Source organism: Staurois parvus, unplaced genomic scaffold (assembly GCF_062004578.1).
Source record: "Staurois parvus isolate SC_StPar_1 unplaced genomic scaffold, SC_StPar_1.0 ptg000670l, whole genome shotgun sequence".
In the NCBI taxonomy this organism is placed as follows: domain Eukaryota; kingdom Metazoa; phylum Chordata; class Amphibia; order Anura; family Ranidae; genus Staurois; species Staurois parvus.
Genome location: NW_028318466.1, coordinates 1529120 through 1770757, shown reverse-complemented (window position 1 = coordinate 1770757; position 241638 = coordinate 1529120). Strand labels below are relative to the sequence as shown.

The 241638-nt window shown below is 42.3% G+C and overlaps 1 protein-coding gene and 1 pseudogene across 1 annotated transcript; one reads left to right on the top strand and one right to left on the bottom strand.

Annotated features, from left to right (window-relative positions):
• The first annotated feature begins 77893 nt into the window (after positions 1–77893).
• ATP2C1 (ATPase secretory pathway Ca2+ transporting 1) lies at positions 77894–240909 on the top strand. The gene is made up of 27 exons (XM_089652058.1): positions 77894–78258; positions 126994–127104; positions 131163–131279; positions 134171–134260; positions 135575–135610; positions 141356–141417; positions 142106–142214; positions 164574–164729; positions 170876–170944; positions 178044–178119; positions 178501–178567; positions 180995–181119; positions 191203–191300; positions 201184–201279; positions 204347–204436; positions 213018–213119; positions 214566–214722; positions 216896–217066; positions 221036–221133; positions 221884–221934; positions 222348–222514; positions 224222–224290; positions 227124–227240; positions 230325–230472; positions 231226–231321; positions 235016–235157; positions 237019–240909. The coding sequence occupies exons 1-27, from the start codon at positions 78124–78126 to the stop codon at positions 237147–237149; spliced, it is 2886 nt and encodes a 961-aa protein (XP_089508184.1). The 5' UTR covers positions 77894–78123; the 3' UTR covers positions 237150–240909.
• Positions 174835–177985, bottom strand: LOC149447774 (large ribosomal subunit protein uL23 pseudogene; annotated as a pseudogene).
• Positions 240910–241638: the final 729 nt, after the last annotated feature.

Below are 241638 nucleotides of genomic sequence, written 5' to 3'. Positions count from 1 at the left end.
TGTAAGTAATATGTGTTACTAAGCCCACAACAGTAAAATCAGTCTGTATATGCAGTAAAGCATGCTTGTTATACTCACTGTAGAAACTAAGAGGTTAATCCTCGGCATTGTGTAAAAAGGCTGTTTCATCCTGACTTCTCTGCCCCTCTTCTTGTTTAAATGTCCACCTGATAAGACAGACTGAACCCATAGCCACATACACATGCTCAGTTTAGTGTGTATTGCTAGACAGGTTTTTTTTTTTTCCTGGGAGAGTGCATATGATCAGGGCCAATCAGCACTGTCCAGACAGAGGTCAGGGATTTTGCATCCTCCTGGAGAAAAATTAAAGCTCCTACATGCTTTAACCAGTGCACGGCTGAATACTGATAGAAGTCACAAGACTGTTCTAACTGCTGATGAGAAAAGGTATTTAGCAGTTTATATTTACTAAAATAATTGCACTTCCATGTTTGTGTACTGTGGGAGACCAGATATAGTGAATGCAGAGTCCTGGGTTTAGTAACACTTTAACCACTTGCCGACTACAGATAGCCGAATGACAGCTTCACTGTGGCCGGCCAGTTCTGGGAGAATGTCATATGACCTCATCCTAGAATGCACTCTCCTGAGCGCCTCCGGGGCACGCACCCGGCAATCTCCATGATCGCTGTGTCCTACGGACACAGCTGATCACATGATATGATAAAAGGCCAATCACAGCGACCTTTTACCACGTGATCAGCCTTGTCCAATGACACACTGATCACCAGGAAATGCAATTGCTGGTTATCAGCTGCACTTTCCTCACGGAAAGTACTGCCGAGAACCGGCAGTTGTCAGAGGAGGGATCGGCACCGATCATCAGGGCACTGATGATCAGTGCCCTGATGATCAGTGCCCAGCAGTGCCACCCACCAGTGCTGCCCACCAGTGCACAGCAGTGCCACCCACCTGTGCCCAGCAGTGCCTCCCACTTGTGCCCAGCAGTGCCACCCACCAGTGCCCATCAGTGCAGCCCAGCAGTGCCGCCCAACAGTGCCACCCATCAGTGCAAAGCAGTGCCTCCAGTCAGTGCCCAGCAGTGCCGCCAGTTAGTGCCGCCTATCAGTGCCCATCATCAGTGCTGCCTATCAGTGCTGCCTATCAGTGCCCATCAGTGCAGCCTATCAGTGCTGCCTATCAGTGCCCATCAGTGCCGCCTATCCGTGCCACCTCATCAGTGCTGCCTATCAGTGCCCATCAGTGCTGCCTATCAGTGCAGCCTCCTCAATGTACATCAGTGAAGGAGAAAAATTACCTGTTTGCAAAATTTTATAATAGAAACAAAGAAAAGCACTGCCAAACGTGACCCATTCCAGTATATGGGACCGCGCTGCAAACACACGTGATGTGCGTAGTTGCAGCGTGGTGGTCTTTCATTGCTTAAACCAAGCATTCAGGAAGCGATATATCACTAGGGCTGCCACCTCATCTCTTTAAACCCGAACACATTAATTACACAGGTTCTGTGGCTGATTAAGTTGGTAATTAAACTTACTTAGTGCCTTATCTGCATTAAATGAACCTCATAACCTGTGTAATTAATATGTGTTCAGGTTTAAAGGGATGAGGTGGCAACCCTAGCTATCACCCCTGAGCCACATGTCCACAGCCTCTGAAGGCCTCATGCATATAGGGCGTCTGTTTAGTCTAGGGTTGCCAACTCATTCCTTTAAACCTGAACACATTAATTACACAGGTTCTGAGGATAATTTAATGCAGATAAGGCACTAAGTACAGGGCATACAGGGCGTCTGTTTAGCCTTGGGTTTGCCACCTCATCCCTTTAAAACCAGACACATTAATTACACAGGTTTTGTGGCTGATTACGGTGGTAATTAAACCCACGTAGTGCCTTATCTGAATTAATTTAGCCTCAGAATCCTTGTATTTAACCTTCCTAGTGGTACTACTTAAAATCACCAACGACCTGCTAACCGCCAAAGCTAATGGCCATTACTCTGTTCTCCTGCTCCTTGACCTCTCCGGGGCCTTCGACACAATCGACCACCCTCTCCTCCTTATTAAACTGCACTCCCTTGACATCAGGGGCGCTGCTCTTTCCTGGTTCTCCTCCTACCTATCCCAACGCTCCTTCAGCGTCACCTATAGCACTGCCACCTCCCCCTCTCTCCCCCTCTCTGTTGGAATCCCTCAAGGCTCTGTCCTCGGACCCTCCTCTTCTCCATCTACACCTCCTCCCTTGCAAACTAATACACTCCCACGGCTTCAATTACCACCTCTATGCCGACGACACACAAATTTACCTCTCCACCCCCAACCTCACCCCCTCACTCTCCGCCTGCATCGCCCACCTCCTGAACGACATATCAGACTGGATGTCGCTCCATTTTCTCAAATTAAACCTGTCCAAAACCGAGCTCCTGGTCTTCCCCCCAGCCCGCGCCCCCCCCCCCATCCTCTCCATCACTACTAACAACTCCACCATCAATCCCACCCCACACGCCAAAGTCCTGGGTGTCACCCTGGACTCAAACCTTTCCTTCCAACCTCACGTCCAACTACTATCAAGGTCATGCAGGTTCCACCTCCGCAACATCTCCAAGATACGTACATTCCTCACCCCAGACACTACTAAACAACTCGTACACTCCACTCCCTCATTATCTCACGCCTGGACTACTGCAACTCCCTTCTCACTGGCCTACCCAAACAAACGCTATCCCCACTCCAGTCTATCCTGAACTCAGCGGCGAGACTCATCCACCTCACCAACCGCTCCACATCCGCCACTCCCCTCTACCAATCCCTTCAATGGCTCCCGATTGCCCAGCGCATCAAATTCAAACTGCTAACTCTGACCTACAAAGCCATTCACAACGCCGCCCCAAACTACCTAACCGACCTGATACTCAAATACCACCCTACCCGTGCCCTTCGCTCCTCACAGGACCTCCTACTCTCTAGCTCCCTGGTCTCCTCCTCCCACGCCTGATTACAGGACTTCTCTAAGACTTCCCCCATCCTCTGGAACTCTCTACCCCAATCCATCAGACTGTCACCTACCCTCCTCACCTCCAGGCGCACCCTGAAACCCCACCTCTTCAGGGAAGCCTACCCTCCCTCACCTAACAACTGACCTCCTCCACTCCTCCCACCACTCCATCCCCCACAGCCATTTCCTCCTGTACCACTTTCCCCTCCCTCCTAGATTGTAAGCTCGAAAGAGCAGGGCCCTCAAACCCCTCGTGTATTGTATTGTACTGTCTTGTCTCATGCTCTGTCCCCCTTGCTATTGTACAGCGCTGAGCAAACCCTTTTGCGCTATATAAATACTGTATAGTAATAATAATAATCCCGAATGTGGCCCGGGGTTCATTTTCATTACCAAAAGCGGTAACCCCGAGCCACATTCGGGATTACACTTTAGTGTAATTTGTCCTGCAATCCCCCGATGTCCTCCCGCTGTGTCCTCCGACCGTGTGCTCCGGCCGATGCCGGCATCCGTCTTCCGGGTTCCCTTCCTTGCGAGCATCGCGATGCAGGGGGGCAGAACCGGCGGGAGATTCAAAAAAGTAAAAACATGACATACACACAATACATTGTAATCTGTTAGGAATACATTACTGTATCAAACCATTTCACATACATTTTGTCCCGAGGGCTTTGTCCAGTGCCCTGCCTGCACTTTTACCGTTCTTTCTGCCTGGAAACTTGAGAACATCCAAAAAGCGTCAAAAGCGGTTTTAGACCAGCTAGAGAACAGCGATAGTAAATTAGAATCACTTGCAGAATTAAGCGATAATGATTCGTGGGGAAATTCGTCATCAGACACTGAAAGTGACGACAGCAACGATTCTGCGACTGAACTTAGTGATGTGCAAACTTGGTGCTCTATTTCAAATTTCAGTGTTTTTGGTTTGATAACATTATTGAATTTAATTTATTATTGTTATATTATTATTTTTTTAAATTATTTATAATTATTTATTATATTCTAATTTATGATTTCGTGTTTCAAACTTTATCATACCAGGGATGTTTACTAGACTCTTGTTTGGACAGATTTAAGTGAGTTATTCCTAAGAACTACAGGCCTACAAAATAAAACAACACATTTTCATACAAAACAATGTACCGCTTTGACATTCAAAAATATTGACATAATTAGACCAACAGGGAGGTTACTATGTTTTCAGTTTTAAAGGGATGAGGTGGCAACCCTAGACATCACCACTGAGCCACATGTCCACAGCCTCTGAAGGCCTCATGCATATAGGGTGTCTGTTTAGTCTAGGGTTGCCAACTCATCCCTTTAAACCTGAACACATTAATTACACAGGTTCTGAGGATAATTTAATGCAGATAAGGCACTAAGTGAGTTTAATTACCACCTTAATCACCCACAGAACCTGTGTAATTAATATGTGTTCGGTTTTAAAGGGATGAGGGACAAGTTTCGCCCCTCTGAACGCCAGAGCCCCTGGCAGGGGAAAAGCTGGTTAAAAATCTCACCTAAAGCCATGTATTACAACGTGTCTAGACTAGGGTTGCCACCTCATCCCTTTAGCCACTTTCACCCTCTTCCTGCCCAGGCCAATTTTTAGCTTTCAGCACTGTCACACTTTGAATGACAATTGTGCGGTCATGCAACACTATACCCAAATTAAATTTTTAGAATTTTTTTTATACAGATAGAGCTTTAATTAGGTGGTATTTAATCACCACTGGGATTTTTATTTTTTGCGAAACAAATACAATGAAACAAGACATATATTCAGAGAGGTCATTTTAATACAAGTCACCTGATACCTTACACCCCTAGATTACGTCTACCCGAGAGCAGAAAGCGATATCTTCTTAAACATCACAGCTAGATATGTCATATGTAATGTCTGGACGTTCAGAATATCATTCCGCATATTATCCTGCCAGTGGATAGGATACTACATGTACCTAGGGAAGGTTATTGACCATGATATAAACTGGGAGGGATTTGGTTATAGCCTGAGTTCCCCGGCTAAACACCCCTCCCCAAATATGACGATTGGTTCTCTGCTGTAAGGAGACACCCTGCTGGGTTCCTAAAAAATAGGCTGTCAGGCCTGAGAGAGATAAGTTGAAGAGATCTCCCTTTTAACAACAGGAACCAACTTTGGGAGAAAAGGCACCCTTTTGTTCAGGACCCTTGAACGCTGCTTAAACCAGGACTTCTGCAAGTATTCCACCTTCTTAAACTTCTTTCTTTTGTCTCTCTGTGGTGTTATTGCTCTCTCTGTATTTTTATATATATATATATATATATATATATATATATATATATATATATATATTGGCTACATCTTTTTCTGCAAATATTTTTTATTGCACTATTTTGCCCTTTTTAGTAATAAATCCTATTTTCTGAAAAGTGTTGAACTGTTTCTAAAGCTCTTTAATGCAAACTAAGAATCCCTGTCTCTGAAGAGCTCTACTGTGTGTTTTTAAACTTCTGCATAGATCTGCCTGCGGTGACAGTGTGTATACAGACGCTCATTCAAACATCATAGTGTTACTGCTAAAATTGGCGAGTTTCCTCCTTCTCTGTACAAAAAGGCGGTGGTGGCAGTGTGAAGGGTTAATTGCGTAATTAACCTGACCCAGTAACAATCGCTCTCAGGCTGCGGCACATAGATTGTGGTCCAGTGAGCTGGAAAATCTTTGTGCAGGGTGCAGCTGAGCGTGGCATTGTTACGCACGTGACAGCGCGGTTTTAGATTAGCTAGTCCTTCGATCACAAGTTGGTGAGAAGGGCTGGAGGTCTGATACTGCCACAGGTATCATTGATGGGCACTGAAAGGTGGCACTGATGGGGCTACACTGATAATCAAGGCACTGATTATCAGTGTAGATGTCCCCTCTTTTTTTTACCGCTTACCGACTCTCTTCTCCTCACACGCTGTCAGCGTGAAGAGAGGCCTGCCGATAACCAGCATTTCCTATGTATGCTGTGGTCAGCTGAGATTGGACACAGCTGATAACATGGTAAAGGGCCGCTCTGATTGGCCGTTTACCGCGATATGTGATCAGCTGTGTTCAAAGGACACAGCAATCACAGATCGTACCTGATGCATGCCCCAGGGGGCATGCAGGAGCGTGGTTTTGGGAGGACATCCATGAACGCCCTCCCAGAATTAGCCGACCACACTGTAGCCGTCTTCTGCCTATAGCGCAGTCGTCAAGTCATTGAAACCAAACACATATTAATTACCGTATTTTCCGGCGTATAAGACGACTTTTTACCCCTTGAAAATCTTCCCAAAAGTCGGGGGTCGTCTTATATGCCGGTAACGGCATGCTGACACTCCCAACAGAAGGGAAACTAAGTACAGGGGTGGGCAGGGGCTGCTGTCTCTTACCTGGCTCCGGTCCCACGACGATCCGGTTCAGGAAGCACGGCTGCTCCTTCCTTCGGTTCGTCCACTGGATGTTCGCGCGGCTGCGCGGCTCCGCCTCCTCACCGGTGATTGGCCGCCAGAACTGTAGCTCAGGAAAGGCACACAGGCGGCCAATCACCGGCGAGGAGGCGGAGCTGAGCGGCCCCGCGAAAATCGAGTGGAGATGCAGGTAAGTGTGCCGTGCTTAGGTGCTGCTGCAACCACATATGCTGGCTGCAGCAGCACCGTACTGGAACAGGGGTCAGCAAGTGTCAGTGTGAGGAATAGTGCCCCATCGTTGGTGTCACTGATACCAATGATGGGGCATTATTCCTCCCACCGACACCAACGATGGGGCACTTTGCCCCCCCCCACTGACACCAACGATGGGGCACTATTCCTCCCCCCCCCACTGACACCAACGATTGGGCACTATTCCTCCCCCCCCCACTGACACCAATGATGGGGCACTATTCCACCCCACACTGACACCAATGATGGGGCACTATTCCACCTCCCACTGACACAATGATGGGACACTATTCCTCCCCCCCACTGACACCAACGATGGGGCACTATTCCTCCCCCCCCACTGACACCAATGATGGGATACTATTCCTCCCACAGACACCAAAGATGGGGCACTATTCCACTGACACCAAAGATGGGGTGCTATTCCCCCCAATGATACTAATGATGGGGCACTATTCCTCCCACTGATACCAATGATGGGGCACTATTCCTCCCACTGATACCAATGATGGGGCACTATTCCTGCCACTGATACCAATGATGGGGCACTATTCCTCCCACTGACACCAATGATGGGACACTATTCCTCCCACTGATACCAATGATGAGGCACTATTCCTCCCACTGACACCAATGATGGGACACTATTCCTTCCACTGACACCAATGATGGGGCACTATTCCTGCCACTGATACTAATGATGGGGTGCTATTCCTCCCACTGACACCAATGATGGGGCACTATTCCTGCCACTGATACTAATGATGGGGCACTATTCCTGCCATTGATACCAATGATGGGGCACTATTCCTCCCACTGACACCAATGATGGGGCACTATTCCTCCCACTGATACCAATGATGGGGCACTATTCCTCCCACTAATACCAATGATGGGGCACTATTCCTCCCACTGACACCAATGATGGGGCACGATTCTTCCCACTGGTGTGCACTGGAAGAGGGGTAGTCTTATACGGCGAGTATAGCCCAAACACTACATTTTAAACAGGAAAAGTAGGGGGTCGTCTTATACGCCCAGTCGTCTTATACGCCGGAAAATACGGTACACAGGTTCTAAGGCTAATTTAATGTAGAAGAGGCACTAAGTGAATTTAATTACCACCTTAATCAGCCACAGAACCTGTGCAATTAATGTGTCCGGTTTTAAAGGGATGAGGTGGCAACCCTAGCCTAGACACATTTAAGATCATAAAGCATATGAGCTTGAATGGATTCCATTTTCCAGAATATTCATTTATTCTGGCCATTGGAATCCATTCATGCTCAAATGCACCCAAACACTGTGTTGAGCGTTTAGGCGTGTTCGGCATTTTCTTCTGCTCTTCAACTCCTCTCCTGAACTTACCTTTGGTAAACACTCCCCTTCTAATATGCTTGTAATTGCCTATGGGTGCATGGACACACAGGCTTACATAGAGGTGCTTTTACAGACTGAAAGAAGAATGCCAAATGTCTGTAAAAGCAGCGTTTTTTTGAGCCCAGTGTCCATGAGGCCAAAGAGTGATCCACCACAGCGGATAAATTTTACTGAAAATGTAAACAAAGCCTCAGGCCTCATTTACACATGTGCTGAGGCCTGTACGCCATGAATGGGCTGGTTTTTTTTTGCAGCTTGAGCTGCCAGGTCTTGCGTGCAGGCAGCCTATGTAAGTCTCTGGGGGTGCAACAGCTACTCATTCTAATTTGACAGGTTAGGGGTGAGCGCTCCAAAACACAGACAGTGTGCATTCGAGGCTGCTGCCTCCTACACCCGGCAAGTGGGGGGTGGGTCATCAGAGTCCATGAGTTCCTTCACCTATTCTCTAAAAAACAACCATGCCAGTAAGTGGTAAAAATTGTTCAATTTGTATTTGTAAAATATATAGACACAGCGCCAATAAATTATATATAAAGCTGCAAACCTAACCAAAGAAAAGGTAAGTGACAAAAAATATATAAAGGAATGCGCTAAATACCAAATCACATGAAAATGCAGATAAATACATAAATAAAATAAAAATATATTTATAAATGTCCATAATTCATATATAAGTCTAAACACCAATATAAGTGATTACAAAATCTCTTAAACAAGAAGAAACACCATGTAGCAAAATCCACCACCGAATGAAATGGGAGATGATCTGTTGGAGTATCCAGGAGCAATAGACTGCAATCAGCCAAATCAGCACACATGGAACAGCCTTAACTGCAAGTGATCATCATGCCTTCATAACTTTGGAAATGCTCGGGGAATCAAAGAAGAGTATCATGGTGCAGTATGTTAATACCAAGATAATTTTTATTGTAGCCTTAAATATGACTCACAAGAAAGGTGTCCAACCGATACTAGCAATATCAGTCTCAAAAAGCTCGCTCACCGCCATCACAGCCGACAGTCTCGAGGAGCGTCCTGATGTCCCATCCACTAAGCCCCGCCCTGCGCGTTTTGTCTTCTGACATCTTCAAGGGGCGGCATGATGCCACAAAAAGGTGAGGCGGTCCAAACAACGGTGGGATGAAGATAATATAGCACTATTTAAAAAAATACATAAAGAAAAGGATGTTCTAGGGTGTATCTATGTACATATGAAAAGCCAACTGCACACACATTCAGTATAAAAAATAGCAGCACTTTTATTGCACATAAATTAAAAACACGTGTCCACAGCTCATCAATACAAAGAATAAACTGTTTATAATATAGAGTTACACTTGTAGTTTGTTTTTGTTGACACATTTCGCGGTTAGTACCGCTTCTTCAAACCATTAAACTCAAGTATGACAGATATCCATTACATTTCTGGAGTTAGAGAACATACATATGAAACATATATATACATGCACTGGTAAATCATTACAAAATAAATCAACCAATATATTTAATGGCCCAAATAGAGGGGTGATGAAAGATAAATCAACACTGAAGGAAAGAAAAAGAGAGAGAAAGAGAAAAACACAACCCATATATCCAAACCAAAAATGAAAACACTTACAAAACAATATAGATTGTGCCAAGGTGCAATCATATCCATCCAGGCTGTGGAGAGGCAAAAGAAAGGGACCATTGATGAAAAGGTGATAGGCCAAAGCGGTGGTGGGAGTGGTTGATTTTGGTTCTGATAAGATGACTAATCACCGCCACCTTTTTTCCCTATGGAGGAGGTAAATCGACGATATACTGATATTATAGATGGGACTTATTGGTGGAATTTGTTAGCTGTTTGAACAATAATGAGCGGAATCTTTAATTCACTCTTAACTTTCATTACACATCTCTATCTTTTCTTGATTTGAAAAGGAGGACATGGAGCAGCATGGCTATGGGTAAGGAAAGGATAACGAATCCTCCTTCAATTCAGGTTACTCAAGACTTTGGGAAAAGTGCCTCTCTTATGCAGCAATATTACATCCGAATCCGCTTGTCTCGGATGTTAAAAATGTCCTAGGCTTTCTTCAACAATGCTTGAATATGAACTTGGGGTTTTTATACTAAAAGCTCATATTTCAGCTTGGTCAACATTGTTGGCTACTCGCTGGGCACCGCATCCAAAAGTGATATGATTTATAAAAGTTTGAACAAAAATCAGATCCTCAAGAAAAAACAATTGCAACAGCTTGGGATCTAAATATTGTTCTTTATGCTCTGTACTCCTCTACATTTCATCCAGTAGAAGATACTAATACGTGGAACTTAAAGTGTTTGCTAAACCCACAACAGTAACATCAGTCTATAAATGCAGTAAAGCATGCATGTTATACTCACTGTAGAACTGAAGGGGTTAATCCTCTGCATTGAGTAAAAACTGTTTAATCCTGTCTTCTCTGATCCTGCTCTTCTTTTACTGTCCCCAATCCATCTGCCATTGTACAGAGAAGCAGTGGCAAGTCTACACATGCTCTGTTTGGTGTGTCTTGCTTTGTTTTTTTTGGGGGGGGAGGGTGCATGTGATCGGCACAGTGCCAATCAGCGCTGTCTAGACAGAGGGTCAGGGGTCATGCAGCCTGATAGGACAGTCGGAGGAGAATGAAAACTCCTCCTACAAGATTAACCAGTGCTCAGCCAGACACTGATAGAAGTCACAAGATTGTTATATACTGCTGATGAGAAAAGGTATTTAGCAGGTTATATTTTCTAAAATAATTGCATTATGTTATTAGTGGGTTATTAACACTTTAGACCTCAAGTTGGTTTTTCTTAATCTTATCTCCTTCAGTCATGGGCTGATGGAGGTAATGGGCTTGTATCGGTTTGGGCTACTGTCGGACTGATTACTGTAAGGTCTGTAATGGGTATGTGGAAGCAGAGCTGGAGAATACAGATCAGGTCAGGTCTGACTGGGTGTTTCTAAAGATGTAAGCTTATGCTAAGGAGTAAACCAAAGCATAGACCACAGTCCCTAGGTACCCAGAGCATCCCAGGCCAAAAGTATCTCAAGGTGCTTAGGAAAACCACTCCTTGTCCAGGCATAAATAGGTTAGAAGTACATCTGGTGTCCAGCACATGGCACCCCACCTTTACACAACAACCTTCTTAGTGCGTTACAGGGTTGATCCTGTTGCCCTTAACTCAGTGAGCTTTTGTAGATCTATCGTATGGGAGCCTCTAAGATTCTTTGACTTCCATAGAAGGTTTCTTCAGAGCCTTCTCCCAGGACATTGTAATTCAGTCTTTTAGCTGCTTTTTATCTGCCTTCATTCTCTAAACACCTCCTAAGGAGAAACACTCTCTGCTTCTTCTATGAAATCATCCTCTCCTGGGTTGATTGATGGTTCAGCAGCCTCTTCGATTGTAGATCCTGTTTGAAAATCCATCGGGGAATCAATTGCAGATTCAGGAAGGAGGAAGTCCTATATGTTAAAGCCTGGTGAAGGAGTAGGCTCAGCAAATCCCGCAGAAATTGTTTCAGGCTGAAAACTTGTAGAAGGGGCATCTAAACTTGAGGGAGGGGTAGATGTCAAGAGACTGTTTTTTAAAGTCGTTAGGAGTGGACGCTAATCTATTCCTGTATCTACTCCCTCTTCCTCTTCATTCCCCTCCTCTTCTGGGTAAGGGACAAGTTGAGGAGGGGATGCGGGAGATCTACAAATTCGAATCCCGGCAATGGGTGGTTCATCTACCTGGATTGGGACCGCACAACATCAGATAAGGGTAGGAGATGGTTATGGTGCCATTATTTGACCTGGCCTCTCATCCCCTCTGGGCAGATCTGATAAACAGGTAGATCAGGTAACTTCTGACAGACAGTGAAGGGTTGAGATTTCCAGCGAGCTGCAATTTTGTGTTTTCCTGGATCCCAAGATTCCTTAATAGCACTCAATCTCCTGGTTGCTTGAGGTGATTGTAGCCATATTAGTGCATTTGCGGCAGAAACAATTGAGTACTGTCCGTGATACTTTTTTTTATTTGCACTAACAAACAATTTTGAGGACAAGCTTTCGGGGAGTGTCCCCTTCTTCAGGTCCAAGCAGTACTGATCACAAAGGTATAGCAGAATGTTAGAAGAGATGTAGGGGATAGAAAAAGAAAAAAAAAAAGGGAACAGAGATAAGACACAACAAAAGAAAAGTCTGGGGGGGGAAGACAACACTCACAGATGCAGTCATGCTTGAGGTGATAAAACTGTTGGATAATGATCCAATATACAGTATACAATATAACAGTATACAATATACAGGAAACCCACTGACAGATGCAACTACCTCCACAGTTCTAGCTTCCACCCAAAACGTTCCATCATACACAGTCAGGCCATTAGATACCACCGAATATGTTCTGACCCAAGAGACAGAGATAGACATCTCGGGACACTAGCAGGCTCCTTCCATAAGAAAGGTTACAAGGACAATACTATCAACAACAGCATAAACACAGCCTTGAGAACCCGACGGGAAAATCTACTTCAGTACAAAGAGAAAAAAACAAACAACCATGTACCTCTAGTAACCACATACAACCCAGCACTAGAAGGAATAAGAAAAATAATCAAAGATTTACAACCCATCATAACAGGATGGAACTCTGAAAGAAATATTCCAGCAACCACCAATACTGACCTTCAGACAACCGCCCAACCTCAGAAATAAACTAATCAGTAGGAAACTTCCTTCTGATTATGATGTGACAAATAATGGAAGCAAACCCTGCAATAAAAAACGCTGCAAACTGTGCAACCAAATCAATCCATCAAAAAGTGTCAGACACTCAAAAGGGATCTTTAATATCTCCGGTTCATACAGCTGCACCTCCAATAATGTTGTGTACCTTATACAGTGCCGAAAATGTAACAAAGGATCTTATGTTGGCGAAACAGGACAGAAGTTGCAAACAAGGATGAATTTGCACAGACATACCATCAAGGAACATAAAGAAGATGACTTTTGCACACCTGTCGGACACCATTTCGCACAACCAGACCAAACTTTGGGAGACCTCAATAATTTAGTTCTTAAAGGTAATTTCAAATCCATTCTGGAAAGAAAAACTTTTGAACTAATGAAAATTCTATTTTACACAAGAGATAACGGCCTGAATTTGGACATGGGATTCCTCAATCATTATCCAACAGTTTTATCACCTCAAGCACGACTGCATCTGTGAGTGTTGTCTCCCCCCAGACTTTGCTTTTGCTGTGTCTTATCTCTGTTCTCTTCTTTTTTTTTTCCATCCCCTACATTTCTTCTAACATTCTGCTTTATCTTTGTGATCAGTACTGCTTGGACCTGAAGAAGGGGACACTCCCTGAAAGCTTGTCCTCAAAATTGTTAGTGCAAATAAAAAAAGTATCACGGACAGTACTCAATTCTTAATCTCCTGGTTGCAAATCCTGTAGTTTCACCTTGGTGTCATAACATTGTTTATTAGAAATTCTGAAGGACCCTCTGCACACTGGTATATACCCTTTCAAGCAGACTATGCAATAAATAGAGATATTTAGTTCACACATATTGCAATACATGCTTAAGCTGGCCAACTGCGTCAAAGTAATCCCTCTATGGCCAGTCCTACTCTGCTCTGCCTACGCAAATGCTACTGTGGACACAATGCTGGCATAGGGGAAAAGACACAATGGGGAGAACTACAAGGTTCAGGTCTGGCTACTGACCCAACAATACAACAAACAAGAGATACCTGTGCTCAAATCCCAACAGCTAGTGCATGCATTTATCCATCAGGTGCTTAAAGGGGTGTAACCACATATTAACACTAGAAATTCTGAAGGACCCTCTGCACACTGGTGTATACCCTTTCAAGCAGACTATGCAATAAATAGGGATATTTAGTTCACACATGTTGCAATACAAGCATAGTATGCTTGAAAGGGTATGTACGAGTGTGCAGAGGGTCCTTCAGAATTTCTAGTGTTAATATGTGGTTACACCTGAACCTTGTAGCTCTCCCCATTGTGTCTTTTCCCCTATGCTAGCATTGTGTCCACAGTAGCATTTGCGTAGGCACAGCAGAGTAGGACTGGCCATAGAGGGATTACTTTGACGCAGTTGGCCAGCTTAAGCATGTATTGCAATATGTGTGAACTAAATATCCCTATTTATTGCATAGTCTGCTTGAAAGGGTATATACCAGTGTGCAGAGGGTCCTTCAGAATTTCTAGTGTTAATATGTGGTTACACCCCTTTAGCACCTGATGGATAAATGCATGCACTAGCTGTTGGGATTTGAGCACAGGTATCTCTTGTTTGTTATAACATTGTTTATTTCTCTGCTGTGCTAAGTGAGAGGCTGACATAGCTTCATCATAAGCAGACTCCAACCGATATTTCAATCTCTCAACATACCCTTGATGTGATGCCAAAGGTCAAGTCCAAGGGCTACTTAGCCTCCCGCCCAAACATTAGATAATAGGGAGAAAATCCAGTACTGTTATAGGCGTGCACTACTGCGGCAATGTGTTGACTCCATTATTGCTTCTTCTCCAATGGCAGAGTGCCCAGCATTTTCAGAAGAGTTCTGTTGAAACACTCTGGCTGAGGGGCACCTTGAGGATGATATGGGGTAGTTCTGAACTTTTTGATGCCTAACAAGGTCAATAACTCCTTAATCAGTTTGCTTTCAAAGTCTGTACCCTGATCTGAGTAGATTCTCTGTGGAAGCCCATAGTGCACAAAGAACTGTTCTTTCACCACAGTGGATGATTGCTGGTTCTTTTAGAGAACACCTGAGTGTATTTAGTGAAGTGATCTGTCACTGCCAGGACATTCCCCCTTCCATTAAGGTTCCAAACACAAGAAATCAAGACATGTAATTGAATTTTGTGGGTAAAAAGAGCTGCCATAGATCTTCACTTCGGCCCAAGGGCCCTTCGGTAGACCACTCTGTCCCACTCTCAATGGACAATCTTAGCATCATACCCACAATAGATCAGGTTGCTTCTTCACAAGAGCTCTTCTTATGAGCTGACAGAGGGGGCCTTGATCCTGAGCCTCTTGCATATCTTTGTTGGTAAGCTGTGGTAGCTCTTTGCCTATCAACTGAAATACATTGTAATAATCAGATGGGATGCAAGCACTCTGGGCTCCCACTATTTTAGCATATGCTATCCCTTTGGTTATGTACTTGTGAGGGACCGCCGAGCGGCACCACTAGCACTCCACTGGTCAGGCGTGCCCAGAGCGCGGAGTCTAAGCCCCAGGGTACTTGTTCACCAGGGCCCCTGATGGTGGGGATGGACTTGTAGTACCCCGAGACCAGGTCGCCTCTACTGAGCACACCTGTCAGTGGTAGGGGTGTTCGCCAGGGGCTCCAACCAGGGAGAGCCAGATGTGAGGAGGTCAGGTGACCCCGATGGGATGGATGGATGGATGGCTGAGCAAGTGCGTAGTCAGACAGGCCGAGTCGGTAACGTAGAGGACGGTAGGGTACAAGGGAGCAGGCAGAGAATCTTCGGGTCACACGCCAAGTCAGCAACAGGAGGTCAGATCTAATGAGGGGCATCCAGGGAGAGAGGTCAGGCAAGCAAGGGTCTGGGCAGGAGAAATCAGCAGGTCAAGAAACAATCCGGGTCAATAAACTTACTAGGCACAGGTACAGAATCACAGGAAGCAGGTAAGACCAGAAGGCAACGAAATGACAGCTCAGGGACCTTTAAATATCCCGCCCTGCACTGCCATTGGTGCCCAGCGGGCGGCCGCGGCTTCTACTGCGCATGCGCGAACTCGAACGCCGCGGCCGGCCCGGACCTAGTGCCCGTGTACAGGGTGGAGCAGTGCGCCTGCGCCGGGACCATCGCGGCAGGGATTGAGGAGATCCCTGACATTGCCCCCCCCCTACGGGCAACCTCCGGATGCCCACCCGATCTCTCCACCACGGGTGATCACAAAGAAACCTCCGGACAAGTCTAGGTGCATGGACATTATGGGCTGGTTCCCACGAATTGTCCTCAGGGCCGTAGCCCTTCCACTTGATGAGAAATTGGGTCTGGCCCCCCCTTCGTCGGCACTTCAGGATTGCCTCCACCTCGAATTCTTCTTCCTCTTCAACCGTTACGGCCTCCGGAGGCCTGGATTCCCATTCCGGGAAGGCATCAGGGACTACTGGTATCAACAGGGACACGTGGAAGACAGGGTGGATCTTGAGTGTCTCAGGGAGAACAAGTTCATAGGCCACTTCATTGACCATCCGTTTGATGCAAAAAGGGCCTATAAATTTAGGTCCCAACTTCTTTGACGGGCAGAGCATCTTCAAGTTTGATGTAGCCAGCCAAACCTTCTCTCCGGGCTGCAACACCAGGTCCCCTCTTCGTTTCCTATTAAAAGCCCTCTTGTAGTCTTCTTGGGCTTGACGAATGGCTTCCTGTAGTTTTTTATTGTTGGAAGTGAAGAAGGTCAGTGCATCCTGTGTCGCTGGAATCGGGCATTCCGGGACTAAGTCCGGGAGGAAGACAGGATGAAACCCATAGTTGGAGAAGAACGGGGACTGCCCAGTTGCTGAATGGCAAGCGTTGTTGTACGCGAATTCCGCCAAAGGGAGAAGTGGCACCCAGTCGTCCTGAGAGAATGATGTGTAGCATCGCAGGTATTGCTCCAGGGTCTGATTGGTCCTTTCGGTCTGACCATTGGTCTGAGGGTGAAATGCCGAGGAAAGGGACAGCTTGATATCCAGGGCTTTGCACAACGCCCTCCAAAACCGCGAGGTAAACTGCACCCCTCGGTCCGAGACGATGTCTTCGGGAACCCCATGCAGTCTAACGATCTCTCGAATAAAGACTTGCGCCGTCTCGGCTGCTGATGGAGTCTTCCGTAAAGGAATGAAATGGGCCATCTTGGATAAGCGGTCCACGACCACGAGAATTGCTGTGTGGTCCAGTGAAGGTGGAAGCTCGACTATGAAGTCCATAGAGATTTTCTGCCAGGGCCGTTCAGGGATGGGTAATGGACGTAGCAGGCCCCACGCCTTATTTCTTGAAGGCTTGTTCCGCTGGCAGATGGCACAGGAGCCCACGTAATTCTTACAATCCTTGGCCATGTCCGGCCACCAGAAGGAACGTCGGAGAAGTTCCAGGGTCTTGACCAGCCCAAAATGTCCTGCCATTGGGTGGTCATGGCAATGTCCCAAGACTAAGGTTCGGGCATCCTCCGGCACCACAATCCGGTCCTCCCTCCATAGGAGTCCCTCCTTGTTCTGGAGGGGCGCCCCATCGGAGGTAGACATCGCTGTGGACGCTCTCAGGATCTCGGAGCGAAGGTTCGTCTGGAGGGCCAAGAAATTTCCTGCAGGAAGAATAGTGTCGGGTACTGGGGTCTCCTTGGTGTCCTCGTACATGCGTGACAACGCGTCAGGCTTCGTGTTTTTCGAGCCGGGCCTGTATGTGATGTGGAACTGGAACCTCGAGAAAAACAATGCCCATCTTGCTTGTCGTGGGCGCAGACGTTTGGCCGTCCTCAGATATTCCAGGTTCTTGTGGTCCGTGAATATCAGGATGGGATGGGAGGCACCTTCCAGCAGGTACCTCCATTCTTCTAATGCGGTTTTGATAGCCAGTAGTTCGCGATCCCCAATGTCGTAGTTCCTCTCCGCAGGGATAAGTTTCCGTGAAAAGAATGCTACTGGGTGAAGTAATTCCTTGGCGCCCTTCCGCTGGGAAAGGATGGAGCCAACCGCGTTTTCTGACACATCTACTTCTAAGATGTAGGGCAGGGAGGCGTCGGGATGACCCAGAATGGGTGCCGAGGTAAATAACTTCTTTAGTGCTTCAAAAGCTTCCTGTGCCTCTGGCGTCCATCTGAATCGCGTCCCGAGCTTGGTTAACTGAGTGATGGGGGAGACCAGACCCGAGAAGTTCTTGATGAACTTCCGGTAGAAGTTTGCGAACCCAATGAAACGTTGGACACTTTTCCTGTCCGTGGGTTCAGGCCAATCTAGGATCGCAGAGACCTTCTGAGGGTCCATTGCGACCCCCGTGGTGGAGATAATCAGACCCAGAAATGTAACGCTAGCCTGTTCAAAGCAGCATTTCTCTGCTTTAGCGTACAACCCGTGCTGCCGCAACCGCCCCAACACCTTTGTTACATGTACCCTGTGCTCCCCCAGGGAGGATGAGAAAATCAAAATGTCGTCTAAGTAGACGATGACAAAGATGTCCAGGAAGTCCCTAAAGATGTCGTTTACAAAGTGCTGGAAGGTGGCTGGCGCATTGCACAACCCGAAAGGCATGACCAGGTATTCTAAATGGCCGAAACGGGTGCGGAAGGCCGTCTTCCACTCATCCCCCTCCCTTATGCGAACCAAATTGTAGGCTCCCCTTAAGTCCAGTTTGGTAAATACTACTGCAGCTTTTAAGCTCTGGAATAATTCAGGTACCAGTGGTAATGGGTAACGATTTTTAATTGTGACCCTATTCAGCTCCCGATAGTCAATACATGGCCTCAAAGTCTTGTCCTTCTTTTCTACAAAGAAGATCCCTGCACCTGCTGGGGAAGTGGAGGGACGGATGAATCGCTTTCGGAGGCTGTCCTCAATATAGTCCTTCAGGGCCCCTAATTCTAGCTCAGAAAGGGGAAAAATTCGCCCGAACGGAATTTCAGAATCGGGTAACAGATCAATAGGACAGTCATATGGGCGGTGGGGGGGTAGAGCATCTGCTCCCCGTTCACTGAACACATCAAGAAACTTATGATAGGCTGCAGGAATCACTTGTTTTAGACTGTCATCCCCTTCAGAGCACAGGAGGACCTGGGGGACCTCCGGGCCCGAAGTTCGACACAGTTCCCGACAGTATGGGGAAGGGAACGAGACAACCCAAGTTTCCCAGTCAGTTTGGGGGTTATGGGCCCGCAACCAAGGGAGCCCCAGAATGACTGGGAAAAGGGGTGATGCAATAGCATCCAGGCGGAGGAGTTCCCGGTGCTGACCGGCAATGGAAGTCACAATGGAAGGGGTCTCCTGGTTAACTATCCCTGACTTTATCCGGGAACCATCAGCCAAAAAGATGTGAAACCCCTTCTCCTTTGGGCGGAGGGGGATACCCTGCTGGTGAGCAAAATTGATATCCAAAAAACAGCTGCATGCCCCCGAATCAACTATGGCCGTCACCTCCACGGTCCTTTCTGAAAGCTGAAAGGAGAGGGGAACAACTAAGTACTGGGACGGATTCATATTGCCAACAGATAAAGAAGATGAGGTGAACTTACTCAGTTTCTGCGGGCAGGAACGCACCATGTGACCAGCTTCGCCGCAGTACAGACACAGATTCTGGGAGCGTCTGCGCTGGCGTTCCTCAGGCGATAGTTTAGGCCGTGCCAGGCCTAGCTGCATGGGTTCGGGAGCATCTTCAGACGGCAGGTTCTGGATGTTTGGCCTAGTATGTTGACCGGATCCTTGGAATGACCCGCAGGTATTTCCGCGACCCTGACCAGACCTCTCCAATCTGCGCTCCCGTAGCCTACGGTCAATTTTAATGGTGAGTGCAATCAAGTCCTCTAATGTCTCGGGCACCTCCACCCGGGCGAGCTCGTCTTTCAGAGCCTCAGAAAGGCCCATACGGAACTGGTGCAAAAGTGCGAACTCGTTCCAACGAGTGTCACCCATCCAGCGCCTAAAGTCAGAGGCGTATTCCTCAGCCGCCCGCCGACCTTGTCGGAGTGCGTATAATGTGGCCTCGGCCGAGGCCGCTCGTTGTGGGTCATCGTATAAGATGGCCATAGCGTTAAAGAAGCTATCGACCGTAACCAGGTGAGGATCATTGTTTCCCCTTAGTCGGTGGGCCCAGTCTTGGGGTTCAACCTGCAACAGGGAGACAACAAACCCCACTTTCACCGATTCTGTCAAAAAGGTCCGTGGCTGCAGTTCAAAATAGAGCAGACAGGAGTCACGGAATGACCGAAAGCGCGTGCGATCCCCGTGGAAGCGCTTGGGTAAGGGTACTCGGGGTTCCGCCATAGGGAGTGATGTGGAAGGCACAGGAGCCGGCTCGTGGGCTGCTGCGACCGGCGGTGCAGGAGCCGGGGCCTGTGAAACAGGAACAGATATGGTGCAGGCCTGAAACCGATTCTCGATCTGCAGACATCTGTCCTGTAATGTGTTTACTGCTTGCGTCAGGGTAGCCAGGTGCCTGCAAACCTCGTCCAACGGGGAGAGCCCTCCTCGAGGCTCAGTCATGGCCTTCTGGTACTGTGAGGGACCGCCGAGCGGCACCACTAGCACTCCACTGGTCAGGCGTGCCCAGAGCGCGGAGTCTAAGCCCCAGGGTACTTGTTCACCAGGGCCCCTGATGGTGGGGATGGACTTGTAGTACCCCGATACCAGGTCGCCTCTACTGAGCACACCTTTTACTGCGCATGCGCGAACTCGAACGCCGCGGCCGGCCCGGACCTAGTGCCCGTGTACAGGGCGGAGCAGTGCGCCTGCGTCGGGACCATCGCGGCAGGGATCGAGGAGATCCCTGACAGTACTCAGATCCCTGACTCATGGCCTGTACTTCCTCTGGGGATAGCTGCAGCCAGTTTATTCCAGAGTTTTGGCACCCATGGGGTCTCCTGCTTAGAGCATCTTCATCCTTATTTCCTGCTTCAGGCCTGTACTGCAGGCTTAAACGGAAATGCAGCCAGCCATCGGTGTCCAGTAGCATCTAGTTTAACCACAGTGAGCACATAGGTGAGAGGGTTGTTATCCATTTGCACAAGGAATTCAGCCCCAAATAAATAGTCATTTAACTTGTTTACCATGGCCCACTTCAGGGTGCGAAACTCCAACTTGTGTGTAACACTTTTAACCAGGGGAGAGTCTTCAACTGCGAAAGCCACAGGCCAAAGTAATTCAGCATGCTCTTGATAGAGAACTGCCCCTAGTCCCTCTCAGCTAGCACCTACCTGGAGTTCATGTGGCTTGGAAGAATTGGCATAGGCCAACACAGGGTCCCATGTCAAACATTGCTTGAGCTTTATGAAAGCTTGCTCACACTGCTGAGTCCACTGACGGCTGATGGGCTCTCGAGGTCTCTGTGGCCCTTTTCTAGGAGGGTTTTTTCTTGGCTCATTGGTTTTGCCTTCCATATTCTTTAGAAGGTCAGTGAGGGGTGCGCTGTCTTTGCGAATCCCTACACAAACCGATGATAGTACGAGCAGAATCCAAGGAAGGACCTCAATTCGGTGATGTTGTTGGGTCGGGGACAGGTAGTCACAGCTTCAATCTTGCTTGTGTCTCTAGTCCCTCCCTCTGCAGAAACCACATGCTCCAAATAGGTGACAGAATTCCTGTAGAACTGGCATTTTTCCAGGGACAGTTTCAAACCTACATTATGTAGTCTCCAGAAGACCTTCTCTAGACGCTCTTCATGCTCCTCGAAGGTTCACACTATTATGTCGTCTAGGTAGACTAGGACCTCGATTAAATTCATGTCCCCCACCATACATTCCATCAACCTCTGGAACATGGCCAGCGCTCTGGATAGGCCTTGAGACATGCCATCAAATTCAAAGAACCCCAGTGGGCTGATGAAAGCAGTTTTTTTCTCTATCTTCAGGATGCATAGGTATTTGGTAGTATCCACTCTTCAAGTCCAGGACACTAAACAATTTGGCTCCTGATAGACACTGCAAAGCATCTTTGATTCGGGGGCTGGTATATCTGTGTGTTCAGAGTCCTATAGTCGATACACATCCATTAGGTACCATTCTTCTTGTGGACCACTACATTGGGAGAGGCATAGGGATTCCTAAATCTCGGCTTTCTTCAGCTCAGCTAGTAGTTCTCTTAAATCTAAGTCCCCCAGAAGGACTCGTTGGGCCTGTTTTCAGAATGGCTTGTCCTCCTTGAGTCTAATCCGATGTTGAGTACTTTTGGTGCACAAAATAACATAATCATTCTGGGAGAACACTCTTTCCCAGCTCGTCAATCTATCTCTGGCCCTCTTCCTCCACTCCTTAGATAGAAGGAAATCTTGTAAGCTGAACTCCTTCTTACCCAGGTCATCTGAGTTGTTGGGTGTACTGACTGGGGTAATCACATGTACTTGCCCCAATACAGCCCAAGCCTTCAAAGTTATGGGATCTGCTGAGTTGTTGCAAACTTGGACCAAGACATTTCCTCTATTGTGTTGCAGGGCCTTTGTTGTAATCACTTCTGGAATAATCTCCACCCCAGCTATTCAGTCTTCACTCTTCATTTTCAGTACTACAAAGGGGCCTGGCTGTCCCAGCTCAGCTTGACTCTGGCACTCAGACAGGTGCCCGCCCCTGGTTGGAGCAGTCCTCTTCAGGGCCATTCTTCCAAACTTTCCCCACTTCCTCTTCTGGAGACCTCAATTCTCTGACAACTCTTTGATACACTTGTTGGAGTTGTGCGTGGATGCATTCGATAGGTACCATGTTCTGCTCGGCTAGTGGAGTAAGAAGTCTGCGCACTAAGTTGGTGTTGGTTCCAATTAGTAGTGAACACTGCTTTATACTCCGCGGGTCTAGGGCAAACGATTGCCATGGTATCAAAAGTCTCTACTTTCCCATCAAGGTTGGCCCAATATCAGACGGATAGGTATGTAAGCATTCTAGGGCCCCTCATGGGTCTCTATTCCCCAGGTCTCCAGTTCCTCTAACTATCAGATCGGGACATGGTTCAGGTGTATACTCCCTCCACTTGCATGGAGACCACTGGAGATGGGCCTATTGGTTCATCTGGAAGTCTCTTAGGTTGAGGCTTAGCACTTCTGATGCGGGCTCTCCCAGGTTTACTTGCTCACTTTTGGAGGGTTGGCTTTTCCAGCTTCTTGGAGTGGTGTGTAATAATTTCTCGTGTTAGAGTCTCAGTCAGAAGAGTTGGAGGCTGAATAGACTCTAAGGGACAACTAAGAGCTTAGGTGGTTCAGATCTCTTAAGAGTAGGAGTTCGGAAAGTTCTTCGGCCCTCAGTTGGCTCCTTCACTGAGGTCCCCTGAAGTTTTCTGCCATCTTTGGAAAAAATTGTTTCTTTAAGGCCTGTATCAGTTTAGCTGTCAGGTCGGCCGCAGATTCAGTCTGCCAGTATTGGGCCCAAAAGTGTCCTAATTTTCCACATTGGAAACCACATCTGGGGTACCCTGAACTGGTATTTCCTCTCCTAACTGACATGGGCGACACCGACTGTCCCATCTCCAACATGATTTTCTGCATGGCAATGTGGGCCTCCATGACCTGACTCACAGTCTTTTGGACTTCACAGAAAAACTGTTAAATCATTGCTTGAGCCTGAGCCAATTGGGTCAGGGTCTGTACTATGCCATCCATGGTGGCCATAACCTGTGCCTCTGGCACTCCCTCTGGGTTTGCCATAGCTTGGGTAACACAAGAGGAAGCCCTGGGCCTTATTCCATCTTGGACTTAAACCTTCCTGGTCTTGGCCATCATCAGAGACTCCTCCTCTCTTATGGTCTTTAGCAGCTTTGAGTAGATTACAGCGCCATAGGGGTAGCTGACCCTAAGTTTCTGTACAAATGGATCCATAGGTTGAGCTCCCTTCTATACTTGAGTCCATAAGGCCTTTCTGGCACATTCTGCCTTTACCCCTCCTTGGACAGCAACCTGGTGCACAATCTTGGTGCAGTCATGAGCAGTACAGTCTGGCTTGTCCCGTTTTAAGTTATGTACAATGTCTGAGGTGGGAGCTTGAGGAGGGAGGCTTTCCACCACCCCGTCTCTTTACAGTGTTGGCTACTTCCTATTCTTCTATACCTGGAGGGCTTGGTCAACCTATGTGTCGAACGCACCTTCCCCTAAGGGCGCAGGAGTCTTCCCAGAGAAGAATCTTAGTCTCCAACAGTTGTGAATAGTAATAGAGGCAGAGTTTTTCAGTAAAGTCTCTATGAACTTCCCTAGTTCAGCCAGTGAAGCAGCAGAAATACTTCCTCCAGCATCAGTGGAAGTGGACGGCTCTGGCTCAGGGGTATCTTCCCGTGAACTCTCTGCACATGCTTTAGTGACACCAGATCTGAACGCCTGTGCCGTTATTGTGTCAGTCATGTGGATCCCTCTTGCCCACTCAGTCAACACTAACACATTGGATGCGTCTGGATTGCTTCTGATATTGATGAGGCTTTCTTTCTGGCTGGGTATGCGAGCTACCAGCATCTGCTCAACCTGTTCTTCCTGCCTCCAGGAAGGCTCAGCACCACACACCAATCTGGGTTCCCATTCTCCTCCTGGTACCAGGCAATGATGTTAGATGGTTCCATGCATTCTTTCTGGGGTTAACAGATTCTCTGAACAGAGATATCCTAGATGAGCTTAACCGATAAGTGTAATGCAGATATGTTCCAAATATGGCATTGGTATAAGTAGGCCACAAACTGGGTATGTGATATTCACAACTATGTGCAAGCAGATAACTGAGGCCAAGAGCTATCAATGTTCACTTTGTTAGTGCATGCATGGGTCTCTGTCACCCGATCAATGTGGTTCAACAGATGGCCACGATCCGTCTTTCACAATGGATAGGGACAGTCCATGGGCCCTTTGGTTCAGACTTGGCATTCCGCTCTGTCTCCTGCTATCAGAGTGACCTGCTTGGCAATATTCATGCAAGTGCTGCTATGTGTTCACTCCGTGCAAATCCTTAGTGGCCGAAGTGCCCCCTCACCTCTTTAAGTCGACCCTACAGGGTCAGCTCGCTCTGAGAATTAAAACCACTCTGAATGGCAACAGGATCCTGTTCAAATCCACTCCCAAGTCCTCCGATCCTTTTATGCACCGCTCTGTCAGCAGAATCCCCTCTGGATCATATACAAACAAAGAATCTCCATAGTGTAAAACCGCATTTTATTTGGATGTACCAAAGAAGGTATTTCCGGGTGCACGGTGACGTCACTTCCAGCGTGGGGGCCATATTTGAAATCCCTGTATCAATACCCGTGCAATACATCTATAGCATGAGGTAAAAGAGCTGTGTTAAAGGAGAAGGAGCATGTGAGTGGGCAATTTTCTTTACTGTTTACATCCAAATAAAATGCGGTTTTACACTATGGAGGTTCTTTGTATGTATATGATTCGGAGGGGATTCTGCTGACAGAGCGGTGCATAAAAGAATCGGAGGACTTGGGAGTGGATTTGAACAGGATCCTGTTGCCATTCAGAGTGGTTTTAATTCTCAGAGCGAGCTGACCCTGTAGGGTCGATTTAAAGAGGTGAGGGGGCACTTCGGCCCCTAAGGATATGCACGGAGTGAACACATAGCAGCACTTGCATGAATATTGTGTTCTGAGCACTTTCATGGACATTTTATTTGCTGTATATATTATTGTGCAATTTCTGTCTGTATCACGGCAGAGTGTTATTTGGGGTATTTTTTAGAGTGTTGGTCAGGACAATGGTCACTTTTACACATTTATTATTCCCGTTGGGAATTCACGTGTTGCACTGTATAATAGTGTAACCGCTTTGTGCACTGGGGTTTTTTTGCATTATTTATTTACGTTTATTGACAAGATGTCTGAATAGCCTCCCAGAGCTGCTGTTTGGATGTAAACTGCCTCCCACCCTCATAGATCTTTTGCTTGAGGATGCTCCAAAGGTTCTCAATAGGATTGAGGTCAGGGGAGGATGGAGGCACATCATGACTTTCTCTCCTTTTATCCCCATAGCAGCCATTGATGCAGAGGTATTCTTTGCAGCATGAGATGGTGCATTGTCATGCATGAAGATGATTTTATTACGGAAAGCATAGTTCTTCCTTCTGTACCAGGGAAGAAAGTAGTCAGTCATAAACTCCACATACTTTGCAGAGGTCATCTTTACACCTTCGGGGACCCTAAAGGGGTCGACCAGCTCTGTTCCCATGATTCCGGCCCAAAACATGACTCCAACACCGCCTTGCTGACGTCGCAGCCTTTTTGGAATAGGGTAGCTATCCACCAACCATCCACTACTCTATCCATCTGGACCATCCAGGGTTGCACGGCACTCATCAGTGAACAGGACTGTTTGAAAATTAGTCTTCATGTATTTTTCTGCCCAATGCAGCCGTTTCTGCTTGTGAGCATTGGTTAGTGGTGGCCGAATAGAAGGTTTATGCACAGTTGCAAGACTCTGGAGGACTCTACACCTTCATGTCCGTGGGACTCCAGAGGCACCAGCAGCTTCAAATATCTGTTTGTGGCTATGTAATGGTATTTTAGCAGCTGCTCTCTTGATCCGATGCATGGATCTGGCAGAAATCTTCCTCCATGTGCCTTTATCTGCACGAACCCGTCTGTGCTCTGAATCAGCCACAAATCTCTTAATAGTGCGATGATCACGCTTAAGTTTTCGTGAAATATCTAATGTTTTCATACCTCGTCCAAGGCATTGAACTATTTCACTCTTTTTGGCAGCAGAGAGATCCTTTTTGCTTGAAAATGGTGCTCTGCTTAATAATGTGGAACACCCTCCTTTAGTAGTTTTCCTTAAATTGGGCTCACCTGCCAAATCTAATTATCACAGGTGTCCGAGATTGTTTTCAGTGATCAAAAGAGCCCTGACACACAATGCCATCCATGAGTTAAACTGAAAAACAAAATATGTAATCTTTGTGACACTTAAATAGAATTTGCATAATAATTTGGTACAGGGTGTATGTTAGTTGATTTTTGTACCCGTAGTACAGCCCAGAAACAATAGTGTTTTTTTATCCTGCCACTAACTGATACTAATTTACAAAAAAAAAAATACTGACACTTGACCCTGACCTTGACCCAAACACTAACCCTGGCATTGACCTAGATCAAACCTTGATCTAGGTATTTTTATTTACAAACACTTTTTTTCTCTTTGAAAGGACAGAGAGAGATACAATGTATCTCTCTCCTCCATTCAGAGAAAGAAAACAAGGGAGGTGGGCTTCACAGTGACTGATCACTGCGATATTCAATCAGAGGCTTTTACAGTGATCATATGAGTTCCAGGTCCCAATTGTTAGAACGGGACCCGAGGCTGTCACTGACACCCTGGTCTTTGTGCTGGGAGAGCGCCATTCGGTGTGCTCCCAGCACAAAGATAGCTACGCAAATTAGCAGCCCTATGGAAAAAAGCCAAGTTCAGTGGGGCCGCTAATTTTACCCTCGCTGCCAAGGGGTTCAAATAGAAATGAAAGGTAAATCATTTGTGTATAGATATAAAAAGCATTATAAATACCTTTTTTCCCCTTTTTATTAGGCTACTTTCACACTGACTCGTTTTTTATCCGTTTTTGTGTTAAAAAAATAAAAATACAAATGTGTGACCATGTATTCCTATGGAACTTTTCACACATCAGTTAGGGGTTCGGTGCGTTTTTCAAAGTCCTGCTTGCTGCATTGTTGGTGCAAGTTTGGTGCAGGTATAAAGCACACCTAAAATGCACCTCTCCATTGAAATCAATGGAAAATGCGGCAAAAACGCATTTTTGGTGGGGTTTTTGAGTCACATGTCCTTTAAGAAAACACACTGTGGCCTGACTCATTGCCATATCTAGGTATCCAGCTCTCTCCTACTTACGAAGACCTCTATCAGGCTAATTTCCCTCTAAAGTGTTGTCAAATTTGTTGGTACCTAAGCTATTATACTTTTTCAGAGTTCTAACGTCCCGATACCCCCCATATACTCTGAATCCAGCAACGGACTGTTCTTTGCTTTATCTAGGGTTCCTTCCAATCCCACCTTAACAAACGTTTAATGTTCACCCGTAAGGCATGTTGCCCTGGGATTTTTTCCCAATTTTCTTAGGCTGTTCCTGCTTTCTATGTTTACATTTCAAATATGTGTCAGTGAACTGTTTCTGCGCTCTGTTTCAGCCTTTTGCAACCGTAATATGTATATTGCCCTTTCTAATATTTTGCCACGATTGAATGCTGTACTTTGTATTACGCTGTACATACTTTTCTGATGTTTTTGATATTTGGCTCTGTATTTTTGTATGCCATTTGTCAATAAAACCCTTTGTAAAGAAAACACACTGCAAATATGGTAAAAAAATGCATCTGTGTTTTTGCTGTGGATCAGTGTGAAAGTAGCCTAAGTGATCACATACCCTCTGTTCTCAGCTGCATAAGAGCTGTGGGAGGAGAAACAACATTATGCTGAACTTCCCAGTGAAGGACTGTGGGGGGCGGGGGTGTCAGGACAAGATTGATCATTGGAGGAGAGCACACTGAGTTCCTAGCATAGCTAGAGAACTGACCATGGTGTGTTCTCCTGCTTAGCCTGGTCAGTTTTTATTAGGAAAACAGAGAGAGTGGCTAGAGCACCAGGGACAGGGGCGGACTGACCATTTGGAAACTCGGGAACTGCCCGAGGGCCCGGGGTCAGTAGGGGGGCCCATGAGATGCCCCTGGTACCTTTTTCATAGGCTTTTTTGAGTTTGGGCAAGGACACAGGGGCCCCATGATCCCCTATTGCCCGGGGGCCGCATGAGTTGTCAGTCCGCCTCTGACCAGGGATTTCACACAAAGGAAGCAATGCAAAGAGAACAGGATACTTTTTTTTATACAAGTACATGGTATAGCAGACACATATCAGGAATATGAACTGTTGGGTTTACATATTCTTTAGGCTTCAGGCTTCATGCACACTGGGTGTTTTAATAATGCTGGTAACATTATCTGTGTAAAGTCAAGTTGAAAACGTGAGTTTTTCAGCATTCTTGTATTAGCGTTAAGCAGTGTTTTGCCGTGTTTTTTCAAGTTTGCATCTAAAAAAGGCCAAAAATGCTGGTTTGCCGCGATTTACTGTGGTTTGCTGCGTTTTTCAGCATTAGAGAGTGTTTACAGCTAAATAACTCCTCTAGAAACCCACTAGTTCTGGGTTTTGTTTCCAGCCAAAAAAGTCCCAGCCAAAAAACATTGATTACAATCTATGTGTACATGGACACATAGGATAACATGCTGGGGGGTTTACTAGCTGTAGAAAAAAACATCAAAAGCCAAAAAGAGCAGCTGTAAAAACGTCCAGTGTGCATCAGGGCTTATTTTTGCTGCCTAGGGGGAGGTATGTCTCAGTTATTCATTAGTACACCTGAGACATTGCTAATGTAGTAGGGCTTTTAGAACCAGTTTACATAAGGACCTTCCCCCAAACTATTGTTGCTCTCTCTATCCATTGTATTCTTTTTATACTGTATCTGGTTATGTTTGTTTCTGTTCTGGATATACAGACAGGGCACCCTCTGCTCTTCATTTTCTTTTGTTCTTTTTTGTGTGATGTCTGCAAAAGTCTGTGGAAAGTTAATCATTTTGGGCACTTTTTATCTTTAGTAAAGCTGACAAAGAGTTACATCCCAGTTTTAGTAGTCTCAGTAGCATTGTCTACTACACCTGCTTTGTAAAATAATCCAATTATACCAGCATTAACTTTAAACTCAGTAGGCGTGACGAAGGCTTCGCTGTGAAATACTAACCTGATTGTCTGGTTTTAAACTTACATTAAAAACTAGCCAGGCACAGAGACTCTTTAGCATGTGGTCGAGCAGCACAGTATTAAATGAGCTGGCAAAACTGGATTAATATATATAGGTCACGACTGGGAATTTGCTTGATCTTATTACTTAACCAGAGGCTGCAATTACCGGTCCCAGCATCAGGAATTCAGCGATGCCAGCTTTTACCTACCTTATACAGTACCCTTTCCGATGGCGCAAGCATTCATCATTCAGAGAAGAAGCTTCAGAAGAGCAGGTAAGCTCTTGAATACATTGGATTTTTTATTTATATCGTGTAAAATTCTATAATGGAAGCATTTGTCTAAGAATCAGCCAGGGCTTTCTTTTATCTGACTCTCTGGTAATCACACATGGGTACATCAATTTAGGAGTTTTGTATAGTTGCGGATATGTGAGCTCTATTATTATTTGTATTATCATTATAATTTTTATTAATATACAGCATTTATATAGCGCCAACAGTTTGCAACATGAGGGCAGACAGTACAGTTATAATACAATTCAATACAGGGGGGGATCAGAGGGCCCTTCTTCTTAGAGCTAACAATCTAAATTGTTGTTAGATGACTTTCAAATGTTTTAAAATAGTCATAGACACATCTATACTGTATGTTAGTACATTTCTTAGTTTTGTCTTAAAAACAAATATTATTATATACTATTAAATATTATATATAATATTATATATATTATTAAATATGTTATATATTATTAAATATAATTATTATATATTAAATTTTATTATAGATAATATCATTTTCTTTACGATGATTACATTCACATGTACAGTATATACAAAAAAACATTAGGCTTCATGTACACAAACAGCTCCTAAACTCAAGTTTAGGAGCTTTTGGCATTTTTTTGCCAAAGCTCCTAAACTCAGCTCCATAAAAGCCTATGTGTCCATGTACACATAGGCTTTTAGCAGAGTTTAGGAGCGTCCATGTTTAGGTGAGGTTAACCCTCCCTCTCCTGAATGCGGAAGAATCGTGCTTAGGATAGGAACTGTTTGACTGCCGACTGCGGGAGAACGCAAACCACGGCAAAACCGTGGCAACCGTGGTACCGCAATTTTACCACTATACCACGGCCGGCGGCCAGGGTAAGCTCATGTACATGAAGCCTTAGTCCTCATGTACACTGCTGCTCCAAAAACGTGAGTTTAGGAGCTTTTGGCATTTTTTTGCCAAAGTCTCTGAACTCAACTCAGTAAAAACCTATGTACACATACGTTTTTACCAGTGTTTAAGAGCAGCAGCGTTTAGGGGCAGTTAAATGTTCCTCTTATGAACGCAGAATAATCGTGTTCAGGAGATGAATGTTTTGGTCAAAAAAAGTGGCACAAACACGTGTAAACGCAGCTAAACGCTAGCCACGTTTAGCGCTGGGTATTCATCCATGTCAATGGAAAATACTCTGGTCAATCAAATGAATAAACGTCCAAGTGCTAAGTGCGGGTAAACGTGGCTAAACAGGTTTTTTTCTGCTGCCAGGAGAATTTAACGACTAGATGAGTTTATGTGTATGAATTAATAATGTATGAAAATACAGGCGTTACATGTATGAATGTGAGTTGGGGACCCTAGATTGTAAGCTCCTTGAGGGCAGGGATATATATGTAAAGCGCTACATAAATTGATGGTGCAATATAAGTACCTGTAATAAATAAATACAGTTAGGCTTCATGTTCAGGAGATTACCCTGACCGCCTTCTGCGGGAAACCGCAAATTGCGGCAAAAATGCAGTACCACGGTTGCCCTTTCTTTGCCGTATTTTGCATTTTCCTGTGGTCAGCAGTCAAAACGTTCCTATCCTGAACACAATTCTTCCATGTTCAGGAGAGAGAGGTTTAACCTCACTAAAACGTGGAAGCTCCTAAACTCTGCTAAAAACCTATGTGTACATGGACACAGGCTTTTATGGTGTTGAGTTTAGGAGCTTTGTCGAAAAAACAGGGGCGGACTGACCATTTGGAAACTCGGGCAGTGCCCGAGGTCAGTAGGGGGCCCCATGAGATGCCCCTGGTACCTTTTTCGTAGGCTTTTTTGAGTTTGGGCAAGGACACAGGGGTCCCATGATCCCCTATTGCCCGTTGGCCCCATGAGTTGTCAGTCCGCCCCTGTAAAAAAGTGCCAAAAGCTCCTAAACTCGAGTTTTGGAGCTGCTCATGTACTTGAAGTTATGTAGACTCTTTACTGGGGCAGGAAGAAATATTCCAACTAGGAGGCTGGATAATAAATACCTTCTATTGCAAGAGTGTCAAACTGGTGGCCCTCCAGCTGTTGGGAAACTACAAATCCCATCATGCCTCTACCTTTGGGAGTCATGCTTGTAACTGTCAATCTTGCAATGGCTTGGGGGACTTATGATATGGCAATAGCTGGAGGGCTGCCAGTTTGACACCTGTGTTCTGTTGCATCCCCCAAATCTACAAATGCCTTTTTTTGTTGCTGTGATTTTATTTTCTGTTAGAGGGTGGTTATATTTGCTCTCCGTGGTCCCACTGTATGTAGGAACATAGCCATCCTCTCTTGCTCATTCCCAAGATGGACTGTACACTATGGGATTTGCAGTGTGCATAGAGCAGTGCACATGGCCACAACTAGTGCACACGGCTTGTTCCAAACAGAAGTGAACAGGAAAAGGTGAGGTTTTGGCGCTCACAGGGGATGTTACAAGTAGGCAGAAAAACGCAGTAGGAAACGATTTTAAGAAGAATAGATTGCGGGGCTATTACACAGTGGGCGTATATGGATTCTTTTTGGAGAATAAGGATATTTTTAGTGTCACTTTCAGTTATCCAGTCATGATTGAGTATTCAAAGTGAACAAAAATTTGCTTTTCACATGACTGTATAATTGAATTGTTTATGTACACAAGGCCTCATGCACTCTTGAGCCAAAAACACCTGTTTTATAGGCGTTTATAGGCGTTTGACTTTTTGTAGCCTATGACTTTTTTTAGCCTATGTTAGCCTATGAGTTTATGCATCCTATTGGTGTTTACAGGAGTTTAGAGGGAGGAGCATATAGAGGCAGAAAAAAAAATCTATCACTTGTGCATTCAATAAGGATCATTGTGACTGAAAAAAACATTAAAATGCCCTAGGCACAATTATCTCCTGAGCTTTTTTTCATATCAATGGCCAGAATAAATCAAGGGCTTGACCTGCCTACATGCATGTGCAAAAAACGTGGCTTAGGCTAGGTTCACACCTACGCAGGTTGCGTTTGTGCATTTCCGCATTGCATTTTGCGTTTTTGCACCTGGATTTGGATGCGTTTTTTAAAAAAAAATTCTTGTTGCTAGGCAGATTTAAAATGCAAAATGCATCAAAAACACAGCAAAAACGCAATACGTGCTTTTCTGCAGCGTTTCCATTGAAGTCCATAGAACCAAAAATGCAACTTTTTGCGTTCAAAAAAGTTTCTGACCCTTTCCAAAAAACGGACCGGGTGAAAACGTGCAGATGTGAATATGTCCCATAGGAAATCATGATAAATGGACTGTACTGAGTTTCTGAAAAATGCAAAACGCTGCAGAAAATGCTTAGGTGTGAACCTATGGTAAAGTGCATTTTTGAAGCTGCTTTTCTCTTGCCAAGAGAAAAGCATTTAGAAGCGCCCAATGTGCATGGGGCCTTATTGTGTCAAGGTTCTCAACTTCTTTAGTTGGCCCTTAATGACCAAATGGCAGCACATTTTAAAATTATAATACAATTCTTTTTTTCACATGTAACGCTAAAACGTGGTGTTATTCAACATTGTGAAGCCATACTAAAGTTGCTTTAACTTTTAGGGCTAATGTGCAAAAACACAAATATAGACATTTGGCTATCCAGCATATAGATATACCTGTATTTGAAGGGCCCAGGAGCCCCAGCTATGGTGTATTTCTGCCAATATTACTGCATAACAAAATACAGCTTTTGCAATTATAGGATCCCATTCACATTGTTCAGCATGTTTGTTAATCTGCATGGGGTTAAGGCAGCTCATTCATTTTGAAGTGTATGTGAAGCATATTTTAAAATAAATCTTTCTGCATTACTACAACATAGTAATCTGAATGGACCCTTTCACCTGGCCATACAGGTATCACTTTTTTATTTTTTGAATCAGCCAACAAGCTGATCGAAAAAATACCGAATGGATTCACCCATCCACACTATTGAGGTGGATGGGGGGAATTCTCCCCGATGTGTCATTGCATTCTGACAGAGGGGACTCCCCCACTGTCAGAATACACTGATTAGCGATGGAGTCGATCGGCTGCAACACTGATCAAGGCTTAATTTTCCAACAAGCCTGTTCAAGAAAAGTCGATCCTTATACTGACTGCTCTTAAAGTGTTAATAAACCCAGGACCCTAAATTCACTATACCTGGTCTCCCATAGTACACAAAACATGGAAGTGCAATTATTTTAGTAAATATAAACTGCTAAATACCTTTTCTCATCAGCAGTTAGAGCAGTCTTGTGATTTCTATCAGTGTCCAGCACAGCACTAGCTAAAGTTTGTAGGAGTTTTATTTCTGCTCTAGGAGGATGCAAAACCCCTGACCCTGTGCCTGGACAGTGCTGATTGGCCCTGTTCTGATCACATATACTCTCCCAAGAAAGAAAAACCTCTCTGGAAATACACACCAAACTGAGCATGTGCAAATGCCTACGGTTCAGTCTGTCTTATCAGGAGATAAGAGGTGGTCGCTTGAAAAAGGGGAGGAACAGAGTAGAAAAGATCAAACAGCCTGAGTATAAGAAGCATGCTTTACTGCATATACAGACTGATTTTACTGTTGTGGGTTTAGTAATACTTTAAACAGGAATGTCCATGGATGGATAGAAATTCAGTTGGTCCCCATCAGATCGACTGAATTGTGATCCTTCTATGACCAGCTTAAGTTAAACATAGAACAAGGTCATGCAATGCACAACGTGACCCGGCAGCTGCATTACATACATCTACTGGAGCTGCATAGTACATTTAGTGCTCCTACCTGCTGCCCCATCTGTAGCAGAAACGTTTATTAGAAATTCTCTTTGCACAATGCAGTGCTTGTGGCCTAAGTGACCTTGCCGGTCCTGAGTACAGTCACATGGGGGCATAGTGTGTGTGTTTGAGGGCCTTCATAGCATACCAGCTCTCAAAACAGTTGCTACTTTGTCTCACCCAATAAAGATGCACCTTCACTAAGGCATTTTCCACAGCGCCTATTTTTTTCCAATTCTCTTCATCATGCAAATGATTAACAAGGTAGCAGTGGTGAGCTCATGATTAACTGTTCACATGTTTCCACCTGGAGTGGCCTCTCTGCGCTCATTTGTATGAGTTTCTCAAAACAGTTGGCATGTGCATAGCAGCAATGGAGGCTGTAGAGGTAGCTGAGATGGCAGGCAGGAGTACTATAGATACTGTGTAATACTATGTGGCATTAATAGGTGACAGTTGGAATGTGCTTTGTGTTACCTTGGAATAGGTTAACTTTAAAGTACAGTATATATATATTTTTAACCATTAGCCGCCCGGCCAATGGCCGTTTGGAGGCTTCAAAAGTGCTTCGGCATTCCGGGTGCACGCCATTTGACGTGCTCCTGCACATGCGCAGTTTCCGCTAATGCAGAGCCACACAGCGGCGCGATCTGTCACCGGCCATGTACCTCGGACATGGCCGATGACAGATCTGAGTACCGGCCCCCGTTGCTGGTACCATGTGACCTGCTTTGACCAATCACAGCAAGTCACATGACAGTTGTATACAATGGATGGCTTCATTCATGCCATCCATTGTATACTAGTGCCTAGCTGTGAATGGTCACAGCTAATCACATGCACATGTCATGTGATTAGCTGTGACCAAATCACAGCTAAGCACAAAAAAAAACAAACCTGAATGAATTGATTTCATTCAGGTAAATGCTTGCTTATAGCAAAGTAATTCTTTGCTATAAGCAAATTGTGTAAAAAAAAAATAAAAAATACTGATCAGTTCCACAAAGTAGTACAATGTTACTATGGTAACATTGTACTACTTTGGTCATAGTAAAATATGAAAAAAAAATCTTAAAAAAAATGTAATAAAAAATTAAAAATAATAAAAAAATAAAAAAAATATATATATTTTTTTTTTTTCATACTGTCACCAGTCAGTGTCCCTGTTCACCGCCATGCCAGTTATATGATGATGCTGTACTGCACTGGTGACAGTATGTAAAAAAATAAAATAAAATGAAATGAAAATAATTTTTTTCATTTTTTCATTTTCCGAAAAATTATGAAAAAAAAATACAACTTCAAAAAACTCGCCATGCCTCTTATGAAGTACGTCGGACTGTCTACTCTGCAAAAAGGGGTCATTTGGGGGATATCTGTACTGTTCTGACATTCTTGGACCTCAAGAATTTAAATTGGCTGTCAGTACTTCAGGATTGATCAATTTTCAGATCTATACCATAGTTTGTGAACTCTATAACTTTCCTACAAACTAAAAAATACATCCTAATTTGGGCTATTTTCACCAAAGACATGTAGCAGAATACATCTCGGCCTAAATTTATGAAGAACAATTATTTATTTGTAAATTTTTTATAACAGAAACAAAGAAAAACGTGTTTTTTTTTCAAAATTTTTGGTCTTTTTTTGTTAATTTAGCAAAAAATAAAAACCCTAGCAGTGATTAAATACCACCAAAAGAAAGCTCTAGTTGTGTGAAGAAAATGATAAAATTTTAGTTTGGGTACAATGTTGTATGACCGCGCAATTGTCATTCAAAGTGTGAGAGCGCTGAAATGTGAAAAATGGCCTGGGCAGGAAGGTGTAAAATTGCACAGTATTGAAATGGTTAATTTTGAATTTTTTTGCCATCCGTATCCCATTGGGGAGATGTATCTTTACTCCCTGGCCTGTGGACGCAATCTGAGGTGAAAGCAAATCTTTGGGGGGAGGGAAATCACCTCTTAATCCACGTCATAAGAACACGTGTCCCCATTGGAATATTCTCCCTTCTTTCCTATTGGTGACAACTCAAAGATTTGGATTTTGCTTTTCATTCAACAAATACAATTGTGGAGCAAACAAATGCTAATACACAATCCACATTTATTTTATTTCAGGTACTTATATAGCGCCATCAATTTACGCAGCGCTTTACATATATATTGTACAGTCACATCATTCACATAAGTAAGCCTCTATCCCCCCCTAGGTAAATATGAAGATACACTTGTATAGCATAGCTAGTTCATGAAATGTTCATGAGGAGTTCATAAAAAATACCTTAGGAAGGGTGTTGCACTTTAGTAGGCAGGTCCATCTGAGACAGGAATAAATCTCTGAAATTACAAACAGGAAAACAAGGGGGCGCCAGCTAAGTGCAGCATCAAGGGGTTTATTACAATTAAAAAGCAAAATTCAAACTCACAGGAATATAAAATCAAAGACCTTATCTAAAGCCATATCACATTGGATGGAAGCTGTCCACAGGAAGAGCAGTTTGTGACAGCAAACATCATGTTGTCAGTGAGGAAACCAAGTCCCACCCCAGGAGTGACATCACATCCTGCCCTGCAATCCACAGTGGCTTTCCTCACTGCCTTGAACATTGGACTTGGTTTCCTCACTGAAAACAAGCTGCTGTCACAAGCGGCTCTTCCTGTGGATGGCTTCAATGTGGCAAGGCTGCAGCTAAGGTCTTTGATTTTATATTCCTGTGAGTTTACATTTGGCTTTTGGATCGTAATAAACACCTTGGTGCTGCACTTAGCTGGCGCCCCCTTGAGTTTCTTTTTGTAATTTCAGTGATTTTGGTCCCCATGACAGTGCTCACCAACACAAAGAAAGGACGCAAAGTTCCCTAATGAAGACACAGAACGCAATAAAAACATGTCCAGGAATTTATTCCCTTAGCACTCTACCCAAAACTAAAGACAAAAAGGCTTTATATACTATTGATGGCTAGGAATACCTTCTGCATAAAAGTGACTATGCAGACAAGGGGCCCCCAGTAGGTTAAAAAAAAATCAAATAGCTTTGAAAAATATTGCATGAGTGTGTTATACCATTGCACCCTTAAGCCATCCCATTGTTATCGTTCCACCATACTGCCTTGTTGCTCAGTCGAGCTATACATTGGATGCTTGCTGCTAGCATTACAGGAGCAAGCACTCACCCTGGTTCAAAAACTGTGCATGCGCAGTACATTCTCTCTCCACCTGTCACAGCTTTTGAATCAGAGAGAGCCCTGTGATGCTGATAGTGAGCCTTCTATGTATACAGGATCCTAGCAACAAGGCAGGACAGAGGAATGATAACTATGTGAGATTTTTTCAGCAAGGCTTAGGGAGTGCTGCGAATGACCTACAGGTATGGCACCAAGTTTGCTATTTAAAGCTGCTTAAAGCAGAACTGAGTCTTTTATTGCAGAAGAGACATGCATCATCTCCTTTGCAATAAAGAAAAAAAGTCCCTGCCTGCCTGCTTGCTTGCTGTCTTCTTCGGCGCTGTAAACTAAGCTGTACAGGTCTCTGAGTGCCGGGATGACGGCCTCTTGCGCTGGCCCAGGAGTGACACCATCCCCTGCCAGCCAATGAATAGACTGGCACTTGTTTTAAGCCTTTAATTCCACTTTATTTTTTTTTAACCCACTGGGGCTCTTTGTCTGTATAATCAATTGTATGCAAAAAGTGAATTTAGACTTTAAGTAAACTGAAATCTGCATAGAATCAAGAGCTCTGTCACACTATTTTATATTGTATTTGAACAATGGAGATAATTATTTCAGGCACTTATATAGCGCTGTCAATTTACACAGTGCTTTACATATATATTGTACATTGACATGAGTCCCTAACCTTCAAGGAGCATACAATCTAAGGTCCCTTATTCACATTCATACATACACATACTAGGGCTGATTTACTTACCAGCATATCTTTGGAGTGTGGGAGGAAACCCACGCAGGCACAGGAAGAACATGCAAACTCCAGGCAGAAGAGGCAGTGATTGGGAATCAAACCAACAACCTCAGTGCTGCTAGGCAGAAGTGCTAACCATTTAGTCACTGTGCTGCTTCTAAACTCCCAGTGAAAGTGTTACTAAACCCAGGACCCTTCATTAATAATATCCGGTCTTCAACAGTACACAGAACATGGAAATGCAATTATTTTAGTAAATATAAACTGCTAAATACCTTTTCTCATCTGCAATAAGCAAATCCCAATGTCTTGGGATTTCTATTAGAGTCCAGCCAAGCACTGGTTAATCTTGTAGGAGGAGTTTTCATTCTCCTCTGGCTGTCCTATGAGACTGCATGACCTCTGACCCTCTGTCTGGACAGCGCTGATTGGCCCTGTGCCAATCACATGCACCTCCCCCCCTCAGAAAAAAAAGGCTCTAGCAATATTCACCAAACAGAGCATGTGCAGATTTGCCACTGCTGCTCTGTACCATGGCAGATGGACTGGGGACAGTAAAGGAAGGGGAGGATCAGAGAAGACAGGATAACAGCTGTTTTACGTAACCCCTTAGGTTCCACAATGAGTATACCAAGCATGCTTTACTGCATATACAGACTGATTTTACTGTTGTGGGTTTAGTAACACTTTTAAGCAATTGTACTGTAAAGGTAATTTTTTTTTTTTCAAATAACAAAAATGTCTATACTTACCTGCTCTGTGCAATGGATTTTCACATAGCAGCCATGAATTTGCTCTTCTCCGGCTCTCCTGGCCCCTCCTGTCTGTCCATTGCCCCATGGGGGCACTCATATGTGCTCGCTCCCAAGCCCCGCTGCTGCATCCATTGACACAGACAGTGGGACTTGGCCCCACCCACCGCTCCCTCATCATTGGCTTTGATTGACAGCGCTTAGAGCTAATGGCTCACGGTGCCCCAGCAAAGCCAGTGAGATCCGGAAGTGAGGGGAGAGAAGAGCGGCAGATGTGCACGGCACTGGATTGAATGAGGGTTCAGGTAAGTAAAAGGGGGGGGGGGTGAGGGGTGATGCTGATGCCTAAACATTTTTTACCTTAATGCAGGGAATGGTAAAAAATGTTTAGGTTTTAGAACCACTTTAAGTAGAATATTATAATATGAACAGTGACTGTCATATTATAAAAAAAAGTTATAATCTTACTGCAAAGCGCCTGTCAAAGTTTTTTCTTTTTTTTTGTAGGGGAGGGGGTTAAATTAGGGGAAATTGAGTCATATCACAGCCACAACATAATTACAGGCAGAACTCATTAACAGTAGTCATTTGTGATTCTAAAGGCAGATATGGAAAATATGCAAAAAATGCCTTGTGATAAGTTGACCTTGCTCCTGGCCACTGACAAAAGAATCACATCTAGTGTTTCTGTTTATACTGTGTTTAGATGTTGCTACTTCACAAAGGTCTTTACAAAGGGAATGAAATTCCTTCACAAAAGAGCAGTTGGATTTGTTGTAACTTCAAAGGGGTAGTTCATTAATTACAAGCTTTCATTGTACAGTATATAGAGCCAACAATTTACACAAGGTTTTATTTACTATACATTTACATCCCTAACAATAAGCAGATTACAATCTAAGGTCCCCTGCAAACATACATACACATACCAGGGCCAATTCAGGCAATTAACCAACCACCATGTCTTTGGAGTGTGGGAACAAACTCCATGTAGATAGTGTCCTAGCTTGGATTCAAACCGAAGACCCCAGTGCTAACTACTAAGCCACTGTTCTGTGTTATAAAAAGTATTTTATACTATTTGGAACTTTTTTTATGTTAGCCATACACACAGATTTTTGTTGGACATTCCATCTAAAAAATAAGGCCATAAAAGAATATGTAAACCCAGCATTTCATATTTCTGATATGTGCCTCCTGTACCATGTACTTGTATGAAAAAAGTACCCTGTTCTCTTTGTATTGCTTCCTTTGTGTGAAATCCTTGGTGTTCCCACCAATCCCTCCGCTTTCCTATTAAAAACTGACCACACTAAGCAGGAGAGCAAAGCGTGGTCAGTTTTCTAGCTGTGCTGAGAATGGAACCTGCTCTCCTCCAATGATCAGACCTGTACTGACACCCCTCCCCCCTTCCCCTTGCTGCACAGCCATGTACTGGGAAGACCAGTGTACTGCTGTTTCTCCTGTCCCAGCTGTTAAGCAGCTGAGAACAGAGGGTATGTGATCACTCATTAAAAAGGGGAGAAAATATATTTATAATGTTTTTTATATGTATACACAAATGTTTTGCCTTTCATGTATATTTTAAACTGAATGGGTTGCTGTACAGGGTGAGGGTTTACATATACTTTAACCCCTTCCTGCCACCACCTCCTGGCTATTTAAGAAGTTCTAAATGCCGGGAGGTGGAAGTGGGAATTCCAATCATGTGACCGCTGTGATTGGCAGTCACAGTGGTCACATGATCGGGAAGCTCCCAGTTGTAAGTATGCATCAGGAGCTTTCCGGTACCTGCCAGTAACTGTGTTGGGAGCAGGGGCGGACTGACAACTCATGGGGCCCCCGGGCAATAGGGGATCATGGGGCCCCTGTGTCCTTGCCCAAACTCAAAAAAGCCTATGAAAAAGGTACCAGGGGCATCTCATGGGGCCCCCTACTGACCCCGGGTCCTTGGGCAGTGCCCGAATTTCCAAATGATCAGTCCGCCCCTGGCTGGGAGTACGCAGGACGGGCGCTCTCAGCACAGAAAGATGTTTACATAGGGCCATATATATTCAGCCTCCCTGTGTTAAAGCTCACCCGCCAAAAAGCCTCATATATACATATGTCCAGGAAGAGGTTAATTTGGAGTTGGCTTTCCCCTCACAGCTATAGAAGCCTTCACTCTTGTTGGAAGGCTTTCCACAAGATTATGGAGTTTGTCTATGGAAATGTCTGTCCATTCAGCCATTTGTGAGCTCAGGTACTGATTTTGGGAGTGGAAAGATCAAGCACTCAATCGGCAGTCCAATTAATTCTAAAGGTGTTCAAGGCTCTATGGAGTTCCTCCAAACTAAGGCTCCTTTAACACTAGCAGTGTTTACTAACTGCTGAAAAGTGATCTCCAGTGGATGGCTTTTCAGAGAACGGTGAAAGGAGATTAACAGGAATTCAGCAGTTTTTTTTCTACTGCTGAATGGAAATTTTGTAAGCGTTTGGCTTGCAGTTTCTGTGTGCTCCCTTTCACTTACATAAGAATGTTTGACTAGGTCAATGGTTCTCAACCTTCCTAATGCCGCGACCCTTTAACACAGTTCTGTATGTTGTGGTGACCCCCAACCATAAAATTATTTACCCAGTAATTATAATTCATGAAGTGTCGTTTTTATCTCCAATACTGCTTCTTTCAACATTGTAGCTGCTTTTAACAGAGTAGCTGCTTTCAACGCAGCAGCTGCTTTCTACACAGTAGCTGCTCTTTACACATCGGAAATATGTGTTTTCCGATGGTCTTAGGAGACCCCTGTGAAAAGGTCATTCGACCCCCCGACCCACAGGTTGAGAACCACTGGACTAGGTGGTGCCATCTTTCAAACTTGCTATGTCTTGATAAAATTTCAGCAATGCAGAGCATCGTGGCTACAGCAATGTGTAATCTATCGAACGGCACCATGTCTGCATGTAGGTGGGTGGTTGGAGGACAGTAAAACACAGATAAACCACTTGTTTTTATTGCCCATGTGGAAGGAGCCCAAACTATGTAAACTTGGGGAGTAGAGTCATGCTGGGAAAGAATAGGGCCTTCCTGCAAACTGATGCCAGAAGGTTGAAAGCACACAAAATGCATTTGTATATTATTACATAGCTAAACTTGTGCATTTTGGTTACCAGATTTTAGATGGGTACTAATTCTGATTAAATTAATGATTTTATAGCAAGATCCTCAAGAGTAATGAATAACTGGCAGGTAGCCTACCAGACTCCACATTATTGAAATATTGCTTTTGAATACAATGACCCTTTACAAAAAGTATGCACATTTTTCTGCAGTCTTTAGCATTCCAAAACCTCAAGCCGTAAGTTACCTGTGTAGACACATTATATTGTTTTCTGCTACTTCATACTACTTCATACTAGAAATTGCTTTAAAGTTTTGTGTAATTTGGGAGCCTGCCAGGCCTGCAAATAAAAGCTGTGGCATTGCATTGAGATTATCTAGACCTCCAGTAGAGTAACTGAGGATAATTATGTACACTGCATCCCTGCTATGGATCTCAGCTCAAAACTTACATGGCTACATCTGATTTATAGAGAGCTAAAAATGTATTATTATTATTATTGTTATACAGGATTTATATAGTGCTAACAGTTTATGCAACGCTTTACAACATGAGAGCAGACATTACAATTACACTACAGTTTAATACAGTAGGAGTCAGAGAGCCCTGCTCGTTACAGCTTCCCATCTAAGATCTGTGAATGTTCCCATGGTGCAAACCAACCCACAATAACTGCTCATTGCAGTCCTGCTATTGATATCTTCTAAGCAAATTCAGTATTGTCACATAAACCTTTGCTTTTGTACTTAATGCATATTATATTGCAGTATTACATATAAAATAGGTAGTGAGCGCTCTAATAGATGTCAGCAGCTAGAACACAATAGGCAACCACAATGCCTTAAATATAAACAGTCAAACTAAAATAATGAAGTGCAGCGCTAAGAAGAAAAAAGTCAATAGAGTGATAATCTGGTATCACAATGGTGTACTGTAGAGGTACGGAATCCCACGGCTTCCACTTTATCAGAATGACAGAAATGCGCACTCACCGGAAACGCATGGGTTATGCGCATGTGTGATTATGCATCACGGGCAATGGGAACATCAGAATCCAGGCAGCCAGGCGTCTCCCTCACGGTGGGTCATCACAGACTCCTGTAACAGGTCCGGGGGATCCCCTTAAGGTAAGCCAGTTGTTCCCTTCTCCAGGAAAAAACCTCCTCTCAGGATGGCAAAAGTGCTTTCTCTATGGGAGTGAAAGCTCCAGATAGGAGCCCCAGAAAACAAATGCCCAGAATAGTGTAGTATGTTCAAAATCTCAGGTTTAATCATCAAAATAGCAGCAGGGCAGTAAGCATATGGTACATCATGATATGTGAAGTACATAAAGTAAACAAATGCAGTACTGACCCCCAGTGGTGTAAAACGCCGGGCCTCCTCGTGGCTCCGGCGGGTATAAGACGTCACGCTCTGTGCAGTTCCTCCTTAGGCCTTTCGTGCTAGAGGCACATCATCAGAGGGCAGTCTCCCCTCTGATGATGTGCCTCTAGCACGAAAGGCCTAAGGAGGAACTGCACAGAGCGTGACGTCTTATACCCGCCGGAGCCACGAGGAGGCCCGGCGTTTTACACCACTGGGGGTCAGTACTGCATTTGTTTACTTTATGTACTTCACATATCATGATGTACCATATGCTTACTGCCCTGCTGCTATTTTGATGATTAAACCTGAGATTTTGAACATACTACACTATTCTGGGCATTTGTTTTCTGGGGCTCCTATCTGGAGCTTTCACTCCCATAGAGAAAGCACTTTTGCCATCCTGAGAGGAGGTTTTTTCCTGGAGAAGGGAACAACTGGCTTACCTTAAGGGGATCCCCCGGACCTGTTACAGGAGTCTGTGATGACCCACCGTGAGGGAGACGCCTGGCTGCCTGGATTCTGATGTTCCCATTGCCCGTGATGCATAATCACACATGCGCATAACCCATGCGTTTCCGGTGAGTGCGCATTTCTGTCATTCTGATAAAGTGGAAGCCGTGGGATTCCGTACCTCTACAGTACACCATTGTGATACCAGATTATCACTCTATTGACTTTTTTCTTCTTAGCGCTGCACTTCATTATTTTAGTTTGACTATATTGCAGTATTGTAAGTACAAGGAGATTTACCTGTTCTGTTTTGTCCATTGTTCCGGAACACAAAGCAATCTGGGTAGACCTGTCCTGAAAATATTGTTTACATTGAAGCAGCAATTTTCATTAATAATACAGGAAAATTATAGTCACTCATTTTTACAATTTAACTTTAGCTATACATGGATTGTAATTCGGCTGGTTCAGCAGGGACAGGACAAAATTTGATCCATATATGGGCAGAGAGGTTGTATGGAAGTTGAATGATATCTAATAAAAAATGTAATTTCTTCATTTACCCCTCTAGCAGTAATCCCGAGTGTGGCTCGGGGTTAATTTTCAGCACCGAGCCACACTTGGGATTACACTGTAGTGTAATTTCCCTTGTCCTGTGATCCCCCGATGTCCTTCCGCTGTGTTCTCCGGCCGATGCCGATATCTGTCTTCTGGGTTTCCGTCCCTGCGAGTATCGCGGAACCGGCGGGAGGTTCAAAAAAGTAAAAACATGACATACACACAATACATTGTAATCTGCTAGGATTACATTACTGTATCAAACCATTTCATCTCAGTTTTGTCCCTAGTGCTTTGTCCTGTGGCCTGCCTGTACTTTTACCGTTCTTTCTGCCTGGAAACTTGAGAATGTCCATGGCATCCAAAAAGCATCCCTGTAGGTCAAAAGCAGTTTTAAACCAGCTAGAAAACAGCAATAGTGAATTAGAATCACTTGCAGAATTGAGCGATAGCAATTCATGGGGAAATTCGTCATCAGACACTGAAAGTGATGACAGCGACGATTCTGAGACTGAGCTCAGTAGTGTGAACTTGGTTCTCTATTTCAAATTTCAGTGGTTTTGGTGTGATTACATTTTTTTATTAAATTTATTATTATTATTATTATTATTAAATTATTATTTTTTATAATTATTTATTATATTATAATTTATGATTTCGTGTTTCAAACTTTATCATACCCGGGATGTTTACTAGACTCTTGTTTGGACAGATTTCAGTGAGTTATTCCTAAGAATTACAGGCCTACAATATAAAACAACAAATTTCCATGCAAAACAATGTACCGCTTTGACAACCAAAAATATTGACATAATCAGACCGCCTGGGAGGTTAATTTAAGCCAAAGTGTATTCTGCTACATATGCTAAAAAAAAATCCCAATAAGTGTATATTAATTGGTTTACGTGAAGTTATAGCATCTACAAATTGAAGTATATATACTGGAATTTTTTTTTTTTTTTTTATACTAGTTATAACGGCGATCAGCAACTTATAGCAGGACTGTGGGACTGAGGTGGGCATTCTGATACTGGGTGGGAACTGACTAACTATCACTGACATCTCCAGTAAAACTAATACAGTGATCAGTGCTATAAAAAAAGCACTGACACTGTACTAATGACACTGGGCAGGAAGGGGTTAACATCTGGGGCAATCAAAGGGTTAACTGTGTGTTAGGGAGTGATTAGACTGTGCACTGTGTGCTGTTTTACTAAAAAGACCTGCTGCTTTCTATCTCTCTGCTGTGCAGCATGTCTGTTTACACTCAGATTTCTCCCCTCTCAGCTTCACCGATGATCACCAAGTCCCGGCCAGGAATTGCCAGCTGGGACCCAGTGATTGAAATCCTCAGGAGCCAATAGTGCGGGTAGAATTCTACCTACCCAGAAATGCAAAATCATGTATACTTACGTGATTTTGCACAGCGCAGCCGCCCTGTAGCAGTACATCTGCTATGGGGTGATGGGCAAGTGGTTAACTTAACTGTGAATGTTTACATGTTATGTGCAATTAAACCATGGCAACATCTAATGTTTGTGTAGTATTATGTTCAGCAGATTGTGTTCTTCTATTGTTGTGACTTAGATGACGTTCAGAGCACATTTTATGCCCAATTCATGCAAAACTCCACGTAATCCCAAGGGGTTCAAATACTTTTTCTTGCAACTGTATTCTTAAACTCCTATTCTTAAGCACTTATTATATACACTATCTGGATATTATACATTATCTTTAATATAGGTCATAGAAATCAAATGATCTTGAGGAGCGGTGTTTACAATATATGCCATACTGATTTGGTCACTTATTACGCCGCCCCACAGTCACTGACGTTCTGTATAATCCTTCTCTGGTGACAGAAGCAGTGTTTACATTTCCCGATAACAGGGAATCACATATCTAGTTTCATCCACGGCAAAATGGCGCCTGCGGAGTCGCGCATGCGCACTCTGCGGACCTCAACAAAATGGTGGTGCCGATATGCACACGTGCGATCGCCGCACCAGCCTATATATTCCATGGAGGACTGTAATGCTACTGTTGGCCTCCCCTCTGATGATGTGCTCTGCACGAAAGGCCTAAGGAGGAGCCAACAGAGAGTGACGTCACAGCCGCCTGGAGCCACGAGGAGGCCCGGCGGCCATCTTATCTAAGGGGTCAGTACTACTCTTTACCACCACTGTGTTTTCTGAGTGTTATACTACCCTGTTTTAATTCACTTGTACTCTGAATAAAATCTTCAAATTACTACACTATGGGCACCTGTTTTTTGGCTCCCATTGGAGCTAATTAAATTCCAGGATACCCTATTGCGATCCACTACCACCAGAGGGAGGGAGCCCTGTACCCAGGCTGTGCACCCGTCCAACCTTAAGGGGACCTCTGGACCTAGCAGTTTAACCATACACTATCAAGACAAGATTATCTACCCTTAGATGGAAGCTCACCTACTCTGCCTATATAAGTGACCCTGGTGGATATTGATTACATGCGCATTATCTGTGCGTGTCCGGTGAGTGCGCACTTTTATCATTTGTTCCTGCCACAAATCTGTCTTGGTATCCTGCTATAATAAGTGGATCATCCATAATTTAAATTTTATGAACTGTTTATTTATGCTTCTATTTTTTGAGGACATTTTATCATTCATTTATGCTTTAATTATTCATCGTTATTATCTAGCGCTGCACTTTAAGTTTTCACATATACTTTAATGTGTTCTTGATTTTTTTTATCAGCTTTGACATGCTGAGGATGAGGAGATGCTACCCACAGGAAAAAATTCACATCCCTCAACATGGGTCCAGAACAGTATAAGGGCTTGTTTACACAAGCTTTGCTCTCTGAAAAATGACCCACTTTTCAGAGGGTGTTTGATGTTTTGTCGCCTCCATACAGCCTGTTTTAACCCCTGTGGGACAGCCCCATTCAATGGGGGGATCATTTTTGCAAAGCATGATGGCAGCAGCAGCCCTTCCTGCTTAAGAAGGGGTGGTTGGGGGGGGAATAAAAACGCAGTTCAATTGCCTTTCCACTCCACCAACCACACTGGAATGGTAGTTATTTATTAAATATGTTTCCGTCTTCCATCTTCATTATTGATATTCCTATTTATTTTCCTTTTTATACAACATACTGGGTGCCATTCATGAAGCGGTATTAACCACTTTCAGAAATGCGGTTAAATATTGCTCAGCGTTTTTCAAAAATTAAAAAAGAAGCTACTAAAATACCGCATGTGGTATTTTTCTGAAATATGCGGTATTTATCTCATGTGATATCCATTTGGATGGATACAGTGGAGAAGGATTAGAACCTTAAATTTTACTGCTAATAAAGAGGTCAAATAGATTAAACTGTAGAAATATGCCAACTCACTAAATCAGCGCAGTCCCTGCAACAGATGTATTAATACAAAAGAAAAAAGGTGTCTGGAATACCGGTCAAAGGGAAGCTGCTTTCACAGGACACACGTTTTATCAAAAACAACTATGTTAAATTAAGTAAATACAAAATATCTTTCTAAATGTCAAATCTTGAATATAAATATGATAAAAAATTACACACATACAGTATATAAATACCCTTCTTCCACCAATAAAAAAATACAATGTTGTCTGTTGTTATCGGTGGAAGAAGGGTATTTATATGTGTATTATTTTTTTTTACGCTGTTTTCAGTCAACATTTGACATTTAGAAATATATTTATTTGCTCAAAGTATAACTAAAGGATTTTTTTTTATCAGATAGTATTAGAGGTACTAGGACACCTGTCAAGTTTCTATTGCTGTCTGTGCACCCATTAGGGAGATTCACCCTATTTGTCCTGTTTACCATTATCATTGAAAGTGAAATGGGGTTGTTCCCAGAAAAGTAATAGAGAGGAAATCTTCCAATGGGGACAAAAAAATTAAAAAGAAACTGACAGGAGTTATAACCCTTCATTACTCTATCCAAAATAAAAAAAAATTGTTACACTTTAGTAACACATTCAAATAGCCTTTCTCTTTATTTTTTCAACAAAGCAGAACCTTTGAAATAACTTTCCAGTTTCAGGAAACCCCTGCTAAAAATTGCAAAACCTACAACTCATGATACATTAGTGTGATGGTCATTGGGAAGATTTGTAGATAGGTAAAAAGATCAATGATCACTGGTAGCTTTGGGCCTGGGCGAGAAAATGCTGAACTTTATTATGACCCTATACTCGGGCCCTACAGCTCAAGTTCGGGTTAATGGACACTTATCAAACCCTTTCCGCCTTGGAAATGGCACTCGTCAGGGTTGCTCCCTATCCCCGCTTCTGTTCGTCATTTCCCTTGAACCTCTTTTGAGACAACTTCTCGCTAATCCAGATATTAAGGGGATCAGGATAGCAGACAAAGAATACAAACTTGCTGCTTATGCGGATGATATCCTTCTTTTTTTGGCTGACCCTCGCACCACTCTACCGAGTTTGCTGAAAGACTTTGCTTTTTTCCGCTTTTTGTCGAACCTGAAAATTAATTTTTCAAAGTCATTCGCCCTCAACATAACCCTTCCCACTGATCTTGTCTCCTTCTGTGAGTCTCATTTTCCATTTCAGTGGGTGAGGGATGCCCTTCCATATCTTGGTATACATCTAACCCGTAATCTGGACGACCTTTATGCCAAAAATTTCTTACCGGTTTTCAAAGTCATACAGGAAGACCTAAACGAGTGGCATCGCCCCTGCTTCTCTTGGTTTGGTAGGGCTGCAATTATTAAAATGAATATACTTCCGCGTCTCCTTTATCTCTTCCAAACTTTGCAAATTCAACTTCCAATGACATTCTTTGCTTCTTGTAAGAAACTATGCTCATTCTTTTTATGGAATCACAAGCGTCCGCGCAGGACTTGCACTTCTTTCTCCTCTTGCCGTGCGTGGAACAGAGACCTAAAGACGGATTTATCGGAGTCGGATTGGGACCGCATATTTATGTACTTCCACTCCTGCTCGAGTAATGTTTCGACGCAGGAAAATGGCTACAAATTAGCCACTAGATGGTATCGTACTCCCTCCAGACTTCATCGGTTTAACTCATCTGTCCCTGACGTGTGCTGGAGATGTGGGACACCTGATGGCTCTTTCTTACATATTTGGTGGTCCTGTCCACTTATTCAACCATTCTGGCAGGAGGTCCACCGGTTGGTGACTTCAGTGACCACTCTGCCCATAGTTTTCTCTCCTGCTCAGCTATTGCTTCATCATACCCCCATTCCTAGGAGTCAATATTTCAAGTCCCTAGCGATGCATATGATCAACGCAGCCAGACTCTGTCTTCCTGTGCTATGGGGCTCCACTCACCCCCCAACTATACGCGATTGGCTCAATCGAGTAGGCAAAGTGGCGGAAATGGAGGAACTGATTGCGACTGCACTTGATATGCCAACTAAATACTCACATGTTTGGGCCTGCTGGACCCACTTTGTAACTACCCCTGAATTCGGATCTCTCATGGGTCGGGATACCTGATTGAGCTCAGCCCTACCTCTGGTTATGCCCTTAGTTCTTTTATAATCTGCGTGGTTATGACCTCCTTTCCGGTAATTTATATTTGCCTGCTTAGCTTTGGTGAGTGTTTAAATTCTTGACACTCTCATTTATGATTTCCAATAACAATGTTGACACAAACTTCGCAGCCCGGACCTTTCGCTTCCCTTGCTTCCCTTTTTTTGCCTCTTATCCCCCCTTCTCCCTCTCCCCCTACTCTCCCCCCCCTCTTTTTTTTTTTCCCTCTTTCTCTCCTCTCTCTCTACTATGACTCCCATTCTTTTCCTTTTCTTGTCCTTTTCTTTCTTTCTATTCCTTTTTTTTTCTTTCTCGACAACCTCTTAGTCTTCGATCAGGCTTAGTCTTCCTTTCATTCAGGATTACTTGGTATATGGTTAGCTTATCTCCTCTAGGATAGTCAATGGTACTCACGACATCTTCTCTTATACTGCGATGCTCACTTAGCCTCATGATAGCGTACTGCTTTTGGTTTAGGCTCTGAAGGTTCATTTCCTCCATGCATAGGCCAGTACGCCAATAATCAATTGGTGGAAGTAAGCTGTTATTACCTTCTATATTGTACATTTTTGAAACTTGAGTACTACAGGCCTATCTCTGCCGTAACTTGACATGCTTATGTTATCCACAGTGTCGCACTCTACCATGTTGTTTCTTCCTGTATTTTGGTTTAAGCTGTGTCTATGACTTGATTGATGCTGTGTGTGCATTTCTTTATATTTTCCTGTAACATGTTGTCACTTCTAAATAAACTTTTATGGAATAAAAAAAAAAAGATCAATGACGTCAGTGGGAACTTGTCAGTGGGAAGACATCTCTAAAAATAATTGTGAAAAAGTAAAGTATCCCCACTACATATGACATATGTGTTCTAACAAGGGATTAGACCACTGTGATATGCATGTACATTATATTACATTTGGAGTGATTGGGAGGTTTTTTGCAGCAAATAATGTATATGCTTGTATATTCACAAAAAAAAGTCTCTAACAATCTGTTGAAATGACAGGAGAAAATAGATATATTTTACTACATGGAATGGGGTGGGTTTACTAAAGGCACATAGACTGAGCACTTTGCAAGTGAAGTTGCTCCAGAGCTTAGTAAATGAGTGGGGGCGGCTTTTTTCTTGCATGTGATTGGGTGTTCTTTGTAAAGTAATGCAGGCCATAGATGGGGAGAAAAAACGGCAGATTTGGCGAAAATTCGGTCGTTCAAGCGGCCGACGTTACCATCAATGGTAAAAAAAATCGGCCGATTTTCATCCCTTCTACAGCTGGCAAAAAGTGTCCCTGCAGAGAGCTCCGCTATTTCTGACAGTTCTCTGACAGTTCCTTCACATTTACAGCGGTTGAAACATTGTATCTATTTGTTTCCATTTAGGATACAGATGTTTTTATTCGGAAACAAATAGATACAATGTTTCAACCGCTGTAAATGTCAAAGAACTGTCAGAGAACTGTCAGAAATAGCGGAGCTCTCTGCAGAGATACTTTTTGCTGGACTGGAATTCTTCTTATTTTCATCCTATTTCTTCTTCTTCTTCTTCATCCTCATCCTCATCCTCTTCTTCTTCATCATCCTTATCCTCTTCTTCATCCTCATCCTCTTCTTCTTCTTCTTCTTCTTCTTCTTCATCCTCTTCTTCTTCATCCTCATCCTCTTCTTCTTCATCTTCATCCTCTTCTTCTTCTTCTTCTTCTTCATCTTCTTCTTCTTCATCCTCATCCTCTTCTTCTTCATCTTCTTCTTCATCTTCTTCTTCATCCTCATCCTCTTCTTCTTCTTCTTCTTCCTCACCCTCTTCTTCTTCCTCATCCTCTTCTTCATCCTCATCTTCTTCTTCTTCCTCATCCTCTTCTTCTTCTTCTTCATCCTCTTCTTCTTCATCATCATCCTCATCCTCTTCTTCTTCATCATCCTCATCCTCTTCTTCTTCATCCTCATCCTCTTCTTCTTCTTCATCTTCTTCTTCTTCATCCTCATCCTCTTCTTCTTCATCTTCTTCTTCATCTTCATCTTCTTCTTCTTCCTCATCCTCTTCTTCTTCCTCATCCTCATCTTCTTCTTCTTCCTCATCCTCTTCTTCTTCTTCATCCTCATCCTCTTCTTCTTCCTCATCCTCATCCTCTTCTTCTTCTTCATCCTCATCCTCTTCTTTCTCTTCTTCTTCATCCTCATCTTCTTCATCCTCATCCTCTTCTTCTTCTTCCTCATCCTCTTCTTCATCCTCATCTTCTTCTTCCTCTTCTTCATCCTCTTTTTCATCCTCTTCTTCACCCTCTTCCTCTTCTTCTTTTTCTTCTTTTTGTCTTCCTCTTGCAGGTCACTGCTCATGTGCAGATTTTTTATCGGTAAAAAATCGGCCGATTGGCCCATTAATGCCGCGAAAATCGGCCGATCGGCCGATTTTTTTCCAACTTTACCAAAAAAAAAAACCGGCCAAAATCCCGAAAAACGGCCGACCAAATCGCCCACTAACGATCCGAAAATCGGCCGATTTTATTTTCGGCCGACAAATCGGACGATTTTCGACCCATCTATGGCCTGCATAAAGCTTTATTTCATGTACTAAGATCTGGAGCAACTTGCAAACTACACAGTCTATTTGCCTTAAAGTAGAACTATAGGCAACACTTTTTTTCATTTTGGATAGAGTATAGGAGGGTTATTTTTTTTTATATTTTTTGCCATCTTTGTTACCATTGGAAGATATCCCCTCTATTACTTGGAATTATTATTGGAATTTTCTTTTCGTTTCACTCAATGATAATGGTAAACAGGACAAATAGAGAGGATGAATCTGAGGCTCCATGTACACTGCAGCTGATAAACTCATGTTTAGGAGCTTTTCTGCATTTTTTTTAGTAGCCCCTGAACTCTCCCTAATGTGTTCCTATGTGTTCATGTACACTATGTCGTTTACAGGCAGTTGAGTTTGCAGTTGTTTTTTTTAACGCACCAAACTTGCGTTCAGGAGATTTCATCAGCGTTTCAAATGCCAAATGCTTGTAAATGCGTGTAAACGCAGCTAACCGGGTTTATAAGCGTTTGCATTTGGAATTTTTTTTTTAACTCTTCCATTTCCAGATGCTGTCCAGGGCCTTTTTTCATCATGAAAAATGCATGCATAGTGTTTTACCGGTACTCAAATGGACCTGGTACACCATACTTTGAGGTTTTGCATGAAAGAAAATATGTTAGACACTGCTGCAATAATTTCTGCACAGAAATGTGCTGGAACACCACAAAAATGAGCCAAACACCACAAAAAAAAAAAAAGACAGCTAATCTCAACAAATGCTCTCTCTGCTTCTGCTCTAGTCTAGTTCTAGTTATCTCAAAATGTCTGAAATAGTTACTTTTTTACTATTTTTTAGTGCATTCTGGACATTTTGGAAGGTCTCCTGAGGTTATCTTTAAAAAATGCTTCTAAACGCAAACGCTCATAAACGAGCATAAACGTGGTATGCAAATGCAGCAAAACAGGTGTTATTAACCTACGTTTTCCAGCAGTCAGTTTCCATCATTCAGAAGTGTCCCATGTACATGGAGCCTAATGGTGGCACAGACAACAATAAAAACCTGATAGTTGTTCTAATCCATCTACACTCTATCCAAAACTTAAAAAAAGTTTTTCCTAAGTAAACCAACACTAGAGATTTCCATATTTAGGTTTCTATTACTGTTGAGAGAACCAATCACAAAAGGCAGAAACTATTTACAATTTATAATATTTTTACATTTCTTAAATACCTCATGCCTGGACCACTACTTAATTGCCATGTGCATTTAATTATTTATTTCCTTCTGTGAATTGAGTTAAATGCTTTTTCATGCTATATTTACTGAGCATGTTATGCTAAATACCGAAAACAGTATAGTGAATTGACAATTTCATGATCGCATGCAATATTTAGGCAAAATGTGTCCAGACACCTAAATACTCCAAGCGATCTGCTTCTGTGAATGGAGCCACTGTTCCTAAGGACTCTTTCACACGGTACAAACCCATTTAGCGGATCTGCTTGCTCAGCAAGGGATCTCTCCGCTGATCCCTGCTGAACAAGCGGACGACAGCTCTGTGTCCCCTCCACTGCTGCAGAGCAGACATAGAGCTGCTTGCTCTCCTCAGTGGTCGGACAGGTGAAAATGGACTGCCTGTCCATTTTCATCTGATCCGATCCGAAGGACAGAAGGAGAATTGGATCTCCATCTGTCCCTTTTTGGCGGAATGGATGATGGTGGGTGTAAACGGACACGTCTATTTACACCCACAGCTCCATAGAGGAGAATGGAGGTTCCAATCGGGTCCACCTGAAAAATGGGCAAGGGGACCTGGTCGGAACATTCGTGTGAAAGAACCCTAAATGTTCTCTTGCTATCAACCATGCAAGTGCTTCAATAGAGAGTGTTAGGATCCTTTCACATGGACATTCTGTTTTTTTCATCAGTTCAGTCATGTTTTTTCAAAGGAAAAAACAGATCAGTTTACATCTATTTTTCATCAGTTTACATCAGTTTTTTCATCAGTTTACATCCGTTTTTCATCAGCTTACATCTGTTTTTTCATCTGTTTACATCCTTTTACACCAGCTTTTACACAGTTTACATCTGTTTTTCATCCACTTACATCTGTTTTTCATCCGTTTTCATCCGTTTCTGTCAGTTTTAATCCATGTACATCCATTTTTCATCCAATTACATCCATTTAATTATGTTTACATCCATTTTTCATCTGTTGACATCAGTTTTTCATCCGCTCCGGGTTTTTTTACTGAAGAAAAATAGGGTTTTCTTCCATTAAAAAAAAACTGATGTAAACCAATACAGACATTAACAGATAATCATCTGTTTACATCCGCTGGTCCATAAAAATACATGGGTGTCCGTTTTTCATTCGTAACTGGACAGATGAAAAACAGACATATGGAACGCATGTGTGAAAGAGGCCTAAGTCAGCAATTACAAACCATATTCCCTTTGTTTATCATATGCCATCCTAATACATGAGTCAGCTGATTTTCAAATGATTTGTAAATCTATTTTTTAAGTTACACATGGCTATAAAGTAGTGTCCAAGCTGAAAAAGCAATCTTATTAAATAGAATCAGGCTCACATCCTAGTTTCAAGAACAAACAAGTCCATGCAATAATTGATCCCAGTAGTTGGTCGTACTTCTAAAAACTTACTGCAGGTTGCCATGGTGAAAATAAATCCCAGTAAGTAAACCGACAGCGGAACACAAGTTAGCTAAATAATCAGCTTCAGGACTGACCTTTTACTTTTTTTATGGGAAAATTATTTGTTTTATATGTCCTGGTGCTTGAGGTCTATTTGTTTTAATTAATTTTCAGCCAATTGATTGTGTTTTTTTGAATTCACAGTAAAGAAAGGCTCTGGAAATCAGTTCCTTTGTACTTGGGGAGGATTATGTGTGCGTTTAAAAAGGGAAATGTATTTGTGTTCTGGCCCATGGTCTCAGCTTTTTTTTTTTGCAAAGACAGATCTCTTGAGATTAGCAGAGTTTAATTTGAAGCAGAACCCCAACTGGCACCCTTTGGATAATTTTCAATGCAGTAGAAAAGATTCTCTCAGGATTTTTGTGTCCTTATTGGAGAGTTTTTTTTCATCCGTTTGTGTGGTCAGTGAAACAGAAAGTGGATGGCAATCTGGCCAGAGAGGATTATTATTATAGGTACTTATATAGTGCCGTCAGTTTATTCAGCAATTTACATATACATCAGTCCCTGCCCCAAGAAGCTTACAATCTATGGTCCAGAACTCACATTCACACATACTGGGGCCAATTTAGGCTGCATTCACACTTCAGCATTTTGTAGCTTGAAGCTCAAAGCTCCAAAAAAAGCTCAAACTTAAAAAAATCAATTGTTCTCTATGGTGCCTGTTCACACCTGATCACGCAAACAGGCACAATAGAGAACAATTGATTTTTTAAGTCTGAGCATTTTTGGAGCTTCGAGCTATAAAATACTCAAGTGTGAATGCAGTCTAAGACAGCATCCAATGAACCTACCAGCATGTCTTTGGAGTGTGGGAGGAAACCCATGCAGGCACAGGGAGAACAGGCAAACTCCAGGCAGCTAGTGCCATGGTTGGGATTCGAATCAACAACACTAGTGCTGCTAGGGGGAAGTGCTAACCAATTAGCCACTGTGCTGCCCATAAGCGGATACACAAGGCCCCTTTTTTAGATGAGCAGGGTTGATTAGAGGGGTTAGAACTAGGGTTGCACTGATGCTGATGCCGGTATTGGTGCCGATACTAAGCATTTGCACGAGCATAAGTACTCATGCAAATGCTCCAATACCTTAAATGATACTTTGAGGCTCAGAGGGATTCCCCCGCTGACAGCTGTAATGTAAACAAAAAAAAGCTGGAGTGGGGTTGCCACATCCTTAACAACCGATCACTCATTCTGCTGTCAGCGGAGTTCCCCTGCTGACAGCTGAAGTGTAAACAAAACAGTTGCTGGCAAGTATCGGTAACTGGTATTGGCGAGTAAAAATTAAAACGTTTTGGCACTTGTACTCGCTGTAATAAAATGGGGTACTTGTCTGTTAATTCACCGGATTTATATATATATATATATATATATATTTTTTTTTTTTATATGTTTTATGTAAATATATAAAAAATATATATATATATATTTATTTATATATATATATACATAAATAAATCCGGTGAATTAACAGACAAGTACCTAAAATGGGATCGGTGCATCCCTAGTTACAACCTCTGCCAGTTAGGCTGCCCATACATTATACAATTTTCTTGAGAATTTTGCTTTAGATTTACCGAAAACCATATAATATGAGGTCAAACCTAAACAACACTTTTACTTGTATCCAATTAGGCAGGCCCTTTTACTACATAGTTGAAGGTAAATCTAAAGAAAATTGGGCAGAAATTGGACAGAAAATTGTATAGTGTATGGCCAGCCTTAGGCACCACCACTACAGTGATCTCAGATAGCTTTGGGGTTCTATTCCAGGTGCCATCCTGGGAACACTTCGGGGAGGATTAACTAAAACTGGAGAGTGCAAAATCTGGTGCAGCTGTGCATGGTAGCCAATCAGCTTCTAACTTCAGCTTGCTCAATTAAGCTTTGACAAAAAAACCTGAAAGCTGATTGGTTTCTATGCACATCTGTACCAGATTTTGCACTCTCCAGTTTTAGTAAATTAACCCTTTGTATTTTTTCAGTGAATGCAAAGCATTCTCTGATTGGATGAGGTGGAAAGGCAAAAGAGGTGATGTCACAATTTCCACCTCGCCCAATCAGAGAATGCTTTGCATTCACCACTTGCCCTCCAGAGGATTTACCCCCCTTCCTGACCAGGCCATTTTTTTTGGGATACAGTGCTGCGTTACTTTAACTGACAATTGCGCAGTCATGCAACGCTGTACATAAATGAAATTTATGTTCTTTTTTTCCGCCACAAATAGAGCTTTCTTTCAGTGGTATTTGATCACCTCTGCATTTTTAATTTTTTGTGCTAAACAAAAAAAGACTGACAATGTTGAAAAAAAACCCAACATTATTTTAACTTTTTGCTATAAAACATATACAGTAAAAAAATGTAAAATATCAAATGTCTTCATAAATTTAAGCCAAAATGTATTCTGCTACATGTCTTTGCTAAAAAAAAATCCCAATACATGTAAATTAATTAGTTTACATGAAAGTTATTGCGTCTACAAATGGCAGTATATATACTGGAATTTTGTTCTTTTTTTCATACTAGTAGCGATCAGACTGCGGTGTGCATTCTGACACTGTGTGGGAACTGAGTAACTGTTACTGACATCCCCAGTGACATTAATACAATGATCAGTGCTAATAAAAAATACTGACACTGTACTAATGGCACTGGGCAGGAAGGACTGTGTTTTACATTATGTGCTGTGTGTATTTTACTAGGGAGACATGCTACTTTGTATCTCTCTTCTGTGCAAAGAAATACAAAGCTGCATGTCCTTGCTGGCAGGAGAGAGACCTGTGTTGTTTACACACAGATCTCTCCTCTGTCAGCTTTCTCCAACGATTGCCGGCTGCTAGCGGGGAATCTCCGGCCAGGACCCGATGATTGACATCCCTAGCCACCAATGGCAGCGCGGGTAGGGAGAAGTGTGCGTGTGCCAGGCACCCTAAACGGAAATGTAAATCACATATATATAAGTGATTTTGTGCAGCCCTGCCACCCTGTAGCAGTAGTTATACTATAGGGCCCCGGGAAAGCGGTTAAAAAAATGCAAAGTGTTCTTTGACTAGTAACTGTGCCAAGTGAGGGACCCCTTGTGTTCACTAGGCAGCTGGACAGTCATGGAACCTGGAAGCTAGTGTAAAACATTGTAAAAGCAGTGCCTACTACAAAGATTTTCCACTTCCAGAGAGATCAGCCAGGTATGGATCATGCATATTTACAAAAATATCCATACCTGGAATTCAGCTTTATTGTAAACATGTATCTATGGATGGATCTGTCAGTTTGGTATTGTGTAAATATCAAACATATTATTCTGATCTAGCTAGTGTGATATGAAGTCTAGCTATGGACAGAAATGTAATTTTGTCACTGCACTGCATGAATATATACATGGCAAGCTCCACCAAAAACGTTATGCTTAATGCAGTTAGTCCTGCAGCTAGCTTTAAAATTAGATGAAGGACGGGGGGACGGGGGGCAGAAAAATAGCTGTCTGCAGGTATGAATCTGGCCATGATCACCGTACTATCCTGGACATGTTTTGTAATTGTTCCTTAACCATATGGAAGAAATGTGGAAGTCTTAAAGACCAGATGAACACATGTGCATGCTAAACTTAGATTCACCAATAGATGGTTGTAGGGGTCCATATTCACATCTAAATCTGTATTTTTCATATGCAACACTGTTTATAGATGCACACAGTTGGGTATTAGCTTTGCTGAATTGTATCCACATGCTTCGTAAACCATAAACCACAATAATACCGTATATGAAAGGCTCTAGAGTCTGAGCTCTACTTCCTAGAACATTTTGACTTGTGACTTAAATTTAGACACCAGCCCCCTTGCACACTTCCCAAACAGAAAAAGAAAGAAAAAAACAGGTTTGAATAGATTGCAGAATAATTAAAAATTCTGTCAGCTTTTATTTTGGTTTGTGGTTTCCCTCACTTCATATGATACCTGTACAATTTATATAATATATATTTGTTAGCAACTATTTTCAAGGATGAAGCACGCGAAGTGCAAAATTAGAACCAGAATATCTGATGAGGACCTTGAGAATTAATTGAGAATTGCTACTACATCCATTATACCAGATATTGATGGGTTCTTTTTTCAAAAACAGTGTCAAATATTGCACTAGTTTTATGTTGCCCTCTTTTATTTTTATATTAACAAATATTACAAAAAAATGAAGTTTTAATACTCAGATAAGTACATTATCAGTGATAGTTAACTTTTGATCTGCCCGACTTTTTCTGCTCATCAGCAGTCCTTATAGTTAGTGTATTTTACCTATGGCCCAAGACACTTCTGGGGTTATTTACGAAAATTGGAGAGTGCAAAATCTGGCGCATCTCTGCATAGAAACCAATCAGCTTCCAGGTTTTATTGTCAAAGTTTAATTGAACAAGCTGAAGTTAGAAGCTGATTGGATACCATGCTCAGCTGCACCAGATTCTGAGTGCTCCAGTTTTATTAAAGCGGAGTTCCAGTTGAATAAAAAAAAATAAAAGTCAGCAACTACAAAAACTGTAGCTGCTGACTTTTAAAATACAGACATTCACCTGTCCCTCGGTCCAGCGCTGTCGTCACCATGGCCGGTTTCACCGGCTGTCTTCTCTTCTCGACGCTGGCATCATTAGTTTGGGCACCTTCACAGCCGAGTGCACAGTGTGCGCGCGCGAGTAGCGCTGCACTTTGTGAAATGTCCCATAGTCTTCTGGGACCTGTCACGTGTCCCAGAAGACTACAGGGAGGGAGGGGGGAGGACAACTTCCGTTTCCAATCGCCTTAGGTTATCGCACCAGAAGTGCTCCCCAAAGGTGCCAATCCTTAATGGGGAGCGGAGGACAAAGCATTAATTTGGAAATTCCCCTTTTGGGTTAAGCTACGTTTTAAATCAACTCCTTCCTTTTCTTCCAATGTGAATGTTTTTTTTCCTGCAAACTCTCCCCTGTAAAAACAAAATATTTATTTAAAAGAAAAAGGAATACATCAGCACCACTCACTTGTGTCCCTGTTCCAATTAGGGAAGGTTGCACCAATGTTAACTCATTTTCAGTTACTGAAAAGTAAAATTAAACAAATCTTGTCATTCATATACTAATGTATCAGACTTTAGGCTCCATGGGAATAACTGATTGGGGACAACAAATAATATCAATCAGTGTTGATGGGCTGTGTATCCAAGTTGCCCATCATTATGCAAATTTGGTTGTGCATCCTCTACTAGCGTACAATGCTTGATATAGTGTCAGGTACTGTTTAACCGCCTCCCGCCCTCCATATAGTACAATGACGGTTGCAAGGAGGTTTTCTCGTTCTGGGAGGACGTCATATGACGTCCTCCCATTCTAATCGCGCATGCGCGGCTTCGGGAGCGCGCAGTGCGGCAATCGGCGGTTTGCTGTGTCCCTCGGACACAGCGGATCACCGATCAACAGAAAGAGCCGAAGATGTCGGCTCGGTCATGTGATCAGCTGTGTTCAATCACAGCTGATCTCATGTAAATAGGGAAATGCTAGTTATCGGCATTTCTCTGCTCACGAGCTGTCACGCTGACAGCTCGAGAGGAGAGCAGAGCTGGTAATCGGCATCCCTCAGAGGGGACATGTGCACTGATCATCAGGGCACTGATTATCAGTGTGCCCTGATGATCTGTGTAGCCCCAGCAGTGCCACCTGTCAGTGTCCATTAGTGCCAGCTATCAGTGCTCATCAATGCCACCTGCCAGTGCCCATCAGTGCCACATCAATGCCGCATTTCAGTGCCTACCAGTGCACATCAATGCCACATATCAGTGCCCATCTGAGCTGCCTTTCAGTGTCACCCATCAGTGCCAGTCAGTGCCACCTATCAATGCCAGTCAGTGCCACCTATCAATGCTGCCAATCAGTGCCATCTATCAGTGCCGCCTATCAGTTCCAGTCAGTGGCGCCTATCAGTGTGCATCAGTGCCGCCTATCAGTGCCCGTCAGTGTTGTGTATCAGTGCCACTTAACAGTGCCACCTATCAGTGCCAGTCAGTGCTGCCTATCAGTGCCACCTATCAGTGCTGCCTATCAGTGCCATATATGAATGCTTCCTTTCAGTGCCCATCAGTGACGCCTGTCAATGCCCATCAGTGCCACCTACTAGTGCCTCCTCATCAGTGCCCATCAGTGCCACCTATCAGTGTCCATCAGTGCAGCCTATAAATTCCCATCACTGCAGCCTCATTAGCGCACATCTGGTAAAGACCCCCACAAGAAGTAGAGAGTAGAGATAGGAAACCAACACTCAGCCAACCCATATCATCTGGTATTTAGAGCCAACCAGTCGGCAGAGAGTGTTCCTTAGTAGATAGAAACGTTGTCTCCAAGATGTTATATTGTCAGAAATGTAGGCCAAAACAGGGGTTCCCCACAGACAGATAAGGGATAGCAGCTGAGGCTGGTCTGATATAATGTCAAGAAGAGTGCTGCTTTTCAGGGGACTGAGGTGGGCAGTGTTGGCAGTGGGGTAGGAGATGGTGGAAAAGGTGGCTACATTCAGCTCTTACCCCGCTGTCAACACTGGTCAGATTGGTCCCATGGAAACCAGTGCTCTTCTAAACTAGTGCTCTTCTTGGCATTGTGTCAGATTAACCTTTGTTGCCAGCCCTTAACTACCTGTGAGTAACCCCTGTTTTGACCTACATTTCAGACAGCATAACATCTTGGAGGCACTGCTTGTATCTACCAAGAGACACTCCCTGCGGTATAGTTGTCCCTATATAACAGGTGATGTGGGTTGGCCGAGTACTGGTTTCCTGTCTGTGCTGTCTTTCTCTTGTGGAAATCCTTAATGGCTGAGTGGGACAGTTTAGAACTGAAGTGTATATTTGCCAATCTGTATTTCTGTATAATAAATATACAGAACAATTGATCCAATACATGCATGATATCAACAACCCAGAACTGTTAAGTACCGCAAAATGCATCGGTTATGGTATTCAAATGGACATTAATCTGAACTTTGATCTGTACACATGGTGTTTGATATCATTGGCTTTATTTTATTTTGCAGTAAATAAAAATTACTTTCTGAAGATCTTATATACACATGTTGTTTTGGACTAATATATTTCTTCCTCACTGGTTTATGTAATATTGGTTAGTGGGAGCTTGCTTTTCCACCAGTCTCAGCAGACATGGCTTTGGGGAAGTTACCATTGCTATATTTGCTATCTCAGCAATGGTCCTTGTTCTCATGTTGAAATTCTGTAAATCTGAGACATGCCCAGGGTAAATGAAAGAAATTTCCCATTTACTGCTCCCATATCTCCCACATGATAGGGATAAGATAGCATTTAGCTTTTGGAGCCCATATGTTGTATAGTCAGCTCTGTATAGTAAGGTTCCAGGAATTGGGAGTTAGAGAACGGATATGGAACGGATATGGAAAGGGACACGAGATATCACTGAAATACGATATGAAGAAACAGTCATACAAATTTTTGCAGATGAGGCGCCAGAGACATTAGCGAGAAGGAGAGCCTTGAAGCCATTGGTCTATATGAGAGAGAAAAAAGTCAGATGTAATTGGGGGTTCCCAGCTTCATTGATCGGATGGAAAGATGGAAGATCGGCAAGGCTGAGATATCCAGAAGATTATAATGACTTTTGTGATAAATTAGATTTGCAGTGAGTATTTGTTCTGGGGTGGTCTGTAGGAGCAAGGGAAAAAGAAGTACATGGTTCAGGAGGGTGGCGACAGGCTCCAGGGAGGAAGAGTTAGGAGGTTGAGATATAGATGGGGGGGAGGCGGATCGGGGGGACGCGGAGGAGGGAGTTGAGTCCCGGGGGGTTCTCTCTCTCTCCCGCCTTGTCTCTCTCTCTTTTGCTTTTGCCCCGCTCCGCCTTCCCTCCCGATAGGTTAAAGTTAGATTGGGTTGGAATTATTATACCCCCCAATGGTTTGTACCCCTACTGAGATAGCAGAGTGTGAGAGGGGGGATTTAGGCTGACAGGGCAGGCTGGTGTCAAGGGGGAACATGGTACACAACTATCCTTTAATACCAGGAATGTCATCTGTCCAGGTAAATGGGGGGTGGTCATGTGCTGAGCTTCACCCTAAAGTAGGAATTGCTAGAAAGGATCTTTTTAGACAGTTTCCAAGGCTTAATGTAGGCCAGGGGGGTGAAGGGGAGGAGGGAGGAGGACAAGGGTGGGATGGAAGAAGAGGGGGATGGAAAAGAAGTGGATTGGTAAAAACTATCTGTATCCAATTAGATATGAAATTAAGGTATTAGGTCAAAACAAGAAAGGAGGATATGAATGAGATTAAGTTTATGACCTATAAGGTGAAAGGGTTAAACTCACCAAAAAAAAGACATAAAATACTTAGGGAAGTCCAGCAATACTGTATAGACATAGTATTTCTCCAAGAAACTCATCTAACCAGAAATACAAATGTGAAACTATACTCGAAGCAACAACAAACTTGGTTTTATGCTGATTCATCTGTAAAGGGAGCAAAAGGGGTATCAATTGGGATTTCAACAAAAGTTAATTTTCACCTGGAGGACAGAATGGAAGACCCAGAAGGTCGGTACCTGTTCATCAGGGGAAGGTTACAGGGAAGGGAATATACACTGGCCAATATATATTGTCCTAATAGCAAGATTCCTAGAGGGGATAATAAGGAAACTGGTGGATTTTAGGGGAACCTGGTCGTGGCAGGGGATTATAATCTATGTTGGGACTCTAGATGGGATGTGTCACCTGGAGCGAGGAGAGAAGAAGATAGGAGTCTTAAATTATTGAAGATGTTACTGTATAGACATCAGTTAGTTGCTGTGTGGAGGATAAATCATCCTAGGAAAAGAGACTATACCTTCTTCTCCCATGCTCACGGTTCATACTCAAGATTGGATTATATAATGATTGAGCACAGACAGTTGGAGAACCTGAAAGGATCAAGCGTAGAAGTTATGTCAATATCGGATCATGCCCCTGTCACGATGTGGTTACAAATAGGGAAATGTGAAGATAAAATACTTTCCTGGAAATTGAATGAAATGCTTTTACAGGATCCTGAAGTTGAGAAGAGGCTAAAAAAGGAAATTGAACAATTTTTTGAGATAAACGAGACCGAGGGAATATCCGAGGCAACAGTTTGGGAGTCACATAAAGCTTATATCAGAGGAATATTGATCTCAATAGGCAAAGAAAAGAAGAAGGAAAGAGGGAAAAAAATTAAACAGGTCATTGAAGAACTACAAAAATTGGAACAAATACATAAAATAAGAAATGGGATAGATAGATAGATAGATAGATAGATAGATAGATAGATAGATAGATAGATCGATCAGAGGATAGTACTAAAAAGAGATGAGTTGAAAGAACTGATGGAACAGGAGGATACCAATGGGGGAATAGACCAGTAAAACATCTAATGAGAAGACTCAGGAATAAGAGAGCCAGGAATTTCATAGAAAAAATAGAGATGGGAAGGGAGAGAATATGTATAAAACATCAGATATTGCCAGGAGGTTTTATAATTATTATAGTGAACTGTATAATGTAAGAAGGGGAAAGTACAGGGGAAGTGAGGAGGAGGAGATAAAAAGAAGACAGAACTATCTACGTGAGGTAGAGTGAGGTAGAGTTACCAAGAATAGCACAGGAAAAATTGGAAAATCTTGAAAGCCCTATCACCCCAAAGGAAATTAACTTAGCCTTAAAAAACACGACAGTAGGTAAAAGTCCTGGACCAGATGGGTATACAGTAAGGTACTTGAAAAAGTTTAGAGAGCTTCTTGTCCCTAAGATATGTAAATATATGATTGCGATAGGAGAGGGATCAGAAATGAGGGACGAATCCCTTTAAGTTTACATCACGCTCATTTTGAAGGAAGGGAAGGATTGCTCTCAATGTGCGAGTTATAGGCCGATTTCATTGTTAAATGTAGATACCAAACTGTATGCAAAGGTACTGGCAACAAGGCTGAAGGACCTAATGCCTGAATGGGTACATATGGACCAGGTAGGCTTTGTACCAGGGAGAGAGAAGAGGGACAGTGGTTTGAGATCCTTGATTGTCAGGCTCCGCCCAACGGGATCTCTAGTGGTCCACAGCACGGGGTTTCCCACGACGCGGAGTCTAAGTCCCAGTCTGCCTTTTCACCAGGGCCCCTGATGATGGGGATGGACTTGGTGCAAGACTGAAACCAGGTCGCGCCCCTGGGCACCCCCGGCGGTGGCAGAGGGGTCCCGCTGAGGGTGTGTGCCCGGGATGAGCCTGCTGTGAAGGGGAAGACAGGTCCGATCCGAGCGGGACGGATGGGATGACAGATCCCGATCTGAGCGGGATGGATGGGATGACAGATCCCGATCCGAGCGGGATGGATGGGTGACTGCTAGGAGCGAGGTCAGACTAGCCGGGTTGGTATCGTGCGGGCAACGTGGTACAGGGGGAGCAAGCGGAGAATGGTCGGGGTCACAAGCCAGGTTCAGCAGGTAGCGGGCAGCGTGGTACAGGGGATCAGGCAGAAGGATGGTCAAGAACGAGCCGGGGTCAGAGCAGGAGAGGGTCAGCAAATATCGGAACAGGCAGAGTTTGGCAACAAGGAAACGTACTTACAGGAACAGGAACAAGACCTTGCGGCAAATTGGAGATGCACAGGGCAGTTTTAAATAGAGCGCCCTGTTCTCCCATTGGTGCGGCCGTGATCGCTAGTGCGCATGCGCGGCCGCGATCGCCGAGGACTCTGTGCTCGCCGGCTGGGACGGATCGGCCATCTGCGCATGCGCGCACCGCCGAGGACCCGGGATCCCTGACATTGCCCCCCCCTACGGGCAACCTCCGGATGCCCAACCGACCCCTTCTTAACGGCTAGTTCCGAAAAATTCCTGCACAAGTCTTGGGGCATGCACATTTTGGGCCGGCTCCCATGAATTTTCCTCCGCCCCATATCCCTTCCATTTAACCAGAAACTGAGTTTGGCCTCCCCTTTTCCTACAATCTAAGATAGCTTCAACTTCAAATTCCTCCTCCCCATCCACGTTTACTGCCTCCGGTGGTTTAGACCTTCGATCCGGGAAGGGGTCTGGAGTTGCTGGCTTCAACAGGGACACGTGGAAGACCGGATGGACCTTCATAGACTCGGGCAGTGCAAGCTCGTATGCTACCTCGTTGATCTTACGTTTGGCCCCAAGAATTTGGGAGCCAATTTCTTCGAAGGGCAGGACATTTTTAAATGTGCGGTGGACAACCAAACCTGGTCTTCTGGCTGCAAACTTAATTCCCCTCTTCTTTTCCTATCAAATGCCCTCTTATTGTCACCCTGGGCCTTTGCCATTGCTTCCTGCAATACCTTGTTATTGGTTGACAAAAAGTTCAACATATCCTGCGTGGCCGGGACTGCGACCTCCGGGATCAGATCGGGCAGGAATACAGGGTGGAACCCATAATTTGCGAAAAACGGGGACTGTCTAGTAGCAGAGTGACTCGCATTATTATATGCGAATTCCGCAAGTGGCAGGAGGGTAAACCAGTCATTTTGGAGGAAGGTGGTATAGCACCTGAGGTACTGCTCTAGGGTCTGGTTTGTACGCTCCGTCTGGCCATTGGTCTGTGGGTGGTAAGCTGAGGAGAATGATAGCTTAATTCCCAGGGTTTCACATAGGGCTTTCCAGAACCTAGATGTAAACTGAACCCCTCTGTCAGATACAATATCCCTGGGAATTCCGTGGAGTATTACCACTTCCCTAATAAAAACACGTGCTGTCTCAAGGGCCGTAGGTGTGTCCTTTAGAGGTACAAAATGGGCCATCTTGGACGGGAGGTCTACAATCACGAAGATTGCTGTGTGGTCCTGAGAGGGTGGGAGTTCCACAATAAAGTCAATGGAAATCATTGTCCATGGTCTGTCAGGTTTTGGTAATGGACGCAAAAGACCCCAAGCTTTATTCCTAGTGGGTTTGTTTCTCTGACAAACGGGACAGGTCTTTACGTAAGTTTCGCACTCTCTGGCCATATTAGGCCACCAGAAAGTGCGCTGCAGCAGCTCCAAGGTCTTAGGTACCCCAAAGTGCCCGGCCAGCGGGTGATCGTGGCAGTATCCTAATACCAGCGTACGGGCTTCCTCAGGGTCCACAATCTGATTCTCCTTCCAGAGAAGTCCCTCCCTATTTAGTAAGGGGACACCGGGTAGATATTGCAAAAATAGAACAGAAAAAAGCCACCTGTAATGGCACAAGTAATTTGTGTCATAATACTATCTCCGACTCACTTATCATAGAAGTGTGGATTCATAAACCGAGAAATGCATAGTAGACAATATGGTAGTGTGACAAGAGCAACACCACCCAAAGAAAAGAGGTTACTTAAAGATCCACGCGGAGTAATATAGATTCAATAGTTACAGAGAATACTTTATTTGATCACATAGATCATGGGGAGGTTAAGCATAAGCACGGTGAACATATCAAACAAGTAAAATCATTTAAAAGCACTAGGCGTCCTCATATCTGGGTGATTTTGGCACATAGGGAACCATATAAGGCAATGGGATATTATTTAGCTATATGATCCTAGGTTTCCATATAATTCAAACTTGTATTTAGATTCGCCATGTATTCTTCAGATGTATTCTTGGTATAAGCCAGGATATGTAGAATAGCTTCCTGGTAAGTGGAAACTGGAACATAAAAAATATATGGTGATAAAAAAGTTTAAATAGCACATAGATCACACCATAGCTGCCCCATGCAGAGATAGATTAGTACTTATCTTTACCTTCTCAGTAACTTGGCTGTCATACCAGCATGATGAATGTAGAGACTTCCTGGGTAACCACCCCAAGTGAAAGTCCACAGTAACAGGTGATTCTAAAGATATATATAAAATTATATAGATCATAAGCATCAAGCAGAATCCCTGAATAGTAAGAAAACGACAAAATAAAGGTATATATTACCATCAGTGAAGATCAAGAGGACTCACGTCGACTTGAAATAAGATCAGGTCCTTAATGCTTGTTCTGTAGTGCATATATAGGTGGGAAGCCAGGTAGTCTCAATACATAAATTTCAAAAAGAGTATTATATATGTATTAGGCACTGTATACCTGAATCTATATACCCAGTAAAGGGTAGACACCGGGTAGACCTTGCATTCCTACGGACGCGGTCTGCAATTTAGAATGGAGCTCCGATTGGAGGACTAGGAAATTCCCTGGGGACAGGATAGTGTCTGGCTTGGGACTCTCTTCGGGATCCCCAAACATGCGGGAGAGCGCGTCTGGTTTCGTGTTCTTAGACCCTGGCCTATAGGTGATGTGAAAAAAGAACCGTGAAAAGAACAGTGCCCACCTGGCTTGACGTGGCCTCAGACGTTTAGCTGTTCTCAAATATTCTAGGTTCTTGTGGTCCGTGAAAATCAATATTGGGTGTACCGCCCCCCCTAACAAGTATCGCCATTCCTCTAGTGCCACCTTGATCGCCAAGAGTTCCCGATCCCCGAAATCATAATTCCTTTCAGCAGCAGTTAGTTTCCTGGAGAAGAAGGCCACCGGGTGCATAAGCTCCTTGATGCCCTTTCTCTGGGACAGCATCGCCCCGACCGCATTCTCGGATGCGTCTACCTCCAAGATATATGGTAAGGACGAATCAGGATGACTCAAAATAGGAGCTGCCGTAAACAATTCCTTTAAGGCTTCGAATGCCCTCTGTGCCTCAGGTGTCCACTGGAAGCGAACCCCCTGCCTAGTCAGCTGGGTGATAGGGGACACTAGGCCCGAAAAGTTCTTAATGAACTTTCTATAAAAGTTCACGAAGCCGATAAAGCGTTGGACCGCTTTCTTATCGGTGGGTGCTGGCCAATCTAAGATGGCCAAAACCTTTTGGGGATCCATGGCTATTCCCGTGGGAGAGATGGTTAGACCCAGAAACGAAATACTACTCTGTTCAAAACAGCACTTGTCTGCCTTGGCATATAAGCCGTTCCAACACGCGCCTCACGTGACCTCTATGGTCCTCCAAGGTTGGGGAAAAGATAAGGATATCGTCAAGGTACACAATGACAAAGATATCTAGGTAGTCCCTGAACACATCGTTTATGAAATGCTGGAAGGTGGCTGGAGCGTTGCATAGGCCGAAGGGCATAACCAAATATTCAAAGTGTCCGAATCTGGTACGGAATGCTGTTTTCCACTCGTCCCCCTCTCTGATACGGACTAAATTATAGGCACCTCTCAAGTCTAGTTTAGTGAAGACAGATGCTGACTTCAGCCTCTGAAAAAGTTCGGGGACTAGTGGTAGCGGGTAACGGTTCTTTACCGTGACTTTATTCAAGTCCCGGTAATCTACGCAGGGCCGGAGGGACTTGTCCTTTTTTTCCACAAAGAAAATGCCCGCCCCAGCTGGTGACGTGGAGGGTCTGGGAGGAGATCAATTGGGCAGTCATAACCTCGGTGCGGGGGAAGAGTGTCCGCCCCCCGCTTGCTAAACACATCCAAAAAACTATGGTAGGCTGAAGGAATGACTTGCGCCAGCTCCGCATCTGTCTCTAGACACAACAAAGCCTCCGGAATCGGGGGGGTCTTAGGGAGGCAATGCTGCTGGCAGTATGTGCAGAGGAACTGGATAGAACCCGTCTTCCAGTCCACCTGGGGATTATGGGCTCGTAACCACGGGAGCCCCAAAATAATTGGAAATAATGGGGATGCTATGGCGTCTAACCGAAGGAGTTCTTCATGATGGGTCGATACGGTAGTACGGATAGGTGGGGTCTCGTGGTCCACCACCCCTGACTTAATACGGGATCCATCTGCTAGAAAAATATTCAATCCCACCTCCTTTGTTTGTAGGGGGATTTGTTGCTGAACTGCAAAGTCCAAATCTATGAAGCAACTACACGCCCCAGAATCCACAATTGCTGTGGTCACCACCGTTCTCCCCGGCAGCTGAAGTGACACAGGTACCGCTAGATAACTAGTGTTGCCCATACTGTTAGAAGTGACCGTAGAGAAAACAGCGGAACACTTACCCCTCTTGGCTGGACAGGTACGTACCACATGGCCTGCTCCCCCACAGTAGAGGCAGAGATGGTTGGCCAGACGCCTCTGGCATTCCTCAGGTGTAAGTGTCGGCCGTATCCTTCCCGATGGCCCGGACTTGGGTGTATCCATAGCATCCTGATTCTGGCTTGCCGCCTGCGACTGGGTTGAAGCCTGAGGGGGTGTTCCAGTTGGTCCTTGTCCTTGGTTGCACCTTTCCTGCCTGCGCTCCCGCAACCGGCGGTCAATTCGAATAATCAAATCTATTAAGGCCTCCAAAGTACTAGGTATGTCTATTCGGGCCAATTCGTCCTTCAGTGATTCAGCTAACCCTATGCGGAACTGGTGGTGCAGGGCCACCTCGTTCCATTGGTTGTCACTACGCCAACGCCTGAATTCGGCGGCACAGTCCTCTACTGTCCGGTGACCCTGCCTAAATGTATATAGGGCCCTCTCGGCCGTTGCTGTGCGCAGCGGGTCGTCATACAAGAGGGCCATAGCCTCAAAAAAAACTGTCACTGACCTCAACAGTGGGTCTCGATTCTCTAGGAGCCGGTGGGAACAGTCTTGGGGTCCACCCTGTAGTAGGGAAATGATGAACCCTACCATCACCGATTTGGAGAAAAAGGTCCGAGGCTGGAGGTTAAAGTATAGCTGACAGGAGCTACGAAAGGCCCTGAATCTACTTCGGTCTCCAGAAAAACGTTCTGGTGTGGGGACACGGGGTTCTGGTACGGGTAACAACCCCGGTGTCTCCCTAGTGGGTTCCCCAGACCCCCTGGTAGATGTAGCTAAAGTCTGCATGCGACTGTCCAATTCTGTATAACCCTCCTGTAGGCCACTAATTCCTAGTGTAAGGGTCTCCATTTGTTGGCAGATGTCATCCAGAGGGGAAATTCCCCTTCCAGGCTCAGTCATGGCCACAAGGTACTGTCAGGCTCCGCCCAACGGGATCTCTAGTGGTCCACAGCAAGGGGTTTCCCAGGATGCGGAGTCTTAAGTCCCAGTCTGCCTTTTCACCAGGGCCCCTGATGGTGGGGATGGACTTGGTGCAAGACTGGAACCAGGTCGCGCCCCTGGGCACCCCCGGCGGTGGCAGAGGGGTCCCGCTGAGGGTGTGTGCCCGGGATGAGCCTGCTGTGAAGGGGAAGACAGGTCCGATCCGAGAGGGACGGATGGGATGACAGATCCCGATCCGAGCGGGATGGATGGGATGACAGGTCCCGATCCGAGCGGGATGGATGGGTGACTGCTAGGAGCGAGGTCAGACTAGCCGGGTTGGTATCGTGCGGGCAGCGTGGTACAGGGGGAGCAAGCGGAGAATGGTCGGGGTCACAAGCCAGGTTCAGCAGGTAGCGGGCAGCGTGGTACAGGGGATCAGGTAGGAGGATGGTCAAGAACGAGCCGGGGTCAGAGCAGGAGAGGGTCAGCATAAATCGGAACAGGCAGAGTTTGGCAACAAGGAAACGTACTTACAGGAACAGGAACAAGACCTTGCGGCAACTTGGAGATGCACAGGGCAGTTTTAAATAGAGCGCCCTGTTCTCCCATTGGTGCGGCCGCGATCGCTAGTGCGCATGCGTGGCCGCCGCCGCGATCGCCGAGGACTCTGTGCTCGCCGGCTGGGACGGATCGGCCATCTGCGCATGCGCGCACCGCCGAGGACCCGGGTTCCCTGACATTGATACTGGTACAAAAAGCTAAAAAAAAAAAAAACACTGGTAATATTATTGTCGATTGACGTGGAAAAGGCATTTGAGGGGGTCAACTGGGGATGTAGAAAAGTTAGAAAAGTTGGGGATGGGACCTAAAATGCTGAATTGGATAAAAGCATTATATAGGAACCCATCAGCGGTGGTAAAGGTAAATGGAACCTTCTCTCAATTTTTTTAAATGTATAATGGTACCAGGCAGGGATACCCTCTCTCCCCCTTGTTGTTCGTGTTGTCATTAGAACTATTTTTGGAGAGGGTTAGGAAAAGTAGGGATATAAGGGGGATAAGAGTAGGAGACATGGAGCATAAAGTCGCTGCTTATGCAGATGATATGTTGTTCTATGTTGCTAATCCTAGAATAACACTACCCAACTTAATGAAAGAATTAAAACATTATGGGGCAGTATCAAATTTGAAGATAAATCCTGTAAAATCGGAAATTCTAAATATTAATCTCTCAGTTATAGAAAAGAAACAGTTACAAAAAGTATTCCCTTTTTCCTGGAGGAAAAATTAAATAGGATATCTCGGAATAAAATTAACAACATCGGTAAAAAGTTTATATAAAAAAAATTACATCCCTCTGATAATTGAAATAAAGGATGAGTTGAAAAGATTAGTAAAAGGGGGGGCCTCTTGGATTGGAAGAATTAACTTAGTTAAGATGGTGATACTTCCAAAAATATTGTATAAATTCCAGATGCTCCTGATTGCTCTACCGGGAGCCTTCTTTGCAATAACCAGAAAGATGATTATCAAATTTATATGGGCAAATAAGAGACCAAGGATAAGTTATGAGGTGTTATGTAGAGCAAAAGGAAATGGAGGACTGGGATTACCAAATATGAAGAATTACTACACAGCTGTAATTTTGTCACGGGTAGTAGATTGGTCATTTAATTCACAAGGGAAAAGTTGGGTAAAAATGGAAGGGGAATTAAGTAAATCATAATTAGAGAAAATTATTTGGATACCTTATGGGTCCCGCACATTAGATGTAGAAACAAGTGAACTGACTAGGATAGTACTGGAAATATGGGATAGAATACACAATAAGGAAAAATGGAAATTTAATTCACTGTTGATTCCACTAGAGGGAACAGATTTTTTTGCACCTGGAAATGTCAAAATTTGTGGGAGATGGATAAAAGATAACAATGCACGTTTTAAAGATATTATTATACAGGATTTATATAGCGCCAACGGTTTTCTTAGCGCTTTACGATATAACGAGAGACAATACAGTAACAATACAGTTCAATACAAGAGGGATTTGAGGGCCCTGCTCCTTGGAGCTTACAATCTAGGAGATCATGAAAGGGGGGAGAATATGCACGTTTAAAAAGTTAAAAAAGAATAAGGATCTGTTTGTTAGGTTTGATGAATGGAGGTATAACCAGTTATATCATGTTGTTGTGAATTTACCACAACCGTTGAGGGAAATAGAGGAAATTAATCCATTTGAAAAATTAATGAATGTTGATGTAAGCCCAAAACATATCACTTCAAGGATATATAAGATCCTTATGGATCTAGATGTTGTAGAGCCCCCTGGTTATGTAGGAAAATGGGAGAAGGAATTAGGAATATAAATGAATCCACAGCAAAGGAAAATCAAGGTAACAAATATGTGCACAGTAGAAATTAACTATAAATGCTTAGCGAGATGGTATATAACACCTAGTGTTGTCCATAAGCAGCAAAGGGATAGCCCCATGGTGTTGGAGAGGTTGTGGAGAAAAGGGCAATATGGAGCACATTTGGTGGAGCTGCCCGAATATACAGAATTATTTGAGGGAAATAGCTCAACATATACAGGAAATATGTGAGGTAAATATTCAGGGAGATCCATGGAAATGTTTATTTTATTATTTTGAGCCCACTTTGGAAGTATATAAAAATAAAGTATTGTATCATTTAATTAGTGTGGCAAAGGGTTTGATCCCAAAATTTTGGCTAGTGGCTGATGTTCCAAGGATGGTAGACTGGATAGATAAGAGTGGAAAATATTGTTAGAATGGAGGAATTGAGATGTATAGAACAGGATAAAGTTGGAAAGTTTAAGAGAATATGGAGTTGCTGGATGAAATGTAAAACTTCGGAAACTTACATAGATTTAATTAGAGTAAAAGAGGTAGTTTAGAAGCTATGGTGAAGTTATGTGGATTAATAAGATAAGGAGAATTGGATACAGATAGAGAAAAGATTACGAGGTTGTAGGAAGGGTGGGAGGGAAAGGGTAGGGGGAGGGAGGTAGTGGGTAATAGACTGTAATTTAAAAAAAGGTATATCATGGAAGATGTAATGTGTTTTAATACTGTTTGTATAATAACCAAATAAATATTTAAATAAAAAAAAAACAAAAAACAAAAACCCAGCCTATCTGACTAACATAAAAGGCATTACATGAGATTTGACGGATGTACAGTAGGTAAAAAATAAATGCATTTATATCAGTTTATGTACAATCAAAGATTCCGATATAGGTTACTTAAAATTTTTTCAATATTTGTTTGAAGTTCTTCTATTGTCTAATACAGTACAGTAATTATTCCCACTAACAGGAGAATACACACGCCTTCCAGATTTTGTCACCGGGCAGCTAGCTCTGAAAACTATAATGAAGCTGTATGTAGGCACGGGCAGCATTAGTCACAATACCGGGCACAGTTGCTATAGCAATGAAAAGCATGGCATGTTGATGACAGTCTACATTTGTATAGGAAAAATTCTTAGCATGCGATTAGAGTCAATCGGAAAAAATAAAGAGGATTATGTATAAAAATTTCTTGTTGCCCATTGCAACAAATCAGATTTCCTGTATAAAGGGGAGCTCTGTGAAGAAGGACAGAGGGAAGTAAGTGTAGTTTGATAATCATACTCACCTCTGTGCTGTCCTTTCTGAGATCCAGCTCTCCTAGAACTGTGCCTGGAGAACATTGGTACCCTAAAGTGGAACTTTACCCATAACTTAACCCATAGAAAATAATGTTCTTTAGCAAGAAACATACATTCCACGTTGATAATTTTTGTACCAAAATTAGTGTGTGCTGTAAATTGTTGTCAGCATTGTTCCAGTTTCTTCTTGCTGGAGGCTGCCATTTTGCTGAAGCCCAGAGCCCCTGAACAGTAGTAAATCTTTAGGCTGTCAGCAGATTGGCTTCTACATTTTCGGCAGTGCCAAAAATAGAGAGCAACTGTGCATGTGCAGAGTAGGGAGAGACAGTGTAGTACTGGATTTTGAACAATATAGGCACTTATTTTTAAAGTGGTTCTAAAGGCTCAAGGTTTTTTACCTTCGTGCATTCTATGCATAAAGGTAATAAACCTTCTGTGTGTAGCGCTCCAACCCCCCCCCCCCACCGCAATCCTTACTTGAGCCCACTCTGATCCAATAATGTTCTTGACAGCCTCTGCTGTCTGGGGACTCTTCCTCCTCATTGGCTCCCACTGCTGTCATTCACAGCCAGTAAGCCAAGGAGGAGAGAGAGGGGCAGGGCGGGGCTGAGCCTAGCATCTGTCTGTCTTATGGATGCATAGAGCAGCAGCTTGGGGACGAGCATGCAGAGGTGCCCCGGGGGCGAGCAGCTTTCCCTGGGGACACTGCTCCAGGAGGAGGAGTGCCAGTGAGGACCCAAAAAGAAGAGGATTGGGGCTGCTCTGTGCAAAATCACTGCATGGAGAAGGTAAGTATAGACATGTTTGTTATTTTAGAAAAAAAACCAAAGCTTTAGTGTCACTTTGTGTTCTACTTTAGGCTCAATGTTTCCAGCCTGTGCAATTTTAACTGTGGGGGTTTATGGAAGGGTGTGGGGGGGGGGGTCTGTGGCTTTTTTGGGGGGGGCTTATAGAAACAGGAGGGGGTCTGCTGCATTGTAGGGGGTTATGAAAGAGTGGGGTGTCTGTGCTACTTAGGGGTTTATGGAATAGTATGGGTGAGATCATAGTGATTTATTAATGAAAGTGTGGGGGGGGTAGTAGTGGCAGGGCTTTGTGTTAGGGTTTATGGAATGGGGAGGGGTATGTGGCACAGTGGTATGTTTATGAAAGGATGAGGGCTATAAAACAGTGTGTGTATGTGTGTGGAGGGTGGGTTCTGTGGCACTGTGGGTGTTATGGAAGGGTGTGGGGGGTCTGTGGCACTATAGGGGGTTCATGGATCGGTGTGGGGGGGGGGTCTGTGGCACTGTGAGGGTTTATGGAAGGGTGTGGGGGGTCTGTGGCACTATGGAGGGTTTATGTAAGGGTGTGGGGGGGGATCTGTGGCACTATTGGGGGGTTAAAGGAAGGGTGTGGAGGGGGGTCTGTGGCACTATAGGGGGGGGTTAAAGGAATGGTGTGTGGTAGGGGTCTGTGGCACTATAGGGGGTTTATGAATGGGTGTGGGTGGGGGTCTGTGGCGCTGTTGGGGGGTTACGGAATGGTGTGGGGGGTCTGTGGCACTATGGGGAGGCTTATGGAAGGGTGTGGGGGGTCTATGGAACTATGGGGGGTTTATAAAAGGGCGTGGGGGGTCTGTGGCACAATGGGGGGTTATGCAATGCTGTGGGGGGGCTGTTGCACTATGGGGGGTTTATGGAAGGGTGTGGGGGGATCTGTGGCATTATGGGGGGTTTAAGGAAGGGTGTGGTGGGTCTGTGGCATTATAGGGGTTTTATAAATGGGTGTGGGGGGTCTGTGGCACTGTGGGGGTTTATGGAAGGTTGTGGGGTCTGTGGCACTATGGGGGTGTTTATGGAAGGGTATGGGGGGTCTGTGGCACTATGGGGAGGGTTTATGGAAGGGTATGGGGGGTCTGTGGCACTATGGGGAGGGTTTATGGAAGGGTGGGGGTCTGTGGCACTATGGGGGGGGGTTATGGAAGGGTGTGGGGGTCTGTGGCACTATGGGGAGGGTTTATGGAAGTGTGGGGGGTCTGTGGCACTATGGGGGGGGGGCTTATGGAAGGGTGTGGGGGTCTGTGGCACTATGGAGGGGTCTGGCAATGTGGTGGGTTTGCAGTAGGAGAGTAGTTTAGGGAAGGGGGGTATCTGTGGCACTATGGGTGGTTTGTGGTAGGTAAGGGGGTTTATATAAGGGGGGGCAATGTCTGTGGCACTATAGGGATTTGTGGTAGGTGAGGGGTTTAGGTAAGGGGGCACCATGTTGGGGGGGTGTCTGTAGTACTGTGGGGGGTTTGTGATAGGCGAGGGGGTTTAGGGAAGGGGCGTCTGTGGCAGGTGAGGGGGTGTCTATGGCACTATGGGGGGTTTGTGGTAGGTGAGGGGGTGTCTATGGCACTATGGGGGGTTTGTGGTAGGTGAGGGGGTGTTGTGTGACACTACAAGTTATGATTCACACTCCATACACCTCTCACTTCAAAGCGTCTCTCGTACTTGGACATGTTAGTAAGAGACGTGTTCTATACACTGGAGCAGGGCTCTGGTTATAGTGAACACAGAGCTCCTCTCTGGGAATGCTCTGATAATACGAGTTCCTATACTCCTCATTATGAAGAGAAGTCACACAGCACACCACACTCGCTCCATTGCCTTCTATTCTTCCACCTTCCAGAAGAGAACAACCTGAACAGCTTTGTACTGATCCACCAATTACAGGCGCTTTCTACTGATCCACCAATCACATCCCGCCTATCATCTCGGAGAGGAAGTCTGTGGAGAATGCTCCTCCTAACTTCATCATACACAGCACTTACTGGCTGATAGCGGAGTGGTGGGCGGGGTTATTCTCAGCTAGGGAAGTGTATTGCAGTGTATTGCTTAGAGCTTCCGGTATAGATTGTGGTCTCCCGGTACCGGAGAGGGGGAGGAGTGGCGGTAGCTCAGCACGGTTTGTCCCTGTGTCCGGGTGACCTGTGCCTCTGTGGACTCTTCACAGCAACAAGTCCCTGGATGCGGTGCGGGGCTCAGAGCTGGGGCCCCCCCCTGATCACAGCCAGCTGAAGGGGCTATGACGTCTGTGGCGGAGGCTGGAGCGGCAGTAGTGGCGGACGGGTCAGTGACATCGGTGTGGAAAGCGAGAGGTGACGGCACTGCGCTCCGTGGAGGTGGAACAACGCCGGCGGACGGCGGCTCTCTGGGCACGGTGAGGGAGCTATGTGTGAGCGGATCCGGGGTTGGCTCTGTGTGTACCGGACTCCATCCACTGGAGGTGTGTGTTCCGTGCTCCGATCACCCACCCCATCTCCTCACCAGAGTGGACGCTGTGATCGGGGCTGTCATCACCAGTCCTCCCTCCACTCAGCGATCGACAGGCGTGCTTCCTGTGTGTGGGAGGATTAGTGCCCCATGGCTGGTGTCAGTGGCAGGAATAGTGCCCCATGGCTGGTGTCAGTGGCAGGAATAGTGCCCCATGGCTGGTGTCAGTGGCAGGAATAGTGCCCCATGGCTGGTGTCAGTGGCAGGTCGTTGGTGTCAGTGGCAGGAATAGTGCCCCATGGCTGGTGTCAGTGGCAGGAATAGTGCCCCATGGCTGGTGTCAGTGGCAGGAATAGTGCCCCATGGCTGGTGTCAGTGGCAGGAATAGTGCCCCATGGCTGGTGTCAGTGGCAGGAATAGTGCCCCATGGCTGGTGTCAGTGGCAGGAATAGTGCCCCATGGCTGGTGTCAGTGGCAGGTCGTTGGTGTCAGTGGCAGGAATAGTGCCCCATGGCTGGTGTCAGTGGCAGGAATAGTGCCCCATCGTTGGTGTCAGTGGGGGGAATAGTACCCCATGGCTGGTGTCAGTGGCAGGAATAGTGCCCCATGGCTGGTGTCAGTGGCAGGAATAGTGCCCCGACGTTGGTGTCAGTGGCAGGAATAGTGCCCCGACGTTGGTGTGAGTGGGAGGATTAGTGCCCCGTCGCTGGTGTGAGTGGGAGGATTAGTGCCCCGTCGCTGGTGTGAGTGGGAGGATTAGTGCCCCGTCGCTGGTGTGAGTGGGAGGATTAGTGCCCCGTCGCTGGTGTGAGTGGGAGGATTAGTGCCCCGTCGCTGGTGTGAGTGGGAGGATTAGTGCCCCGTCGCTGGTGTGACTGGGAGGATTAGTGCCCTGTCGCTGGTGTGAGGATTAGTGCCCCGTCGCTGGCGGGAAAGGTGCCCCACGGTTGGTGTCTGTGGTGGGAATGTGGCAGGAATAGGGTCCCATTGTTGGCGTCAGTGGCAGGAATAGCACCCCCTCGTTGGCGTCAGTGGCAGGAATAGCGCCCCCTCGTTGGCGTCAGTGTCAGGATTAGCGCCCCCTCGTTGGCGTCAGTGTCAGGAATAGCGCCCCCTCGTTGGCGTCAGTAGCAGGAATAGCGCCCCCTCGTTGGCGTCAGTGTCAGGAATAGCGCCCCCTCATTGGCGTCAGGGGCAGGAATAGCGCCCCCTCATTGGCGTCAGGGGCAGGAATAGCGCCCCTCGTTGGCGTCAGGGGCAGGAATAGCGCCCCCTCGTTGGCGTCAGGGGCAGGAATAGCGCCCCCTCGTTGGCGTCAGGGGCAGGAATCATGCCCCATTGTTGGGTGTCAGTGAGAGGTTAGGTGTCACATTGTTGGTGTTAGTCAGCGGAGTAGTGCCCCATTGGTAGGGGGAATAGTGCCCCAATTTTGTTGTCAGTGGAAAGACTAAGACCCCTTTGTTGGTGTCATTGAATGCAATAGTGCCCCATTGTGTCAGTGGGAGGAATCTTTGATGTTGGTCGTGTCCCAAAGGGCCACCTAAAAGCAGGAAAAGGCCAGGGACCACTGTTCTACCGTCCGCTCACCTGATATGCCCATGCTTGTTGCAGGGTCATGACTCCCCCCAGGCACTAAGGAAAGATGAGGATGGCATCCCTTCAGCTCCTATATTACAAGTCTGCACTATGAAATATCTGATCCAAGTTTGGCTCCCCATTGGTGTTGCTTATTTTTTCTGATTTTATATTGGAGTGTTAATGTCAGTCTGGGACAAGTACGGGTGAGTGTAGGGTTAATGACCCCCCCATCTGCAGCCTAGAACTCTACAGGAAGAATAGCTCCTGGACTGGTAGCCTGACAGCTGTTCCTGTGTTGCGTGTCGGAGCAGTGCATGTGTGTGGGAGCTGAGGGCTGCTTTGTTTGTTCTGTGTCTGTGTACACCTCGGCTGGCAGGAGGATGAGTGTTTACACTGAATTCTGTTTACTGGCGTCCTGTATCCTCTAATCCCCTTCCACACTCCTCTCCCACATACTTCCTAAAGGTGTATGAGACATGCTGCTGATGTCCTGCTGTGTGAGAAGGTGTGTTTGGGGTTGTCATCCTAGATTCTTCCTCCAGTCACTTGTCTGAAACAATCATGAGTGTCCTAATATGGTATGATTCCACCAAGAAAAGATCAGGAGAGCATCTTTGCAGCGTGTGCGTTCAAGAAACTCTTGACTATGGCAGCCCTGTTCATGTGTATGGAAATGTTAGGGAGGACCTTCTTTGATTTGCCTTCTTTGCTACCTCTTGGTGTGCTTGATATACCCTTGGAAGCATTTTGTTATGTTGGCTTGATGAGTACAAAAAAAAAAAAATCTGTTGTCTTTGTGAAATTCAGAGCTGCCCTGTGTCCTCTCCACGCTTTCGGTGTATTATCTCCAAGAACCTTCTTAGTTCAGAACGATTAGCATTTATGTTGTAGAGATCTGAGAGTAGGAGTGGTAAAGTGCTTTAGGACACGGGGAGGGCTGACTACACTGTACAAAAATGTTGTGTTGTCAGTCTACAACAGGGCTTAAGGAAGAACTCTGGGCAAAATTTGTATTTTCCCATGTAGTGGGGCTGTGCCTGCACCACATGGGTTAACTGCTTGTTTGTCTTCTCTAGGGGATTGCAGAGCGGAGACATGCTTACTTAATATGCCAGTCCTATAAGTACAAGACTGGTCTCCACCGCTCCTGCTTGCCCGCACGCTAGCTGTCTTGTGAATAGACTGTCCCTGACATCATTACCCCCATAGACCATCTCTGGATGTGAGGAGTGTAGGAACAGTCCACCGCTGGTTGTGGGGGAGCATCGGTTTTCCAGGGGATCAGATAAGTATAACCTTTCAGTGCACCCCTAGACAAAACAAGCAGTTAACCCATCTAGTGGGGGTGTGCCCCTCCCGTGGTTCCTGGGATCTTCCACCCCTACCGGAGCCCAGGAACGCAAGCGCCGACTAGGGGAGGGAGAGCGCTGTGTGACTGAAATGTGTTAAGGAGAATGTCACCAGCACACCAAGGATCACCAATATGGGTCCAGAAGTTTTAATGAACGATCACATAGTTACAGCAAAGCAATGTTTCGGAGTCTCGCAGGACCCCTTCATCAGGAATGTGGTGCTGTCACTTCTGGTTTCAGAGGCACCATTTCCTGCCTCTGAAAGCTAGGGGGGACACATCTAACCAAGCTGATCTGTGCTTGGTTAGATGGTGTGAAAGGCAGGGGAGACATTGGTTTCCATAAAGAGTACCTACCACCTGTCATCACATGGGATTTATTAACCCCTTGTAATGGCAATCAATTAAAAAAAAAAAAGTTTAAAAAAAGAAAATGCTATGATAAATTGCCGTAACTCCCGTTGCCCCGCACACCTGTGCAAATGCAAGTCCGGGGTGTGCACGCATATGTCGTATCACACGTGTAACATATCGCTGCGAATGTCAGAGTGCGCTCTGACGCTAAGTTTATAGAAAAAAAATTTCCCTGGATTTCTGCTTTAAACTGAAGCCTAAACTTTTTTTTTTTCCCTCCATTTTGAATGGAGTGGAGAGGGATTACAACAGTCAGAATTTTGCTTCTGTCTGTTTCCGGCAGAGCCCCATTGCACGGGTTAAATGCTCTTTTTGTTCTAGGGGGAGAGTACACTGACAATATACTCACTTGACCCGCTGATTGTCCCCGCACAACACCAGTCCTTTCTGGTCCTGTTCCCCCCTGTGGTCCAGCAGTCTTGTAAATGGACTGTTCCTAATGTCAGAACACTCAATGCGTTCTGTTCAGGCAGGTACAGTCCACCACTGGATCTTTGGGGAATGCGGTTTTCCGGAGGATCAGCGGGGCAGGTGAGTTTGAGCTTAGTCCTCACCTCCAGAAAAAAACGAGCAGCACAGCCCCACTGCATGGTGAAAAAAAATATCTAAAGTTCTGCTTTAAAGCTGATCTCCAGGTTTCATTGAACGTTTAGTCGTTTGTTTAGACCAGTATTTCTCAACCTTTTTTCAGTCAAGGCACCCTCTAAAATTACACTGTTGAACAGGTAAAAAGTTTTGGGCATAAAATTAGCTAATCTTACATAATTTTGGGGTGCTGAAAACAAAAATGACCCTAAAAAATGTTGATTGGCTCTAGTTTCCATGATATATTCACCCATCTAATGACATAAGCCATTCAAAATTATGATGCAACTTCAGCTGCATATTGCGCAATTGATACTGGTGACCAATAGAAAATTGCATGTATACTGAGATGATGCAATATTAGCCTTTAATTGCATCACTTCACTGCATAAAAGCTGCAGTATCTGCAGTATCTGTAGCTGATTGTAGTTTGACAGCGTCTTTACATTTCGTTTTATGCTTATATAGGCTACTCAGTAATGCCTCGAACTTGTGTGAATAAAGCAGATAATTTCTGCTATATCTGCGGTGAAATAACTTTTATCTCACAAAAAAGGAGGATAACAGGAATGATTAAGAAAGCCTACAACTTGTATTTTGGCTGCAAGATAGGAGACCAGGACAAGAGCTGGGCACCACATATATGCTGCAATTCTTGTGGGACGGCACTGGAGCAATGGTTGAATGGAAAAAAGGCATCTATGCCTTTCGCTGTGCCAATGATTTGGAGAGAGCCAACAGATCATGGTAGTAATTGTTACTTTTGTATGGTGCCTCCAATTGTAAAAGGGCTAAATAAGAAGAAAAAGTTATCTGTGCACTATCCAAATATTCCATCGGCAATACGTCCAGTTCCTCATGGAGAGGGGCTACCAATTCCTAAAGCACCAGAATCCTTCGTGGTTGAGTCAAGTGAGGAAGAACCTGAAGCGTGTAGTCACGTGCAGTTGTAAGAGATAGCCCTTTCCTCGAATACAAGAGAAAAGCCAAGAGAAGCAAAACCGACACAAACTGAAGACAAAACTAGTGAGAATCCTAAGTATTAAAATGATTCAACTTAGCTTATGGCTATAATTTTTCTTGGTAATCCTATGCAATATATTATGCCATTTAGGCTTTGTTATGTAGTCAATATCACTTGCTTTATATTTGTGGAAAGACATCTATCTATATAATTATTGTGCATTATGTAGTCATTACACCTATAGTAGAAAACTTTCCGTTTACAGAAAAACTAGAGCCAATTGACAAATTTCATTGTTATATTTGAACTCAGAATGTGAAATTCATTAAGAAATGGATCCTTTTGTTTCCAAAACTGGCAAAAAATAAAAATTTGTTGAACAGTGTTATAGACAGTTCTGAGGCACCCTCTAAAATTATGGAATGGACAGGCCTGAGGCCCCCCATTCTGAAATGTAGTAATAGTTTTATATAACACAGCAACATCCACATGTAGGACACCAAGTGATAGAGGTTATTTATTCTTCCAAAGCAAATACACTATTGCACACTGGTACTGACTAGTATTCCAATGTTTCTCTTCTCCCTCAGTTTTTCTCCAGCACTGAGCTAAAGTAACCACAGCACTGATGGGAATGGGCAAGGGAGGGTCAAACTAGGATGCTGTGCAGGCAAACCAGCATCCTCCTTATGAACTGATGATGGCATTGGTTGTGAGGAAACCGGCGACTAGAAGGTTGTAATGGTGCACAATGAAAACATGTGGCTTTGTGTAACTAAAAGGAAGGGTTGTTCCACGTGTTGGCTGGTATGCAAGTTTTGTGCAATTTTTAGACCTTTTGCCAAGGCACCCCTGAAGACACCTCAAGGCTCCCCAGCAAGCCTGGGCACCCTGGTTGAAAAAGATTGGTTTAGACCAAGCTGGTCCAAATGAACTATTTCCTTCGTTAACAGATGCAGCGACTGTGAGCATTGTATAAACTGTATGTAGCCTCAACTCTGTGTTCTGGCAGCAGGACATGAACTTCCTGTCCCGGATCACAATTGAGTCGGGCTGCGCACTGCTGCATTTCAGAGGGAGCTTTGTATTCTATGAAAGAACAATATATTTTACATTAGAGGTATGACGTGCATGATCCTATGCATGCCAGCCCCCCCTAGAGTTACATGAAGTTTATTCCTTTTATGTTTATCTTTTGTTTCCTTCAAAGTGTGGGGATTTATACACCCAACGATTGTATTGTATGCTTTATTTGCACAACCTTCTTTATATGCATACAATATGTTTTTCACTCTTTTGGAAGATAGTTTGGAGACCATCTCTGTTCCCAGAATAAAGGGTTATTATTACAATTATTTACAGTTGTGCTCAAAAGTTTGCATACCCTGGGAGAAGTTGTGAAATTTTGGCATTGATATTGAAAATATGACTGATCATGCCAAAAAATGCTCTTTTATTGAAGGATGATGATCATATGAAGCCATTTTTTATCAAATAGTTGTTTTGGCTCCTTTTTAAATCCTAATGATAACAGAAATCACCCAAATGGCCCTGATCAAAAGTTTGCATACCCTGGAATGTCTGGCCTAGCCTAGTCAGTGCTTCCATGTAAGAGCTAACAAACTCATTGACTATTTATACACTGACACTAATTACAATTTAAAAAGCCACAGATGTGGGACATTAACCTCTAATTGGTATTTTAACCTGTGTGTGTCACCTTGTGTGTCTGTACCAAGGCCAAACATTCCAGGGGATGGAAACTTTTGATCATGACCATTTGGGTGATTTCTGTTATGATTTAAAAAGGAGCCAAAGAACTATTTGATAATAAATGGCTTCATATGATCATCATCCTGCAATAAAAGAGCATTTTGTTTTTTGCCATGATCAGTCATATTTTCAATATCAATGCCAAAATTTCACAATTTCTGCCAGGGTATGCAAACTTTTGAGCACAACTGTATGAAGTAGATGCAAGCTATAGTCTGTTAAATGTACTTCATAATTCCTGTACATGTCTACAGAGCCTCCTCCTTCAGTACAGCTAGATAGCCCTCTTAGTGAGTACACCATCATCTCACTGGCAGACCACTGCGAGTAAAAATTATATCACTCAATCTCCAAAACTCTCTCCCAAGCAAAAGGGCACACAGCCCAAAAAAATCAAACATACTCCAACATGTTTCACCACATTTAAATGGCTTCGTCAGGTTATATGGTCAAATAAAAAACTTGCCCCCCTCCACAATACTTCAAAATAAATCCAAATAAAAATAGCCCCCCACACATGTTATGCTGAGATCTTAAGCACCCCCCCCGCCCCCCCAACACCTATAATGACTAACCTGTGTAAGAAGTAAGATGTATATACTTACTGATTTTTAGCCTGCTCTGGTCACATGATACAGCTTCCCTGTGCCAGGCAATGGTGGCTGCAGGGGAGAAGAGGTAGTACCGACCACAGCTGGGACTTGGGAGTCTATGGTTGACATCACCACTCCAGAGTTCTCCCTCCGCAGCTGCTGTTGGCTGTCACAGGGAGATCACAGGGCTGAAAATAGGTAATTACAGTATATACAACTTTTTTTTTTTCTGTATATCAGCATTCTTGTTAGGAGTGGAGAGGGGACAGTTTTAAGGCTAGTTAGGTTTAGGGTGGAATTGTACTTTAACTATTAGGGCCCTTTCACACTGATCCGTTTTTGATTATTTTTTTTTTTTAATATTTTTAAAAAATTGGAAGAATACATCCCTTCTAAATCCTATAGAACTTTTCACCCTGGTCAGTGTGTTTCTATAAGTCCTGCTTGGTGCATGTTTAAAACTGCACCCTTCCATTAAGATGCATCAAAAAGGTACCAGCGGTTGCATTTTTGGTGCGTTTTTTGAGTCACATGTCCATGTTTCATGGTTGCATGCAAATATCAGGCAACCAGAAAATACACCAAAAACGCATATGTGTTTTTGCATCAAAGCAATGTGAAAGCAGTCTTGATGTAAGTTCTCTTTGAAGGTTGCTGCCATTAGTTAACATTGTCAGTGGTGCTGTCCTGTGTCTTTTGTTTTGTCTGACTTGCAGCATCTTTACATCAAAGCAATACATAAAGATTAGTTGGCTGACATCACAGCAGCTGATCATTATCTACCACCACAATGTGAACAGTGTCCTTTTTTTCTTATTTTTAGATGCACAGATGATGCAATGAAAAGAAAAATAATATATCTGTGCAAAAAGAAAAAGGTCAGAGTTGGAGATGGGAAGTCATAGGTTGAAGCTGAACAATGTGCTTCTCTGTAGATGTATTTTTCTTGCATATGAAATCTATTTTATAAAACTGTCTAACTTGTATTCATGAAATGTGAACTTTCCTGTATTTCATGAACATTCCTGACATGTTTCTGGTTGATAATCTGATTAGTTCAGCTAACAAAGCTTTCAGAAGGTTAAGCGGTGTTGACTAGGTAATATTTTTTTCTTTTTGCAGTGCTAATGCTGGTAAGCCCTGTTGTAAGTTGTAAATGTGCCAATAAAAGCAGTTTAATGGTAGACTACAGCACAAATAAGAATCTATTGTACAGTTTTAGATTCATATAATTAATTGTGTTTCCTTCGACACATTTGTTTTCATGCCCTTTTGAGACGTAAGGTGTCACCTATCAAACTCTGCACTTATCAATATAATTACCGCGAGGGGTAAAAAACATATGGCACGTGGACCACATCTTCTGGCTTTATTTTGGACCTTGGTGTCTCATTTGCCTGTGTTTACCGTCCACGTAAAAGGGGCCTAAGTTTTCTACAGAGTTAAACTGAATGAGGACTGCGGCTGACTGTTGCAGTGATCATTATAGCAGATATACTGACCAGCTCCTGTTCAGACTGGGACTTGAGTGGTCAAGTTGACTTTGCACCTCCAGTAACACCTGAGTGTTTGTTTTGTGATTCCCAAAGCATGACAACGGTCAGGATAAACAACAGTCCCATCATTTTCAGTGAGCTCACTTTTATGAGTGGGGTGACGATCCGGGACAAAGATAATTTTTTTGTGTGTGGTGGTCGTGGGGGTTTGGTTGGCCTTGGGGACCAGGAAAAACAAGGTGGCACGTGCAGTGTGCCATGAATTGTACATATGACAAAACTGTTGTAATGGTGGGAGGAGCTTAAAACTTTCTTGCATAATGTGCAGCGGTGTAATGCAGAGATCAGTAGACCACTGATCAGTAGACACAATGCAAAAAATTTGCCTCCTTCCCCAAGCTAAAATACTATATATATATTATAGTATTTTAGCTTAGGGAAGGAAGCAAATTATCAAAACAGAAGACCTGAATCCCAGACCTTCCCCCCCCTGAATGCACAGTACCCCAAACATTAGTACCACTCGGTACAGTATTTAGACACACACACACACACACACACACACACACACACACACACACACACACACACACACACACACACACACACACACACACACACACACACACACACACACACACACACACACACACACACACACACACACACACACACACAATTTCCACGGCTGGCAGTCTATAGGAGTTTGCATATGGATGGGGCTAAATGCTGTACTGAGTGGTACTAATGCTTGGGGTACTGTGCATTCAGGGGGGAGGGTCCGGGATTCAGGTCTTCTGCTTTTATAAATTACCAATGCCTGGGCTATCCAGCAGACATGGGGAAAGAAGTGGTCTGTTATACAAATTTGTGTGTCTGGATAATCGGCACGAACCCCCCTTAATAAGGTGCCTCACCTTGCATCATGGTTAGACTGTGTTCAAAGAGGTCATTTAGTCTGAGATGGGTCATAGGCTTTTACATGCCATCACATACTGATTATACCCTATGGGACTTTATCTCCAGCATACCTTCCCATTGATTAAATGAATTGCTGCAGGTTTAGGATCGTGTAATCATAACAGACTTTGCAGCCATGAATAGAAATAGACCATCTGTACTCCTGAACAGTTTAATTTGGGAGTGACAGATGATGGCTGACAAGTGTTTGTGGCAGGTTCAGAATGCCTGGAGCAGTTTTCTGCAGAATTATTGCATTTCTAGATAGGATTTAAGTGTGTGTATGTGTGTGTGTGTGTGTGTGTGTGTATATCAGACTTGTTTCTTACACACATTTTAAAACAATGAATAAAAAACATAAAGCAAACTTTTTTTTTTTTAAATATACATTTCATGTCAACCTCTGCTTTTTAATATGGCAATATTGGGCAAATGAAGGAATTCAACAATTCTAAGCTTTTACTTTCTCCTGCTGCCTCCTGAGAGTTGTATTTGACTGCTCAGCAGTTTGCCAGTTCAGATAGCCGGCCCACGGAAGAGCTTAAGGAAGATGATGGAGACTGACTGTATATACAGTGTGTATATGTGTATATATATATATATATATATATATACACTGATATATATTAATTTATCATAAATATAATCTTTTCTATAGCGTGATTAGAAGTCCCTTTTTTTTCCTAGGTTTTTTTTTTCTCTTTGGATTAAACATAAAATATTTGGGTATCTTGAATTATCAGTTTTGAAAGCCATGGGCTGGGGCAGATCTCTGACGCTTAGGACTGTCCCTGGAAATCGGCTATAATCTTAGGGAATAGGAGACAGTGTCTGTGGCTATTGTTAATATAACAGTAAATATGGTAGTCATCTTTCTTTATCCACCAATAAGGCTAACAAAAAGTGCACCTATAGCATCTGGGGCTATTCAGATCCCTTATGGAAGATGTCAGGATGGAGAGCAGCAGGAGGTTGGTAGACATCCATTTACTTATCCCTGTGAAGAATGAACCCAGAAGCACTCAACTTTGAGCACTTCTGTGTTCAGAGCTGTCAAATCCCAGCCTCTCTGGCCAGGGGTGGGCTGAATTAAGTAACCTTAAACAAAACAGTGCACTGGCCTAGTTCATTATTTGTAAAACATTTTTTTATTATTAACTGCTTTTCCGCTGCCCTATAGCAGATATACTGTTACAAAGCGGCAGGGGTGCGCAAAATCACTTATATATAGGTGGTTTTGCATTTCCAGGTAGGGGGCGCGCTCCCTACCTGTGCCGCTATTCGTGGCCTTGGCTGTCAATCACTGGGTCCCGCCGGATGATTACTCGCCGGCACACAGTGATCGGGGAGCATTACCGATGGAGGGAGAGAACTGTATGTAACAATACAGTTCTCTCCCCTGTCAGCTCCTGCACACTGCTATGCATGGCTTTGCATAGCATTGCCATGCATAGCAGTGTGCTTACAGTGAAGCACACACACAGCAGTTAGTAAAACAGCACACAGTTAACCCTTTGATCACCCCAGATGTTAACCCCTTTCTGCCCAGTACATTAGTACAGTGTCAGTGATTTTTTTATTAGCACTGATCACTGTATTGGTGTCACTGGGGATGTCATTGACACCAAGTCAGTTCCCCCTAGTGTCAGAATGCCTGCTGCGGTCCTGCTATAAGTCGCTGATCCCTGCCATTACTAGTATATAAAAAAAAAAAATCCCAGTATCTATACCGCCATTTGTAAAAGCTATAACTTTAATGTAAACCAATTAATTTACATCTATTGGAATTTTTTGGCCTAAATTTATGACGAAATTTGATATTTTTTAAAAACATTTTTTACTGGACATGTTTAATAGTAAAACAATCAATGTTTTTTTTCAAAATAGTCTTTATTTTATTTTTTTGCGCAAAAAATAAAAAGCACACAGGCGATCAAATACCACCAAAAGAAAGCTCAATTCGTGCGGAAAAGAGGACGTAGATTTAATTTGGGTGTAGTGTTACATGACCGTGCAATTGTCAGTTAAAGTAACGCAGCGCCGTAATGAACAAAATGGCCTGGTCAGGAAGGGGGGTAAATCCTGTGGAGGGCAAGTGGTTAACTACATGCCAACCGCAGATAGCCAAATGACGGCTACACTGCAGCCGGCCAGTTCTGGGAGGGCATCATATGACGTCCTCCCAGAACGCACTCTCCTGCGCGCCCCCGGCGATTTCCATGATCGCTGTGGCCTACGGACACAACTGATCACGTGATGTGGTAAAAGGCCAATCACAGCTGCCTTTTACCACGTGATCAGCAGTGTCCATTGACATGCTGATCACCGGGAAATACAATACCGGTTTTCGACTGCACTTTCCTCATACTGTCAGAGTGCGAGGAAAGTACTGCCGAGAACCAGCAGTTGTCAGAGCAGGGATCGGCACCGATCATCAGGGCACTGATGATCAGTGCCCTGATGATCGGTGCCCAGCAGTACCACCCACCAGTTCCCCCCAGCAGTGCCACCCACCAGTGCCCATCAATGCAGTGCTGCAAGTCAGTGCCCAGCGGTTGCGCCAGTCAGTGCCTAGCAGTGCCACCCATCAGTGCTGTCTATCCGTACCCATCATCAGTGCCACCTATCAGTGCCCATCAGTGCTGCCTCATCAACGCACATCAGTGAAGGAGAAAAATTACCTGTTTGAAAAATGTTATAATAGAAACAAAGAAACATTTTTTTTTTTCAAATTTTTTTGTTTATAGCGCAAAAAGTAAAGTGCACAGCGGCGATTAAATACCACCAAAAGAAAGCTCTATTTGTGAGAAAAAAATGATAAAAATTTCCTATGGGTACAATCTTGCATGACCGCGCAATTATCAAAGTGTGACAGCGCTGAAAGCTGAAAATTGGCCTGGTAAAGAAGGGGGTATAAGTGCCTGGTAGGCAAGTGGTTAAAAATTAATAAGTATTGTACTTGCAAAACCGCAAATATCACAAGCTCTTTATACAGAAAGCGCACAGTCCAATCCACTGTTCCTTTTTTCACATGACAGGGCAATAGGACCTCCAACAGACTAACTCGTTTCGAGGACTAGCCTCTTTCCCAGAGGCTCTGGTTCTGAGGAAGAGGCTAGTCCTTGAAACGCGTTAGCCTGTTGGAGGTCCTATTGCCCTGTTACGGGACATGACAAATTGTGGATTGGACTGTGCGGTTTCTGTATGATGAGCTTGTGATATTTGGTGGTTTTATGAGAACAATACTTACCACTTTTTAATAATAAAAATGTATTTTAAGGATAATGTACTAGGCCGGTGCGCTCTCTGTTTTGTTTTATGGTCGCGGTGTACCCAGACTTCCCCTGTTTTATGAGGGCTAGTCCAAGACAGCCAAGATGTGTAACATCAGCCTACATTCAATTATAAAAATAGAAATAGAACAAGTGAAGACATAGAATCGTAGACTCGTCCTACATATAGGTTCAATGTTCAATAAAATGTCCAAAAACATGTGATAGAGTGCAATGTGCCAATTCTGCCAGGTCCCCTTATCAAGGTGAATGATCCAAAAGTGAGCAGGAAATAAGTGACGTGCGCACTCACCAGAAGTGCGTTTAAAAAACGCATGAAAGAAGTATCCTCTCTCCTGGTGCATCTGGGTTCTCCCCACTCAGATAAAGCTGCGCTCACTAGTTCCCACCGATCATCAATCCTGGTTAGGTTCAATGGTACATCCGACACTCATACACCTCTGGAGTCCCTCCTTAAGACTTGGTGCTGTGAAAGGGTGGTGCTCATGGAGAGCCCAATAAGGGACATTACATAGCGTGATACTGCATAAACTCTTTATTGAAAAGTAGCATTAGATGAGGATGAAATACTGACCGCAATCATGAGGTGGATGTCCTGGTGCTGTAGGCTCTGACGCGTTTCGTGCTAAGCACCTTCTCAAAGGGTGCAGGGCTTACGAGCTTTGTTTATATATTATCGTGGAAGGTTATGTTGGTTACCTTTTTGGTGTTCAAGCGGCTCTTTTTCATATCCTTATTACAGTAAGCGCTCGCTGCACAACTTGTTTTAGCCAAGATGTGTGTTGTGTGTCTATTTGGTGGGTTGAAAGATGCTGGCTGTCAGGACTAAGGACATCTAGTGGCAGAAGTAGTACTGCAAGGGAAGTCTCTGGACTGGTGGTGCATATTGCAACAAACCTTTTAATGGGCAATTTGTTTTTTATGTTTGGCTGTAGATCTGCTTTAATACTTTGTTCAGTCTTATGCTTCTTTGTTTAGGAAAAACACTTCTTTCCCTTCTCATGTTTGCATTGGCTGCTAAAATGAGAAACAAAGCCAGAGCATAGGTGATTAACTATATTAGTCAAGGGTGGGTGCAGAAGGTGTTAGTAGAAGTTCAGCCACAGGTCGGCATCTGCCAGGAGACAGGGTTGAGACTCTGATGTGTAGAGCAAGAAAGAAGACTTTAAAGTCTTCATTTTGTTTGAGTGCAGGACTGACAGCACAGAGAAAGGAAAGATCTTACATGTAGCCAGTGGCTTTTTATAAAGGTTGCAGTCCAAGTAGAATATTGTATTCTAGTTTGTACTTTGACGCTGTTTCCTTACAAAATATAACTTATTGGTATTGGAGACCACTAACATACAAATGCCAAAAATGCAGAATAATTGTTTGAGTCCAACTCCATGTATAGTCAAAGCATCGGCACTGTAAGGCGGGAAACACATGAACAGGGATCTTTATGGCAGGATTGCTGGGTATTTTAATGAAACCTGCAGATTAAAAATATTGAAAATTACTTTAGAAATTTACAATTTTCCTTGAGTGTTGTAGTAGATATTTGGATTTAGGCTGATACCATTTATTGTCTAACTATTTTATATTAGGATTTAGTGATTTGGTCTATATATACTGTACCTTAAAGTGGAAGAAAACCCTATTACTATTCATAAAAATGTTCTTCCTCTCTCCTGCTACCTAGCCCACCTAACCTGTATTTTTAAATATGTTTGTTTATCTATTTTCAATCCGCTCTGGTCCAGTTGTGTAATCCTGCAGCTCTGTGTAAGGGAGCACTCAACATTGGCTTTGAATTCCCAGAGCCATGAGGGCTCCCATTGCCCTATTGTTGGTACTCCCTCCCTCTCCCCTGCAGCAGCCTCTCACTGACACAGGGGAGCCAGAGCTGCAGAATCGCATGACTGGAGCGGAATAAATATAGGTAAGTACCAGGGTGGATTTGATTTAAATCAAACTGATTTAAATCACGATTTAAATCACTAGTCAGTAAGGCTTGATTTAAATCATAGTTTTCTACATAAAGACTAATTCTTGCCGGTATAACTTTAATATGCAAGTAGATGAAGATTTTTAGAATAACTTTTCATATTAGTTTTTTTTATCCCCAGTTTAATAGGTTAATCATTCATATTTGGACAACTTTTCTGTTGTACTTAGGAAGGAGAAAAATAATCATTACCTTAATAATAACAATTTAAATAGATTTATTCAACTGAAACAATAACATTACAGCATATGTTATTTGCTTAACCACTTGAGCTCCTGAGGATTTACCCCCCTTAATGACCAGACCTCTTTTTGCTACTCGGCGCTGCACTAATTCAACTGATAATTGCGCGGTCATGCAATGCTGCACCCAAACAAAATTTACGTCCTTTATTTCACACAAATAGAGATTTCTTTTGGTGTAATTTGATCACCTGTGCGCTTTTTATTTTTCACGCTATAAACAAAAAAAGGCCAAAAATTTTGAATAAAAACAATATTTTTTACTTTCAGCTATAAAAAATATATAGTAAACTCAAAGTTGGTTATAAATTTAGGCCAAAATGTATTTTGCTACATGTTTTTGGTAAAAAAATCCCAATAAGTGTATATTGATTGCTTTGTGTGGAAGTTATAGCATCTACAATCTATGGTATAAATACTGCAATTTACGCCATTTTTCTGCTATACAGCGCTGCGCTAGTTTAACGGACAATTGCACGGTCATGCAATACGGTACATAAATGAAATTTACATCCTTTTTTTCCCCACAATTGAGCTTTCTTTCGGTGGTATTTGATCGCCTGTGCGGTTTTTATTTTTTGTGCTATAAAAAAAAAGGCTGACAATTTTGAGGAAAAAAAAAACAATATTTTGGACTTTTTCCTATAAAACATGTCCAGTAAAAAAAAATGCAAAAATCAAATTTAGTCATAAATTTCTGCCAAAATGCATTCTGCATCATGTCTTTGCTACAAAAAATCCCAATACGTGTAAATTAATTGGTTTACGTGAAAGTTATAGCGTTTACAAATGGCGGGAAAGATACTGGAATTTTTTATTTTTATTTATACTAATAATGGCGCCGATCAGCGACTTTTGGCGGCAAACAGCGACATATGGCGGTGACCAGCGACTTATGGCGGGACTGCGGCGGACATTTTGACACTAGGGGGGGGAACTGACTTGGGGTCACTGACATCCCCAGTGACACCAATACAGTGATCAGTGAAAAAAAACCACTGAAACTGTACTAATGTCACTGGGGAGGAAGGGGTTAACATTTTTCGAATTTGCTGTGTAAGGGGAGTGTTTTACTAGGGGGCGGGGGTGTGTACTGGACGGGGGAGGGAGGGGGGAGCTGATCGAGGGAGAGAAACTCTGCAGCTTCTCACAAGCTGTCAGAGAACTGACACAGAACAGGGCTGTGTGTAAACAATGTAAACAATGCAGCCCTGCTCTGTGTCAGCGATCACCGTCAATCGCGGGAAAACGGCCGGTAAAAACCATCCGTGACCCGTCGGCTGACACCCGCGGGACAGGTAGGGCGGGCGCGCGCCTCTCGCGCGTCCCCTACCTGTTTTGAAGGCAGCCGTTTTAAAACGTGCTTTTGCCTATGAGTGCCGCCCTGCCACCGTTTATATGCGGTGGCTGGGCGGCAAGTGGTTAAACAAACATCCATGTTTAACTAATTCGGCTAAACAAAATATATATATTTTAAGAAACTTAGACTGTCAGCCCCTTCCTCCTCACACTTAGTTTCACTTTCTTCTTGTGCAGATCTATTCCACTCCAAACAATCAGAAAAATATTGTTTCTATTCTATTCACTGAACTTCTTGAAACTTAGCACTGAAGGGGTTGATTCTGTATTCATAGGTTTGTAGAAGTTAGGATTAAGGTCTTTTTCTTAACTCTGTTCATGTTAAAACATTTTTGCTGTGAAGAAGAGGCATGTGATCTCCGCTGAGTCAAATTCAGTTTTGAGAACTGCAAAAGTAAACCGAGCATCTGTGATAATATCTTGTAGGCAGAGAAACTGCCCAATAATCTTACAAAAACCTCTGGAAGAGCATGACATTGTGAATGGATTAATGGAATTTATTTACCAAAAAAAATGAAACATTTATTCTACATAATTAAAAAAAACTAATCTTTATTTCATGATGGAATAACCTTTGGATGGTAATATATTTTCCTCAAAAAGCATTTTATTTAAAAAAAATCCGATTTAAATAAAAAAAATGATTTTTTTTTTTTTTTTAATCATTGATTTTTATCCACCCTGGTAAGTACATAGATCTTTTATATACAGTATTCGAAGGAGGAGAGGGGAGGGAACATTAGAACTAGTTAGGCTTTTCTTCCACTTTAAGATCTTGGGAATCATTGGGAAAAGTGTTATGCATATGTCCTCCTCCACCTTTAGAAAATCAATGCATGAAGCACAGCAGAGAAAGCGTTCTTGGTAGCACATTTTGTTTTCCTTGTCGGTTCAGATCTGTGGCCCTCTCCTTGAGGTATTTCCTCCTTCCTTCCAGTTGCAGTCATCATTATCACCAGTGGCACTATAAAAAACCTGACAGAGGTTCTCACACTTCATTCTGTATAAAATAACTGACTGGAGTTCCATTTTAACAGTTTGTTACTATGATCACCTTGTAGCTTATTGTATTTATGGCCCAGATACCTCGTGTTTACAGGAGCAAACGTTTTTCTGCAAATATGTTCCAGATTACGGAAGGAGGAGTACTTTGTGTTAGCTGCAGATGGCTTCTTATCAATGGTGTTGAATAAACATTCCTGGGTATCAACATAAACCTATTAACATTCTTTAAATACTAGACCTGCTTTTCTTAACACCCCCAATAGATCAAAGTCACAGGTGCAGAGCTGCACAGGCCCCATTTTAATGTAATGGGCTACTTTAAAGTAGACCTTGACCCAAAATAAACATTTTCCTCTGTTTTTTCCTTCCTCCTTCTCAAGGTTTACATATTTTTATTTATTTTACTCTAACAGAACCTTAGGTGAGAATGATGTCCCAACCCACCCCCTCCACAACAGTCTGCAACACGCACACACACACACCGGCCCGTCACATGTGTGAAGATGGGCTGGAATGCAAGTGCCAAAGTCCCGCATGACTGCACATATGTGGAAAATTCCCCCTGCATTCGCCCAGATGTGCCATTGGGCCCCGCAGGGACTGAAGCATGGGCAAAGCCCTTTGGCACACGTGCAGAATAACATACAACTAGTGGTGCACCGAAATGAAAATTCTGGTACCGAAATGCCAAGTTTTTAAAAATTAATATATATATTTTTTGAAAAAAATACACTTTGATTTAAAAACAATATTTTTGTAAAATATGAAAGGATGTTACGGCAAGTAAATAGATATCCAACATATCATGCTTTTAAAATTGTGCATACTGCGTGAAACTGCAGTACGTAAAAAAATCTCCATGATGCTACAGGTTAGCAGTGTAAAGTTACAGAGGAGGTCTAGTGTGAGAATTATTGCTCTTGCTCCGACGTTCGTGTCGATACCTCAGGTGTGTGATTTGAACACCATTTACATATGTGGGCATGGCCTATGCATGCGTTCACCACTATGTGCGAGCACTGGGGGATGGGGGCACTTTTTTTTAAAAGTGTATTTAATGTTTTTTTGTTTTGCACTGTTCCTTTATAAAAAAAATAATTGTAATCACTTTTATTCTTATCACAAGAAATGCATTCATCCCTTGTGATAGAAATAATTAGTGACAGGTCCTCTTTTTGGACCCCACATCTCTTCTCTGCAATGTAAAGCATTGGATCAAAAAAAGCATTGATCTAGTGCTGTAAAAAAAAAAAAAAAAGACCCAAACCAGAAGTGATATCGTTCCGGTCCTCCAAGGGCATAGAGATGTGTGGTGGCCATCTTTCCTTCACTCATCTCTATGCCCAGTGCTGGGATCAATGATTTCTCAGGTAAGGCTGAACTACCGAGCAGCGGGGGTTTTCCGGCTCCTTATCGATTCTCTTTTTCATTTCGGCCGAAAGGGGTGTTTCTGACCTTTTCGGTGTAACCCTACATACAACAATGATGGAGGGGAACAGAGCCAGAATGGAAGTTATTCTTTAAAGTAGAACTATGGTCTCCCATTAAAAAATATGTTCCACAGCGCTTATTTATAAAATGTATCTGCACTTACTGTTTTTACTTAGTCCCTCTTCAAAAATCCCTGTTGATCCTGCCAATAAATGCGTAGTACACCTAATGCAGCTTCCTGTGATAGTGTGGCAACAATGCTGCACTGCTCCTGAATTCAGAGCAGTATTGTCCTCCCTCAAGTGGTCTATGCCAGCTTGCACTACAGTGGGATAAGATGTTGCAGTGGGCGTGGCTATTGCATTGTCACTGCTGATTTAGAAGCCTATAGCCTATCTGTTATCACCTGCCCACACTTAGTCCTTCCCACTGCTTTCTCAGTTGACAGCACTGCATCTGCTGCCAAAACATTCCCACTGTGAGCTGCAGTGTCTGGGAGGGGGCAGCGTGTCAGACTCAAAGGAAGGTGGATTTGGCTCATGGGAAGGTAAAGGAAGTTTTTTTTTTTTGTTTGTATAAGGCTTTTGTATCCAGTAGTAACAAAATGTGGCACTTTTATACGGGGGTCTATAGGAGTATACGAAGGAAGCTACACAAGCACTAGGAAAAGCTGCAAACTCCATGCACACATAGACCTGATATTCTCTTGTAAACAGTATAACACAGAATTGGTTTCCCTTGCATTGTAAATGAAACTCTCAGTGTGAACTGCGTTCTATTTAGAGAAAATCGTTCTCGCCAGAACGGAGAGATCTATTGATCTGTATACTTTACTCTCCTTTCCTAATGTTCAGGAATGATCTCCACAACCTCCTAAGAGGAAGCAAGAACACAGGATTTCTGTCAATGTCTTGTGGTCTGCAAGCTATGGGTAGAATTGATCTCAATGTGGGCTGCAGAAGCAGCAGAAAATAAATAAATGAGGATTCCGTGATATTTGCTCTGCAGTGTTCTTCAACTCTTTCCCATTTCAGCACAACTTTAAGACTTGCTTGTTTTTGTCATTCTGTAAACAAACAAAAACAAACAGGTCTGGAGTGTGCTTAGTACACATTTTGAGTACACCAGTGAGACGCGTGATTTACACTTGGCTAAGCATGTACAATTTGACACACTCAATAAAGGTTTAGGCTGGGTTCACACATGCGGTGTGGCATATTGCATGTAATTCGCACAGAAACTGCACCGCATTCCTGTGCAAATCACATGCAAATTCTGTGCGGTGCGATTTGAGCCGTACATTCTCATCGCACCGCATCTGCGCCAAAAAGGTGCAGGACCCTTTTTTTTTTGGTCCACACTGGAATCGAATCACATGGGTATTCACGCCCATGCGATCCGATTCTGCACATTGTACCGCATTTTGCAAACCGTTTTTGGGGTGTTAACATACACACGCTCCAGCAGTTCGCACAAACGGGGTGCAATTGTGACGCGGTGCAGAATTCGCACAGAAACCGGTGCAAATTCTGCACCGCATCAGTGTGAACCCAGGCTGAAAGTAAATCTGTACCTGTCACCGGTTTACTAAATGATCTGTCAAGCTGTGTTGCAAACACACTTAAAGCCGCATGCACAGAGGGCATTTGACCATCTCTACGCAATACCTCCTGGCAGCAGACAGATAAACTGTTTGACGCTCATGAACTCGTTAAGACGCGTGATTGAAACTTGCAGACATGTCAGAGCAGTCTGGGCAGCTAAAAGGGCTGACAAAGTAAACGTAGGCACCTGTTTATACCTTCTATGCAGCCTGGAAAGAAACTGAGCTTCAGGAGATAAAAATGCATTGTGCTTTCCTTTTAGGGCTCACTCACACAAGATGCGTTGAGCTGTGTTGATCCAGTAGATCAGCGCAGGCTTAACACAAGGACACCGAGTAAGTGTTCTGTGTTCCCTGATCACACCATACAAGTGTGTTGGTATGCATTGCATAAGAATGTGTTGACATCCAGTCTTCTCTGCCTGGCCGCACCTGTGCAGTAGAGCCCCATAGATTACATAGGCAGAGAGAAGACTCGCGGTGCTGGATATCAACAAAGAAGGCTGTGGGTGTTGGTTTTTGGTAAGCATATATCTGCAGAGGGTGAGGTTGAGATTTTATAGATAGACTCCAGCCAAAACTTTTTTTTTTTTTCCCCGGTAATCTAAAGTCTCACCTGTCGGACAAATGATCTCGCCCCCTTTTTTTGCATGCTAGTCTCCATACCTGAAACAAACAAAAATTCTTGTATGTCAGAATAGAATTTTGGAAGTAATGCCATGTATTGCAAAATCTTGGATGAGAACCTTCTTCCCATGACGATGACCCAAAACATACCACCAAGTCAACAAAGGAGTGGCTCAAGAAGCAGATTACGGTCATGGAGTGGCCTAGCCAGTCTCCAGACCTTAATCCTATAGAAATTTTATGGAGGGAGCTGAAACTTTACATTACCAAGCGACAGCCAAGAAACCTTAAGGATTTAGAGAAGATCTGTAAAGAAGAAAAGAATGAACCAAACTCCCTTCTGAGATGTGTGCAAACCTGGTAACCAACTACGAGAAACATCTTACCTCTGTGCTTGCCAAGGGTTTCGCCACCAAGTACTACATCATGTTTTTCTTGGGGATCAAATACTTATTTTACTCACTGAACTGCAACTCAATTTATAACATTTGTATCATATGGTTTTCTGGATTTTTGATTGATATACTTTCTCGGTCATTTTAAATACACCTATGATAAAAATGATAGAAGCTTAATTGCTTTGCAAGTGGGCAAACTTACAAAATATGCAGGGGATCAAATAATTGTTTTCTCCACTGTATTAGGAGGAATTTTTCCTCACTTCTGTTGAGGACATCGCCCAATGAGGACACAGTCAGTAGTAAAAGATTATAGAGGCTAGAACTGTTACAAGCTCAATTCAACATTATAAAAAGGCACTTTGGTTATTAGGCTTCAGCTGGCACCTTTACAAAAAAATACCAATGCGGTTGTAGAGAATGAGGAAGTCACCAATTTACAGAAAATGATCAAATCCAGGATTGCCTAATGGTTTCACTTCCTGTTCTGTGTGACATTGCTGATAGTTCTGAATTATACAAAGCTATTTTAAAACCATGTATCCCTTGCATCCATTCTATCATCAGTGGGTCTCTAATTTGTATCAGGATTCATAGTAACCAAATTGGCATCCTCTTCTACCCAGCTATATATGTCACCCAATTAAAGTTGATTTGTAACTTGATTCTTTCCTCCTTCGTTTGCTTTTCTTTTTTCCTATATTTGGCATATGGCTAGGAAAAGTTTAAATCACCTATTTTCATGTGCAGATTGTAATTCTTACTCGGAGTGGGCTGAAAACATGCAAGAAGAAGTTGAATAAGTACTAAGCGGTCTGATATGAGAAGATCAATGATGTGATTAGAAAATTTTAAAGCAGAACTCCAGGCAAATTTTATTTTCACCATGCAGTGAGGCTGTGCCTCCACTGCATGGGTCAACTGTTTGTTTTTTCTAGGGGTGAGCACAAAGCTCATACTCACCTGACCCGCCGAACTTCCAGAAAACTGCGCTCCCCAGCGGTCCAGGGATGTACTGTTCCTCTATATGGAGAATGCTCAATGAAAGAACTTTTCTGAATGTGCGTGACAGAGAGTGGCCATATACCCATCAGACCACTTGTAGTGCTGCTCTGCATAAAGGCCCCAAGCTGTTAACCATTGCAGCAAAGGGAAATCAGAGACAGGAAGAGGACAGGCATGCATGCACAAAAGATATCTCCGGGATCCAGCTGCCTCCCAACATAAGACAACATTCATTATAGGCTATAACTAAAGCTGTTTTTGCATTTTTATTATTTTATTTATTTTAGCAAAACTTCAGCTTTAAGCAGGGATAGCTCTTCCCATTTTAATATGTTACTATGCAATGTGATTTTTTTTTTTTTTTTTTTTTATGTTTCTAAAGAAATTTTATTGACAAGCCAAAGATTCAAATTCATCTGTTACAATTCTTTCATGTCTGGTCATTGTAGAACAACATTCTGGTGCAAAGATTATGAGCTTGGTTTAAAATTTTTTGTCGAATGAATTAGCACTTTGTCCTTCATTATACAAATTAAGTCAGTTCAACACACATGGCTGATTTATAAAAGCAAGCTAGAATAAAAATATAGCTTTGCCATTGGACAAAGTCTAATGGTAGTAAGTGAAGTTTACTACGAATATTGTACTAAGTGTAGTTCTAGGTTCTTGGGGTTTTCAATCATTTCTCTTTAATCGGCATTTGCAGTCCCTCTGTAGCTGAGGCAGCAAGATGTTGCTTCCATTGCCAGTTATTGATATTCAAAGGGAGCAACTTAACTGGCAAGTAGACGTACCATTGTGGAGAGACAGCCAACCTGTTAGCAATTCCAGCACTGTTGATTTTTTTTTTTTTTTTTTTTGGTGGCCGACTTACCTGTCGCTCATCCTAGTGGCTGTTCTCACCTGTAGTGTAAGGGGAAATATAAAGTTTGAGCTGTCACCAGAGCACAGAGTGGAAAATCTCACAATGGGGGACACTTGTTCCAAAAACACCTATATAAAAGGGGTAAATCATTAAAAGTCACATATTAGTATAAAGGTCCCATGTTAAATACCACTTGTTTATCACTTGATGTATTCTCCTCCCACAGTTCTCTTATTGGGCATAACTGTCAGATGTAGAGAAAGGAGTTATGGGAGTGGGGACTAAATACCACCTAAGTGGCCATTTGTAATTCATTTTCATCAGCCAGTACATTTTGGAAGTGTGTTTTTTGCTGTGTCTCTGATGTCTGCTTGTATTCTTTATGGGTTGTTTGACTACTTTTTGCTAAAATAGATTTTAATGTATGGACCTCTACTAGTATGATAGAGAATAATTGATACATATGCGGTTTTTGAAATTGTGCTTGATAGCAGCTTAGAACAGTGTTGTGTGTGTTTTTTTTTTTTTTTTTTTTTTAATTAAGCAATGACCTATGCCTGCCTATGAAATCTTTTTCCTTTTTTTTTTTTTTCTTTTAATATCCCAAAGAAAGTGACCCCATTTTCTGAGCCGTCAATGTCTCTGTGGAATTGATTCACCACTGTCTGCTGCTGTATGCAAAAAAAAAAAAAAAAATCGGAAATTAACAATTATGAGGCCAAGAAACTTTTTTAGTCTCTAATGGAAGAGTATTACATTTAACCTTTTAACAAATTTTGTCTCAGTTTCTAAAAGCTGGAAGAGCTACTAATATAGGCTTATCTTCCCAACCAGATAGCTGGAATAGTATGTTGTATCTGCATGCCCTGCTTTGATATCATTGGGTGTCCATGTGAGTGACACTCTGTTTTGTCCCCTTACACCGCTGACACTTAATACATGCTGAGCGCTCACAGTTTGTATTTAATTGTACTCAAGTCTTAGGTTTTAGTTGCACTAGTTACTATTCACATCCAGAGTTTATTCCAATGGTCCCATAGTGCTCTAGATACAACATATGCGCCACGACCTTGCAGCTTTCTCCAGGCTAGGCAATCTTTATGCAACACTATAAAATAGGACGAACCAGGCTTTGTGTTATAACTTTGATTAAAACTTTATTAAAATGTAACTGTAATACTAATGCTGCTAAAGGTGCTTTGGGAAGTAAAAAAAAAAAAAAAATGTAATTGTAAAATCTATCCAAATAGAGGCTCCCTCAATGCTCTGGATACAGATAATCAAGTACCTGTTTAGCAATCACTAGTTGCTGCTACAGTTGCACACAATGCTGTTGACCAGGCTCTGAGGAAGAGGGTTTGTCCACAAAATGTGTCAGCATTATGCACAACTGAGGCAGCTACTAGGGCTTGCTAAATGGGTCCTTAACTTGGTTATCTGTATCCTGACTATCTTAATAAAAGTTTTTTTTAAATTGAAGCTATTGCACATGGCCAGTGTGCTTTCTTTTATACTAGGCCATGCTGAGGACTGGTTATAGATGGCTTCTGATATTTTTTAACTCTTCTACATTTGGAAAAAACTAAAGGAGAAGAAAAAAGGCTGCACACCTAAAAGGCTAACCTCAAAAGAAACATGCACCATAAACAGTAATAGGCCATCGGAGACCTGATAATCCTGCATGACAGAGGACTCTACCCCCTGATATATCAAGAGGGAACCCTCAGGGATGGACCAAGGATGGAGTCGGTCCACTGCGACTAACCTGACCCAACCCTCCCAACACCCAACATCTGACCCAAACCACCCCACCAACCCCTCATTACCCCCACAAGGAACCCCTGCCCTAGATGGAGGACCCTCACGTCCCGCCACCCCCTTACAAAGGAGAGAGAGGAGCTGAGGGAGATAATACCAGCCCGCTGACACCCCCAACACCCACTAGATAGAGAGCCTACTGCACACACCGGGGGCTCCTGGAAGTGCCAACCATACAGATATATTACACAGCTAAACAAATATCAATGCATAAATATATAGCATTAGTATATATAGCAATACACAAAGGCCAATATGGCCGCTGGCCAGAGGATCACAAGGTGTAAAGTCACTGTACAGGGCAAAAGCCTCAAAGTCCATGCAATACGTGGTATAAATATCCTCTTTTGTGACCAGAGCCAGATGGATGGAGGCACTAATGAAGGTAAGGCAATGGAAGGTATTGCATGAAAAGGCTGTGAGAAAATGGATGACACTGGTGCAGCCTGCTGAAATCAATCAGCTAATAGCCAGAGAAGGTAAGACAGCCATGGAGTGAGGATGGTCAGTTGGTAACTGGGAGTTCAGTACTATAGTACACAGTAGCCAGCCTATGTGATAGAGGATATTGTAGAAGTAAATCAGCGACATGCATGTGTATGTCCAGTCCAGCCTGTGATCTGCACAGCTGATATGACTAAGGTACCATCACAAATCGCTAGTACTCAGTCCAATGGAACCTCTGGGTCCTGTGATGATAAAGACTGAAATAACAGTGGAACCTCCAAGTCCAGCAAAAAATCTGCCTTCACTCCCATGGATGGGTGCCAGCCTAGCAAACAGCTCAAGGATGAATGTATGGCTGTGAAAGGTCCAGGTATGCAACACAGCATGTAGAGATGACATGTGGATGCCAGAGGGAGGGCACTTGTTAGCTATCTACATGTGGGCATGTATGTCTGGACGCATAAGAACCCCATAAATAGGGTGTTTGCTCAAGAAAAAAGGGTTTTATAAAAATATATTGGGTTATGTTACTAGTGAGCAAGTAAATGAGTAGTAAAGTTCTTCTTCAAAGTATACGCAAACCCGATCCCTACAATCCTATATATCAAATATTTCACATGGCGCTGCAAGCAAGATCAGGCTGCACACTCCACAATCGCGTCGCAGGTGCTGGCTCGGCTCCTCTTCACTGAAACAATCAATTGTACCAGCGACAGGAATATTGAACACCGAGATGCAAAAGAGTATCCTTCCTTTATTAAAAGAGCCAGCAGAAACATGTTCTATTTTGCATTTTTGGTATGCACAGCACTTCTGAAAGAAACATGGCGTGAAACATGTCAGAATAGAGCTTGTTCTTGCTGGCTTTTAAAGTTTAACTAAAGACCAAACTTTTTTTTTTTTTTTTTTTTAAGTTTTGGATAGGGTTGTCCACAGTAAAGTATTAGAGGGGAAATATTCCAATGGGGACACTAGTTCCAGTGACCTGGGGGTCCCTAATGAATTCCCTTAATTTGCAGGGACTGCCTCTCACTTCCTGTTTGGCTTTGGGACAGGAAGTAAAGGGAAATCGCCGCAATGGGACACATGTTGAAAAAAGATATGATGGGTTATAACCCTGCCTTGCTCCATCCAAAATGGGGAAAAAAAGTTTTGCCTATGGTTCTACTTTAATAAAGGAAGAATATTATTTTGCATATCAGTGTACAGCATTCTTGTTGCTGGAACAGGTGATTGCAGTCCTATATACAGGATGCTTTAACTTAAAAAGTAATTTCATTTTTTAATTCTCCAGTATTCATTGAAATAATACCTTGTTCAGTATGTATGTAAAATTATCTTGTCCTTATTTATGCCCTTCCTGTTTATAAGGTGCCAGGTCCACCTTAAACAGCAAGGCCCTGCTCAAGCCAGAACGCATTGTGGGAAACCCGCCATCGGTATGGGTTTCCCACACCGCGTTTAAAATGCACTGCAGTTGCAATCTACAGCGGGTGTCCCCAGTTAAAACACCACAGAAGCAAGTCGCAAATGCCCCGTGTTTGCCCAAACCGGATTGCATGGTACAGAAGTAACATGCTATTTGGTTATGGTGAGTTTAAAAAATTAGCGCATGCACTACTTTTTGGTGCTGTGCGATTTCGGCACTTTCAAAATGAATAAGCTGAAATCGCACATTGCAGAGCTGCATGTGAATTGCACAGAACGCATAGCGCATTCCTGTGCGATTCTTGGTGTGAACCGGCCCTGAGCCTGGTCTGTTTTTTTTTATTTTTTTTTATAAGGCATTACAAAACGAAGCCTTCTGGGAATATAACAGCTCACCGAGTACAATGCGTTATGGTTTGTGCTTTTTTTTTTTTCTCACTCTTTATCACATATCAGTACTGCTTATATCCTGCAGCCTCATTGTAACCACTTCCTGAATACATACAAGCATTACAGTGATGCCTGCATTACATTTCTAAGGGTAGAATTCCTAACAGTAAAGACAGTGAACCATTTCTGCAGAATGTGTGTTATGAATTTTTTTTTGATATTACCATTTTAAAGCGCTAATAAAATATTAGAAGTTTACATTTTAAAGGGTTAAGCCTTGTACACACGATCAGAAAATCATACAAAACATACCACTTTTGACGTGATCGTACAATATTTTCTGATCGTTTGTACACGGCTTTCATCTGAACTTATTTGAAGGGAAAAGCACAACATTTTTTTTTTTCGGATGATACCCAATCCTACGTTTCTTGTTTTAATTAGTATAATTTTTTTTCTGAAGATACAATATGTTATATACAATACATACATTATTTCAAGTACTTGTATACGCAGCTCTTCACATATATATTGTACATTCACATCAGTCCCTAACCCTCAGGGTGTGTGGAATCTAAGGTCCCTGACTCACATTCACACATACTAGGGTCAATTTAGACAGGTGCCAATTAAACTACATACGTACATCACTTCCGAATTTTTATTCTGTCGTGTTTTCGGAACTTAAGTAACAGCTTCATTTTCAATATGAGGCTAGCATGGAAAAAAAAAACAAAAAAACAGGTGATCATTCACCTGATATTCTCATAGTTTGAACGGGGCCTTACTTCACCTTTGCTAAAAAAAAAACTTCCATGTATTGACATGGGTAGGCTCATTGGGAATGGGTCCCCTTCTGTTCTCCCTGCTTTTCTTTCCTCCTACTATTTCCCCTCTCCTTCCCTCTTCTTTTTTTTTTTTTCTTCCCTTTTATGGTCTTATTGTGGTGTTTGGTTTAGGGGTATGATGTACGGGAAACCGGCACGGAATGCAATTGTGAATGAGCCCTAAAGGCTAACTTCTTCTTTTAGACCATGTTACATATTTGGCTCCATTCACATGGGCTCAGCTCCACCGGATAGTTTTTCAGGTACCATGCAATCCTGAATGGCCAATCAGTGAATACATGAATAGTAGTAAGCAAGATGTCACTTCTGACATCATTGCTTACTACGAGTGAAATCTGTGAATGATCACAGAGGTCACATGGTACAAGGCTATTCACAACAGCCTTGTACCATGTGACAAGCTGTGATCAATCACAGCTCTCACAGTATTTCTCAATGGCTGCAAGAATCCAGCCAGAGAGAAGGAGAAATTTATTTTATTTTTTTACTTATATAGCGCTGTCAATTTACGCAGCACTTTACACATATATGTTGAACATTTACATCAGTCCCTAACCCTCAAGGGGCGTACAATCTAAGGTCCCTAACTTACATTCATACATACACATATTAGGGCCAATTTAGACAGGATCCACACAAGCACAGGAAGAACATGCAAACTCCATGCAGGAGGTGCCATGGTCGGAAATCGAACCCATGACCCATTTACTGCAAGGCAGATGTGCTAACCACTAAGCCATTGTTCCGTCCATGATTGCTTTTACAGCCTTTATGGGTGTAAAAGCAATCTGTGTAAAAAAAAAAAAAAAAAAAAAATCTTCATCACCCCCCACAAGTAGTACAGTGTCACTATGGTGACACTGTACTGCTAGGGTGACAGTATGTTTAAAAAAAAAAACCCATAAATAATCTTAAAAAAAAAGGTTTTTGAAAAAGTATAATTTGTAGTTATAAACTAATTTTGGAGTTTTTTTTTTTTCCAACTATAAAGATAACTGAATACATTTTGGCCAAGATTTATGAAGAAAGATTATTTGCAAAATTTTATAAGAAAAATTCTTTTTTTTTTTTTTTAATTTTTGGACATTTTCATTTATATAGCAAAAAAATAAAAATCCCAGTGGTGAATAAATACCACCAAAATAAAGTTTTATCTGTCTCAAAAAAATGCTAAAAAATTCACATGGGTACAGTGTTGCATGACCACGCAATTATCATTCAAATTGTGATCATGCTGAAAATTGGCCTGGACAGAAAGGAGGTGAAGGTGTCCGGATTTGAAGTGGTTAAATTGAATAGGCTGTAATTGCAATGCACAGAACTGCATGTGCATCGTACAGTGAGCAGTTCCTGTGCGATTCACATGCAGCTCCTTGTGTGAATGGGCCCTTTTTTTTTTTTAAAGCTGAACTCCAGTCAGTCATAGAAGTAAATTTGTGGCTTCCCTGAGTCAGAAGAATAACAAGCATTAAAAGTATAAGTAACCACAAACTAACCTATACTACATATATTTTTTGGATTGAACTCACATTCTCTTATTATTATTATTATTATAATACAGGATTTATATAGCGCCAACAGTTTGCTCAGCGCTTTACAATAGAACGGGAGACAATACAGCAACAATACAGTTCAATACAATACACTGTCACTGCCTTTCTAAATATTTTAGGAATATAAGATCAGTGACTGGTTTAGAATGTCAGACTGTACTGAATTTTCACACCATATGTCAGGGGAACCCTCGAGTTGTTAAAGATCAATTGTATGAAATAATGCTGGTATACTAGTACACTCATCCAGCATCCTTAATATACATTCTCAGTTTGTGTGTAGTTTGTCTGCAAATAGCTGTCTAGTAATAGTAATTAATAGAAGCAGCTACAATCCCCAGTGTTAAAGGATTCTGTTATCGCACTGCTTGGTCTCTGCTTTGAAGTTATTATTCCATTATACCTACTGTTTAACATTCAAGTGCAGTAGCCATCCTTTTTTCTCCTGCTCCCTCACCAACTTCTCTGCAGTTATTAACCTTTAGATTTCCAAACTAAAATAGGATTTCAATTAGGAGGATATTAAAACCAGAAAAATTTAAATGGCATATCTAGTCCTTCTCCAGTTACTGCACCCCATTGTGCAGGGCTGTTAGAAATCATGGGGCCTTTTACAGCCTACCTGACAGCCCCACCCTCCTCCCAAAACATCAAAACTATGTTGGTGGTTGTGGGGGTGGGGGGTGGTTTTGGTGAAATATTAGAGAAAGGGACTGAGGCTCCCCTCAGAATGGGGTGGGGGTCTTCACCAATCACTCTGCCTGCCAACATCCAATTCCTGCTGGCCCCCATGCAGGAGGACCAATGGTACCCACTATCCGTAGTCCTGCCTTTCTGAAGATACATGGTAGTGTTGGCATCTCCCACGGGCCATTGTAAACTGCATTGGTGTTCCTCTTATGGTAGACAATACATTACACGATCATTGAAAATGAAGATAAAACGATCTTGTTCCTTTTTTTTTTTCCATTGAACTACTGATTTTTGATCTGGCCTGATAATGTGCAATTATCTTTGTCTGAGCTCAGGCAACTAGCCAAATGCAAGGGCTCGGTCACATTATGTGTGGAGACCTGTGTGTGTGGTTTTTTTGTTTGTTTTTGCAACTGACCCAATGCAGATTTCCAAATCCACACCACAGTGGAATGGAGAAGTGTGGAAAATGTGGCAGGTTTGCATTTTTCATGCAATGGACATCACCTAAAATCTCCATTGCTTGCTGCAGCTTAGCTTGCCTTGAATAGAAATAAATTAAATGTTGCTTTGTGGCATTTGAATAAAGTTTTTTTAAAAAAGTTAAATGTTGCATTGTAAAAACACAAGGCTCCGTAGAGCCCAGTGATTTGACATCCACTGACCACACTTATGGTTTACATATGGTTTAATTAGCCAAGTTGGAAAATATATGCAGAACTGGACTCTGATAGCTCCCTTTTCTACATAAAATTGATATTTTTTTTTTTTTAAAGCGTTTTTAAAAAAAAAATGTTTTAGCAGTTATAAAAGATGGGAAACATTGTGATCAAGGAGGTACAAAACAGCGAGTATAATCATACATATACAGTAACCCAAGAGCAGTAGAGTCTTGGATTGTACAGCTGATGCATGCAACCCCCTAACTGCTACATCTGCAATACAGATTGTTCTGTTGAAAAGCAGCAAACTTTCTGGCTGAATCACCAGGTGAAAATAAAAGCGAGAAAACCAAAACAAATACAGCCATCATATCTAACAATTTGCAAACTGCAAACAAATAAATATTTTCTTTTGGGTTTAATACTATTTTAATCTCCGCTTTTTCACACTCCTTTCAAATCCGGCATTTCAAAGAGAACAATGGAAAAATGTTGTGAGGGAGGTGTGAGTGGAACAGAACACATGCGGAGAGCAGTGAGACACACAAGGCTTTTATTGAGTGATTTGGAGGGCACAGGATGAGTATAGCAAGCTTCTGGCAAAACAAAAGTTAAGTTCATACCACAGGGTGGGACAGATGACATGGATCAATATGTTCTGGTAGGCAACACGGGGGGATAGTTTGTAGCACCATCTGGGCTCACAACAGGAAGGCAGACTGGCAGGCAATGGGTTAAGTCCGAGTGGCACACAACGGAGCAGTTTCTGGCAGACAATGGGTTAAGTCCGAATGGCACACAACAGGGAGCAGAACTCGGGCGGGCAAGGATTAAGTCCAGGTAGGATCCTCGGCACGGGGTGGAACACAACAGGGCGGCAGATGTTGGGCGGGCAAGGATGAAGTCCAGGTTGTATCCTTAGCACAGGGGCTGGCACACAACAGACAGGCAGAACTCTGGTGGGAAAGGATTAAGTCTAAGTTGGATCCTCAACATAGGAGGTGGCACCCAGCAGGCAGAGCAGAGAAGGTTAAGTCCTTGGCACAGGGTAGCAATTCAGGGACTCGCTTGCCAGCAGTGGCCCCAGCAGAGGAAGTCTAGCCAACTCCTCACGGGTCGTCAGAGGGCTGTGTGTCTTGGCTGCAGCATCAAAACTACACGGGCAATGTAGAACCACAAGTCCCAGCAGTGCGCAAAGCACATTTCAATGCATCTCCTATTGAGGCCTGCAGCCATGAGCTGCTTTGTCCATCCTGACAAGCTCTGCCCATTCTCACCCCATAGGGACAATACAGGCATACCTCGGTTTACGAATTGAATGCGTTCTCCACGTTTTCCCATAGGAATGCTTTGAAAAAAAATGAATCCGTTCCGGAGGTCAGAAAACAGTAAAAAAAAAAAGTCTTTTATCTACTCAAAACTTCTTATGAAGTGCACTTTAAAGGCACAAATACTGTACAGGGACATGATTAAAAATTTCCAGAATGGCTCCAAAACTCGTTGCAAGAACTGCTCCAACACCTCCACACTCTACGCCACATGCTACCCACAGACTCCAGCATGCACGGGGCCGGCGCTATAAACCTCCCAGGTGCAATGCATCCCAGGGAAACTTCGTATTGCGAAAAAAATTCATAAACCGAGGCACTATTTTCAATGGATTTTCATTGGTAAACCGAAAATTACATTAACCGAGGCGTTTGTAAACCGAGGTACACCTGTACATGGTCTTTTCAATTTGACCAAGCCCCCCAGTGCCGACACGTCTGACTTTTCACAGCCACACGACTCCATGCTGTCTGCACTCCCTGCGGTGATCAATCTCATCTCCCACCCCCTGCGGGCCACAGGAACTTCAAATTTTAACTGAGCAGACAAGCTGACTATTTCAACAAACAACACCAAAATAAAATATTATTTCTGATCTCTCACAGTTGTAAAAAAAAAAAAAAAAGTGGCACCAATACTGTTGCCTTTGTTTTTATAGAGCAGTGTTGGTCAACTGGGAAATTTATAGAAGGTCTCTTGCGGCCCCCAACATCTCCAGAGGGCCGCGTAGTAGCAGTATATATTGAGAGAAAAAAAGTTTTTTGTTTTGGTGTTTTTTTTTTTTGGTTTTGTTTTTTTTAAAGGCTAACGCAGCCACCACACCTGATTGGTAATCTGCAATATATTAGAGCAGTCTTTACACACCCAAACCCCCCCCTGAAGTCTGTCTATCCAATATCTGCATTCAGCAGATGTTTAGTTGAAGCACTAAAAGCCAGTCTGTGGGGGGTTGTGACAGGCACATCATTAATGTTGATGTTTAGTAAAATGTAAATGTAAATTCATGATCTGACAGCAGTCTGTCACTCTGCCGAATAAATTCTACCCGTCAACCATATAATTTTTCTTTAGCATGTACAACCACGTGGAAGGCAGAAGAAAAAAATATATATTTATAATAATTTTATTTATTTTTTTCCTTGAGAGAAACCTGAAAACTGTCAGGCTGTATTTTATTTATTTATTTAGGTGAACAAGCTCTCCTGCAGTTAAAGGCTTGAGACAAACCATTTACCACTGACAGGAATGTTTACAATGGCCCACATTTATTTATTTGAGTAAAACCTTTATCCAAAAAGAAAATAAAGTTTGCTGTATCTGCAGTGAGAGCTGAAGTTTTAAATTCTTAGTGTATCTAAATCTGCTAGTACATCTAACGCTCCCCTCCCCCCCAGACTGACAATACTGCTATCCAAAGTTGCCCCTGTAATCCTTCATCCAGAGTGAGGGCACTCTAATACACGAGGTATGTTACTGGCAACATCACCAGGTGAAAACAGAGGGAGAAAGCCAAAGAAAACCAATGCAGCCACCACAACTAATGATCTAAAGCTGCAATATATTGCATTTCTGGTTTTGGGTTTGATATCACTTTAACCTCAGTTGTTTCATATTGACATGCCTTTTACATGCATATACATTGATATGCAGTTAGGTCCATATATATTTGGACACAGGCACAATTTTCATATTTTTCAGGTATTTACCAAAATATATTCAAGCTATAGTTATATAATGGATATGAGCTGAAAGTGCACACTCTCAGGTTTATTTTGAGGGTATGTACATCCAAATTGGAGGGAGGGTTTAGGAATTACAGCTCTTAAGAGTAGCCATCCCCCTTTTTCAAGGGACCAAAAGTAATTGGACAATTGAATTTAAAGCTGTTTCATGGCCAGATATGGGCTACTCCATTATTTCTTCATCAATTAAGCAAGTAAACGGTCTGGAGTTGAATATAAATGTGGTATTTGCATTTGGAATCTATTGCTGTGAACCTACATTATGCGTTCAAAGGAGCTGTCCATTAGGAGTGGCCAAATCAACAGTTTGGTACTTTCTAAGGAAAGAAGAACGCACTGGTGAGCTCAGCAACATAAAAAGGCATGGACATCCACGGAAGACAACAGTGGTGGATGAGCGCAGGATCCTCTCTATGGTAAAGAAAAACCCATTCACAACATCCAGACAAGTGAAGGACACTCTCTAGGAGGTGGGCGTATCATTGGCAAAGTATACAATCAAGAGAAGACTTCACAAGAGAAAATACAGAGGGTTCACCACAAGGTGCAAACATTCATAAACCTGAAGAATAGAAAAGCCAGATTAGACTTTTTGCCAAATAACATCTAAAAAAGCCAGACCAGTTCTGGAAAAGCATTCTTTGGACGGATGAGATTAACCTGTACCAGAATGACGGGAAGCACAAAGTGTGGCGAAGGCTTGGAACAGCTCATGATCCAAAGCGCACAATGTCACCTTGTAAAACCTGGTGGAGGCCGTGTGATGGCATGGGCATGCATGGCTTCCAGTGGCGCTGGGTCATTGGTGTTTATTGATGATGTGACAGAAGCACTTGGATGAATTCTGCAGTGTTTAGAGATACTGTCAGCCCAGATTCAGCCAAATGAAGCAAAGTTGATTGGACGGAGCTTCACAGTACAGATGGACAATGATCCAAAACACACTGCAAAAGCAACCCAGGAGCTTTTGAAGGAAAAGACGTGGAATATTCTGCAATGGCCGAGTCAATCACCTGATCTCAACCCGATTTGAACATGCATTTCACTTGCTGAAGGCTTAAGGTGATTGTAGCCGTATTAGTGCATTTGTGACAGGAACAATTAAGTACTGACTGACCTGAAGAAGGGAACATTCCCCGAAAGCTTGTCCTCAAAATTGTATGTTAGTGCAAATAAAAAAAAGTATGACGTCCGTACTCAATTGTTCCTACTTGCTGAAGGCAAAACTAAAGGCAGAAAGACCCAAAAACAAAGAACAACTGAAGACAACTGCAGTTAAAGCCTGGCAAAGCATCAGAAAGGAGGAAACCCAGTCTTTTTGGTAATTTCCATGGGTTCCAGACTTCAGGCAGTCATTGCCAGTAAGGGATTCTCAACAAAATATTAAATATAAACATTTTATTTATGATTCTGTTAATTTGTCCAGTTACATATGAGCCCCTGAAAATATAGGGACTGTGTATAAAATTAGTTGCAGTTCCTAAAATTTGTACTTGATATTTATGTTCAACCCATGGAATTAAAGCTGAAAGTCTGTACTTCAGATTCATTTGGATTGTTTCATTTTTTTAAATTTATTCTGGTGGCATACAGAGCCAAAAGTATTTAAAATTGTGCCTGTGTCCAAATATATATAACTGAAAGTCACTTTTATACCTTTTTAATGTTTTCTGCAAAAGAACCTGAAGACAAATTCATGTACTTGCTAGCCAAAAGGAATGCCCTTAGAAGCATGAAGCCATTAACCGTTGGAACCACTCCATCTATTAACATGAAATAAACATATTTTTGCACATTTCTGAGTTCGTGCTGCATGTGTCGGCCATCTTTTACACTTCATTACCGATTGTCATCTGCTCAGAAATGCCGTGACTTTGGGGTGTTAATGGAACACGAGTGATCGAAGCAGCTCAATTTTGCTCGTTTGTTTCCTAAGCAACCCTGTGTGGGGTGATGTTGACATAGAGCACTGAGCTAAGGGCAACTGTAGGAGGATTGTAATGTTCACATTCATTTTCTTTATGGTCAGTTAACGTTGTAGGTACGTGTTTGTTGTGTAAACAGTTACTGTGTTGATCAGGGATGGCATCTGTTCTATGTAACCCTCAAAAGCATGGTGGTGATTATTTCAGCGTAATTGCCTGTTTTAAAGTGGTGCTAATGTTAGGGCACAGCAGTAATATCACATGGGTGGGCAGCTGTACCTGTGGGGAAAGCAGGAAAAAAGGTCCCGGAACCTTTCTAAAACTGCAGCTGCAGGAGAATTGCATGGCGCTTTTGCACCATGCGATTTCCTAAACCCGCAAACACACTGCAAGTTTAGTTGTGTGGGGGTGTCTATAAGCTTAGGTTCACATCTGAGCGGCTTTGCAGCCCATGTTTGAGTTGAAGGGGCTGCTGTGCCTGTGGTTTCACTTAAAAAAGTGCACCTTTTTCAAAACACAGCCACAGGGAAATTGCTTGGTGCTTTTGCATGTAATTTCCCTATGGTTCCTAAACCCGCTGCGGGTTGAGATGCGGGAGGGTGCCATTAAGAATGAATGGCAGCCCCGTGCGTCGCTACAGAGCAGCGTGATTTGGCTGCAGGTGGGGGAACAGCTGTGATTTTCGCACCCGCAGTCAACTGCACAATTAGCCTGAAGAAGCAGCACATTTTGGCTGCGGGTGGTGGCGGAATAGGTGTAGAAGAGGATGAAAGAGAGCGCAAACCTTGCGCATTACCTCAAATAGTGACTAATTTTATTTAATTTAGGAAATATACTCACAAAGGTGACGGTAAAACAGGCATAAGTAAACTATATCCACACAGGGTTACAGGTAAATCCAAAGGGGGGATAAAAACTAACGCATTTCGAAGGGTGCTCCCTTCTTCATCAGAGCTGATGAAAAAAACAGCTGGCGGAATAGGTGTGATTGAGTTTGAACCTAGCCTGACTGTTATTTATTAATTTTTGTTTTCTTCTACCTTACCATCTCTTCTGGAAATCCCCTCCTTGTGCTGTCTGCTACAGGTGCTCCATTGCAAGCCGGATACTATAGGGGGACACCTGTGCACTAGTTCCCGAGCTGGGCTGTGTAGGTTCATAGACACACACAGTGTCGGTAAGCCATGCCCTGCTCCCTCCTCACAGGAGGTTGACTGACTACAGCAGCAGCCTATGGCCCCTTCAGCTGTCCATGTCTCCTGCGGGATCCGGAAGAGAGGAGAGCTGTGCTGCAGCCATGGGGGGACAGCGCTAGAGCAGTGAGAGGAGTCAGGTAGATGTTTAGGGATGGAGGTGGGTAGAACAGTTAGTGCGACATTTAAAAAAAAAACAAAAAAAAAACATTTTGACTTTAGAACCACTTTAAGGCTCCAGTAGACATAAGAATATTACCTGAGACCTGCTATTAGTGAACTCTCCTTGGCGATTACTATCTGGTCAGAAATGATTTGATATCCGATTACATTGATGGTAGATAGATGGACTTTAATTTATTCTTTACTTTTGGGGAAGTACAGTATTTTTTTAAATAAACGAGTATAAATGGCAGGTTTCTAGATATGTTGTGTATTAATTCTAATACTTCTTTCCTCTGTATTTTTAAGTTAAATATCAACTTTTTTTCTATGTGATTGCTTGTAAAAGTTATTTTAGATAAGAAAGTTCTGCTGTTCCTAGCATGATTACATGAAATTTTACCATTCGTTTTTGATGGATTTGATTAGCATTTTTAATCACTTGCCTACCGGGCTCTTATACCCTCTTCCTGACCAGGCCAATTTTCGGCTTTCAGCGCTGTCGCACTTTTGAATGACAATTGCGCAGTCATGCAACATTGTACCCATATGAAATTTGTATTTTTTTCACACAAATAGAGCTTTCTTTTGATGGTATTTACTCGCCACTGGGTGTTTTATTTTTTGCACTATAAACAAAAAGGGCAACAAGTTTGAAAAAAAAAAAATTTTTCTTTTTTAATATTTTGCAAACAGGTAATTTTTCTCCTACACTGATGTGCGTTGATGAGGCTGCACTGATAGGCAGCACTGATGGACAGTACTGCTGGGCACTTGTGGGTGGCACTGCTGGGCACTGATCATCAGTGCCAATCCCTCCTCTGACAACTACCGGTTCTCGGCAGTACTTTCCTCATGCTTTGACAGCGTGAGGAAAGTGCAGCCGATAACTGGCAATTGCATTTCCCGGTGATCAGTGTGTCCTTGGAAACAGCGATCACGGTGATCGCCCGGGTGCGCGCCCCCAAGGGCACGCAGGAGTGCGCGTTCTGGGAGGACATCATATGACTCCCTCCCAGAACTGGCCGGCCGCAGTGAAGCCGTCATTGGCTATCTGCAGTCGGCAAGTGGTTAAAGCAGGTTTCTTCCCAATAGGAACTGCCCAGACCCAATCAACGGGTAATTATACACTCAATTGTTACACTTTTGTTGCCACGGGAGTTTCCAAGGTAACATAGATTTAGTGCCCGTTCACATATATGCGGATTGGATGCGGTTTTGTCCGCGTCCTATCCGCATGACATAATAAAAGAAAAAAAAAAATATCTCTTCCTATGGTGTCTGTTCACATGTCCTGGCGGTGCGGATTCAGTACAGTTTTTTAGAGTCATATATGATTTCTGAGCAGTGCGGTGCGGTTCAGGTGCAGATTGCAGGCTATTGACTTCTATGGGAACCGTTTCTAAACCACATATGTGGACAGGATAAAATCCTGAGCTAATCCTGTCCTGAACCTGACATGAACCTGTGTTCAACTATTTGATCAAATAGCTGTGAAACCTGAGCTTCAATCCACACCACATGTGTGAATCCTCTCTTAATTGTTACGGTATGTTATGTGTGTGTGTGTGTGTACTTATTAGCTTTGTAATAAAGAAACACATATATTTTTGTTTTGTAATCCTTAATGCCCCTTTCATGTGATGGGTCCGATCAGGTCCATATGTCAGTTTTTCAGGCGGACCTGATAAGAACCCTCTATGCACCTATATGGATCAGCTGGTGTAAACACATTGTGTTCCTTTACACCTGTCTATCTCCAATCCAGTCCGCTAAAAAAAAAAAAAAAATGGAAGGAGATCTGATCTCCTTAATCTAGGCAGATCACAGTCAGGTGTAAACAGACAGCGGAGTCCGTTTTCACCCGCTCATCTATAGAGCAGAGCGGGCTTTGTCTGTGTCCACGTCCCCACTGGATAAACGGATCATCCGCCCACTATGCTCTGATTAGCAGGGGATCAGTGGACAGATCCCTTTTCTGATCTAATTGAAGTCCTCCCCATGTGAAAGGGGCCTTAAGAGGAGTCACACTCAACCTAACCTCCCCCCAAAATTGTTTACTGAGTTATCCACAAAAACATACTCATGCCCCTTCAAACCCGCAGTATTCTGTAGGGATCCGCGACTCTGTTGCTGTTCACTCAGTCTTCCTCACCATCTTTTCTCAGTCATTGGGATGCGACTGTCTTTTTTCCAAGTTTTTGCAGCTAGCCCCCTGATTCTGCAATGCTTGCATTTTGACGCACTCCTCAGCCTCCTGGGATGCGTGAAGTAAGTATCCCAGGAGGCTACAGGCAGCTGATACATCATTCTTGCTTAGATCAAAATCCAGAAAGTGCAGGTACGTGTTTCTCAAAGTAATTAAAAAAAAAAATCCAGTTGTGAGTAGAGGGGGATAGGAGCAGAATGACAGTAATAAGGGGGGGGGGGAAGGTCTGCTTTAAGGGATTGCACCCCTTTTTGCATTGAGATCTGGGTCAGCACCCTGAGTAGTTCATGGTAGGTTTGTCAAATTCTTTGCTCTAGCATGTTCGAAAAAATCAATACAGGACACACTGGAGCACTCATCACTCTGATCACTCCCGCACAGCACAGTTGCCACAAACTAATCCGTGGATGGTCTGTTTTAGAGGAATGTGAAAGGCAATGTGCATATTTGGTTTCCTTCCTTAAATAGTTAATGAGCATTAAAGTTTTGCAGGGATTTAGGAATATATCAAGTCAGGTTTGAAAACTCATCACCATAAGAAGATGTATGGTGCCAGATGCTGGAACAGGTAGAACTAATGCAGAAAGCATTCCATGTGCTGGCTCAGCAGAATGGCTGGAGGCAGTAAGTGAATTATGCAGCCTTTGTCACTTGGGTAGACAGGTTATGGGATTTGATAATTCAGTACCAGCAGTAGTCATGTAATCAGCTGTCGGGTCTGTGGATTTCTAGTATAGTATAGGCACATTAATGCCAGGAATGATGCACTTGCAAGACTACTGATGGCAGATTATGTGAACACTACTTATTTCCCCAGTGTGTACAAAACATCACATTTTCAGATGAGCAGCATGAAATGTTTGCTGATTGAGATTAGATTCCTCTTATGTTATCCAAATCTACGACTAATAAACAAAGCTTTCCATGCATGTTTAATCATCTCCGCAATCTTATGGCTGTTTAGTGTGCTTTCCTGTTTAAGCCAATCAAATAATTCAAAAGTAAGTGCTCAGACAGAAGAGGGCATGTAATGTTTCTGCTTGAACGGTCTCATTAAAGCTGTATCCAGGCAGATAATCATTTGATATGTGTATATTTATTAATAAATAATTATTTGTACATACAGTTAGTACAAGTTCCTGGTTCTCGCTTGATAGCCCCTAATCACCACTCAGAGTAGCACTGCTGGAAGTGTGAACGAGAGATAGCAGCCAGTCAAGACTCCATAGCTCTGCATAGTGCCCTGTCTACACTGAGCATGCCTACTGTAGGGTAGAGCAGAAGGACTACTTCAACAGCATGCTGCTGCTCTTTTATTGGTCAGTCACAGGTTGGTTTGGGTCCTAGACCAGGCTGCATTGCCTGATTTCTTTGTAGTCTGCAGAGAGGTCCAAGACCTTGCTTGGCTGTTGGTGGTTATCTTTGTATGAGAGTGGTAACAGTATTATAAGTCCTTTTGGAAAGTAAAACTGATACTATATACATGTTTCAACTGTGTGTCTGGCTGTATGCCTAGAGTTCAGCTTTCAAGCTTATACTATCTACCTTCTTAGGCCTATCTAGGCACATGGGCATATGAACCCATAAATTCTGGCGTATTTCTATTGCCTGGAAAGCTGAGCTGCTGCCTACAGTTGCCCATAGACATTACTGGCTGTGCTTGTGTTAATGTGAATTTTGCGTACAGGCATATGCAAAGAATAGAGATTTTCTGTTTTTTGATCATGATACCAAACCCTAGTCTGTAGCTTTTCTCCAACCCTCTACATGCCATATGTTGGCACTAGTCAGATAAAGTATGCTTTTGAGCAAAAAAGTATTTGGTATTTTGCAAAGTAGAGTAGGGACTAGCCAGAGAGGAATCTCTATTGGGACTAGCCAGCGAGGAATCTCTATTGGGACTAGCCAGAGAGGAATCCCTATTGGGACTAGCCAGAGAGGAATCCCTATTGGGACTAGCCAGAGAGGAATCCCTATTGGGACTAGCCAGAGAGGAATCCCTATTGGGACTAGCCAGAGAGGAATCCCTATTGGGACTAGCCAGAGAGGAATCCCTATTGGGACTAGCCAGAGTGGAATCCCTATTGGGACTAGCCAGAGTGGAATCACTATTGGGACTAGCCAGAGTGGAATCACTATTGGGACTAGCCAGAGTGGAATCACTATTGGGACTAGCCAGAGTGGAATCACTATTGGGACTAGCCAGAGTGGAATCACTATTGGGACTAGCCAGAGTGGAATCACTATTGGGACTAGCCAGAGTGGAATCACTATTGGGACTAGCCAGAGTGGAATCACTATTGGGACTAGCCAGAGTGGAATCACTATTGGGACTAGCCAGAGTGGAATCACTATTGGGACTAGCCAGAGTGGAATCACTATTGGGACTAGCCAGAGTGGAATCACTATTGGGACTAGCCAGAGTGGAATCACTATTGGGACTAGCCAGAGTGGAATCACTATTGGGACTAGCCAGAGTGGAATCACTATTGGGACTAGCCAGAGTGGAATCACTATTGGGACTAGCCAGAGTGGAATCACTATTGGGACTAGCCAGAGTGGAATCACTATTGGGACTAGCCAGAGTGGAATCACTATTGGGACTAGCCAGAGTGGAATCACTATTGGGACTAGCCAGAGTGGAATCACTATTGGGACTAGCCAGAGTGGAATCACTATTGGGACTAGCCAGAGTGGAATCACTATTGGGACTAGCCAGAGTGGAATCACTATTGGGACTAGCCAGAGTGGAATCACTATTGGGACTAGCCAGAGTGGAATCACTATTGGGACTAGCCAGAGTGGAATCACTATTGGGACTAGCCAGAGTGGAATCACTATTGGGACTAGCCAGAGTGGAATCACTATTGGGACTAGCCAGAGTGGAATCACTATTGGGACTAGCCAGAGTGGAATCACTATTGGGACTAGCCAGAGTGGAATCACTATTGGGACTAGCCAGAGTGGAATCACTATTGGGACTAGCCAGAGTGGAATCACTATTGGGACTAGCCAGAGTGGAATCACTATTGGGACTAGCCAGAGTGGAATCACTATTGGGACTAGCCAGAGTGGAATCACTATTGGGACTAGCCAGAGTGGAATCACTATTGGGACTAGCCAGAGTGGAATCACTATTGGGACTAGCCAGAGTGGAATCACTATTGGGACTAGCCAGAGTGGAATCACTATTGGGACTAGCCAGAGTGGAATCACTATTGGGACTAGCCAGAGAGGAATCACTATTGGGACTAGCCAGAGTGGAATCACTATTGGGACTAGCCAGAGAGGAATCACTATTGGGACTAGCCAGAGTGGAATCACTAATTTCTATTGTAGTTTGTAAGCTGGACGTGTATTCTAATATATGTGAGCCAAGAATTCATGTTTTATGCAGACTTTTGCCAGAAGTGTATAGCAACATGCAGAAGGTAATTAAGAATTGTGTGTGCAAGCTCTATGTTGATGAGAGACCCTCAAAAAAATTGTTAGGATTTTAGGACCAAACGAAAATAAAGCAAAGACTTTTAATTTGTTAGGTTAAGCCACATCCAGCAGCTCAGACAGTGTCAATTGCAGGTTTTACCTAAGCTCAGGCAGGATCAATATCCTCCTTAGGGCAATAGATTGGGCTCACATTTCTGGTGGGAAGAGAACACAAGCAAGTAAAGGGACACATACCTGCCCCAGGCAGGTAAGGCTGCACTCTTATTACTATGAAATGGAGATGAATATTTTTATAAATACCAATTTATGACCGGTTTGCAGGAAACTCTGTATTGTGTATGGAATCTTTGTTCACAGAACAGATTAACCACTTGCCTACTGGGCACTTATACCCCCTTCCTGCCCAGTCCAATTTTCAGCTTTCAGAACTGTCTCACTTTGAATGACAATTGCAGGGTCATGAAACACTGTACCCATATTAACTTTTTAGAATTTTTCCCACACAAATAGAGCTTTCTTTTGGTGATATTTAATCACCACTGGTTTTTTATATGTTTTGCACTATAAACAAAATTTTGAAAAGTTTTTGTTTCGATCATAAAATTTTGCAAACAGGTAATTTTTCTCCTTCACTGATGTGCATTGATGAGGCTGCACTGATAAGCAGCACTGATAGGCACTGATGAGGCAGCACTGGTGGACATTGATGAGGAGGTACTGATGAGGCTGCATTTATATGCAGCACTGTTGGGCACTTTTGGGGCTGCACTGATCATCACGGCCCTGATTATCAGTGTAGATCAGGGGTCCTCAAACTTTTTAAACAGGGGGCCAGTTCACTGTCCCTCAGACCGTTGGAGTGCCGGACTATAGTTTTTTAAAAAAAAAAAAACTATGGTCATCTCCTGTACTGTGTCCGCATTTGTTCAGAGACTGCGGACATACAATGGCGGTGGGAATACTGGGCCGGCCGCTCTATAAGACGCACAGACATTTCCCCCCAAGTGTGTCTTATGGAGTGAAATAGTGTCCCATCATTGGTGTCAGTGGGAGGAATCGTGTCTCATCATTGGTGTCAGTGGGAGGAATAGTGTCCCATCATTGGTGTCAGTGGGAGGAATAGTGTCCCATCATTGGTGTCAGTGGGAGGAATCGTGTCTCATCATTGGTGTCAGTGGGAGGAATAGTGTCCCATCATTGGTGTCAGTGGGAGGAATAGTGTCCCATCATTGGTGTCAGTGGGAGGAATAGTGTCCCATCATTGGTGTCAGTGGGAGGAATAGTGTCCCATCATTGGTGTCAGTGGGAGGAATAGTGTCCCATCATTGGTGTCAGTGGGAGGAATAGTGCCACTATCATTGGTGTCAGTGGGAGGAATAGTGCCACTATCATTGGTGTCACTGGGAGGAATAGTGCCCCATCATTGGTGTCAGTGGGAAGAATAGTGCCACTATCATTGGTGTCAGTGGGAGGAATAGTGCCCCATCATTGGTATTAGTGGGAGAAATAGTGCCCCATCATTGGTGTCAGTGGGAGGAATAGTGCCACTATCATTGGTGTCAGTGGGAGGAATAGTGCCACTATCATTGGTATCAGTGGGAGAAATAGTGCCCCATCATTGGTGACAGTGGGAAGAATAGTGTCACTATCATTGGTGTCAGTGGGAGGAATAGTGCCCCATCATTGGTATTAGTGGGAGAAATAGTGCCCCATCATTGGTGTCAGTGGGAGGAATAGTGCCTCATCATTGGTATCAGTGGGAGGAATCGTGCCTCATCATTGGTGTCATTGGGAGGAATAGTGCCCCATCATTGGTGTCAGTGGGAGGAATAGTGTCCCATCATTGGTGTCAGTGGGAGGAATAGTGTCCCATCATTGGTGTCAGTGGGAAGAATAGTACGTCATTGGTGCCGGGGGGGTGGAATAGTGCCCCATCGTTGGTGTCAGTAGGGGGAGGAATAGTGCCCCATCGTTGGTGTCAGTGGGGGGAGGAATAGTGCCTCATCGTTGGTGTCAGTGGGAGGAATAATGCCCCATCATTATTATCAGTGACACCAATGATGGGGCACTATTCCTCCCACTGACAGCAATGACACTTAACTAGCCGACCCCTGTTCCAGCATGGTGCTGCTGCAGCCAACATACCTGATTGCAGCAGTACCATCTGCACGGCACAGTTACCGGGCGGTCAACTGTCCTCCTTCCTTCACTCCGGCCTCTCCCTCCCTTGATTTTCGCGAGGCTCCGCCTCCTCGCCGGTGATTGGCCGCCTGTGTGCCTTTCCTGAGCTACAGTACTGGCGCCCAATCATCGGTGAGGAGGCAGAGCCGAGCGGCAGCGCAGACATCGAGTGAGGGAGCGGCCGGAGTGAAGGAGCAGCTCATCCTGGTCTGGATCGTCGTGGGACTGGAGCCAGGTAAGAGACAGCAGCCTCCTGCCCGCCCCTGTACTTAGTGTCCCTTGCTGGCGGGCTGGATGAATGTGCTCGGCGGGCCGCATGTGGCCCACGGGCCGTAGTTTGAGGACCCCTGGTGTAGATTAATCCTTTCACAGTTGTCAGTTATCGGCATGCTGTGACAGCGGGAGGAAAGTACTGCCAATATCTGGCAAGTTTAATTACATGGTGATCAGCTGTGATTGGACACAGCTGATCACGTGGTAAAAGGCCGCTGTGATTGGCCCTTTACTGTGTCATGTGATCAGCTGTAGCGATCAGAGAGCGCAGTGTGCACGCCGCTCCCATATGACGCCCTCCCAGAACTGAACGACCATGCTGTAGCTGTCATTTAGTTATAGCATGGTCAAGAAGTGGTTAAAGTGGTTGTAAAGATTTAGACATTCTCTGCATTAAGGTAAAAAAGACCTTCTGTTGTCACTCCCTTCCAAATGCTTATCAGAGCCCTATCTCAATATCCAGCACTGTCTGAGAGCAGAGGCACTGCTCTCTCCCTTCGCCCCTGCTGCTGTCAATCAAATCCAGTTGGGGGGGGTGTACTGTGTGTGTCAGTAGACACACAGAACGTGGCTCATGATGAAGCTTGCATCTCTGCCACCATAGGAAGTGGCTTACTATGGTGGCAAACAGAGTAGAGGAGGAGCCGGGAGCACCAAGGGGACCCCAAAACAGGAAGATCCAGGCTGCTCTCTGCAAAACCATTGTACAGAACAGGTATGTATTACATGTTTGTTATTTAAAAAAAAAACAAAAAATTTTTACAATCGCTGTAATGTTTTCTAGAGACACTGAAACAGCCTCAGTCACCAGAGAGTGCACGTATTTGAAACCCATTGAATTGTGTTTGTTTTATAGAGGGCTTTTATGATGGATTTCTGAAGCCATTTTGTGATTATTTGATTTGTAATTCACTATATTGGTGTGCAGTCCAGAGAAACATTTGTTGCTTCATGTGTGGTTTATTATTTTCTGAGTTCAAAGTGCTTTTCTGAAAAGCAGACGTGTACACGCAGCCCTTAATATTTAGATCTGCCTAGATAAGAATAATAGAAAATTTGTTGGCATTGTACTTTGTGAATGATCTGTAAATGCCTTTTATAGCCACTTCTCTTTTTTTTTTTTTAATTTTGAAGCGTCACTTGTTTTTTAATGTAATCATTCTTGTGATAGTATTTACTACACAGTAGTGAGAGGATTTTTACTATTAAGTATTTTAAGGTTTTAGGCTTCATTCACACAGCATTTATGCAGCACAAATTCAGCATTTGCAGCACAAATCCAGAATATTCTGGTAAATTCACAAATGGAGACAGATAGTTGCGATAGCTCAGCCTGGAATACTCAAGCACGTAAATGCTATGTAAATGAGGCCTTAAACAGCCCATAGATTATGCAATTTTTTTCCTTCCATCATAGGTGGAAAGAGAGAATCTTGCTCAATTTCCTGTCAGTGTTGATGTTCCTCCCGCGACGCTCTTGTGTTCTGCCAGCTGGGATCTTGGTGGGAGCCTATCCTGCCAGCATAACACAACGATCACTGCTGGGGGGCAATAGCTGCCAGCAGCGATCTCATGAAACAAATATGACAGGCTGCTTGTACTGAAGTAAATTGATAAATCGACTTCAGTACAACCAGCCTGTCCATAGATGGATTGAATCTCGTCTGGTCCTGGCTGATATTTGATCCATCTATGGCTGGCTTTATTCTAGCCAATAATGTTATGGCTTGAAGGGAGTGAATGTAACATGATGTTAAAATGTTAGGTTGCCCAGTGTAAGCTATATTGCTTAACACTATCCTTTATTATATTGATTGAGGTTTTATCTACCAATTTTATTTATTTTTTCCTTTTTGCTTGTTTTAGTTGGTCTTCCCCCCCAGCCCGCACACCACCCCCCATTGGCTTCTCCATCACGTCCAACAATGCTACTATCAGGCCTGCCCCGCAAGCCAGAGTACTTGATGTCATTCTGGACTCCAACCTATCCTTCCAGTCACTACCAATCACTACCTAACTCATGCAGACTCCACCTCCGCAACATCGCCAAAATCCGCACGTTCCTAACCCCAGAAACCACTAAACAGCTCATCCACTCCCTCATCATATCACGACTCGACTACTGCAACTCCCTCCTCACTGGCCTGCCTCGCCACAGGCTATCCCCGCTTCAGTCGATCCTGAATACAGCAACCAGACTCATTCACCTTACCAACCACTCCGTCTCCGCCACCCCCCTCTGCCAATCCCTCCACTGGCTTCCGACGGATCACATTCAAAATCCTAACACTGACGTACAAAGCTGTCCACCATACTGCACCAAATTACATCACCGACCTAATATCCAAGTACCACCCAACACGCACACTCCGCTCCTCACAAGACCTTCTTCTCTCTAGTTCCCTGGTCTCTTCCTCCCATGCCCGCCCCCAGGATTTCTCCAGGGTGTCACCCATCCTCTGGAACTCCCTACCCCAACCCATCAGACTATCACCTACTCTCTTCTCCTTTAGGAAACCCACCTCTTCAGGGAAGCCTACCCCACCCCCTGCTAATTGCCGAGCTCCTGCACTCTTCCTACCACTCCATCCCCCACAGCTATCTCCTCCTGTACCACTATCCCCTCCCTCCTAGATTGTAAGCTCGAAAGAGCAGGGCCCTCGAACCCCTCGTGTATTATTGTATTGTTATTGTTCTGTCGCATGTTCTGCCCCCCTTTGTAATGTACAGCGCTGAGCGAACTGTTGGGGCTTTATAAAAATACTGTATAATAATAATTTGTTATTTTGAAGTTCGCTTAAAATTTTATTTACCGATATGCTGACAACTACTACAATATTTATTTTCTTGCAGGCTTCAAAATTTCATGAATCCTCGAACCCTGAAAATGATACAATGATTCCTGTATTGTCTTCGAAAAAAGCGAGTGAACTACCAGTCAGTGAAGTCGCTTGGAAACTAAAGGTGGGATTTTGTTTTAGGATAGTTTCCAGATTTTTTGCTTCTTTAGAAAATCAATGTGGCTCTGTCACGGAGTTACAAATGTATTAAAAAAATAATTACCCTGCAAAAGAGGTGACTTTATACTTCTGTTTCTAAAACCTTCTTCCAAAAAAGTTGCTTTAATATGTTAAGAATCATGCAGAAACTGTATGACATGATATACTGTGTTTAGTTTGGCATTTGTCCAACTATTCTTCTCTGTTTGCCATCTTTATTGAAGTTATCTGTATGATGTAGACTACCTGGAATATTAATAGGTCACATAAATAGACTCAATGCGACCTTAAAGTCTGATGAAAAATAACTAAAATTCCATTCAAGTATGTAGTTTACATTTTTTTTGCTGTCATCCAGTTTCCTCTTAGAGGAAGGCTATTTTCATTCTCTTTGGTCCCACTGAATGTAGGAACATAGACACCCTCTCTTGTTGCTCACCCTTGGGATGGACCGGGGACTTTGAGATTAGTAGTGTTTATAGTGCACCACAACTACTGTGCACTACCCATTCCAAACACACTGAAGTGAGAGGGGGAAAGGCAGAGATTCCGGAGCTTACAGAGGATGTTACAAGGAGGCAGACAAACACAGAAAAATGATTTAATGAAAAATAGTTACAGGGCAATTAAGGTGGAATTACACTGTATCTGAGCACCACAAACCAAAAGCACTACTTAATTCATTTTTAATATTCAAAGCAAACTCACCCATCCATCCATGTCTGTATGCTTTATGTTGCTTAAAAATCACTTAGAAAAACACCCCCTAGCATTTCTGGTTGTGGCTATCTTCAGTAAGGGCAGATCATTAATGTAGCAATTACTTCCTGGAATTGTATTGCAGTTTATCAATTTTTAGATGTGATGGCTGCATTAGTTTTCTGTTTTTAGGCTTCCTTTCTTTTTTTTCATCTGTTGACCCTGCCACTAAGTCTGTCTTCTTTCAAAAGAACAAGCTCTCTTGCAGATGTAGCGGTTACAGGGATGAGACAAATCATTCAACAATGACAGATGTGCTTACGATGATCATCTGTTATTTACTTATGTAAAACCCGTTTGTCCCAAAAGGAACATAAAACGTTGCTGGAGTTTGGCTTCAATTTGTTATTGTGTTTAAATCTTCTAGCACATCTAATACTCCCCTCTGCCCAGATTAACAATGCTGCTGCTGTCCTTCATTCAGAGTGGCCTCCAGGGGCGGACTGACAACTCATGGGGCCCCCGGGCAGTAGAGGATCATGGGGCCCCTGTGTCCTTGCCCACACTCAAAAAAGTCTATAAAAAAGGTACCAGGGACATTTCTTGGGGCCCCCTACTGACCCCAGGCCCTCGGGCACTGCCAGAGCGCTCGAATGGTCAGTCCGCCCCTGGTGGCGTCTCACTAATATAGGTGTGTTAATGGCAAGATCACTAGGTAAAAATAGAGGGGGAAAAAAAGCCTTTAAAAAACACCCAAAAAACAATGCAGACATCATATCTAATAATTAATAAGCTGCAATATATTACATTTTTAGTTTCGGGGTTTAATACCGCTATAAGGGGACAATCAAAGTGTGGCTACAGCAGTATTTGTATTTTTGTAATACAAATACTGCATAGATATATTTATTTGGTGGAAAGAACTCTTTAAGTTAATGAATCATATATTTAGAATTCAACTGCAATTATCATACCTGTTTTGTTTCCTAAGATAATTTTAAAGGCTTAAAGGGAAGCTTATCTGGCCAGAAAGTTCAGGTAACAAGAGTACAAAACTGGGGGTCTTGTCCTGCCCACTAGTACTTGTGTTGATCCTTTAAAATAATTAATGTTGAGAGCTTGAATTTTTGGCCTTGGCTGATCACAGGGGCTCAAATTCTCTCTAAGCTATGATTACGGCAGAACTTAACTGTATCTGAGCACCACAAACCGGAAACATCATTTAATTCATTTTTAATATTAAAAGAAATCACATTGAAAAACAACCCTGTAGCATTTCTATCTTGAGTAAGGGCAAATGATTTGTGTCTCATTTACTTCCTGGAATCCATCTGCCCTTAGACGGGAAGGTGTGCTAAGCTTAGAAAATGCCTCCTCCCCTCCTCCCAGATGAAAGGAGAAAGAATGACTCCTTGAATATATAGCATAATTTTGGCCTAGTCCAGGAACCAGGAAGTAACTGAAAATAAAAGTTTAAATATATAACCTCTTGAATATAAAACACCTTTCTATCTATTTAGTAGGGCTAGCAGCATAAGGATTAAAAATAGCTAATGTTGATTGAGAGAGTAAAGTTCTACTTTAAGCCCCTCGTGGGCTAAGCCTTGTCATCTGTTATTTGTCAAATGCCAAAGCCTCAGTTGGCAAGGACATAGGTCAGGGCTTGGTACCAGGAGAGGTGGGGGCTTAAAGTGACACTAAATGATACCCTCATTCTCTGAAAATAGTCAATTTACACTCACCAGCCACTTTATTAGGTACACCTTGCTTGTACTGGGTTGTACCCCCTTTTGCCTTCAAACCTGCCTTAATTCTTTGTAGCATAGATTCACAATGTGTTTGAAACATTCCTCAGATTTTGGTCCATATTGACCTGATAGCATTACGCAGTTGCTGCTGCTCCTTCTTCCTCTGGGTGCTCCCTTAGCAAGCCGTGTGCTATGGGGGTGCCGTGCGTGTGAGCTGCCAGGCTGTCTACGTCCATAGACACACACTGCCCCCTCCTCACAGGCCTTTGACAGTAGGAGCCTATGGCTCCCGTTGCCCTCAGTGTCTCCTTTGAGACAAGGAAAACGGAAGAGCAGGGATTGTTGGATCTGTGTTAGGGATGGGAGGTGGGGTAACAATTTTGTGGGACATTTTAGACTTTAGAACCACTTTAAAAATACATACTGGAATAGACTTCAACCAAAGTTTAGTGTCACCTTTAACCTGAGCTTGGGTAGCACCTAATGTCTGCTGTATAGCCTCCTGGGCCTAAATTTTAAGAGGCTTCACTTGGAAATAGGAATGGGTCTGAACACCAACACAGCTATTTGTAGGAACTACAGAGTGTGTTACCTTTTAGGCACCTTCACTTAAAACACTTTCTGAAGCCAATAATGCATTGCAATATTGAGAAAGGGAGGTGGATACACAGGGAGGATTTTTCCTTTTAGATTAGATTTTAATGTTTTTGGGATGGAAAATGAAGCCGTTCTTTTAATGTATGTTTCTGTGGTAATTTGTGGTAGCTAGGGCTTCCTTATCCTGATAGTCTGTGATAGTAAAGGAAAATACTTCAGGAAGGCTATAGTACTGTAGTTCCATCATTGGTTTCTTATCGCACATTTCTCTTTGCGGGATTATCTCTGGGAACCGGTGAAATCAGTGTGGCTCCCACTTTGCGGTGCGGCGCCGATTTTAAAAAAAATTCCTGCACTGCTTTTGGCAATTTCATGTGCAACTTGCATAGACATCTGTGCATGAAGCCGCACAGATGTCATGCAAGCCACACATGAAATCGCAGTAACCAGCGGCTTTGAAATTGTGCTACTTCAGTTGAAGTAGTGTGATTTTAAAGTCACATTCAGTTTGAACCAGGGCTTACTGTCATTTCATGTTCAAATGACAAGACCGGAACTGAGAAAATCTGCAACAGGGACACAAAATAGGAAAAAAATATCTGTCATGAGTTCTGGTCTCCTTCCTACTCCACTGAATAAAATCTGTTTTATTTCTGTCTGTGTTGCTGTTGGAGGAGTAATTCCACTTGCCGTCTAGTAATACATTGTCAGCAGGACAGGAAGTGAAGGGAAATCTCACTTCCTGCCCTGCAATGAAGTAACAACCTGACAGGGGTTCTAAGCCTTCCTTACTCTTTTAAACTCTAAAAGTTCTGGCTTGACATACATTTTGAATAAATTCTGGATTTGAGAGAATTTGAATTTCGACAACCTTAACAGGCTTGCATAATTTTCTTCTTTGATGTTACCTTTTTTAAATTAGAATTACACACTAGGTAATTTAAAAGATTCAGGTTTTATATAAGGTTTTACTTTGCAGGCTGATCTTCAGAATGGTTTAAACAATGCTGAAGTGTGTCACAGGCGAGCCTCCCATGGATGGAATGAATTTGATATCGGTGAAGATGAACCTTTGTGGAAGAAATACATTGCACAGGTATTCAGAGTGTAATATGAAACATCACTTACCTGAACTGCAGGGTGCTTCTCCTGCTGCTATACCTCACATTTGTAGTGCTAACATAGTTTTCATACGCTTGTGCAACTTGGGTATTCCATTTCTGCGTGCTAGCAAGGAGGGATGGGGGCACTTTCATTTTTTTATTTTATTTTTATTTTTACACTGTCCCTTTTTTTAATTTTGTTTTTTTTTAATTTTTGTAAATGTAAACATCCTATGTAATAGAAATAATGGATGAAAGGAACGCTATATGGAGAGATCTGGGGTCTATACTACCCCAGATCACTCCTCTACTTTAAAAAGCAAAAGATAAAAAAAAACCCCTACTGATCTCATGCTTTAAAAAAAAAAAAAAAAAAAAAGTTTACTTCCGCCCTAGACCGGAAGTGACGTCATGATGTTGCTCTGGTCCTCCTATATCATAGAAGTGATCAGAGACTATCTGGTCTCTCCTCACCTCTATGGCCAGCATCTCAAACCGCCAGATCGTTTCCCAGGCTCACCGGTAAGAGTGGTAAGCCAGAGAAACACTGGCAAGCAACTGTGGACCCCTCCTGTGCCTTCTTAAAGTGGTCCAGCAGCTTATCAACCGCTCGGATCATTTTTTTTTTTTTTATAAGAAAGAGACTCGCTGGCTGAAAAACAAAATACCAGGGTTATGGCTGATACCTTCATCTGTAACCCTGGTAAACCACTTCGAAGCTGCAATGTTCTTCAAAGCTAACTTGTTTCTCCAAAAATAAGACCTACCTTGAAAATAAGACCTAGTACTATTTTTGGGAATTGCTTAAGTATAAGACCTACCCTGAAAATAAGACCTAGTTGTGATCAGAGCATTTTTTCAGCCAGAATGTGGCAGAACGCGGTTCTTCCACCAACGGCACTGGCCCTGTGCACACCAATTTCTACTGTCTCTTATAAACACAGAAGAGCGGGTTTTGTGTTTGCAAATGACAGTCCCTCTTGTAAGTGACAGCACCAGCCGCTCCCACAGAACCTCCCTACCTCTGTACTCACTGTGGGACAGGGAAGGAACATATATCAGCGGACGCAGTGTGTTTAGGGGCGGGGCATCTCATCCTGTAGACTAATGCATGGAAGCCAATGCCCCAGGGGTGATCGCCGGCCAGTGCGGAAGAGGCAGACCGGTGAGTGAGTGCGCTTGGTGCATTGTGTGGGAAGATAGGACCCGAAATGAGAGTTACTATAGAGAAGGTCCATCTGCTGGCAGCTGTGTTTTGCAAAGCTAGCTAACCATATGAAGGTGGTGAAGAGGGAGGGGTGGATGTGCAAACGTGAGTTGCAGTCAGGTGTTGCAGAGGTGAATTGACAGGTGAATTGCAGACAGGGTGCATAGGTGGAGGGATGCGGAGGGGAAGTGAGTTGCAACCCACCTCTACACCCCGCGGCCACAGCTTGCCTTTGCATCCCCTGTTTGCAACTCACCCCTGCACCCTTTCTGTGGCTCATCTCTGCACCGTCTGAAACCTACCTGTCAGTTCACCTCTGCAACACCTGACTGCAGCTCACAGCTGTCATCAGCCGGTCCTCTCTATAGTAACCCTCATCCACAACTGCCTGCAGCTCACCTCTGCACCCCCCATCCACACCTGTACATAAAAAAAAAAAACACACTACGTCTTATTTTTGGGGTAGGTCTTCTTTCTTTAGAGTCAAAAAAAATTTAAGACCGTGTCTTATTTTTGGAGGAAACACGGTACATATTGCGCTTTTGAAGTGATTTTTAAAGAAATACATCCAGCCTTTGAATGAATACTCTGGATATTTAATCTTAAAACAATGTCAGCCATATGTGTGATTGTTTGTGGAGCCATGTTTTTCCTACCAATCATATATATTGTGAAGTGCATGTGATTAAGGCTGGTGTTAGAATTTGTCTTATTAGCAGCCCTCCCAGTTTCAGAAACTCAAACAGCAATAATAGATTTTAAGGGACTCCCAGGTACCTACTTTCTGTAATGCTGTAAGTAACAACCACCACTTTTTGGCTGTGTTTGTGGCCTTCCTCTTCCTCTACACCTTCTGCTTGGTCACAAACTACAAAAAAAAAAAAAAAAAAAAGAACACCTCATAGGCATTTGGAGGCACACAGGCTGGGAGGATGTGGACAAAAATTTAGACCAATAAGCTGGGGATCCCTGTTTGTTCCACAGGGTTTGGTTTATTAGAACAGCCTTTCTCAACTAGAGTGCCCAGGTGATGGAGAAAAACTGAGGGAGAAGAGAAATGCTGGAATACTACTCAGTACCAGTGTGCAAAAGTGTATTTGCTTTGGAAGAATAAATCACCTCTAAGGCTGAGTGTCCTACATGTGTGGATGTTGCTATAAAACTGTTAGAATAGTTTTTCACATTTTAGAATGGGGTGCCTCGGGACTGTCCATAATTTTACAGGGTGCCTCGGGACTGTCCATAATTTTACAGGGTGCCTCGGGACTGTCCATAATTTTACAGGGTGCCTCGGGACTGTCCATAATTTTACAGGGTGCCTCGGGACTGTCCATAATTTTAAAGGGTGCCTCGGGACTGTCCATAATTTTAAAGGGTGCCTCGGGACTGTCCATAATTTTACAGGGTGCCTCGGGACTGTCCATAATTTTACAGGGTGCCTCGGGACTGTCCATAATTTTACAGGGTGCCTCGGGACTGTCCATAATTTTAAAGGGTGCCTTGGGACTGTCCATAATTTTACAGGGTGCCTTGACTGAAAAAGGTTGAGAAACACTGGATTAGAACATCCAGAGGTTTCCTTAAACATCCCTGCCAATAGACGCTATTAAAAATATTTTCAGTTGACCTATATTTTACACCGCTGATTTATCTGTTTTTTTTTTTTTTTTATTCCAGTTTAAAAATCCACTTCTTATGCTCCTGCTGGCCTCTGCTGTCATCAGCATTTTAATGCATCAGTTTGATGATGCCGTCAGTATCACCGTGGTAAGTGATCCCTTGAATCCTCTGAATACTGTTTTATTGGCATTGGTAATTTAGCAGTTTGTTGGTTTTTATAGAAAAAGAAGTGCATGATTAACTACATCTACTCAGACATGATGTATGAATTGTAGGAAATCGGTACTGAGAGATGGGGCTGTCATTTGGTTACCTTTCCTTCTGAAAATGCTAGTTTTCTGGTTCTCATGCTCTTTGACTTCAGTCTTTTCTGAGTCCCTGACCAGGAATCCAGGAAAATCCACTCCTAATTTTGCACTGTTGATTTAAGTCAGTGGCGCTGAACATGTTTGTACCATCGAAGGAGCTTGACAGCCAAACATCCCTCATTTTCAGTAGGTGAGAGTAACAGCGATAGCACACATACTTCTCTCGGCTAATCATAGATAAGTGTTTTTTGTTGTCTGATTTTAAAAAAGATTGGACCCTTGCCTTTTCTCTAAATAATTGCAGATCTTTTATAAGCCTTCAGCAATCTTTTTTTTTTGAGAACATGGCCAATTTGTTGTGAAAACTTGCAGAAAACATTTTGTCCCTGAAGTGTTTTGTGTCTCCCTGAGCACGCTGTAATGACTGCTGTGGTTTTCTGGCCTTGGCTTATTTATTAGCTATTCAGCTAAGCAAGGAATCATACTTCTGTGCAGTTTTGTCAAAGCACTTCACAATTGTTCAGCTGTTATTTCTGGACAGGCTAATGAATATTCAGGAATCAACATTTTCTTACACTTTGTTCTCTTACATTCAAATAGTTTCATTGTGTGATTTATTGCAACGTTAGCGGGCATGAAAGTGACAAACAAAATGTTAGAAATTTTTGTGTTTTTTGTGATGAAGTAATGGCATATTTTTGATTACATTTGCATTATTTCGTGGTGCTCTTTGTGCAGGTTTACATTCTAGCTTGCTAAAAGTGCCTGGAGTAGAACCTGGTGGTACTGATGTCTGATAAAGAACTCTTATCGGCAGAGAAGGCTCATACTACTAGGATTCGAAGAACATGCACCATTTTATTGGCTTAATTAAGGCAAATTAGTAAGCTGCCTGTGTAACTGTAATAGAGTTTTGGGCAAACGACTAGTAGTTGAATAGACATATTTGATGAATAATCGTATACATTTATATGTTGAATAGAGTTTTTGCTTCTTTTCTGGTTTTAAAGTGGTAATCTGCTAACACTAGAGAAGTGGAACTCATTCATTTCCAGCATGTTACAGGAATTTCAAGTGAAGGTAGTTAATCCTGCCACTGGCACAGATAATCATAAAGGTTTATATAGCTTAACCTTGTTTTGTATTTTGGCAGGCAATACTCATTGTCGTCACAGTTGCCTTTGTTCAGGTAAGGTTTTTTTTTTTTCCCCTATGTATTTATGCTATGAAATATTTGCTTAGTGCCTGCAATATGACGGTTTTATCATAATTACTTCTGCTGTAAGTGGAAACTTAAAGAGGAAGCTTGCTTTCCCTTTGTATCTGCGTAGTTTGTGTTTGGGTTTATTCTTATATTTTATCCCCAATTCACATATTCGCCCACCCAGCAAATCCTGTTATGATCTACCACTTGGCTTTCACTCGCCAGGTCCCCAGGGCCATCTTTTTTTTCTTTTAATTTTTCTGCCTTCATCGGAAGCTGGCTGTCTTTCGTGTTCAGGTAGCCGGAAGCCAGAACCTCCTGGGATATGTGATGTGCATATCCCAGAAGAAGTCAGGCGTGAGGGGGTAAGCTGGATCCAAAAAAATAAATAACCTATCCTTCCAGGGTAAAAAAGCCAAGTCAATTATTTTACTCCATGGAGGGGGTGGGGGGAGGGTTTTGGTATGAAAAAGGTGTTTTTATTTATTTTTTTCTGCTTTAATATCATGGCCTGTGTGCATAGTGGGGTTGTCCTCATGCAGCCAATGTTATATGGTAAAGACATGATTATATAATTTACTTTTTGTAGGAATTTATTAAGAAATGAGATCTGTCCAAACTATTTCATCCTTCTGTGGAAAATCTCAGCAAATGGTAGTTTAAAAAAAAAAAAAAGGAACCTTCTGCGAACAAGATTAGGTAGCTAATGTTGACATACCCACCGAGAACACAAGTTATATAAGCAGATTAATGTTAAAACTGTAGATTGTCAGCTTTAATGTAACATACAGGCATTAGCAGGGGAGTGGGACTGTGAAAGTCAGCAGAAACGTGCTCGTCGGCTGCCAACAGCAAGTCCTGTCATGCTCCTGTTTGTATCATGTGACCTGCTCCGATTTAAGGTCTCTGTTGATATTAGTTACCCACAGTGAGGAACTGCTGTATGTCATGTGACCAAGCGTGCCACATTTAGATTGTCCCGGAACCCATTGGCATAAGTACTGCTATTCACAACCCAACCTGTTTTCGCAGTTGCCTGCTTGTTTGATTAAACTATAGTTAAATCCATAAATATCCAAAGTGGGAGCAACAGCAACTCAGCCATGAAGTAATAGGACATGTAAAATGACATACCGTGGTCAGCGCATGCTGAAGTGCGTAGAAGTCACCAACTGTCTATAGAGTCTATAGCTAAAGACTTTCAAACTTCGTGTGGCTTTCAGATTAGCACAGCAACAGTGCGTAGAGAGCTTCATGGAATGGGTTTTCATGTCCGAGCAGCTGCATCGAAGCGTTACACCCCTAAGTGCAGTGCAAAGCGTCGGATCCAGTGGCGTAAAGCACTCCACCACTGCACTCTAGGGCAGTGGACGTGTTCTCTGGAGTGATGAATCGCGATTCTCTGTGTGGCAATCCAATGGACGTGTCTGGGTTTGTCGGTTGTCAGGACACTGTATTTGCTTGATTGCAATGTGCCAAGTGTAAAGTTTGGTGGAGAGGGGATTATGGTGTGGGGTTGTTATTCTGGGCTTGTGCTTGCCCCTTAGTTCCAGTAAAGGGAATTCTTAAGGCGTCAGCATACCAAGACATTTTGGACAATTTCATGCTCCCAACTTTGTGGGGGCAGTTTGGGGATGGCCCCTTTCTGTTCCAACATGATGCGCACCAGTGCACAAAGCAAAGTCCATAAAGACATGGATGAGCCAGTTTGTGCAGGCCAGACAAGTTCCTCCACCCCAGAGTCCTGATCTCAAACCGATGGGAACACCTTTGGAATGAATTAGAGCGGAGACTGTGAGCCAGGCCTTCTCATCCGACATCAGTGCCTGATCTCACAAATGCGCTTCTGGAATAATGGTCAAACATTCCCATAGACACACTCCTAAACCTTGTGGACAGTGTGCCCAGAAGAGCTCAAGCTGTTATAGCTGAAAAGGTTGGGTCAATGCAATGTTGAACCCTGCGGACTAAAACTTTGATATCGTTAAAGTTCATGTGCGTGTTAAGGCAGGCGTCCCAATACTTTTGGCAATATAGTGATTATCCACATTAACATCTGACATTTTATATACAGTATCCCACAGAAGTGAGTACACCCCTCACATTTTTGTAAATATTTTATTATATCTTTTCATGAAGAAATGACACTTTGCTACAATGTAAAGTAGTGAGTGTACAGCTTGCTGTTATACAGTGTAAATTTATCCTCCTCAACATAACTCAACACACAGCCATTAATGTCTAAACTGCTAGCAACACAAGTGAGTACATCCCTAAGTGAAAATGTCCAAATTGGGTCCCATTAGCCATTCCCCCCCTAGGTCTTAGGTGTGAATGGGGAGCAGGTGTGTTAAATTTGGTGTTATCGCTCTCACTCTTTTATACTGGTCACTGGAAGTTCAACATTGCACCTCATGGCAAACAACTCTCTAAGGATCTGAAAAAAAGAGTTGGGGCATCCTCAAATGGAAGGTGGAGGAGCGCAAGGTCTCTAACATCCACCAGCTCTGTGATGTCATCATGGAGGAGTGGAAGAGGACTCCCGTGGCAACCTGTGAAGCCCTGGTGAACTCCATGCCCAACAGGGTTCAGGCAGTGCTGGAAAATGATGGTGGCCACTGAAAATATTGACACTTTGGGCCCTATTTGGACATTTTCACTTAAGAGTGTACTCACTTTTGTTGCCAGTGGTTTAGACATTGACTGTGTTGAGCTATTTTGAGAGGACAGCAAATTTACACTGTTATACAAGCTGTACACTCACTACTTTACATTGTAGCAAAGTGTCATTTCTTCAGTGTTGTCACATGAAAAGATATAATAATATATTTACAAAAATGTGAGGGGTGTACTCACATCTGTGAGATACTGTATATTTAAGTACCTTCCAAATGTTGCAGTACTATATATTTTTTTAATGATGTTCCCTTTGCCATAGCTGTTGTAGTGATCTCCGTTGTTCCCAGAGTCCTCTAGGAACCTTTTTGAGTGGCTTATTTAATAAAGGAGGATACATGTGGACACCCCAGGTAGTTGTCCACTAAAAACAACCAAAATGGCAATACTTAATAATGGTTCTTATGTGCAATTTGCTGTTTAGAGAATAAAAAAAATATTTTCATGGTTCCACCCACTCTCCTAAAATAAAATAATAGCTCTGTTATTTTTGAGATGTATAATGGATTGAGACATACAAATATTTTCTGTTCTAAGAAGACTTTACTGTGTCATGCACTGATTCGGTTGGAGGGCTTTTTGAAGTTGTTAGTTCCTTGACACCATAACCTGTGTGGTATAATGTCTCATTGGGTTCCAAGTCCTACTACATAGAATCTAAGGTTTTTATACATTGCACTGGTGATGGCAGAATAGCCTGAAATGGAAATCTTCTTATGTAGAATGCCTTATTGTTATAGGATTCAGTAGATGAAACTTAAATGTGTTCCGCCATCTCTCATCCCCCAGTCTTCCCCGCCCTCTCAATCATGTTAAGCGTGCCTGAAAAAAAACCCAACAGATTAATTTCAACCCAGTTTTACACAATAGTTTATGAGCAGTTATAAATAATATGTAAATTAATTGCACCACACCATGTTTTTGGTACTTACTCCTATAAATCCTACGCGCCTTCAAAAATATACACAATTGCAAAAAAACTTTCAGTTACTCCTGTGTGACCCAAAACTAATCAAAATAATAATATTACAATCAATGAAAAATATCAATAAACATTGTAAACACACATGTATGTGTCTAAATCAATGCTGCTGCTGCTGTCGTCCTATTGGGATAACCCAACAACCTAATAATTTTAAATCTCAAAGAGTAATGCTGCTCCAATCCTAAAGTGCAATTGCAAATTCTCATATTTCAAGTGCTTTCATCTAGGTCTGGTATCAGATTCCTTTATCAAATACACTGCTTAAAAAAAAAATTGAAGGAACACTGAAAACACATCAGATCTCAGTGGGAAAAAAATATCATGCTGGATATCTATACTGATATGGACTGGATAATGTGTTAGAAACGTAAGGATGCCCCATCATATGATGGAAATGAAAATTATCAACCTACAGAGAACTGAATTCAAAGACACCCCGAAAATCAAAGCGAAAAAATGATGCAACAGGCTAGTCCATTTTGCTGAAACTCAACATGGTACTCAGTAGATTGTATGGCCCCCACGTGCTTGTATGTATGCCTGGCAACATCGGGGCATGCTCCTAATGAGACGGATGGTGTCCTGGGGTATTTCTTCCCAGATCTGGACCAGGGCATCACTGAGCTCTAAGACAATCTGAGGTGCAACCGGTTGGCGTTGGACGGACCGAAACATGATGTACTAGAGGTGTTCTATATTATTTAGGTAAGGCGAGCGTGGGGGCCACTCAATGGTATCAATTCCTTCATCCTCCAGGAACTGCCTGCATACTCTTGCCACATGAGGCCGGGCATTGTCGTGCACCAGGAGGAACCCAGGACCCACTGCACCAGCGTATGGTCTGACAGTGGGTCTGAGGATTTCATTCGATACCTATTGGCAGTCAGGGTGCTATTGTCTGGCCTGTAGAGCTCTGCGCATCCCTCCGTGGATATGCCTCCCCAGACCATCACTGACCCACCACCAAAATGGTCATGCTGAATGATGTTACAGGCAGCATTATATTCTCCACGGCTTTTTCAGACCCTTACACGTCTGTCACATGTGCTCAGGTGAACCTGCTCTCATCTGTCAAAAGCACAGGGCGCCAGTGGCGGACTTGCCAATTCTGGTGTTCAATGGCAAATGCCAATCGAGCTCTATGGTACCGGGCAGTGAGCACAGGGCCCACTAGAGGATGTCGAGCCCTCAGGCCACCCTCATGAAGTCTGTTTCTGATTGTTTAGTCAAAGACATTCACACCAGTCACCTGCTGGAGGACATACCATCCAGGTAAACAGCCTTCATAGCTGGAAACAGGACATACCATCACTGAATGGTGAGGAATGGACTCAGGTACCGGAGGTCTCTCTTTCCCCTTCACAACGCCTGACTCAGCATTCACTTTTGGGGGAGAACTCTATCTGTGTAGTGCCTTAGATGCTCCTCAGCCTCAGGATTTGATACACATGTTATGGCGCTACCCTAAGCTCCACTACTATTGGGCGTCCATATTTAAACTTTTAATTTACTCTACTCAGCTCTGGTTCCATTGGACCCCAAAATTGCCCTCTTGAGCATCATCTCAGAGGAGGTACTTCCCACTGATATGAATTTATTATGGGTAAGGTCCTTATATCTAGCTTGAAAACTCATTCTACAGAAATGGATCTCATCCACACCTATTGGTGTCAGTGGGAGGAATAGCACCCAATCATTGGTGTCAGTGGGAGGAATAGCACCCAATCATTGGTGTCAGTGGGAGGAATAGCACCCCATCATTGGAATACTATACTGAAATACCATATTGAAATCAAATCTGATATTTTTTAATTTTTATTTGGTGTGCGTTGAAAGAGGGGTAGTCTTATACGGCGAGTATAGCCCAAACCCTATATTTTAACAGGAAAAGTAGGGGGTCGTCTTATATGCCCAGTCGTTTTATACTCCGGAAAATACGGTAACTAAGCTGACTTAATGTATATTTAAAACTAGATTATTCCAACAGTGCTTCAATTCCTGACATTGTGTTTGACTGTTGGATATGTATGTTTACATACATCTAATACTTTAATACTTTTGCAATTTAGGAGTACCGGTCAGAGAAGTCCTTGGAAGAACTAAGCAAACTGGTACCACCAGAATGTCACTGGTAAGGTTATTATTATTATTACTTTTTTTTTTTATTTTAAGCCAGTGGAATGTATGTTCATTGCAATGTATAGTTATTTGGTCATAATTTGTTCAGTAAGGTGGCTTTAGTCTCTAGTGTATGATTTTAGTGAATGTGTTGCCTTTTCTGGATGTGGTTGTAACGGCTCAAGATTTTTTACTTTCATGCATTCTATGCGTGAAGGTAAAAAACCTTCTGTGCGCAGCAGACTCCCTAATAGTTACCTGAGCCCCATCGCGGTCCAGCGATGTGCACAAGAGCCTTGGATCTCCAGGGACTGTCATTGGCTGAGACAGCCAGTGAGAGTAGAGAGGGGGTGAGGCCATGCCGGGGCTCTGTGTGTGAATAGACACGCAGAGTTGCAGCCTGTGAGCGAGCTTACTTTGGTGCCCCCATAGCAAGCTGCTCGCTCTAAGGGCACTAGGCAGGAGGGAGGGGCTAGAATCTCAGGCAGGTGCCCTGAGAAGTGGAAGATCGGGGGTGCTCTGTGCAAAGCCACTGCCCAGAGCAGGTAAGTATGACATGTTTGTTTGTTTTTTTAAATTGCCTTTAACATCACTCTAATCCTGTAGGAATTATTATTATGCTGTTGTGTTATAACTATGCTGGTTAGGTGGTTGTAGCAAGATGTTTGGTATTTAAACATAAACATTTTTATTTTTTCTAGTATAAGAGAGGGGAGACAGGAGCACACCCTTGCCAGGGAATTGGTGCCTGGAGACACTGTCTGCTTGGCAGTTGGAGACAGAGTTCCTGCTGATCTGCGGCTATTTGAGGTATATTTTTTCTGTTTTTGGTTTCTTACAGGAAGGTTATAGGTTTAATTTTTGGAGAGTACTTTGTACAAAACCTACCCATAGCACATAAGAACATTTTTGAAGATACTCTGGGTTGATTTAACAACTGATTTACTGTAACATAAAATGTATGCCTTAACTGTGTGGATTTGGAGCTGAGCAGATTATAAACTGATTGAAAGGCTGAAGCTGAACATTTTAGATTCCTATGATAATGGACAATGTAGGAGTAAGAGGGTTCAGTATGTTGAACTTCTATGTGCAGTATATCCAGATGAACTTTAATGATGACAGTTAGAAACACTTACAAACTTGCAGTAAAAACAGGCTCAGTAAATTCGTCAGTATGCGGTGGCTCTGTCCACCGTGCGAGGACCCACTGTGCCGGCCAGCAGCTGCAGGGGGAGCTGAGGATAGGATGTCCAAGATGGCCGCTGCAAGTTCTGGGGTCGCAGGAACGCATGCCGGAGTGCAAACTGTCCGGGAGACCGCAACCAGAAGTGATGTGGAATGGTGACGTGTTGCGGAGCATGCGCAAAACTCCTTCTTCAACACGGATGCCAAAGACTAGGTGGAGCCGATTAAATAGGTAAAAGGGGTGGGGAGGGGACGGCCTGAGGAGATGGATGTGAAAGCCCCCCGAAGACCAAAAAACGGAGGCCAAACGATGTGGAATAGGGAAAGGGGGAGAGACTATTAAAAAATGGAGTAAAAGAACAATAATTAAAATAAAAAGGATAAAAAACGGCACAGAACTGTGCTGAGGAGACATTAATGGCTGTGTGTTGTGTTATTTTGAGGGGATAGCAAATTTACACTGTTATACAAGCTGTACACTCACTACTTTACATTATAGCAAAGTGTCATTTCTTCAGTGTTGTCACATGAAAAGATATAATAAAATATTTACAAAAATGTGAGGGGTGTACTCACTTCTGTGAGATACTGTATCTGTTTTGTGAGGACATATAGTTGTAATCAAAAGATATAAAAGTGGTAGGAAATGGTAATTCTATAGAATTGTGTGAATCTTAAGGTCCTCATTCAGACCTCCAGGAGATAATACGTCCAGAGTATAAATCCAGTATGTTTTCCTGCGGCATAAATGCTGGAATCTCTCAGCTCTGGGGAGGTCAGTGGACATGGCTTCAAGGACCCAGGTGTGGCAGGCGCAGCACCCTTTGGTGCCTAGTGCGCTGTGGCATTAGAAAAATTATGCAATTGCTGTTTCTTTGTTTGATTAGACTGACTTTACTCTGTAATTCCTCCAATGCCGCTCTATGGATGCAGTAGGTTTAAAGAACACACCGAATACTTTAGTTAACTTCTTTAATAACTTCAATCTTCTTCATATAACACTGCTTACAATGGCTTGTTTCTTTCATATTACAATGGTTTAATTTGTATTACATTGGGTTGATTCGATAGCTTATCTCGATAGATTCGTTAGATTTGTTAGCTTATGTTGTTAGATTAATTTGTTAAATTCGGTAGATTGTGATTACTCTACAGTGACTTGATTCGATAAGTTCGTAAATTCGTAAGTTCGTAAATTCGATAAGTTCGTAAGTTCGGTGGAACTACAAGTAAACACACATGCAACAGTTTTTACATACAGATCTACCTGCGTTACTAAACAGAGGAACACACAAGTGCATTAAATACCTATTTGGCCTTCTCTGTCTCCATAAAGCTTTTCTGATTGGAACTGTCTGTTTCCTCCTCTGTCTGGTGAGCATGTGTCTCTAAAATATTCTAGCAGGGAGTTTTACACATGCATAAATGTGAAACTGGCTGGGATTGGTTAAGGCTCTGTACAGTGTGAGGCTGTCTGTGATTGGCTCACCTTATACTAACTCTTAAAGGCATATTTTCCTTTTCTGCTTCTGCTAACACAATGAATATACAAATGTCATATAACAATCAAAGACATAAATTACAGCAATGATTCTGCTTTTGGCTTTAACATGTGCCCATATACACTGTACTGAGGTTATTGGCAGGTTTGGTATACACATATATGTGAACCATATTAGCAACCTAGGACTGGTCTTAGATGGCCAGCTACACCAGGCTTTTAATCCTTTAGTGGATTTTCCATGCTGTTCAAGAAAATGTTTGTCAGTACCATCTTCGATGAGGCAGCGATGCTCCCCAAAGCATTTATGTAGAATAAGGATGGTTCTACCTACATAATATAAGCCGCAGGGGCATGCTAGACAGTAAACCACAAATTCTGAAGAACATGTGTGGAATGCAGCAATCTTGTATGTTTTGCCTTTTATGTGGAAATCTTTTTGACCATGTTGGATAAATGGGCATGTTAGACAGAGAGGTTTATTTCAACGATACATGCCAAAGATAGGGAATAATCAAAGGGGGGCAATGTCTGGCTTGATGGATTTTAGTTTACTGGGTGCTAATTTGCTTTTGATATTACGAGCTTTCCCATAGGCAAACCTGGGTTTTGTAGGTATGCTGTTGAGCAGATATGGGCCTTGTAGAAGTAGGGCCCAATGTTTTCTTACTTTCTTATCTTTTCCATATGTATGTGACGACTGTGGAATTGGGTAGTAAACCTGATGGTGGGGTTACTCTCTCCTGACGACTGGTGTTGTTGGGACCTGTATTGTAAAGTGATTGGGCTTCATCGATGAGAGCGGGTGGATATCCTTTTTCCAGGAATTTGTCTTTAAGGGTAATGCTTTATAATTGATAGTCCTGGAGTTTAGTACAGTTATGTCAAAGTTTACAAAACTGACTTTTAGGAATATTGTTCAACTGCTTGGGGTGGTGACAGCTTTTGTAGTGTAAAAACTAATTGCCATCGGTTGGCTTGGAATAATTTTTGGCAAAGATACGGTTGTCTTCATGACACATGAGCAGGTTCAGGAAGGCTAGAGTGTTTTGATCTATCACAGAGGTGAATGTTAAACCCATGTTGGCGTTACAGTGGGCAACAAACTGTTGAACATGCTCAGCATCACCATTCCAAATAATGATGATGTCATCGATGTACCTGCCATAGGAAACAATGTGAGAGGAAGGTGAATTATTGTTCCAGATGTGTAAAAACGCCCAGTATCCCATGGTTAAGTTTGCATATGAAGGGGCGAAATTAGCGCTCATAGCTGTGGCTTGAGTTTAAAGGTAATAGTCACCATCAAATTGGAAGTAATTGTGAGTTAGACAGAATAATGTGGCATCCAAGATGAACTGGGCTTGTTTGGGATTGCTTGTAGAGTCCTGGGATAAAAAAAATTAGAGAACTCTGATGCCAACTTCATGTGGTATGGAGGTGTATAATGATTGGACGTCTAATGAAACCCATAGGTAGGTGTGTTCCCAGGAGTTCAGGGTGATATGTTCCAGTAAATGTATACGATCCCTGATGTAGGATTTTAAGTTTTGTGCCATAGGTTGTAAGAAGGTGTCTATGTAAAGTGAGAATCCACTGGTGACACTATTCATTGCTGCCTCTATGGGTCTACCAGGTGGGATGTGTGATGCTCTTATGGATCTTTGGTAGGTAATAAAAATACGGAGTGTGGTAATAGTCTCTGATAATAAAGGAGGCCTCGGTTTGGGAGATGACTTTATCGAGGCAGGCCTGACTGACTAAATTTTTTTGCCCCAATTTGGAATGTTGCTAATGGGTCACTTTTAAGTCTGATGTGTGTCACATAATAGTCGTGACACTTCAGTGATGTAGTCAGTTCTGTTGAGGATGACTATACTCCCTCCTTTGTCTGCAGATTTTATAACTGCACTGGTGTTGGTGGTGAGAGTCTGCAAGGCTGCTTGTTCAGGGGCAGTAAGGTTTTGTTTCTTAAATATGGATTTTTTGGAGGGATTACACATTTTTAAATCTGCATAAACAGCTCTGTAGAAAGCCTCTATACAAGGCCCTTTGGATTGAGATTTAGATTGAGGCCGTAACTGAGGGGGGGGGGGGGGGGGGTGTTGTAGAAGATGTTGAGTAAATATAGATAGGTCATCCTCAGGGATAGTGGGGGTATATCGGGATTCCGAACTCTCAGCATAGAGTTCCTGTAGCAGTTCTAGAGCTAGAGCATAGCCTATATTGGAAGATGAAGTGGTATGGTTGTGTTCAGTGTCAGGAGATGGATCTAGTTTGGCCTTCTTGATATTGTAAAATATTTTGAGTATAATATTGCGTATAAATTTATGGTGATCTTGAAAGAGCTGGAAGGGGTTGAGTTGGGTGGTAGGTGCAAAGGAGAGGCCTTGACTGAGTAGGCTATGTTCTTCTACAGTGAGTAGATGGGAGAATAGATTGAATATTTTTATTGAAGATATGGTTTCCTGGGGTGCGAGCTTGGGTCGACCTCCTCTTCCCCTCCCTCCTCTACGGCAAGTTTTATTTTGGGAGGTCTGTGAAGGAGGGAGTTTGGTCCTAAAAAAGACACCGTGGAAACAGAAGGACCGGAACTAGGAATGGTTTTAACATGAGTAGTCTTCGTGATAGAGGTTGTGGTAGTGGAGACAGGTATGGGTGATGATGATTGAATCTGGGAATTGGGTATAGCATTTGTTAGGTGAACGGTATTGTTATGTGTATTGGCACTAAAGGAAGCCGAGGGAATATTGGGGTGGATGGAGTGATGGGAGGGCTATGTTTGGGGTGAGGAGGTGATTGTCAGGAAGTATTATTATTAGATGAGTCAATAGGGATATTGGTGCCCCTGAAAGTGGTGGGGGGTATACTGAGGGAAGAAGAAGTGGTGTTTTGCCTATGAGTGGGGCGTGTATGATGCAGGTGAGTCCTATTGTTATGATGTAGGTTCTAATTGTTATGATTGGTCTTGGGAGGGGGCATTCAAGTTAGTCTCCTCAGGCTGTCCCCTCCCCGCCCCGGCCCTTTTTACCTATTTATTTGGCTCCACCTAGTCTTTGGCATCCGTCTTGAAGAAGGAGCACTGCGCATGCTCCGAAAAGCGTCACCGTTTCACATCCACGTCACTTCTGGTTGTAGTCTCCTGACCGTGTGCGCTCTGGCGTGCGTTCCAGCGACCCCAGAACTTGCAGCGGCCATCTTGGACATCCGATCCTCAGCTCCCCCTGCAGCTGCTGGCCGGCACAATGGGTTCTCGCACGGTGGATAGAGCCCCCGCATCCTGACGAATTTACTGAGCCGGTTTTTACTGCAAGTTTGTGTTTCTAACTATCATCATTAAAGTTCATCTGGATATACTGCACTTAGAAGCGCCTTCCTGTTTTATCCTCTCCCACATACAGAGTCTGCTTCAACTCCTAGAAGTAATGCCCAGTGCCCTTGTTCCAGTACTTCCTCCATCCTTGGCTGACATCTCTCTGCCCACAGCCTCCTCCATTGATGTGCCCTATATACGTCCTCTAGTATGTTGAACTTGTAGCGGTAGAGAAAGTAGGAACCTCAGCTGTTGAATATTTCTTTTCTATATAGTGTCAGCATGAATGCATTTCCAGCACCCTTAGGAGCCTTCACTTACCTTTTAACCTTTTAATAACTTCAAGATGTTTGGTATCCCTATAACTCAGAGCAAACTAGTACGGAATTCTTGACTACTTAAAAGAAACTTAAATCATACAACTCTTGGCCTTGTTCACACAGGCATCCAGAGGGCAGCGAAAGCAGGAGGTTGACCCACCATTTTACTGCACACCCCCCCAGTCACCCACCAGTCGTGGACATGTCTATACACATTGCCACAGTCAGTGTGGCAAATTTCATACAGCATTTTGCTGCTCAATATGGCAAGCAGTGCTGCATCCCAATCAAGTGAATGGGTCATGCCACAACTGCATCTAATCCACACTTTGTGTGGAGCAGTGGGATTCTTCCCCTCACCAAAAAAAAAAGTGTCTAGAAGGCAGCATAATGCCTCTGAGCCTCTGAACAGCAAGATCATATGAAAAAGCATTTTACCACTCATACCTTTTCAAAGTGGTCAAAATACAGCCACGTATTATTGTTTGTGATGCCTCTGTGGCAAAGAGGAAATTGTGGAGGGGGGTATTTCCCATCAAAATTCAGGATGTGCACATTGAAGTAGCTCAGGTTTCGGGGATATTTGGGCATAAGTGAAGATAAAGAATGACTATGGGAACCTGGTTTGCATTCAGTCTGTCAAATTAGATATCAGGAAAGATTTACTGTAAAGAGGAGCTCGTTTAAACAACACTTTCTAGTGGCAGAACTAATACGATTTCTCATTTCTGCATGCTAATAGCAATTTGTGCCAATTTCTGAATTTAGAAGATCTGCTTATATGCAGATAAGTTAATCCTTTAAACCAGGCTCTCTATCCCTGTTTGAATATCACTGGGCGTTAGATGCATTCGTGACTACTCCCACCAGTGAACGACATTACATGCTTGTACATTCGCGTGGCAATACACTGCTCCAAAGTTTAATACTTACTATTTTACTATGTAAAAAGAAAAAATGGCGGTGAGTGACCAGACTATAACAAGAACTCCATAAACACCAGACTATCAGCTTTTACTTTTTATTTCACGCTTAGTCCTCCCCACCACTGTCTTGATCCCTGTGAAGTGTCTTCGCTTCAGTGTAATGGAGATTAGGCTCTCTATTCCCATGTCCATTTTATAATGCAATGTCTGTTGCCTAAACCACCTATCAGCAGCCTCGGCTGATGTTACAGTAGGGTTGTGCCTATTCTGATGTACTGTACACAATAACTTTTAGAAAGTTGCTACTTGCATAGCTGGTTAGGTGGGGTGAATTTGGGGGTAAATCCTATCAAAAAAAAAAAAAAAAAAGTCATGGTAGTTTCCAGCTCTTTACTAGAGGTGCTACTTAGCCATTTTCTGCAAATTATACTGGTTGTCTATATGTGTTCTAAATACCTCTGATTTGTGATTGAAATTTTGTTTTAGTAAATGTTGTCAACACCTTTTCTGTATGGTCAATACACACAAAGTGTACAGGCTCTCCAAGAGCTGTAGCACCATAGACTCAAAGCCAGAGGTATTCAGGTCTTGGGCTCCTTTCACACGAAGCATCCAGTCAGGGCTGCCTGTCAGTTTATCAAGTGGGCCTGATCAGACAGTCCTTTCACCCCTATGGACTGGTGGGTGTAAACAAACGTATTATTTATTTAATATTTATTTCAGGTACTTATATAGCGCCATAAATTTTGCGCTGCGCTTTACATATTTATTGTACATTCACATTAGTCCCTAAGCCTCAAGGGGCGTACATTCTAAGGTCCCTAACTCGCATTCATACATACTAGGGCCAATTTAGACAGGATCCAATTCACCTACCAGCATGTCTTTAGAGTGTGGGAGGAAACCGGAGTACCCAGAGGAAACCCACGCAAGCACAGGGAGAACATGCAAACTCCAGGCAGGTGGTGCCGTGGCTGGGATTTGAACCAACGACCCTAGTACTGCCAGGTGGAAGTGCTAACCATTTAGCCACTGTGCTGCCCACTTATGTGTCCATTTATACCTACCTACCTCTGGTCTTATCCAATCCTAAAAAAAAAGAAAAAAATGGAAGGGGATCTGTCCTCTGCCTAGACAGATCGAATAAGATGGCACCCGTTTACTTCTGGATGCCCATAGTGGACACAGGTGGATCATCTACCCGCTATCCTCTGATCAGCAGGGGATCAGCAGACCGATCCCCTGCTGATCAAAACAGAGTCCACCCCATGTAAAAGGGGCCTTAATATACAGTGGGGCAAAAAAGTATTTAGTCAGCCACCAATTGTGCAAGTTCTCCCACTTAAAAAGATGAGAGAGGCCTGTAATTGGCATCATAGGTAGACCTCAACTATGAGAGACAAAATGAGAAAAAAAATCCAGATAATCACATTGGCTGATTTGGAAAGAATTTATTTGCAAATTATGGTGGAAAATAAGTATTTGGTCACCTACAAACGAGCACAATTTCTGGCTCTCACAGACCTGTACCTTCTTCTTTAAGAGGCTCCTCTGTCCTGCACTCATTACCTGTATCAATGGCACCTGTTTGAACTTGTTATCAATATAGAAGACACCTGTCCACAACCTCAAACAGTCACACTCCAAACTCCACTATGGTGAAGACCAAAGAGCTGTCGAAGAACACCAGAAACAAAATTGTAGACATGCACCAGGCTGGGAAGACTGAATCTGCAATAGGCAAGCAGCTTGGTGTGAACAAATAAACTATGGGAGCAATAATTAGAAAATGGAAGACATACAAGACCACTGATAATCTCCCTCGATCTGGGGCTCCACGCAAGATCTCACCCCATGGGGGCAAAATGATCACAAGAATGGTGAGCAAAAATCCCAGGACCACACAGGGGAACCTAGTGAACGACCTGCAGAGAGCTGGAACCAACGTAACAAAGGCTACCATCAGTAACACACTACGCCGCCAGGGATTCAGATCCTGCAGGGCCAGATGTGTCCCCCTGCTTAAGCCAGTACATGTCCAGGCCCGTCTGAGGTTTGCTAGAGAGCATTTGGATGATCCAGAAAAGGATTGGGGAATGTCATATGGTCAGATGAAACCAAAATAGAACTGTTTGGTAGAAACACAACTCGTCGTGTTTGGAGGAGAGAGAATGCTGAGTTGCATCCAAAGAACACCATACCTACTGTGAAGCATGGGGGTGGCAACATTATGCTTTGGGGCTGTTTCTCCGCAAAGGGACCAGGATGACTGATCCACGTACAGGACAGAATGAATGGGGCCATGTATCGTGAGATTTTGAATGCAAACCTCCTTGCATCAGCAAGGGCATTGAAGATGAAACGTGGCTGGGTCTTCCAACATGACAATGATCCCAAACATACCGCCTGGGCAACGAAGGAGTGGCTTCGTAAGAAGCATTTCAAGGTCCTGGAGTGGCCAAGCCAGTCTCCAGATCTCAACCCCATAGAAAACCTTTGGAGGGAGTTGAAAGCCCATGTTGCCTAGCGACAGCCCCAAAACATCACTGCTCTAGAGGAGATCTGCATGGAGGAATGGGCCAACATACCAGCAACAGTGTTTGCCAACCTTGTGAAGACTTACAGGAAATGTTTGACCTCTGTCATTGCCAACAAAGGATATATAACAAAGTATTGAGATGAACTTTTGATATTGACCAAATACTTATTTTCCACCATAATTTGCAAATAAATTCTTTCCAAATCAGCCAATGTGATTGTCTGGATTTTTTTTTTCTCATTTTGTCTCTCATAGTTAAGGTCTACCTATGATGCCAATTATAGGCCTCTCTCATCTTTTTAAGTGGGAGAACTTGCACAATTGGTGGCTGACTAAATACTTTTTGCCCCACTGTATAATCTAATTTAACAAACACGCACATTATTTTACAATACTAAAAATGTTGTAAACCCTTGATTGAAATAATCAACAAAATTGAGAAATTGATGTAAACCTCTAATTTAATGACATCTTGAAATGCAGAGTAAGTTGGGTGAGATATTTAAATTGGTGTGTGAAGTGTTGAACACATTTTGGTTTTGTTCTGTCTTGCCATAAAAAAAAAAAAAAAATCCCAAGATTTTGTTACCCATTCTTTCTAACAGATATCTTTCTAAGTCTAAAAAACTCCTTAAGATATTTCAGAAGACCTCGGAATAGTAGTTGGAGCTTATAAAACTGGAAATTTAATAACAGGTTATCAGTGACTTGGGGCTCTTTTGTGCAGATAGATTTCATATAGAGGAAATTCAGCCCTCTAATAGTGGATGCTCTACAAAGATTGGTGCTACGGCAGGGTGTACAGTGTGCAAACAGATACTGAAGATCTCTGAGACAACAGCGAAGGATCTGCAGGCATCTTCTGAACTTGATAATGCCTTAGCTCATAATGGGTCAAAAAGAAACCGCTTGACAAGAGTGGTATCCACGGGAAGTGCCCACAAGAGGGTGGCTACATACAAAAGCTGCCCATCTGAAGTGTACTAAAGACAAACCTTGATGTTCTAGCACTACTGGAACAATGTTCTATGGGCATATGAAGCAAGAAGTATGATACTTCAGGAAAAACTTTTGTTGAGGAAAAAAAACATTGTATGTACATTGCAAGGATTTTAGCAAACTTTGTTGCAAATTCCTACCTTTTCTTATTCTAAAGAAATAGCTGTTTGTGTCCATGTGCAGAGTAAATTTGTATGGGAGTGACTTCATAATCATCAATCAGCTGCAGCACCTGCAGGGCTCTAATGAGAATATTGGCAAGGTCTACATCTCTTATGGGGCCAGCTCATACCACAAGCAGTTTTTTTTTTTTTTCTGCTTCAAAAACGCATTAATAATAGGTTACATGGTTTCCAGTGGCATAGTTCACATCTGTTCCGTCTGTTCCAGTTCCAGAAAAAAAAATGCTGTATTTTTTCTGCACTAAACGTTATTTGAATGCAGTAAAATCGAAATGCATTGGAACGCTCATGTCCTTATTTAAGTTGAAGAAAAAGAGAGGGGGAAAAAATGAACTGGAACGCATAAAAAAACGCATCTGGACTGCATTTCTATGGTGTGAACCGGCCCTACGATGTTATTTCCCTGTTGCAGAGGATGCCAAAAATGTGACTTGTGTTAGTGCAGACTTCTGGGAAAATCAGTGAGCCAATCACACAAGCAGGTAAATTACATTTTCAAGGGGCTTTCTGTCCACCAACTGTGTACAGAATGTCCCCAGATAGCCATATTGTATTTTACAGAAAATTACTGCGCTGCAGATTGAAAAGGAAAGGTAATTTTACAATTCCAATATGACTTGAGTCGCAATTGTATAGGCTATATTTATTTATTTTTTTTATTTGCTTTTTTCCCCATGATAGTGGAGTTACCCTTTTAAAGCCTAAATGTGGCAGACAAAAATCTAATAAACAGTTGTTAACCCTTCACCACTAAATAGAAAAAGTTTTGATTTTATATGTACTATGACCTCATCCTGGCTATAAAACATCATAACCGCTTCCCCGCCGCCCTATAGCAGAAATGCTGCTACAGGGCGGCACGGCTGCGCAAAATCGTGTGTGTTTTTTTGCATTTCCGGGTAGGGCCATTCGCGGCCTCAGCTGTCTATCACCGGGTCCTGGCTGGTGATTCCCCGCTGGCACCCGGCGATCGCTGAATATCACTGACGGGAGAGACCTGTATGTAAACAATACAGATGTCCCCCCTGTCAGCTCCTGCACACTGCTTTGTATTGCTCTGCATCATGTAAAGCATGCACACAGTAAATCCGCCCACAGTTAACCCTTTGATCGCCCCAGATATTAACCCCTTTTTGCCCAGTGTCAGTACAGTGTCAGTGCTTTTTATTGCCCCCCAGTGTCAGCATGCCGCAGTCGCTGATTGCCGCCATTACTATATATATATATCTATATATATCTATATATATCTGTATATATATATATCCTAAATTTATGACGACGCGATTTTTTAAATTTAGGGTTTTTTTTCAAAATTGTCGGTCTTTTTTTGTTTATAGTGCAAAAAATTAAAACCGCACAGGTGATCAGATACCACTGAAATAAAGCTCTACTTTTGGGGAAAAAGGATGTAAATTTCATTTTTGTGTAGCATTGCATGACCGCTCAATTGTTAAAGTAATGCAGCGCGGTATTGCAAAAATGGCCTGGTCAGGAAGTGGGGTAAATCCTCTGGAGGGCAAGTGGATAATATAAACAAATAATGCAAGAAATTCTACAGTAGAATGGAGCCATATGTCATGTAAAAATGTTCTCTTGCATAACACAAAGCCACAGGAGTCGATTTAATACAGGTAACTCACACACCGTGGAAAAACTGTCTTTGCAATGGGACTTTTGGAGCACAAATTACGCAGAAAATGTTATAAAGGATAATAGTTTTTAAAAAACATTTTTTTTTATACAGTATTGTAAAACGAATAAAGTTACAAGATATGGCGGTATCACTGAGCGTAGTTTTACAGTAGGTGAAGAAAAATGAGTCATGCATGCATTCACACTTGACGTGTATCGAGAACAATCATTATCTCTTCTTCAGAAGTGCTCCAAAGTCAAGACCCCTATGATGAATATATCATTCTGTATCAACTCTTTACATAGGTCTAGCAAAAAAACACAGTGTAATTACAGTCTTATAACGCATAGTTTTACACTTACATAGCCCCAGGTAGGTGTAGAAGATATGAGAAAACCGCCAAGATTAAAATCATTAGTCAAACGACAGAAGTAAAGGAAGAAAAGAAGCCAAGGACAACAACCGCCGCTCTATTCGTCTCCTGGAGGGGCCCCTCCAAGACCACCAAAGGGTAACCAAGTGGGATACCTGATCCCCAATATTGGTCTAGGTAGTACTGTGTAAATAAATAGTAAACTGTAAAGAAAATTATAATGCTATATATATATATATATATATATATATATATCGGTGAAGACAGGAAAAGTAGAAGCACATACTAATGGTGCATGGGTGGTAGGAGACACTCAGTATGGGCAAGTGATGACCCGGCATCCAAATCCCCAAAAACAGAGACTCTTTTGATGTTATAAGCCTATAACAAACACAAATGGTATGTCCAGGCAGCGGCATGTAAGGCTATTCGCGTAGCAAAGGATTTCAACCAATAATTTTGAAAAGGTGTATATATCTTCCCAAGTCTGATTAGACAACATGTCACCATGGCTGCACAAGCAATAATGCACTCTCAAGGTGGTGTTTATATACCCCCAGTTAGGCTTAGAGATGCTCCAATCAGCATCTGTGACGACGAGGCACAGATGGGCAGACGTGTCGCAGCCCAGGCTGGTCACGGCGGTCCCTCCCTGCCGGCATGATGACGTCATGCGTCACACTGACGCATAGAAGACAGAACCAGGAAGGGAAGCGGCCGGGAAGAGTGCAAACCAAGCTTCTCCCTGCAATTCACACACAAGCATTTGTGTCCTGACCTCTATCCCTGTGAATTGATGTGTGTCTTGCTGGAAGCAGGCCAAGCTGATGTAATTGCCGTCTAGGTGAGAATTGCTGAAATGGGAGTGGGTACCTGTTATAAAAGGATATCTGCTCCTAGAAAAAGAAAAAAATAAATGTTCAAGGAAGGGGACGAGTGGTAATTGAAGTTTGTTTTTCATTGTGAAGTTCTGGTTGTATATATTGTATTTAATTTAAAACAGCCTGTTATTACTTGAATGGTGTTTTTAAATCACATTTTAGAAGAATTTATGTAAGAAATGCAGCTATTTTATATTTTTCGTGTGTATGTTCTATAGTCAGTCATTTTCAGTAGGTAACTTTAATCTAAAATTTTTTTTTCTTTTTCCTTTTGTTGTCTTCGTGTTTAATTTACTTGTATCGGTTTATTTAGCTTTTACCACTACTAAGAAGCAGATACAAAACACTCTTAAAGTGATTCTAAAGGCTCTAGGTTTTTTACCTTCATGCATTCTGTGTGTAGCACCCCCCTGCAACACTTACCTGAGCCCCATCCCAATCCAGCAATGTCCACGAGAGCCTTGGCTCTCTGGGGAGTCTCACTCCTGTTTGTCTGAGGCAGCAGCAGGAGCCTTTGTCCATCATGGCCAGTGAGCCAATCAGGAGAGGGAGGGGGTGGGGCCAAGTCACTGCTTTTGTGAATGGACACGCAAAACCGTGGCTTGGGAGCGCGCCTGCTCGGTTGCCCCCATAGCTGCTTGCTGTGGAGGCATCGACCACAAAGGACGGGCCAGGAGCGTCGTCAGGGAATCCCAGAAGAGGAAGATCGGGGCTGCTCTGTGCAAAATCACTACACAGAGTATGTAAGTATAATATGTTTATTTTAAAAAAACAAAAAAATCAAAATTTTAGTATCACTTTTAAATTTTTTTTTTTTTTTTACTTCATCTGTACCATTGCAACTGTAAAGGATGTTGCAATACTTGGAATCTGATAACATGAAAGATATCGATTGGGCTGGATTGTTAAAGAAGACTTGCAGTCTTTACTGTTTTTGATATATTACAAGTACCTAAGCTGCCACATATGTTGTTCACTTTTTCAAGTGATTCAAAATGAAGGTGATAGAAGAAATAAATAAATAATCTCACATTCCAGGTCTTTCTCACCTGATCTTTCAAGTCTCAAATACATGTTATAAAACCATAAAAGTCCTTACTTATTACAGGTCTGTGAGGGATTTTAAATAAGTAATAGAGAATTAACAGAGAGAATTTCCATTGACTTTGACATGCTGTGCTCAAGGTCTCTGCAGACCATTATCCTGACAAAATGTAAACGAGGCATGGTCTGTTTCTCTATAGGTAATGCCTACAGGAAAATTACAAAATCCTCCCTTGCAGTCGAGCCCCCTTGCACTGCAAGTGTTATATGCTTGATTAGTCTAGGGGCAGAGGAAAAGGTGTAAATGCTTATTCTTCACTCCTACAGGCTCCCTCCAGCACTGTGACTGGTCCCCTACAGCTGTCTCTGTAAACTGTGACTGGCTCTGGTAGCAATTCTTTCTTCTCAGTGTGTAATACAGGCTTAAAGCAGTAGTACAGTGTCCAAAAAAAAACCCCTGTCCCCCTGCAATGTAATGTCATAATGTGCTAGTATGCATCGCATACTAGCACATTATTAGAGTCATGCCTTAAAACCAAGCCCTCAAGTGATGAGTTAACACCACTGACAGGGCTTCCATCTTCACCCGGTCTACCGTTTTGAATGGCCGAGCTGTAATTACAGCACAACTATTTGAAAGGGATAGCATGCTGTCCCTTCAGAGCGCAGTGTGCATGCGGCAGTGGCCTTACCTGCTGCAGAAGTAGTGAATATCTCCTAAATGGTGCATGTAAGGTAGGTACAAGGAGATATTCCTTGTACCTACAGCTAAGCTTTATTATAAGTTTACCTGTGGGTACAAGTAAGCAAGTGGTGTTAACTACTGCTTTAATGTCCCTGTATTGTATATGATGACAGTGAGGCTCTGCACAGAGACTGGATCTTGGGGCGGAGGAGAAGAGCACTGGAGGAGGCTGGAGCGGTGGATGTAAGGCAAGTAAAGGTACTTGTACAGTAACTCCTAGGCATAATGAGCATTTAACCCTTGCCGTGGGGAGAGGGGGGAATCCCACTTCAGAGGTTGATTTTGTTTTTTTTTTGTTTTTGTGTTTGTTTTTTTGGGAGTTGGATTTCAAAAAGTAATGTAATTTTGTACAGGACCGAGGTTTCATCCAGCTGGGGATTGGATAATTCTGAAAGACCCCCTTGTCATGATCGCACGGTCGCCGCCACCAACATGCGACAATCGCACCACCGTGACTAACAGTAATACATCACGCAAGCGGCGTCAGACCCCCGACCTTCTCACTAACTCGTGACCGAAGGACCGGCCGATCTAAAACCGCAGTGTGACACGCGTAACAAGGCCCCACCCAGCTGCACCCTGCACAGCGATTGTCCAGCTAATGGGCTACAATCGGTGCCTGCAGCCTGAATACGCTTGTTACTGGGTTGGGTTAATTACACAACTAACCCTCTACTGCCACCACCACTTTTGTCAGAGACTGGGAAACTCCCGTTATCAAATATACACTATAATGATTGAAAAGTCGCCTGTCCAATACAGTCACTGCAGGCCGATTGGGCAGAGGATTAAACAAACACAGTAGCATCTCTTCAAAAGGCAGGAATTCGTGAATTGCAAGTAAGCGCTTAAAAACAGTTTAACACTTTCAGAAGAAAGATTTATTACTAAAAGAGTCAAACAGGTGCAATAAAATATTTACAAAGAGATGTCACTAAAATATATATATATGCATATAAAGGTACAGCAAAGAGATAATAGGAAGGAAAGTACAGGGTTAAGTTACTTGCTCTTATGCCTTGGTTTGTAAGCAGATCCACGTTGCATAGCGAAAGGGTCTCCCTAGGTGGTATCTTGATGGTTTTTGAAAGATGTATTTCAGCTACCTCCAGGCTTGCAGCCTGTCCTTTTTTTAAAATCCCTCTGCAAGGGGGGGTGGCTCTAGTCTGCCCAATACAATATTTTGGGCAGGATGTCAGTGGACTCTCAATTAAAACTAACAGTTTCATAATCCATGATATGAAACATAGGTGACAGCTGACCTGAGGAATGTTCAATTAACTGCTGGTCAGTTTATGAGGTTCCAACTTCTTTCAAGTCCGGGGAGAAGCTGTCTTAACTGTTTTTATGATGGGTGAGCCTACACAAGTTTCTCAGGTCAGTGCTTTTAAGTGAGAAAGGTTACACTTCCGCAGATGGCCTGACACTGGACTGAGGATGCCTTAACTTGGGTTGACCCCCCACCATCTGTCACTGAGGAAGGGAGGGGGTAGGGAGTGAATGATTGAGGAATACCTCAAATACAAAGAAAAGGAAAAGGGGAACTCCGCGTCCAACTCTGATGAGCAAGTTTGTTACACCCCTAAAATCTGTTTTTCATTGCAAGCAAAACAGTACTTTCATGTGCTCCTATTGTCAAGAGATAGAAGAAAAAAATATATTACCTTAAAATTAAAGTATCACAAAAAAAGGTAAGGATTATTCTGAATCCTAATCCCTAAACCTGAATTGAATCCCTAAACATGGCACTTAATTTCAGCATAAGGCCCTTATTCACACGGATGTGCCGATCCATGCGATGGGTCATCTTCAGCTGCCCTGGTTGGGTAGGTGTTTCATGCAGGCAGATATGAAGAAAAAAGCAACCGAATGCCTGAGCTCCTGCGCTGGACAGTGGACTCCACAATGTCAGTATCCCCACATGTGCATGGAAGGAATGCAAGCTGTGCTGCCCTCAACGGACCAGGGAAATCCTGATAGAACTGTATATGAAAAGACAAAAAGAGGGTGCACGGGCCTAGTGCATTACTTTTTAAAAACAGAGTTTATTGATAAAAAGTAAATTACTCACAAATAAAATCAAATGGAGAGCATGTCACAAGAAATGCAGCGTGGTCCAATCACCCTGAAGGTGGTCTGGTAGGGGACTGTAGACTGCTAGGTAGCTGATGACTGACGCGTTTCGAGGCTGTGCCAATCTTTGGCTCTGAGAGGCACAGCCTGGAAACGCGTCAGCCATCAGCTACCTAGAGGTCTACAGTCCCCCACCAGACCACCTTCAGGGTGATTGGACCACGCTGCATTTCTTGTGACATGCTCTCCATTTGATTTTATTTCTTTGTGACTATTTTACTTTTTATCAGTAAATTCCATTTTTAAAGGTAATGCACTAGGCCCGTGCGCCCTCTTTTTGTCTTTTCATATAGGTTTCATGCAGGCAGCCTGCTGAAATCAATGATAGGCAGCCGATTGCATGGACCTCAGGAGTACACTTCAGTGCGGGTCCGATATGCGGAACAGGACGCAGGATGCGTGCTCGTGTGAATGAGGCCAAACCCATAACCATAAGGTCTTTTGCACACCAGAGTAAAAAAATGCTGATTTTTTACTTGTCTATAGAATTACTAAAGAATTTTACTTGTCTATACTCATCTATAGAGACAGTTTTTGGCACCTTGCACACGGGTGTCAGTTCCTGAGTAAACATCAGTAAATTATGCCCGTGTGCAATGGACTGAACTTTTGAGGCCAGCTGCTTAAAGGATAAGTTCACCTTTGGGAACATGTTACATGTTCCTCCCGGGTTTAGGGTGGAACGTATAACACGTTCCCATAGCCATAGCTGCTGCCCACCGCCCTCCCCCTCCCTCTGACAGATGGTACAGGAAGAAGTCTCCCCATACTATCTGTTAAATTTGAAAACAGCGCGCACACCCTCCGCCCACACGGACGCATCATTCATTCACGGACTTCCAGAGCAGCTGTCGGCTTGCAGTTTTCAGTTAACTACTACGGTAGTTCATTAAAGCTTCCTATCAGAATTTCTGCTTGCTCGTACAATCCCATACGGCAAGCAGATATTCTGACAGGTTTGCAGGAGACCTGCATGGCATCGGCAATCTACTGATCGCTGGTGCAATGCTTTCCAGGCTCCTATAGACAAAAAGAATAAATGCACATTGTTTTAACTGCAAAATAATGTGCATTTTATTATTTTTGTCTAAAAGGTCAACTTATCCTTTAACCTCCCTAGCGGTATTCCCGAGTGTAGCTCGGGGTAAAATGTCAGTACCAAAAGCGGTAACCCCGAGCTACACTCGGGCTTACCATGCGGCGCTGCATAGGGATTCCCTGCGACGGGAAATTTGAAAATTTTAAAAGTCATTTTTTTCCAAACAAATTTTACATAGTAAAACATTGCTGTTTCTACCCATTTCACATACATTTTGTCCCTAGTGCTTTGTCCTGTGCCCTGCCTGCATTTTGTCTGTTCTTTCTGCCTGGAAACTGAGAAACGTCCATGGCGTCTAAAAAGGTCAAAAGCGGGTTTAGATCAGCTAGAGAACAGCGATAGTAAATCAGAACCACTTGCAGAATTGAGTGATAATGATTCGTGGGGAAATTCGTCATCAGACACTGAAAACGATTTTGCGACTTTGCTCAGCGATGTGCAAACTTGGCGCTCTATTTCAAATTTCAGTGTTTTTGGTTTGATTATATTATTGAATTAAATGTATTATTATTTTTTATGATTATTTATTAAATTATAATTTATGATTTCGTGTTTCAAATTTTATCATACCCGGGATGTTTAATAGACTCTTGTTCGGACAGATTTCAGTGAGTTATTCCTAAAAAATTACAGCCTACAATAAAAAAACTACATATTTCCATGCAAAATAATGGTACCGCTTTCAGCACCAAAAATCTGAAATAATCCTACCGCTAGGGAGGTTAAAGCCCAAGTTCACTTTTGTTGAAAACATGCAAAAGTATCTTCTACCACAAAATTACCACCTAGAATTTTTTTTAATAGAATAGTGATCTATTGAAGTTCCCTAAATTCATTACTGCTAAAAATTACAGTAATGGTTTAATCAACTTTTCTATTGCACAAAAGCATCCCTAATATAAGCTAAGTGCTATAGGATCTCCCCACTCCACTCAAATGTTGGCCAGATAGGTCTCCGATTGTGTAAAATCTGGAACAAGACTAAGTTTCACATCCTTGCTAGAGTCAAAGTAAGTGGTTGTGTAATAACTAAGCACACTGTTATCTCCATGATTTAATGATTTGACTGGAATTTCTGTTCTGCCTAAACCTCCAGGCATTGTACTTTAACTCAGCCTATTGAATTTGAGCATAATTTCACCTGCTATGTGTAGTAGCAAAACCACCTGAGCAGAAAATTGTTACTGTGCAATAGATCAGACTTGCTTATTTATTCAAAAGTTTATTTAGAAAGGTTCAACATTTCCACTGAACAATTTTCATCACGGAATGTGTTCAAAGGTGCAATTTCCTAACACTTCTCAAAATGCTTTACGTAAAGGCCAGAAGGAGATTTCTTGAAGGAGAGCCTAGCAGAAGATGTGGGGAATCAATTTATTGGACAGTCTTTTACAGAAACATTTAAGAAATGAACTTTCAAGCCTTACTAACCTTTGAAGGTTCTTAGCCAAGGCAGTGTATGCTTTATTAGAAGGGAAGATGCAACATTTTAAAAGTGATAAAGGTTTTAGACAAAATAATGAAACACAATCTTAACAAAAGGTACAGTGTATTTTTATATGTGTGTAATCCAAAATATAAGGTGGGACTCAAAGGGCTTGAAAGGTGAACACTCACTGATATGGTTTATTTCCACCAGACACATGCTCATCTCCCTTAGGTCCTGAGGAAGTAGAGCTTTTGCCCCATTCAGTCTTACCCTGGCGTTCACATAAAATCCCAGGCAGGGTGCATTTCCAAGTGTGAATGCACCCTAAACTTCACTAAAACCCGGAGATTTGATTTACCCCCTGCTCATTCCGAGCCTGACTTTGAAATCATGCGACTTACTGTGAAGTCGCGCAATTTTAAAGTCAGATGTTATTAAGACTTGCGGTGCGACTTGCAAGACATCTGTCTAGATGTCTATGCAAGTCACACCTAAAGTAGTGCATGCACTACTTTAGAAAAGGGTGCTGCTCTGACCAAGTTGGAACCGCTCGGATATGACCGCTCTAATTGCGAACAATAGGGTACGACTTGGAATGCGGTTTGCAAGACGCATGGCAAACAAATAGCATGCCAAGTTGCACCCAGTGCGACCTGGATCTTAGGCCCCTTTCACACAAGGCAGATCTGCTTTGTGATCAGCAGACCTATCCCCTGCTGAGCGGAGGGATGACAAGTCTGTATCTGCTCACTTTATGTAGAGCGGGCATGGACCAAGCCCACTCTGCTGTATGAGGGACTGGCTGTCCGTTTACACCCGACTGCCTCTGATCCGCCTACATGGAAGAGGACAGAATCTTTTGTTTGTTTTTCGTGGTCCGGATTGGAGGTAGGTAGGTGGGTGTAAACGGAGACAAGTCTGTTTTACGCCTGCCGATCCACAGAGATGAATGCACTGTCTGATTAGGTCTGTCTAAAAAAAAATTGACAGGCACCTGATCGGAATTGTCGTGTGCAAAGAGCCTAAAACCAGCTCAGCTGGTGCAATTGTCCTTGTTTATATCATCATTCTACAGGACAATCATTCAGGAGTTGGATTGTCATATTATTGTCGTATGGCTGTGGCTACCTTAGCAGTATTTTCCTTTAATAAATGCTTTGTTTTACATGTTCAAAAAGTATCGGTTCTTTAGCTATATGAAAATTTTTGTTTTGATCCATGTTTCTTGGTTGTTTACCCTGGGCACTCCTAGAACTTGATTACAGTTGAGAAATGAACATTGGATAGTTGAGTTACAGAGCAGAAATGTTGTTCTGTATGTACAAATTCCTTCTCCTGTGACTCTTCACAGCTGATCAGAATGCACACGGAGTAAGTGCATCTAGCCCGCTGCTTTCAGATGCATCAAATTGTCAAGTATGAGAAGCCCAGGGGACACTAGAAGAAAATAAATTTGTCTGCCAACTAAAGAAGCAAAATTGCTTTTCTTAACTGGTGAACTGCTGAGGAGCACTGGATTCCCATCATGCTGGGCTTGTATATTATGCAGCTAGCTGAGCAAGCAGTTAGTATGAGGAATCTATAATGCACAGTCAATATATAGTGTATTTCACTCAATTTTAATAAGAAAACTGTAAAATCTATTTTTATATTACAATATGGTTATAGAAAGGTTTGTTTTCTTATTGTTGTATTACTTGTTAAAGTTAAACTGTTTTAACTTTAGAATCAATTTAAAGTGTTACTAAACCCAGGACCCTGCATTCACTAGATCTGATCTCCCACAGTACAGAGAACATGGAAATTCAGTTATTTTCGTAAATATAGACTGCTAAATACCTTTTCTGTTCAGCAGTATATAGCAGTCTTGTGACTTCTATCAGTGTCCCCCTGAGCACTGGTTAAAGCTTGTAGGAGGAGTTTTCATTCTGCTCTGACTGTCCTATGAGGCTGCATAACCCCTGACCTTCTGAGCAGTGCTGATTGGCACTATGCTGATCACATACACCCTCCCAAAGAAGAAAAAAAAAAAAAAACACTCTAGCAATATAGACTAAACTGAGCATGTGCAGAGTGACTCCTAGAGCTCTGTAACATCGGAATTGGAGACAGTAGAAGGCAAGGATCTGAGAAGACAGGATCAAAAAGCCTTTTTCCACAATGAGTATAACGAGCATGCTTTACTGCATATAAAGACTGATTTTACTGTTGTGTGTTTAGTAACACTTTAAGAGGATTATTTTATTAAATAAAGAGTATAGATAGAGAAATATACTTTAGAATTTATCTAAAATGTTATAAGCATTCATTCTTATAAACTTCTGCATGTCATACCCATGAAAGCTTTACCTAGGCAAGCTGCTAAATACACAGTTGAAATACATGTAATAAAACGGTGTTATCTGCTTAAAAGCTTTGTAATTGGTTTAATCCAGGCATCATCCACCTTTTGACTGTAACAGCTGAAAGTGTAATAGCTTGGATCCCCCCAAGACCTCATTATTCACCCAAGTGGATAACAAAGAAACAGAAGCATGCTGATAAGATCATCTCTCTGCTCAATCTGTTCTCCTCTCCTGACTCTCACTCTCAGCAAATGTACAGTGCAACAGAACTTCACTGGCTACTGGTGCTGTCCCTCTCCTAATCTATTCCCTGTAGAGGAGACTGAAATCCACATCAATTTTAAGTAGTTTACCAGTTGCATTTAAAAATATATGCAACCAAAATATTTGCAATTACTTGCTAATAATAATTCAGGAATTCATAACTGCATTTTTTGTTTAAAACCTGCCTATATTTATTTTAAGTGCAAAATGTGTCCATGAACAGATTTATCAGTGTTTAAATTTTTGTTTTACAAGGCAATGGATCTGTCTGTGGATGAGTCCAGCTTAACAGGCGAGACTGCTCCATGTTCTAAATCTACCACCCCACAACCAGCAGCTACTAATGGGGATTTAACATCGAGAAGCAACATTGCCTTTATGGGAACTTTGGTTAGATATGGCAAAGCAAAGGTGAGACTGTTTTTATGTATATTTTATTTTTAAATCCTTTTCATTACATGCACCCAGTAATTTAGCTAAAGCGTTCTTGAGAATAGAACTCATGGTTGCACAGCGATGTCCCTTCTGACCCAGGCATTGTTTTAATCAAATATAAATATAGGTAGTGCAGCGCTAAAAATGAAATATGAGAGTATACCAATGGTAATATGCAAAATAACAAATATGTAGCAAATATTAAAGCAACAATATGTCCTTAGGAAATTGTAGCAATGGTGAAGCTATGTCAGATACCTTCACTGATATTGTAATACAGTAGTATAACACACGGTGCAAATAATAGTGCTGAATAACTATGAATGGTAAACCACAATATAATTGAAAAAATGGTGACTTGATAGAATCCCAGTGGAACCTGTGATCCGGTGCAGTGCAGGAACAATAAGTAAATTGCACACTCACCAGATGCACAATTTAACTGCGCAATTGTGTCATGTACACCAGAGGTCCCTTTGGTTGTGGATAGAGCGTGGCCTGGATTGGATAACTCCGCGATAGGTAATGGAACGTCTGAGGGTCCCTTAGATGAGTTTGGTTCACGATAGGTTCTGCCAATTACAGCTCTCTTCTAGGCCCTGGGATGGTCACCTGGTGGTCCTGAGGAGTTAAATGCTCGTAGTGGAGCAGAAAGGAATACCCATAGTGTTGTATTTTTAGTTGAATCAAAAATTGAATTTATTCAGGATAAAAATAGAAAAGACACACTTCTCAGGTACTGTAATAGAAAAAAACAATCCTCGTGCACAAAGGATATAATAAAAATTGAATGCAGCATAACACTGACCAGCTGGTGAAAAAGGGGGGGGGGGCGACGGACGTCCCTGATCCGGGGGCTTGACGTCACGGGCTACTCCTTCATCCATCATCAGAAGGGTAAGCGCCATTGTTTTAATCAACATTTCTCCAAAAGCCAGAACTGCTTTTAAGCCCTGGTTCACACTGATGTGGTCCAGAATTCACAGCGTTTTCTGTACGAGTTCCGCACCGCATCAGAATCACACCCCGTTCATGCGAACCGCGACGGGTGTGTATGTTAAGTTAACACCCCGATATCGTTCCTCAAAACGCGGTGCGATGTGCAGAATCAGATCGCATAGGTGTGAGTACCCATGTGATCCGATTCTAGTGCGGACCCAAAAAAGGGTGCTGCACGTTTTTGGTGCGGATGCGGTGCGATTTGAGCCATACATAATGTATGGCTCAAATCGTACTGCACACATTTCACATGTGATTTGCACAAGAATGCAGTGCGGTTCCTGTGCAAATCACATGCGATGTACCGCACCGCATGAGTGTGAACCTAGCCTCAATCACGGGGTAGATTCTCCGCTTAACTGTTTTTTTTGCTGTTGCAAAACTGTTCATTGAGCAGCAGAGGGGAGTAGCAACTGACAATTGTGTATGTCTCCTAGAAAGTACATTCCTAATTTCTTGTTGAGAGCAGAAATCCCCTTGAAACAAGTAGCAAGTGGATGTTGGCTGGTTGCCATGGGGCACTTTAGCTTGATTTACCTTGCATGGGTTTCTTTTTGTAGGTATATCATTTTGGCTTACGCAATAGTTTGTGCAATGCAGGTAATTTAGAGAGCTACCTTCATTTAAAAAGTAATTTTATCACTTTCAAATAAATTGTATCCATTTTTTAAACTACTTTTAAAATGAATAGTACTTGTAAACGCTTGGAAAATTGTGAAACTTGCACAGATATCATGTATACATTTAATTTTAAATTTTTTTTAAAAAAAGAAAACTTTTTTTTTTTTTTTTTTCAACCAAACCTTGGTGTGCCTTTTGAGTATTAGGATGTAATGCCAGATCCAGCCAAACTAAATTTAGAGATGTAGATTTACATAAGTATAGGTATGGGGTGAAATTGAAAACCAATATGATGAAGGTTCCAGTGGTGTCTTGTCTCTGTTTGCATACATATCTGTTACAAAGGCAGTTGAGCCTCTAAAGTTTACCATGTGCGGTGTGAATTTTGACTCATTCCTGATGTGCTGGCTAATATTTGGTCAGTGGGTGGCCCTGCTGTCCCTGCTCCTTTTTGAAGCGCCCTGCTAGAAAGCCTTCTGCTGAATAGCGGCTGCATCCAGACTGATGCACCCACTATGCGGGTATTTTGATGACTGCAGGACAATGGCCACAGTGGGAGATTCATTCATCTGCGCTGCATTTAACCCGCAAGCCGAATGAAGGAGAAAATGATCAGAGTATGGCCAGAAAACAGTTGCATTGGGATAACATTCTAAATAGCAGAACTCCACCCAAAACGAGTATGTTCCATTTTGTTTGGGCCTGTGTATGAACAGTGGCTTCTTCAATTACAAGGGGAACTTGTATACAAAGAAACCTGATCATGCAGTGGACTCATCAGTGCCTCCCAACTTGACCATTGAACATATTCCATATTCTGGTTCAGATATGTTGATGTAGACATCTGAAGCAGAAAGTTTCCATGTACAAACCTTCACATAATCCTTCAAATATGCAGATGGTAGTATCATGTTCACCTGAGATAATGCACATCAAAAAGCACATCAACATGGATGCTGATGTGTATAGGAAACCAGCCTAGTCTCTGTAACTTCAACCACCCAGTATAACACAAGCTAGGGGTTTTTAGTACCCTGTATCACTGGTCTGAAATGGTGACAACCAACCCTGTGTCTAAGGACAAGGAAAATATTTGGAAACCTTGTGGAAAAGCTTGTGATACCCCTAAAGAGCAGAGCATTTGTCTGCATGTCAGGAATAAGTGCAATTTTATGTGTGTTCCACAATGCACAGTAACGTGAACCAAGCCTTGGACAGGGGTGCCTTGTGACTGAAAATACTTTTCAAGGGTGCCCAGACTGGAAAAAGGTTAAGAAACACTGGGTTACATAAGTGCTAAAAGTTTTTATGAACACATTTTCAGTTCTAGATATACCGTGGCCTGTCAGTGAAATATCAATTAAATTAAAAGAAATACATTATTAAACTCAACTTTGCATATTAAGACTCCATGCACACTAGCGGTTTTGTTTTGTTTTATTTTTGTTTTTTGCTCCTAGAAGCCAGTAGTGTTCTCCTATGTATCCATGCACACTACTCTATGCTACAAGTATTTTTCAAGCCTCAACGTTTAGGAGCAGAAAAAAAATTGTTTTTGGGAGCATTTTTCCGGCAGAAAAAATGCTACTAAACCGCTACGAACAGCTTTTACCGAGAGTTTTTTTGGTTTTTATTCTATTCATGTACTGTAAAAACGCTAATGCTTTAAAACTACTACAAGCAGGCACAAAAATGCTATTATATCAGTGTTTTTCATTCAGCATATTTTTTTTCTGTATTTTTTGAGCTTATAAAAATGCTAGTGTGTGTGGAGCTAGTAGAGCTTGCATCACTTTGTTAAAGTGGAACTTTACCCATAACAATGTGAACAGAATTATATTCTTTAACAAGGAACATACATTCCACATTAATGAATATTCTACCAAAATTTGTGTGTGCTGTAAATTGCTTCCAGCATTGTTCCTGTTTCTTCTTGCTGGAGGCTGCCATTTTGCTGAAGCTCAGAGCCCATGAACAGCAGTAAATCTTTAGGCTGTCAGAAAATCGGCCTCTAGACTTTCAAGAGCAACTGATCATGTGCAGAGCAGAGTGAGACGGTGTATTAGTGGATTTTAACCACTTTCCCACTGCCCTATAGCAGATATACTGCTACGGGGCAGCAGGGGCACGCAGAATCGTGTGTGTGTATATATATGTATATGTGTGTGTGTATATATATATATATATATATATATATATATATATATATATATATATATATATGTGTGTGTGTATATATATATATATATATATATATATATATATATATACACACATACATACATGATCTTGCATTTCCGGGCAGGGGGCCCACGCCGCTATTCACGGTCTCGGCTGTCAATCACTGGGTCCCGCCCCGGTGATTACTTGCCGGCACCTGGTGATCACCAAGCATTACCGACAGAGGGAGAGAACTGTATGTAAACAATACAGTTCTCTCCCATGTTAGCTCCTGCACACTGCTTTGTATGACTGTGTATAGCACAGTCATGCAAAGCAGTGTGCTTACAGTTGAAAGCACTAACACAGCACACAGTAAAACAGGGCACAGTTAACCTTTTGATCACCCTTCATGTTAACCCCTTCCTGCCCAGTGCCATTAGTACAGTGTTAGTGCTTTTTATTAGCACTTATCACTGTATTGGTGTCACTAGGGATGTCAGTGACACCAAGTCAGTTCCCACCAGTGTCAGAATACCTGCCGCAGTCCCGCTATAAGTCGCTGATCGCTGCCATTACTAGTTAAAAAAAAATTCAAAACTATTGTTTTTTTTTCTCTCAACATTGTCGATTTTTTTTTTTGTAGCTCAAAAATAAAAACCGCACAGGTGATAAAATACCACCGAAAAAAAGGAAGTACGTTTAATTTGGATGCAGTGTTGCATGACCATGCAATTGTCAGTTAACCACTTGCCTACCAGGCAGTTATACCCCCTTATTTACCAGGCCAATTTTCAGCTTTCAGCGCTGCCGCACTTTGATTGACAATTGCGCGGTCATGCAACATTGTACCCATATGAAATTTTGATCATTTTTTTCTCACAAATAGAGCTTTCTTTTGGTGGTATTTAATCGCCACTGGGCGGTTTACTTTTTGAGCTATAAATAAAAAAAGTGCAAAAAATTAAAAAAAAAAAAAAAGTTTCTTTGTTTCTATTATAAAATTTTTCAAACAGGTATTTTTTCTCCTTCACTGATGTGCGTTGATGAGGCAGCACTGATGGGCACTGATAGGCGGCACTGATGGGCACTGATAGGCAGCACTAAAGGGCACTGATAGGCAGTACTAATGAGGTGGCACGGATAGGCGGCACTGATAGACAGCACTAATGAGGTGGCACGGATAGGCGGCACTAATATGCAGCACTGATAGGCGGCACTGATAGGTGACACTGATGATGGGTACTGATAGACGGCACTGACTGGCATCACTGCTGGGCACTGACTGGCGGCACTGACTGGCACAACCCCTGGGCACTGACTGGCAGCACTGCTGGGCTGCACTGGTGGGCAGCACTGGTGGGTGGGCACAGGTGGGTGGTACTGCTGGGCACAGGTAGGTGGCACTTCTGGGCACAGGTGTGTGACACTGCAGAGTGGCACAGGTGGGTGCACTGCTGGGCACAGGTGGGTGCACTGCTGGGCACAGGTGGGTGATCTGCTGGGCACAGGTGGGCGGAGCTAGTGGGCGCACTGCTGGGCACAGCTGGGCGGAACTTGCGGGTGGCACTGCTGGGCACCGATCATCAGGGCACTGATCATCAGTGCCCTGATGATCGGTGCCGATCCCCGCTCTGACAACTGACGGTTCTCGGCAGTACTTTCCTCACGATCTGACAGCGTGAGGAAAGTGCAGCCGAGAACCGGCACTTGCATTTCCCTCTGATCAGCGTGTCATTGGACACCGCTGATCACGTGGTAAAAGGCTGCTGTGATTGGCCTTTTACCACGTCATGTGATCAGCTGTGTCCGTAGGACACAGCGATCATGGAGATCGCCGGGTGCGCGCCCCCTGGGGTGCGCAGGAGAGCGCGTTCTGGGAGGACGTCATATGACATCCACTCAGAACTGGCCGGCCGCAGTGCAGCCGTCATTCGGCTATCTGCTGTCGGCAGGTAGTTAATGTAATGCAGCGCCGTAATGCGAAAAAATGGCCTGGTCAGGAAGGGGGGTAAATCCTCTGGAGGGCAAGTGATTAAACAGTATAGGTACATATTTTTAATGTTTTACATAGCTATAACCTGCAAAGGAGCCTTCTTTTTCTGGTTAAAGTTCCACTTTATGCTGTTTTACAATGTCTTAAATATTGGAACAAGTATGCATATTAGAATGTTCAAATGCTAGCTTTCAATTTGTGAAGTAAATGCTGAAACTAGGAATAGCCAGCTGCCTATTATTTTCAAGTAGTCAGATACAGCAGTCTCCATATTTCTTTAATATTTTGTTTCCTTTCCATGTATCAGGGGTGCATCTAACCTACTCAGTCTGTTTTCTTGGTGCAGGGAATAGTCATTGGCACTGGAGAAAATTCAGAATTCGGGGAGGTCTTTAAAATGATGCAAGCAGAAGAGGTGAGTTATGTTTATGGACCACTGGAAGCTTTAATATTAAAAGGTAACTACAATTTGAAATACATCCTGCCTCCCATAAGATTCCTCTTTTTTTTGCCTTCCTCTAGATCAGTGTTTCTCAACTCCAGTCCTCATGGACCCCCAACAGGTCATGTTTTCAGGATTTCCATTATTTTGCGCAGGTGATTTGATCAGTTTCACTGCCTTAGTAATTACCACAGCTGTTTCATCTGAGGGAAATCCTGAAAACATGACCTGTTGGGGGTCCATGAGGACTGGAGTTGAGAAACACTGCTCTAGATCAACTGTGGGTTTAGGATTATAACTTTATTTTTTTTTCTATGGTTGAACTGGATGGACTTTTGTCTTTTTTTTTAGCCATCCTAACTATGTAATAAATCTCTTGTTGTAATATTAAGCTTTAGATGCAGCACTACCTTGTTCAGGCTGCCATGTCCATAGAACTTTTTGAGCCTCCCGGATGCTGCAGTCTGTGAAATATGGTACATTAACGACATCATCCCTCAAAGAATAATGGGCCACCTGTCTAAATTCTCAGACAAGTTAATGTGCTGCCCATTTACTTCTTTAGCAGACACCCTTGTGTTTGTCATTGTTAGCAGTTGGCTGGCTCTATGCAACCTTCAAATGATGTTCAGCCACAGCAGCCTGAATAGGAGGTAGGCTGCATGTGAGGTCTGATATTACATATCTTAAGGGAGGCAATGCTATTCATACTCTGGATTCTTGTTCAATGTAGACAACAAGCTTTTTCTTGCATCATGACCCTTTATTGTCATACTGTACAAAGAATACATCCACATTGTGGTTCTAATTCTAGGGCCAACTTTTTTTTGATGCACAAGATAGGTGGCTGCCTCTACTCAAAGTTGGTTATCAAAAAAGTGAATTGGACTCCGATACTTTAAAAGATTAAAATCCAATGTATTGTTCTAAAGTGAGCTATTGATGGGGTGATACTTGTTATAGGTAGAGATGCACTGAAATTTTGGTGGCCGAAAACACCCCTTTTGGCCATTGGCCGAAATGGAAAAAAGCACCGATATAGGTGCCTAAAAAACCTCGCCGCCGATCTCTAGTAGTTCCCAGCCTAACCTGAGAAACCATTGATCCCGGCACTGGGCATAGAGATGAGTGAAGGAAAGATGGCCGCCACTCATCTCTATGCCCTTGGAGGGCCGGAGTGATGTCACTTCCTGTTCCGGCCACTTCTTTTTTACAGCACTAGATCAATGCTTTTTTTTTTTTTTTTTTTTGGGATCCAATGCTTTACATTGTAGAGGAGAGATGTTGGGTCTTATTGACCCCATATCTTGCCAAAAAGAGGACTTGTCACTAATTATTTATTCATGCATTTCTTTTGATAAGAATAGAAGTGATAAGATAAAAGGGACAGTGCAAAAAAAAAAAAAGTTTAAAGTGCCCCCGTGCTCACACGTGGTGAACACATACGTAGGCTATGCCCAAATATATAAATGGTGTTCAAACCACACACGTGAGGTATTGCCATGAACGACAGAGCAAGAGCAATAATTCTCACACTAGACTTCCTCTGTAACTTTACACTGCTAACCTGTAGAAATATTTAAAGCATCACCCATGGAGTTTACGTACCTCAGTTTCACGCCATTCCACGAGTGTGCGCAATTTTAAAGCGTGACATGTTGGGTATCTATTTACTCGCCATAGCATCCGCTTTTATATTTTACAAAAAAATTGGGGTGTATATTGTGTGTTTTTTGTTTAATCAGTGTATTTTTTTTCCTAAAAATATATATTCATTTTTAAAAACTGCGCGTTTCGGTTTTCGGCCAAGTGCATTTTGAATTTTCGGTTCCCAAATTTTCATTTCGGTGCACCACTAGTTGTAGGAGTAATTTACAAGCCATTTAGTGTTTTGATTTGTAAATTTTTTTTTAGATGTGCTCTTTATGTGTGCATGTATGTTTGCATACATTTTAAATATCTTTCAAAGAACAGGCATACATTTTTTGTAGAAAATAGAAAGCAAGAAAAAGCAGTTATATTTGTAAAGGTGTATTATTGATCTTGCATTGGCTAGACCAGGGGTGGGCAAACTTTTTGACTTGAGGGCCGCAATGGGTTCATATATTGGACCCGGGGGCCGGACCAAGAGTAGATGAATGATGTGTATGTGTCATCCATAGTAAGTATAGTAATATTCCCCCATAGTAAGCATAGTAATTAATCCCCCATAGTAATTAATCCCCCATATAGTAATTAATCCCCCATATAGTAATTCATCCCCCATAGTAATTCATCCCCCATAGTAATTCATCCCCCATATAGTAATTCATCCCCCATAGTAATTCATCCCCCATATAGTAATTCGTCCCCCATATAGTAATTCGTCCCCCATATAGTAATTCATCCCCCATATAGTAAGTCCCCCATATAGTAATTCATTCCCCATATAGTAAGTCCTCCATATAGTAATTCATTCCCCATATAGTAAGTCCCCCATATAGTAATTCATTCCCCATATAGTAAGTCCTCCATATAGTAATTCATTCCCCATATAGTAAGTCCTCCATATAGTAATTCATTCCCCATATAGTAAGTCCTCCATATAGTAATTCATTCCCCATATAGTAAGTCCCCCATATAGTAATTCATTCCCCATATAGTAAGTCCTCCATATAGTAATTCATTCCCCATATAGTAAGTCCCCCATATAGTAATTCATTCCCCATATAGTAAGTCCTCCATATAGTAATTCATTCCCCATATAGTAAGTCCCCCATATAGTAATTCATCCCCCATATAGTAAGTCCCCCCCCTGTGTCAATTCACTTACCTTTGGTCCGCGCGTTCCTCTCGTATTCCCGCGCCGTTCTGGTCTTCAGGGAGGACTGTGAGAGGAGTTCGTCACGCTGCCCCGCCTACATCCTGACAGCTGCAGAGTCCTGACGTCCGAGAGGAGGGAGGGGGGCGGCCATCCGAGAGGGGGGGCGGCCATCCGAGAGGAGAGGAGGGGAGGGGAGAGGAGGAGAGGAGGGAGGGGAGAGGAGGAGAGGAGGGAGGGGAGCGGGCGCCCGGCACACAGGAGAGCCGCATCTAAATTTGTAAAGAGCCGCGGCTTGCCGACCACTGGCCTTGCGGGAGCCTAGCTCCGCGGGCCGGATTAAAAGGTCCGCCGGGCCGTATACGGCCCGCGGGCCGTAGTTTGCCCATTGCTGGGCTAGACTGTAATACAAAGTATAAACCTAAAGTCTATCTAAAAATGAGTTCTAGAAATGTGAAGTTTAGAGAAGGAATGTCGTGTCAGCACCTGCATGCATTATATTATAAACCTTACAACATAGATAAAATGCCTTTTTCCCTTTTTCCTTGTTTATAAGACTGCAAAACAAAAAAAATGTTTCATATATGTTATAATAGTTGTAATTCATGGAAAAGAATATTAAATTGTGTTGATGCACATCCTGATGCATGTCTACACAATTCATGTAAACCCACCATGATGTGTGTTATGGCATATGTTGATGTCCAATAAATTGCATGTTGAAACCTCACAACAAAAATTGATGTGCTTTCCATGGAAAACTTATCAGTGGAAAAAATTCATAGGTGTGAACCAGCCTTAAAGAATAATTCTAGGCATTGGTAGGTTATACCCTACCTAGCCAATATTACTGGATGCTGGAAATCTCTGACGTAGACTGCTAATTTAGTGATCTCCACATGTTTCAGGGTCTTGTGCTGAGTGGCTGCACCTCTGCTTACTGAACTCGGGAGCTTAGGTACTTGGCATGGGCGCCGTTCAGAGAATGCTTTGCAATTTTTGTATTTTTTTTTTGGGGGGGGGGGGGGGAATTTATTTCTGTACAGAACATGTGCGAGCAGGTTTAGGTGGTGCCAGACTTGTTAGCAACATCTAGAGTGTCATAACTGGGAGCAAGACGAATGTGTGCTGCCTTCTCACCGCCTGGCCTAATGAAGGTGTTCACTTTGGCCGCATCAATGTCACACAGCTTCTTCACTGCTTCTTTAATCTGGTGCTGGTTTGCTTTGACATTGGAAATGAAAACCAGAGTGTTATTGTCCTCACGCTTCTTCATAGCAGCTCAGTGGTCAGAGGGAACTTAATGATGGCATAATGGTCAAGCTTATTCCAAGGGCACTTTTCCTTGGGTTGCCTTCTCAGCCTCAAGGTTTTGGGTCTACGGAATGTAGGAGAGGTTCGGATTTTCTTGTAATGGTGTACTTCTTTTAACACAGCTTTTTTGGCCTTCATAGCCTTAGACTTTGCTTCAGTCTTGGCAGGGACAGACAGGTGTCTACTGTCATTACATATTCTTGAATGAATACAAAGCGTTCTCTGATTGGGCAAGGTGAAGTGGTGAGATTATGCTCTCCACTTTGTCCAGAGAATGTTTTGCATTCTTTTATAAAATGCAGTGCATTATCTGATTGTACCTGTGTCAAGCAGCTGACCTCCTTTATTCACACTGCACCAGAGCAGCCGCTCAGTGTGGGACCAAAGAGCAAGTGTTCACTGGAGTAGTGGCTTTTGCTTCAGTATTTAACAGCTTCCAGGGGCATTACCCAGGCATGATATATACATACTGTTGACTGTATACATACTGTTACATACTGTTGACTGACAATACAGTGGATATACAAAGTCTACACACCCCTGTTAGAATGTCAGGTTTCTGTGATGTAAAAAAAAAAATGAGACAAAGATAAATCATTTCAGAACTTTTTCCACCTTTAATGTGACCTATAAACTGTACAACTCAGTGGAACAACAAACTGAAATCTTTTAGGTGGAGGGAAGTAAAACTAAAAAAACTAAAACAATATGGTTGCATAAGTGTGCACACCCTTAAACTAATACATTGTTGAAGCACCTTTTGATTCTATTACAGCACTCAGTCTTTTTGGGTATGAGTCTATCAGCATGGCACATCTTGACTTGGCAATATTTTCCCACTCTTCCTTGCAAAAACACTCCAAATCTGTCATATTGTGAGGGCATCTCCTGTGCACAGGCCTCTTCAGATCACCCCACAGATTTTCAATGGGATTCAGGTCTGGGCTCTGGCTGGGCCAATTCAAAACTTTAACCTTGTAGTGAAGCCATTCCTTTGTTGATTTGGATATATGCTTTGGGTTGCTGTCATGCTGAAAGATTAAGTTCCTCTTCATGTTCAGCTTTCTAGCAGAAGCCTGAAGGTTTTGTGCCAATATTGACTGGTATTTGGAACTCTTCATAATTCCACCCCAAAGCATGATGCTGCCACCACCATGCTTCACTGTGGGTATGGTGTTCTTTTGGTGATGTGCAGTGTTGTTTTTGCGCAAAACATATCTTTTGTAATTATGGCCAGAAAGTTCATCATTGGTTTCATCAGACCATAACACAAATTTCCACATACTTTTGGGAGACTTCAGATGTGTTTTTGCAAAATTTAGCCGGGCTTGGTGGTTTTTCTTTGTAAGAAAAGGCTTCCGTCTTGCCATTCTACCCCATAGCTCAGACATATGAAGAATACGGGAGATTGTTGTCACATGTACCACACAGCCAGTACTTGCCAGATATTCCTGCAGCTCCTTTAATGTTGCTGTAGGCCTTTTGGTAGCCTCCCAGATCAATTTTCTTCTCGTATTTTCATCATTTTTGGAGGGACGTCCAGTTCTTGGTAATGTCACTGTTGTGCCATAATTTCTCCACTTGATGATAACTGTCTTCATGTGTTCCATATATCTAATGTCTTGGAAATTCTTTTGTACCCTTCTTCTGAATGATACCTTTTAACAATGAGATCCCTCTGATGTTTTTGAAGCTCTCTGCGGACCATGGCTTTTGCTGTAGGATGCGACTAAGAAAATGTCGGGAAAGACCTACTAGAAAAGCTGAACTTTATTTAGGGTTAATCAGAGGCACTTTAAATGACAGGTGTGTACTGAGTCCTATTTAGCAAGATTTTTAATTTGATTACTTAATTCTGAACACAGCTACATCCCCAGTTATAAGAGGGTGTGCACACTTATGCAACCGCATTATTTTAGTTATTTTATGTTTACTTCCCCCTTAAAAGATTTCAGTTTGTTTTTCAATTGATTTGTACAGTTTATAGATCACATTAAAGGTGGAAAAAGCTCTGAAATTTATTTATCTTTGTCTCATTTTTTTACATCACAGAAACCTGATATTTTAACAGGGGTGTGTAGACTCTTTATATCCACTGTACCTCTGCTCCCCTTTTACATGCAGTAACTATGCTGCATCAGCACAATATGGAACACAGCAAAGGGTACTTTGCCAAGAACACAATAGGCTATGCTATTCTCTTCAGTTCAAAGCACTTCTCAAGACATTCTCATGTAATCATGCCACTGTTGTACTCAAGTGCATAAATGGGTTATCCTGCATCTTGTTGGTTTCTGACAGCTCAACAATGTGGCACCAATTTAGATGGCATGTCGTTTGCCAAAATTCTTCCATTCTCAGAGTATAAAACAAAATCTTTTGAACAACCTAAGCCACATGATAAAGTATTATACAGTTTTTATAATCCATTATAGGAAAAGACAGTAAGCTGTTGCAGAAATCACAAATTATATCTAGTTAATACATTTTCCTCCATTTTTTGTATGGGGAGAGCAGATTATATGTAGTACTGACTTTATCTGGTCACCCCAGAAGTTAAATTAAAGTGATCCTGCAGCAGAAACTCCATAGAGAGAAATAGAAGACGCTCCTACTGCATTGTGCATTTGTGAGATGTACATTTTCCATGTGGGTGACCCAATGACCTTTAAAATGTTATATTGTCCTTTATAGTACTTCGGCTTTGCCAGTGGTTAGTTATTGTATTCAGTGATCGTTTTCTGTGCAGCAATATGCCAGTCATATTAGCAAACAGTAAGACATTTGTTGCCTATGTGAGCCATGTTGTTATGCAGCCTTGGGCATGCGAGTAGCCCCACATTTTCTATTTCTGCTTTGCCAGATGGTCAATTAGAAAACCACACGCAGGCCATTTTCATGTTGCGTTTATGCATCAGTTTGTTGATTCATAATGGAGATAACATTTTCTTTCTCTAGGCACCAAAGACTCCACTGCAGAAAAGCATGGATATTTTAGGACAGCAGCTCTCCTTGTATTCTTTTGGTATAATAGGTGAGTATATATTCTGTACAGCCTTCTGCCTTCCTCCCTAGCAGTGTGGAGTGTTTATCATCTGTGGTTCAGTTATTGTCAATCAATTATCAGAGCAGAAAGTAATATCTTGTTTTCAGGGGGTGTTGGGAGGTATTTTTGGCTCATTCATCTTGGCTGCTTTCCATTTGCCTGTACAGAACATCACACATTATTATGAATTAAAGCACGGCATCTCTCTTAGGAAGATGGCACATTTAATATCACGCCACTCATATTTGTTATCTTCATTTGTTCAGAAGCTGTATTTCTCATAGTTGTAAATTCAACGCCACCTGCTATACTTCCAGATATAGTCATGCTTTTATGAGTTATGTATTGCTTTTTTTTTTGTTTTTTTAGGTATTATAATGCTGGTAGGATGGCTACAAGGGAAACATATACTCGATATGTTCACAATTGGAGTAAGGTAGGGGACTTGCATATCTGCACCTGCAATTCCTACAACTCCTTGTAGAGAGGAACAATTTTTAAAGTAAACCTGTCACCTGAGCATATAATTAAAATGCATAAACAATTGTTACCTTTAGTAAGCCTCCGTTCACACTAGAATGTGGTGCGAGAAACCCATGATCCATGCGTGTTTCCCACACCGTATTCAAGTCACATTGCTTTACGATCTGCAGCAGGTGTCGGTGCAATCACAACGACACCCCAAACGCAGGTTGTAAAAGCATTGCCTTTGCCTGCATCGGATTGCATAGTACAAATTGACCCTGCGATCCAGTTGCACTGTGTTCCCCAGATTGCTGCATGCAAGACTTTTGTTGTGAATTTCTAGTCTGTGGTTCTGTTTGATAATGTCCTTTTAAATCCATTTTGCTGTAGCCGGGACCTGACTACGTGTATTACTTTTTTTTTTCTCCTTTTTGAAAGTGGGATTCCCATTTTACCCTCTACTAAAGTGTATTGCCACACTGACTTGTAACTTAAAGCAGAACTTCATCCAAAAGGTCTTGCCTGCATCCTTCCCTCCTCTTCTTTAATATTTGGCACTTTTTGTGATGGGGGCAAGCGGATACCTGGTTTTGACAGGTGCCCATTGCCCTTTGGATCACCTTGGCGATCCAAGCAGAGGTTTACTGCCTTCCTCGCAGCCTTCTGGGACATGTCACAAGTCCCAGAAGACTACAGAACCATTCACAAAACGCAGTGGGAAATCTGCTGTGAAGCCACAAGGATTCACTACCGGTTTTTGTTAGTTAAGAGGCCTGCATTGGACCCCAAGCCGATTGAAAAATTGGCTCAGGTGAGGACAGCGCTGGCTGTCTGGGCAGGTATGTGTCATTATATTAAAAGTTACATCTTTTTTTTGGGGGGGGGGGGGGTGGAGCTCCTTTTTTACATCCATCAATCATAAAAGTGGATGGGGACTAAACTTTGTGCGATGTCATAATGTAACTAGGTACATGTTTGTGCAACACCTACATTCATGAATACAGCTGCTGTTTCTTTTGGGTTCATTTACACAGGCAGCTTGAGGAGGGGGGGGGGGGGGGTTAAATCAGGTGGTAATTGGTGGTTTTACCAGTAGATAGGAAGTACTAAACCCTGTGAATCTCCCCAACCCCCTAAAGAGGAAGGGGGAGAGAAACCACAGAAAAATGGGAATTTTTAAGGTGCAGTCAAATACAAACCAGAAAATAATATATAGTTAGTTTTATTGATACAAATTTTCGAAATTATTTCTTTATTATAAATATCCCAATAAAATATAATATACAAGCTACAGATTAGATACTAAATATATCTGAAGAGTCAAAGTGCATAAAGATCTATGCGTTTTGCCCCTAAAAAGGGCTTCTTCAGGTTCCAATTTGTTACTACAACATATCTGCTTGTGTAACTAATAAACAAAATGATAATCAAAAAGTCAAATACATACCAAAAACATAAATAATAATATACACAAGAATTACAGTAGTGGCAACAATATCAGATCTACATTGCATCATTATATGAGACTCAAATGAAAAGCAAAAAAAAGGAAGGAGAGAGAAATAAACCACAACTTTTTTTGTTTTGTTTTTTTTCTTTTTTATGCACTTCGACTCTTCCAATCAAGCTCATATATTTAGTATCTAATCTGTAGCTTGTAAATTATGTTTTTATTGGGAGAATTATAATAGGGGGAAACATTATTTTTTTTTTAATTTCTCTTAATACAATTGTAATTTTATATTTTCTGGTTTATATTTGACTGCATCTTCAAAATCCCCATTTTCCATGATTTCTCTCTCCCTTCTCTTTGGGGGGGAGGTGAGATTCATGGAGTTTACTACTTCCTATCTACTGGTGCATTTTGGGATGGTACTTTTCATAAGGTTATTGATAAGGCCCCCCATCTGTTTCCTGGTGGTTTTGTCACCCTCCCCCCAACTACCCACCTAAATAAAGCAATGCAGCCACTCAGGGTTTTACTCCTTCCTCATTCCGTGGCCACAGCAACAGTTAAATTGAACATCACATTCAACAGACGGTACCACCACTGAGCACAGCCTATTCAAGGTAATAGGGCTACTCTGTAATCATGTGCAATGCACACAGTTGTGATGTGATGTGGTGTTGTGTCACTTTGAGGGACATATCGCCTCCTCACCGCTTGACAAATGCCCTTTGAAAAGCGATCCACCACAGGTTGCTTTCAAAGGAGCAACCAAGCTAGCCACACAAGTGAACAAGCCCTTACAGTTGCCACTGTCTGATCTGTTATGTGATTTATTTGTGTTACATTGGACGGTTAGAAATACTAAAATCTTTCTTAAAAAAAAAAAAAAAAAAAAAAAAAGCCAGCATGAGATGAAATATAATTTTGTTTCTTTTTTTCTGTTTACAGTCTGGCTGTCGCAGCTATCCCTGAGGGACTACCCATTGTGGTAACTGTAACACTGGCACTTGGCGTGATGAGAATGGTGAAAAAAAGAGCTATTGTGAAGAAATTACCCATTGTAGAAACACTTGGTATGAATCCCAGATGAAATTACCATATCATGTTCTGCATTTTATGAATCCCTTTAGGCCTAGTGTACTATCTGCAGTCTTCAGTGTTGTTTAAAATGAAGATCAATGATTCACTGAGAAGTCAGTACTTTACAGTTATAGGGACATAGTGTTTAAAAATACATTAGAGTGTTAATATTGATTTAGAGTGAATCTGTCCATGATGAAAAATGGGCAACTATTACAGGTCCCTATGAGCAAGCAATGCAACTGCATAAGCAGTTCTACGTTTAGTTATATCCCGTTCCTCTCTTCGATTTACCTTCAGGGGCCTTAGGGCTGCAAAGAAGATGATTTGATCATAAGTACAGGTGCATGTAGACATTTTATGGAACCGCTCTAGAAGGAAACCTTCCCCAAATAACATGGAGGTTGCCAGTGCTGGCTTGCTGTTATGTAAATTCTTGTTGCCTGTCATTCTGAATCCTTCTGCACTTTCAGTCACTATGTGACTGTCACACATATATTTCCTGTGGTTCACGGACTCAAAGATATTTTTTAATTGCCTGCTAGCTGACAGCATAGACCTTGTACATTTATGCGGCTCTCTGCTGTACTGTGTAGATTTCTCCTGTTAAGGCAGTCCAGAGTCCTTACGTCTTCTACTGCCCTCAGTAGTATTACCTGCTAATACTTCATTTATTGTTCTTTTGATAGGTTCACGTTAACTTAAGCTGAAGTACATTCTTATACCTGCCTTTTGTGAGTTAAGTGTGAGCAGGGGCGGACTGAAAACTCATGGGGCTCTCAGGCAATAGGGAATCATGGGGCCCCTGTGTCCTCGCCCACATTCAAACCACACCCAAAAAAGCCTATGAATGTTAACAGGGCATCTCATGGGGCCATCTACTGACCCCAGGCCCTCGGGCAGTGCCCGAATGGTCAGTCCGCCCCTGAGTGTGAGCTTAAAAGTATTTGTAAACCCTTGCATTCTGTAAACCCAGTGAAGTGACTGGCCTCAGGTGGTACACAGAGATGTGAAACAAATCCTCCTACATAAGAGGCACCTGTTTTTCCAGAATTTTCTCTACATCTGTTCAAAGTCCTGTGTTTATAAAGCTTTTCTGAGCTTTCAGAAAACAGGAGACAAGGAGCTGAAATTATACACTGCAGAGCTCAGTGAGGAGAGCTCTGAGAGTTGATTGGAGGGAAAGGACGTAGCCATCCTTCACATAGCACACAACAACAGAACTGATGCTGTCAATCGCTGGCTGTGTGTTGGAGGTCTTTCCCCTGTCACCATTTTTCTCATTGTGTCAGAAAAATGTATCAGAATTGACTAATGTTGATGGCGGAAGAACGTGGCAGCAGAAAGAAAAGACATTTAGTGCTCTGGATAAAGACCCATACACACTATAGAGGGGTATGCTTTGTTCATATTTCATATCTGAGTTTTACAACCACTTTAACACCTTTCACAAGAAACATTTTCAGCACATACATTTAGAAACTATGAAAAGGATGTAATCCATTATTGCAATTTTAATCTCAATATATCCTAAAAGTACCTGGAACATTCTGAATGTCAAATTACATATTATAGCATTAAATGCTATATTCTCACATAATAACTGTTGTGGTAAAACTAGAGGTGGAAATATTGTCTCTTTAATACCCTTGCGTGATAGAATGGGTGTCCGTTCACAATGCAGTAGTTTATCTGAGGAAGGCTTGTAGTGGTTGTCGCATTTAACTGGACTTGTTCTTTAAAGGCATTGTACACTTTCAAATGTGTTTTGTTGTTTTATCTTGGTATCAGTGTAGTTATATTCTTTGTTCTATTCCTTGTTGTTTGTTTGCCTTAGCTTGTAATCATGAGATTGCACTTTGCAGCGTTGTGGGTAAGTGGTTAGCATTTCTGCCTGGCAGCATTCGGTTCATTGGTTCAAATCCCAACCATGACACTAACAACCTGGAGTTGGCACATTCTCCCTGTGCCTGTGTAGGTTTCCTCAGGGATACTCTGTATTCCTCCCAGACTCCAAAGACATTCTGGTAGGTTAATTGGCCCCTGATTACATTGGACCCAGTATATGTATGAATGTGAATTAGGAACCCTAGATGTAAGGCTCTTGAGGGCAGGAACTGATGTGAATGTACGATATACAGGGGTTAGATAAAAAATGGAAACACTTTTATGATTTGCAGGTGTGAAAGTGAGGATATGTTTCACATTGAAAGCGGAAGTGATATAACATTCTTTTGCTTCAGACCAATGAAGACTGAGATTGAGCTCTGCAGTCACTTTTGCAGCAGTTGCTTTCTTATTCCGGGTCACAATCCTGCGCAATGTCCTCTTTGTCTCTTTCAGTCAGTTCACCATGTCGACCGTGCTTATGCTTATCAGATAAGTTTCCCGAAAACTGTATATGCCGTCATAACCTTTGATACTGTACTTCACGACACTGCAAATAAATTGGCAACTTCAATCACAGAGGCACCAGCTAAGCAGGCAACAACAATTTCCACTCTTTAACCACTTGCCCTCTGTAGAGGATTTACCCCCCTTCCTGACCAGGCCATTTTATGCTGTTCGGCACTGCACTATTTCAACTGGTAATTGTGCGGTCGTGCAATGGTGTACCCAAACGAAATGTATGTCCTTTTTTCACACAAATAGAGCTTTCTTATGGAGGTATTTGATCACCTCTGCGAGTTTTATTATTTGCGCTATAAACAAAAAAGACCGAAATTAAAAAAAAAAACAAAACAATATTTTCACATTTGGTTATAAAAAATATCTTTGGTAAAAAAAAATCTCAATACGTGTATATTAATTGGTTTGTGTGAAAGTTATAGCGTCTACAAACTATGGTATATATTGGAATTTATGTAGCTTTTTCTACTTTTTGTAATGCCCATGTGGAGGGTTAGGCCTAAAAGAGTTTTAAATTCAGAAACAGTGATAGGTTTCCATGAGAATTGTCTGGCAAGAGCTGAATTTGGGTGGGCGGCGATGTATTGTGTGTTTAAATTGCCTTGGTCCACAATCAATTGGTACAAATCTTTTTCGTGAAAAACAGTGGAAGGGCTAAACGCTGGTGCTGGCAGCGAGCGGGGTCGATCCTGCTAACTCTGCGTTTTTGGGGAGACTATGCAAAGGAGGCACTAGTATAGTTCTGTACGTGGTCAATATCCTGATCCGTACAAACACTATACTAGTAATGGCGGTGATCAGCGACCTATAGCGTGAGTGCGATAGTGTGCAGGCAATCTAATGCTAGCTGACCCTGGCTGGTAGGGGAGCTTACTGACCCTGACGTTATGTGATGTCACTAGTGGCAGTAATACAGTAATCAGTGAAAAATTCTGACACTCTACTTATGGCACTGGTTGGGTAATGTGATCAAAGGGTTAATAGGGGCGATCAAAGGGTTAAATGTGCTAATCTACCGTGGGTGTGTAAAATGTAGTGGTGATTTTGCTCAGTGCTGTGTTCTCTTCTCTCTTATTTTTAAAATAATTTTATCAGAATAGTACAATGTTACCATAGTAACATTGTACTACTGAGATTGATTCATAACAGCTTTACTTACAATGTGATTGCATAATGATCACTGGGTCCTGTTCACCGGGATCTTCATTCTGCTGTGTCCAGAGGGCGTTGTGCCCCCTTGTGTTAGTATAGCCAGAGCGACGTATGGGTACGTCTCTTGGCCTGTAGCTGCCGCAGTACACTGTGGGCGGGTGGGAAGTGGTTAAAGCTCCGTAAACTCTGACATGACTCCGTATTTGTAGCAGCGCGCACAGTGAATGACAAAAGTCACCTGTTAGCTATGTGTCTCATCACACAGTGGAAGCAAAAGCATAATCATCACTTCCGCTTTCAACGTGAAATATGTCACTTTTATACCTGCAAATCATGCAGTGTTTCCTTTTTATTTTTTGTGTAGCCCCTGTATATGTAAAGAGCTGCATGGATTGTAGGCCCTACATGAGTACCTGTCATACCTATCTTGTCCCTCATAACCAAAAGGACAAACAACTTCTTATTCTTGGTCATATGTGTGCCTAGCCATTTCTGTGTTGCATCACAAATGTGTGAGTACTAATTTTCTGAAGCTAACACATCTCCTCTAGCTTGGTAAGCTCTGCTAATAGCTTTCACCTGTACCAGCACTAGACTGAGAGACCCAGGGATTGTGGGCTATATGGTTTCTTCATAGAGAGACCCATGGATTGTGGGTTATTTCGTTTTTTCATACAGAAAGTCTTTGACAGAGGTCATGCATTAACCTGTGCAGTACCATGCCACATGCCTCATATTTCATACAAACAGAAATTTCGGACACAGGAATACGATAATTTACTCGACTATAGGCTGTTCATACAGATTAGAAATGACACCTAGAAACCTCTAATAAGTGCACATTTTATGCAGGTTAAAAAAAAAGGTGCATGTAGGAAGCTTTATAATGCCTATAATATTAAAGATGTTTTGCAGCTTATCCAAGCCACTTCTTAAATTCTGGTGAATGTCAGGCACACACTTGACCATCTGTAGTTGCAAAAGTAACTCAAGTCACATTATGTCGAGTGTGCCAAGACAGATGTTGATTGTCCAAGAACAGGATGGGAAGTGTGAAAGTTGTGGATTACATAATCCCATTCCTTGGTGTGAGTTAATGAGTTAATCCTTGTCTTTACATGGCTGAAGGTGAAGGTTGTTGTCAAATTGCCAGGCTAAAGATATTAAAGCGGAGCTCCACCCAAGAGGGTAAGTTCCACTTTAATGCTTTGTCCCCCGCTCTCCATTAAAGATTGGCACCTTTGGGAAGCGGGGGGTGCTGGTACCCGAATTTGACAAGTACCTGCTCCCACTTCCACTGCGGTTGCTTCCCTTCCCTCCACATAGTCTTCTAGGACATGTGACAGGTCCCAGAAGACTGCGGGGCCATTCACAAAGTGCAGCGCTTCTTGAGCATGCGCAATGGGCACCCGGCTGTGAAGCCACAAGCTGTCACAGCCGGGTGCCCACTCTAAAGATGCCGGCGCCAGGGAGAGAAGACGGCCGGTGAAACCAGCAGTGGTGAGGACACCACTGGACCGAGGAACAGGTAAGTGTCTGTATTTTAAAAGTCAGCAGCTACAGTTTTTGTAGCTGCTGACTTTTATTTATTTATTTATTTTTTTCAGCTGGAACTCCACTTTAAAACAATGTTTATATGTGAAAGAGATATGGAGGCCTTCAATACCATCTCTGTTGAGGGATGTCTCACTGTTTGACTTAAATGGCCTCTTTTTACACTTTTTTTGAACCAGTTTCCGCTCTGTCCAAAACGTGTACCTCCTTGTCCTCAAAAGAATTCCCAGATTTCAATTTATCTGAGATAAAAGACCCAGATTGAAACCTGTCTGTTAGTGTGCAGTCCGTATTAAACAGTCATTATTACCAAAGTCCTTCATTGTGGCAACCAGAAGAGACTTGTCCAAAGAAGATATTATTTTAAATTTTTTTGTGTAAATTAATTTAATTTGATGGTAAAGAGGTCATAGATATGAAGACTTGGGCGATGTATACTGACTCAGTGCAGATATTCAGTCTTCAGTGTATTCTGTGATATGTTTTGATGGCCAAGTCTGATAATTCTGGATCCCAAGTTGAAATCTTAGATATTGTAGAACTATAGTATTGCTATAGATATGGAAAAAACTGATATTTTGGATTTAAATAAAAATTAAAGGCTACTTGCATCCAGTACAGTAGTTGTCAGATTCTGTCTAAAGGCAACCTTTGGGTGTGCAGTAAGTGGAATTCATATCTGTGTCTTAGTCCACTTGATATCTCCTTTTCAAATGCAGGTAAGTAATTTAATTGTGATAATGAGAGAAAAGTGATAACCTAAAAGCGACAGCGAGCGATTTGAAGACCTTATGTCTCTCCCTGCTGTCTTAGATTACAGTCTGTTATGGCAACCAGAGAGCTGGCTGTACAAGACAAAAGCAATCAATGTTGCCAAATCAAATATTGCTTTTGGCAACAGGCCATTTAGTGTTGGGCAAATGAGCACTTCCAATCATCAAACGAAATTACAAGCTGTAAAATCTCTGTGATTGCTGGGCAGTTAGAAAATATATCCAGTGAGGTGGTGAATAAGGATTTACTGTAGGTGTAGAGCACATCCTTCTCCCAAAAACAATTATAAAATGTACGTAACACACCCCACTGGTCACTAGTTGGCTTTTTAGTGTAAGAAAAAAAATGTAATTGTGTAAGAGTGCATGTATTGCGTTTATTTGTTAGTCCTGGAAAGAGGATCACACTCAATCCTGGGGTTGTACAAGTCATTTGAGGATGAATAAATGTCTCACTGGATGTTCTTCACTGTGAAGCATCTGCTTGTCTAAGGCCACCATAATAGTGGCAGGTAAAAAATGTGTTACTTTGAGTCAGTGTTTATCAACCCTTTTTCAGTCAAGGCACCCTTTAACATCCTGCACAATCTCAAGGCACCCTTTAACATTCTGCACAACCATAAGGCACCCCATTTTAAAATGTAAAAAAATGATTCTAATAGTTTTACATAACGCAGCAACATCCACACATGTAGGACACCCAGTGCTAGAGGTGATTTTTATTCTTCCAAAGCAAATACACTTTTGCACACTGGTACTGAATAATATTCCAATGTTCCTCTTCAGTTTCTCTCCCTAACTCAGCTAATGTGTCCATAGTGCTGATGGAGAGGGGCAAACAAGGATGCTGTGCAGGCGCCCGACATCCTCCTTATCAACTAATGATGTAAACTGGTTGTTAGGATGCCAGCAGCTGTCAGGTTGTAAAAGTGCGCAATGAAAACCTATGGCTTTGTGTAACTAAAAGGCAGGCTTGATCCACCTGCTGGCTTGTATACAATTTTGGTCATTATTTAAACATTTTGCCAAGGCATCCTTGAAAAAGCCTGAAGGTGCCTGGGGACCCTGTTTGAGAGAGGCTGCTTTTAAGTAGTAAACTTTTCATCTGACCCCCAGCATCCTCTGGTTGTCTAACCATGGTGATTACATGCTCTGAAATCACACATACTGGTTCCTTTTAAACGTCTCAGGGTCTGAGGCTGTAAGCTGCATTGTAGCCCAAGCATATGTATAGCCGCATAGAAAATGTGAATGTTTAATAGCAAACCCCTCCTTTTCAAAATAATCATGACAGTTGTCACTCCAGAGCCACTATTTGCGGTATCTATTTCTTGCTCCGGGAACTTAACAGGAGAAATAATATATAACTTATGAGTTCCATCTTTGGCCAATTCCATTTTTCAGTCCTAATTCAGAGCCTTCACCCAGCATCCCCCAGTGCTTTGTGGGCTAAGAGCAATGCATAAAGGGATCCTTTTGTTTGTATTTGATTAATAGATCTCTTGCATTGCTCTGCATTGTCTACTGCCTGCAGTGCATTGTAATCACTTGCAGGCATTTCCTCACCCTTAGGCTAGATTAATGCTCAGAGAAGCTGTGCTTCATTAAACTGCTGCAAAAGGTGACGAACATTTACTGCCAATGGCTTTGTATTAAATCATATCCCCTTATCTTGTCTTTTCCTGCTTCAGTAAGTAGCATCACTTAGTATCTGGCATTTACTACTCCAAGCTTTCAGAGGCCTGAAAGTGTAAACAGTTGGCATGGTGTCAAGAGATGGCATTGATTCAGAGGCCATGAAGATACCTGATGATTATACATCAAACAGATGATTTCATAGCAACTTGTTGAACTCTAGTAGACTGTAAATCTTATTACATGGACTGTTTTTATGTTTTCTACAGCTCTTTGAATATTCGTTTGCACTACTTGACTTATTGATTGCTTCAGATGTCTGAAGGAAGGTTGTTTATTGTGCAGGGTTTATTGATTTGTAATTCAGACACCTTAAGAAAGATCAGAATATGAGCCTGCACTGCAGTTCTGTGCTCACCCTGACAGTTCTGCAAAGGTTTTTTTTTTTTTTTTTTAACAAGATGTGTTAATCTGTTTATGTATAACCATAAAAGCAGTAAGACTTTAACAGTTCTGCAGTCATCATTCTATCTTACTGTTACCTGAGACACTGTGCTTTTTGAATGTGTATAGGTAAAGGACACACAGTGAGCGCTCTCAAAGAAACAGCAGCTGAACATCCAGGATAAACGCATGTAAAAATCCTCAGTAAAACATATACATATAAAAATGCAGCGCTGTAAAATGATCAAATCATGCAAATCAACACAATAATAGTCCTGAAAAGGTGCTCATTAATTCCCAGTGCCAATGGAAAGAATGCAAACTAACCAGAAGCGCATTTAAAATACGCATGTGTGTAAGAAATCCTGGAGATTCCCCTCTCTCCCTCTGGTCAGAAAATGGATATGTGCTGAAAACGAAATCATGCAGGTCAGGAAGCTCCCAGGATAGGATATTCCTCTTCAATGGAACCAGGGCTGGGATTGAAATCACTCTGTGGCTGGTTAGTTTGCATTCTTTCCATTGGCACTGGGAATTAATGAGCACCTTTTCAAGACTATTATTGTGTTGATTTGCATGATTTGATCATTTTACAGCGCTGCATTTTTATATGTATATGTGCTTTTTGAATGTTTTAACTAACAGTTCTTGCAGCTCTCTGATAGCTGCACAGTGAATGGTCTGAATAAGCCATAAAGCCGTATTAAAGTGACACTAAAGCTTCATTTTTTTGTTATTTTATTTTTCTAAAATAAAAAACATATCTATACTTACCTGCTCTGTGCATTGAGTTTGCACAGAGCAGCCCTGATCCTCTTCTTTTCGGGTCTCTGCTGGTATTCCTGGCTCCTCCGTCTCAAGTAGTGCCCCACAGGGAAACCACTCACCTCTGGGGCTCTGCTGCATGCTCGTACCCGAGCTGCTGCTCTATGCGTCTATAAGACAGAGAGAGCTGCGGCTCGGCCTTGCCCCCTGCTCTTTTCATTGGCTCACTGATTGTGATTGACAGCAGCAGGAGCCAATGGGCCCACAGCTATCACTAGGTACCTGAGCCAGTCACAGCACCCTCTACCATGTGATTTAGCTGTAGCCAATCACAGATCACTAGTAATTACAGCTGTCATGCATTAAAATTTGTAACTGCAATCCAAGTGTAAAAGAAAAAAAAATCCCTGATCACCCCCCCCCCCCTTTTTAAATTTTTCATATTTTCCCAAAAATGACTTGCCATGCCGCTTACTAAATACCTCAGACTGTCTGCTTCCAAAAAGGGTCATTTGGGGAGTATTTGTACTGTTCTGAAATTTTAAGGGTCTCAATAAATAGCCCGTAAGTACAGTACATCAGAATTGATTAATTTTCAAATATATATACAATAGTTTTGTAGATGTTATACCTTTCATAATAATCAACTACTATACACTTAGGATTTTTTTTTTTTACCAACATGTAGCAGATTACATTTTGGTCTAAATTTATAAAGACATTTAGAATTTTTTTTTTGTATTTTAAATATAAAAAACCCAGTGGTGATCAAATACCATCAAAGGAAAGCTTTCTTTTTGTATGGAGAAAAAATTATATATATATTTCATTTACGTACAGTGTTGCATGACTGCGCAATTGCCAGTTAAAGTAGCGCAGTGCTGGTCATGAAGGGGGCAAAATCTTTTGGCGCTTAAGTGGTTAATAAGGCTTTTTTTTTTTTTTTTTTTTTTGCCGGGAGCCCTTTAGATTTCTTTACCCACTGCAGTAAAACAAAACTTCAAGGAAAGCTGTGCTTTTCTTGTTAAGGGCAAAGCAACAGGTTTTATTTAATCCCCTATCCCCAGCAGCATATTTTACCTTTTCTTCGTATCCCTGCTGCCTAATCTTGAAGCTTTTGATTTAGTGCTTGAGGCAGGCATAGGTTAGAAGCTCATATTGTTCTTGATTAGTAACATAGTAGTGAAAATGTTAATGTTTTTAAGACCTTGAATATTTCTCCCTCTTAACATGCTTTGATCTTGTTAGCATTCTGCAGCTTGTCTTTTCTTTAAAATAATTGCAAAGCTTTTTTCCCACATTCTGGATCCAGATTGGTGCCACTGTGACAAATGTTTCTTTCAGGCTGCTGTAATGTTATCTGCTCCGACAAAACTGGAACATTAACAAAGAACGAGATGACTGTAACTCACATTTTTACATCTGATGGAATTCATGCTGAGGTATGTGTTAAACAGCTCACTGGGTTTTTCACTATATGAAACTAGAGTTGCTTTTGCTCACTAATATAATGGGGCATTTTGAATGCATTAAATATAAGTCACAAATTCCTGCATTTTGTATTAGTGCATTGTTAAACAGTTGCACAGAATTGTGTTATAAATGCTTTGCTATTGCAAGTTCTTACTCTGTACACAGGTTGTATTAAAAAAAGGTAAACATGGATGTTGAGTAGCTCTGTTGAGTTTATTTTTGAGTCCTTTATCTAGATATTTTGCTTTCAGCGGCTGCATGATTGTTCCAGGTCAGTTGTTATTAAGTGTTCTTGCATGGCAAGACCACTTACTGTTATCTCACATATATATTCTTATTATTAAAGCCAAATTTACCACCCTAACTCTTCCCACAGTTTTTACACTACATAGACAGTAATATACTGAAACGTGCGGCTTGTTCCCGATTGGTGTACTATTACTTTGTGGAACGTTTCGCCGAATGGTTCACGAAATATCGGCGTTTTTGTGAAATTGGTCCCATAGGAATGAATGGCAGAATGTTCAAAACTAGAGTGGGAGCTGACAAAAGCTAGAGTGTGAGCTGAAAAATCAGGACATGATTTCTAAACTGCCATCACTCCCTCATTTTCAAGCCCACCTACACAAATCTTATATCAAAACGTTCAGCTATCCCTCCTGCCACTAACAATGTCCACGGCTAAGCCATAGTCCTGATAGTTTTCACAATATGACCATTTGTTTGCAACTCACGCCGCCCATTGACATTCATTGAAACTCCACTCTAGACACCTGAAATTTGAAGGGCAATTTCTAAACTGTGACTGTGCCTTCATTTTTAATATTTCAGAGACATACTATGCATCAAAATGTAGGTCTGGGTCTTGTGATTCTCACAATATAAAGCTCTTTGGTGTAGGATTTATAATTTTTAAACTACAACCGTTTGAAGATGGCAACTGCCAGTGAAGTGAGCAAGTTGGAGCAGTTTGTTTTTAACCGCTCTTCTCTGCCCTTGCTGTAGAGTGAGTTGTCATAGGAACCCAGGTGTGTGAGCAGGCAGCAGAGTGACAAGCCACTCCGCCCACTCCAGTTGTAGACTACTGGTGGAGGCAAGAACACTTCACACAATTTCCCCAGAAATTGTAGCTTTTCTGGTTAATATAAAAGAATCCTCAAGACTTCAGGCAATTGCCGTATTTTTCACTCCATAAGACGCGCCTAGGTTTTAGAGGAGAAAAACAAGAAAAAAAATATTCTGAACCAATGGACTGCAGACACAGTACAGGGGATGACCAGAGACTGCAGACACAGTACAGGGGATGACCAGAGACTGCAGACATAGTACAGGAGATGACCAGAGACTGCGGACACAGTTCAGGGGATGGCCAGAGACTGCGAACACAGTTCAGGGGATGACCAGAGACTGCTGACACAGTACAGGGGATGGCCAGAGACTGCGGACACAGTACAGGATATGGCCAGAGACTGCGGACACAGTTCAGGGGATGACCAGAGACTGAGGACACAGTACAGGAGATGACCATAGACTGCGGACACAGTACAGGGATGACCAGAGACTGCGTACACAGTACAGGGAATGACCAGAGACTGCGGACACAGTACAGGGAATGACCAGAGACTGCGGACACAGTACAGGGAATGACCAGAGACTGCGGACACAGTACAGGGAATGACCAGAGACTGCGGACACAGTACAGGGAATGACCAGAGACTGCGGACACAGTACAGGGAATGACCAGAGACTGCGGGCACAGTACAGGGAATGACCAGAGACTGCGGACACAGTACAGGGAATGACCAGAGACTGCGGACACAGTACAGGGAATGACCAGAGACTGCGGACACAGTACAGGGAATGACCAGAGACTGCGGACACAGTACAGGGAATGACCAGAGACTGCGGACACAGTACAGGGAATGACCAGAGACTGCGGACACAGTACAGGGAATGACCAGAGACTGCGGACACAGTACAGGGAATGACCAGAGACTGCGGACACAGTACAGGAGATGACCAGAGACTGCGGACACAGTACAGGAGATGACCAGAGACTGCGGACACAGTACAGGAGATGACCAGAGACTGCGGACACAGTACAGGAGATGACCAGAGACTGCGGACACAGTACAGGGGATGACCAGAGACTGCGTACACAGTACAGGGAATGACCAGAGACTGCGGACACAGTACAGGGAATGACCAGAGACTGCGGACACAGTACAGGGAATGGCCAGAGACTGCGGACACAGTACAGGGAATGGCCAGAGACTGCGGACACAGTACAGGGAATGGCCAGAGACTGCGGACATAGTACAGGGAATGACCAAAGACTGCGAACCTTTGGGGAGGGAAGGGGAACGGGGACCTGAATTTGACAGGTACCCGCTCCCACTTCCGCGGAGTTGTCCTCCCTTCTTCCCGCGGTTGCTTCTGTGACAGCCGGGTGCCCACTGCGCATGCGCAAGAAGCGCTGCGCTTTGTGAATGGCCCGGAGCCTTCTAGGACCTGTCATGTGTCCCAGAAGACACCGGATCATTCACAAAGCGCGGCGCTTCGCGCGCATGCGCAGTGGGCACCCGGCTGTCACAGAAGCAGCCGCGGGAAGACTGCAGCGCTGGAGCGAGGAACAGGTAAGGTCCTGCAGGAGAGAAGAGCTGAGCGGCCGGCCTGATATTCTGACATGGTGGCGGCAGAAATGCTGGACCGGCCGATTTACATTCGCTCCATAAGACGCACTGACATTTTCCCCCCTTTTTTGGGGGGAATAAAGTGCGTCTCATGGAGCAAAAAATACGGTAACTTTTTTTTTTTTGTTGAGGTTTAGCAATCGTAGCACATATATTTTATTTATTTTTTAACATTTAATTCTTTAACCACCTCCCGCCCGCCATATAGTAATATGACGGATGCAAGGTGGTTCTCTCGTTCTGGGAGGACATCATATGGCGTCCTCCCATTCTACCCGCGCATGCGCGGCTCCCGGAGCACGCAGCGCGTCGATCAGCGGTGCGCTGTGTCCCTCGGACGCAGCAGATCACCGTTCCATGGAAAGAGCTGAAGATGTCAGCTCAGTCATGTGATCAGCTGTGTCCAATCACAGCTGATGACATGTAAACAGGGAAATGCCGGTTATCGCTGTCACGCTGACAGCTCGTGAGAAGAGGAGAGGCGGTAATCGGCATTCCTCGGAGGGGACATGTACACAGATCATCAGAGCACTGATGATCAGTGTACCCTGATGATCTGTGTAGCACCAGCAGCGCCACCTGTCAGTGTCCAGTGCCATCTCTCAGTGCTCATCCATGCCACCTGCCAGTGCCCATCAATGCCACATATCAGTGCCCATCTGAGCTGCCTTTCAGTGCCGCCTATCAGTGTGCATCAGTGCCGCCTATCAGTGCCCGTCAGTGCTTCCTATCAGTGCCAGTCAGTGCTGCCTTTCAGTGCCCATCAGCAATGCCTGTCAATGCCCATTAGTGCCACCTATCAGTGTCCAACAGTACAGCCTATCAGTGCCCATCACTGCAGCCTCATTAGCGCACATCAGTGAAGGAGAAAAATCACTTATTTACAACATTTTATAACAAAAACTAAGAAAAATCGTTTTTTTTTTTTTCAAAATTTTCAGTGGTTTTTGGTTTAAGAAAAAAATGAAAAAAAAAACAGAGGTGATTAAATACCACCAAAATAAAGCTCTATCTAGTACAAAAAAATGATAAAAATTTCATATGGGTACAGTGTTGCATGAACGAGCAATTGTCATTCAAAGCGCAACAGTGCTGAAAGCTGGAAATTTGCATTGGCAGGAAGGGGGTATAAGTGCCCTGTAGGCTAGTGGTTAAAGGATACTATACTCCGTTTTCTATCTCCCTCTCCTAGCTTCCAGGTTTTATTAGGACATGCACCTTGAATTACTGCTGTCACTTACTGAAGATCAATGCTTAATGAGAACTGATGTATCTAGATGCATTTTAGTCAGCCAAAACACTTAAAGCAGTGAGGCAGGTGGTGGTCTTGTTAAGTGGCCTGAGAAGTGGAGAACCATGTTTCATAGTTTCATGAGTGTTAGAACTGGAAAGTACAGAGGCCTCAATGCAATGGGTTAGAGAATATTTTATCATCTCAAAGCTGCCATGCTGAAGAGCAGCAACTTATATATTGCCAATTAAATGTTTCTAATACTTAAAGGTAGTAGATCTATTGATTTGTACATTACAGAACACAGAATGAGTATTTAGATACATTGGGTTGTTCTGCTCCATTCTGGAGATTGGACATTGGCAAAACAAAGCTGTCCAGACAATTCCTCCTAATCCCAGCATGTCTTTTTTGCTGTCTTAGGTGAACAGATGTGTCTCTCCTTTATTCCTTTTTATCAAGATTTTATTTTTAATCTAGCAAGTTTTCAAGCTCCCTACGTTGACTTACCTAAAGTGACTAGTCTGTGTCATCAATTTAGGATTTTTTTCAGTGCACTCCCTATTGCATCCAGTCCTGTTTCGTGATTGGCCTAACCCAGAAAAAGACATTACCCCTCATTAAGGTTTTGGCCAACTATTCCTTAATGGAGGAGAGCTTCCTAAGGAAGTGAACTGTCCCCATTTTGGACCCAGGTATTTTCTGTCTTAACAAAACCTTAAATGTCCCTATTGAGGGCATACTTGTATTTAAAGACCCAGTGGATAAAAGTCTTAGAAGCCCTTTCTTAGGCCTTATTCTCCTTGCAGGTTCTGCCCTGCAACCAGCCTTTGTGACCATGTTCATTTGCCAAACATTTACTGACCTTTTCAATGGTTATATCCAAGGATCCTGTACCTATCCTTTTTTTTGTAAGGCCACCAGGTCCAAGGCAATGCCATAAATCCTGGACCCCAAAATCCTCCCAAGTCCAAAGCAAATTGTCCTCATAACGAGGAGGCGCTCCCATCTGGTCCCATGGCATTTCAAGCATTTGGGTCTAGAATCGTGTATCTATAAACTGGAATTTCAATCTCTGCCTTTGCCCCGCTTTCAGTGAAGGAAATAGGTATTTGATCCCCTGCTGATTTTGAATGTTTGCCCACTCACAAAGAAATTATCAGTCTAAAAATCAATGGTAGGTGTAATGTAACACTGAGAGACAGAATAGCAACAACAAATTCTAAAGAAATGCATGTCTAACAAATTATGCACTGATTTGCATGTTCATGAGGGAATTAAGTATTTAATCCTCTATCATTCAGCAGGATTTCTGGCTACCAGGTGTCTTTCATACAGGTAACAAGCTGAGATTAGAAGCAGTCCCTTAAAAGGAGTGCTACGAATCTCATTTTGTTACCTGTAAAAAAGACACATGTCCACAGGAGCAATCCAACAGTCAAATTCCAAACTCTCCACCATGGCAAACACCAAAGAGCTGTCCAGGGATGTCCGGATCAAGATTGTAGACCTACACAAGGCTGGACTGGGCTACCAAACTATCGCTAAGCAGCTCGGGGAGAAGGTGACAACAGTTGGTGCAATCATTCGTAAATTGAAAAAACACAAAGCAACTGTCAGTCTCCCTAGTTCTGGTGCACCATGCAAGATCTCACCTCGTGGAGTGTCAATGATCATGAGAACAGTGAGGAATCATCCCAGAACTACACGTGAGGATCTTGTCAATGGTCTCCAGGCAGCTGGGACCACAGTCACCAAGAAAACAATTGGTAACACACTACGCCGACAAGGATTGAAATCCTGCAGAGCCTGCAAGGTCCCCCTGCTCAAGAAAACACATGTCCAGGCCCATCTGAAGTTTGCCACTGAACATCTGAATGATGCAGAGGAGGAGTGGTTGAAAGTGTTGTGGTCAGATGAGACCAAAATCGAGCTCTTTGGCATCAACTCAACTCACCGTGTTTGGAGGAGGAGGAATGCTGCCTATGACCCCAAGAACACCATGCCAACTGTCAACCATGGTGGTGGAAACATTCTGCTTTGGGGGTGTTTTTCTACAAAGGGGACAGGACAACTGCACCGCATCAAAGGGACGATGGACGGGTCAATGTACTGTCAAATCTTGGGTGAGAATCTTCTTCCCTTAGCCAGGGCATTGAAAATGGGTCGTGGATGGGTGTTCCAGCAAGACAATGACCCAAAACGCACGGCCAAGGCAACAAAGGCGTGGCTCAAGAAGAACCACATTAAGGTCCTGGAGTGGCCTAGCCAGTCTCCATACCTTAATCCGATTGAAAATCTGTGGAGGGAGCTGAAAGTTCAAGTTGCCAAACATTAATGACTTGGAGAGGATCTGCCAATTTCCCTTCAAACCTTGCAACTAAACACTGTAGTAGCATGGGACAAGAGGTTGTGGCCTCTGGATTGGTTGTAATGTACAGTTAAGAAGATAGGATGTTTTACTTGCCATAATATCATTTATACAGTATGGCGTACTTTATAGGACACAGGTCTCTCCCCTCTGTTCTTATGATCCACTCCTACTATTGCTTGCTAACAAAACTGTGGCATGCTGGGAGTGGTAGGGGTGGACTGTCTTTACAGCTTTGTTTTGCCAGTGCTCAATCTCCTAAAGGCAGCAGCGTAACCCAGTGTACCTGAAAATGTAGCCTGTGTTCAGTATTGTACTCTATGAAGATTGTTTTAAGGTCACAAATCTTTTTTTTTTTTTTGGTATATCTCAGTTTTATAGACCATTGTCTTTTTGTTACAAATGTCACATGGTTATTGTAGTGTGGTTTCTACTGTATGGTGTCTGGGACAGATTTAGATATCAAGTGTAAAAAAAAAAAAAAAAGTGTAGAACTATATTGACAAAATGTTTGTGTTTTTTTTTTTTTGTATTGTAAAATAAACATTTAATGAATTGCATAGTGGTTTTGTACATATATACTTTTATTATGGTCAGGAGTTTTACAGGGTTTTTTTTTTATTAATTGATTAATTTATTTTTAGTTGGCTAAATGTGAAATATTGCAACCTAATAATATATATTGTTCTATCCATTTACAGTGGGTAAAATAAATATTGAACATGTCACCATTTTTTTTTTTTGGTAACTATATTTCTAAAGGTGCTACTGATATGAAATGTTCACCAAATGTCAGTGGCAATCCATGCATACAAAGAAACCAAAACAAATTCATTTAGAAATTAAGTTGTGTCATAAAATGGAATGAAACAGGGAAAAAGTATTGAACACATGAAGAAAGGGAGGTGCAAAAAGGCATGGAAAGCCAAGACACCAGCAGAAATCTATCAGTAATTTACAAGCATTTCTGCCCTTCATCAGTGCATATTAATATCATATGTTTCAGTCTCAACTGATGGCCTATAAAAAGATGTCTCATTACCAAGGTATCACACATAAAAATATCTTGTGATGGGTAAAAGCAAAGAGCTGTCTCATGACCTTCGCAGCATTATTGTTGCAAAACAAACTGATGGCATTGGTTACAGAAGGATTTCTAAACTTCTGAATGTTCTAGTGAACACTGTTGGGGCCATAATCTGAAAGTGGAAAGAATATCATTTCACCATAAACTGGCCACGGCCCGATGCTCCTCACAAGATTTCTGACAGAGGAGTGAAAAGAATTATCAGAAGAGATATCCAAGAGCCAAGAACCACTTGAGGAGAGCTTCAGAAAGACCTGAAATTAGGTACAATTGTTTCAAAGAAAACAATAAGTAATGCACTCAACCGCCATGGCCTGTATGCACACTCACCACTCAAGAATCCATTGCTGAAAAAAAAAGCATGTTGAAGCTTGTTTAAAGTTTGCTGTACAACATTTAGACAAGTTGATGAAAGACTGGGAGAATATAGTCTGGTCAGATGAGACCAAAATGTAACTCTTTGGATGCCATAATACACACCATGTTTGGAGGTCAAATGGCACTGCACATCACCCCAAAATCACCATACCAACATTGAAGTTTGGAGGTGGGAACATCATGGTGTGGGGTTGTTTTTCAGCATACGGTACTGGCAAACTTCATGTCTTTGAAGGAAGGATGAATGGAAAAATGTACCAAGACATTCTTAATAAAAATCTGCTGCCATCTACCAGGATGATGATGAAACGAGGGTGGACATTTCCGTAAGACAATGATCCCAAACATAAAGCCAAGTAAACTCAATTGGTTTCAAAGAAATAAAGCTGCTAGAATGGCCAAGCCAATCACCTGACTTGAATCCAAAAGAAAATCTATGGAAAGATCAGAGTTCATAGAAGAGGCCCACGGAACCTTCAAAATTTGAAGACGGAGTAAAAGAATAGGCCAAAATCATACCAGAGCAATGCATGTGACTTGTTTCTCTATGCAGGAGGCTTCTTGAAGCTGTCATTACCAACAAAGGATTTTGTACGAAATATTAAATAGATTTCAGTTTGCGTGTCCAAATTCTTTTTTTCCCCGTGTCATCTGATTTTACTACACATAACTTAATTTCTGAACGTATTTGTTTTGGCTGCTTTGTATGTATGGATTGCATGGGTTGTCGCTAACGTGATGAAAATTTCACCTTTAGAAATATATTTACAGAGAAAATGGTGATGTGTTTAATACTTATTTTACATGCTGTACATGTGAAGTAATAAGCTGGCATATGCATAAATACATTTTTTGTTCGACCCAGCAGGCTCACTGAAGAAAATCAATAGATTCTCCCATCCACACTAAACAGCTTGGATAGATGAATCTCCCACTGTTGTCTATTGAATTCTGACAGGCAACCTCTGTGGCTGCGGTCGCTGTTCAGTCAACTTATTTCCACCTGGCTCCTTTGATTTCTAGATTTTTGTTATGCCAGGTGGTGTCACAAGGGCCACCAACAGCTCGCATTTTGGCCAATTTATGGGTAATTTGAACAGTGTATAGCCAGCTTAAAGAGTAACTCCACTTTGTGCTCTGTGTACATTGCAAGAATTTGAACAAACATTGCAGGTGCCTACCTTTTTTTGTTCTGAAAAAAAAAGCGGTTTACCTGTGTCCATGTGCAGAGTGAATCTGTATGGGAGTGACTTTATAATTATCTATCAGCTGCTGTGCCTACAGGGCTCTGAGGAAAGTGGCAGGGTCTGCATACCTTTAGACATGATTTTCTTTGGAACTATCTCACCAAAAATGAAATTGTTGTTGCAGGGGATGCCCAGAATTTGAGTTGTATTTTAGTGCAGACTTCTGAGAAAATCAGCCAATCACACAGGCAGGAATTGACATATCTGGGGGGCGTTCTGTACACCATTTGTGTACAGAACACCTCCACATAGCCATATTGCATTGCATTTTACAAAAAATTACAGATTAAAAAGGAAAGGTCATGTTTAATGACATTCAATTACAATATGACTTTTGTTGCAATTGTATAAAGTGTGCGTGTGTGTAATTTTTTTTTTCTTTGCTAATTTGTTTTCCCCACTTGTTAACTAGTGGAGTTACCCTTTAACTCTCAGCTATGCTAAAAGAAAGCCATTGAGTACATAACTTGGTGAGCCATCCAGCCACTCCTCATTCAGCCATAAGGTGACGCACCCTCTTATCAGCAGCTGCTGCTTGCGAGAGGTTTGGTAGCATGCCCCTTCGACAGAAGTCGATCAAACTATCAACTTCTGTCAAGCGACAACCATACCGATCAGAATTTGGCAAGTCCCTGCTGAACTGGCTGAATTTTGATCAATGTCAGCCACAGCAAGTCTCCATTCAAGCTCTGTTGTTCTGTCTCTTTTGTTTATACCCATAAAACAAAGATGTAATAACATTTTATAAAGTTGAAATACATGCATTCTAAATTGTAGGTTGGATTTGATGAATGTTGATCCTTTTTCAACAGTAAGTTTAATAAATTTTGCTATGTGTTTACAAGGTTTCTGGTGTTGGCTACAATCGATTTGGTGAAGTTACTGTTGACGGTGATATTATTCATGGTTTTTGCAATACATCCATCAGCAAAGTAGTTGAAGTAAGTTTTTTTTTTTTTTCTTTTTACTTATGCCTCCAATTCTTTCCTGTGCTGGCAAGCTGATTAATGCCAGGTTAAGAGTTTGACCTAGAGACGGAATTGCAGTTAAATAAATGAATTGTAACGCCACAACCTCTTGTAAGACATTTATCACAATGACCCTTGGTATGGATAATACATTATTTATTATGAATCTCTAGATTAGCCTGTCTAGTGCCTTGGCTAGCCATATTGCTCACATCCATAACTCAAGGTAAAGTGGTCAACACGCAAGAATAATGGGCAATAAGACATGCTATACTGTAGAATTCTGTTAGAGGTCACAAGCATTCCTTGATCATACAATAGGTGGACAATGAAATACATACATCCACAATGTCACAGTGCGTTGCATAGTCTGTGAAATGTTCTTAATGCCAGCCATAGCTGAGCATACTACTGCTTTGAGACCTGGATAATACGGGGATGAAACGAGATGTATTTAAAACAGGTGGTAGTATGTTGCAATGTTGTTTCAAAATAATAGACAAACATACGGCCTAACGCACACTTGATGTTTTTAATGCCGCTGTCTGGTGTTTTTTCTTTTTTGCCTCTAAACACCCCTGTAAATGCGCTAGGTGCGTTTTAGTGCTTGAGCTTTAATTCATTTCAATGACCAGCATAACTTAACGCCCAAGAGCTTGATGCACCTAAATGTGCCTACACTCATTTGAAAGTATCAAGCATTTTTTTCTTTTCCTTCCTAAACACTGCTGCCAGGAGGTATATCATCTATTAGAGATTTGCCAAATGTCCAGGGTGCATGAGGCCTAAGACGCATGGGCAGAAGTGTACCCATTTCGGCTTCAAAGGCAACATATAGGGTGTTGAAATACCAGGTTCTTGGGCAGATGCAGTAGCAGTTTGGAGAAAAAAAATTAACATCTCAATAAAAGATGATAGTGTTTTGATTTGTTCCAACTATTGGAACGGTTGCCTTTGACGGCCGGCTTGGTGTGCAAATCAATGTGAAAAAAAGCATTAACGAAGACATGGAAATAATCAAGGATTAATATACGGGAAACTATCAATGCAACTAATGGCCACATGGTGTATTTTTTTTTTTTTTTGTGATGATGATCTTTTAAGTTTTCAGAGACCATTTAAAGTATATCCAAAGCCAGAACTGTGTTTTTAATTTTGATTGATGAGTGTGGGGAGTGATTCAAATCCCTGCCATGGGGTCGCAGCAGAAAGAACACGGACATTTCTATAAAGTGGGGTGTACAACCCTGTAAGACAGTTGTAGCCCTATTGGAAGGTTCCCCTTCTTTCCCGTGACAAATGTAAAATTCTGGATTTCTAGGGTGAATCTACCCTGCAGCAGCACAGACAGCAATAGGAATGTGTTGGGGTTTCAACATTTTTCTTTCTACTTTAAACAAAAGGTTTAAGCTTTAGATATGATTAGGGATTTAGCTATGGGCCACACTAGGGTTGATTTACTAAAACTGAAGAGTGCAAAATCTGGTGCAGCTTTGCATGGGTAGCATGGTCTAACTTCAGCTTGTTCAATTAAGCTCTGACGAAAAAAAATGGAAGCTGATCGGTTTTTGCACTCTCCAGTTTTACTAAATCAACCCCACTGTCGTAAACTCCTAGTCTCTAAATAATTTATTACTTTTCACGAGCCAGATAAAAACCACAGGCTGCTTGCCTCATGTCTTGGGACCCTGAGACAATTACTAATAGATGATGGACATTTTAGCTAAAATAAAGAAAATTATGATCCCTCTTACCCTCATTTTGCTAAGAGGTTCATACCATTGAGGGATGTGCAATTTATATCGCCGTATGCCCAGGACACGTATCCGGGAAGTATTTTTTACATTTAGCCCTGCTGCGGGCACGCAGCAGAGCTTGACAGATGGAAGCATTCGGGCCGCTGAGCTGGCGCTCGACTGTTTCCACACACTGCGCTAGTGATGCTCACACACCTTTCTCCTTCTGCTTGCCCATCTGCTGGCCTGAAACCAGCGTAGCGGAGTGTCCGCTGGTAGAGGGGAGGGAGGAGAGCGGACACACTCTCCTCCCCTTCTTGTCCTGACCTGGAAGTGACATGTATGACGTCACTTCTGGGTCCCCGTTGACAGATTTCCTGGCTATCAAAGCCCGGAAAGGTATGTAATGCAGTGTGATGTGCACGGCATTACATTCAATGGAGCACAGGGGAGCATGCGAACCCTGGATGTCTCAGAGAATCTGTCACTAAAAAATCATCACATAGGGGACTTTTTGTCCCCTATGTAATGAAAGCATTAAATTAAAAAAAAAAGTTTTTAATTGCAAAAAACTTACAAAGTTACACCCAAGCGGACAAAAAAAAAATACACATTTTTTTACCTGCGAAAAATGTGCATTTATTTTATTTTTTTAAAGGTGAACTTATCCTTTAATGAAGCAGACACTGGAGATTGATTTGGCTGCTCAGCATGTGCTTATACTGAGCACCCAAGTACTTCCATGTGCAAGGGTAACCAGCAGGAATAAAGGTTTTTTGTGGGTGTTTTTTTTTTTTTTTCTTCTCATCGGGGCCAGCACCTCATTTACTCGCTCAGCAGATGCGCTTCTGCTGAACCCTAAGAGCTTGACACTCCCTTTTCCTGATGAGCACCCAATCGGTGCTCATCACAATACAAGGTCTTCCCTCCCTGCTAGTCCCCGGTTGCAGTGCTGGAGACAGGAAGGCGTGGAGGAGATAAACAGCGCAATGGTAAAAACAGAAGTTTAGGTCACCAAAAAGCACCTTTCAGTTATAAAAGCCCCAGAAATTCCTAAAAGCACCTCAGATTTAAATATGGCTTTGGTTAAAAAATTATTTATTTTAGGGGAAAGTAGATTTGGTCCCTGATTTAGTCTCTTGGACAAGTAGTTTTTTTTTTTTGACAGTATTTTTAAATTTTTTTTCGTGTGTGTGTGTGTGTGTATATATATATATATATATATATATATATATGTATATGTGTGTGTAATATACACGGACTTTGTATGCTTTATATATATTCTTATTTCTATTGTGTTTCAGGCCGGATGCGTGTGTAATGATGCAGAAATAAGGAATAATACATTGATGGGCAAGCCAACAGAAGGGGCTTTGATTGCTCTGTCTATGAAGGTAAATTTGTTGCCTCTGGCAAATTTTAAAAAATATTTAAACCGCCTGTTATGACATTTTAGACTTTAAGGCTTCATTCACAGATAACCATTGATTACCAGTGTGCTACAAGATATGGTTTGATGCAGCTATTGTTAAAGAATTGTACTGAACTGTAGGAATTAACTGCCTTGAGTTATTTACTGCTTTTGACTACTGATGTGGATTCTGCTAGCCAGGAATCGTAATCCAGCAATCAGCTTTCCTACAAGTTCACTTCGAGTCACAAAATCTGTGTGATGGGAGGAAGGGCAGGTTAGACATTGCTTTGTATATTTTACTAATATTTAAGGCCTGTCAGAATCAGTGTTAGCTGCATCTTGCCAGTTTATGTATTTTCTGGCAGTTACCGAGGTCTGATTGTGTCTGTATGTCTGACCATCTTCTAAGCTCTATGGTGGGCCTTATGACGGTCACAACATGTTTTACCACATTCTAAGTGTTGAAATTCCCGGTAGAAGAAAGGATGTGGTAGAAAGAGAAACTGATGCAAGTCCTTTCACCTAGAATTTAGTACTTTTATATCTGTACTTGTGGTTTCCTTTCAGCATTACTTTAAGACAAACATAACCCTTCCACAATCTAGAATCCTCAATATAACCCGTGTTAATTTTGACTTCAAATTTCAATATAAAATGCCATTTTAGTTTTAGTCGTATTTTAGTCATCTGAATTGTTTTAGTCGACTAAAATCGTGTTAATTTAGTTGATGAAAATATTTTTCTCAACAAAATTAACACTGAATATAACAAACATATACAAAGGACACCGGGCTTAACACAGCCATCCAAAAAAGTTGTTGTAACGTTTATTTTATTATTCTTTTAAAATAGTAAACATGTTGTACTTATCAGCCCTATGCAATGGTACGGTATAGAGCAGCCCCAAACCTCTTCTGGGAGCCGCTTGCTATGGAGCACAAGTGTAGGCTCGCTCCCAAGCTGTGTTATATGCATCCATAGACATACACAGCATGGCTTGGCCCTGTCCCCCATTCCCTCCTCAGAGGCTTTGATTTACAGCAGTGGAAGCCAATGACTCCCACTGCTGTTGAGTCTCCTGTGAAAAGAGAGAGAGTAGAGAAGAGCTGCTGCAGACGGACACAGTGCTGGATAGTATTTAACCTCCCTAACGGTATTCCCGAGTGTAGCTCGGGGTAAAATGTCTATACCAAAAGCGGTAACCCCGAGCTACACTCGGGCTTACCATGCAGCACTGCATAGGGAGTCCCTGCAGCACTTACCTTGTCCTTGGCTCCCGCGATGTGTCCCCTGCAGCGTCCCCGGCCATCTCCTCCAGCTGATGCCGGCATCCGGCTCCTGTGTTCCGGTCCCTGTGACATCGGGACGTACGGGCGGCGGCAGGAAATTTGAAAATTTAAAAAAAATGTAATTTTTTTCAAAACGATTCTACATAGTAAAACATTGCTGTTTCAACCCATTTCAAATACATTTTGTCCCTAGTGCTTTGTCCTGTCCCCTGTCTGCATTTTGATTGTTCTTTCTGCCTGGAAACGTAGAAAAGTCCATGGCGTCCAAAAAGCGTCCATTTAGGTCAAAAGCGGTTTTAGATCAGCTAGAGAACAGCGATAGTAAATCAGAACCACTTGCAGAATTGAGTGATAATGATTCGTGGAGAAATTCGTCATCAGACACTGAAAACAATTTTGCCACTTTGCTCAGCGATGTGCGAACTTGGCGCTATATTTCAAATTTCAGTGTTTTTGGTTTGATTATATTATTGAATTAAATGTATGATTTAGAATCTTGTTCAGACATATTTCAGTGAGTTATTCCTAAAAATTACAGCCTACAATAAAAAAACTACATATTTCCATGCAAAAAAATGGTACCGCTTTCAGCACCAAAAATCGGAAAGAATCATACCGCTAGGGAGGTTAAGAAGGGGTGCTGGGGGGAGCAGCAATTGAAAGGTGTTTTTTGTTTTTTTTTTTATCTTAATGCAGAGAATGCATTAAAGTAAAAAAAAAAATGCCTTTATAACCACTTTAACCAAAAGGTTACTGTGTTACTTGGTTCATACTGATGGCAGAGGAGCAGTAAAAACAGGCAGTTGATTTGCGGTTTTGCCATCTTCCCACCTCCAAATTTTCATAGGGGCCAATGGGACTATATTGTTTATCACCGGAGCCCCTGAAAAGTCTCTCAAAACATTGGTATTTATAAGCTAAACCTGGAGCATGCAAAATCTGTTGCAGCTCTACATAGAAACCAATCGGCTTCCATGGTTTTTGTCAAAGCCTAAATGAACAAGCTGCAGTTAGAAGCTGATTGGCCACCATGCACAGCTACACCAAATTTTGCACTCTTCAGTTTTAGTAAATCAACTCCGTTGTTTTGGTTAGCACTTTCAATCTGCGTGTCTTTCTGTTTCCCTTGCTCCTTTCCTTCGTCCCTCGCTCCTTTCCTTCGTCCCTCGCTCCTTTCCTTCGTCCCTCGCTCCTTTCCTTCGTCCCTCGCTCCTTTCCTTCGTCCCTCGCTCCTTTCCTCCGTCCTTCGCTCCTTTCCTCCGTCCCTCGCTCCTTTCCTCCGTCCCTCGCTCCTTTCCTCCGTCCCTCGCTCCTTTCCTCCGTCCCTCGCTCCTTTCCTCCGTCCCTTGCTTCTTTCCGCTTTCCCTGAGCATTACAAAATACAAAAATGCCCAAGGGACTTTATGAGGCACAACAGTAGTGAGTAGTTGGTTCTTTCCTCTGGTTGCTGGATGTGTTGCTTATTTCTGGAAGTGTTTACTATACAGATGCCTTCCTTGTGACATTTTCCATCAGTGATCACTTCTGTATTTCTCCAGGGGGTTGATCCTTTTCCCATCACAGCTCCTGGTCAGGATGGTTCACACCGTGGGGTACCTTCCAGTTGCTGTCTGCTTTCTTGGGCGGTTTTTCAGCCCTTGTATTGTTTTATAAAATTCTTTTGGCTTTGGATTGATTTGGTGATATCATTCCATATACTATGTCTATAAGCCTTATCTCCTGAGGAAGTGAACGTTGCTTCACGAAACGCGTCGAGATTTTGCATAGAGAGCTTGTGTTATGCAACTTTTGGATCGTGTAAACTATATATTTACATGCACACCATAAATTTGATCGATTTATGTATGTTGATTCTTAGGAATTTTTATTGTCTTTTTTTTTTCTATCAACAATAATAAAGATTGTGATTTTTAACCAGAGTTGATGCACCTCGTAAAGTCCCTTGGGCATTTTGTTTTTTTGTAATACTATTGTATTGGGGAGCAAGCAACTCGCCATGGCCACTTATATTTTATTGCATTCCTCTTTCCCTCGCCCCATTCCTCTCTTTCCCTCGCCCCATTCCTCTCTTTCCCTCGCCCCATTCCTCTCTTTCCCTTGCCCCATTCCTCTCTTTCTCTCGCTCCATTCCTCTTTCCCTCGCTCCATTCCTCTCTTTCCCTCGCTCCATTCCTCTCCCTCTTATTTTCTTCTCCATTTTGCACTCCTTACCTTTTCACCCATATTCTGTAATCCTAGGTTTCAAATAAGAAGAGACTGACTTTTCTGTTGTGATTTTAGAATCTGAATTAGCGAGCACTAAATAGAATACATCTTTATTGATGACCAAAATGAAAGCCAAGTTGCATCTTAAGGATTGCCATGGTTCAAGTCTTGAAAGTGCTTTCCCATTTCCTATTCTACTTTTTTTTGTGTTTCTTGTCTGCCTATTTTTTGTGTTTCTTGTCTGCCTATTATGTGCAAGTGGTCTACCCAATATCCCAAAAGAATGCAGAGCTTATAAGATTTTTTTTTCCCGTTTTTTAAATCTGAGCTTAAGATAGGCAATGTTTTGTATGTCCTGTTTGAAGCAGACCAAGAGTCAACTACAAACTGCTGATGTTTCCAAAAATGGGAGAGCACCAATTTACTTGTCAGCAGCAGCTTCCAACTGGTTCTTCTGGCCGCTGTCCTCATTTAACCTCTTCATCATGGCTCAGTGCGAGGCAGAGGCACTAATTGACTGCTCTGACAGTGGCGGCCAGTAAGTGGTTCTGCTTCACATATGCCTGGGGTGGTGGGGGGGTTGGAGGAAAAAGACTTCTGCTGCTAACACCTGTAGGGAGCCCACTAAAGCCTGCAGGTAAAAAGCTCAGCACTCTAACAAGCAGGAGTTTGAAGCGACAGATTTAAAAGCCGTATGTTACTTGGTGATTACATCTGTGGGACTCTATAAGGATGGCTACATACACAATAATGGTGTTTGACACAATGGGATTGCTACATACAAAATCTAACTTGGCTGTACAAATCTAAGATTCATCAACAGTTGTGGCGTGTGAGAGCTTGCCTAAAGAACGGACTGTTCCCCCAGTACTCTGTATTGTGTCTAAAGATTACGGAGGTGCATACACCATAGCCTTGTGGACAACCATTTCTAAATGGTGACTGCCACCTCGTGGTAAAAGTAATATAATACAGTACAGTAGAATACAAAAATATATTCTAACTGGGTCTCATTGTTATTGTATGTGCTATTTATTTTATTGCCATCTAAATTCAGATAAATTCGATATTATAATACAATTGTCTAGAAGACAGATTCCTTGTTCTATTTGAAGCAAAGTTATCCTGCCTTTGATCCAGATTCCTTGTTCTATTTGAAGCAAAGTTATCTTGCCTTTTGATCCACATCTTTGAAAACCAGCTCTATAAAAACTTTTTTTTAAAGTTTAAATCCCATTCACATTGTTTGTATTATTGATGCAGTTAACTGTATTTCTGGCTAAAATATAAAATCATATTAATTTCTCCATTATATTGCAATTATTTCTAGCCTGTTCCTATTATTGCGAATGATATAGAATTGTGTAAACATACTTTGTGAAGATCCCCAACACATTTACTTCCTTGAATTCTATTATACTTGCTCAAAAGTGGGCATATGAAATTTTGGCAATAATATTGAAATTTTATTAAGGGTTGTGATCACAGGAAGCCATTTATTAGCACATAGTTTTTTGGCTCCTTTTTAAATCTTAATAAAAATCATCCAAATGACCCCCCGATCAAAGGTTTGCATACCCTGGAATGTTTGGCCTTGGTACAAGCACACAAGGTGACACCCAGGTTATAATGGCAATTAAAGGTTAATTTCCCTCATTTGTGGCTTTTTAAATTGCAGTTAGTGTCTGTGTATAAATAGCCAATGATTCTGTTAGCTCTTACATGGATGCACTCAGCAGGCTAGATACTGAACCATGGGGATCAGAAAAGAACTGTCAAAAGACCTGCGTAGCAACGCAATGGAACTTTATAAAGATGGAAAAGGATATAAAAAAAAGATGTTCAAAACCTTGAATATGCCAGTCAGTACTATTAAATCACTTATTAGGAAGTGGGAAATTCGGGGTTCTCTTGATACCAAGCCAAGTACATGTAGAGCAAGAAAGATTGCAGCTACAACTGCACAGTAAAGGCTTCTTTCTGGCAACTCGACCATGTAGCTCATTTTTGTTCAAACACAGTCATATTGTGCTCCTTCAAAACAACCACAGTCTTTTTTCCAGAGCAGCTTGTATTTCTCCTGAAGTTAACTGTGGGTTTTTCTTTGCATCTCAAATAATTCTTCTGGCAGTTGTGGTTGCGATCTTTCTTACTCTACCTGTAGCCAGGGTTTTGAGCACAACTGTATTTACAGTACCCTGTGGGTAGGCACTGCTGTGCCTGCCTTCTGTACTACAGAGGTGCTGAGAGGAGGAGATTCAGGAGGCGGAGTCAGTACAGGAATCACTGCTTACAGGCAGCAAGGTACCATGTGATATGTAGTCCCTAAGAATTGAAAATAAACAGCTGAAGCATGCAGGGAATCCAGGAAGCTGTGGAAAGAGGTGTCCGGCGGACAGGCAGAACTCACAACATAAAAGGAGACTTTTTATCTACGCTCACTTTGTATTGTCAAGCAGAACTATTCTTTGTATTCTATAGCAATACTTGAGTTGCAAAATTTAAAGTGTATGCTGTGACTATAGAAGTCCTTTAAATGCCTTTAATACTGCACACAAAATACATGCTGAGATCTGATTCATTATAGTGTGTGTTCACATTTGTATTTCCTTCCTGACGTTTTAGTGCCATTCATGATAATGGTAAAAACATCATAAATTTTGTGTTCAGCTTCAAAGTCCCTTGACTGCACCAAAAATACAGTGTGCGTGGTCTTGCATTTTTTAACCTGCATTTTGGAAAAATGAAGGCATTGATACTTTATCTATTTTCTTCTATTAAAAAAAAAAAGAGAGAGAGCATGGATATAGATAGTGTGACATAACCCTATCTGACTGTGCGTATATAGAAAGGGACTATTGATGTACTGTGAAGCAGACAGTATCAGTACTTTGTTTAGGAGCTCTTACATTGAAATGAGTTTTGGGCACATAGTTACAGTTGTGTTCAAAATAATAGCAGTGTGTTGAAAAAAGTGAATAAAGCTCAAAATCCTTCTAATAGCTTTTACTTCCATACACACAAATGCTTTGGGAACACTACACATTCTATTCCAAATCAAAACATGAAGAAAAATATATCAAATTTGTGTTGTTCCTCTAAAACAAATTGAAGAAAAGTGAATATTAGACTGTTTAAAAAAAGCAGTGTTTGTATTCTTTACATACTCAAACATTCACTATATAAACTGAAAAATGTTTGAAGATTTTGCTTTCCTTTGAATCACTTAATTAATATTTAGTTGTATAAGCACTGTTTCTGAGAACTGCTGTACATCTGTATTGCATGGAGTCAACCAACTTCTGGCACCTGTGGACAGGTATTCCAGCCCAGGATGATTGGACTACATTCCACAGTTCTTCTCTATTTCTTGGTTTTGCCTCAGAAACTGCATTTTTGATGTCACCCCACAAGTTTTCTATTGGATTAAGATCCGGGGATTGGGCTGGCCACTCCATAACGTCAATCTTGTTGGTCTGGAACCAAGATGTTGCACGTTTACTGGTGTGTTTGGGGTCGTTGTCTTGTTGGAACACCCATTTCAAGGGCATTTCCTCTTCAGCATAAGGCAGCATGACCTCTTCAAGTATTCTGATGTATTCAAACTGATCCATGATCCCTGGTATGCGATAAATAGGCCCAACACCGTAGTATGAGAAACATCCCCATATCATGATGCTTGCGCAACCATGCTTCACTGTCTTCACAGTGTACTGTGGCTTGAATTCAGTGTTTGGGGGTCGTCTGACAAACTGTCTCCGGCCACTAGACCCAAAAAGAACAATCTTACTTTCATCAGTCCACAAAATGTTGCGCCATTTCTCTTTAGGCCAGTCAATGTGCTCTTTGGCAAATTGTAATCTCTTCAGCACATCTTTTTTTCAACAGTGGGACTTTGCGGGGGCTTCTTGCAGATAGCTTGGCTTCACATAGGCGTCTTCTAATTGTAACAGTACTCACAGGTAACTTTAGACCTTCTTTGATCTTCTTGGAGCTGATTGTTGGCTGAGTCCTTGCCATTTTGGCTATTCTTCTATCCATTCGAATGGTAGTTTTTTGCTTTTTTCTATGTCTTTCCGGTTTTGGTTGCCATTTTAAAGCATTTGCGATCATTTTAGCTGAGCAGCCTATCATTTTCTGCACTTCTTTATGTTTTCCCCTCTCCAATCAACTTTTTAATCAAGGTACGCTGTGAGAAATGCACTGTAACCAGCATGTACAACATTTGTTGCCTTCCTTCCTTAAATCAGGGCAATAATTGCCACCTGGTTTTCAAAGAATGAATGACCTCACTAATAGAACTCGACACTGCTATTATTTTGAACATGTCCCTTTCAATTAGTGATTCAATTACACAGAATCATCAGCATGCGTGGTATGACTGTTGGGTCTGTTGGATTTCTATTACTCTACTACACCAGCTAGTAAATTATTTGCCATGTAGAAATATAATTTCTACCAAAAACAGTGATTGATCAGGTTAGTGATGTCTGACTGCTATTATTTTGAACACAACTGTACATAGTTGGTAAAGTTGAATAAACACACCGGTACAGTTCAACTGTGTGACTGTTTTCCATATCCCTATACACTGTGTTCACTAAAAACACACACGTCAAAGTGTTTTTAAACCAATCTACACTCTCTGCTGACTTCAATGACTTTGGAAAGGAGTTTCCGCATCTTTACCGACCTAACAGTAAGCAACCTCTTATGCAGTTTAAGATTCAATTGTTTCTCGTCCAACTTCATTGTATGGCTGCGTGTCTCTTAAAAATGTCCTTCCAATGCTAAGGTCACCATTGAAGGTATGTCACTATCATGTCTTAATAGCCTCTTCATGGAGAATATGTTTAATGTTTGTAATCATTCCTCTTAACTGAGGTTCTCCAAGTCCCTTTGTTAGCTTTGGTGCCCTTTTCTGGACTCTCTAGTTCAAGGAAATGCTTCCTGGGGGCTGATGACCAGAAGTGTACTGCATACTCAAGATGTTCCCATTTTTTGCAACATGTTCCTATCTTTTGATTATTTGTTGCCATTGTAACATTTGTGTCGTCTTGCACACAGATGGGGCTTGAAGGACGTCGTGATTATATCCGGAAAGAAGAGTACCCGTTCAGCTCTGAGAAGAAGTGGATGGCTGTAAAATGTGTGCACAGAACTCAGCAGGTATGCAACTTGACAAATACTTATAATTTCTTTTATATACAATGCATCCAGAAAGTATTCACAGCGCTTAACATTTTGTTATGTTACAGCCTTGATCCAAAATGGATTAAATTTATTTTTTTCCTCTCAACATTCTATAAACAATACCCCATAATGACAACGTGAAAGAAGTTCGTTTTGAAATCTTTGCAATTTATTAAAAATAAAAAAATAAAAAAAAACACGTACAAAAGTATTCACAGCCTTTGCTCAATACTTTGTTGAAGCACCTTTAGCACCAATTACAGCCTCAGGTTGTTTTGAGTATGATGCTACAAGCTCGGCACACCTATTTTTGGGCAATTTCTCCCATTCTTCTTTGCAGTACCTCTCAAGCTCCATCAGGTTAGATGGGGACTGTCAGTGTACAGCCATTTTCAGATCTCTCCAGAGATGTTCAATCGGGTCCAAATCTGGGCTCTGGCTGGGTCACTCCAGGACATCCACAGAGTTGGCCCGTAGCCACTCCTTTGTTATGGGGGCTGTGTGCTTAGGGTCGTTGTCCTGTTGAAAAATGAACCGTCGCCCCAGTCTAAGGTCCAGAGTGCTCTGAATATTTTCTGGATGTAGTATGTGTATGTATACATACATACATATATATTACCACTGTGGTCTTTTATGAAAGTGAAATTAACCAGTAGCACGACTGACAGGTGTCATTGACTCAACCCTTGTGACTTTAGTACTCATATCACAGGTTTGCAATAAATATTTAAGGAGAATGCTCCTGAAAATAGAAGACCCTGCATGTTGTCATGCTCTAATTTTAATAAAAAGTTAGAGGTTATATTGGGATGTGTCATTCTAAAGAATAAGTTCACCTTTTGTAACATTTTACACCCATATTCAGAGTGCAACATGTTACAAACAGACCCGCTTGGCTGCGTCACTCATTCCCGGTGTTTTGTGTATGAGAAAACTACAAGTTCAGACAGCCTTTGTGACTGTCAGCTTGCAGTTTTTAATGAACTACATTGCCACTGTGGAACGCTGTGGTATTTCATTGAGTCTTCAGGAAGTATATGCTTGCCTGTATGATGTACACAGATACACTAACAGGTCTGCAGCAGACCTGCATGGCACCAGCAATCTGCTGATTGAAGGTGCAATGCTTTAGAGGCTGCAGAAACAAAATAATATTAAATGCACGTTTTTTTTCCTGCCAGAAAAAGTGCAGTTAATGTATTTTTTAAAAGGTGAACTTGCCCTTTAAACCATTTTACACATAGTAAATTGCACCTCTAAAATTACTTATATACAGTTTGCTAGATCATAAAATTAAACAGGATATACTATGTACACTAATAAACTCTCTCATTGTACATTAACTGGTAAAGTATCTTAACTACTTGTGTTTTTAACAGGAGGCCTACAAAATATATTTTAACTTTATTTTATTATTTGTAGGATAAACCAGAAATTTTCTTTATGAAGGGTGCTTATGAGCAAGTAATTCGATATTGCACAAACTATAGCAGCAAAGGCCAGTCTTTACCTCTAAACCAGCAACTTAGAGACCTTTACCAACAAGAGACGGCATACATGGGCACTGCAGGGCTACGAGGTATGATTTATGACTGTGTTGAATTGCTTCAGGCTGAGAAGAGATGAAATAATGGTTCAAGTCCCATCTCAGTGGTTGTCAGTTGCACTCCCTTCTGTACTGAACACAAAAGTCACAGGCTAGCCCAATTATATCTGCATTTATGGAAAAGAAAGAAGACAAGAATTGTGATTTTTTATCACAATCTGGACATATAAAAATAAAGGACGTGTACAGGTGTCCATATGTGTGACACTAAATAACCCAAATGGTAGATTTAAATAATACAAGGGCAACCTCACTTGTTTGGCTCTAAAATGATCCATGCCATTGTCCCTCCAATGATATATTCAGTCACCACCCCCAGATGATTCATGTTTGGCATATTAGGACCTTACTTTAGATGGCCAAATCTGCTGCAGATTGAGCTTAACCCTTTCCCACCCTCAGACAGGTACTTAACATTTCCCAGCATGAGGGACGATAAAATATATTAATATATTAAAAAAAAAAAAAAGTGGCAGTTGAAAACCTGCTGATTGAACTGTACTGTTCCTGCACCACTGGCTGATTGTCAGGAACTTCCATAAAATGAACACATCACATTTGATGAAGATTTTTCTGTGTTAGGCTATGTTGTTTTTCACAGGGCAGCTTTTTTTATTATATATTCTGGATTGATCATTATATTACAAGTGACAGGTACTAAAAATAATAATTTTGGTAGTTTTTCCTTTAAAGTGGTTTTAAATGCAGGAGGTTTTTTACCGTTCATGCATTCTATGCATTAAGATAAAACACTTTCTGGGTACAGCTCCCCCCCTCAGCCTCCCTTATTCTCAGCTCCCCCCCTCAGCCTCCCTTATCCTCAGCTGCCCCCCCTCAGCCTCCCTTATCCTCAGCTCCCCCCCTCAGCCTCCCTTATCCTCAGCTCCCCCCCTCAGCCCACCTTATCCTCCGCTCCCCCCCTCAGCCTCCCTTATCCTCAGCTCCCCCCCTCAGCCTCCCTTATCCTCAGCTCCCCCCCTCAGCCTCCCTTATCCTCAGCTCCCCCCCTCAGCCTCCCTTATCCTCAGCTCCCCCCCTCAGCCTCCCTTATCCTCAGCTCCCCCCCTCAGCCTCCCTTATCCTCAGCTCCCCCCCTCAGCCTCCCTTATCCTCAGCTCCCCCCCTCAGCCTCCCTTATCCTCAGCTCCCCCCCTCAGCCTCCCTTATCCTCAGCTCCCCCCCTCAGCCTCCCTTATCCTCAGCTCCCCCCCTCAGCCTCCCTTATCCTCAGCTCCCCCCCTCAGCCTCCCTTATCCTCAGCTCTTCCCCTCAGCCTCCCTTATCCTCAGCTCCCCCCCTCAGCCTTCCTTATCCTCAGCTCCCCCCCTCAGCCTTCCTTATCCTCAGCTCCCCCCTCAACCTTCCTTATCCTCAGCTCCCCCCCTCAGCCTCCCTTATCCTCAGCTCCCCCCCTCAGCCTCCCTTATCCTCAGCCTCCCTTATCCTCAGCTCCCCCCCTCAGCCTCCCTTATCCTCAGCTCCCCCCCTCAGCCTCCCTTATCCTCAGCCTCCCTCCCTCAGCCTCCCTTATCCTCAGCTCCCCCCCTCAGCCTTCCTTATCCTCAGCTCCCCCCCTCAGCCTTCCTTATCCTCAGCTCCCCCCCTCAGCCTCCCTTATCCTCAGCTCCCCCCCTCAGCCTCCCTTATCCTCCGCTCCCCCCCTCAGCCTCCCTTATCCTCAGCTCCCCCCCTCAGCCTCCCTTATCCTCAGCTCCCCCCCTCAACCTCCCTTATCCTCAGCTCCCCCGCTCAGCCTCCCTTATCCTCAGCTCCCCACTTACCCTCGCCTACCCTCGCCCCATTTCGATCCAGTGATGTGCATGAGATCCGTGGCTTGCTATTGAGGGCAATCGGCGGGGGAGGAGGAGCCAGGACCACCAACGGGGGACCCAAAAAGAAGAGGATCAGGCTGCTCTGTGCAAACCCATTACACAGAGCAGGTAAGTAGAACATGTTTGTTGTTTTTTTTTTTTTTTTTTATAATTACTACCTTTTTAGAATCACTTCAAATCCATTCCTGCTAAACATTCTTTCTTGATAAGAAGTTCATTAAAGTATTTTCTGGCAAATATTCTTTGGAAAATGTCAAGATCACAAAATGTCAGTTAGAATGAAGTTTTTTGTCTTCATATCTTTTTCTTTTTAGTAATTGCTCTGGCTTCTGGTCCAGAATTGGGTCAGTTGACATTTTTGGGTCTGGTGGGGATAATTGACCCTCCGCGAACAGGTGTGAAGGAAGCAATCACTACACTCATACGCTCTGGAGTCGACATTAAAATGATCACTGGAGATTCCCAGGAAACAGCTGTGGCCATAGGTAAGCAAATACACATTGTATATCTTGCTTCATTTTTCCATTCCAACAGGAATTGATGGTTATATTGTAATTACACAGAAGTAATTAAACACTTGGGCCTTCCATGTATTACAGTTTAATTGCAGTCATAGGTGTCCTCTTAGCTGTAATAATGTTGTAGAAATGGCTGGCAATTTCATTGTGAATCTTCTCCTTTCGAGCATGCACAATGCATATTAAGTTGTGAAGATCACATTAAGTGGAATCACTTACTGGAAGCTCTTCTTATACGGAGTGCTTTTACATGACTGCACTTGCCAAGGTCAATTAGTCTCTTTGAATGCGTATAGCAAAATGAACCAGGTGCCTGATAACTGTGATAGCTTATTTTACAAAGCAAATTATGATCCACACTGATGTTCTCATTTGTATGAGCCAAGTATTCCTATTTAAACCTTCAGTACAGTCTCTGAATGAAATGAGGCTCATAAAGTCAAACTAAAACTAATCTAAAAGGTGCCTTGTCGTACTATGTATGAAAGAAACTGGATATGTATAGTGAATGAAATAAGTATTTGCTCCCCTGCTGATTTTGAATGTTTGCCCACTCACAAAGAAATGATCAGTCTAAAAATCGAATGGTAGGTGTATTGTAACACTGAGAGACAGAATAGCAACACAAAATTAAAAAGGAATGCATGTCTAACAAATTATGCACTGATTTGCATGTTCATGAGGGAAATAAGTATTTGATCCCCTTCACAAAACATGACTTAGTACTTGGTGGCAAATCCTTTGTTGGCAATCACAGAGGTCAGACGTTTACTGTAGTTGGCCACCAGGTTTGCACACAGGAGGGATTTTGGCCCACTCCTCTTGGCAGATCCTCTCCAAGTCATTAAGGTTTGGTGGCTGACGTTTGGCAACTCGAACTTTCAGCTCCCTTCACGGATTTTCAATTGGATTAAGGTCTGGAGACTGGCTAGGCCATGTGCTTTCTTCAGCAGAGGAACCTTGCGGGCACTGCAGGATTTCAATCCTTGTCGGCGTAGTGTGTTACCAATTGTTTTCTTGGTGACTGTAGTCCCAGCTTCCTGGAGATCATTGACAAGATCCTCACGTGTAGTTCTGGGATGATTCCTCACTGTTCTCATGATCATTGACACTCCACGAGGTGAGATCTTACATGGTGCACCAGACCTAGGGAGACTGACAGTTGTTTTGTGTTTCTTCCATTTGCGAATGATTGCACCAACTGTTGTCACCTTCTCCCCGAGCTGCTTAGCGATAGTTTGGTAGCCCAGTCCAGCCTTGTGTAGGTCTACAATCTTGATCCGGACATCCTTGGACAGCTCTTTGGTCTTTGCCATGGTGGAGAGTTTGGAATTTGACTGTTGGATTGCTCCTGTGGACATGTGTCTTTTTTACAGGTAACAAAATGAGATTAGCAGCACTCCCTTTAAGAGACTGCTTCTAATCTCAGCTTGTTATCTGTATGAAAGACACCTGGTAGCCAGAAATCCTGCAGAATGATAGAGGATCAAATACTTATTTCTCTCATTTGAATTTTTTGTTGCTATTCTGTCTCTGTGTTACAATACACCTACCATTGATTTTTAGACTGATCATTTCTTTGTGAGTGGGCAAACATTCAAAATCAGCAGGGGATCAAATACTTATTTCCTTCACTGTATATTTGCTGCTGCGCACGCCCACACACACTGTACATATATCATTTCACATGTGTTTGGGTTTACCCTTGGTGCTCCAGTTTCCATTCAAAAACCTAGTGATAGTGATGAAATTGTACACTAAATTGGCCAGTCTGTGGGAGCGTTAATTTTCTTTCTGTTGTAGAAGAATTTTCGTAACTTTAGTAAACTCTTCACTTTCGATATGAGACTGGCATGCAAATAGAAATGGACGACCATTCGTCCAATATTCTTATCGTGTGTACGGGGCTTTAGAGACAACTGTACAGACATTATAAGTCCTTTGGCACATTCAGTCTTTCACATCAACATTTACAAAGTGCTTCAGAACATGTTGATGTTATGTAAAATAAAATGCATAAAATAAAAAAGAAAGCGTAGATATTTTTCTTTTTTGAGTACAATATTTAAACCTTTTCCACAGATGTACGCATACAGTATATGGCAGCAAGGTAGCCTTATGCTATGCTGTCACATATACTGTATGCGTACCTTTTGTTTATGCTGAGAGCGCACTTGATTGCATGCACCCAGCATAGAGACTGGCCTCAGAGTAACTATTGGAAATCATTAGGATGGGCTCACGATCACTTGACCACTGCAGTAGTCAAAGTGATTACTTGTTTGAGAAGCCTGCCCTGTATCCCTTTTCCTTTAAAGGTCTATGAGGAGAAAAATATAGTGTACCTTTTTGTAGAGGCTTTCTAAAAGACTGAAAAAAAATCGGAACAAACACAAAATGCCTAAATCAGTTCTTGGCGTTTCGTGTCATTGCCAGCATTCGTGTCAGTGAAGGAAAAAACTTTCCTACCCATTAATTGCATGAGAATGTTTGTTGGGTTTCAGTGGCGGGTCACGATATTGTCAAGAAAAATACTGTTAAAGTTTATAATAGTTATATCTTTTTATACAATTGAAAGCCCAATCCATCCTCAAAAATGTTCAAGCCTTAATGTTTGTTTTTCCTTTGTCCTTTAAGCTTGCCAAAGATGTATCAAATTCTTTTGATCAGCCAGTCGACTGCTCAAAAAAAAAAAAAGATTACCCCATCCACACATTTGAAGTGGATGAAAGAATCCCCAACACCCCCTCCCTGCTGCTCTGATGTATTCTGACAGAAGGACTCCTCCCATGTCAGAATACACTGATTAGCTGCATGCACTGATCAAATGAACTTTTACCAATAGTCTCGTTTTACAAAAGCTGATCATAGAATCGAGTTCTTTGGAATGAGAATGGCCATAGATGGAACAAAATTTTGATCATCTGTGGCTAGCTTAAATTGATTTAAAGATTCATCTTTTTAAAAGAAAAAATACTAAATATGTCATACTTGCCTGCTCTTTGTATTGGCTTTGCACAGAGCAGCCCTTCTCCTTCTCTTCTTGGGTCCCCCACTGGCACTCCCTTGGTTTGGGGACAGTCATGCATGCTCACTATTCTGACTCAGATTGTTGTGATAGCAATCCTTGTGAGACCTCTCTGCCTAGCCTGTATAAGCAGATATAATCACTGTGGGCAATCCTTATCAGATAGCTGAACTCACCAATACTGTGTTCATCCAGAAGTTGCTTTATTCTGTACATGTGACAACAGGATACAGCAGAATGAATGGTTTCCAGTATTATGCGGTCAAAAGATGATACTTTCTGTAGCGTACTATGCAGAATACATGTGTCCCTGTTACATGTGGTCTGTTAGCTGCCTCCATGACACAGGAAGTGCTGTACTCAAGAAGAAGGGAGCAGCTTCATATGCAAAGGAACTGTGTCATAGATCTCAGGGAAGCAATATGAAAAACAAATGCATTACCAAATAAGGCCACTGGTGGGGGCATATAACTAACTATAGAAATATCCATAGGAAATGGTACAAAGAATAAACTATATGAATTCTCATGTACATTAACATAAATATTAACTGTGTAACAGCATACTCACTCCCAAGCCACATCCGTGTGTCTGTGAGATAGAATGCATGAAGCTAAAACATCCTTTAGCCTTTACAACCACTTTAAGGGGTTGCTGGATAGAAGAGTTAACCAAAATCCCACAGGGTTAAAAAGATTGCGGATGCTAATAGGCCTATCCTCTGTTACACCCCCCAGCCCTTTCCTTGACATGTCTACCCATTCAGTCTTATACTCAATTTGCACGTTTACAGGCTTTAAAACACATGCTACGAATGTATTGACACAATATGATTACTGTATCTATAGAATATGTAGTTCAGCAAACACAAAGACTGCATTAATGAACATTGTTGCTCTTTGTTGCAGCTAGCCGTCTGGGCTTTTACTCCAATGGCTTGCAGTCTCTGTCTGGAGAAGAAGTAGATGCAATGGATATTCAGCAGCTTTCTCAGATAGTACCAAAGGTTGGTAAATGTCCACTTTAAATGTAGTTATTCTTTTGAAGGGTTCTGTCACACAGCTGAGCGTTGGACATGATGCTTTGCTTTACAGCTAGAGCAATTTTGAATTGAACTGTACAGTTTGACAGGCGGCACTGCCTGTCAACGCTTGCCCGTTGAGATTAAGGAGCTGCACCACAACTGTGAGCCAAACGATTGCCTTTCAGTTGTGGCAAATTCAGCAATTAAAAAGAAAAAGTTAACCAAAAAGGTATCAGGAGGCAGCAGTTGTGCCTTCTGGACACAGCCAGCCGCTGTTATACCATGGATCACTTGTCACATGGCTGAGCTTGCCAATTGAGATTAAAGAGCTGCACCACAACTATGAGCCAAATGATTGCCTTCTAGTTGTGGCACATTCAGCAATTAAAAAAAAAAAAAAAAAAAAGAAAAAGTAAACCAAAAAGGTATCAGGCGGCAGCAGTTGTGCCTTCTGGACACAGCCAGCCATTGTTATACCATGGATCACTTTTTAAAAGGGTGGTCAGCATTACTGCCTGTCTGTAAGGACCCTAAAACACAAATACAATCAGTGTTAATACACTGTTCAGTATTTTTTGTCAGTATTCTGTCACATTGAACCAAAGTATTTAATTATATATTTTTTATATGCCAAGTTCATACAGTAAAATCTGTAGCGTTCGATCTGTACAGACCGAGCATAACCGACTACTAAGTAATCTCAATGTAAAATCTCTCTGTTTTATTTTATAGGTGTCTGTGTTCTACAGAGCCAGCCCAAGGCACAAGTTAAAAATTGTAAAGGTAAGTAAGGACTTTCAGGATCCTTAATTACTATATGTGTGTACAAACTTTGTTGCTTATTGAATGCTCTACTACACAGGTAATATATTTTAAATCTCGCAGACAATTGAGAATGATCCCTACATCTCTGACCTCATCAGAGTCTTTGAAGGGGAGTTGAATAGGAATTGGTACATGAGTTGCAGTAATCCTACAGTTGTGAACTGCAGTGCTGCTCTTTGAATTGTGGGTTCCTGTGCCCTATAAAACCAGTCCCATTCTCTTTCAGATAGGTCTGTCATTAGTCACAGTGAAGCAGGGACTACTTTCTATCCAATGTTCTGACCCATGTAACAGTACCCCGACTAAGCAAATAGCTGCCAAATACTGATTTTGCTTGTCATGTGTAACAAACTGTTTTTATTGTCCCCCAGAGTCTACAAAATATTGGTGCAGTGGTTGCCATGACTGGTGATGGAGTGAATGATGCTGTCGCACTGAAAGCTGCAGATATTGGGGTTGCTATGGGCAAGACCGGAACAGACGTCTGTAAAGAGGCAGCTGACATGATCCTGGTGGAGGATGATTTCCATACAATTATGTGAGTGGAAATTCCATTTTCTTACTTAGTATGGTAAGGAGTGGCGAGCAACTGCACAGTAATAAAGGGCAGTGCATGAGATATGATGAAAGCGCTGCAGCCTGTTCCTTATTAAAAAGTCTGTGTAATTCTAAACCGTAATATCCCTGCTTTAGACCTGGTTCACATATATGCGGGCTGTGTTTTGCGCGGGCATGAGAGCCCATTCATTTGAATGGACTCCCGTGTCCCATGACACGCAGAGAAGAAGTCCCTGCACTTCTTCTGTAAACGCAGCCCGCACGGGAATCTCGGTTTCCATTACGGTTGCAGTTTCCAGTGCAAGTGGCGTGCCATTAGAACTAATTGCACCCACCCGTGGGTCCGCATTTCTCTGTGCGGGTGGCGCAGCTGCACAAATTTTTGTGCGGATCCTCAGTGGCACCACCCGCACAGATGTGAGCCTAGCCTTACTCTCAAGCAACCATAAACTAGGGCCTTACTCTCAAGCAACTGCTAGGGCTTGTTTAAACTTTCGCACAGGAGAGGCTGACGTACATTATGGAGGCAATAATGCCACCTCATGAATGCCTGTGTGTTTTTTTTTTTTTTTGTTTGTTTCTTTAATAGTAATGCTGCGCTGCTCCCAGGATCCTAGAGTTTGGCTTGCGGTTGTGGCACAGCCTCATTCTCTTGAATGGATCACAATATAATTTATGCCTTGCCCATGAAGCAAAGCATCAGTTGTAAAGGCATTTTTTTTTTGTAATTAAAATTAAATCATGTGGGCACACTCCTGAGCTTGGCTGTGTGGGTCCATAGATCCCCCTCACTCCCTCAGAATTTGACTGACAATAGCAAGAGCCCATGGTTCCCGTTGTTCTCAGTGAAGGCTGTGAATTTAGGACGAAAATGGGGATGCCAGCGGGGACAGCTCCGAATCAAGAGTGGTGTCCGGTATTTGTGAAGTTAAAAAATGTTTTAACTTTAGAATCAATTTAAAATTTTTACTAAACTCAGGACCCTGCATTCACTCTGTCTGGTCTCCCACAGTACATAGAGCATGGAAATGCAATTATTTTCTTAAATCTGCAAAATATCTTTTCTCATCAGCAGTTAGAGCAGTCTTGTGACTTCTAACAGTGTCCAGCAGTGCACTGGTTAAAGCTTGTAGGAGGTGGTTTCTTTCTGCTCTAGGAGGATGCAGAACCCCTGACCTCTGTCTGGCCAGTGCTGATCACATGCACTCTCCCAAGTAGAAAAAAAAAATATCTCTAGCAATACACGCCAAACTGAGAATGTGCTGAGTGTCTCTACATGACACGATATGTCTTAGAAGATAAGAGGGGGACACTGGAAGCAGGGGAGGATCAGAGAAGACAGGACCAAACATCATTTTTACACAATGCAGAGCATTAACCCCCTAGGTTGCACAGTGACTATAAAAAGCATGCTTTATTGCATATACAGACTGATTTTACTGTTGTGTGTTTAGTAACACTTTAATATTGATTTCCAATATTTTCTAATATTATGTTGTGTCATATACAGTAATTCATGATGGCCATGTGTTATGATGAAAATAACTGACAAAGATGTTTAGGGATTCTTTTCCATGTATGTATAATACAGCTGCTATCATTTTCTTGTTGCTGTAACATAGTGAGTGCAGATGGTGAGATTCCTTTTCCTAGAAAATAACAGGATGTCAAATGACTGTAATTACAGGTCAGCCATTGAAGAAGGGAAAGGAATCTACAATAACATTAAAAACTTTGTTCGGTTTCAGCTTAGCACGTAAGTAGAGCATTGTTCGTTTTTGTAATAGTCTTGACATTTCTGCCATTACACTATCATTTGTCCTGTGTTGTGTAAGCTTGAATGTTCTGTACTGGCTTCACCAGCTTGTACAAATGATGAAACTGACCCCATGTTATTCTTCCATAGAAAATAAGCTCTGCTCTATTAAATGGGGGGAAAATGGTTTCTGTTGTGCTGAAGAACACACAGGGACTGTATTGCCATTATCTGTAGTCTGCTATTATTGACTAGCAGCTGAAACAGAGTTATTAAAGTAGAACTATAGACAAAAATAATTTTTTTTTTTTTCATTTTAGTAAGGGAGGGTTTATAACCCCCATCAGATTTTGTTTCACCATCTGTGTCCCATTGTGGAAATTTCCCTTCACTTCCTGTCCCATAGCCGAACAGTGAGTGGGAGAAAATCCAGGCAAATTAACCTCCCTGGCGGTATTCCCGAGTGTAGCTCGGGGTAAAATTTCAGTACCAAGAGCGGTAACCCCGAGCTACACTCGGACTTACCATGCGGCGTTGCTCAGGGGGTCCCTGCAGCGCTTACCTTGTCCTTTGCTCCCGTGATGTGTCCCCTGCAGCGTCCCTGGCCATCTCCTCCGGCCGATGCCGGCATCCGGCTTCCATGTTCCGGTCCCTGTGACGTCGGGACGTACGGGCGCCGGAACCGGCGGCAAATTTGAAATTTTTTAAAAATGTCATTTTTTAAAAAATTATTATTATATAGTAAAACATTGCTGTTTCAATGCATTTCACATATATTTTGTCCCTACTGCTTTGTCCTGTGCCCTGCCTGCATTTTGACTGTTCTTTCTGCCTGGAAACTTATAAAAGTCCATGGCGTCCAAAAAGCGTCCCTTTATGTCAAAAGCGGTTTTAGACCAGCTAGAGAACAGCGATAGTAAATCAGAACCACTTGCAGAATTGAGTGATAATGATTTGTGGGGAAATTCGTCATCAGACACTGAAAACGATTTTGCAACTTTGCTCAGCGATGTGCGAATTTGCCTCTGTATTTCAAATGTCAGTGTTTTTGGTTTGATTATATTATTGTATTAAATTTATTATTATTATATTATTATTTTTTATGATTATTAATTAAATTATAACACTGTTCAACAGGTAAAAAGTTTTGGGCATAAAATTAGCTAATCTTACATAATTTTGGGGTGCTGAAAACGAAAATGACCCTAAAAAATGTTGATTGGCTCTAGTTTCCATGATATATTCACCCATCTAATGACGTAAGCCATTCAAAATTATGATGCAACTTCAGCTGCATATTGCGCAATTGATACTGGTGACCAATAGAAAATTGCATGTATACTGAGATGATGCAATATTAGCCTTTAATTGCATCACTTCACTGCATAAAAGCTGCAGTATCTGTAGCTGATTGTAGTTCGACAGCGTCTTTACATTTCGTTTTATGCTTATATAGGCTACTCAGTAATGCCTCGAACTTGTGTGAATAAAGCAGATAATTTCTGCTATATCTGCGGTGAAATAACTTTTATCTCACAAAAAAGGAGGATAACAGGAATGATTAAGAAAGCCTACAACTTGTATTTTGGCTGCAAGATAGGAGACCAGGACAAGAGCTGGGCACCACATATATGCTGCAATTCTTGTGGGACGGCACTGGAGCAATGGTTGAATGGAAAAAAGGCATCTATGCCTTTCGCTGTGCCAATGATTTGGAGAGAGCCAACAGATCATGTTAGTAATTGTTACTTTTGTATGGTGCCTCCAATTGTAAAAGGGCTAAATAAGAAGAAAAAGTTATCTGTGCACTATCCAAATATTCCATCGGCAATACGTCCAGTTCCTCATGGAGAGGGGCTACCAATTCCTAAAGCACCAGAATCCTTCGTGGTTGAGTCAAGTGAGGAAGAACCTGAAGCGTGTAGTCACGTGCAGTTGTAAGAGATAGCCCTTTCCTCGAATAGAAGAGAAAAGCCAAGAGATGCAAAACCGACACAAACTGAAGACAAAACTAGTGAGAATCCTAAGTATTAAAATGATTCAACTTAGCTTATGGCTATAATTTTTCTTGGTAATCCTATGCAATATATTATGCCATTTAGGCTTTGTTATGTAGTCAATATCACTTGCTTTATATTTGTGGAAAGACATCTATCTATATAATTATTGTGCATTATGTAGTCATTACGCCTATAGTAGAAAACTTTCCGTTTACAGAAAAACTAGAGCCAATTGACAAATTTCATTGTTATATTTGAACTCAGAATGTGAAATTCATTAAGAAATGGATCCTTTTGTTTCCAAAACTGGCAAAAAATAAAAATTTGTTGAACAGTGTAATTTATGATTTCGTGTTTCAAGTTTTATTCTACCCGGGATGTTTACTAGACTCTTGTTCGGACAGATTTCAGTGAGTTATTCCTAAAAATTACAGCCTACAATAAAAAACTACATATTTCCATGCAAAAAAAATGGTACCGCTTTCAGCACCAAAAATCGGAAATCATCATACCGCTAGGGAGGTTAAGTGAATTCCTTGGAGACCCCGAGGTCACCAGAACTAGTGTTCCCATTGAAAGATTTCACCTCTTACTTTTTCTGAGAATAACCCAAAATTTGGGAGTTTTTACTTTCACTTTCAATAATAATGGTAAACCGGTCAAAGAGCAAGAGTGATTCTCCCTTACAGGGACACAGACAGCTGTAGAAGCTGATAGGTGTTCTAATCCCTCTCCACTGTTTCCAAAAGTAAAAAAAAAAAAAAGTGTTGCCTTTAGTTACTCTTTAAATCCAGCCTTTGACTCTTTTCCTATATATTGTGTTTCTCATTTAGGAGTATTGCTGCGCTGACTTTAATATCTCTTGCAACTTTAATGAATTTCCCCAACCCTCTCAATGCCATGCAGATATTATGGATTAATATTATAATGGATGGTCCTCCTGCCCAAAGGTAAGATTGACTTTTATTACTGGACTGTCTGAAAGAGACACTGAGCCTTCATATGCCTAGAGGAAAAACTGTTACGTGTCAATACTAGCCAATCATTTTCTTCCTTGTCTCAATGTTCATTATGGGAGAATTAACCACAATATCGCCCAGTGACAGCTACAGCGCGTTTGCCTAGTACTGGGAGGGTGTCATATGACGTCCTCCCCGAACACGCACCCCCAGCGGTGCGCACCCGGCGCTGTCTGTGATTGCTGTGTCCTACAAACACAGCTGATCACATGACAAGGTAAAAGACCAATCACAACTGCCTTTTACCACATGACAGCTGATCACAAAGTAAACACAGTTTCCGTTTTTAGGCAGCACTTTCCTCACGCCGTCACAGCTTGAGAAAAGTACTGCCAATAACCTGCAAGTGTCACAGAGGACATCTGCACTGATCAGTGCAGCCCCAAAAGTGCCCAGCAGTGCCACCTATCGGTGCAGCATCATCAGTGCCTCCTCAATTCCCACCAGTTCCACCTCATCAGTGCTGGCTATCAATGCAGCCTCATCAACGCACATCAGTGAAGGAGAAAATTTACCTGATTGCAAAATTTTATAATAGAAACAAAGAAATACCTTTTTTTTTTTTTTTCTTTTGCTCTTTTTTTGTTTATAGTGCAAAAACCCCAGGGGCGATTAAATTCCACCAAAAGAAAGTTCCTATGTGTGTGAAAAAAAAAATGCTAAAAATTTCATATGGGTACAGTGTTGCATGACTGCGCAATTGTCATTCAAAGTGCAACAGCGCTGAAAGCTGAAAATTGGCCTGGGCAGGAAGGGGGTAAAAGTGCCCAGTAGACAAGTGGTTCTACAGGCTGAAGGTTTTTTACCTTAATGCATTTTCTGCATTACGGTAAAAAAAAACTTCAGTATGCAGCTCTCCCCTGCAACCCCCTCCCCCCCCTTCTACTTGATCTCCATCCAGCGATGTGCATGAGAGCAGAAGCTCTCTTGGCTCTCTCCCACCTCATTGGCTCAGAGACAACAGCAGAAGCCATTGTCAGTCACCGCCAGTTGAAAGGGGGGGTAGAATGTTGGAGCGAGCCTGCAGGAGTGCCCCAGTAGCAAGCAGCTTGTTATGGCGGGCACTCAGTGGAGGGGGAGCCAGGAGCAGTGGGACCAAAGAAGAGGACGATCGGGGGTGCTCTGTGCAAAACCATTGCACAGAGTAAGTAAGTATAAAAAATAAATAAAAATTCATCCTTTAGTTACCAATCAAACTCTTCCTTTAAATTAATTGTAGAGGCTTTAATAAGGGTCTTTTTTAGTTTTTTGTTTTTTTTTTGCTGGATACTTTGATAAAGAAGGGCTCTTTAATACTAGTGCACCTAAAATGTGTTAACATGCTTTTAATTCAGTTTTGTTTTCCTGACTCCCAGCATATGCACCTGTGAAACATAAACATGTGACTCAAAAAACACACCAAAACCTCAGAAACCCAAAACCTTTTGATATGTCTTTGATGCATTCCCAATTGATTTACAGTGGAAAGCACCTTTTTGGTGCAATTTTTTAAAGAACTGCACCAAAGATTCAGGAATTTTCAAAATGCAGCGAACCTGCATAGTTAAAACCGTTACATAGAATTTAAAGGGGATGTAAAGGCTGAAAGTTGTTTTTAATCTTCAGGCATTATATTCATGAAGGTAAAAAACCCTTCACTATGCAGCTCTCCCTCCGGCCCCCAAATACTTACATGAGCCCAATCTAGCAATGTGCTCAAGAGTGGCTGCTGTCCTTGACTCTCTGCCTCCTCATTGGCTCAGATATCGCATCAGTCGCCTTTTTTTTTTTCTATTGGAAAAGGCGGCAAAAGCACACCAGCGTAAAAGGTGCCTAAGGCACCCAAGGGTGTTTTGTTTTTAAAATATGTATAGTGATGTTGCTTTCATGTAGCATCGCCTTTATAACAGACTCTTCATGTAGTGTCACCTATATCTGAACATACAATTTATGCTCTGTATTATTAATGTTGCCTCCTCTAAATTAACTCCTAGACACCGAACGCACACAAATATGTGGCCTGTCGGAGTCTGGGCCTTGACACCGAGCGGTTGCATATTTGCGTGCCATTAGAAAATACGTATGTGCTGAGAGCGCGCTCCCAGCACATATGTCCGTGACTCGCGGAAAGGTCCCGATCTCCCCTTGCGATCGGGACCTTTTCCGATCGTGTGACGGTGAATCACGGCGGTCACATGACCCTAAAACCCCGCCTGCCTCCCGCCTTCTGAACCTCCTAAAGGGCCAGGAGGTGCCAGCGCAAGGGGGTTAACCTTTTTTGTATTCCTGAGATAACCATCATCTAGGTAGATAAAAAAAATTAATAGGAGGAAGGAACAGCTTGTTTCTTGGTATAATACATTCTCTGTGCTTCTGAGAATTAGAATACTTTTTTGGGATTATCCTAGCTGGCACCATCGATTCCTGAATGGTCCCAAATAGTTTATGTGCAGATCAATGTCAGATTATTTCCTGGCATTTTGTAAATGGAGAAGAGACAGTTTTACAGTTTATCACAGATCTGTCACACGCGGGTTTGTCTAACAGTATCTATATGATTCAGTGCAGATTATACTAAGGATCTACTATTGATGGAATTTAATTTTTTTGCATTTTACATTCACCTTGCGCATTTGCTTACCTGTCTTATATGGAATATGGTGTCTATAAAGTACAGATTAGGAAATTTGGATTTCACATTTGAAAGGCCTGTTTCACATCAGTGTGATTCCAGATGCGATGTGGGTCCCACAGAATGACATAACAAGGAAAATTGCATTATTTTCAATGGTGTCCATTCACATCAATGCGACTCATCACAGAGCCATTTCGGAAAATGTTCCTGTACTAATTTGGTGCGATTCCAGAGTGATTTTGACCCCATCGAATATACAAAGTTGCATCCAATAGTACTATGTAATGGGACTGAAATTCAGATCACAAATGTATCACAGCAGTGTGAACCTAGCCTTATTGTGTGTTGCAGGTTTCAGTCTCAATGATGAACTCTAACTTTTGTTTTTTCTTGTTTTTAAGTCTTGGGGTAGAGCCTGTTGACAAGGACGTGATTAGAAAACCACCGAGAAACTTGAAGGATAGCATATTGACCAAAAACTTGATAATAAAAATTCTGATTTCCTCCATCATCATAGTGTGCGGAACATTGTTTGTCTTCTGGAGAGAGGTTTGTCATTTATGTTTTCACAAATAAGGGATGTCTTTAGAGTTGGGTTGCAGTTTTTTTCTATTAATATTTCCAGAGATAATGTCATAGTTTTAGGTCACAAATTAAAATGACACAAACTGAAAAATGGCAAATTATTTAATTTGAGATGGTGCATTGTACAATTTCAAGTGATGATAATTGATTATATATTGAAAGGTGTAAGGGCTATGGTTTGTAGGTACTTTTTCTGCACCTTTTTGTTCCATTTGTGTTCAGATCCATTCATTTCAAAGGGAAGGAAACTGAACTGCCAAATAATTCACTCTGTATGATGTTGCAATGAGCATTAATGCTGTAAAGAAGTAAGAAATAAACATGGATGCAATTTTGTTTCAAATGCCGAGAAATGCAATGACATATCTCCACAGCCTCAGTCAGAGAGGACAGTATGGCCACTTGCTGACTTGGCAGAATCCACAGACAGCTTAACAATTTAGTAAGATACAGCAGAAAAGATGAATGTAATGTAGTCTTACCTCAGATAAGTACAGAAGATATTTTACAGCCTATTGAAGTGTTATTACACAATGACTTCCCCAACGCCTGTTTCTGTTTTGGAAAGTGAAACTAGACTGTACAGCAGAGTGTAGCAGTGAGTCCCTAGCTAGGGACTGTACTAGCTAGAGACAAAATTGGTGGGGTTGGGAGGAACATACCAAAGACACAAAAACAACAATAATATTAATATATTTTAATATATTTTTTCGACAGTTGCGGGATAATGTCATTACTCCAAGAGACACAACAATGACCTTCACGTGCTTCGTTTTCTTTGACATGTTCAATGCTTTAAGTTCAAGGTCACAGGTGAGAGACCTTCCTGAAATGTATACAGTGCAGGTGCACCTTCAGTTTAATTCAGGCTTTGGAATACATCTGAGTTTAAAGTGTGTGTGTGCGTGCGTGCGCGCATAGCCACAACTTTTTTTTTTTTTTTTACATTTATGATTAGGGAAGGCTTAGAATCCTGGGTATTGTTTCTCCATGAGGTACAGTAGATTCCTCGTGTTTTTTTTTACCTGTGACACTTGTGCGTGTCTAAGAGTGGCGTTTTAGCAATACTCATGTCCTTTTTGCAAAAACATAACCCTAATGAAACTTTGCAAAGATGAACCTTTTATTGATTTGTATATCAGCAGAATCTCTCTTGTTGTTATACCAAGCAGATGGTGTAAAGTGATACAAGTTAAAAAAAACAAAAAAAAACTATCAAAAAGATGAAACAGCGCCAACCCAATACCATTCAGTTATACCATAATAATGCTCCAAAAATCAACCAATTATAAAAGATATGCAAAAAATGTATAACGGCAGCTGCCCCTTTAAGTGAATTTTGTTTGACAAATGTGTGCAATAAATTAAAGTAGGTGCCCACCAATTAGTGACACAATTGTGATGCCTTCACATATTAATATAAATAGAAAAACATAAAATAAGTTATCATATACATAGTAAATAATGGAGAACCATAGAAAAGTCCTAAAAACCAATAAAAATGTGACAGTCCAAAAAAAGGCCAAAAGTAACCAAAATGGGGACTCACCAGACCAACTCTGCCACAAAGTAGCCAACCAGATTTTGAAAACAAATCCCAGATGCTTCAGGTTTGATGTACAATCCTTCTGAACACTCGCAATCAAATGGTGTTAAACCACCTCTTCTATTCTTAATTATTATCTCAGAAAAAGGCCAGAGAGAATAATCATGGTGCAGCAACTACTTTATTAAAACTGTAGTAAGCAATAAAATATATTGCACTCGCATGATGATGGTGCCACAGGGAGAACCAACCCAAACCGCTCACTAGGGGGATTTATTGCTCCACACGCTTTCTGAAGACTTCCATCTGTACCAAATGCGTTGAGGCTCGAGCCGCTGACATCATTTCCGGTTCCTCTGACGTCACATCCGGGGTTTTGGAACGCATGCCAGCCGTGGGAAGAGCGGCGGTGTGGAGAAATAGATCCCCCTAGTGAGCCGTTTGGGTCCATGCTCCCTGTGGCACCATTATCATGCGAGTGCAATTTATTTTATTTCTTACTACGATTTTAATAAAGAAGTTGCTGCACCATGATTATTATCTCTTGTCTTTTTTGAGATAGTTAAGAATAGAAGAGGTGGTGTAACACCATTTGATTGGGAGTGTTCAGAAGGATTCTGCAAGATTGTACATCACACCTGAAGCATCTGGGATTTGTTTTCAAAAGCTGGTTGGCTACTTTGTGGCTGAGTTGGTCTGGTGAGACCCCATTTTGACTACACTTGGTGATGGAACACAGTTTTGGAGTTGCAGGATCTGAACATTTTTTGAACTGTTAAATTTTTATTGGTTTTTAGAACTTTTCTATGGTTCACTATTAGGGATGCACCGAAATTTCAGCCACCAAAACAGATCGGCCGAAAAGTGCAGATAGGAAAGATTTTGCTGGTACAGGGGACTGTGTGTACTGCAAATGTGAGGAGGGGGGGAGGGTGTGGTGGCAGAGAAAGGCAGGAGAGGGGAGAATTGTATACAGTGACTGGTTGTCACTATATGTCAGTGCCGGTTTTTATATGCAATTGCTGCATTTTTTTTTTTTTTTTCACTTTGGCTCAGATAACGAGCTGTTCCTTTCCTGGGAGCTTAAAGAAATAAAGTTTTGTTTAGCTCCGGGGAAAGTGACAGCTCATTATGTGAGCTATAGTGAAGAAAAAAAAAATCCAGCAATTGCATTGAAAAACCGGCACTGCCATATAGTGACAACCAGTGAGGGAGCCTCTCTGTATGCTCTGCTCCCTCACTGTATAAACTGCTCCCTCCTTGCACACACTACTCCTCCACCTCCTCCCCCCTACAAAGTTGGCTGTCACTCATATGCTATCACATAGGGGACTTTTGTTCCCCTATGTGATAACAGTAAAATCATAAGTTAAAAAAAAAAAAAAAATACATGAAAGTAGAAAAAAATACTAAATAAATTGGAGCCTCCTCACCCCCACATACGCAGACATTTTGGTTTCAATTTGGTTTTTGGCCACATACCTTCTGAATTTTCGGTATCGGTTTCGGTACGAGAATTTTCATTTTGTTGCACCACTATTCACTATTAATCACTTTAATTGTGTATGATAAATTATATTATGTTTTCTATTTATGTTATGTGAGGGTATCACAATTGTGTCACTAATTGGTGAGCGCCTACTTTCATTTATTGCACACAAACAAAACCCAAACCAAATATGTATTCTGTTGTAGCTTACCAAATCCTTAAATGTGGTGGCTGCATTTTCCTTTTTATGCCTTTTTTTTTTTCCCCTTTATTTTCACCTGATGATCCAAACAGTAAGTCTCTGAATTTTCTACTTACTTGAAGACCCTGTTCACCCAGTATGGTGACCTGGATTTTACTGCTCTGGATGAATGCAGGTCACTGCTAGGATACACCGAAACAGTTGTTTTCTCTGTATCCTATTCACACTGCAATGCATTTCGGATGTATATGGTGAACCGCTATTTCATCGCAGCGTACAGGACAGGATCGCACGGCTCTTTACAGTAGCACAACGCGCTGTGCTGTGGTACAGTGACATAAATTAAGTGTCCCTTTCCAAAGTTGGTTGGGGAAAAAAAAAAAGAAGCAAACTGTGTGATGCACGGCTGTGAGTCCCCTACTGGCCAACCAGCAGCTACTGCAGCTACAATGGACAACTGCCTCACACTAACCCACTGCAGCTGTGTGAATAGGCCCTAATAGACCATGTTGTCCAGGCAAAGTAGCCGTTTCAGGGCTGAGACAAATCATTGAACACTGATAGGGGTGCTTACAATGATCAGTTTTTATTCATTTATGTAAAACCTTGATCCTAAAAGGTAGAAAATAACTGTTTTTGTAACTACTTCAGATTTTGTTTGTTAGCAAGGTAATCAGCTCTGCCATCCCAAGCGGAGACACCCTAAGACATGAAGTGTGTTACTGGCTAGATCATCGGGTGAATATAATGGTGAAAAAAGCCTTAAAAAAAAAACAAATACAGCCACCACATTAAGCTGGTTAGTGCTGGTTCTATTGTAGGCAATACAACCATACATTTATCTCAGGCAGTCTCTGCATGACCCTGTCTAGAAATCCCTTTATAATGCTGTTCAGGTCGCTTGTGCTGCAGTGTGCTAAAAATACTGCAGGGTTTAGCTACAGTGGAGATTAGTGGTTTTAGGGATTAAAAAAAATATTTTGGTGTACACCACAAATCTGTTCCAGATTGTTTTGTTTAACATCCAAAAATAATCTCAACACGAGTAAAGGAAAAAAATACTTAAAAATCTCATGAGTCCTCTACTCAGCAGAAAATTGTGTGTATGTATGCATGTATGTGTGTGTGTGTGTGTGTATATATATATATATATATATATATATATATATATGTGTGTGTGTGATACACAGAGACTCTCTGTATAATATATATTTTTATCTGTAAGTGTAATCTTTGGTTTATATTTTGCTGTTATTTTTGTCTTCCACAGACAAAATCTGTCTTTGAGATTGGCCTGTGCAGTAATAAGATGTTCTGTTATGCAGTTCTTGGTTCTATCATGGGTCAGTTACTCGTCATTTATTTCCCACCTTTACAGAAAGTTTTCCAGACTGAAAGTCTCAGCATCCAAGGTATTGGAAAAAAAATGTACTTTTTCACATCAAAGCTGTATTTGTATTTCTATTTAAAGGCTAGGTCCACCTTTATTAAAAATAAATAAATGCACTTTTTTCTTGGAAACAATTTGCAGTTATTTTTTTTTTTTTAAAGGAGCATGTGAAGCATAGCACGTGCATTCAGTGAATTGTAGGTACATTGTCGGACACAGCTGATCACATGGCTATGGAGCGGGCCAATCCCAGCTGCTTTTACCATGTGACCAGCTGTGTCCAAAAACAGCTGATCACCAGGTAAATAGGAAATGCCAGTTATTGGCGTGAGGAGAGCCAGTAAGCTGCATTTCGCAGGGGGACATCTAAACTGATCATCATTGTCCTGGTAATCAGTGTAGCCCCATCAGTGCGGCCAATAGTGTCCCATCAGTGCTGGCAGTCAGTGCCCATCAGTTAATCTGTGCCACCTATCAGTGCAGGAGAAAAAATACTTATTTACAAAACTTTATAACAGAAACTTTTTTTCTTTTCCTAAGTTTTTCGTCTTTTTTTAGTTTTAGCAAAAAATAAAAACCCCAAATACCACCAAAAAAAAAAAAGATGAAAATTTAGATTGGGTACAGTGTTGCATGACCACGCAATTGTCATTCAAAGTATGAGAGCGGTGAAAGCTGAAAATTGGTCTGGGCAGGAAGGGGGTAAAAGTGCCTGGTAGTCAAGTGGTTAAATAATAATAATTAAAAAACAGCTGAACTCCAGGAAAACAGCGAAATACACAAATGAAATACATATATGAAAGCTGTTTTGCCTGTCAGTGTACTTTTGTTCATCCAGTCCTAAAGTTACTTGGCTCCACCACAGCATAGGCCCTGTCTGGCACGGCAATATACCCAGTTTTTCTGTGCTGCAGCGCCGTAAATGTACACAGCGCTTTTACATATACATATTTTGTATAGTACATTCTCACCAATCCCTAACCCTCATGGGGCATATAGTCTAAGGTCCCTAACATTCATACATACACATACTAGGGCCAATTTAGACAGGATCCAATTAACCTACGAGCATATCTTTGGCGTGTGGAAGGAAACCCGAGTACCCTAACTTACATTCATACATACACCAGAGTACCCGGAGGAAACCCACGCAGGCACTGGGAGAACATGCAAACTCCAAGCAGGTGGTGCCGTTATTGGTATATGAACCAATGACCCTAGTGCTGCCAGGTGGAAGTGCTAACGATTTAGCCACAGGTCTTGTCCTCCCTAAGCCTGTGATTAGACAGTGAAAGGAGAAGCAGTAGATTGTAAAATGAGGCACGAGTAGAGTGGCATAGAGATGAGTTCATCAGTGTCCCTAGTTTCAGACCCCTTTCCGAAGGTGACAGACAAGCTGTCTTGTCACCTTGAGAAAGGGGTCCGTTGTGGCCCCAAAATGTTGCCGTGTAATGGTTTACTTTGCACAGTTGTACATTGCTCTTGCAAAATAATCTCAATAAAATCCTGAGGTCAAATTGGCTGAGTGCTGACTCTCTCTTCTATTAGGTTTTTAATGCTATCTGTGTTCCTCCCGGGTAAATTCATCCTCTCTATTTGCATGGTGACTTTTGTCACAGAGACCAAAAAGATGAAAAATTCTAGAAGTAGGTGGTGATGGGGAATTCTCCAAAGGGGCATCTACTCCTCTGACTTCTGACAGAGGGGTTTCCTATCACTTTGGACAGATCTACTCTCCCTTCTCTTGTGATTGGGTCTCCAGAATGAAAAGGGAAAATGTTAGGAGCATTTTTTGGTTTAAGTATATCAAAATGGCCAATCACTACGTGCCTAATTACATTTACTGTTTTAGCAATATTATATCTCATTGTTCTACTTTTCAGACTTGCTGTTCCTAATAGGACTGACGTCTTCTGTATGTATTGTATCGGAAATCATTAAAAGAGTTGAACGGAGTCAAGAAGGGGTTCAGAAGCGCAAAGGATCGCCGTCCTCTTTGTTTCTTGAAGTATGATGCATATTGCATTCATTTTTTTAAATGCATACGGGGAAATATTGCTTCAATTCCAAGGTATTCCAGTGGCTTGCAAGACAGGAAACCTGCTGCAGCTTCCTGCATAGTCTTCACAGCCCACAAGAATGGACTTATTACACACCAAGCTACAAGTGGAATTTGTAGGAACTGCGGCCCAATGGTTATGGAACCATACAAGTATTGCAAGGACTTGTGATGTTTTGCTGAGATGACTGAAAAAGGAGGAACAATCATTCTGTGGTGTATGCCTTTTCTCTCCCCACCAAATCTTTAGGTTTGAGGGTTTTTGTACAGTCAAACTGCTTACGTATGTAGTCAGATATTGTTTTTTTTATAAATATATATATGTACATAATGATATAACTTTATTCCACTTTATGGGGTTTTATTACTAAAAGAAAATGTTTTCTAATGTCTTTGAAGCTGTTTAGTTGAAACGCACATCATGTGCCATGTTTCCTTTGATCATAAAATATTATGTATTTATTTTGAATATCACAGTTTCAGCTTTGTGCATATGTCGTTTGAGAGGACTATATGCTAAGGTTGCTGCCACTGGACAGTCCTTTTGCTTTGCGTGTTTTCAGTACTCTCAAACTTTCAAGGGCACCTTCATTTTGAACTGCAAAGCAGGATGGCCAAACTGGCTAGTTTTAGTAGTTTGTTACTGATTAAATGCTCCTAAAGAAATACAAATGAATATTTTATGATATTTATTGTCTTTAAAACCTGTTCATTCACTTGGACTGATTTAAAGAGAATTTTTTTTTATTTACTTGATATCTGGCCACACTGCTAGAAAGAGTAAGAGTAGTGGGGGAGGCTGCAAATGTGCAACCTCTGTGTTCCTTTTCTCAAAATGGGATGCTTGCAGGATCAAGGGTAGGAAAAAGGAAAGTGGATGGCCACATACTTAATGCATAGAGAATCCTGAAGTTTATTGATGCAACCCCACAAAGATAAAAGCGATGTTGCAATGATTTTATACCTGAATTATATCAATAAACTTTGGGATTCTCTGTGCATTAAGTGTATGGTCATCTACTCGCTTTTTTCCAAGTCTCTGTGGCTGCAAACCTCTACAAGCATATAAGAAATAAAGTGGGTGAGTAACAAGGCCAACTTGGAGCAGTGTATACACCTGTCAATATTGAATTGTTAGGATTGGGGTTATCCACATCTGGGACTTGCTTTGGCATCTTTCCTGGTGTATGTGTTCATCCCTTGATCTGCTACTGGTAAGTTAAAGAGCAGCCAGTTCTGGAACCTGTGGTCCACCCCTTCTTCTCCCCTCTAGCTGGAGATGTTCACTTCTACTTTTATAGGGGCTGATATATGGTGAAGGAAAGCTGTGGGCTTCAGAATTTTAATCTGTTGGGTCTAGGAATTAAGGATGTGATTATAGGTTACTCACTGTACTTGTCTTCCATCCAGGGGCAGACTGACCTTTTGGAAACTCGGGCACTGCCCGAGGGCCGGGGTCAGTAGGGGGCCCCATGAGATGCCCCTGGTACCTTTTTCATAGGCTTTTTTGAGTTTGGGCAAGGACACGGGCCCCATGAGTTGTCAGTCTGCCCCTGCTTCCATCTACATTAGCCACAGCTTTATCTCTTATTACGCAAACATGACTAAACAAACAGGTCTAAAAGGTTTTTACGGTACCAGTGATGCACGCCTTTTTGATGCTTTGTAGCACCAATGTTAATATTCAGATTGAGCTGAGTCCCTGTAGAGTGTATTGGATCTCAAATCTAGACTTGGGCCCTTGACTTCTATCCAAGTAAAGATTAAACCCTACTGCCTCCTGTCATTCAGCTGACAAATGACGGAGCCTCCACAGACTATTAGAATTCTGATATTTGACAGCCAAATGACCCGTGACAGCTTCAGACAAGGTATACCTTAATCACAACTTGGCCAAAGTTGAACCCCTATATACAGTCTATGGGCAGATTTAGTGTGCATTGCAATGTGACCGCCTTCCAGTAGAAGTAATCCGGGTGGCCCAAACACTTTTAAAGTACTGAAAAGGTGCAACTGCCACCATTTTAATCTATAGGACCTCTGTTTTCAGAAAATACATAATTGTGTTGGATAAAGTGGGGAGAATTTCAACTCCTGTTGGGTTTTTACTGCTCTCCATGGTTAAGTTTACCTTAATTTAATGTCAGGAGGACCATTTGTCCTCCTGACAACGGTTTCACCAGTCAAGCAATGAGATTAAGGCCCCTTTCACATGACCGTTCTGATCAGTCTGCCTGTCAAGTTTTTTGGGCTGACCTACTCAGACGGACCGTCTCTATGATTTCTGTGTCCATTTACACCTGCCTATATCCAATCTGATCCACTAAAAAAAAAAAAAGCAGAAGGGGGATCCGTTCTCCTCCGTCTAGGTGGATCGAATTGGAGGGCAGTCGGGTGTAAAGTGACAACCGCTCCATTTTACACCCAGCCACCCACCTACAGAGCAGAGTGGGCTCTTTCAGTGTCCACTCTACATAAAATGAGTGAACGCGAATGTGTCATCTGCCCACTCTGCTCCAATCAGCAGGGGATCAGTGGACAGATCCCCTGCTGATCAAATTGGAGTCAGCCCTGTGTGAAAGGGGCCTAACTCTGCAACAGGGATACAGACAGGTCCTAATTGCAACAAAAAGCAATTTCCTGCCAAATTATTTTTGAAAAAAAAAAAGTGTAACAGACTGGAACCTTTAAAATCGCTGATGTAGTTTTAGTCTTTGATAAACTATATTTGTTGTTTGTTTTTATTTTTTTTAAGAGTATTTTTTAGTATAGCCATGCTTAAACATGGAGGGGTTGTTGCCAGCAAGAACCACAGTTGAGAAATGCTGCCAGTGAGGGCAGTTATCAGTGTTGAAGTATATGCACTTTACACACGGGAAATGGTAATTGGATGGAAAGTCACGAGTGCAGCATTGATGTGTTAACACTTCCCTTGTTCTGTCTACTGCTTTTCTTCATTGCACTGGTCCTTACAGCTATCTGCATCTAATACTGAAAATCCAAGCAGCAGCAAAAGTTTGTAAATTTTACAAAATGTCCCTTAACTACTCTAGCAAAGTGACTCATTCGCTGTCTGTAGGAAAAAAAAAAGAAAAAAGTGGCAGCAGGCTGTAAACCAATAGTAATAATTCTTACCTGTCGGGGAGGGGGTGGCAATTACAATAGTCTTTCTCTTACAGAGTTACCACCACTGCTGCTGGTATCTGGCCCTTCTGGGCGTGTTGGATACCTGGCCCCTCCTGTGCACAGTGGTTCCACCCGCCAGCTGCAACATCACTATAGAACACATTAGTGAGGTAGAGGCAGAGGGGGGCCAAGCACTCAACAATCAGTTTTGGATACCAGCTCCAACTGCAGTACTGTAAGAGTTTAATTTGGAGTTGTCACCCACCAAGCAGATAAAAAAAAAAAAGAATACTTACCAGGCTGCTACTAGTATGGTTTTGTTTTTTTCTTTTCCAGATGGGGACAAGGTCACTTTATTTTACTGATATACACTGTAATATTGTTTTAAGGTATTGGTGTCATTAATTCCGATTTTTCCTGACCACTTTACTTTGCCAATTGTATAATATTGCAGCTATTGAGCTGCAACCGGCAATCATACTGTACATTCTTTGGGTAATGTCTATAAAATCTAAATCTAAAAAAAAAAGTTTTTTTTTTTTTCTTTAAGATGCTGTACATTAATCTAAAATAATATTTTTGAGACATGCGCATGTGTGTGTTCTATTTTTTACTATTTGTTACATAGGTTTTATCATTTTACAGTTACAGAGCAATGGCAAAGGAAGACTTTAGAGAAATACATAGGTTCTGTGGAAAAGGTTTGAACCAGATCTTGCAAGATGCTCCTGTATATTTAGCTGCTTATCTGAAGTTCAGAGCGGGAGAGGACAACTGAATTGGGCAACAATAGCAGTCATTTCTGTTGAGCCCAGCATACGTGACCACAAATACTAAAGCTTGAGAGTGGTTGGATTGTGCTTCCAACCTTTCACAAATGTAAAGTGTTTATTAAAGGTGTATCTCAAAGATTTTCATCCTGGTTCATTAACACTGAGCCACTGACCTACAACAAAGCATGATGCAGCCAATGAAGTTTGAACTCCTTTTATTATATGCTTGTTTTGGATCAGTTACAGGTTCCTTTACTTATACTTAACTGTTACAACCTGCTTTTTCTTTTTTTTTTTTTTACACTTTTGTTAAGCCTTCCAGCTCAATTCACTAAGCAGTAACGACTGTTATAGGCAGTGCTGAAAATACCAGTCATCATGGCAAATAACCGAATGTTATCCATCGTTTTCCTTTTCTTGTCAGTCCTCATGTCCGCATACCTTGGGTTCCTTTTGGAAAACCTTACATTCAACTCAGAAACCGCTATAATGAAAGGAGAATTTGGCATGGAATGGATAACAATTTTCTGCTCTCCTGATCTCCT

What these genes read in the sequence shown, in the direction of transcription:
- ATP2C1 (XM_089652058.1), top strand. Translation starts at nt 78,124, where the DNA reads ATGACGTCTGTGGCGGAGGCTGGAGCGGCAGTAGTGGCGGACGGGTCA. An exon ending in ACAAGTTAAAAATTGTAAAG is followed by an intron (nt 221,935 to 222,347) that starts GTAAGTAAGGAC and finishes ATTGTCCCCCAG; the next exon opens with AGTCTACAAAATATTGGTGC. An exon ending in TGAAAGTCTCAGCATCCAAG is followed by an intron (nt 235,158 to 237,018) that starts GTATTGGAAAAA and finishes TCTACTTTTCAG; the next exon opens with ACTTGCTGTTCCTAATAGGA.